We start from the raw sequence: 288,358 nt of genomic DNA, 5'->3' as shown, positions 1-288,358 counted from the left end.
CTAGCTTGTGTAAAATGGATATCGCAGCATGTGATTTGTGGTGATTCTCCCTTTAGGGCAACACAGCAGAGTATGGGTCACCTGCATTGGGTAACCAATTGGGACTCAGAGGGGGGAATCACCCCAGGAGGTGGAGTTCTCTTACGCAGGAGACATGTAGCGTGCTATGCAGAGCCATGAGGTTACTGTTTTCTTATTAATAAATTCTTTTTGTATTCATAAATCAAGTCTGTGAAAGTACATCATTACATTTGACGATGAGGATAGCATTATCATGACACTGACTCTGACCCAACACCTGTGAGTATCGTGTTTGAATCAAAGACTAAACAAAGTACTCACCAAAATCCCTCTCTTTGGCGAATAGACATATTTGAGATATTGAGATATTGCCAGGGGCTGAGTAATGTAGAATCAGAAAAGATGGACAATTACAAGATTCTCAGTGCATTAAAGAAACTGAAAGACAGACATAGAAAAACAAACCTGTAAAATTGGCCGACATAATCAAAGGTTTAAAAAAGAAATGTACAGAGTCAAAAAAAAAAGAAAAGATGGCCATGTGGAGCTAGCAGCTAAAAGAATTGTGACTTCAAATGTTTAAAAAAAGGAATTTGGAAAAAAGTCAAAGAATTGCTGAAGTTAAAAAAGTCCAGGGAACAGTCGCGGACAGAGCTCAGTAAGTGGCAAGCCTGCATGGAACAGCTCCATGCAAGACCATATTTGTATCTGTACATAGTCTACAGTCTACCAATAAAAATGTTTATGTTTAAACACATAAGCCTCAAGATCTCATCACTGAGACATCACATTGAAACATTTAAAAACTCATATTAAGTACATAATATGAAACTTTGGTAGTGGATCAAATTGGATCCTCAGAATTATTGTCGCAAGACTGGACCCCAGTTGTAACAAGTGGAAGGACCAATCGTTCATATACACGTGGACCACTTGAGGAGTAGAGAGATCCTCCAGCCGTCACGCTGTCAACAAGAAATGTTTTCGAACCCGTGAGCATCGAAGTACCTGATTAACATGTTATTGACATAACTGATGTCTCTGTGGAAGCAAAGAATAATGAACTGCTTCTGCCAGGAGGGGCAGCTGTTATTGCAGTTCCTGTTAATCTTAATCCTGCGCAAGTGTCTCCGACTACAAAATTATGCCGCTCTGCAAGAAACAGAAAAACTCCCTTAAAGACTTATTTATAATTGTCCAACTCATATATATATATATTATATATATATATATATGTGTTTAGTTAAAATTTAGGACTGAGTGTTAGTTATTGAAGATTGTATAAAGGAGTTAAAGGGGGAGGGATGTGGTGATTGTCCCTTTAAGGACAAAACAGCAGAGTAAAGGTTATCTGGCTTGGGTGACCAACTGGGACTCCGAGAGACAGGGTAATCACCCAAGGTGATGGAGCCCACTTGGACAGGAGACATGTAGGGAGCTAGGTGTAGCCATGAGGCAGCTGTTTTCTTATCAATAATTCATCTTTGGATTCACAAATGAAGTTGTGGGAGTGTATTTTAGTAAATTGTAGAAGCAGGTGAAAATTTAACATTAATTTATTTTAACTCTGTACAAGGTTCTGCATAAAGCAGCATCTCTAGCCCTGTACAATCCTTGTTTGGCGAATAAGTCTGTCTCGGCCCTGTTTTGGACCAGCTCTTGTATCAGTACGTAATGAGCCCCAGACAGTGACCTCCGCCCCCTATCTGGGAAGCTCGTACTCCACATCACCCACAAGAAGGTCAATGATGGCTTCCCTGTGATGCTCGTGGGGGTTAGGACACCCCCCCCCCCCCTAAATTCTCAAAGTCCCCCTTCAGCCGCCAATGGTGAGGGCCTCCTATGCTGCTTTTCCCGTGGCTGCACTTCTTCCTGAGACGGCTCTGGGTCGGATGGAATGCCGCGGTTCGCTGATCGCCGTTTCCTGGCTAACTGCTGAAGAGTGACTATTGGGGCCTCGGTCCCCGACATGCCGTTGTTTGCCGGAATGGAATCCTCTGCCTCCATATCGGATTTGGAGACATCATTCTCTTGCTGGATTGGGCGAGTCAGTTGTTGAGACGTACAGGTCCCGCTTCATCAGGTTGTCCAAATGCTTGCAGTAAACCTTCCCCTGAACACGGACCTTATAAGACACCAGACCTGTGTATTCCAATACATCACCTGGGAGCCACAGCATTCCATCCCATCCCCAGAACTGCAGCATCCCCAGAGTGAAATGTTACCCCTGGCACCTTCAACTCATGGATTGCATCTTCAAACCCCTCTTGAAGATCTGGACCACCCGTTCTGCTCAAGCATTGGAGGAAGGATTGTATGCAATGGTCCGAACATTCCGAATGCTGTTCCTCTTCATAAAACTGATGAATTTCTCACAGGTGAACGCAGATCCTTTATCTGTCACCAGAGATCCCATGGTAGCTAATAATGCCCCAGAGCTTCTCTATCGTGGCCCTGGATGTCGTGGAGGCCATCTTGCAAAGCTCCCGCCACTTCGAGTAGGCATCCACGACCATAAGGAATATGAAATCCATGAATGGTCCTGTAAAATCTGTCTGTGGCCCATCCATGGACATTGCCACGGATCCATTGAGGCCATCGGCGGGGTTTCTGATGCTCCTGGCATGCCAGGCAGCTGCGCACGACACTTTCGATGTCACAACGATGCCGGGCTGCCAGACATAACTGTGGGCCAACATTTTCATTTCAGAAGCACCCGGATGGCCACTGTGAAGGTCCTGTAGCAGGGCTTCCTGACACTGTGGGGGGATGACTACCTGAGTTCCCCACAATATGTCACTGTCTTCTAAACTAAGCTCGACAAATCTCTGAGCAAAAGGCCGGGAGTTATCGGAAGAGCCTTCTTCCCATTGCTCAACAACAATGAGGCGAAGGTTCGTCAATCCCGGGTCCTGTTGTGTCCACGTGTGTACCTGAGCGCCCGTCACCGGCAAAGTGTCCATGAAATTAAGGATCGCAATCACCTGATCCGCCACTGGTGGGGACGGGATGCTCACGGCTGAGGGTGTTGGTGTGGGCAATTTGCGTTCCTGGGCGGTCCTGAAAGGAATATTCTTGCACCACGAGCAGGAGCGCCCAATGCTGTATCCAAGCCAATGCAATCGGTGGGATTCCCTTTTCCCGCCCCCTGAAAAGGTTGAGCAGCAGCTTGTGGTCAGTTATAATAACAAAATGTCGCCCATAAATGTACTGGTGGAATTTCCAAAAATTACTGCCAAACCTTCTATCTCTTTCTGAGCATCACGTCGCTCTGCGTCCACCATAGTCCTCCCATACATGGGCCAGCACCTTCACCGCTATGCCATAAATGTACTGATGGAATTTCTTTATTCCAAAAATTACTGCCAAACCTTCCATCTCTATCTGAGCATTTACCCAACACTGCTTCTGTTTAGCACAGGGCTAAATCGCTGGCTTTGAAAGCAGACCAAGACAGGCCAGCAGCACGGTTCGATTCCCGTACCAGCCTCCCTGAACAGGCGCTGGAATGTGGCGACGAGGGGCTTTTCACAGTAACTTCATTTGAAGCCTACTTGTGACAATAAGCAATTTACATTTACATATAGACTTCCGGTGCCCATCCGAAGGCTATGTTGCCAGTGAAAAGAGAAGACTTGTAACCTGTCTCGCTCCAACAAATTTGTTCCCAGTCCCTGCGCCACAACCAACGGCAATCAAATTGACTCCTGCCTGTGTGTCACTGGAGTCATGGTGGTCCCCACGATTTTTGACGGTTCCCCAGTGTAGGTCACCAATCTTGCCTTGGTATCACAAAGCTTCACTTCACCCAACGGCCACTCCATTAGGAGCCCAGGACACTAAGGTAAGGTGGAGCTGGTTCTGTGTTTGAGGTCAGTTAACTTGACAAAACCATTAACCAAAATCAAAATTATTTTATGTAGCTCATTGCAACTCTGCACAGTAAATAACCCTCCTTCAGTTCCAGTTTGTCCAAAATATTAGAAAAAATGTGACTGTTTCTTCTGCACATTTATGAGTATTCGTAGTCTGCACATTGATCATGTTACCATTTTGTTCCATTTCTTGAATGCAGGTTCCACTGTATATGAGATTGTCATGTTGTCATTGAGTGGGGTGATCCTTCTGATAACTGGCATTGTTGTGCTGACCACAATTCTCAGAAAGTAAGTTTTTAAAATTCTTATTTTAAGCATTTCTAATGGCTGTGCTGAATTAGAGTAATGATGGACCAGCAGATGAGTTATTGGGGGGAGGGAGGGATTTTCTGCTACTGTTTTCGGTGTTTGGGGGGGAGGGGGGGGGGGGGGGGGGGAAGGATTGGCAGCAGGAGCAGTAAATCCTGCAGGAGTCCCAAAACATGGTTTCTGCCAAGGGGATTTCCCATTCCAACTGTCCCCGGCCCCTGCCAATAACACAACATCCCCATTTGAATGCACTGAAATATAATTATCAGGCCTTTATGTCTGATAGTCCCCAGTCCATTCACATCAGCGTGCTCTCGCAGAACCCGCTGGAGGCACGCAGGTGAGTACATACCCCAGGGGGGAGAGGGTCATGCCCAGGCCAGGCCACTACCTGGCCACTGCCAGGAGGCAATGCCAGAGGGCAGTGCCGATGGGGGGGAGGGGTCTTCCATGGAGGGGGTGCTGAGTGGGTACATGTTCCATGGTAGGGGATGTTCTGTCAGGGTGTCAGGGCAGGGCGGTTCCGGGGTGGGGGGGGGGGGGGGGGGGGGGGGGGGGTGTTGTGTGGGGATGTACGAGGGAAGATTCTATTTTTCACTGTTTGTATTGGAGCACCCTTTAAAAACGGCACCCCAATCTTTTAAAAATGAAGTTGCTGGCGGGACTGGCTCATTCAGAGCCTGTCCACCCAGCGTGACATTGTTGGTCCCTCTCCTTCACTTCTTTGTAGCAAAGTCCAGAAAAATACAGTGGAGGAAGCTGGCCTTGGGGCCAGCGGCTTCAATGCCACTTTTCTCACCCGCGGTGCCATAGTATCCGACTTTAACTCTGAGCGGTCGGGTGGGTTTGGAAGGAGTTAAAATCGTCCACATATTGCCATTTGTCTGTCACTGTCTGAACAGATACAGTAATACTCAGCACCTACACAGGGCTTCTCTCAATAGTGAAAGAAAGGTAAAGGCGTTTTCTCTCCCCTATCACTTAACATTTTAAAAATAAGGTTTGAGAAATTTCTAGGGAGTCGGATTACTTGAGAACATTTGAAATGTATTATAAAGTTATAGTTGGATTTAAATATATAGTTGCATATGGGCATCATGGTAGCACAGTGGTTAGCACTGTTGTTTCACAGCGCCAGGTCCCAGGTTCAATTCCCGGCTTGGGTCACTGTCTGTGCAGAGGCTGCACCTTCTCCCCGTGTCTGCGTCGGTTTCCTCCAGGTGCTCCGGTTTCCTCCCACAAGTCCCGAAAGACGAGCTGTTAGGTGAATTGGACATTCTGAATTCTCCCTCTGTGTACCCGAACAGGCGCCGGAGTGTGGCTTCTAGGGGATTTTCACAGTAACTTCATTGCAGTGTTAATGCAAGCCTATTTGTGACACAAATAAAGATGATTATTATTATAGGAAATATGAAACCAAAATATGTGAGACCATTTCCTTCAGAAAGCATGTTCTACTTTCTAGAACTCAATCCACTTTTACTCAGAGTGTGCTATTTTAAAGTTCAATGCAATTCACATCTATTCAAAACTAGGTAATAAAATGGGTCTTCATTAACTTTTAGAACCTGTGCAATGCATTTGCAGCTCCAGGGCCTCTTGATCTGAGTCTGTTCTCTTGGATTGCCACCTTGCCATGGTGGAGAGGCTTGAATGTTACATTGATCCCAAGAGCAATGCCATCGAGAGTCTTAAACTCCTGGCAGGGTCACCCATGATGGTAAGATCAGAGGGGAGAAACCAGACAAAGCGCAATCCACAACAAGTCCTCAACAACGCATCAGGCGGAAGATACTCATATGGTATCAATGTCTGTGATGATGGATGAAGGCTGCGACAGTAGGGAGATCCCCAGTATTGAGGTTCCCTTGCTACTGGAACTGGACCTACCCTCTGTCAAGGACCGTGTGTCTGCTGATGTACAACAGCATTCCTGTGTTAAAAGATGTCCCACACCAGGCGTTTACCTAGAGGAACCCAGCACACACCCCCACACAGGCAAGCCCTGTGGCGAGAGGTGCGAGGTGACAGGGACAGGATCGTGAGGTCTGGAAGTCCCTATCTTCGGACCGGCACGTAGGTGGTGGAGTTTGATTCAATCGTCTGTCTCTTGGAATATCAACAGGAGAGTATTTCAGCAGCTTTCTTCACAACTGTGCAGCCTTCTTCAGGATCCACTGTGCTCACCCCACGTGGGGAAAGGGCTCAAAAAAGTGCCCTAGAAATGGTCTGTTCCATCTCCAATCTGGCTGGAAAACTGCATCGAGTAACCTCATCTAACTGCGGTCAGAAAATCAAAGTGAACTTCGGAACCTGGCACATACAAATCCTCATGGATAATGAGAACTGCCCTTGCTGCCTGTGAACTCAGGCACTTCAACATTGACATCGCTGCCCTGCAAGAGACCCGAAGAGCAGCTGAGGGAAGATGGTGGTGGTGACAACTCCTTCTGGAGAAGGAAACCCAAGGATCAGCTCAGGATGCCTGGAATTGGTTTCACCATCAAGAGCGAACAAGTCAACTGACTCTGGCAGCTCCCTGTCGGCACCAACAAATGCTTCATGACCTCCGTCGACAACTTGCCAAGAACCAGCAGGCAATGATCGTGGCAACCCTTGATGCCAATGATGAGTCCAAAGAAGGTTTCTACTCCACCCCGGACACCATACTCGCCAACCTTCCTCAGAAAGATAAGATCATCTTCCTTGGGGACCTCAATGCCAGGGTTGGAAAGGGCACCCAGCTCTGAAACTGAATCATCGGAAAGGAAGGAGTTGGAAATTGCAACTCCAAAGGGGTTCTCTTGCTCACCAAATGCACAGAACACCAGCTTGTCATCACTAACACACTGTTCTGCCAAAAAGACAAGCTCAAGAGTTCCTGGAGACATCCACGATCAAAGCACTGGCACATGATCGACTTCATCACCATCCAATCCCAACACCAAAAGGATGAACCCATCACCAAAGCAGATGACTGTTGGACAGACCACCAGCTCTCCTGTTCCTCTTTGTCCATCAAACTCCACCAGAAGTAACAGAAGGTGAAGGAACAGCTCGGAAAAAAGATCAACATTGAGCAGCTTCAAGAGTCAAGCATGCTAGTGAATTTTCAACCATGCCTTCTCCAAAATCGCCAAAATGTACATTCTAATGGGGTGACGGAAAACTGAAAAGAGCTGAAGACAGTCGTCATCTCAAACTGTGAAGAAACCATCAGCTACAAGACCAGGAAACACCAAGACTGGTTCAACAAGGATAACCACATCATCGACAAGAAGAGGAAATCTCTCCGCGCCTGGCAAAACAGCATAACCAGCAAGGCAAAGAGGAGAGCTCATCAATTAGCCAAGGTGGAGGTACAAAAAAGAACTAGAGAGAATTAGAGAAAGTTAAGGAGCTGCAACTTCTCACTGACAAACACATCACCCAGGGCTTCTTCGCCACCAACGAAATTTATGGACTCAACACACTAGGCCACAAACTGGAACAGAGTAAGTACGGAACCCTCTTGAAAGATAGAGAAAACATCAGCCTTCAATGGACAGAACACTTAATTGAACTTCTAAACAGAGATACAATCATGCATGAGGACATGTTTGAACAAACCCACCAACTCCGCATCAAAGATGATCTTCGACTCCTGCCAAGCTTGGATGAAATTGAAGCCGCCATTAAACACATGAAGAATGGATAAGCTGCAGGAGTGGGCAGGATTCCAGCGGAGATTTTCAAGCTTGGAGGGGAAGAAATCACCCGTCATCTCCATTAGCTGCTCAGAATCATAGAATAGGATCATAGAATCCACATAGTGCAGAAGGAGGCCATTCAGCCCATCAAGTCTGCACTGACCCTCCGAAAGAACGCTGTATCTAGGCCCAATCTCCCGTAACCCCGTAAACCCACCCAACCTTTGGATAGTTAGGGGTAATTTAGCATGACCAATCCACCTAACCTGCACATCTTTAGACTGTGGGAGAAAACCAGAGCACCCAGAGGAAACCCACGCACACACAGGGACAAAGCTGGGAGGTCAGGCATACAAACATCAGGGTTCTTTAAGGAGCCAAGAGCACCAGCGTGTGTTGACCATGATCATCCAAAACCAATTCCACTGGGCCGGCCACATGCTTTGGATGTCAGAGGCCTGACGGCCAAAGCAAATTTCTTTTTGTGCTGGGTGCTCTGGGTGAGCGAGGCCCGACACGAGAGGGGGAGGTGAGGCCGCTCCCATGGTTGGGAGGAAGATCTCTCCCCATAAGTATTTTGATTTGGTTCCCGATGCACCTGCGTCCGAGGTTCGTTGTGCTGCTCTCCCCCCTCCTCCCCAACCCCCCCACTCTCAGGCACCCCAACACCGGTGCGGCTCCTCTCGGTCATTTATCCGGGGAAATGAGGCTTGTGCGGGCCTGAGAGTTCATCTGCTGAGACAGGCCCTGGTGACTGAGCCCCCGCCCCCTGTTTGAGGTGAGACCCAGACCCTGATTTGTGGTTTGGTTTCGGGGGGGTTACTGGGCACAAGTTTTGATTGTTTTGGGTGCTATATTTGGAAAAAGCCCTGGGCCGCATTGAGTGCCAGGCTGAGAAAAATAATTCTCATTATCGTCAGGATTATCGTCAGGATTTGTGTCCACGGCTTTTTACATTTTATCTTGGTATACCAGGCCACATTTTGAAAGTAGGTGCCTGTCTCTACTGAGAAGGAGTCTTGTGATATAAACCAAACTTTGGTGTAAAATTACATGAACCCTGTAAAGTGTACAGCTTATTTTGGTATGGGGAATGCAGGCTTCAGTGTTGTACCTTCTCAAGAATTAAACTTCTGTGTCACGACTCGAAATTGCTATCTTGAAGAAATTTACCATTTCTGCATTTTGACGTGAATTATAATGAAATTGCATTCTGGACAAAATAATGGATTTTAAAACTAGATTGCGATACCAGCTGAAATAATGCTCTTATACTATTGGTCATGTTGTGATCTACCTGTCCAAAAGAAATACTTATGGCAAACAAGAAAAAGGAGAATGCGGCCGCTGCCACCTTTTAAATGAAAATAAATCGGGTTGTGTGAGGTTTTCCAGAAAGAAGTGGTAGCAGAAAGCAGGTCAAGTGCCCTCAAGGTATGTGCTTTTGGCACCAAATCACGGAGCAGTCTGGGGCTTCCATTTTCCAGCTCCTGGCAACCAAGACAAGGGAACAGTGAAGATTAATAGTTTTCTTAAAAGTAAGAGATGGCCAAGCGGCTGGGGAAATAGGGAGGGTAGTGGATGGGGAGGGTAATCTAGTGGGTGACCCGGCAGGGCTGAATAAGGTCTTTAGGGACTTTTATAGGAAGCTGTACACTACGGAACCCCCCCGGGGGACCGGGGGTGATGAGGCGATTCCTGGACGGACTGACCTTCCCAAGAGTGGGGAGGGTGTTGGTGGATGGACTGGGGGCGCTGGTCAGGATTGAAGAGTTATTGGAGGGCCTGAAGGTTATGCAGTCGGGCAAATCCCTGGGGCCGGACTGATATCCGGTTGAGTTTTACAGAAAATTTGCCGGGATAGTCGGGCCAGTGCTGGTCAGGGTCTTTAACGAGACAAGAGACAGAGGGAGTTTACCCCCGACGATGTCATAGGCCACCATCTCGCTTATTCTGAAACGGGATAAGGACCCGGAGGCTTGTGGGTCATACAGGCCGATCTCTTTGATCAACGTAGACGGCAAGTTACTGACCAAGATCTTGGCTACCAGAATTGAGGACTAAACCGGGTTTGTAAAGGGGAGGCAGCTGGTAGCCAACCTAAGAAGGCTGTTCAACGTGATTATGATGCCCCGGAAGTAGGAAGGTAGAGATAGTGATACCCATGGATGCTGAAAAAGCTTTTGACCTGGTCGAGTGAGATTATCTGTGGGAGGTACCAGGACGGTTCAGGTTCGGGGCGGGGTTCATCGACTGAATTAGGCTATTATATTAGGACGACATCGGACTACTTTAGACTGCACCGTGGGACAAGACAGGGCTGCCCTCTCTCCTCTCTGCTGTTTGCGCTGGCCATAGAGCCGCTGGCAATTGCACGGAGAGCTTCTAGTGGCTGGAAAGGGCTGGTCCGGGGGGGAATGGAACATGGAGTCTCGTTACACGCAGACGATCTGCTGTTATATATATCGGACCCAATGGGGCGGATGGATGGTATTATGGAAATCCTGAGGGAATTTGGCCGGTTCTCAGGATATAAATTAAACATGGCTAAGAGCGAGATGTTCGTAATTCAGGCGAGGGGGCAGGAGAATAGGCTGAAGGGGTTGCCGTTCAGGCTAGTGGGAGAGTTTCCGATATTTGGGGATTCAGGTGGCACGGGACTGGAGCAGGTTGCATAAGGTCAACCTGTCCCGACTAGTGCAACGAGTGAGGGAGGAGGTCCAGAGGTGGAATGCGCTCCCGTTGTCATTGGCGGGGAAGGTGCAGACTGTTAAGGTGACGATTCTCCTGCGGTTCTTGTTTGTTTATCCCGCGGTCCTTCTTTAAGTGGCTGAATAAAATTATTCTGGGATTTGTATGGGCAGGGAAGTCTCCGCGGGTGAAGAGGGTCATGCTTCAAAGGAACAGAGAAGAAGGGGGGCTGGCGTTGCCGAACCTCAGCAACTATTACTGGGCGGCCAACACAGCGATGATAAGGAAATGGATGGTGGGTGCGGGGTGGGTTTGGGAGCGGATGGAGGCTGCTTCATGCAGTGGCTGCTTGGCAGCCCTGGTCACGGCATCTCTGCTGCTTCTGCTGGCACAGTACTCTACCAGCCCGATAGTGGTGGCGGCTCTTTGGATCTGGGGCCAGTGGAGGAGGCATGTAGGGGAGGTAAGAACATCGGTGTGGGCCCCAATCTGCGGCAACCACCGATTTGCCCCGCGGATCATGGACGGAGGGTATCGACCGTGGAGGAGGGTGGGGTTCGTGAGGTTGGGGGATCTGTTCCTGGAAGGGAGCTTTCTGAGCATGAGGGCGCTGGAGGAGAAGTTTGGGCTGGTGAGAGGGAACGACTTTAGATACTTGCAGGCAGGGCCGGTTTTAAGCCTATTTGACCAATTTCATCAAATTGGGCACCGCACCTTAAGGGGGCCCCGTGCCAGCGGCGACAGAGTTACCGTTTGAAGCCTTTTCTGTATTCTAAGAGGGACTATAGGGTAGTTTTTACTTTTGGGGAACGCACCGCATTACCGTCGACAAATCCTTCAGCCCTGCGCCGCCAAATCCTTCCGCCCGGGTAAGTAAGTTTCAAAATTTTAGTATATCAAGCATTTAATGTTTTTTTGTGGTTAAAGACGAGCATACTACACGAAATATAAACATACATAAATTTTTACTTTTGTAGAGTAGGGGCCCCGCCATCACTTTTCTAATTGGGCCCGCAATTCCTAGCACCGGCGCTGCTTACAGGTGTGGGATAGAACATAGAACATAGAACAGTACAGCACAGAACAGGCCCTTCGGCCCTCGATGTTATGCCGAGCAATGATCACCCTACTCAAACCCACGTATCCACCCTATACCCGTAACCCAACAACCCCCCCCTTAACCTTACTTTTTAGGACACTACGGGCAATTTAGCATGGCCAATCCACCTAACCCGCACATCTTTGGACTGTGGGAGGAAACCGGAGCACCCGGAGGAAACCCACGCACACACGGGGAGGACGTGCAGACTCCGCACAGACAGTGACCCAGCCGGGAATCGAACCTGGGACCCTGGAGCTGTGAAGCATTTATGCTAACCACCATGCTACCGTGCTCCCCAAGCTCAGATATTGTACTCAGACTGGTGCCGTCCTTCCTACATCTCCCGCTGAAGGGGAGGCAGGACAGGGTAGTTTTTAGGGGAGAGATGGGAGAGGGTAGAGTGTCAGACATCTACAAGGAGCTAATGGGAGCTGAGGATACGCAGACCGAGGGCCTGAGGGCCTTAAGTGGGAGGAGGAGCTCGGGGGGGGGGGGGGGGGAGCTCAGGGGGGGGAGAGAGCTGGAGGACAGTATTTGGGCAGAAGCCCTGAGCAGAGTAAACACGACCGCAACATGTGCCAGGCTCAGCCTGATCCAGTTTAAGGTCGTGCACCGGGCCCACATGTCGGGGACCCAGATGAGCAGATTCTTCGGGCTGGAGGAGAAGCGTGCTAGATGCGCCGGAGGGCCGGCTAACCATGTACACATGTTCTGGTCGTGCCCTAAACTCAGGGGGTATTGGTAGGGATTTGCAGATGTCATGTCCCGGGCATTGAAAACTGGGGTGGTAATGAGCCCCGAGGTGGCAACCTTTGGGGTTTCGGAGGACCCGGGAGTCCAGGAAGAGAGAGAGGCCGACGTTCTGGCCTTTGCTTCCCTGGTAGCCCGGCGACGAATATTGTTGGCATGGAGGGACTCAAAGCCCCCGAGGGCTGAGGTATGGCTATCGGACATGGTGAGCTTTCTTGGCCTAGAGAAAGTCAAGTTCGCCTTGAGAGGTTCGCTACTAGGATTCGCCCGAAGGTGACAGTCATTTATTGACTTCTTCCCAGAGGAGTAAGCGTCAGCGGCGGGGGTGGGGGTGGGGGGAGGGGGGGTGCTAGAGTAGAGTAGGGGGTTATTGAGGCAGGTCCGTGCCTGAACAGAGCCGTGGTTTGCACTATGTTTAATTTGTGTCTTGACTTTTTTTTTCTTTTGTACTGTACAATGTCACTTTTTCTATATGTCTAAAATACCTCCATAAAATTGTTTGTTAACAAAAAACGTAAGTGATGGCCAGAGACTCAACTAGGTAATGTACCTGTTGTCCAGGATTTCACAAAAGAATTTGCTCAACATAGCTGCACAGGAGAGTGCAGGTCAGGACAGAGCAGCGCTAATGTTTACTCTGCACACAGCTCCAGGGCCTCTGGTTAACAGCCTACAAAGGAGAAACTTAACTTAACAAAGCAGTATAAAGATGTTTTCTTGAGGTATGGTTTTGTCCTTCATGAGGACATATGCAAGGTTGGAGTTTTTGTTTTCGCAAAGGAACTGGCTGAAGTCTGCACCTGATAAGCGCATTGTCCTCGACTCCTTTGCACCCGATTCAAGTGAGATTGTGAGGACCAAGCAGGCTCCCCTTTTGCATTAAAGGTAAACAAACGGGGCGTTTGTCCCGAAGGTCGGCCGGCGTGGGTCCCGAAGGTCGGCCGGCGTGGGTCCCGAAGGTCGGCCGGCGTGGCTCCCGAAGGTCGGCCGGCGTGGCTCCCGAAGGTCGGCCGGCGTGGGTCTCGAAGGTCGGCCGGCGTGGGTCCCGAAGGTCGGCCAGCGTGGGTCTCTAAGATCGGCCGGCATGGGTCTGAAGGTCGGCAACTTGGTAACAGTGGATCCCGGGAAAAAAAGTTTGAAAAAGACTGGTCTACATCATCAGTGGTTTAAGATCATATGACAATGTAATATGTTGATAGTTCTGTGTGAAGCCCCGTGCTAAGACTTGTAATGTATATAGTTAGTACATAGAACACACAGTGCAGAAGGAGGCCATTCGGCCCATCGAGTCTCACCAACCCTCTTAAGCCCTCACTTTCACCCTATCCCAGTATCCCAATAACCCCTCCTAACCTTTTTGGACACTCAGGACAATTTAGCATGGCAATCCACCTAACCTGCACATCTTTGGACTGTGGAAGGAAACCGGAGCACCCGGAGGAAATCCACGCAGACACTGGGAGAACGTGCAGTCTCCACACAGACAGTGACCCAGCGGGGAATCGAACCTGGGTCCCTGGCGCTGTGAAGCCACAGTGCTAGTCAGTAGAAGGGTCAATAAAAGATACATTGCAAACAGCCTATCCTCCAGCAGTATCTATCAATACACACCAAAGACAACCTCATCTAAGACCCATAAGAATGATAACAGAGTGACATTGCTTACCCTTGGTGCACATAACCTTCATTCCTCTTGGGAAGGCAGTGGCGTAATGGTATTGTCTCTGGACTAGTAATCCAGAGACCCAGGGTCATTCTCTGGGGATCCAAGTTGGTGAAATTTGAATTCAATAAAAAATCTGGAATTAAAAGTCTAATGATGACCATAAAACTATTGCCAGTTGTCATAAAAGCCCATCTGGTCCTTTAGGGAAGGAAATCTGCCGTCCTTACCTGGTCTGGCTACATGTAACTCCAGGCCCACAGCAATGTGGTTGACTCTTAAATGCCCTCAGGGATGGGCAATGAATGTTGGCTAAGCCAGCAATGCCCACATCCCATGAACGAATAAAAAAAAAAAATCTTGCAGCTCAATACCCTGTGCTTGAATCTCAATACTCTTCTATAGTACACAAAAACTATTTCCTCTTTCGGTTAATTGAAAGCAAATCTAACCAACAGTTGCAACACTTTTGGCTCACTCATTTTTGGCCAGGAATTTCCTCAAAGGTACTCCTGTATGGACACTTTAACTTTAACACAAGTATAGAAGAAATGCCAGATTGGAAATGGGAAAAATTGCAGTTAATTGTCTAGTTGTCAGTTACCGAATCTGCCTCAGTCCTCAAAGGAGTGCAGTTTCCACTTTCATGTTGATCATTTCTTTCTCTGCTCAAGCAACATTTAACTCCACAAAGCTCAGTTAGATTCAAAACTAGAGGAGTCTGCCCCATACCTTTTTATAACAAATGAGACCTCCCCAGACAGTTAAATGTAACCTCCAGGCTCCAACCTGTTCTTTGTTCAGCAATGTCTCAATATTATGATATTTTGGGCTGGATTCTCCATCCTGCATCACCCGTTTACTGGTGCGGCGCACCCCCGCTAGGATCCTCCAGCTGGCCAATGGGGCATCCCATTATGGGCACCCCCACGCCATCGGGAAATCCCCGAGCGTGAGTTCGCTGACGGCGAAACGAAGGATCCCGCCGATGGAGAATCCAGCCCTTTGTCTTTTTGAACTTTTCTCTCTTGTGACTCTGAATACCACCGCTCACACCTCTGACCCCTACCACCTAGAAGGATAAAGACAGCAGGTGCATGGGAACACCACCGCCTTCAAGTTCTCTTTCAAGGCACGTAGCATTCTGACCAGGAAACACACCACCGTAACTTCACTGTCATTGGGTCAAAATCCTGGAATTTTCTATCAAGCAGAACTGTGGGTGCACATTCACCATATTACCAAGCACGAGAGGAGAGAATAAAGACAATACTGTGCTAGACAGCAGCTGGCTGAAGCTGTGTGCTCTCTCTCTCTGTCTCTCTCTCTTGCAATTGCTGTGTCTGGTTTGCAAAGTAACCACGTTGAGCAGAAACATCGAGGTGTTTCTGGAAAAACAATTGGAAATCTGCTTCATTCATCTGCAGCCCAGAGAATGGAGGAATAAAATAGCTGTGATGTGAACCTACTGCATTGAGACCAGCCAAGGAGCAGCCTACCAGATATTTCAGAAATCAGAAGCACAAAGACACAAAAGAATGATCCCTGGAATGAAGAGCTTGTCGTATGAGGAACGGTAGAGGACTGTACTCGATGGAGTTTAGAAGGATGAGGGGGAATCTTATTGAAATTTACAGGTTACTGAGAGGCCTGGATAGAGTGGACGTAGAGAAGATGTTTCCACTGGTTGGAGAGACTAGAACCCGAGGGCACAGCCTCAGGCTGAAGGGACAATCCTTTAAAACAGAGATGAGGAGGAATTTCTTCAGCCAGAGGGTGATTAATCTGTCGAACACTTTGCTGCAGAAGGCTGTGGAGGCCAAATCACTGTGTGTCTTTAAGACAGAGACAGACAGGATCCTGGTTAATAATTGATTGATTTCAGAGATGAGGGTTTGTCTTATGACGATATTGAGCAATTTAGGCCTTTACTCTCGTACATTTAAAAGAATGAGAGGAGATCTAATTGAGGTATATAAGATACTAAAAGGGACGGGATTCTCCCTCGGCTGACGCCAAAATCAGGGAAGGCAATTGGGTGCAGAATCGGTCTTGACGCCAAAATCGTGATGGCCGCCGGTTTTACACCAAATTGCAATTCTCCGGTGCCTCGATGGCGGCGCCAATGCGTTCCACCCCGCACGTACAGTAAACGGCGCTTGCATACCTTGAGCGGGCCTGACCCGGTATTGTCTGGGCTTCCACGATTCTCCGCTGCAGGGAATTCCCGACAGCAAGGTTTACTTACGCTTTTAAAAATCAGGTAACAGGCGCTGTGGCTGATGAGGCAGAGAGAGGAGGTAGGACACGGAGAGGCACGACCGTGGGCTGCCTGTCCTGACACTGGCCAGGCTGGCTTGTGGGGGAGGGAAGGGGGTGGAGATGGGCTGTGGGGCAAGGGTGACCCCCCCCCCCCCCCCCCCCCCACGGGACCGGGGCCTGCAAGGCAGCCAACTTGCTGCGCATCCCACTGACCACCCACTGTGGCCCGTGGTTCTGCAGAGTGACACCGGCCTTATGGTGCCGCCAACCCTCCACCCCCCCCAGCCCCAATAAGCTGCCACCCACCGGCAGGGCATCATGTGGCCCATCCAAGGGCACCCTCCGTTGTGCCTACAGGGGGACACCAGTGGGGGGTCAGAGGAGCGTACAGCTAGCATGGGCAGTGCCAGCCGAAGGTACCCCTGGCAGCAGGGATGAAAGACAGCGGCCCGCAAGGTGCCAGGCACCGACGGGGCCAGGAGTGCCACGGGTGGTATATGTGTCCCCCAGTGCAGTCTGCTAAGTACTCTCTGGCCCCAGCCGAACCATCAGCTATATGAAGTGTGTATATGCGGCTGCAGCTTGTCAGCCTCCTGAGTGCCAATGGCGAAAGCGACGAATCCTGCACCGTTTCTCATTGGAATCCACATGGTGCCGGTGCCAGCCCCTTAACGGTAGCCAAATTGATCCAGGTGCACAGTTTTGCTGCTGTGGAACTCCATGAATCCGGCGCAGCGTCAACATTTAGTCTCCGAAATAGAGAATCCAGCCCAGTATGTTTTCAAGAAGAAGTTAGATGTAACTCTTGGGGCGAAAGGGATCAAAGGATATGGAGGATATGGCACAGCAGGCTCGATGGGCCGAATGGCCCATCCTTATTTTCTGTGTTTCTAACTATTGCAGATAAAATCAATCCGGGTAGCTAATCTAAATGGCAGGAAAGCCAAAAGAAGAAGACATAAATTTAAATCAATGAGAAGTAAATTTTAAAAGACCTTCAATCAGAGGCTGATAATCCTTTGATCTACCAGGTAAGGTGCAGGTGCTGGACAGGAGTTCAAGATACAGTTACACACTAGATTAAGGGAGTTAAAATTTTTGGGTGAACCTGATGGTCAAAATGACCTTTCTTTTATTTAATTACATGGCACCATCTGCCACTGTTAAAAGCAGTCATTTCTAGCTCTGTCACATTCTGTTCAGCCTTCAGTCCTCCCTTGCTTCTGGAATGTACAGGCTTTTAAATCATTGCGTAACCATCTTTACTGTAAACCTCCTCTTCAGTCCGACTGTCCTGTACGCGACACCTTGGCCCTTCACCTGGAGTTTTAATGAATTAATTGTGGTTTAGATTGGACACATATGATCAAAGGAGGGAACAGGTTTGATATGGGAACAAGTGAAATTCCATTACAACCATTTTTCTCACAGCTGAGTTTCCCCTCCGCCACTCCTCCCACGTTTTCTGTACTTGCTTATTTCCTTATTGTTGATTCTAAGGTTGACTCTTGAGGTTATTCATGAAGGCCCCAACTTCTCAATGTTGCCTCTCACCTTAAGTGTGGTGATCCTCAGGTTAAATCACCACCAGTCTGCTCTCCCCACTCAAAGCCTATGGCAGCTTTAACATTTTAATTGCTGATTCTGTTGTATTTGATTACAGATACTTGAAGAACAGATCGTTAGAAGATCCCACTATATTAGCAGTGGTGGTGGAAAGCTACAGTCATGAGAGAAACCTCTGCAATGGAATTTCACCTCCAGACCCATCTGGTCAACCACACAGCTCCTGTACTTGCGAAGCAGTGGGCGAAACATGTCCAAAGAAGCATGAGCACAGAGACGCTTCGCTCAGTCACCCTGTTGCATGTTTCATCAATGACATCCACATTACTATTCGACAAACATAATAGGACTTGCATACATTGTAAACTGGGCTCAGGCTGTTCATTCCCCTCCTCCACAAAGAGCAGTTCTTGCTAAAGCTATTAATGCTGTGCTGATTTACGCCTGAGAAATGCAGAGCTGGTCAAGTAGAACTGAGGGTTGCAGGGACAGATAACTGAAATGATCAGTCGAGCATGTTGGTTGCCATTCTTCCAAGGTCATGGAAATTGGCATTTTAAGGAAGATAACTTTTCCAGAATATAGAATCCCTACAGGGCAGAAGGAGGCCATTCAGCCTATCGAGTCTGCAACGACCCTTCGAAAGACCACTCTATCTATGCCCAATCCAAGGGCTGTTTAGCACAGGGCTAAATCGCTGGCTTTGAAGACCAAGCAGGCCAGCAGCACGGTTCGATTCCCGTAACAGCCTTCCCGAACAGGCGCCGGAATGTGGCGGCTAGGGGCTTTTCACAGTAACTTCATTGAAGCCTACTCGTGACAATAAGCAATTTTCATTTTCATTTCATTTCCTCCACCCTATTCCTGCAACCCCACCCTAAGGGGCAATTTATCATGGCCAATCCACCTGACCTGCACATCTTTGAACTGTGAGAGGAAACCAGAGGAAACTACGCAGACACGGAGAACGTGCAAACTCCACACAGTCACCGAGTTCAGAAACGAACCTGGGTCCCTGGCACCGTGAGGCAGCAGTGCTAACCTGTGCCCCCCATGCCGCCTCCACTGTTACAGATATATTTATATATAGTATAAAATATGAGGTCAGACAGATGTTCCAGTTAATGAAGGCATGGTTAACAAGTTTCTTACCATTGGGCTGGGAGGAGGAAATTTGCAGAGCAGTTTAGGAAATTAATGGGGGTGGTGGAGGGTTTGGAGGCAGACTGGGTGCAGTTGTGACTTAGTGCATTCCCTTTGTACCACTGGACCCAAATTACAAACCAATGCAGACTGATGGGTAAAGACATGTCTCTCCACTGGCTGTAAAGGTCACACGTGAATTGATTCTTGGCCTACAGTAAAAAAAACTTTAATTTCACCCAAATGAGCACAGACCCCATTCAGAGAAGTCACCTTACATGAGCCATTTCAATATCGTATGCCTTAAAGAGGTTGCCTTTTGCACGTTTGGCTAGAGAATGGAAAAGTTCACATTGACGTAATAAAGAATGTTTTTCTGAAGTTCAGGGTTGTGATGAGAGGGAGTTTGGACTTGGCAGCTGCTAAAATACTCAATTGTAATAGGCTGAGAGAAGCATGATATGTTTTTCATTCTCTGTTACTGATGTCCTTCATTATAGTAAGTACAAAATTCATCAAAGTTTAATTTGAGAGAAAGGTAGAGTTAGATCCAGTTATGGAAGCATAGTAATTTGCTGGTCAAAATATAATTTTCTCTTCCTGTGCTTTTTCATGTTCCTATCCTAAAATGGTAACAATTTTCATAGAATCATAGAATTTACAGTGCAGAAGGAGGCCATTTGGCCCATCGAGTCTGTGCCAGCCCTTAGAAAGAGCACCCCACTTAAGCCCACACTTCCAACTTATCCCCATCACCCAGTAACGCCACCTCACCTTTTTTTTTACATTAAGGGCAATTTAGCATATCCAATCCACCATCTTTGGGCATTCCATCTATGTACAAAATTTTCCTTTTATTTACAAAAATTATCATTCCCCGGCTGTGCAGTGAGTTTCTGAGTCTGAGGATTTCCCTTATTTGCCACTCTCTCCTCAGTGGAAGAAGCTCGTTGAAATTAAGAACTTGCCTTTGTAGCCACCTAAAATGGCGTCTGGCAAAGGGCGCTGGGAAAAATGATCAAGTTTGAGGACAAGCAGGCTGCAGCTCCGAATAAACAAAGGCTGCAGCCCACACTTTGCAAAATAACACAGGAAAAAGACCATTAAAAGTGACATGGATTTAAATGCAAATCACCTAAAAAGTATCAGACTCGGGGCGTCTGTTCCCTTATTTGGAGAGTGCCTCGGACGCCAACGGGCTTGACCGGTAAGGACACACCCCGCCATCAAGGTGGCGGGCATTGATCAGGGTGATCAAGCCCTGATCGATTGATAGCTCACCTGGGGCGGTTCAAAAGGGCGCAAAATCCCCAGGGATAAAAGGTGCTGCGCAACCCCTCAAACTCTCTCTCGACAACAACCAACAACAGTGACCTTTTACTGGCCGAAGAAGAAGATTATCCACGCCATCAACTGAAGGAAGACCAGAGCCAAGGACGAGGAAGACCAACAACCAACCATCAAGAACTGCAAGACTGCGGGTCACAGATAAAGACCATTTCTGCCCAGTACTTGTCAGTAACTTGAAGTTAAGGTCTTGTGTGTACTAGCTTTGTAATTTGACTTATGTGTGTTTGATTGAATAACTTTAACTTTGTGTGCAAGTAAATATTGATTTATTGTACGAAACAGACTAGTAGTCATTTATCCACCGTATATGGGTTAAGATACACCGTAGTTTAGGCCCAACACCTTCATATAGCCTTTCACAACCCCAGGCGTCACAAAGCATTTTACAGCCACTTGTGAAGTGTAGTCATTGTTGTGATGTAGGAAATACAGCGGCTAAAGTCAATTCTGTGTAGCTATTTTGATGTTCTCCATTAGCCGCATATTTGCTGTCAGTTCCATTTTGAAAGATAAAAGCAAATGACTGCGGATGCTGGAATCTGAAACCAAAACAGAAAATGCTGGACAATCTCAGCAGTCCTGACAGTATCCGTGGAAACAGAACAAAGCTAATGTTTCAAGTCTGAATGATTCTTTGTCAAAGCATTTGGAATGGAGGCAGGAACCCCAGATTCGGGTCCCACCTGCCATTTCTAACGACCTCCAGAATTGACTCTACAAAAATGCTGTCCCGTATGTCAATCTGTGGTGGTTTCCTCACAGCAAGGCATCCATTTCTGTGGAGAATGGAGTGATTTTTTAAAAATTTGTTTGTGAGATGTGGCCGTCGCTGGCTGGGCCAGCATTTATTGCCCATTCCTAGCTGCCCTTGAGGAGACAGTTAAGAGTCAACCACATTGCTGTGGATATGCCGTCATATGTAGGCCAGACCAGGTAAGGATGGCAGACATTAATGAACCAAATGGGTTTTTTCAACAATCAAAATTGGTTCCATGGTTGAAAGATCTTCTTGTCGCTACTCAGGATAAGGCACTCAGTCCGGTTGAAGAGGTATACAAAGCACTCTTTATTTTCAATAATTCACTTGGTGCATTTGCACAAAATTAAATTGAATAAGTTTTGAGAGTAATTTGAAAAGCCCTTGTGATACTGAAGTGAAAGCATAAAGCTTCAAGATAAAAGTAACTCCAGATTTATAAATTAAAAGTCATTTTAACAAAAGGCTTTAAAAAAAATAATTTTCATGAATGCTTCAAGAATCTCAGAAGGCAAAAATTCTTCTAATCAGTCATACAGATCACATTCTTAAGGGAATCCTTATCTATGGTTTAGCCCCTTATTTACTTTCATTGGTTCTAATTCTCAGCTGAGACCCCCCCCCCCCCCCCCCCCCCCGATATGTTCAGGAAAGTGTCAGTCACTTAACAGGTGATTGGTCAATTAGACATTAATCAATTACTCCAAATTAATTGTTCTTCTCATGCCTTCCGTTCCACGGTTAAACTCCTCACATCACACCTGGTCTTGGTTATGCGATTGTTGCAAATTCGTTGAATGTACCCTCATATCGCTTCTCTACAGTACATCTTTTGCAACATTTGTCAGTATCTACAGTATCTATTGACAGTCATGGTCAAGATTCAAAAGTTTAGCCAATTTTTATAACTTGATCATATTTCTGTAAATTCAAATAATTTTCAAGAATAATTTTATTTTCCAGTATATTTTAGCTAATTCTCTTAAAGGATCCCCTCTATAATTGCTTAATCCAACAATGGTCATCATTAGGATTTTAACTCCAGATTATTCCATTCAAATTTCACCAACTGCTGTGGCAGGATTTGATCCCAGATCCCTAAAGTATTAACCTAGGTCTCTGGATTGCTAGTCCAGTGACAATACCACTATGCCACCGTCTTCTGTAGTAATGCAGTGGATTAAGCACTGGCCTTACACCTCCAGGAATTGAGCTCAAATCCAACACAGATTGACGAGAAAATTATTTAAAACTGTCTTCTCAGGATACGGATGATGCGGGCAAGGCCACATTTATTCACAGTCATGAGTTGCCAAAATAAGGCTTGAATTGTTAGTTTCCTTGAATTCTCCCAGCACCAGCTGATCAACATGCCATCTTCTGTAGTATTGTGATTATATTTTTTAATCACATGATGACGTCACAATAGAGTCCATTGTTTTTCATTCTAGTGTCCCGTAGTATTTGTTTCACCGAGTGACTTGATCAGAGAAATTAATTTCTAAACCTGTCTGGGTAGAGGTGGCACATTTCATTCTTGGACTACTCAAGTACCTCATTCAGCTCTCCCTTGGTGTCATAGATACATAGATACACAGAAGGTAGGAGCAGGAGGAGGCCTTCTGGCCTTTCGAGCCTGCTCCGCCATTTATCACGATCATGGCTGATCATTCAACTCAATAGCCTAATCCTGCTTTCTCCACACAACTATGATCCCATTCGCCTCAAGTGCTATATCCAGCCGTCTCTTGAATATATGTCATTTAAGAACCAATTGGATACTGCAATACAATCATCTGACGTTAAGGTATTTTGGACAGATAGAATCCCTACAGTGCAGAGGCGGTCAATCGGCCCATCGTGTCTGCACCAATCCTCTGAAAGACCACCCTACCTCTGCCCACTGCCCCGCCCTATCCCCGTAATCCCACCAAATCGTCACATCCCTGGACCCTAAAGGGTAATTTTATAACGGCCAAGCCACCTAACCTACACATGTTTGGACTTTGGGAGAAAACCGGAGCACCCAGACGAAACCCATGCAGACACTGGGAGAAAGTGCAAACTCCACACTGACAGTCACCCAAGGCCGGAATTGAAACTGAGTGCCACTGTCAGTGGAATGCTCTCCATCATCTGCATTGATCTTGTGAAGAGTTGCATTGTCAACCCAAATATATAGCAAAAAAAAAAATACTGGACAATCTCAGCAGGTCTGTCAGCATCTGTGGAGAGAGAAGGGAGCTGACACTTCGACTCTGGGTGGCTCTTTGTCAAAGCCAAATAAGTAAAACTTGGTAGGTATCCAGAAAATCTGGCAAGTTTAAGCCAGAAAATGTTCAAACCACTCATATTGGGCAGTATCTGTGGAGACAGTAGACAAAATTAACATAGCAGCCACAACTAGATTTGCCAACTCAGATTAGGAACGTTCTGGAAATTTCACCACGACCTCCAACCACACCGCCCCTCACACTCACACGTGGGTCGCCCGGCATGTCAAGTTCCACATAGTTTTCAAGACCTGTTGGAAAAGGAGCAGATTCTTTGTTACCAGGATGACAGTAAGGATCAGCCAATCAAACAGCCTTCCTCTGCAGAGTTTCAAAAACTAACAAATAAAAATGTTCAATTCAAATGAAAAAAAGAATACAATCCATTCAATGATCCGCCATTGCTCATAGGAGCTTAATCTTTAATTCCTGGGGATTCCACATCAATTTTGGAAGGTTGGTAACACTAGCTGTTATAACCTGCCTGCTTACCACTGGCTGGGGACTAATGACAATCCCACAATCCTGTGGGAGTATGAGCTTCCCCAATGAGGGGGGGGGGAGATAAATCATTAGCAGACTCCCTGCATAAATAGAGCTGGCCAGTTTGGAACCAGAGAGAGGAGTTTGGCAGCAAGAGAAGTTGTTGCTGCTGTTGTATATATATGTTAATTTGTAAATAAATGTTATTTCTTTGTATCCTGAAAACTCGTGCTGGATTCTTCGTGGCCCTCACAAAACTGGCGACGAGGGTTAAAGTGAATAGCTGTCTACACTGCTGATGCCACCTCCCTGGATTTTTGTTGGATACAGGTTGGAAGTTGTTTTCTATTACACCATGCCTCTGTATGGACGTTTGGATGTTTTTGATACTGCGCTGGAAAGCTGGAACTAGTACGCACAAAGGGTGCGTTACTATTTCCGGGCAAACAACATCACCGAAAACGAGCGCCAGGTGGTCATATTGCTCACCGCCTGCGGCCCGCATATGTTTGGGGTGATTAGGAGCCTTACGTACCCAGCTGCGCCAGACACCAAAACGTTTGATGAACTTGTGAACTTAGTGGGGCAACATTTTAACCCAACCCCATCCACGATAGTCCAACGGATGGGCAGCACGGTAGCATGGTGGTTAGCATAAATGCTTCACAGCTCCAGGGTCCCAGGTTCGGTTCCCGGCTGGGTCACTGTCTGTACGGAGTCTGCACGTCCTCCCCGTGTGTGCGTGGGTTTCCTCCGGTTTCCTCCCACAGTCCAAAGATGTGCGGGTTAGGTGGATTGGCCATGCTAAATTCCCCGTAGTCTCCTAAAAAGTAAGGTTAGGAGGGGGGGGTTGTTGGGTTACGGGTATAGAGTGGATACGTGGGTTTGAGTAGGGTGATCATTGCTCGGCACAAGATCGAGGGCCTGTTCTGTGCTGTACTGTTCTATGTTACCAGTTTAATACTGCTGAGAGGACCCCAGGAGAATCCCTTGCCAACTTTCTATCCAGGCGACGCAGGATTGCGGAGTACTGTGACTATGGTGAGACCTTGTCAGAAATGTTACGCGACCGTTTGGTTTGCGGTATTAGCAATGCAGCCACCCAGAGAAAGTTGTTAGCCGAGCCCACATTGACTTTTCAACAGGCCATTCAAATAGTATTGTCCCGAGAGAGCGCAGAACGAGGAGTGCAGGAGCTACAGGGAATGGAGGTGCATACCTTGGGGTGCAACCCCTTCCGTCCGAAAGCATCCCCTCGCACCCCTGCGGTACCTTGGGTAAGGCGACGTCCGGATCGACGCCAGTGGCCGTCAGACATTCCTCCCCGAAGGGAGCCTTCTCCAGAACCAATGGATGAGGAGCTATGTCCGTGTCAGACTTGTAGGCGCCGACCCCGTCGCGGACGCCGGTCCTGGGGGCACCAGAGGCTCCGTTGTTCCGACCGAAACTGGGGCCAGCCGAGGGGCCGTACCTTTCATTTGGATGAACCTGCGGCGACTACTCCCGAGGACGTGGAGATGGAGGATGACTGCCTGCAGCTGCATTGTGTGGCAGCTCCCCGTGTGGCCCCCATTAAAGTGACAGTACGGGTCAATGGTCACCCGCTTGAGATGGAGTTGGACACTGGCGCAGCCGTCTCCGTGATCACCCAGAGGACATTCGACCGCATCAAGCAGGGTATATAGACCCTTACATTAACTGACACACAGGCCAGGTTGGCCACCTATACGGGGGAACCATTGGACATTGCAGGAACTACGATGACTCCTGTTGTTTATGGACGCCAGGAGGGGCGTTTCCCACTTATTGTGGTGCGCGACCATGGACCCAGCTTGTCGGGTCGGGACTGGTTGCGCCATTTGCGGCTGCAGTGGCAGCACATCCTCCAAACAGTTTCTGGAGGGTTGACTAAGGTGCTAGGACGATACCCAGATGTATTCCAGCCCGGTTTGGGGAAAATAAAAGGGGCTGTAGCCCATATCCAAGTCGAACCAGGAGTCACGCGGCGCTATTTCCGGGCGCGCCCCGTGCCTTACGCCTTGCTCGAGAAGGTAGAAGGGGAGCTCACTCGTTTGGAGACTTTGGGTATCATCAGGCCCGTCCGTTTCGCTGACTGGGCAGCACCAATTGTACCTGTAATGAAGCCAGATGTCACAGTTCGCTTGTGCGGCGACTATAAACTTAGTGAATACGGCTTCCCGACTCGACCGATACCCAATGCCTCGCATAGAGGATCTCTACGCGAAGCTTTCAGGCGGACTCTCGTTCACAAAATGAGATATGAGTCACACCTACCTACAGTTGGAGCTGGACCCTGCCTCCCGGCCATATGTAATGATTAATACACACTGGGGCCTTTTGGAGTATCCTCTGCCTGCGCTATCTTTCAACGCATTTTGAGAGGTTTACCGTGTGTTGCTGTTTACTTAGATGATGTTTTGATCACAGGGACGTCGGAGCAAGAACATTTAGAAAATTTGGAGGCTGTCCTTAGACGCTTTTCGGAGGCTGGAGTCCGTTTACGTCGCACAAAGTGTGTTTTTCAGGCGAAGGAAGTAGTCTACCTGGGTTATCGGGTGGACCGCGAAGGTTTCCACCCCGTCGCAGAGAAGGTGTGCGCGATTAAATAGGCCCCCGCCCCGACTGACACTTCACTTCGCGCCTTCGTTTGTTTCTCGGCCTCGTAAACTATTACGGAAAGTTCCTCCACAATCTGGCAACTACGCTGGCCCCGTTGCACCTTCTGCTAAAGAAGAATCACACCTGGTTTGGGATCAGCCGCAAGAAACCGCTTTCCGGCTGGTAAAACAACAATTGTCGTCTTCTGGGTTACTAACCCACTATGATCCTGGAAAGCCTTTGCTTGTCACATGTGATGCATCCCCATATGGTATTGGGGCCGTCCTGTCCCACAAGATGGTGAACTGGGCCAAGCGGCCGATAGCTTTCGCCTCCCGCACATTGACTGCAGCGGAAAAAAAGTACTTCCAGATCGAGAAGGAGGGCCTGGCAGTGGTCTTTGCGTTGAAACGTTTCCACCAGTACGTATATGGCCGCCACTTAACTATCGTGACTGATCATAAGCCTCTGCTGGGACTTTTCAGAGTGGATAGGCCAATACCGCCCATTGCTTCCGCACGGATCCAATGCTGGGCTTTGTTGCTCGCTGCATACGAGTATTCTCTGGAGCACAAAGCAGGAACCCAGATAGGGAATGCCGACGCACTGAGCCGATTGCCTTTATCGACCGGCCCCATGTCGACCCCCACGACCGGTGAGGTGGTTGCAACCCTAAATTTTATGGACACCTTGCCTGTCACGGCAGCACAGATCTGTGAGTGAACCCAGACGGAGCCAGTCCTGTCAAAGGTTCGGCACATAGTCCTGTATGGAGGGCAGCATAGATAGCTCCCAGACGAGTTGCGGGCATTTTTCTCCAAGCTGTCCGAATCCAGCGTGGAAGACGGCATCCTTTTGTGGGGGACGCGTGTGATTGTCCCGGAAAAAGGACAGGAGCTGATACTGAGAGACTTGCACAATGGGCATCCAGGTGTGACCAAAATGAAAATGTTAGCCTGGAGTTATGTCTGGTGGCCAGGCCTCGACACCGACATTGAGAAGGTGGCCCAAAACTGCTCCATTTGCCAGGAGCATCAGAAGCTTCCGCAGGCCGCGCCCCTACATCACTGGGAATGGCCAGGGCGTCCTTGGGCGCGCTTGCATGCGGATTTTGCCGGCCCTTTTCAAGGATCCATGTTCCTGCTATTAATCGACGCCCAGTCTAAATGGCTAGAGGTGCATAAAATGGGAAGCACAACATCCTGTGCAACAATCGAGAAGATGCGTTTGTCTTTCAGTACGCATGGCCTCCCCGAGGTGCTGGTCACGGACAATGGCACTCCGTTCACAAGTGAGGAGTTTGCAAGGTTCATGAAGATGAACGGCATACGCCATATCCGCACTGCCCCTTACCACCCGGCTTCAAATGGGTTGGCGGAGCGCGCAGTGCAGACATTCAAACGAGGCCTAAAGAAGCAGTCTTCCGGGTCGATGGACACGAGACTGGCTCGGTTTTTGTTTTCATATAGGATCACCCCCCATGCGGTGACTGGGGTAGCTCCCGCAGAACGCCTAATGGGCCGGAGACTTCGCACCCGCCTTAGCATGGTTTTCCCGGACATTGGCGCAAAAGTACGCCGCACACAAGAACGGCAGGGACACGGGTTTTCTCGGCATCGGCCGATTCAGCAGTTTACGCCCGGTGACCCACTGTTCGTTCGGAATTTTGCTGGTGGTGCCCAGTGGGTCCCTGGCGTAATCTTTCACCAAACGGGCCCTATCTCTTACCAGGTACAAGCCCAGGGGTGTCTCCAGCGCAAACATGTAGACCATGTTCGGTCCAGAAGACTATCCCTGCCAAAGATTGCCCGCCCCAGGAGCTAATTCCTACAGCCGCAGAGACCAGACACAATGGAAAGTATTCCTCACAATCTTCCTCTGGTGCCTCACTCAAAGCCTGCGCAGGTCGTGACAGAACCGCGTGGAGATAAAGACACCGAGATGACGAGGCAGCAGACTCTGACTCCGAGATGGAGACACAAGACACCTCAGAGGGGGAATCCTCGCGCCGACGGGCCGTGGATGTACAACCGTTACGTCGTTCATCACGGAAGCGCCGGTCTCCATCTCGTTACATGCCGCCTGATCCAGCGCCTGCGGCAAAACTAGTCCGACGCCTTCCTTCGCCAGGGTCTTCGGTGGATTCCTTGGACTTTGTGGGGGGGGGAATGTTATAAACCTGCCTGCCTACCATTGGCTGGGGACTAATAACAATCCCACAATCCTGTGGGAGTATGAGCTTCCCCAATGAGGGGGGCGGAGAAATCATTAGCAGACTCCCTGCAGAAATAGAGCTGGCCAGTTTGGAACCAGAGAGTGGAGTTTGGCAGCAAGAGAAGTTGTTGCTGCTGTTGTATATATATGTTAATTTGTAAATAAATGTTATTTCTTTGTATCCTGAAAACTCGTGCTGGATTCTTCGTGGCCCTCACAAAACTAGCCCATAGAATTTACAGTGCAGAAGGAGACCATTCGGCCCATCGAGTCTGCACCAGCCGTTGGAAAGAGCACCCTTTTTACCCGACACTTCCACTCCATCCCTGTAACCCAGTAACATCACCTAACCTTTTTTCTGGACACTAAGGGCAATCTATCATGGCCAATCCACCTAAAGTGCACATCTTTGGACTGTGGGAGGAAACCAGAACACCCGGAGGAAACCCACGCAGACACGGGGAGAACGTGTTGACTCCACACAGACAGTGGCCCAAACCATGAATCGAACCTGGGACCCTGGAGCTGTGAAGTAACTATGCTAACCACTGTGCTACCGTGCTGTCCTTGTTTTGCGATGGTAAACAACATTTCACTGAACCTGCAGCTTCTTTGCGATTGCACATATGTGGAGAATAATGTGAACATTTCGAAGCTGGTGTTTGGTGATTCTAGGCTCCGTCGGAATCCATTCTCCGACTGATCGCCGATCACAATTTTGGTGTCGAGCTATGGAGAATCTAGCTCATGGTGTGTGTGTATAGTGATGTTAGCCTTTATTTAAATCCAATCATAATTATTTAATTTGACGGGCAGCGTGGTGACACAGTGAGTAACACTGCTGCCTCATGGCGCCTAGGTCCCAGGTTCGATCCCGGCTCTGGGTCACTGTCCGTGTGGAGTTTGCACATTCTCCCCGTGTTTGCCTGATGCACCATCAATTACTACAATACGAGAATGGTGGAACAATCGAGGCTTTATTGAAGATGTTGTGCCTCCTGCAGCTGGAACCAGAATAACTGCAGCGCCGGAGAGCACACACTTTTATACGCCGCCTGCTGGGCGCAGCCAGCAGGCAGGGATTTACCATTGTACCTCTAATATATGGGCAGTGCCGTAATACATATAATATACCACTCGTGGCGTTCACCACACAACCCAAAAATGTGCAGGCTAGGTGGATTGGCCATGCTAAATTGCCCTTTAATTGGAAAAAAATGAATTGGGTGCTCTAAATTTATTTAAAAATTATTATTTAATTTGTGATCTGAAAAGTTAAATTAATTACACTTTCTGTTTCATGTCTATGCAAATACTTCAACGTGATTTGCTGCTTACTTGTTTGCTGATATCATTGCTGCTAGATGCCGAGAGATCTCTTTGACAGGGCACCATATACAACTGTCAGGAAATCTATTGTACAGAAATTGCTGTGGATCCTTTTGGGCAAGGGGGGGGGGGGGGGGGGGGGGGAGTACATGAGAAAGCTGTAAACTAGTGACTAAGCTGAGAGCAGGAGAAGCGGTGATAACATGAGGCCTATTCTTTGGTTTGTAGTTTTGGTTGTCTCTCCTCAGGTTTGCTGCACCCAGATTATATTTAATCTTCAAGGTCAGCAGCAAAGGCCATCACTTTACTGCTAACTGCAAATCCAGCCCTCGTAGAACAGCTCATAAAGACAGAGGAGTATGGTGACCATAGATCATAGAATTTACAGTGCTGCAGGAGGCCATCAGATCTACACCTGCCCTTGGAAAGAACATCCTACCCATGCCTCCACCCTATCCCCGTAACCCAGTAACTCCACCCAACCTTTTGTGACACTAAGGGCAATCCACCTAACCTGCACATCTTTGGACTGTGGGAGGAAACCGGAGCACCCGGAGGAAACCTACCCAGACACTGGGAGAACGTGCAGACTCCACATAGATAGTGACCCAAGCCGGGAATCGAACCTGGGACCCTGGAGCTGTGAAGCAACTGTGCTAACCACTGTGCTACCGTGCTGACCAGACCTTTTTATTTCACTGGGACAGTCCTAGGTTTTCATTGAAGGTCCCTGCGATCCTGCAACTTCCCCAAAATCATTTAGATGCGGTGCCTTTTAAGCATTTCTCTTTCTTGATAACTTTTGCACTACGCGAATGGGAACAACATAGTAGCAAAGTACTAATGTAACCCAAATTAAAACAGAGAAGATACAACAGGGCTGAGGTTGGGGGGCACACCTTGCGATGATTGACGGCTGACCCCAGGCAGGCACACCCAACTGGGCTGGCGCTCCAGGAGCTATCGCAACATTGTCTGGGCAACCTTCCTGGATGCAGTGTTGACAGCATCTCTTAGGAACCATAACAGCAGAGGATCTGCAGCAGGTGGTGTACACAAGGTAAAAGTGCTGAATGAGGTGGTTGGGGAGAAACCGCTCAGTATTGTAATGGAGTAGGCCACATCCACTCTCACATCCCCTTAATATGAAACTGGATATTACCAGGAGCTGGTTAATGGGTCCCAGATTTGACTTTTGAAAACCTGAACACCCCACAGAGGAATACAAGGGCAGTTCAATCAGCCCCTTCAGCCAGCTCCATCATTCGATTAGATCATGGCTGATCTGCCTCAAAAAGCGAAGGGGGGGGGGGGGGGAGAGGGGGAGAGGGAGTACATGAGAAAGCTGTACACTCGTGACTATGCTGAGAGCAGGAGAAGCGGTGATAAGTGGCATATTCTTTGGTTTGTAGTTTTGGTTGTCTCCCCTCTGATTTGCTGATATATATTTTGAGTTTCGCGTTTCCGTCTGGCTGTCTAAGGTTTGTCCCTCGTGCCTTCCTGTACCCGTTGGGAAAGGTGGGGTCGGTGGAGCTGGCTGTCTGTCTGTGCGGCTTTTCTGAGATTCCCGGTGGGCAGGGCCGGTCCTGCCAGCATGGCGTTCACCCTGTACTCGCTGCTCCAGGCTGCCCTGCTCTGTGTCAACGCCGTGGCCGTGCTGCATGAGGAGCGCTTCCTCAACAAGAGTGAGTGAGCCGGGCCTCTTAAAGGGGACCGTCCTTAAAGGGACACCGCGCGGACAGGGGCTCTCGGCAATGAACTAACAACAACTTATTACAGCCTAGCGCCCCTCCCCCGCCATAGCAACAGCCCTGAAGCGCTTTGTAAGGAACATTTTCAAACAAGCAATAAATGGCACCGAGCCACACATTAGGCCAGGTGACCGACCAAAAGGTAGGTCAAGGAAGTCGGCGTTTGAGGTGCACCAGGAGGGAGGTGGAGAGGCTCGGGGATTCCTGAGCTGAGGACTTTGGCAGCTGAAGGCTGGCCGCCTTCCTCCCTCTGCATACAATTCCCACTCTGGCTAAATTTCCACTTGATGATGGACAGACAGTGAGGGATTACAGTTACAGTGTGCTGGTTTAGCACACTGGGCTAAATCGCTGACTTTTAAAGCAGGCCAGCAGCACGGTTCGATTCCCATACCAGCCTCCCCGAACAGGCGCCAGAATGAAACAGGCGCCAGGCACAGTAACTTCATTGAAGCCTACTCGTGACAAGCAATTTTCATTTAATGATCTGTTTTTTTGATTTGTAGCCAATGAAGATTTTTAAAGAGGGAGTTTCTCACGTACAGAGGGAAGGAACACTGCACTGTATTTTGGATGAGACATTAAGCTTAGGTCTTTCTGCCGGCTGCGTTGGATGTAAAAGAACCCCTGATACTACTTCAAAGAAGAGCAGGGGAGTTGTCTCTGCTGTCCTGGCCATATTTAACCCTCAATCATCATCACTACATACTGATTACATTCAGTGCTCCAAAAGCTAGTGTTTGAAACAAACATGTTGGACTTTAACCTGGTGTTGTAAGACTTCTTACTGTGCTCACCCCAGTCCAACGCTAGCATCTCCACATACTGATTATATAGTCATTATCACATTGCTGTCTGTGAAAGTTTGATTTGTGCAAAATTGACTACTGTGACATTTTCTTTTTTTATATAAATTTAGAATACCCAATTCATTTTTTTTCCAATTTAGGGGTAATTTAGCATGACCAATCCACCTATCTGCACATCTTTGGGTTGTGGGGGTGCGGCCCATGCAGACACGAGGAGAATGTGCAAACTCCACACGGTCAGTGACCCGGGATCGAACCTGGGACTGTGGCTGTGAGGCCGCAGTGCTAACCACTGCACCACCGTGCTGCCTGACATTTTCTACATTACAACCGAGACTAAACTTCAAAAGTATCACATTGGTTGTAAAGCGCATTGAGATGTCTACTGGTCATGAAAGGGACTATGTAAATGTAAGTCTTCCTTCCACAACAACAAAAACAGAAAATGCTAGACAATCAGCAGGTCTGACAGCATCTGTGGAGAGAGAAGGGAGCTAACATTTCGAGTTTGGATGACTCTTTGTCAAAGCTGGCAAGTCCGTCAAGTCTTCCTTCCTCTTTCTGTTTTGAATGATTATAAGGTTTTTTTCAAACTAGTTTTGAAAAGCATTATACCCTCGCATTATACCCTTCACTGACAATGTCGAAAGACTTTTATCCCATTACGGTGAAGGGTTACACTCTGTACCTCACTCAGTTGCTACAGTTCTGTTATGCAGGAATCAGTCGGCTCTGAACAAAATAAATAGAAACAGGAGTAGGCCATTCAGCCCTCCGATCCTGCTCCGCCATTTAATAAGATCGTGGCCATCTAACACTCACTAAGTCAACTTTCCTGCCTTTTCTCCATAAACCTTCATTTCACCACTCATTATAACCCCATCAATCTCAGCCTTGAAAATGTTCAAGGACTCAGCTTCCAGAAGTAAAGAATTCCAAAGATTCACCACTCCTTGAGAAGAGAAATTCTTTATTAAATCCGTCTTAAACAAGCATCCCTTTATTCTGTGACTATGCCCTCTGGTCCTACCAAGATCATGGCTGATCTGAACAATCCTGTCAGACCCCCTCAGAATCTTATACGTTTCAACCAGATCATTTCTCATTCTTCCAAACTCCGAGAGCATGGGCCTTTCGGGGATAGGGCGGGGGAGTGAGTCTAGGTACGGTGCTCTTTAGGAGGGTTGGTGCAGACTCAATGGGCTGAATGGCCGTCTGCACTGTAAGGATTCTATGATAACTTGTTCAATCTTTCCTCACAAGAAAACCTTTCATCCCAGAAAATGACCTAGTGAACCTTCTGAACTATCACGAATGCATGTATATCCCTCCTTAAATAAGGAGACCAAACCTGTCATCTAAGTGTGGTCTCACCCCCTTCGAGGGTATAAAATGGTAGTTATTACTAAGACATGGCTGCAAGATGCAGCCAAGTTATATGGTCTACAGGAAAGAGTGGAAAAGTTGCAGAGGTGGACAAGCAGCCTTGTCTATTGAGGATGAAATCACATCAATGATAGTGGGTGTAAGGAGGCAATGGAGAATTTCTGGGTAGAATTAAAAAACAGAAGATTATTTAAGACTGTGGTGGGAATGGTGTATAGGCCTCCAGTAACAGCTTTGAAATGGTAGATTGTATAAATAAACGAGCATGTAGCAAAAGCAGGGCAATTAAAAAAAAAAAAATTTGGAGTACCCAATTATTCTTTTCCAATTAAGGGGCAATTTAGTGTGGCCAATCCACCTAGCCTGCACAGATTTGGGTTGTGGGGGTGAGACCCATGCAGTCATGGGGGGAATGTGCAAACTCTACACAGACAGTGATCCAGGGCCGATATCGAACCCGCGTCCTAAGCGCCCTGAGGCAGCAGTGCTAACTACTGTGCCATAAAGCAAGGCAATTTTAATGTGGGTTTGAATTTTCATATAGATTATAGATTAAGATAGACAGATTACATGTCAGAACGGGAATGAAATTTATGCATTTGGGGTGGTTTTCTGCAACAATAGGTATGCAAAATCAGGTCTGGGTTGAGTAGACAGGGAAAATGTTTCCATTGGTGGAGAGATTGAGAACAAGAAGGCACAGATTTAAGATGAATGGTAACATGAGGAAAAACTTTTTCACGCAGTAGTGGTTAGGAATGCCCAGCCTGAGAGTGTGATGGAGGCAGGTACAATCGAGGCATTCAAGAGGAAATTGGCTTGTTATCTCATGGAATTCTGGCTGCAGAAGAAGGCAATCTGGCCTCTCGAGTCTGCACCGACCTTCCGAAAGAGGCCACTCCACCCAGGCCCACTCCCATGCCCACAACATCTTTGAACATTAAGGGACAATTTAGCATGGGCAATCTACTTAAACTGCACATCTTTGGACTGTGGGGGGGAAACCTGAGCATCCGGAGGACACCCACGCAGACACGTGCAAACCCCACACAGGCAGTCATCCAAGGCCGGAATCAAACCCGGGTCACTGGTGCTGTGAGGCAGCAGTGCCTACCACAATACAACTTGAATTGCAACTGCATTCTATAAAAGAAGAATATGCAGGGCTGTAGAGAAAAGGAAAGAGAGTGGCACGAGATTAAATGCTCTAACGGAGGTGTGGTGCAGACATGTTGGGGCAAATGGCCTCGTATGCTGTAACAATTCTGTGAAGATGTCCTAATAATGATGGGGGTGTTTTAAATTTAAACCAGGAAACTTGACTCTGATCAGTCAAGGCATTGTCCCAAGGAATTAACCAGCAACTGGCTGTCACTTATTTTGTTTAGCTGAAACAGGTGCAATGTAGTGCATGTTCTTCCAGTCATGCCGACGGTGCACATCCGCCACGGGTTTCTCAATGACAAGGGGTGCATTCAACAGGCTGCCTCTGCCGCTGCAAAACATGTAGCAGGTTGTGCAGAAAATCCTGTCCCATGTTTTGGGTTTCGCAAGCACAGGCTAGTTAGGTACAGTCTAAACCTTGCCCTTTGCAAACAATGGAAAGGGCATGCTGTTTAATATGATCCGCCTGTCTTTGGGACACAGTCTACAAACCTGGCATCACACTGGCACTGAAATTCATAGACCACATTACTCATTTGTAATAGGCATCTTTTTGGTTTGATGGCAGCATCCTGTTAGCGGTGAATATCACTCGTGTTGCTACTGCACAGTAACAGCGTGAAACAGCTAGCTTCACCTGTTGCTCAGTTTTTTGAGGTACCTTGCCCTTCCCAGGGTAATCTGAGGTAGACTGGGCACTTTTCAGAGCAGAAAGTGATTAACCTGGGACCATTCATGAGTTTCCGTGATTCAAAGTGTAAAATGATCTGCTCAGGGTAGCCATTATCCCGCAAGATGCATTTAGGCAGTTGATGCACCCTATTTCAGCATCAAGCTTGTCTGGTGAGCAAATGGCTTAGACCCAATTTGCTGATAAGAATTTCCAACACATGGGTTGACCAGTGAAGGTAGGTTTGCGGTAGACCCTGGTAGAAACCCCCTGGAAGATTTCTCAATTAGAACTTCAAGGAAATTATTACACGGAGCTGTGGTTGAAATGTAGCAAACTCACCATCCACTTATCGGATGTATTCAAGGGGTAATTTAGTTATCATTCCATCGACGACATGTTTCTGATTGAACCCAACAAAGATGTTTCCGAGAGCTGGGCCTAATGGTCATGGCAACACCATCTATTTGGGCCTGCATGGTGTCATTAAAACTGAAGTGCGTGAGTTACCGAGTTCATAATGAATGTTCAATAAATACTGATCCACGCAATGGTGGTAGGTCTGGATCGCCATGACTGCAGCACAAATATCTATGGCTTCCTTAAGTAGAGTATTGATGAATAGGCTAGCAATAAATTTGTTATTTCCCGACATTTGATATTCTTGCGAATTGTCCTGATGAGTGCAAGACAAAAAGCTTTGACAGAAAAGTCTCTTTCAGCAATACTTATAAATAGTGATGATAGGATTGAGTTCAGTGTAGTGCCTAAAAGAGAGAAATAGGGACAGCTACAAAGAATCTCGGTTTATACTGACTAAAATGTAATGAGAAAGAAATTGCCCACTTTAAACTGGACAAATTTGTAAAATGACAGAAGATCAGTGGATGGTGTTCAAAAAGGAATTGATTGTGACACAGAAGCAGTCTATACCCCTAAGGGGCAAGAGCTCAGGTTTCCAAAAAACAGCCCAGATACCTATAGAGGTAACGGACAACATGAAAATGAGAAAAAACATAGAAAATGCAAAGAAAAAGCACTTATCCTGGTAAATGGAAAGAGACACAAAGTGCAAATGACAAGACAAATAAAAGAGCTACAAAAAAGGGAGTAGGAAAAGAAACTTGCAAAGGAAATCAAAATAAAGACAAACTTTTTACACTCATTAGGTAAAAGAGTGTTGTCAAGAGCAATGTCGAATCCTTAAACAGATATTCGGATACTAATACACATAAGGAAATGGGAAACATTAAATAATTACTTTATCAATGAATCGCCAAAATTAATTTAAGGAAACTGACAGTTGCTGCTTGCTGTTGTGGTATGTCACAATTGTCTGTCGTGCATCATCCACACATCCACTGTAGCTCACCTGTAATCACACTGACATCTGTCATCCTAATACAGCTAAGTTGACCCCTCTTTCTAGTGCCCTCTAGCAGACATTTCTGTAGCTTTTCAACTCTGATCGTTTCAGGTTTTTGCTATTTACCGTTCTTTTTGATCTTGCTATTTTAAGCACCTCTTCATTGGTCTTACGGTCTGTAAATGGAAATTTTAGCATACACCTTAACAACCTCATTTCAAAGCCCTCTACATAACTGACAGTTATGATGAAGATAATGACACTAAAGAGTGGCAAATCCTCAGCAACAGGTAGTTTCCATTCCAGGGTTTTAAATAAAGTAGGCGAGAACATTGCAGATGCCCTAATCAAAGTTCTCTTGATTTGGGAACCATTCCTCTGATTGTAAAATTCTGCAAGCCACTGTTATTTGAGAAAGGTGAGAGAGGGAAATCAGGCAATTATGAACCATCTAATCTACTGCGGTGTTAGAAAATTTCTAAAGTTACTGAATATGTCAAACATTTTCACTTATCAGAGAGATCCAGCATGGATTTGTAAAAGGCAGGTCGTGCCTGACAAATCTGATTGAATGTTTTGAAATGGTGACTAAAATAGTGGCCAGGGGTATGCCTATGGATTTTTAAAATGTCTTTCAGAAGGCACATGACAAAGCCCTCATAAGACACTGTTAGCTAATGTTAAAGGTCATGGAATTGAACTCAGGTTATTGATCTGGTGAGGAAAGTAGCTGAGGGGAAGGAAACAGAGAATCGGGGTAATGGGGCAGGTGCTCTAACTAGCAGGTGTCATGCAAGAGGCCTCAACTATATTCTATTTTTATTACCAACTTGGGTGATGGGATAGAAACTCACATTTCTAAATTTGACGTTGACAGAAAGATAGGTGGCATTGTAAGCATAAACATACAAAGATATTAAGTGAATGGCAAAACAGTGCTCACAAGATTTCAACATACTCAAAAATGAGATTATCCACTTTGGACCTAAAAAGGATAGAACTACTTTCTAAAAGGAGACTAGAAACAATGGATGTCCAAAAATACTTGGAGGTCCATGTACATAAATTATTAAAATGTTATGAACAGGTAAAAAAATAATAATCAGAAAGCCTAATGGAATGCTGCTCTTTATAACGAGTGATCTGGAATACAGGGGTCAGAAGTTATGTTACAGCGAAAACAAATTGGTGGTTAGACAAAACCTGGAGTACTGAGAGTAGTTTTGGGCACACTTAGAAAGGATGAACTAGTCTTTGGAGGGAATGCAATATAGATTTATCAGAATGAATGCAGGATTCCAGGGGTTACATTGAGAAGAGAGATAACACAAATTAGTGTTGTATTTTATGAAATTCAGAAGATTAAGGGGTGATTTGATTAAAGTTTGACGATATTAAGAGAAGCAGATAAGGCAGATAGAGAAGTAGAGAAGGCAGATCGAGATAAACTAGTTCCACTGATTGGATGTCTGACAGTCTAAAAATTCTAGCCAGACTTTTTGGAGTGAAATTAGGAAACATCAACGTACAGAGGGTGATCGAAGTTTGGAACACTCTTCTGCAAATGACAGTAGATCCTGGATCAATTGCAACTTTTAAGTACGTGATAGATCTTTAACTAAATTAAGGGATAAGAGGCCCATGGCAGCTTTATCAAGTTAGTCACATTTCCACCATGATCTCACTCCATGACAGAATAGGCTCAAGGGAGTTAAATTGCCTTCTTGTCTTCATATGTAACTTATCCTGAATGCATCAGATGGCCTGCCGAATGATGGGGCAGGCTAGGAGAACTTGGCTTGTTGCCGGTGTCAGCTCCAGTATTTCTGTAATGAGGAAAAGAGATTATCCAGCCCCGAGATGAATAGACTTCTGTCTTTTAAATGATCGTAATAAAAGGGCAGCAATGATTAAAATCAAAACTCCATAATAAGGCCATTGTAAAACTATCATTATTTGTAATTCAGCTTCAGAATGATAAACTGCCAAATCATGTATTTTTAAGTTTACATTTGTAACTAAATTTCATTTGACAATGTTTTTGTAGTTGGCTGGGGGACAGACCAGAGCGTCGGTGGTTTTGGAGAAGAGCCAGGGATTAAATCACAGCTCGTAAATCTAATCCGATCCGTACGAATGGTGATGAGGCGTAAGTTTTACAGATCTGCTATCTGATCTTTATCATATTTAATCTGCAAAGACTTTGAACTCTATCTTCCTCATATTTTATACATTGATTTTGATCACGTTTTTTTAAAATTATAGCCACCAAATTTCAATCACAATCTCTTACTGGTCACGGGAAATGTAAGGTGCTGCTTGATCTCTTGTACGAGGCATCTTTTCCATTCTTCCGCCTGAACATTTTGGAAATGGAAAATTATTGCCATTTATTGAAGCCTGTTTGCTTTCCACCTCCTGAAAGGACTAAATCTATGACAGGCATGACGTCTTAGTCGCCAAACACTCCACAATATCCCAGTCATGTGGGACTAGGCTATTAAATTGTAACACATCACAGTTGGACTTTCTATTCTCTTTGCATGTCCTTATTTTTGGAGAGGACTTGCTAGATAGGGAGCAAAAACCCTGGCTTTTCCTCCCTGCTTTTTGGTGGTCTAGGTATTTTTAGGTGAATAATAGCATCCCCACTGTCCAATGTTGCTTTGGTTACAATCTGCTAATTCAGTACAAACCAGCTATAAAATCAGAGATCTTCCTCACCTATTTTTGTACTCTGCAATGCATTTGTCAATTGTTGTGATCAGTGTAAATTATTGAGGTTGTTACAATATGGCCACAAGAATCAATCATAAAATAACTGACCTGTCCCTTATCTTTTCCTTCTCTAGTGCCGTTGATAGTACTGAACTCCATAACAATTGTACTCTTATTACTTTTCGGATGAAGGATTGGAAAAGAACATTAACACTGTCCTCTATGGTGATGAGAGAATGCAGGATTTTCTACATTAGTGGAGATTTGCAACATATTTTGCTGTTTAACTCCATGATCTCCCTCAAAGCTCCTTTGAACTGTCGTAAAAGCAAACTTATGGCATTACATATTTCAGTGTTTTGTAGACTTTAAAATATGAAAAGAAAATGGGATCAATTAAATAAATAATTTGAACTTTTCAGTGGCCTGTTCCAATTAAACTATGGAAATTTACAGTTGGCCTCTGTAATGTGCTGTTTTGACTTATCTGCACGCAGTGTTTACATGGTGGTGTAAGAAATGTGGAGGAAGAAGCACAGGGTGGAGTCCTATAGATATCGTTGGAGTTGGATACATGGAGGGTAGTACACAGTCTAAACCCAGCACAGTCGAGCAATAGAAACTGGTGTCTTCCTCAACCCTATGATTTCAGAGTAATAAATCACCAATTGCTCCACTGTCTCTTAAAGCGTCAGACTGCTTGTCCAAAGCACAGTACTGGATGAGCTCCATTTGCTCCAAGAAAATATTGGGAAGACCATTGTTTGTGCTCCCTGACACAAACTCTTCCCTAGCCACTGAATCCATTTGCTTCTCTGGCAATTGTTAGACCCTGAAAAGAGCTTCTGGCTACGTAGCTACAGCATTACTAAGATCACATTTTCCACTTCTGCAATATCACCGTGTTTAGCCACTGTCTCAGCCTATCTGCTGCAGAAACTTTCAGGGAATCCCTATAGTGCAGAGGAGACCATTTAGCCCTTCGAGTCTGCACCGACCCTCTGAAAGAGCACTCCACCCCAAGCTCCCTCCCCATCTATATCTATACCATTCATCTATATTTTTGTTGCCACTAGTTTTGCACATTCTACCCGACAATGTCGAAAATTGCGCAGGTGTGTCCTGTACACAAGAAACAGGACAAATCCAACCCAGCCAATTACCACCCCATCAGTCCACTCTCCATCAGCTTTAAACAAGGTTCTACTTGGACTTACTTGCAGCTGGAGCTTGTTAATTAGTTAATTGCATTAGGCCAGTTTTTAGAAGCTAGAGTCACAGTATAAATAGGGGCTAGATACAGTGCAGACTTTGTTTTGCACTGAGTGCTGAGCTTGTGGCATTTGAGTGCTACAGTGAGAGTTTGGTGACTGAGGGAGTTAGGTGAGGAGGGAGTAAGGTGCTCCTGACATTTAATTCCATATATTTATCAAAGAGCGTGAAGGGAGCCAGGAGTCTAGAGTACAGCTGACTGGAAGCAGAGTCGGAGGGCGGAGGTCCAGTTGGTCCACGGGGCAGCTAATTCTGTAAAGTAAGAGGGGATGGAGGCTAGGGCAGTTGCATGCTCCTCCTGTAGGATGTGGGTGGTGAGGGATACCACCGGTGTCCCCGCTGACTATACCTGCGGGAAGTGCACCCAACTCCAGCTCCTCAGAGACCGTGTTAAGGTACTGGAGCTGGAGCTGGATGAACTTCGGATCATCCGGGAGGCAGAGGGGGTCATAGAGAAGAGTTACAGGGAGGTAGCCACACCAAAGGTACTGGACAAGAGTAGCTGGGTTACAGTCAGGGGAAAGAAAACTAACAGGCAGACAGTGCAGAGATCCCTCGTGGCCATTCCCCTTCAAAACAAGTATACCGTTTTGGATGCTGTTGGGGGGGATGACCTACCGGGGGAAGGCCCCAGCGGCCAGGTCTCTGGCACTGAGTCTGGCTCTGGGGCTCAGAAGGGAAGGGGGGAGCATAGAAAAGCAATAGTAATAGGAGATTCAATGGTTAGGGGAATAGATAGGAGATTCTGTGGTCGCGAGCGAGACTCCCGAAAGGTATGTTGCCTCCCGGGTGCCAGGGCCAGGGATGTCTCTGATCGTGTCTTCAGGATCCTGAAGGGGGAGGGTGAGCAGCCAGAAGTCGTGGTGCACATTGGTACCAACGATGTAGGTAGGAAAAAGGGTGTGGAGGTAATAAACAAGTTTAGGGAGTTAGGCTGGAAGTTAAGGGCCAGGACAGACAGAGTTGTCATCTCTGGTTTGTTGCCGGTGCCACGTGATAGCGAGGCTAGGAATAGGGAGAGAGTGCAGTTGAACACGTGGCTGCAGGAATGGTGTAGGAGGGAGGGCTTCAGGTATTTGGATAATTGGAGCGCATTCTGGGGAAGGTGGGACCTGTACAAGCAGGACGGGTTGCATCTGAACCAGAGGGGCACCAATATCCTGGGGGGGAGGTTTTCTAGTACTCTTCGGGAGGGTTTAAACTAATTTGGCAGGGGAATGGGAACCGGATCTGTAGTCCAGCAACTAAGGTAGACGATAGTCAGGACGCCAAAGCACGTAGTGATGCAGTGGGGAAGGTAACAATGACAAAGGAGAGTACTTGCAGGCAAGGAGATGGGTTGAAGTGTGTATACTTTAATGCAAGAAGCATCAGGAATAAGGTGGGTGAACTTAATGCATGGATCAGTACTTGGGACTACGATGTGGTGGCCATCACGGAAACTTGGATAGAAGAGGGGCAGAAATGGTTGTTGGAGGTCCCTGGTTATAGATGTTTCAACAAGATTAGGGAGGATGGTAAAAGAGGTGGGGGGGTGGCATTGTTAATTAGAGATAGTATAACAGCTGCAGAAAGACAGTTCGAGGGGGATCTGCCTACTGAGGTAATATGGGTTGAAGTTAGAAATAGGAAAGGAGCAGTCACCTTGTTGGGAGTGTTCTATAGGCCCCCCAATAGCAGCAGAGATGTGGAGGAACAGATTGGGAAACAGATTCTGGAAAGGTGCAGAAGTCACAGGGTAGTAGTCATGGGTGACTTCAACTTCCCAAACATTGAGTGGAAACTCTTTAGATCAAATAGTTTGGATGGGGTAGTGTTTGTTCAGTGTGTCCAGGAAGCTTTTCTAACACAGTATGTAGATTGTCCGACCAGAGGGGAGGCCATATTGGATTTAGTACTTGGTAATGAACCAGGGCAGGTGATAGATTTGTTAGTGGGGGAGCATTTTGGAGGTAGTGACCACAATTCTGTGACTTTCACTTTAGTAATGGAGAGGGATAGGTGCGAGCAACAGGGCAAGGTTTATAATTGGGGGAAGGGTAAATACAATGCTGTCAGACAAGAATTGAAGTGCAGAAGTTGGGAACATAGGCTGTCAGGGAAGGACACAAGTGAAATGTGGAACTTGTTCAAGGATCAGGTACTGCGTGTCTTTGATATGTATGTCCCTGTCAGGCAGGGAAGAGATGGTCGAGTGAGGGAACCATGGTTGACAAGAGAGGTTGAATGTCTTGTTAAGAGGAAGAAGGAGACTTATGTAAGGCTGAAGAAACAAGGTTCAGACAGGGCGCTGGAGGGATACAAGATAGCCAGGAGGGAACTGAAGAAAGGGATTAGGAGAGCTAAGAGAGGGCATGAAAAATCTTTGGCGGGTAGGATCAAGGAAAACCCCAAGGCCTTTTACACATACGTGAGAAATATGAGAATGACTAGAGTGAGAGTAGGTCCGATTAAGGACAGTAGCGGGAGATTGTGTATTGAGTCTGAAGAGATAGGAGAGGTCTTGAACAAGTATTTTTCTTCAGTATTTACAAATGAGAGGGGCCATATTGTTGGAGAGGACAGCGTGAAGCAGACTAATAAGCTTGAGGAGATACTTGTCAGGAAGGAAGATGTGTTGCGCGTTTTGAAAAACTTGAGGATAGACAAGTCCCCCGGGCCTGACGGGATATATCCAAGGATTCTATGGGAAGCAAGAAATGAAATTGCAGAGCCGTTGGCAATGATCTTTTCATCCTCGCTGTCAACAGGGATGGTACCAGAGGATTGGAGAGTGGCGAATGTCGTGCCCCTGTTCAAAAAAGGGAATAGGGATAACCCTGGGAATTACAGGCCAGTTAGTCTTACTTCGGTGGTAGGCAAAGTAATGGAAAGGGTACTGAGGGATAGGATTTCTGAGCATCTGGAAAGGCATTGCTTGATTAGGGATAGTCAGCACGGATTTGTGAGGGGTAGGTCTTGCCTTACAAGTCTTATTGAATTCTTTGAGGAGGTGACCAAGCATGTGGATGAAGGTAAAGCAGTGGATGTAGTGTACATGGATTTTAGTAAGGCATTTGATAAGGTTCCCCATGGTAGGCTTATGCAGAAAGTAAGGAGGCATGGGATAGTGGGAAATTTGGCCAGTTGGGTAACAAACTGGCTAACCGATAGAAGACAGAGAGTTGTGGTGGATGGCAAATATTCAGCCTGGAGCCCAGTTATCAGTGGCGTACCGCAGGGATCAGTTCTGGGTCCTCTGCTGTTTGTGATTTTCATTAACGACTTGGATGAGGGAGTTGAAGGGTGGGTCAGTAAATTTGCAGATGATACGAAGATTGGTGGAGTTGTGGATAGTGAGGAGGGCTGTTGTCGGCTTCAAAGAGACATAGATAGAATGCAGAGCTGGGCTGAGAAGTGGCAGATGGAGTTTAACCCTGACAAGTGTGAGGTTGTCCATTTTGGAAGGACAAATCTGAATGCGGAATACAGGGTTAATGGTAGGGTTCTTGGCAATGTGGAGGAGCAGAGAGATCTTGGGGTCTATGTTCATTGTTCTTTGAAAGTTGCCACTCAAGTGGATAGAGCTGTGAAGAAGGCCTATGGTGTGCTAGCGTTCATTAGCAGAGGGATTGAATTTAAGAGCCGTGAGGTGATGATGCAGCTGTACAAAACCTTGGTCAGGCCACATTTGGAGTACTGTGTGCAGTTCTGGTCACCTCATTTTAGGAAGGATGTGGAAGCTTTGGAAAAGGTGCAGAGGAGATTTACCAGGATGTTGCCTGGAATGGAGAGTAGGACATACGAGGAAAGATTGAGGGTGCTGGGCCTTTTCTCATTGGAACGGAGAAGGATGAGGGGCGACTTGATAGAGGTTTATAAGATGATCAGGGGAATAGATAGAGTAGATAGTCAGAGACTTTTTCCCCGGGTGGAACACACCATTACAAGGGGACATAAATTTAAGATAAATGGTGGAAGATATAGAGGGGATGTCAGAGGTAGGTTCTTTACCCAGAGAGTAGTGGGGGCATGGAATGCACTGCCTGTGGTAGTAGTTGAGTCGGAAAATTTATGGACCTTCAAACGGCTATTGGATAGGTACTTGGATTAGGGTAGAATAAGGGAGTGTAGGTTAACTTCTTAAGGGCAGTACGGTAGCATTGTGGATAGCACAATTGCTTCACAGCTCCAGGGTCCCAAGTTCGATTTCGACTTGGGTCACTGTCTGTGTGGAGTCTGCACATCCTCCTCGTGACTGCGTGGGTTTCCTCCGGGTACTCCGGTTTCCTCCCACAGTCCAAAGATGTGCAGGTTGGGTGGATTGGCCATGACAAATTGTCCAAAATTCTATGATTAACCTAGGACAAAAGTTCGGCGCAACATCGTGGGCCGAAGGGCCTGTTCTGTGCTGTATTTCTCTATCTCTATCTCTATCTATCATCAGAAAAATGATGGAAGGAGTCATCAACAGTGCTATCAAACGCACTTACTCAGCAATATCCTGCTCACGGACAACGCTCAGTTTGGGTTCAGCCAGGGTCACAGAGTTCCTGATCTCATTACAGCCTTGGTTCAAATATGGACAAAAGAGCTGAATGCCTGAGGTGAGAGTGATTGCTCTTGACATCAAGGCAGCATTTGACCGAGTATGGCATCAAGGAGCCTTAGCTAAACTGGAGTCAATAGGAATCAGCAAAAAACTCTCCGCTGGTTGGAGTCATACCTGGCACGAAGGAAGATGGTGGTGGTAGTTGGAGGTCAATCATCTCAACTCCAGGACAACACTGCATGTGTTTCTCAGGGTAGTGTCCTAGGCCCAACCATCTTCAGCTGCTTCATCAATTACCTCCCTTCCATCATAAGATCAGAAGTGGGGATGTTTGCGAATGACTGCACAATGTTCAGCACCATTTGCAACTCCTCAGATAATGAAGCAGTCCATGTCCAAATGCAGAAAGACCTGGACGATATCCAGGCTTGGGCTGACAAGTGGCAAGTTACATTTGCGCTACAAAAGTACCAGACAATGACCATCTCCTACAAGAGAGGATCTAACCATTTCCCCTTGACATTCAATGGCATTACCATCTCTGAATCCCCCACAATGAACATCCTGGTTATCATTGATCAGAAACTGAACTGGCTTAGCCATATTAATACTGTGGCTGCCAGGGCAGGTCAAAGGCGAGGAATCCTACGGTGAGTAACTCACCTCCTGACCCCCCCAACACCTCTCCACCATCTACAAGGCACAGGTCAGGAATACTCTCCTCTTGCCTGAATGAGTGCAGTTGTAACAACATTCAAGAAGCTCAACATCATCCAGGACAAAGCAGCCCACTTCCACAAACATTCAAACCCTCCACCACCGACAAACAGTGGCAGCCGTGTACACCATCTGCAAGATGCACTGCAGTAATTCACCAAGGTTCCTTCGACAACACCTTGCAAACCCATGACCATTACCATCTAGAAGGACAAGAGCAGCAGATACCTGGGAGCCCCACTACCTGGTGGTTCACCTCCAAGTCACTCAGCACCCTGACTGAAATCACCGTACCTTTACTGTCACTGGGGCAACATCCTGGAACTCCCTCCCTATCAGCAAAGTGGGTGTACCTACACCTGAAGGACTGCAGCGGTTTAAGAAGGCAACTCACCACCATCTTCCAACGTGTAAAAGACTGATCCTGAAAGTGAGATCGCAGGGGATTGGGGGTGAAGTAGTAGATTGGATTGAGGATTGGCTGACTAACAGAAAGCAGAGGGTCAGGCCGCATGCTGGAGCAGTGGCTAACACTGCTGCCTCATGGCGCCGAGGACCCGGGTTCGATCCCAGCCCCGGGTCACTGTCCGCATGGAGTTTGCACATTCTTCAGTGTCTGCGTGGGTCTCACCCCCACAACCCAAAAAGATGTGCAGGGTAGGTGGATTGGCTACGCTAAATTGCCCCTTAATTGAAAAATAAGGATTGGGTACTCAAAATTTAAAAAAAAGAAAACAGAGGGTCAGGATAAACGGGTCCTTCTCTGGCTGGTGAACTGTAACTAGCGGGGTGCTGCAGGGGTCTGTCCTCCAGGGCCTTGCCCCTCACTATCTCTATAATCTCCTCCAACTAACAACCCTCTGAGCTATCTGCGCTCTTGTAATTCTGGGCTTTTGAGCATCGCCCATTTTAAATGGTCAACCACTAGCTTGCGACCCTATCGCTGTTTCTTCCTTTAGGGTGCTCCTTCAAACCTATCTTTTTCACCAAGTGTTGCGTTATCTGCCGTAATATCTCCTTATATGGCTTGGTGACAATTTTACTGAATGTCTTAAAATATTTTACACTAGGTTAAAGGTGCTATTTAGATGCAGGTTGTTGCTAGATACTGTCGTAGAGGTTAAGAATTAATTCTCATATTCTAAAATAATCTAGAGCAAGGAACTTTACTAAACAAGTGTGCAGTGGATCTTGAGTTGACAGTACTAAAGATTTCAGTGGTAGAAGGTTAATTTTTATTACTCATTCAAGAGTTGTGGGCTTCACTGGCAGACCAGCATTTATTGACCACCCCTAATTGCCCTGAGGTGGTGGGTGATGAGCTTGCTTCTTAAACCGCCGCAGTCCATGTGGTGTAAGCAAACCCGAAGTGCTGTTAGGAAGGGAGTACCAGGATTTTGACCCAGCGACAGTGCTGGAATGCCAATATCTTTCTAAGTCAGGTTGGTGAGGGGCTTGGAGGGGAACTTACAGGTGGTAGTGTTCCCGGTGTATGTGCTGCTCTTGTCCTTCTAGATCATAGCGGTCATGGATTTAGACTGTGCTGTTTAAGGAACCTCAGTCAGTTCCTACATTGTGTCTTATAAATGGTCCACACTGCTGCTACTGTGTGTCAATGAGGAAGTGAATGTGGATGGTGTGCCAATCAAACCGGCTGCTTTGTCCTGGATGGTGTCCATCTTGAGGGTTGTTGAAGCTGCCCTTATCCAGTCAAATGGCAAGTATTCAATCACACTCCTGACTTGTACCTTGTAAATTGTGATCAGGCTTTGGGGAGTCAGGAGATGAGTTTCTCTCTGCAGGATTCCTAGCCTCTGACCTGCTCTTGTTGCATATGTATATGGCTAGTCCAGTTCAGGGTCTGGTCAATGGTATTGCCCCATGATGTTGACAGTGGGTATCAAGCGATGGTAGAGTCAAAGTTTTACAGCACAGAAAGAGGTCCTTCGGTCTGTGCCGGCCATCAAGTGCCTACCTATTCTAATCCCATTTTCCAGCACTTGGCCCATAGCCTTTTATGCTATGGCATTTCAAGTGCTCATCTAAATGCTTCTTAAAATGTTGTGACGGTGTCGTGCCTCGACCACCCTTTCGGGCAGTGAGTTCCAGACTCCCAGCACTATCTGGGTGAAAATGTTTTTCCTCAAATCCCCTCTTAGGTCTCTTGCCAATTATCTTAAATCTATGTGCCCTGGTAATGCTATTGAATGTCAAGGGGCGATGGTTAGAATCTCTTCTGTTGAAGATAAGAACTTAACGTAAGAATTAGGAGCAGGAGTAGGTAATTCAGCCTCTTGAGCCTGCTCCGCCATTCACTATGATCATGGCTGATCTCATCTCATCCTCAACTCCACCTTCCTGCCTGAACTCTTCATCCTGCTACTAATTAAGGATTTACCTAAGGATATACCTTAGATTTTAGTGTTCCGGTGTCCACTGCACTCTTGGATAGTGTAGCCACCTGGGGTGGCCACTGCCCAACACAAAATGGAAGACTGCAAGGAATGCAGGGAAAATGGACATGTAAAGCAAACAGCTTGCAAAACGATTGTATATTGGGACGACTGCAGAAACCAGTTTTAACTGTTGCAGAAACCAGACAGCGCTGTGAAAAGAAACCAGTTAACATACTAATGAGGCAAAACCGGGCGAGTCCCAGATACAATGGACACAAGTTAAGCACAAATCGATACATTCTATGGAAGGCCAGACCCTGTGGCGCCGGAGAAGCCCAAAACAATAGGTCCCAAGAACAGCCCCAGCGACCGAGGAACTGCCCATGATTGGGGGGTTCAAACATAATCGATTGGGAAGAGACCCAATCGATTCCAAGCAGGTAAGGGAGTCCGCCCAAAGGGGCTTGGACCCCCGGGACCTATAAAAGAAAGGTCCTACACATGGTTCTGGCTCCTGTCTCCTACTCCAGCCGTCGAGCAGCAGCCACCAACAAGTAAGTGCCTAACGATGACCGCTACCAGAAATAGGCACTCCTGACCCCCTTTTCAATTGATAACAATCTGAAGTCTGCAGGCCAGAGCAGAGCAAGAGGCCTTGTTCCCTGACCCAGCAGTTCCTTCGAGATAAGTATAGTTGTTTAGCGGTAGGAGTAAGTTTAATCCTTTAGCGTGTGCATGGGTAGTTATTATAATTGTATTATAATAAACTCTAGTTGTTTGGACTTACTAATTGGTGTATGGTTGTATTGCTTTGACCTTCACCTTGAAGCTTGTGGCGGTGTCTTAACGGCACCTGGCGACTCCAGAGCTTAGACAAGAAACAGAGCCAAATTGAGTGTTCAGCACACTCACCCAGAACGAGCAACATTTAGTGGCAGACTCTGCCGGGACTCGATTAGAAGTGGCCCCCCCACTCCGAGAGAACCCAGAAATTTGAATTGGGAAAAGGAAAAACCACAAGTGTTCAAGGAGTTCAAATCAATAACGATAATTTGGAAGTGTGTTTTTGCATGCGTAACTAACAGGGTTGTAAGGTTAAACCGAGAGATTTTGTTGTTGCGTCAAACTGTCGGGAGTTTTATAATCGGAACATAGCGAAAGCCGTACCCGTATTTAAAAGCATTACCTGATCATCCCCTGTTCCAAATTAAAGAGAGAAAGAGGAAGTGGCCATGCAGGCAATGGAACGCCTCATGAACCCAGAACAGTTCGTGGTCGCAGCGACCAGCAGTAGCAGAGTGGGCCAGTGTCCCGTATGGGAGCTGGAACTCAGGAAATATCTCAAAGGGAAAGGATGGCCCCTTTGGAGTGAGTTTTGTTTGAATGAAGAGACAGGTCCCGGGAGTATAGGACATACTTGGTGGGAGAACCTTTCTCAAATTCACAGGAAGAATTTAAGTAAAGCACGCAAGTCAATGGCAATTGTGTCCTGCTTGGCACAATTGCGAGGCACAGAGGAAGTCGTTCGGACGCTCCGAGCAGAATTAGAGGAAAGGAATAGGATGAGCAAAGTGGATGTCAGGGACATCGAAAAGGAAAACCTAGAGTTAAGACGGAAGCTGGCAGAGAAGGATAGAGAGGTGGATGATGCCAAGAGGGCATATCAGTCCTGTCTAGCCCATCTGAGCAGTTCCCAAACCCAATATGAAAAAGCCTATCAAGATGTGCAGCGTGCAGTCCTGATAAGAGAAGTCAGAAAAGCAGGTAGAGGCACTGCAAAGGCAATGCTCTGACCTAAAGGCAGCTTTAAGAGCACTCCATGCTGCCACCACTGAGCAAAGACAAAGCACAGTGGATCACGCGAAGTGTAGGAAGCAGATTGCGGAGCTGCAATCTCTGCTTTCCATACAGAATGGGTTCCAAAGCACCTTTGGAACACAGTTAGATGAGGAAAATGCCCCAGATTGGCAAGAATTGAGCGAGACAGCGCAGCGCTATGTTCAGGGAACATGTGCGCCAGCAGCGCAACAGAAAAGGAAAGCGCCCCAACCCCCCACTGATCAGATAGCACCCGCACCTATGAACCCAGTCACCACCCAAAGAAAGGCAACCACAGAAGGTGCACCCGACATCACCTACACCACCCCCTTAACTGTAACACAACTCAGGGACACGTGTGAGAAAATCACCCCGTTCCTCCCCACTGCAGACCCCTACCAATTTTTCGCAAAAGTGAAACAGCAGGCTGCCATGTACGGCCTGGATGAAAGAGAGCAAGTGAAGCTCACAGTTTTGAGTTTAGACTCATCAGAAGTTGCAGCCCTCCCCGACCCACAGAACGTTGGAGGAGGCACCCTCGAGGAGATGCATACATCTATTTTAGACGCGATAGGGTACAATAGAGGAGACCCAGTCGAAGGCCTAAATAAGTGTAGGCAGAAAAGGATAGAGCATCCCACAGCATTCGCAGGAAGGCTGTGGATTAATTTCACTGCCGTTTTTGGTGATTTAGACCCAGCGCATTTAACCCGCGATAATATGGTTAAATGGACCCGCACCATAATCTCCCACGCCACAGATGCAGGACAGAATGTCTGCAGTAGTTATGACCCCCTCAGAAGAGGCCCATAATGAAAAATGGGTTTTGAAAAGATTGTCCCGCGCTTGGGAACAATCTGTCCAAGGCAAAGTAAAGGTAAATACCCCAGAAGTAGCTCAGGCTGCAGCAGATATACAGGCAGTAAGAGCACACCAAAACCCCGCATGGGTAAACGGAGGAAAGAACAGCCCCCCACAGAAGTCGCAGGAATGTTACAACTGCGGACAGTTAGGACATTTTGCAAGGGAATGCAATGGCCCACAGAGATCTCAGAGAGGCCAGCAGACAGGCACTCTGAACAGGAACAAAGCTAAGCCTATCCACAGTATAGGGACGCAGTCAGGACAGACCAATGTGGACGGAACGGACTGACGGTGTTCGGGCTCCCCCACTTGGGTCTGTGACACCCTCTGGGACCGATCCGGAAGGCCGGTGGTCACAGCAAAGATTAGAGGGAAGCCCATAGAATTACTTTGGGACACAGGAGGGTCCCGCACAACAATTAATTCCACCATTACATCACAGGCAGACACGTGGCCGACCACATCCACAATTACACTCAGCGGATTTACAGGTCACTCGCAGCAGGGACACATTACAGCCCCTGTATCAATTCAGCTAGGGAACATCTCCACCAGACACCCCATTGTTTTAGTTAGTCTGCCCCGCACAGCAGAACACATACTGGGTATTGATTTCATGAACGCCCACAGCCTGTCGTTCGATCCAGTCAATCAGTGTGTCTGGAGAATGGCAAAATCAGACAGAGCACCTGCAACTCTCACAGCAGGAGAGTATGCAAATCGGATTAGCGCAGTAGGCGACTATTGTTTCGACCCGACCACGCTCAGCACGGACAAACAGGTTAGGGCAGTTTTGAACCGACACAGGACAGCATTTGCCAGTCACCGGCACGACTGCGGCAGAATGACTGGACAAGTTCAAGTTACTGGACCTGACCCAAGACCACAGAGACAGTACCGATTTCCCCTAGAAGCAGAGGGAGAAATTGGAAAGGTTATAGAGCTTATTAGAGCAGGGTGTACTTAGGACAGTAGCCTCGACTAATAATGCCCCTATTTGGCCAGTGAGGAAGCCCGACGGATCATGGCGTCTGACCATTGATTATCGGAAACTCAACAAAGTAACCCCAGCAGTAGCCCCCACGGTAGCAACAAGTCCCGAGACCATGCTCAAACAGGGACTCCACTCCAAATATTTCACGGTATTGGACATTAGCAATGGCCTCTGGTCAATCCCATTGGCAAAGGCGTGCCAGTACAAATTTTCCTTCACATTTAAAGGACAGCAGTATACGTGGACATGCCTCCCACAAGGATTCCACAATTCCCCCTCCATTTTCCACCGACAGCTGGCAAATGAATTAGCCAGATTTTCCCAACCCGAATGTCTGGTACAGTATGTGGACGACCTATTACTGCAGACAGACACCAAGGCAGAGCACATCACGCTTCTGGCCGAGCTCCTGGAAATTTTACAAGAGATTGGATGTAAAGTTAACCCCAGAAAGGCCAAAATATTAGAGAATCAAGTGATGTATTTGGGTACAGTCATCGCGCACGGCAAACGCGAGATCGAGTTCAAAAGAATTGAATCGATTGTCAAATTGCCCCTTCCCCAGAATGTTTCAGCCCTCCGGTCGTTTTTAGGACTGGTTGGGTACTGTCGGAACCATATCGATGGTTTTGCGACAAAGGCAGCCCCACTCTCAGACCTCCTTAAGAAAGGAGCCCCTTGGGAATGGCTTCCGCAGCGTACAGAGGCTGTGGAAGAGTTAAAAAATGCCCTTAGCGCAGCACCCGCGCTACAAGTTCCAGACCAACTCTCCCCCTATGCAATAGAGGTAGCTAGCACAGATCTGACCCTCTCGGCCGTGCTCCTTCAGGAACGGAACGAGCAGCTACGACCCATGGCTTATGCCTCACGACTTTTAGACCCCGTAGAACAAGGATTTTCAGCCTGCGAGAGGCACCTACTAGCAGTTTCTTGGGCAGTTCAGTACTTCCCGTACATTACCGGACTTAATCCCATCACCATTTTGACCGAGCACACCCCCACACAGTTACTTTTAGACGGTCGACTGAAGGACGGTACAGTGAGCCAGATAAGAGCAGCTAGGTGGACACTACTGTTACAAGGACGGGACATAACAGTTAAACGGACCAAAACACACATTTTTAGCGGACAACCTCCAGTATCCAGGACAACCCCATGAATGTGAGATTGTAGCACCCCTACACAACACAGGACCCTTCATTACAAAGACGCCCCCCAGGAAGATAGGGAATTCAAGCCAGAGCCCCCAGCACACCGACGCGTGTGCCCCATTGCAGATATATGTGGATGGTTCATCCACGGTTTTAGATGGAGAACGCATCACTGGATGCGGGATCTATGTTGAGGATGCGCAGGGTCGCACACTAGAAGAGATCGCATTAAAATTGCCAGGTCACTTAGACGCGCAGGCAGCAGAGCTCGCGGCCATAGCGTATATAGTGGACCACCCCGATTCATTCCCCAGCCCAGCAGACATATATTCGGACAGTTTATATGTCTGTAACAGCCTGACCGATTTTCTACCCCTGTGGAGGACAAGAGGTTTTGTCTCCGCAGACGGGAAGCCCCTTCCATCAGCCCCATTACTCCGCCATATCCTAGAGAAGGCAAAGGATAGGACATATGGCATAGTTAAAGTTAGAAGTCACCATAGGTCATCCCCCCCTGGAAATGTAAAAGCCGACGCACTGGCAAAAGCAGGTTCCGGGCGAGGTCACTTTTGGACACCCCCAGCTAGCGCACCAGCTAGCGCCCCTGTGAGTGCAGTTCAGGTCTCACAGACAGAAATCAAAGATTTAGTACAGGCACAGAAGCAGGACGAAAATCTCCGGTAGATTATTAAAGGAAACTTTGTGGCCCAGTACGATAGATTCAAACATGCTTTGACCACACATGAGGGTGTGATCATTAAAGATAAATTGTATGTGGTTCCTGAACAAGACAGGAATCAAATGATTGCCTTATTCCATGACAGTCATGGACACCAAGGGATTGACCCGACCACAAGACACCTTAGACAACTCTGTTGGTGGCCCAACTTACGACAAGATGTAACCCACTACATAGAGAATTGTTTAATTTGTGCGCAGAATAACCCGGAGAGGTATTCAAAGAAGGCACAACTCAGCCACACTCGCCCCGTTAATGGTCCCTGGACAAACCTCCAGATCGATTTTACAGGACCATTGCCCCCTTGCAGGAATGGCTATAAATATGTTCTGGTGGTCATAGATACCTTTACCAAATAGGTAGAGGCATTCCCTTCACACACCAACACAGCAAAGACAGCTGCAAAGATCCTGACCCACCACATCTTTACGAGATGGGGTCTCCCCAGAAGTATAGAGTCAGATCAGGGATCTCACTTTACAGGACGGGTCATGAAGAACGTCCTGACCATATTCGGCATAAAACAGAATTTCCACATTGCGTATCACCCCCAGTCAAGCGGGATAGTAGAACGCATGAATCGGACCCTAAAATCGACCCTTAGGAAGATGGTACAGGAGAACAATTCGACTTGGGATTCAGTGCTCCCATTCGCACTAATGTTCATCTGAAATACAGTTTCATCATCTACAGGTTTCACCCCACACACACTCATGACCGGACGCCCTATGAAAGGATCAGAATTCCTTTTAGGACTGGACATGACCAGCCCAGAAGTGACGGCCCTCACACACAAGAAAGCAGTCAAAGAATTAGTTGAAACTGTGAGGTCTGCACAGTTAGCAGCCGCAGTAACATTGGGAAAACGACGAAAACAGAGCAGGGCCTGTTTTAACAAGAATGTACACCCCACAGAATTTCAGGTTGGGCAACAGGTTATGCTATCTGTTTATAACCCCAGCACATTTTTGGCTCCTAAAGATTCCGGCCCGTACTCAATTTCGGACAAAATCAGCCCCTCAGTTTATAGGATAAAGTACCCCAACGGTAAGACTGCGTGGTTTCATATTAACCAACTGGAGGCTTATGGAACACAGTCAAACCACTCACACCATGTCCTACTCGATGCAGCAGAACACCTCGCCCCGCCCACAAGAGACACATTTCCACCCTCCCCCTCACAGACCAGTTCCTCATCGGACTCGACCTCGACTCCGCCCACTGACTCCAGACCACGCCCCGGAATGCCCACAAGCTGCCACAGCAGAGACAGTGACAGTGACTGTGAAACTGAGGACAGCCACAGAACTCCACCCTACAGCCCCCACTTCAGCGACTACGACCCCGACTCCAGTGACCCCATGGAGATCACCTACATTAAAAATCCGGACCCACACCTACACCCACCACCCAACACTGACGACCCCGACAATGCTCCTTCAATTTTAGACCCCACGATTTGGCACAGGGACAATTCTTGGCGACTTGTCCGCAATGACGAGAGTGACCCCCGGTCACACAATGCAAAGATTGCATGCCTGATCCATACAAGGTACGGGATCCGGGAGAAGAGGATGACTTGATGTCTGACTCCCAACACGGCAACCCCTTTGCGACCCTGTTCGCAGAGAATGAGGAGAAGTGAGGTCTCCAGATGATGTAAAAGAGGAACCACTTGAGAGAAGCGATGTCCTTTCTGATGGAACCTGCACGGATGTTTGTTTTTTTGTATGTTAAATGTTTGATTGGAGATTGGCCACTTACTTTTCAGCTGAAAAGCTTGTGACCACCTCACATGCACGTTAGTTTGTCCGCCGACATTTCGGAGAACTTCACTCAGTTGACATGTCCTCTGGTGAAGCGACAATGTTCACGACTTGTCTTCTGTTTACATATGTTGGAGCATCTTGGCTCCTCCTTTTTTTAGGTGCCCCTCTATTCTGGGAATAGAGGCTGCAATTCCACTACGACTACATTCTTGCCCGTTCATTTCAGGTTGCTCAGGCAGTGGAGAAATGGCATTGAGGATCCGCCCTGTCTGAGGACCCCCCTTTGGTCAGCTAAGCTCGGGTACAGCACAGCATGCCCTACCCGGGGATCCCATAAAAATCTTACCCGTAGCGGCCCACACACAACCCATTCGTATATCTCATTTCTAAACTTTGGTTTCATTTTTGTTTAAGGTAGCCCTTCGGCAGCCATCCCATATGCTATTTACATCCAGGAACATTCGGATGGTAAATTGCAAAACCTGCAAGACGGCTCGCAGTGGCAAAGTTGTTCGGTGTATGTCTGGTCCTAAATTCGCTTTTGAAAAAAAAAAATGAGGGGAGTCACAGGGTGTGACTTGGCCATTCATTTAAGGGACAATTGGAAAGAGAGGACAGATATACCAACATTACAGGTATTAAATGAATTATTGACAGATACTGTGCTTGATTCCATAGCTTTCGAACGGTCGAAGGAAGGATCAGAGCAAGATCAGCAATACAAAAGGACAGAAGGAAGAGAAGGAAGAAGACCACGATGAAAAACTACATGCTTTTAGTTACTGTTTTTGTATTTTGGCGCGCGGACGCAAGCCATTTTTCCCCTATGACCCCCGCCGTTAATGTTTCCTACACACCGACTTCTCAAAGCCCAGTAATGAACAGCAAGGACCAGACCTGGTGCACAAAATTCATGAACTGGTACACACTTTCGTATGTCATTAAATCACTTTTGGTGATAGCAGTTCTCTGCATCATGGTGCAGACACTCCGGTTAAGAAAATGGATAAGGAGAGCCTCCCGCTCTTGCGCCTCAACCATTTACAGAGTACAATCTCCTATTTTCGGATTCCACCAATCCCCCCAACCCCATGATGTATAATAAAAGATTTAATTTAATACGATCTGTAAATAAAGATTATTGCGGATGTATTATAATGTTCTGCGCTCGACTGCCGAGTCAGAAAACGAAATGTAAAGATACAGTGGTATGATTGAGTAAGGGTTTAGAATGTTATAGGATGTTTAAATGTGAGATGAGAATAGTTTAGTGCGATAGTTAGAGGTTCCCGATTCGAATTGGTAATGCATGTCCCCTTTGACATAGCGCCAATCAGAAAATGTTAGTTACAATTTTTTGCCATAGTTGAGGAAAGAATAGAAGCCATGGAACCCGCTGAGGTCAGGGAACACAAAGACACCGAACTTGGGTTATCCTTCATGATTTCTCATGAGGATCACAAGGAGGGAGTGTAGCCACCTGGGGTGGCCACTGCCCAATACAAAATGGAAGATTGCAAGGAATGCAGGGAAAATGGACATGTTGTAAAGCAAACAGCTTGCAAAACGATTGTATATTGGGACGACTGCAGAAACCAGTTTTGACTGTTGCAGAAACCAGACAGCACTGTGAAAAGAAACCAGTTAACATACTAATGAGGCAATACCGGGCGAGTCCCAGATACAATGGACACAAGTTAAGCACAAATCGATACATTCTATGGAAGGCCAGACCCTGTGGCGCCAGAGAAGCCCAAAACAATAGGTCCCAAGAACCGCCCCAGCGACCGAGGAACTCCCCATGATTGGGGGGTTCAAACATAATCGATTGGGAAGAGACCCAATCGATTCCAAGCAGGTAAGGGAGTCCGCCCAAAGGGGCGCGGACCCCCTGGGACCTATAAAAGAAAGGTCCCACACATGGTTCCGTCTCCTGGCTCCTGTCTCCTACTCCAGCCGTCGAGCAGCAGCCACCAACAAGTAAGTGCCTAATGACGACCGCTACCAGAACAGAGCAAGAGGCCTTGTTCCCTGACCCAGCAGTTCCTTCGAGATAAGTATTAGTTGTTTAGCGGTAGGAGTAAGCTTAATCCTTTAGCGTGTGCATGGGTAGTTATTATAATTGTATTATAATAAACTCTAGTTGTTTGGACTTACTAATTGGTGTATGGTTTTATTGCTTTGAAATTCACCTTGAAGCTTGTGGCGGTGTCTTAACGGCATCTGGCGACTCCAGAGCTTAGACAAGAAACAGAGCCAAATTGAGTGTTCAGCACACTCACCCAGAACGAGCAACAATAGAGAATTCCATAAATTCATGATCCTTGGAAGTAATTATTCCTCATTTCTGTTTTAAATCTGCCACCCTTTAGCATAAAACTATGGCCTCTCATTCTAGAATGTCCAAGAAAGGGAAACACTCTGCATCTACCCTGTCAATTCCCTTCAGCATTTTATATCAATCTCTCTTCATAAGACCAAGTCCTTCATCCCTGGAATCGATCTAGTGAACCTCCTCTGAACCACTTCGAATGCATTTACATCCTTCCTCAAGAAAAGGGACCAAAACTGTGCTCAATACTCCAGGTTCAGTCTCTCCAATGCCCTATATAGTTGCAACAGCCAAAATGTCATTGTCTTCCTTATTACCTGCTGCACCTGCATGCTAACGTTCTGCAATTCATGCACAAGGTCACTAAGATCCCTCTGCATCTACGCATCTTGAAGTTCCTCTCTATTTAGAGAATAAGTTGCCTTTTGATTCCTCCGACCAAATGCATAACCTCATACTTATCCAGTTAAATTTCATTTGCCAAATTTTCATCTCCAAAAATCTGTCCTGGTCCACCCACGTCAACGCTACCACCAAGAAAGCACAACAGCGCCTATACTTCCTCAGGAAACTAAGGAAATTTGGCATGTCCACATTAACCCTTACCAACTTTTACAGACGCACCATAGAAAGTATCCTATCGGGCTGCATCACAGCCTGGTATGGCAACTGCTCAGCCCAGGACCACAAGAAACTTCAGAGAATCGTGAACACGGCCTAGTCCATCACACCAACCTGCCTCCCATCCATTGACTTCATCTACATCTCCCGCTGCCTGGGGAAAGCGGGCAGCATAATCAAAGACCCCTCCCACCCGGCTTACTCACTCTTCCAACTTCTTCCATCGGGCAGGAGATACAGAAGTCTGAGAACACACACGAACAGACTCAAAAACAGCTTCTTCCCAGCTGTTACCAGACTCCAAAATGACCCTTATGGACTGACGTCATTAACACTACACCCTGTATGCTTCATTTGATACCGGTGCTTACGTAGCTACATTGTATACCTTGTGTTGCCCTATTATGTATTTCCCTTTTCTTCCCATGTACTTAATGATCTGTTGAGTTGCTCGCAGAAAAATACTTTTCACTGTACCTCGGTACACGTGACAATAAACAAATCCAATCCAATTTTGGCCCACTCACCTAACTTATCCATATCCGTTTGTAAATGTATTTCCTCATTGCAACTTGCTTTCCCACCTATTCAGTGTCATCTGCAAATTTGGCTATTGTACATACTGTTCCTGCATCCAAATTATTAATATAGATTGTAAATAGTTGGGGCCCATGTGTCGTATTCAATATTTTCCCCGCTTCTTGACTGTGATAGAGAAATTCAAACAGCATTCATTAGGTAAGCAAAACTGAACTTTATTTACGAATTAGAACTGACTGCTAGCAGTAATGGCTGAGACTTGAAGTCGGAAAGCAGTCAAGTACAAACTGCTGAGTCCGTCCCAAGTCTGCGATATTACAGAAGAATAAGGCGATTTTTATACATTATAGGATCAAGATAACATAAATACAACTTGGTCAGGAATTTGATCGAAAGTAAAACATAAGTAATAATCGTTACAATGGCGTCACCTTGCTGACCTTTAGGGGACTGGAGTTTCATATCATTATCTTGTCTTTGTTTTAAGAAAGGGACAAATTTGTTTACGTACAGGAAGAGACAGTTTTTTAGCTTATCGTATATATTTAGACTCCTCTGGTCTCATGACGAACGCGTCTTATCTGAGTGTTAGAGTCAGCCAGTTCTCAGGTCAAGTTGACCTCGGCTGTTTGTATCTGTGCCTTAGGTTATGTGAACTCAGTTTAAATTCAATTGTACCAAGAAGACTTGACTAGTTTTCCCATCATGCCATTATTTGCTTCACACAATACCACACATGGACTGAACCCTGTGGCACACCACTAATTACAACTTTCCAACCAGAAAAAGACCCATTTATCCCCATTCCCTGCTTTCTGTTCGTCAGCTAATCCTCAAGACAAGTTCATATAATACCCTCATCCCCGTAGGATCTTACCTTATGTACTAACCTTTTGGGCGGCACCTTATCAAGTGCCTTCTGGAAATCCAGATACACTATATCTACAGGGCCCCCATTATCCATTTTGTTTGTTACGTCTTTGAAGAACTCTCGCAAATTATGTTATGAGAGGGAGATATTAGGAAATTGGGTACAGAAATGGGATCAAAGATGTAGTAGGCAATTTAGGGATTGAACAGATGAGGGAACGAATGCTAGCACAGAGTCAGAGGGATAAGCCCACACCTAGCATGAGTTACATTGTCCTATTTAGACTTAAACTCGTTAGTGGGAATGCACAGGATTCCTCTGTCCAACCAGAGATTCAGTCAAGATCCATTGTCCTTTGGGACACACTTGTTTGACCAGCCATTAACCCATTGGAGTCTGATTGTCTCTTCTGTCTGTAAATGGGAGGTTAGTTTCATATCAATAGTACAGCTCTGTTCTTTTGTATAAATGGGAGTGAGGAATCAAACAGCCAAGATAACAATGATGGGTTCAAGTCTGGACACCCCAGGAGAGAACCTTTGTTTGAGGGACTGGGCGGACCTGAGAGAGAAAGAATCCTGTTTTTGAATAGGTGATGAGAAGGATTTGAAAGACTACCGCAAGAGATCATGCAAAACTGCCCTAGAGACCGGCTTTTGAAAAGGGTTCTGAAGAAACTTCACTAATAGCAGAAAAGTTGCTTTGTAACTGCCAGTATCATCTTGCCTGGCCATGTAAGTGGAATGAGATCTGTATGTTCCTTTGAAGTGCTGTTTAATGGGAACTTGTGTTTTCGGGTTAAGAAACTACATATAATGTTATGTTGGGGTAAACTTTAAAAGTTTAAATATTGTTTTATTTTGTTTAATAAAGCGTGTTTATAAAATAATGAAACCCTATTCCTTATCTTATCACTCTTGGAATCAATCATAGAACCTACGGTGCAGAAGGAGGTCATTCAGCCCATTGAGTCTGCACCGGCCCTTGGAAATACCACCCAACTGAAAGCCCACACCTCAACCCTATCCCCATATGCCCATCTAACCGACAACTGCCAATCTCCAGGCGCAATTCTGCAACTCATCCACTTCATTCTGGATCACAACGTCTTCATCTTCGACAACAAGTTCTTCATCCAGATGCACGGAACAGCCATGGGGACCAAATTCGCACCTCAATATGCCAACATCGTCATGCACAAGTTTGAACAAGACCTCCTTACCGCACAGGACCTTCAACCGACGTTATACACCAGATACATCAATGACATTTTTTTCCTTTGGACCCACGGCGAAGAATCACTGAAATGACTACACGATGAGTTCCAGCATGAACACCTTGCCAAGGTCATCCCCACACCCCCACTACTTGCCTTCAAACAACCGCGCAACCTCAAACCATTGTTTGCAGCAAACTACCCAAATCATGCAGACGCTACGACAACGAATTAACGGACATCGCGCGACAATCACCAGGCAGGAATGTTCCTTTCCAGTCGGGGAACACTTCAGCAGTCAAGGACATTCAGCCTCTGTCTCCGGGTAAGCGTTCTCCAAGGGGGTCTTTAGGACGCGCGACAACGCAGAATCGCCGAGCAAAAGCTTATAGCCAAGTTCCACACACAGGAGTGTGGCCTCAACCGGGACCTGGGATTCATGTTGCATTACATTCATCCCCCACCATCTGGCCTGGACTTGCGAAATCCTACCAACTGTCCTGACTAGAGACAATTCACACCTCTTTAACCTGGGATTACCCCTATCTTTGGATCTGTAAAGACTTAATTACCTGCAAATGCTCACATTCTAAGCATTGTCTGGCATCTTTGAATTTGTCTATATATATGTTTCTGGAACATACCTCTTCATTCACCTAAGGAGCAGTGCCCTGAAAGCTAGTGTTTGAAGCAAACATGTTGGACTTCAACCTGGTGTTGCAAAACCTTTTTTTGGACACTAAGGGCAATTTGTCATGACCAGTCCACCTAACCCGCGCATCTTTAGACTGTGGGAGGAATCCGAAGCACCCAGAGGAAACCAACGCAGACACTGGGAGAACATGTAGACTACGCACAGACAGTGACCCAAGCCGGGAATCAAACATGGGACCCTGGAGCTATGCAGCAATTGTGGTAACCATTGTGTTACCATGCTGATCATCCTTCCACACCGCCTTAAAACTTAAAAACGTTATGGTTGTGGTCCAGTATCTTAGCCACTGTTGAGAGCTGACCAGGCACACTTCATAAAACCATGCTGACTCCAATGCGTTTTGATTTTCCAAATGTCCCGTTATAACTTCCTTAACATATTAGCCATGATTGAATGGCAGAGCAGACTTGATGGGCCAAATGGCCTAATTCTGCCCCTATATCTTATGGTCTTAATGATGGATTCCAACAATTTCCTAACAACAGATGGTTAAATTAACTGGTCAATAGTTTCCTTCTTTCTGCCTTTCTCCCCTTTTGAACTGGGGCATTATATTAGCATTTCCCAATCCATTTGAACAAGTGGCATACTTGTTTATTTCTTAAATGTGGACCAGTTCACTCACTCCAAGCAGTCGTGTAGGAGCTCTTCTGTTGCCTCGGACCAGCATTGCACAACCTTTTTAACTAGATTCTCCCGCATACGTTTCTGCCTGTATGCGGGGAGAAGGAGCACCGTCTTACGGTCCGATTTTTCGAAGTGCGGTAGACGCCCTGAATGTTTGTGTATATTGAAATGGAAAGGAAATGGGATTAAATAAATAGCTTCTTCCACAAAGTCAGCACAGGACGATGTACAAGAATTCAGTAAATTGGTGGGAGTTAATGATCAAAATCAATGAGACAGAGTGGCACTCCTCGAGCTGAGACAAATCACGCTACAGCATTTCAATCAATTGCAGTGAAAGACAAGTCCACCCAGCCCAATACCGAGTCCTCCAAGCCTGCAACCATGTCCGAATCCTCCCAGCCCGCAGCCTTGTCTGAGTCCTCCCAGCCCGCAAACATGTCCGAGTATTCCCAGCACACAGCCGTGTCCGAGTCCTCCCAGCCCTCAACCGTGTCCGAGTCCTCCCAGCCCGCATCCGTGTCCGAGTCCTCCCAGCCCGCAACCGTGTCCGAGTCCTCCCAGCCCCCAACCGTGTCCGAGTCCTCCCAGCCCCCAACCGTGTCCGAGTCCTCCCAGCCCGCAACCGTGTTCGAGTCCTCCCAGCCCGCAACTGTGTCCGAGTCCTCCCTGCCCGCAACCGTGTCCTCCCAGCCCGCAACTGTGTCCGAGTCCTCCCAGCCCTCAACCGTGTCCGGGTCCTCCCAGCCCGCAACCGTGTCCTCCCAGTCCGCAACCGTGTCCTCCCAGTCCGCAACCGTGTCCTCCCAGTCCGCAACCGTGTCCGGGTCCTCCCAGCCCGCAACCGTGTCCTCCCAGCCCGCAACTGTGTCCGAGTCCTCCCAGTCCGCAACCGTGACCTCCCAGCCCGAAACTGTGTCCGAGTCCTCCCAGGCCGCAACCGTGTCCGAGTCCTCCCAGCCCCCAACCGTGTCCGAGTCCTCCCAGCCCGCAACCGTGTTCGAGTCCTCCCAGCCCGCAACCGTGTTCGAGTCCTCCCAGCCCACAACCGTGTCCGAGTCCTCCCAGGCCGCAACCGTGTCCGAGTCCTCCCAGCCCGCAACCGAGTCTTCCCGCACCGCAACCGAGTCCTCCAGCCCGCAACCGAGTCCTCCAGCCCGCAACCGAGTCCTCCAGCCCGCAACCGAGTCCTCCCAGCCCGCAACTGTGTCCGGGTCCTCCCAGCCCGCAACTGTGTCCAAGTCCTCCCAGTCCGCAACCAAGTCCGAGTCCTCCCAGCCCGCAACCAAGTCCGAGTCCTCCTCCCAGCCCGTGTCCGAGTCCGAGTCCTCCCAGCTCACGTTGGAGGTCACTCCTTCGCAGCAGAGGCCCATCTTGACTGTCGTGGACGCTCCACGATTCTTCCGACTCCTCCCGAAAGGCTGCTGCTCTCTGGCCGTTGACGTGGGCGGTGTTCCGTTTCCCAAAATAAAATCACGAAAGCTTATCATTTAAAAAAACTGAAGTATTTAATGTAATTCAAAAGAGTTAAGAAGGAAGGGAATTTGATGATAAATATTGAATCTATTGCATGAAGAGGCCTAACCGAGGGAGAAGGCGCCGGTTGCCCTGGTGACGGCTGGTCCCCGGAAGGACAAAGTGGTGAATGATTGGCACCAGCCCCAATGTCAGGCTGCAGGATTGTGGGGTGTGTTAGTTTGATAATAATAGGTGAAGTTCTTGTTGTTTCTTTAAAAGTTGTTTTTGTTTAAGAGAAAGACCTGTTTAGCATTTGAGGGAAGAGTAGGCAAACACAGATTGTTCACTGGTACAGAGGAGACTCGGGTGACCTAATAGAACCTCTGATCCCAAACTTATGGGTGCCTTCAAATAATAATCTTTATTAGTGTCACAAATATGCTTACATTAACACTGCAATTAAGTTACTGTGAAAATCCCCGAGTCGGCACATTCCGTCGCCTGTCCGGGTCCGTTTTATAGTGCCCAATCAACTAAGTAGAAGAACATAGACTTCCGGTGGCGGCTATGATACTTCCGGTGGCGGCTATGAGGCAGTAGGTTGCACATTTGGTGGTTCCCGTCTCGATCAGACTTTTGGACCTTTTCCCCCGACTTTTTTGCGCTTTTGAGCGCGGAACTGGAAAGCAATAGTGCACAGGACCCATACAGAACTGTATGGACCGAAGAAGCTGGAGGGACCGTAAACAGCAGAAGAAGTGGTTGAATAAGAGCACAGTGAAGACTGTGAGAGAGACCAGCATGGCTGGTGTTCAGAGCAAGGAGCCGACAGCCCAGCCCACAATGGAGCAGCTGCTGCAGACTATGCGGGAGGGCTTTTTGGCTCAAGCGTGACAACTTGGAGCCGCTACAGAAGTCGATTGACCGGATGGAATAAAGGCTAGATGATCAGGCTGAGAAGCCCCAGCAGTTGGAGAAGTCAGTGGAAGAGCAGGCTGACTTTCAAACGGTGGCGGATGTGGAGATTCGGAGGTTGAGGGACCAGCAAAAAGTGCTTCTGGAAAGGCTGGTGGACCTGGACAACGGATGTCGTCGGCAGAATGTGAGAATCGTGGGCCTCCCAGAGGGGCCGGACGCTGCCGCATTTGTGGAGGGTATGTTGCAGAAGTTGCTGGGGAACGAGGTGTTCCCGCGCCCGCCGGTGGTGGACAGGGCACACAGTGCAGGTGAGGCAGCCGCGACAAGGGGGTCCCCCAAGAGCGATGGTGGTACGCTTTCACAAGGAACAGGTGCTGCAATGGGCAAAGGGCACACAAAGCTGCACTTGGGACAATACCACCCTGTGTGTTTACCAAGATTTGAGCGCTGAGGCGGTCAGGAGGAGGGGAGGCTACATGCAGGTGAAGGAGATACTGTATAAAAACGAGGTGAAATTCGGGCTGCTTTTTCTGGCGTGACTGGGTTATGTATGGCGGTCAGCACTACTATTTCGAGGAACTCGAAGAGGGAATGGACTTCGTTAAGAAGCAAGGGCTGGCCCTGTGCTGAGGGCATTTGGACTCATGTTAGAACTTTTAAGTATATGTGGTGTCTCTCCCGTTTTTAAAATTGCCTGTATGTTTGGGTCCGTTTTTGTCGTTTATTTGCGTGGTTTACCTGAATGTTTCCTTTTTGGGCTCTTTGATTAGTTGGAGCTTGGCTGGGGGGAAAATAATAAAGAAAACAGTTAAAAGGGTTGGGTTAAGAGAGATGCTTCAGGGGAATTTTGTGCAATCTTTTCTGTGTCTGTATGGGAAGGACTGTGAGCGCCTGTTACTTATCTCTCTTTTTCGTCTTGTTTAACTTGAATTGTGCTATTGTGGGGGCTGTTTATGACCTGTGTAGAGTTTTGCTTACGTAGGACTGATTTGGGGAAGTGGTATGGATGGGTCGGGGGAGGGGTGACTTGGAACAATGGGTGGGAGACGCGCTGGCGCCGAGGCTGGGAGCCCAGGCTAGCTGAGTGGGGCTAGTCAACGGAGCCGAGGTGGGGGGTGTGCATATAGTTAGATTAGAGCAGGAGTTAGGTGATAGGATGGTGTTGCTGGGGGGGGGGGGGAGTCGTTCTGCTGACGGGGATGGAAACTGGGCACAGCAACAATGAGGAGGTCATGGGTGGAGCCGGTCAGGAGGTGGGCCAGATGAAGCGCGACACATGGCTGGGGGGGCTGGCTAAGGAAAGGGGATGGTTGATCGGCATGGAGGGGGGGGGGGGGGGGGGGGGGGGGCAGGGCGAGGCGCCCCCAAACCAGGCTGATCATCTGGAATGTTAGAGGGTTAAACGGGCCAGTGAAGAGGGCGCGTGTGTTTGCGCATCTGTGGGATCTGAAGGCGGACATAGTCATGCTGCAGGAGACGCACCTGAAAGTGGCAGACCAGGTTTGGTTAAGGAAGGGCTGAGTCAGTGAAGTCTTTCATTCAGGGCTTGATTCTAAGACGAAGGGGGTTACGATCCTGATTAATAAAAGGATACAATTTGAGGCGGGGGGCACAGTCGTGGATGGGGTGGCAGGTTAGTTATGGTGAGGGGTAAGCTCGAAAGGCTGAGAGTAGTCCTGGTCAGTGTGTATGCCCCTAATTGGGACAATGTGGATTTTATTAGGAGGATGCAAGGGAAGATCCCCGACTTGGACTCGCGTAAGCTGATCATGACCGGGGACTTTAGGAATGTGGCGACTAGGGGCTTTTCACAGTAACTTAATTGAAGCCTACTCGTGACAATAAGCGATTTTCTTTTCATTTCATTTCATTTCATGCTCAGGAACGGGCAGGTTGCCAGCAATGGCAAAGGAACTGAGAGGGTTCATGAAGCAAATGGGGGGAGCGGTTCCGTGGAGATTTAGCCAGCCGACGGCGAGGGAGTTCTCGTACTACTCCCTCATCCATAAGGTGTATCCCGAATTGACTACTTTGTCGTGAGTAGGAACCTGCTAGCCGGAATGGTGGGGGCAGAATACTCGTCAATTGCCATATCGGACGATGCTCCGCACTGGGTAGACCTGCAGTTTTGTAAGGACAGCTTTCAGCACCCACCATGGAGGCTGGAAGTTGGATTACTCGTGGACGAGGTGGTGTGTGAGAGGCTGAGGAAATGCATGCCAAATTACCTGCAGGTGAACGATACTGGAGAAGTCTCGGCAGCGGTGCCCTGGGAGGCGCTGATGGCAGTGGTGAGAGGGGAGCTGATTTCAATCCGGGCGTACAGGGACAGGACAGACAGGGCAGAGACGGACCGACTGATTAAGGAAATTCTACTGACGTACAGGAGTTACGCGGAATCCCCGACGCCAAAGTTACTCAGGAAATGACAGAGGCTGCAGGCCGAAGTTGGGGTGCTAACTACAGGTGAGGTTGTAGAGCAGCTTCGAAAGGTAAAAGGCGTGATTTATGAGCATGGGGAGAAGGCTAGTAGAATTTTTGTGCAACAACTAAGGAAGAGGGAAGCAGCTAGGGAAATAGGGAGGGTAGTGGATGGGGAGGGTAATCTAGTGGGTGACCCGGCAGGGCTGAACAAGGTCGTTAGGGACTTTTATAGGAAGCTATACACTTCGGAACCCCCCGGGGGACCGGAAGGGATGAGGCGATTCCTGGACGGACTGACCATCCCAAGAGTGGGGAGGGCGTTGGTGGATGGACTGGGGGCCCTGGTCAGGATCGAAGAGGTATTGGGGGCCAGAAGGTCATGCAGTTGGGCTAATCCCTGGGGTCGGACAGGTATCCGGTGGAGTTTTACAAAAAATTTGCCGGGATAGTGGGGCCGGTGCTGGTCAGGGTCTTTAATGAGGTAAGAGACAGAGGGAGTTTACCCACGACTATGTCGCAGGCCACCATCCCGCTTATTCTGACGGGATATGGACCCGGAGGCTTGTGGGTCATACAGGCCGATCTCTTTGATCAACGTAGTTGCCAAGTTCTTGGCAACCAGAATTGAGGACTGTGAACCGGATGGCCGGTTCTCAGGATATAAATTAAACATGGCTAAGAGCGAGGTGTTCGTAATTCAGGCGAGGGGGCAGGAGAATAGGCTGAAGGGGTTGCCGTTCAGGCTAGTGGGGAGAGTTTCCGATATTTGGGGATTCAGATGGCACGGGAATGGGGCAGGTTGCATAAGCTCAACCTGTCCCGACTAGTGCAACGAGTGAGGGAGGAGGCCCGGAGGTGGGATGCGCTCCCGCTGTCATTTGGCAGGGAGGGTGCAGACTGTTAAGATGACGATTCTCTCATGGTTCTTGTTTGTTTTTCAGTGTCTCCCCATCTTTATCCTGCGGTCCTTCTTTAAGAGGCTGAATAAAATTATTCTGGGATTTGTATGGGCAGGGAAGTCCCCGCGGGTGAAGAGGGTCATGCTTGAAAGGAACAGAGAATAAGGGGGGACTGGCGTTGCTGAACTTCAGCAACTATTACTGGGTGGCCAACATAGCGATGATGAGGAAATGGATGGTGGGTACGGGGTCGGTTTGGGAGCGGATGGAGGCTGCTTCGTGCAGGGGCACTAGCTTAGCAGCCCTGGTCATGGCGCCTCTGCTGCTTCCGCCGGCACGGTACTCCACCAGCCCGATAGTGGTGGCGGCTCTTCAGATCTGGGGCCAGTGGAGGAGGCATGTAGGGGAGGTAAGAACATCGGTGTGGACCCCAATCTGTGGCAACCACCGATTTGCCCCTGGGAACATGGACGGGGGGGATTGTGAGGATGGGGGATCTGTTCCTGGAAGGGAGCTTTCCGAGCATGAGGCCGCTGGAGGAGAAGTTTGGGCTGGCGAGAGGGAACGACTTTAGATATTTACAAGTGCGGGATTTTGTACGCAGACTGGTGCCGTCCTTCCCACCAGTACAGTCCTCAATTCTGGTCGCCAAGAACTTGGCGACTACGTTGATTAAAGTGATCGGCCTGTATGACCCACAAGCCTCCGAGTCCTTATCCCATCAGAATAAGCGAGATGGTGGCCTATGACATCGTCGGGGGTAAACTCCCTCTGTCTCTTGCCTCGTTAAAGACCCTGACCAGCACCGGCCCCACTATCGGATGGGTATCCGGTGGAGTTTTACAAAATATTTGCCTGGATAGTGGGTCACACCAGCGCCAAACTGCCCTCCGCAATCAGGAGACTCGACCTCCCCCACGACCCAATGCAATCCTTTGTCCCAGAAGAACTGGAGCAGCGTCCTCTGGATGCATGTGACAAAGTCAGGGGGAGGGGTCAAAGTGACCAGCTGGTACCACAACATGGAGGTGATCAGCTGGTTTATGATGAGAACTCGATCCCTGTAGGGCAGCACTCGGAGCAGTCCTGTCCAGTGTCCCAGCTCCTGCCAGTACACTGAGGGAGAATTCAGAATGTCCAATTCATCCAACAGCTTCTTCCCCGCTGTTACCAGACTCCTAAACGACCCTCTTATGGACTGACCTAATTAATACTACACTCCTGTATGCTTCACCCAATGCTGGTGTCTATGTACTTAAATTGTGTACCATGTGTTGCCCTATTATTGTATTTTCTTTTCATGTACTGAATGATCTGTTTGAGCTGCTCACTGAAAAATACTTTTCACTGTACCTCGGTACACGTGACAATAAACAAATCCAACTCTGTTTCTTAAATTTAAGACGTCCTTTCTGAAGTCTCCCTTTGATCTAATTAGCCCAGTTTATAAAGTTAAACCGGGCTGTCCAATATTTAGAACCAGTTAATATTAGTTTGCTCTGTGTTGCTGTGAGTATTTGAATAGTCCCCACAACTGCAAGTTGTGTAAAACATTTGGGGGAAGCGGTGGCCTAGTGGCATTGTCACTAAATTAATAATCCAGAGATCCAGAGTAATGCTGCGCGATCCCGGGTTCAAATGGCAACCTTTGAATTCATAGAAATAGAACAGTACAGCACAGAACAGGCCCTTCGGCCCTCGATGTTGTGCCGAGCATTGTCCGTAACCAAGATCAAGCTATCACACTCCCTGTCATTCTGGTGTGCTCCATGTGCCTATCCAATAACCTTAATATTCAGTAGAAATCTGGAATTATAAAGTCTAATGACGATCATGAAACCATTGTCGATTGTTGTAAAATCCCATCTGGTTCACTACTGTCCTTTGGGGAAGGAAATCTGCCATCCTTACCATGTCTGGCCTACATGTTACCCCAGATCTACTGTAATGCCCTGAAATGACCGAGCAAGCCACTCGGATCAAAGGCAGTTAAGAATGAGCAATAAATGCTGGTCAGCCAGCGACTCCCACATCCCCTGAATGAATAACAAAAAAATTAGCATTCCATATGTGTTTTTTTTAGATAGTTGAAATTTTGAGAAAAATTACTGTGCTTGTTAGTATAGAGTTGTCAACTGTACAAAGCTTACACTTGCAATTCATAAATGACTCGTGCTTTAAGTATTTAGCAGTGTTTATTTAGCAGGCACTTGCAGTATAATTTATGTTTTACAGCAAAATGAGCAATGAAGGGAATCTTTTTGAGATTTTAAAAATTAGATTTTTGTCATCCATGGACCCTTTGCTTCCCTTGCTTCAAAAATTCCAAGCAGTTCGTTTAATTCTCTCCTGACTGTTTCCTCTCTGACAGCCCTTAATGGAACAGTTCCCAATGGCTGTAGTTAGTTCTGACTGACACCCATTGCTATGAATGTGTATATTTTAAGATTTGTTTTGATTTTGGGAATTGAATTTTTAAATTAAGATAAATAGTGGGGGTTGGGGGGGGGGGGGGGGGGGGGTGGAACCTGGGTATGATAAACTGGTAAAGAACCATAAGATAATTGAAATGCAAAGGATGGCCCAAAGGGGTTACAGTAGAGGGGCAAAAATAATAAACAAGATGTGGACTCTCTTAACTTCATAACGGAACCAGTGAGTCTGATGATGTTGCAGTTGCCCCTTGTTAGAACATTACATTATTTTAAAATCACCCCAGATCAAAGAAGAGTTTGAAAACAATTGGTAAACCAGTCTTAAAGTATCCATATACTTTTCAGATTGAAGGACAGGTCTAAAATGGGAAGTTAATTAGTTTAAATTGCTTAAAACAGAGACCTGTTGCTGAAGCTTTTCATCTTTCACGTCTCAGGATAAACACAAGAACACCACATTGCAAACAATCACAACAATTTTTACTCTGAGGTATTGTTTTCTTCCTGTTTCTAATCCTAGATTAAAGTATGTAACATACTCTTTGGTTCTGATTCTCTTATCCGCAAAATGACCAGAATATTGCTACAGAGTGTTTAATTCGGGTACAAACTTGAGTTTCTCATACTGTGGTGAAATATACAAGTTTCATATACCATGTACTGCACTATTAACTAAAAATATTTTGTTCTTATGGCATTCAATGCCATTCTTATTGCCCCCGCTGCCCCCTCCCTCATCAAATTTGCAGTTCCTGACCTGCAGTAACAATGACAATTGTAACTGTTACAATTTGCAATAAAAAAATGATGCTTATGGTGGAGCTACTACTGGATTGTCAAGAAATAATCTGCAGGGCAGCACGGTGGCCTAGTGGTTAGCACAACCGCCTCACTGCGCTGAGGTCCCAGGTTCGATCCCGGCTCTGGGTCACTGTCCGTGTGGAGTTTGCACATTCTCCCTGTGTCTGCGTGGGTTTCGCCCCCACAACCCAAAAATGTGCAGAGTAGGTGGATTGGCCACGCTAAATTGCCCCTTAATTGGAAAAAATAATTGGGTAATCTAAATTTATAAAACAAGAAAAAAAAGAAATAATCTGCATATGTGTGTTTAGGAATCTAGTTCTCCAACAAACTTTTTCAACTTGTTCTTCCTAAAATGGAACTGCAGCACTAAATAATTCACCTTGAAACTTCACTGTGCTGAAATCCAAGACATATTGGACCATTGCTCATTCCAATTTGGTCTCTTTATACGATGTGCTGAACTTTCAACTTATTTCAGTATTTCCTTCTCATGCAGTCTGCAGGCTTTTAAAGCCCAAACTTGATTCACCTTGGCTTCTTGCCAACTCGTTTTCAGTTTTAGTGATTTATTGCACTATCGGGCATTGTCTCTCGCAAGGCCAGATGAATATCATCTTTATTTATTTCACTGCCAATTTGATTTGTGAAAAAGAAGAACTTGCATTTAGACCATGATTCAACACAATTCACAAAGTACTGCAGTTACTTTGAAATGCAGTGATTGTAACGTTGCTGAATGTGGCAGCCATTTTACCACTAACAAGAATGACCAATTGATCTATGTGTGGTGGTTGATGAAACAAAACTTGTCAGCAAACTGGGAGAAATGCTTTTCTTCAAATCGTGTCATCAGAATCAGGTCATCAACTTCAGGAAGCAGGTCATCGACTTCAGGAAGCAAAGTACTGTACACACCCCTGTCAGCATCAACGGAGCCGAGGTAGAGATGGTGAGCAGTTTCAAATTCCTAGGGGTGCACATCACCAAAAATCTATCCTGGTCCACTCACGTCGACGCTATCACCAAGAAAGCACAACAGCGCCTATACTTCCTCAGGAAACTAAGGAAATTCGGCATGTCCACATTAACCCTTACCAACTTTTACAGATGCACGATAGAGAGCATCCTATCGGGCTGCATCACAGCCTGGTATGGCAACTGCTCGGCCCAGGACCGCAAGGAACTTCAGAGAGTCGTGAATACCGCCCAGTCCATCACACGAACCTGCCTCCCATCCATTGATTCCATCTACACCTCCCGCTGCCAGGGGAAAGCAGGCAGCATAATCAAGGATCCCTCCCACCCGGCTTACTCACTTTTCCAACTTCTTCCATCGGGCAGGAGATACAGAAGTCTGAGAACACGCACGAACAGACTCAAAAACAGCTTCTTCCCCACTGTCACCAGACTCCTAAATGACCCTCTTATGGACTGACCTCATTAACACTACACCCATGTATGCTTCATCCGATGCCAATGCTTATGTAGTTACATTGTATATATTGTGTTGCCCTATTATGTATTCTCATGTATTTTCTTGAATTCTGTTTAATTCCCTTTTCTTCCCATGTACTGAATGATCTGTTGAGCTGCTTGCAGAAAAATAATTTTCACTGTACCTCGGTACACGTGACAATAAACAAATCCAATCCAATCCAATCCAGAATGATAATGTTCACCAGAAGGGACTTAAATTTAACAGTTATATGCAACTTGACTTCTGTCCTTCCAACAACAGTGACAACACTTCAAAAAAGTGCTTAATTGGCTGAAAAACACTTTTGGACATCCTGAGGGTGTGCAAGGTACTACATAAATGCAAGTTCTTCCTTGATCTAATTTCATGGCTGGTCAGTGAACATGTAGCATCCCTTCAGTACTACACTGAAGTAAAAGCTTGGTTTGTATGTTTTAATAGCCGTAGATTTAGGCAATACAGTCCCCATTGGATACAGTAAGCAGTTCATATTAATGTGCTTTAATCATCTAATGCATACAGTACGTATTGTGAATTTGGTTAAGCTCAGAAATTTGTTTGCCTAAACTATTGAATACAAAAAGATTCTACAGTACTTGAAAATTCACCGTTTCATTTTTCAAAGTAAATTTCAAAAAATTCTTTTATCTAGACTGGGTTAAATTTGCAGAAGTAACTGCACCTCAAAATATGATTCAGTAGAATAAGTGATTCTTCAGTATGCATTACTAACTAGGTTTCTGCTTGAAATTCACACAAAAACACTGTGCAACATTTTGTGATTCTTGGTACAGTAATGGTAAATCTGGTTGCACTATTTGCCAATTTTAAATGGGCAGTTTAAGGCGATCCGAGGTTGCAATGTGGCATACAGCACATAGGCTCCAATCTGGACTACTGATCATGCCGTTCCCAATCCGGGCCAGCTTTGAAGTGTTGGTTTCATGAGCCTCAGCTGACAGGCCTCCCTCCATCAGCGGGGGAGCTCCTATTCCATTCACTCCAACTGGGAGATCAATTGAGTGGATCTCGTGAGGTTTAATACAGACTCATCAACCAAGCCAAACTGGTAATAAAAGTGATGGGGATGGTGCAATGAGTGTTGTGCCTCACACTGAAGTGACATCCATACCCTGACTGAGCCAGCGGCAGCATTTATGTGTCTTGTCTTTCCTGTAATCAGCAATACGATTCACCATGCACCTGTTGTCATAATCATAAATATCTTATCTGATTCAGGAATGTCCCCTCCTGTCACCAATAGCTAATTGCCCTGGAACCTCATTGCCCTTCCACAGTACAGGTATGGCCATGCTTTCTCTTAGATTATTTTTTTTAAAACTCTTCTAAAGGCAATTTGAATGTAATTTTTGTTAAGGTGCAATTAAACTGTGGGGCTGGTTTAGCTCACTGGGCTAAATTGCTGGCTTTTAAAGCAGGCCAGCAGCACGGTTCAATTCCCGTATCAGCCTCCCCGGACAGGCGCCGGAATGTGGCGACTAGGGGCTTTTCACAGTAACTTCCTTGAAGCCTACAATAAGCGATTTTCATTTTTCATTTCCATTGGGCCCACTAAATAGCCAATATTCATGTTTTACCTGGGAAATCAAAGCTGAGGCCTTGGTCTCCGACACTGCACCAGTAGCAATCAATGCATACAAATGCGAGGAACATCACCTCATCTTTCCATGAGACATCTTACAGCCTTCCGCCCTCAACACTGATTTCAACAACTTCAGAAGATGAGATCATAAGAAATAGGAGGAGGCCATTTGGCATCTCGAGCTAGCCGTGTGATTTAATATGAAGCTCCTCCAGCACAGCTCTTGCCTTCGGATTGTAAATACAGAACTGACTGGAAGTTCAACTTTTGTGATCCTTCGTTTGTGATCCTTATGGCTCTGTGCCGCACCTACATGGTACATATACCCATTGAGCTATTGGGGGAGAGTTCCTTTGTGAATGTAAACATTTCTAGGACGGATGTATGTATCCTCTGGTATATCACTGCTTGGGTCAGTTTGCAATCAATACAATTTTTCCATGGAGACAAAATTTTCCTCACTTTCCATCTGAATTGAAGACCTCAATGAAGAGCAATAGTGTTATTTAAAGAGGATTTTCCTTCACCCATTAACGTCTTTGATTCCTGGAACTAATATTGGTGTGGTGTCTGCCTTGCTGCTGTGACTGGATCACGCTGAAACTGTCTTTAATATTGGAAATTCCACAGTGAGAATATTGCTACATTGAATATCTGTAATCTTGCCAGTCCTACACTGTTACAATTTGAATACATCCCATGTCCTCTCAAGAGACTGGTTAGTCTTTCTGGTCTTTCAAATCTGATTCCAGGGTTCGATCCCAGGCTCAACCGCAAGGACCACCAGTCTGATAAATCGAATAATGTAAGTTGAAACATATAAGATTCTGAGGGGACTTTACGGGGTAAATGCTGAGAGGTTGTTCTCCCTCATGGGGGAATCTGGAACTAGGGGGCACAATATAAAAATAAGTTTTCTTCCATTTAAGACATGAGAAGGAATTTCTTCCCTGAAAGGTTTGTTAATTTTTGGAATCGTCTTCTCCAGGGAACTGTAGAGTCTAGGCCATTGAATATATTTAAGGCTGAATTGAACAGATTTTTGATTTATAAAGGAGTCAAGGGTTATGGGGGGGGGGGGGGGGTGGGAGAGAGACAAGGAAAGTAGAATTAAGGTCACAATCAGATCAATCATGATCTTATTAACTGGCGGAGCAGACTCAATGGGTCAAATGAAGTCTTTATTTCTTAAGATTAATGAAATGTCGCACTGATATAGTGGGTGGTCTTCTCAATTGAACTTAGAACATTGCTGCATATTTTAGCAGATTGGCTGCTTATCCTCCCTTCGCATTCCACACTCCACAAACCCATTGCTTTGGCTGACTTTATGACCTGAGACACGCGGATGAAAATGATTCACTGAAGGGAAAATAACATGCATGGATTTGCTTTGACATTTCATAAAAATTTAAGTACAAGCAGAATTAATCATACAGATTTTTAACTCATTTCATTACTTCAGATAAACTGGCATAGTGATTAAAAATGTATCTGGTGTTGGTGTGGTTTTATTCTGTGCTATTTTTCTTCTTGACCAGCAAAAGGGTTGGTATGGATCTGAGAATTAGTATATTTCATTTTCCTAACATAATTGTGAGAGCAATGTCACCACATTAATTGCATTGGTTAAAATGGCAGAATTCTATATTCCCACCAGTAGATTGGGGGTGGCCGTAAATGTTTTCGGATGGCCTTCCCATGGGGCTCTCTCCCACCCCCAACTCTCTGCAGTTTTATGGTGGACCACATGAGGCCGAAGCGCTCCCTCCTTTTACCGCAGTTGAGGCCCTTCGGTAGCCAATTAGTGTCCACTTAAGGATTGTTTCCCTCTCAACCTCAATTTTCAGGCTGGTGAGAGGAATTCAGAGGCAGGAGGAATTCAGAGGCAGGAGGAAAGCTCAGAAAGTCACACTGCTCAGACCTCAGGCAGGTTAGGGGCATCTCTGCCCACCAGTAAATTTTTCACAAAGGTCTGCCTAGTCTGCAAAAGTTTTGACCCCTGTGGGTGCTTCCAGCTCCCACTGCCTTTACATCAACACCCTTGTACCCACTTTCACTCCCAAGGCCTTTCCTACCCTCTGACCTGAGACCCCCAAAACATACTTAGTCATGGACCCCTTGCATCCTGTCTAGTGCTGTTTCTGGCGCTGCTGCTCTGAGGTGGGACTTCCTCCCGAGTGAGCGGCGTGAAACCCATCTCCTGCCAATTAACACTCCTTGAAGACTGAAAGGACTGCAGGGCAGCCAGGTGTTTGCTGCCGGCTCCTGGGATGGCAGCTGAAAAATCCTGACCACTACCACTATTTTCAGGATATGGGTGAGTCATCAATGCAGCCTTGTCAGAGTTGCTCACATTCCCAGGAATAAATAAAAATAGGTTCTGCCAGTCTGAGTGCATATTTTACCCTACACCAGGATCTGATCAGTAATCCTATATCCCTGCTCGTGTCTGAAATGTATTTTCTCCTTTTGTTAATAGATTCAGCTTGTCAATAGAGAATGGCAACTCGACGAGCATTGAAAGCTGTTCTAATAGATCTCAGCGGAACACTACATATTGAAGATACAGCCATATCAGGTGCCCAGGAAGCACTGCGGAAGTAAGTCCTTAATTATTGATCCATACAAGTTATGTTTGTGTGTATATGTGTGCGCTCTTGCTGTTCTGTATTCCACATTCAGTAAGAATTTTTTTTAGGGGGGAGTTTTCAATCCAGCTGCATGTACATGTGGTTTTCCTGTACTCCGCCGGCTCAGGGCCAACTGGATTGAGAGCAGCCCAATTTCAGGAGAGTGGGTAAGGGTGGCACCAAAACACACATTAGTAAGTGGTTTAATGTCAGTTTGGAACCTTGACTCTGAACACCTATGTTGAAACCTTTATCAATGTGGCATGCATCATAGGCCCAGCACAGGGTATACATATGCCCGCCAGATGTGTGCTGGGCACTAAGCTGATGCTTGTAAAGTGTGTGTAGCAGCAACAAATTTCTTTGCTCAATTCTCATTAATAATTCTTTGTTTAGAAAAGAAAATTGTGTGCACTGAAATCTTAAGATTGCTCTGACGTACATACACATATTCCAGTTGCTGGCGTTTTATTTTTATAGAGAAACTGTTTATAAAAAAGTGCCTAAAAAAAGCTAATATTGCCTTATGTGATATTTTACCTAGGTTACGCAGTGCTCCTGTAGCAGTGAAGTTTGTGACTAACACCACCAAAGAATGTAAACAAACACTGTTTGAACGACTACAGAAACTTGGCTTTGACATCCAGGAGGACGAAATCTTCACTTCCCTGACTGCAGCCAGAAATCTTGTTGAGCAGATGCAGGTCAGACCATTGCTACTGGTGGATGATAGTGCACTCAAAGACTTTGAAGGTAAGAACTAGGAGCAGGAGTAGGCAATTCAGCCCTTCGAGCCTGCTCCGCCAGTCAATACGATCGTGGCTGATTTCATCTCCACCTTCATGCCCACTCCCCATAACTCTTCATCCAAATTAAAATCCAATCTATCTCCTCACGTTTGTTTTAAGTTATGACGGCCACTCTACTCTGGATAGAGCATTCCACAGATTCATGACCCTTTCATGGAAGTAATTACTCCTCATTTCTGTTTTAAATCTGCCGTCCCCTTAGCCTAAAATTCTGGTCTCTTGTTCTAGATTATCCAACAAGATGAAACATCCACTCTCGTCTTTCCTGTCAATCCCCTTTAGCATCTTGTATATCTCCATATGATCTTCTTATTTCACTAAACTCCAGCGAGTGTAGACCTAAACTGCTCAATCTCTCTTCATAAGACAAGTACTTCATCCCTGAATTAATCTAGTGAACCTTCTCTGAACCGTCTCTCATGCATTTACGTCCTTCCGCAAGGAGACCAAAACGGTGCACAGTACTCCAGATTGGTTTCACCAATGCCTTGTACAGTTTTAACAGCACTTCCCTACTTTTATACTTTATTCCAATCGCAATAAATGCCAAAATTCAATTTTTGTAAATTTAGCTAGAGTACTTCTATCCCAGTTATTAATATAGATTGTAAATAGTTGGGACCTCAGGATCAAAACCTGTGGCACCCCACTAGTTGCAACCTACCAACCAGAAAAAGACCCATTTATCCTACTATTTCACAGAATCCTTGTAGAGCAGAAGGAGGCTATTTAGCCCACCAGGTCTGTACCAACCCTTTAAATGAACACTCTATCCAAGGACCCGGGTCCCTGGCTCTGTGAGGCATCAATGCTAACTACTGTGCCACCGTGCCTGCCGGTGCTTTCTGTTGGTTAGCTAATCTTCTAGCCAAGCTAATATATTACCCCAATTACGTGGGATCTTACCTTGTGTATTAACCTTTTGGGCAGCACCTTATCAATGCTCTCTGGAAGTCCAGATGCACTATATCTACAGGACCCCCATTATCCACTTTGTTACATCTTCAAAGGACTCTAGCAAATTAGTCAAACATGGTTTACCCTTCATAAAACTCTGATGGATTGCATTTTGACTTTCAAAATGTCCCGTGACTACTTCTTTAATAATGGATTCCAACAATTTCCCAGCAACAGAAATTAACTGGTCTGTAGTTTCCTACTTTCTGCCTTTCTCCCATTTTGAACAGAGGCATTACATTAGCCTTTTTCCAATCCACTGTGACCTTTCCAGAATCCAGGGGACTTTGGAATATTATAACAAATGCCTCCACTGTCTCCGCTGCCACTTCCTTTAAGACACTAGGATGTAGGCCATCAGGCCCCAGGGACTTGTCTACCTTTAATCCCAATAGTTTGATCAGTACTACTTCCCTAGTCATGGGGATTGTTTTAAGTTCCTCATATTGAACAACCTCTGCAGTACCTGAGACTATCGAGATGGTCCTAATGTCCTTCACCACAAAAAATGAGGCAAAATATTGATTTAGTGTCTCTGCCATTTCTATATTCCCAATTATTAACTCCTCAGTCTTGCTCCCTAAGGGACCAACATTGCCTTTAGCTACTCTTTCTTTTTATATGTTTATCAAATCTTTTGCTATCCATTTTTATATTTTGTGCTAGATTTCTTGCATAATTTACCTGTGCTCTTTTTTTATTACTTTTTTAGTAATCTTTTGTTGGTCTTTTAAAAGTTTCCGAATCCTCCAGCCTGCCACTGACCTTTGCAATAGGATATGCCTTAGTTTTTGACATTAATATGTTATCTGTAGCCTCCTTGCTAAGCCACAGATGCATTTTCCCCTTCTTACAATCTTGCTTCCTTTCTGGAATATATTTAGTCTGGGAGAATTGATTATCTCCTTAAATGCCGGCCTTCAATAATAGTTAATCATCTTTTCTACCTTTTAGTCATTCTGCCCAGTCCACTTAAGCCATTTCACAGACTTATTACAGTGAGAAGGGCCATTCGGCCCATCAAGTCTGCACCTACCCTCTGAAAGAGCATACTCCCACCGCCATGTCCCCATAACCCAACTTTACTTTGTGCATCTGCATCTTTGGACACTAAGAGGCAATTTAGCATGGCAAAGCCACTTAACCTGCACATCTTTGGACTGTCCTCATGCCTATGTAATTACCTTGGCTTTACACCAGAACACTTGTGTGAAACTAAGGTTTATTGTCCACAAACCAAATTTGAAATTGAAGCATGCAATGATCACTATTCCCTAGAGGATCCTTTACTATAAGATCATTAATTAATCCCATCTCATTACACAGTACTACATCCAAAATAGCCTTCTCCCTGGTTGGTTCGCCAACATATTGTGCGAAGATACAAGTTCTAATACATTCTATGAACTCTCCCTCGAGGCTACCCGTGCAAATTTGATTAATCCAGTATATACGCATGTGAAATGAAAATGAAAATCGCTTATTGTCATGAGTAGGCTTCAATGAAGTTACTGTGAAAAGCCCCTAGTCGCCACATTCCGGCGCCTGTTCGGGGAGGCTGGTACGGGAATTGAACCGTGCTGCTGGCCTGCCTTGGTCTGCTTTAAAAGCCAGCGATTTAGCCCAGTGTGCTAAACCAGCCTCTTCCATGATTGTTGTCCATAGAATCCATTGAATCTGCACCGACCCTATCAAAAGCACCCATAAGACCATAAGACATAGGAGTGGAAGTAAGGCCATTCGGCCCATCGAGTCCACTCCGCCATTCAATCATGGCTGATGGGCATTTCAACTCCACCTACCAGCATTCTCCCCGTAGCCCTTAATTCCACCCGACCTAGGCCTACACACCCGCCCTATCCCGATAACCCCAGCTAACCTGCACATCCATGGACTTTAGGAGGAAACCCACAAAGACGCAGGGAAAATGTGAAAAATCCACATAGTCACCTAAGGCTAGAATCGAACCCGTGTCCCTGGAACTGTGAGGCAGCAGTGCTATCCACTGTGCCACCCTGTCATACCTTTCTTACAAGCCCCTGGTATTTCCTGGTTTATACTGTAACCGACCTTGGAACTACAATTAGGGGAATTGTATATTACTCCCACCAGGGATTTAGCTCCCTTGCTATTTCTTATTTCTGCCCAGACTGATTCCGTGTCTTGATCTCCAGTGCCAATATCATTTCTCACTACAACAATAATCCCTTCCTTAAAGCTACACCACCTTCTTTTCCTTTCTGTTTATCCTTCTGAAACACTGACTACCGTTGGATATTTAAATCCTAGACCTCGGGCTGCATTCTCCGTTATTGGGTCTATGTCCTCAGGCCGGTGTCAAAACTGTGGATTTTCACGGCAGAAAAACTGGCGTGAAAGGGCTACATATTCCTCGCCCTGCAGTGGGCTAGCAGGGACCCCGCGTAAATCTAGCAGCTTTTGCTGCAGATACGGGCCCCCGCACTTCCGGGTCAGAGGCCGTGCATGCGCATGGCGGCGTGCTCCATGGACTCGGACCGCGGAGCTGGACCCTGTAAATAGACCCCCCGATCGGCTGCGTACCCGCACAAACATTTCTCGGCTGCGTATAAAGCCCCCACTGCGTTCTGATCAGCCCGCCCCGCAACCAGGGCAGCCGCGTACTGAGTCTGCAGCCGTCACGCTAGTTTCCCGACCGGCCGGACCACATTAGATCCACGCCGTTGGGACTCCGGCCAGTCGGGGATGGAGAATAGCAGAGTAGGCCTCCAGGTCCTAGATGGCGAGGCGTACTCGGAGAGTACGCCGCTTTTCGAGGACTGCAGAATCAGGGAACCGGCGTCGGTCCCGATTCCTTGTGGGAAAATGGATTCTCTGCCCCTGCGCTAGCCGCGATTTCGCGATCGGGGTGCAGAGAATCCAGCCCTGGTCTCCTTGTAACCATGTCTCCGTAATCATCACCAAATCATACCTAATCATCACCAAATCATACCTCTGTCTCTATTTGGACTGTTAACTCAATTTTATTCCGAATGCTACACAAATTTAGATACAAAGCCTCTAGGTTTGTCCTGTTATTAATTTTCCCTCGTCTTATACAATTTCCTGGTATAATATGATGTTCTGTCCCTTTCTTTCATTATTTGGTAACAATTTAATTAAACTATACTCCTACTGCCTCCTTACACTTTGATTTTTTAAATTTCTATGCAATTGAACCCCCCCCCCCCCCCAAAACCACCAACTATTTAGTTTAGTTTATAGCCCTATCTAAAACCCTAGTTATTTGATTTGCCAGGACACTGGTCCTAGCATGATTCCAGTGGAGCCCATCCCCATGGAACAGCTGACTGTCAAGAATTTGAATGGGGTGGGTGGGTGCAAATGGGTAAGACTTCATGCTTTTAGTTCTGGAACTGGGATTTGAATCCAGACTATGTCATTCTGATGTTAGGTATGAACACTGTCCCTTTGAGTCAGTATTGAGGGAGTTCTGTATTGTCAGAGGTGCTTTCTTTCTGATGAGACTAAACCAAAACCCTTTTTCCCTGTTCAGGTGGATGAAAAGATTCCATGACACTTTGTGAAGAAGAACCAGAGAGTTATTCCAGTGTCCTGAGCACCATTTCTCCTGTAAACAGATTAACTGGTCATTTCCATGGTTCCAGGGATGAGGAACTTCAGTTACCTTGAAAGCTTGGAGAAGTTAGGACTGTTTTTCTTGGAGAAGAGAAAGTTAAGAGAAAATATGGTAGAGATATTAAAAATCGGGGTGGGGAATGGAGAAACTGCTCATTGGTGGAAGGATAGAGAATGAGAGGGCACGGTTTTAAGTTAATTGCAAAAGAAGCAATGGAGACATGGGAACCATGATCTCACAGCTGCTGTGTAGCGAAATGTGCTTAGGATCTGGAATGCACTGCCCGAGAGTGCCAAAGGCAGGTTCAGTCAAGGCATTTAAAGGGAATTGGATTATAATCTGGAAAGGAGGATTGTGCAGGGTCACAGGGAGAACTGGCACTAAGTGTATTGCTCCTCTGGAGAGCTAGCACAGAAACAACAGGCCAAATAGCCTCCCTCGGTGCTGCAACAATTCTTGTGATTTATTTCTGCTGATTGTGGAACTTTGCAATGCATTAATTGACTGCTGCATTTGCCTGCATAGCAGCTTTGGCTATGCTAGGATTGTTTTCATTGGAAAGACAGAGGTTGAGGGGGAGACCTGATTGAGGTCTACAAAATTGAGAGGTATGGACAGGGTGGATAGCAACAAGCTTTTTCCAAGAGTCACTTACAAGGGGTCACGATATCAAGGTGAGAGGGGGAAAGTTTAAGGGAGATGCGCATGGAAAGTTTTATATACAGAGGGTGGTGGGTACCTAGAACGCTTTGCCAGCGGAAGTGATAGAGGCGGGCACGATAGCATAATTTAAGATGCATCTAGACAGATATATGAACAGGCGGGGAACAGAGGGAAGTAGATCCTTGGAAAATAGGCGACAGGTTTAGATAAAGGATCTGGATCGGCGCAGGCTGGGAGGGCCGAAGGGCCTGTTCCTGTGCTGTAATTTTCTTTGTTCTATGCTTTTTAAAATTCTTTGGTTGTGAGGCATTTTGGACATAATGATTGGTGCTAGAAATGAAATTTGTTTCCAAGTTCATGTGTGTGGGGCATCTAAAAGAGCTTTATTCTCCTGTGGCTCAGCTGCAAGTGCTTAATGCAATGTTTAGACTGAGCTTTACTCGATATCTCTCCTTGCAGCACGGTAGCATTGTGGATAGCACAATCGCTTCACAGCTCCAGGGTCCCAGGTTCGATTCCGGCTTGGGTCACTGTCTGTGCGGAGTCTGCACATCCTCCCCGTGTGTGCGTGGGTTTCCTCCGGGTGCCCCGGTTTCCTCCCACAGTCCAAAGATGTGCAAGTTAGGTGGATTGGACATGATAAATTGCCCTTAGTGTCCAAAATTGCCCTTAGTGTTGGGTGGGGTTACTGGGTTATGGAGATAGGGTGGAGGTGTTAACCTTGGGTAGGGTGCTCTTTCCAGGAGCCGGTGCAGACACGATGGGCTGAATGGCCTCCTTCTGCACTGTAAATTCTATGATCTATGATCTATGATTGTTACATTTGGAATACTGCAGAGGGAGTTTTATCTGAAGAATAATCAGATTGTGTTTGGTGATACTAGATAAGGAAGACCAAAAACCATTGACTTTGTTCCCCACCCCAAAGTCCTTTTTCTTGCCTTCGACTCCATCCCTCTCATTAGCAGCTATCTGAGACTGAACCTTAGTATCATATTTGACCCTGAGACGACCTTCTGAGTACATTCCCCTTCTTCCAAACACTTTTTGACATGGAGGAGCACTGATTCATCAGCTGAGAGGTCAATGGTGCATAGTCAGCAGGATATTTCCTTGCCTATGTTTGATCGAATGCCATGGGAGTTCATGGAATACAGAGTTAATTTTGAGGACTCCCATGGCCATGCCCTCCTGACTGTATACCACTGTGCCACCAACTCTGGTGAGTCTGTTCTGCTGGTGGATGGGGCATATCCAATAATGGTGATGGATGAGTCTTGGGCTTTGGCTGTAAGGTCTTTGCTTGACTAGCCTGTGAGACAGCTCTCCCAGTTGTGGAACAAGCCCCCAGTTGTTAGTAAGGACTTTGTAAAGTTGACTGGGCAGGGCGTCCGGTGTTGTTTCCAATCTCTACATCAATGCCAGATGGTCCATCTGGTTTTATTTCTTTTCTGTAGCGGTTTGATACAACGGAGTAGCTTAGTAGTTCATTACAGAGGGTTAGAAGAATGAACCACATTGCTGTGGGTTTGGAGGCACTTGTAGGCCTGACTAGGTATGGACGCAGTGACTAGTGAAGGGTATATAGGTGAGCCTTCAAATTAGCAGCATTCCCATTTCAAGCTGAATACTTCATGGCCCAATCTAGACAGCCTTGTAAGTGGAGCCTAGAATATAAACTAGGTCGCTATCCTTGCCCAATCTGGCCTACATATGCTCCAGACCCACAGAAATGTGGTTGATTCGGGCAGCATGGTAGCATAGTGTTAGCACAATTGCTTTACAGCTCCAGGGTCCCAGGTTCGATTCCCAGCTTGGGTCACTGTGTGGAGTCTGCACGTTCTCCCCGTGTCTCCGTGGGTTTCCTCTGGGTGCTCCACTTTCCTCCCACAGTCCAAAGATGTGCAGGTTAGGTGGATTGGCCATGATAAATTGCCCTTAGTGTCCAAAATTGCCCTGAGTGTTGGGTGGGGTTACTGGGTTATGGAGTTAGGGTGGAGGGGTGCTCTTTCAAAGAGCCAGTGCAGACTCGATGGGCCGAATGGCCTCCTTCTGCACTGTAAATTCTATGATTCTTAACTGCTCTTTGAAATAGCTGAGCAAGCAACTCCGTTTGAGGGCAGAAAGTGCTGAGCAACAAATTCTGATCTTGGCAGCAAACATATCACATGAAAGGGTAAAGGAAAAGAACAATACTTACATCAGTGCAGACTGGCTCAGTGGTATTATTCCCACCTTTGAGTTAAAAGGGTGGCATTCGGACTGCACTGGAACTGCAGAAACCTGATCACCAGTTCTGAATTCAGAGTTGCAATCTAGCAGGGATATCTGCATCCCATGAGTGTGCATGGAGGTGAGACTTCTTTAAAAATGTATTTATGGTATGTGGGCATCACTGCTTGGCCAATCCCGAATTGCCTTTGAGAAGGTGGTGATGAGCTGCCTTTTTAAACTGCTGCAGTCCATGTGGTGTAGGTAGTGGAGGGAGTTCCAGGCTTGTGACCCAGCGATAGTGAAGGAACGGTGAGCGGCTTGAAGAGGAACCTCCAGTTGGTGGTTTCCCATGTATCTGCTGCTCTTGTCCGTCCAGATCAATGTTTATCAAACTACTTTTCCCACATCCCAATGTTGTCAACTGGCGGACCTTCAGGACCCACTTGATGGTCAGCACAGACACAATGGGCCTCTTTCTGATCTGTAAATCTCTGACACTGAAAGTAGAGAGACATTAAAGTGCTGAGGCAAGCCACTGGTTTGATGTCAATGTTTGAATTATGGAAAAAAAACAGTATTTGCATTTTGCTAGCATCTTCACAACTACATGAGCACAAAGTAGTTTGCAGCCAATGAAATATAGTCACTGCTCTAATGTCCGTTTATTCACAGCAAACTCCCAAAAACAGCAATGTGATAAAGTTCTGAGTTTTTTTGAATGATGTTGGTGGAGGACTAAATGTTAGTTAGGACATCAGGAAAAGCTCCCTGCTCTTATTCAATGTAGTCCCATGGAATCGATTATGTTGTTTACATGAGAGGCAGAGTCTCCATTTAACATGGTATTTGGAAAACAGCATTTCTAATAGGGCGACACCCCTGCAGTACTCCAAAGAAAGAATAAAGAACAATACAGCACAGGAAAGGCCCTTTAGCCCTCCAAGTCTGCGCCGATCATGTGTCCTATCTAGACCAACCGCCTGCATCCTTCTATACCCCGTCTGTTCATGTGCCTATCCAGATAAGTGTGAAAGGTCGCTAACGTATCTGCCTCAACCACCTCAGTTGGCAGTGCATTCCAGGCCACCACCACTCTCTGTGTAAAAGAAACTTCCACCGCACATCTCCATTGAACCTTTCTCCCCTCACCTTGAACTTGTGCCCCATTGTAATTGTCATTTCCATCCTGGGAAAAAACTTCCAACTGTTCACCCTATCTATACCCCTCATAATTTTATAATCATCAGGTCGCCCCTCAGCCTCCGTCTCTCCAGAGAGAACAATCCCAGTTTATTCATTCTCTCCTCCTCATAGCCTCCATACCAGGCAACATCCTGGTAAACCTTTTCTGTACTCTCTCCAAAGCCTCCACGTCCTTCTGGTAGTGTGGTGACCAGAATTGGACACAATATTCCAATTATGGCCTAACCAACATTTTATATAATTGTAACATAATTTTCAAGCTTTTATACTCGTCCTATGAAGGCAAGTGTGCCATATGCTTTCTTTACCACCATTTCCACCTGTGCTGCCACTTTTAAGGATCTATTGACCTCTCGGTCTCTATGCTCCTGATGGTTCTGCCATTTATTTTATAGCTCCCACCTGAATTGGTTCTACCAAAATGCATCACCTCGCATATATCCGGGTTAAATTCCATCTGCCGTTTCTCTGCCCAATTTTGCAGCTTTTCTATATCCTGTTATATTCTCTGACAATCTTCATCACAATCCGCAACTCCTGCAATCTTAGTATAATCTGCAAACTTGCTAATCAGACCCACTACTATTTCTTCCAAGTCATTCATATATGTTACAAAGAGCAGAGGTCCCAGAACTGATCCCTGCGGAACACCACTAGTTACAGACCTCCATTCGGAAAAACACCCTTTCACTGCTACCTTCTGTCTTCTATGGCCAAGCCAGTTCTGGATCCATCCAGCTAGTTCACCCCTGACCCCATGTGATCTAATCTTTTGCACTAGCCTGCCGTGAGGGACCTTATGAATTTGAGTAAAGCATTTGATATAGACAACATCCACAGCCTTTCCCTCGTCAATCATTTTTGTCACCTCCTCAAAAACGTCAATCAAATTAGTGAGACATGACCTCCCTCGTACAAAACCATGCTGCCTGTCGCTAATAAGACCATTCACTTCCAAATGTGCATAGATCCTATCTCAGAATATTTTCCAACAATTTCACCACCACTGACGTCAAGCTCACTGGCCTATAATTACCCGGATTATCCTTGCAACCCTTCTTAAATAACGGTACAACATTGGCTATCCTCCAATCCTCTGAGACCTCACCTGTGGCCAATGAGGACACAAAAGATTTCTATCAGAGGCCCAGCAATTTCATCTCTTGCCTCCCTCAGTAATCTGGGATAGATGCCATCTGGTCCTGGGGATTTGTCTACCTTAATGCTTTTTAACACACCTAATAACGACCTGTTCTAAAGTGTTTACACATCCCTCTGAGACACCGCCAATCAGCATGTCCCTCTCCTTTATGAATACCGATGCAAAATACTCATTAAGGACCTCACCTACTTCCTCTGGTTCTCTGCACAATTTCCCTCCTTTGTCCTTGAGTGGGCCAACTCTTTCTTTAGCTATCCTCTTGTTCCTAATATACATGTAAAATGCCTTTGGATTCTCCTTAATCCTGTCTGCCAAGCACATTTTGTGATCCTTTTTGCCCTCCTAACTCCTTGCTTTAGCTCTTTTCTACTTTCCTTGTATTCCTCAAGTATGTTATCTGTTTTTAGTGTCTGTACCTCACTTATGCATCTTTTTTCTTTTTGACAATATTCTCAATTTCCCTGGTCATCCATGATTCCCTAATACTGCCTTTCCTGTCCTTCCTTTTCACCGGCACATGCTTGTCCTGCACTCCCATCAACTATTCCTTAAAAGACCAAGTCTCCATTGGGGTGTTGGCCTAGATGTGGAGGTGAACCCACAACTGTATGTCTGATATAGAGACAAGAGCATTGCCCATTGAACCACGACTAACACAGAGGAAAGACTACAGAAATTTAGGCTTAATAGTCCTGAATCTTAAAGGTAATCATGCAGGGGAAGACAAATTATGTGAATAAAGGGTTGGGAAAGATGGATCCAGAACATTACTGTAAATTAACTAGGAGCTTTTCACAGAAATTTCATACTTGTGACAATGAAAGATTATTAAATCCAACCCAGCCAATTACCACCATATCAGTCTACTCTCTATCATCACCAAAGTGATGGAAGGAGTCATCAACAGTGCTATCAAACGGCACTTACTCAGCAATAACCTGCTGGCTGTTGTTCAGTTTGAGTTCTGCCAGGGTCACTTAACCCCTGACCTCATTACAGCCTTGGTTCAAACATGGACAAAGCTGAATGCCAGAAGTGAGATGAGAGTGAGTGCCCTTGACATGGCAGCATTTGACCGAATATGGCATCAAGGAACCCTAGCTAAAATGGAGTCCATGGGAATCGGGGGAAAACACTCTGCTGGTTGGAGTCAAACCTGGCACAAAGGCAGATGGTTGTGGTTGGACGTGAATCATCTCAACTCCAGATCATCACTGCAGGAGTTTCTCAGGGTAGTGCCCTCGGCCCAACCATCATCAGCTGTTTTATCAATGACCTCCCTTCCATCTTAAGATCAGAAGTGGGGATGTTTGCGGATGACTGCACAATGTTCAGCACCATTTGTGACTCCCCAGATAATGAAGCAGTCCATGTTCAAATGCAGCAAGATCTGGACGATATCCAGGCTTGAGCTGACAAGTGGCAAGTTACATTGGCGCCACACAAGTGCCAGCCAATGACCATCTCCTACAAGAAAGGATCTAGCCACCGCCCCTTGACATTTAATGGCATTACCATTTTTTAAAAAATCATTTACGTGATGTAGCCATCACTCGTTAGGCCAGCATTTATTACCCATCCCTAGTTGCCCTTCAGAAGATGGTGGCGAGTTGCCTTCTTGCACCGCTGCAGTCCTTCAGGTGTAGGTACACCCACTGTGCTGTTAGGGAGGGAGTTCCAGGATGTTGCCCCAGTGACTGTGAAGGACAGCGATATATTTCCAAGACAAGGTGGTGAGTTGCTTGGTGGGGAACCTCCAGGTGGTGGGGCTCCCAGGTATCTGTTTACAAGGGAAGAATGTCTGAGGTTATTTAGGAACTCTAGGCATCTGTAAAACCATTCCCTAGTATAAGTCATTGTTCAGGTCTTGCTGCGTTTTGACATGGAAGACTTTAGTTGCTGTTGACAGAAGAGCAAGTACTTCAAAAGGAAAAATCCATGAAGGTCTCAGCAGCTACATACGGTAACTAATAAGAGGCTCAAGAACTTAGTGTGCCACTTCTTTGGGTCTATCCCAGGGCAGAACACAATGGATAAACGATGATATAACAACCAGAGCAACCAGAAACATTGAGGCAATCGAATCTGGAGAAATAAAATTCAGTTGAATGAAGAACTTTTTAAGTAACTAAATAAAATTAAAAATTGTCTTTCTGAAGTGCTTTCTGTAAACTTCGGAAGGCTCATTCGAATGTTTTGTTTTCAGGAATCAACAGAAGTGACCCTAATGCTGTGGTTGTTGGATTAGCTCCTCAACACTTTAATTACAACACAATGAACAAGGCATTCAGGTAAGAGTGCAAATGAAATAATATTGTTTTGTTAAAGGGAAAGAAAATAGCCTGGTGACATACTCTGCCTAAATGTACAAATGATGGAAGTCTGACATTATTTAGGAATTGTTGGAGCCTTTGAAACCATTGCTCAGTATATGTCATTACTTTCGGGGAGAAAAGGAAGCGCTTTCAGTAACTGATGTGGAGTTATGTGGGCCACATTTTAAATTAAACTATTGTAAGGACTCAAAGTATAAGCACAGAAAAAGATCATCTTCATGGCAACTATGATATTTTTATATATATTGTATTATGTTTATGATGCAGCATTGTTGTTAAAAGAACTTAGGTTAAAGTATGTCTGCTAAAGCAAGGAGTTAACGGTGAGACAGGTTGTGATGTCGCTCTTGGGAGGGGCTGGGTCTGTTTATTTTTTCAGCCCTGTCTGTGTCTGTTTTTAGTTTTGTTTTAGAGTTCTGCTCTGGTTTCTGATGAAAGTAGGTGTGTTTCTCAGACTGCCTTCTGCAAGCTTTTCTCTCAAGGACTTGGTGCACAAATCTGTACGCCACACATTTGCTTGCATTGGAAGCTACACATATTTTTACAGAGGGTCCTGTTCTTTGTAGACAGAATGAACATTTGCACACATTGCGCCTGTTTCTGCTAACACAATAAGTGACAGCCGTTTGCTGGTTCATTGCTCAGGGCAATCCCTTGACCAGTCAGAGTCAAGGTGACTGTTTTGAATTTCAAACAATAATTTGCAGTTAACTGTCGATCACTATTAATTGATACATTCTCCATGGCAATGTCTCTACCATTCGGAGTACACTTGCCAACCCAACCAAATCAACACTCACTTCTCATAACAGTATAAAGTGTGGCTTCCCCTGACACCGGTATTGCGATTGTTCTGATATTCAAGCCAAAAATCTTTGATAAAATGCATATTTTTTTACCAATACTGTGGAATCTTTCATATTTGTTTTTCCCTCTTTCTTCCACTCTTCCCGTTTTGCTGAAGATGCTGAAAAAAATCCAAACTGATCATAGGCAGAACTTTTGAGAGAGAATACAACTTGGAGAGAAACGGAAGCAATCCATGCCACAAGATTTCTTAAAACTCTGTTGAATAGAGCAGCACGGTAGCATAGTGGTTAGCACAGTTGCTTCACAGCTGCAGGTTCCCAGGTTCAATTACCGGCTGGGTCACTGCCTGTGCAGAATCTGCACATCTCCCTGTGTCTGCATGGGTTTCCTCCGGGTGCTCCGGTTTCCTCCCAGTCCATAGATGTGCGGGTTTGGTGGATTGGCTATGCTAAATTGCCCTTAGTGTCCAAAAAATGTTAAATGGGGGTTACTGGGTTACGGGGATAGGGTAGATATGTGGGCTTCAATAGGGTTCTCTTTGTAAGGGTTGGTGCAGATGCGATGGGCCGAACTGCCTCCTTCTACACTGTAAATTCTATAAATATAATAATAATGGCTTATTGTCACAAGTAGGCTTCAATTAAGTTACTGTGAAAAGCCCCTAGTCGCCACATTCCGACGCCTGTTCGGGGAGGCCGCTCCGAATATTGTCTCTAGTTTTAATTCTCACCCCATTTGGTAAAATTGGGCTCCACAAACCTCATTCTATAGTGACAAAGCTCTTGCAGCCTGCAGAAACCGTGGGTGAAATGAGTATGGATAGTCTCCGCTTGTACTAGGATTTAATCCACAACACAAAACTGCTTCTAATTCAGCACTGAATTAACAATCCCACTGACCAATCCCACAATCTGATTGGTGCAGGAAAAGGAGAAAAGTGCTGCTCTTGAGTTTCCAAGATGAAGCACGTTGTTAGTGCCCAGTAAAAGGAGCTTTTGTCTCCATCTAATCATGCTCTGGAAAACACCCAATGCAGCCCATGGATCTCATTCCTCATCTTGAGCAGCACCGAATTAAGTTAAGGGTAGCGACAAAGTGAAAATGGACCACAAGTTTTTGGTGACTGTTCCAGATTTGAAGATGCTTCCCCAGACCCTCATCAGAGGTTCTTCATGTGTGAGCATAGACCAAGAGTGACATCCGTTAACCTGAGTTTTCCAGCAGGATCCCAGCCAGCTAATTTTTTTATTACTCTTTATTGCGATACCAGCTAATTGCAGGATATCACCACCACTCTGGCTGAGATTACTAAATTAGACCATAAAATAAGGTCATAAGAAGAGCAGAATTAGATCATTCGGCCCATCGAGTCTGCTCCACCATTCAATCATAGCTGATATGCTCTCCATATCCATTCTCCCGCCTTCGCCCCATAACCCTTGATCCCCTTATTAATCAAGAAATCCACTTTTTTTTAAAAAAAAGTATTTTTAAGGTTTTGCAGAATTTTTCATAATAAAACAGTAGTAACCACAATAACAAAACAAACTAGAGTGAACATTAACATAGTGGAAAAAGAGAATATACAATAATAATTAAATAGACATTATCCCACGTGACCCAGTCTTCCCACACCATCCCAATGAAGCACTCCCCCCCCCCCCCCCACGGATTGCTGCTGCTGCTGACATTTTAATTTTCCCCGAGGAAGTCGACGAACGGCTGCCACCTCCGAGAGAACCCTAGCGTAGACCCTCTTAAGGCAAACTTTATTTTCTCGAGGCTGAGAAACCCAGCCATGTCGGTAACCAAGTCTCTACACTCGGGCGCTTCGAGTCCCTCCACATTAATAAAATCTGTCTCCGGGCTACTAGAGAGGCAAAGGCCAAGACATTGGCCTCTTTCGCCCCCTGAACTCCTGGGTCTTCTGACACTCCAAAGATCGCTATCTCTGGACTCGGCACCACCCGTGTGTGAAGCACCTTGGACATTGCCCTCGCGAACCCTTGCCAGAACACTCTAAGCTCCGGGCATGCCCAAAACATGTGGAGATGGTTTGCGGGGCTGCCCTTGCACCTCATACAACTGTCTTCTACTCCAAAAAACTTGCTCATTCTCGCTGCCGTCATGTGTGCCCGGTGGACCACCTTAAATTGAATTAGACTGAGGCTGGCAAATGATGAGGAGGAATTAACCCTGCCCAGGACCTCTGCCCACAGACCCGCTTCCAATTCCTCACCTAGCTCCTCCTCCCACTTGCCCTTGAGCTCCTCCACCAGGGTTTTCTCTACCTCCTGTAGTTCCTGGTAGATATCTGACACCCTCCCCTCCCCCACTCAGGTGCCGGAGACCACCCTGTCCTGTATCCTCAGTGGCGGCAGCGTCGGAAAGGCCACTACCTGTTTTTTCAGGTAGGCTCGTACTTGCAGATATTTAAAGGCATTTCCTGACGGCAGATTAAATTTGTCCTCCAGTGCCTTCAAACTGGGAAAGCTTCTATCTCTGAACAGATCTCCCATCCTTCTGATGCCTGCCCTCTGCCAGCTCTGGAACCCACCATCCATCCTACCTGGGACAAACCTGTGATTGTTGCATATCGGGGTTCAGCCCGACGCTTCCTCCACCCTCTTGTACCTCCTCCACTGTCCCCAGATCTGCAGTGTCGCCACCACCACCGGACTTGTGGAGTAGCGGGTTGGCGCGAACAGCAAAGGAGCCGTTATCAAAGCTCCCAGACTAGTACATTTACATGTCGCCGGCCGCCTCCAGCTGCTCTCACGCTGCACCCCCCACCCACCCGCCCCATCGCTCACTTCCTAATCATAGTTATATCGGCCGCCCAGTAGTAGTTGTGAAAGTTCGGCAGCGCCAAACCCCCCCCCCCCCCCCCCCCCCCCGGCTGCGCTCCAACAGCGATCTCCTTACTCGCAGGGTCTTATTCGCCCACACAAAGCCCGAAATGATCCTACTCACCCACTTTAAAAAGGCCTTGGGGATGAAGATGGGGAGGCACTGAAAGACAAACAAAAATCTGGGGAGGACAGTCATTTTCACGGTCTGCACTCCCCCTGCCAGTGGCAGTGGGAGTATATCCCACCTTTTAAAGTCCCCTTCCATTTGCTCCACCAACCGGGTCAGGTTGAGCCTGTGCAGGGCATCCCATTTCCTGGCCACCTGTATATCCAGGTAACGAAAACGTTTCTCCACCATCCTGAGCGGCAGCTCTTTCACTCTCTCCTCCTGCCCCTTGGCCTGGATCACATACAACTCGCTCTTTCCCATGTTTAGCTTGTACCCTGAAAAACTACCAAATTCCCTCAGGATCCACAGAACCTCCCCCATCCCCTCCACAGGGTCCGAAATGTACAGGAGCAAATCATCCGCGTATAGCGAGACCCGATGTTCCACCCCCCCCCCCCCCCCCCCCCACCACCAGTCCCCGCCAGTTCCTCGAGGCTCTCAGCGCCATAGCTAGTGGTTCTATAGCTAGGGCAAATAGTAACGGGGAGAGGGGACACCCCTGCCTCGTTCCCCGGTGAAGCTCGAAGTACCCCCACCTCAGCCGGTTTGTACATACACTTGCTACTGGTGCCTGGTACAGCAATTTCACCCAGCCAATAAAGCCCTCACCAAACCTGAACCTCCCCAGCGTTTCCCACAGGTACTCCCGCTCCACCCGGTCAAAGGCTTTCTCCGCGTCCATCGCTGTTACCACCTCTGCCCCCCCCCCCCCCCCCTCCCTCTCAGGGCATCATAATAATATTCAAAAGTCTCCAGACATTGGAATTGAGTTGTCTGCCTTTAACAAACCCACTCTGGTCTTCCTCTATCACCCCTGAAATGAAATGAAAATGAAAATGAAATGAAAATTGCTTATTGTCACGAGTAGGCTTCAATGAAGTTACTGTGAAAAGCCCCTAGTCGCCACATTCCGGCGCCTGTCCGGGGAGGCTGGTACGGGAATTGAACCGTGCTGCTGGCCTGCTTGGTCTGCTTTAAAAGCCAGCGATTTAGCCGAGTGAGCTAAACCAGCCCCTGGGACGCAATCCTCAATTCTTGTGGGCAGAATCTTAGCTAGCAATTTGGCATCCACATTTAAAAGCGAAATCGGCCTGTATGACCCGCAATGTTCCGGGTCCTTCCCTTGTTTAAGAATGAGTGAGATTAAAGCCAGTGACATTGTTGGGGGGAGGGTTCCTTTCTCTCTAGCCTCATTGAAGGTCCTCATCAGGAGTGGGCTCAATATTTCTGAAAATTTCTCATAGAATTCCATCTGGTAACCGTCCAGCCCCGGGGCTTTGCCGGATTGCATGCCCTCTATACCCTTGACAATCTCCTCCAATTCAATCGGGGCCCCCAGCCCCTCCACCAGGTCCTCTTCCACCTTTGGAAACCTCAACTGGTCCAAAAATTGCCTTATCAAGACCGTGTTATCCTCCTTATTCTTTACTCGCCCGATTTCCCTGGCCGCCTCCCTCTGTCGCAGTTGGTGTGCCAACATTCTACTCGCTTTCTCCCCATACTCATAGACTGCCCCCCTTGCCTTCCTCAGCTGTGCTACCGCTTCCCCTGAGGTCAGCAGTTCAAACTCCGCCTGCAAACTCCACCGCTCCCTCAGTAGCCCCGCCTCGGGTCTCCGCGTATCTCCTGTCCACTCGGAGTATCTCCTCCACCAGCCTCTCCCTCTCCCTCTTTCTCTCTTTTCCCTATGGGATCGAATTGAGATGAGTTCCCCTCTGACAACTGCCTTCAGAGCCTCCCAGACCGTTGCCGCTGCTACCTCACCCGTATCGTTTGTTTCCAGGTAATCCTGGATGTTCCTGTTAATCTGCCTGCAAACCTCTTTGTCCGCCAGCAGCCCCACATTCAGTCTCCAAAGTGGGCGCTGCCCTCTCTCCTCACTAAGCTGCAGGTCCACCCAGTGCGGGGTATGGTCCGAGACTGTGATTGCTGAGTATTCTGTACCCGCCACCTTTGGGATTAACGCCCTGCACAAGACAAAGAAGTCTATGCGGGAATAGACCTTATGAACGTGGGAGAAAAAAGAGAGCTGCTTCGCTCTCGGCCGCGCAAACCTCCAGGGATCCACCCCCTCCCATCTGTTCCATAAAATCCTCAGTTCCTTAGCCGCTGCTGGTCGCTTCCCTGTCCTGGACTTCGACTGGTCCAGCTCAGGGTTGATGACTGTGTTAAAGTATCCCCCCATGATCAGGTTGTGTGACTCTCAGACCGGGATTTTGCCTAGCATGCGTCTCATAAATTCCACATCATCCCAATTCGGAGCATAGACGTTCACAAACACCACCCAGACCCCCTCCCACTCACCATTATATACCTGCCCCCCTTATCTGCCACAGTTCTCCCAGCCTCGAATGCCACACCCTTACTGATCAGAATTGCTACCCCCCTGGTCTTCGAATCCAGCCCTGAATGGAACACCTGGCCTACCCATCCCTTTCTCAATCTCATGTGATCTATGAGCTTTAAATGTGTCTCCTGAAGCATTGCTACGTCTGCCTTTAACCCCTTTAGATGCGTGAACACGCGCGCTCTTTTGACTGGCCCATTCAAACCCCTCACATTCCACGTGAGGGAAGGCTAGCCCCCCCCCCCCCCCCCGCCTACTAGCCATTGCCCTTTCTTGGCCAACCTTGAGCCCGCGCCCTTCGCTTCCTCGAGCGCCCCCACAGGGAGCCGCTGCCCCCGTCAATTGGTACCCCGAAATTGATACCTCCTCTGTCAGCAAAGCAGCATCCCCCCCCCTCCCTGCCCAACAGCCCCATGACCCAAAACCCCCCGCCAAGCACCAGCTAGGCACTTGCTCACTCCCCACTACGCTCCCGAGAGTCAGCTGAGAAATCCGCTTTTTAATCAAGAATACCAGATTTGTGCTTGAGGTGCTGTTACCCATTAAATTTTTTTTTTCTAAATTTAGAGTACCCAATTATTTGTTTTCCCAATTAAGGGTGCAATTTAGCGTGGCCAATCCACCTAACCTGCACATCTTTGGGTTGTGGGGGTGAAACCCACGCAGTCATGGGGAGAATGTGCAAACACCACACAGATAGTGACCCAGAGCCGGAATTCAAACCCGGGTCCTCAGCTCCGCAGTCCCAGTGCTAACCACTGTGCCACATGCTGCCCTATTACCCGTTAAATTGAGATCAAACTTGGGACCTACCTTGCTGATCTGCACAGCTCAGATCCACTCCAGGCACTGTGCCTCCTCCACAACATATTGTTAAGCATTCATATGTGAGGAGAGAAGGCATCTGCTTCTTTTGTTTTTAAAAAGGTTGTTGCAATGGTAGTACTGAATCCATCCAGTTTAAAATGAGATTTGAGTTGTTCTGCTTATATCATGGAACTTGTACCATTGGAAGCTGTTTAATAATTATGCTAGTTACCTTGCTGGGTGTGCAGGATTTTTCTTTGTCCAACTACCCCGAACAGGATCCTTCTCCCTCATTTCTCATCGTCAGTAGGATCTCTGCTTGAGCGCTGCTCCATTTCCTTGACAGTGTTAGTCAATAAGCCAAAATAAAGTCTCTCATTCTTACACATTCTTTTTGCTTTTCTTTCTTTTACCTTTCTCTGAACTTTTTTTGCACATACTTACTCTTGTTCTTTGTCCATTTTTTCTTTCATTCTTACACCCCTTCATTCGTTGCCTCTTTTCCTTCATATTCAAGTGTTCTGCTGCCCTTGAATAAGTGATCTCATTTCCCGTATATTGTCCGCCCCAGCCGTGTGACTCGCACCTTGTCATGTTTTTATCTGTCGGCCATAACTTGTCCTGTGTTTTCTAGCTGTTGAAACGGCAAATCTGGGGGAGAAAACTTCCCACATAAGGGTGTTCCTCTCTATTTCACCCACTGGAAGATCAATAGGATTACAAGCTGGAATAGGCCAAATGGCACCTCGAACATCTTCCACCTTTCAATAAGTTCACGAGTAACACATCAACTCCACTTTCTTGTCTTATCGGCGTATTGCTTTGTAAAGTCCAAAAATCTTTGCATCTCTGTTTGAATAGACTCGATGGCTGGGATCTACCGCCGCCCCCTTCCCCCCCCCCCCCCCCCCCCAACACCCAGCAGCGTGTTTTTCCGCAGTGGAGGCGGCTCGCCATTGTCGATCCCACTGAAGTTGATGGCTGTTTGTGTTGCTCGCCGGCTGTACCACTGGAGAACCCGACATGAGAGATTGCCTTCATTGCAACTGGAAGATCCTGCCAGCAGGATGCCCGGAAATCCTGGCCATTGGGAGTATGGGCGTATTTTTAAAAAAAATCTTTTTATTGCCATTTTTCAAAATTATGTACATTTGCCATTCGTTTTCATTTATTATACAATGGAGGAAAAAGGCTTTGTCCTACTTTTCTTTACTTTGTTTACATATTGTTGCCGCCTAGTTCGGCGTGTCCTCTGACTGGAAGACTGTGTTCCGGACGTGATTGGGGAGGACCAGACGGGATTTGTTACGGGTGGGCAGTTGGCGGTCAATGTAAGAAGGTTGTTAAATGTGATTATGATGCCCCCAGAAGGTAGGTATGTGGAGGTAGTGGTCACAATGGATGCAAAGAAGGCTTTTGATCGAGTAGAATGGGAATATCTGTGGGAGACACTGTGGTTCGGATTTGGACGGGACTTTATTGACTGGGTCAGGTTGCTGTATCAGACTCCTGTGGCGAGTGTACGGACGAATAGGACATCGGACTACTTTAGGCTGCAACGGGGGACGAGACGGGGATGCCCGCTCTCCCCACTGTTGTTCACGTTAGCCATAGAGCCGCTGGCAATTGCGCTGAGAGCCTCCAGGGGCTGGTCCGGGGGGAGGGGGGGGGGGGGAGGGAATGGAACACAGTCTCGCTTTACGCAGACCTGCTCCTGTATGTTTCGGGCCCACTAGAGGGGATGGAAGAAATTATGAGGATTCTGGGGGAAATTGGCCGGTTTTCAGAGTATAAACTAAATATGGGGAAGTGTGATGTTTGCGGTCCAGGCAAGGGGGCAGCAGAGGCCATTGGGGGAGCTGCCATTTAGGATGGTGGGGGAAGCTTTTGATACCTAGGCATCCAGGTGGCACAGGAATGGGAATGGCTACACAAGCTAAATTTGGCCCGATTAGTAGTCCAAATGAAGGACGATTTTCGGGGTGGGAGGCGTTTCCGTTGTCACTAGCTGGGAGGGTGCAGACAGTGAAAATGACGGTCCTCCCGGGATTCCTGTTTGTGTTTCAGTGTCTCCCCATCTTTGTTCTTTTCTATGGTCCTTCTTTAAACAGGTCAATAAGGTAATCACAGGCTTTGTTTGGGTGGGTAAGACTCCGCGAGTAAAAAAGGGGATGCTTGAGCGGAGCCGGCGGGGGGGCGCACTGGCGCTGCCAAACCTCAGTAATTATTATTGGGCGGCGAATATAGCCATGATCAGGAAGTGGGAGGGGGGGGGGGGGGGGGGGGGGGGGGGGAGGGTGTTGGTATGGGACCGTGTGGAGGCGGTTTCATACAAGGGCACCAGTTTGGAGGCGTTAGTAACGGCGTCTCTACCGTTCCTGTCGGCACGGTACTCCACCAGCCCCGTGGTGGTGGCGGCCCTGAGGATCTGGTGGCAATGGAGGAGACATGTGGGAGCAGAGTGAGCATCGGTCTGGTCTCCAATCTGCAATAATCACCGGTTTGCCCCGGGGATGCTAGATGGAGGTACTGGAGATGGCAAAGGGCAGGGATCGAGAGGATGGGCGATATGTTTACAGAGGCAAGCTTTTCTAGCCTGAGGGAGCTGGAGGAGAAATTTGGATTGGCGAGAGGAAATTTAGGTACCTGCAGGCACGGGAGATCCTTCGCAGGCAGGTCTCAACCTTCCAGCTCCTACCATCAAGGGGATACAGGACAGGGTAGTTTCTAGAGTGTGGGTGGGAGAAGGGAGGGTTTCTGACATTACAAGGAACTCATGGGGTCAAAGGAGACGCAGACTGAGGAGCTGAAGCGCAAGTGGGAAGAGGAGATGGGAGGAGAGATAGAGGATAGTCTAAGGTGGCTGCGTTGTGTAGAGCCAACGCATCCACAACATGTGCCATTCTCAGTCTGAAACAATTCAAGGTTGTTCACCGAGCCCACACGACAGTGGCCTGGTTGAGGAGGTTGCAGGTTCTTTGGTGTAGAAGATAGGTGTGCAAGGTGTGCGGGAGGGCCAGCGAACCATGTCCATATTATCTGGGCATGCCCGAAGCTTAAGGGATTCTGGCAGGGGTTTTGGGATGTCATGTCCAAGGTGTTAAAAACAAGGATGGCACCGAGTCCAGAGGTGGCGATTTTCAGAGTGTCAGAAAACCCGGGAATCCAGGAGGAGAAAGAGGCAGACATTCTAGCCTTTGCTTCCCTGGTAGCCCGGAGATGGATTCTATTAGCTTTTAGCGACCAAGACCTGGAGACGGAGACCTGGCTAACTGACATGGCTAGCTTTCTCTGTTTGGAGAAATAAAGTTCACCTCGAGAGGGTCACTGTTAGGATTCGCCCGGAGGTGGCAGCCGTGGTGGTAGCCATTCGTCAACCTCTTTGCATAAAATTAACCTTCAGCAGAAGGCGGGGGGGGGGGGGGTGCTGGGGGTTAGATTAGTTTAGAGTAGGGGGTTAGTAAAGGTAGGACCTGTAAGGGAGGAAGACGGCTTTTGCACTATGTTTATAAATTCATGTACATTGTTTATTTTGTTGTTGTAAAACCATAAATACCTCAATAAAATGTTTATTAAAAAAAAAGTTATGGAATCCTTCCTTAACCCCTCCGCCTTGCTATTACTCTCCTCTTTGAAGTAGAAACTCAGAAAATAGGAGCAGGAGTAGATCATTTGGCCCTTTGAGCCTGCTCCGCCATTCAATATGATCATGACTGATCCTCAATGCAATACCTCCATGCTCTCCCCATACCTCTTGGTACCTTTAGAGTCTAGAATATCTAATTCTTTCTTCAATATAATTCAGTGCCTTTTCCTCCACAGCCTTCTGTGGCAGAGAATTCCACAAATTCATCATTCCTAAATGGCCTACCCTGAGACTATGACACCCCCCAGCCAGAGGAAACAACACGCCTGCGTCCAGTCTGTCCAGCCCTGTCACTATTTTGTTTCAATTAGATCCCTCTCACTCTTCTAAATTCCAGTAAATATAGGCCCAGTCAACCCAATCTCTCCTCCTACAACAATCCTGCCATTCCAAGAATCAATCTGGTGAGCTTTCGCCGTACTCCCTCGATAGCAAGTATATCCTTTCTTGGATAAGGAGACCAAAACTGCACATAATACTCGATATGTTCTCTCACTGAGGCCTGATATAGCTGCAGTGAGACATGCTTGTTCCTTACTAGTCCTGTTGTAATGAAGACCAACATATCATTTGATTTCCTTCCTAACTGCTTGCTGCCTATCATTTAAATAATAGTCTACCATTCTGTTTCTCTGTCCAAAATGGATAACTTCATATTTATCCACATTCTGTTGCATCTGGGCAGCATGGTAGCATAGTGGTTAGCACTGTGGCTTCAAAGCGCCAGGGTCCCAGGTTCGATTCCCCGCTGGGTCACTGTCTGTGCGGAGTCTGCACGTTCTCCCCGTGTCTGCATGTGTTTCCTCCGGGTGCTCCGGTTTCCTCCCACAGTTCAAAGATGTGCAGGTTAGGTGGATTGGCCATGATAAATTGCCATTAGTGTCCAAAAAGGTTAGGAGGGGATATTGGGTTCGGAGGATGGGATGGAAGTGGGGGTTTAAGTGGGTCGGTGCAGACTCGATGGGCCGAATGGCCTGCTTCTGCACTGCATGTTCTATTTTCTATCTGCCATGTATTTGCCCACTCACTCAACTTGTCTAAAACACCTTGTCTGGGCTAATTTAGCTGATCTTGGACATGGTGAGCATCACAGTAAATCTTCATATCCCTTGTCCATAGAACAGATGAGAAAGCTTTTTGTGCTATTGATCTTTTTATGAAATTGTCATAATAATCTTTATTATCACAAGTAGGCTTGCATTAACACTGCAATGAAGTTATTGTGGAAAGCCTTGAGTCGCCATATTCGGGTACACTGAGGGAGAATTCAGAATGTACAAATTACCTAACAGCACATCTTTCGGGACTTGTTGAAGGAAACCGGAGCACCCGGAGGAAACCCACACAGAAACAGTGAGAACGTGCAGACTCCACACAGACAGTGACCCAAGACAGGAATCAAACCTGGCGCTGTGCAGCAACAGTGCTAACCACTGTGCTACCTGCATATATGGATATTGGGTGATGACAGGGTGTGTCTGCGCCAGTGATGTGAAATTAAAATTGCTTATTTTCACAAGTAGGCTTCAAATGAAGTTACTGTGAAAAGCCCCTAGTCGCCACATTCCGGCGCCTGTTCGGGGAGGCGGGTACGGGAATTGAACCGTGCTGCTGGCCTGCCTCAGTCTGCTTTCAAAGCCAGCGATTTAGCCCTGTGCTAAACCAGCCAACTGCCCTTTATTGGTTTGCACGCCACAGATATATAGCATGCTGATGTACTCTGAGTTCACACAAGGAAATAGCCATCCCAGCAAGGTCCTGATCCTATAGAGACATATTTGCAGCAGAGGGCAAGAGGGGAGGGGAGAGGAGAAAGTGTTTTTTTAAAGAAAAATTACATATAACTATTGATCATTCACACTTGAACAATGTTCTGCTCTTTTACCTAGGTTAATTTCAGATGGTGCCCCTCTAATTGCCATACACAAGGCAAGGTACTACAAGAAGCTAGATGGCTTATCACTTGGGCCAGGACCTTTTATCACAGGGCTGGAATATGCTACAGATGTCAAGGCCACAGTAGTAGGAAAGCCAGAGAAACCATTCTTTCTTGAGGCTCTCCAAAGCATTGGATGCCAACCAGAGGAGGCAGTCATGATTGGTGATGTATGTACTTAACATCCGTTTGTCTTTTTCATCTTTTACCCTCTTATTCTTGTATTCAACTTTTATCTCTGCTCCTAGTCAGTCTCTTTTGGTCTGAAGAATGAACAGTCTGGGCCAATGACATATCTAATGATGTTAATACCCACCTTGACATTTTTTCTTTGTAGGCCAGATTAGAATTAGAATTAGAACAGTACAGCACAGAACAGGCCCTTCGGCCCTCGATGTTGTGCCGAGCAATGATCACCCTACTCAAGCCCACGTATCCACCCTATACCAGTAACCCAACAACTCCATTAACCTTATTTTTTAGGACACTAAGGGCAATTTAGCCTGGCCAATCCACCTAACCCCCACATCTTTGGACTGTGGGAGGAAACCGGAGCACCCGGAGAAAACCCACGCACACACGGGGAGGACGTGCAGACTCCGCACAGACAGTGACCCAGCCGGGAATCGAACCTGGGACCCTGGAGCTGTGAAGCATTGATGCTAACCACCATGCCACCGTGCTGTCTAGGCAGTTGGAGGCAGTTCAAAGGAAGCTCACTAGATATATTGGCTGTGGGACATTTTGGGACATTCTGCTGGTATTTTCAGTTCCGGAACAAATTTATACCAGAGCCTAATTATTTGAACATATTTCTATCTTTGGCACAGAGCCTGGGCAGCCAGCATGCCCCAGTCAGGTAGAGAGTAAAACTTATTGGTCCTACAAATCTGTTTTGACCCTTGACTCAGAAGAACAAAGCCCACAACACCCAAAGCACTTATCCAGTGTTGAGTATTATTTGGGGTATCTATAGGACATTTCACAGTGCCAGGTATGGTTTGCTGGGTGGTGATTTTTTTTTTCACTTCGCACTTTTTGGTTGTGTTTCATGGATTCCTTTACAGTGATGTCAGGATTGCTGAAACCTGCCTTTTCTTTGAAATTAATTGGTATATGTTTTTAGGGATTTTACACTGGAGGCCTCTTTTTGTGCAGTAAAGCTCTGAGAAGATTACTGGTGACAGAACCCCAACTCGATCAGAAATGCTCCTTTACCCATCTACAATAAATGCTCTCAGCCCTGCTGTCCAACAGAAACCTCAACACTATTTTAATTTACCATTGGTCCAGTGATGTCTCCCTTACCTGGTGCAAAACTCTGCCTGTTGCTCAGGCTATATTTAAATTGCTGTTGATTTTTATAGAACAGCAAATTCAAACAAATGATAGAAAAAATACATCTACATTAACTATCTCATAAGAGTTACAGAAAACAGCAAAGTCACTTCTATTCTAATGCTCAATTTTAACCAAACCCTCAAAACACAGCCTCTGAGTAGTTTTGAGTCACCTTTTGCTGCCATGGAATTTCTAGCTTGGCCCGAACCATCATTTTCAGACTAACTGCTGACGGGGAGAAAGTCACCATTCAAGATGTATTGGAATAAGTGATATTAAAAATATATCACAAATATAGGTAGTCAACCAGTTAAACAGCTGTCAATCAACCAAACTTTATCCTACCTTTCTTGATAATTGATGCAAAAAAATCTTACTTATTTCCAGTTTACACCAGAACTATAAAACCTAAAACACCAGGGGCGTGATTCTCCGGCCTCGTTGCGCTCTCGCTCAAGAGAAACGGGGCTGGTGTATAGTGGGAGAGGTCAAAACCGAGATCCGCAACCAGCCTGCTTCCGTAGGTGAAATCAGGATCTCGCCGTAGTGTGTGAAAAAACAATTATCACCACCTAAGCCCAATTTCCATACAATTAAAGGGAACCACCCCATAGCCAACAGCCTCCGTCATTCAACGGCCTCCCCAGCAAGTGCTCACGCTGGCACTGATTAGTACTCCTTTTGAAAAACGTGAACCTGGTGGAAAGACTTCAGTGGGGAGCCAAGAAGGTATGTAGCCATCTTTGCTCACAGGCAAAGAGCCTGCGGGCGCTTGGCTTGCCACCCTAGTGCTCGGCTGGGGGTGGGGGACCATCCCCAGGGGTGAGCCACCATGGGAGGGGAGATGGAGGCATGGGGGGGGGGGGCAACCGTGTGCGGCACCACTGTATCAACCCTCAGATCGTGTTTACTGTTCCGGCCTTGCCTCTGCCCAACGACCACCTGTAACCCCCACCGACTGCTGAGGACTCTGGCTGCACGGCTGAAGGCTATTGCTAATTGGGAATTGGCAATTGTGGTTAAGTGAGCGCTCTGGGAGCTCGGGGTGCGCCATTTCAAAAGCAACTCATTAGCTGTAAAAGGTTTGGGTTTTTGGAGTGGGTTTCAGAAGGGCAGACTTTTTAAATCTAGAAGAGTTATTTTGTGTGCCTTTTGGGAGTCAGATAAGCGTGGTCAAAAGGAGTGAGATTCTTCAGCAGAGCATTGAAATACATGCAGCAGTTGTTACCTTTCAGCAATCTGATGCCAAGTGGATTCCGTGGGTGGGCAGGCCATGTAGAATGTGGGGAGTCATTGCCTAGCATCCCAATTACACCCTGATGGCTGGTCACTGTGCTTGAACAATGCAGGAGGCAACACCACACACGCAACATCTGAACACCCAGGGGATGGGACACAGCTCTGGGGAGATGCCCACGGCTGGAGGGTGGGTGAGTCCATGGGGAGAGAGGGGCATGTCTGAAGAGATGAGCAAAAGGTCTGGAGATCAGCCCGCATTGCGGAAGAAAGTGACAAAGGCATCATTATAGTCGTGCAAGAAGATGTTTAATGTGTTGTAGAATATCCCACTAAAGATCAAAAAGGTGAGAAAATTGTTTTCTTTTTCCAGTTAGGTCCTGGAATACCAGAAAGTCCTTTATCCTACAGCCCACTTTACACCCTTCTCTTGCCCTGCCCTTCACTCCCTTAATAGAACCATAGATTGTTCATAATTTAACTTTTGTGGTCCCTGGAAGATTACTTTCTATTAATGTTGAGCTGTCTGGTCTGTAATTACCATTTTATTTCTTCTTTACATGAGGTGTTACCATGGCACGCCCCTCCCATCCTCTGGCACAAGTTCCATATTAAATAACAGTTGAAAAATTATGGTCAAACTTCCTATTATTTCATTTCTCACTTCACTCAGCATTCTAGGATGCAGATCTTCACAGCCTAGTGCCTTTTTCACTTGAGTTGCATTAATTCCTTATCTGCAGTTAACCACCACTTTGTCTTGTACTCTTTCATTACACAATGCAATGTGCTGCTGTGAAAACTGAGATAAAGCTTTAGCATCTTTCATTCTCCATAAGATTATTTTGTTTTAAATCTCTAATTACCCCTGCCCTACCTTTAACCATCCTTTTACTTTCTACTTTTTTTGGAAATCCTTTTATAGTTCCCTTTGAGATATACCACTTTCTTCACGTCTTTTAGTCCTTTTAATCTATGTTGTTTCCTCTATTTTCTTTTCTGTCCCATCTTGTATAGAGAGGAAGGAAATGTTAACTCAGAATAACTCTTTCTCCCTATAGGATGCTAGAGATGACGTTGGTGGAGCACAAAATGCTGGGATGCTGGGCATTTTGGTAAAAACTGGTAAGTATGCTTGTAACGAATTATGTGCCAAACTTCCAGTGATGATTTGTTCTGCTTGTGCCACTTTAACCCACGCACAATTCAGTAGAAAGGATGATATCCACCACTCTGAATGCTGACCTATTTTGTAGGCTTATATATTGCCTTTCAGTGACATTTATATTATGAAATCATTCATAAAGACTTGTTACATTTTCATGATAATAGAGTCACTTCAAATCCTCTGTAGTCAGCAAGTGAATTCTTTGCAGCTAATTCAAATGTCAAAATAATCACGACCTTTGATATTTTTCCTGACACTCATCTGACTGTTGGTTTTAATTTTTCTAGGCAAGTATCAACCTGGAGATGGAGACAAAACAAGCCCTCCTCCATATTTGATATGCGATGCTTTTCCACAGGCAGTCGACCACATACTACAACTACTGCCGTAAAATTCATAAAAGTAAAAAATTAATCTAACTACACTAGGTATATTCTATATACATTCACCAAATTTTGCCAAACTCTATTAAAAGAGAATGCACATGGAAATTTTACACAGTTGCAGTCACCAGGGATCAAAACGGGTATGTAGTCATATTTCAGTTCCTGCAGATTAAAGGTGATTTTGGAAACGTCACTTGATCTCATCCTTCCAAGCACCACTAACATGCTGTCGACTCATTGGAGCAACTAGCTGTTTGTTAAATGCGTCTGGTATTCTGGAATGTCCTAATATTTCCCCTGACATTGTCTAAATCTGTGACCTCTTGTCTTGGTATATCTTAATGTTAAATATATATAGTATCCTGTAGGATATCTCTGAGCTTGAAGAGCCAGAGTTTATCTAAACATTCTTCCTATCCCATCCTTATAACAGCAAGGATCAACCTCATTGTTCTTTCCTTGGCTGTTATTCAGCACCTACCTCTTCCCCACCACCTGTTATGCCACAGCAACTAAAACTGCTTGCAATGTTTCATGTGATGTTTGACATGCATTCAAATTATATCTGTGATTTGAGCCCAACTGATTTATAAATGTAACCCAGTATCCTATTCATTCTGTTTATTACAGGTTCACATGGTTATGTTGAGTCATCTAACATGCTATGTTCATTTCAACCTCTTGACACATTCTGTTTCACATTTGCAATAGTTGTGCCATCTAAATTTACTTGCAATATGCCAAACCTCGTTTGTATTGTATTTCATTTGCTGATTAATGCTGAACCTGTTGATTCGCTATAATATCTTGGTTACTTCCTCACTGCTCCAAACTTGGTGTCAGCTATAAATTAATCATTGCATTCAGAAATGAAAGTCCCAGTGGGAACCCTTAAGTACCCCCATCACATTCCTGCCTATTTCAATTTGGCTAGCCACTGACCATAATCTAAGGAGTCACTGAAGTCAGACTAATGAGTCAGTAATTGCAAAGTATGGTCTGTCATTCTTCTGGGAAATGGAAACTCTAGTCTAGCAATTATACTGGGGTGCTATCCCAGCAGTCCCAACCAGATTATGCCTGTTGTGATACTCTACTACTGACCCTGCCAAAATACATGAGTTCTTAGCATTGGCATTGGTTGGAGTTTTCTGACTGCAGTCCTGTTTGGGAATTAAATATTACCCCGTGTTTGCCTGACTTGAGAACACTAGACACGACAGTTGAGTACTTGAAATTGCTAAAGGTTTCCCACCCCCAGTCACCAATTATTCAGACGACAGGATACCTGCCCATCACTCTTTTTATAACCTTCCCTGTGGCCAAGGCTAATCATGTACAATATGCTTGTCGCTTATGGGCAAATCGATTGTAAATAGATGCAAATGTGCCATTACCCGTTTTCCATACTTGGTATCGTAGGAACACTGAACAAAAGGAGTGTCTGCCTCACAGGGTTGATGAGCTGGAGTGGGATTTTTTTTATCCAGAATATCTGGTTATAGTTGATTTTTAGGAGAGATTAATTGTATAAACATTAGCACCAAATTCAACATTTAAGGTAACAGAAATCCATATTTTAGTGGTTGTTTGAAGGCTGGCCACAGGACCACACTCCAACAAATCTTTCGATACTCATCGCACTATTCCCCAGTTTCATTCAAAACAGATTCCCTCAGCAGAGATCAGGGTGCCTGTCAAAGTTATACAAATGTCTGATGCACAAATAAGCTGGGATCAAGGTAGGATCTTTATGGCAGTTGAAAATTGCCCCAATGGAAAAAAGTGTGCCCAATTCAGCGAAAACAGATTACCTAGGCTATTATTTACTGTCTGTATATTGGAACCAATTCAAATGTGTCTTCTGTTCTCCTGAAAAGTTTTGTCAATTACATTTGATGAATAAAATTGTTGGTTTCTGCCGACACAAAACAGAAACCTACCACTATGTATTTGAAAACTTTACCTGTATTATGTTTTCTTATTTTTAAACTGGATCTTTCTGCTGAACAGAGACAATTAAGATGTTTGATCCTCTGTCTGGGAGTTATCCCCAGCAGTCTCCAGGACAAAAGTATTCTCTCCATTTCGGGAATGTCACACCTATTTTACCTAAGCAGCTACTAACAGGCAACCTGGGACTGGTTAGATGAATTTCAAAGGGAGCAAAAGGATATCAATTTCCATTTGATAAGCCAGCCTTGCTATCAAGTCAGTATGTGTATTGAGGTATTGGCTTCCCAATATTAGACACATAAATGGTACCCCTTTCAACCCTTAATGTTTGATACATTATCAGTTCTGAAAACAAAGCCAATTCCAGACTTTGGATCAACATCCCTTTTTGAAGTCATTGTCACGAAGGAAGGTCACATCACTCGAGCCTTTTGAACAGTTTAATGTTACCTTTCTGAGCTACACACCAGTTTGTTATTTTACCATCCAACTGGCCAACCACAAAGACGCCAGCTCTGTCCTGGCACGGCAGCCAGCCCATCTAACCTAACTCTGGAAAATTTTCTACAGTTGTCAACAGAACCAGATCAATTTATACGTGCCTACTTCATCTTATGACATTACCACCTAAAGACCTATTTTCCAGCACCAGTCAGGCAAACTCAACACTTGCATAAAATAATTTCTTATTGGACTCTGACTTTGAGACTCTGGAACACTAGTGAACCAATATTCAATTTTTCTGTGGTCCTTGTACTGTAACCCTCCTTTTCTCTATCTCCCACTGTTACTGTGTCAGTGTGGAGAGAGACGTCGTGGGCACTCATTTTGTAGACTTTGAATGTGTGAAATAAACTAACCTGAATGAATCCCAACTCAAGTTGCTGTGTGGATAATTAGTAAAATGGGATCTCACAGAAATTGAAGGCTCAGGGAAAACCACTTCACCGCCTTTACTTTAAAATAAATTAATTCAAAACACCTGTTTGTGGACAGGTGGTGAGAGTAAAATGCTATTTGAAGTGTTCCTCTCCTACCTGTCACCTGGGTGTGAACAATCTTGTGGTTCAAAAGTTTGTGTAACTCTGGTGTATAGAACTAAATTTCATTTTTAAATCATAAATTTTGGGCGTGATTCAGTGGCATCGTTTCACATAAGCGAGAGTGCGACAAGGCCGGTGAATAGTGGGAGAGGTCAAAAACGAGAACTGCGCCAGACGCCAAACTATCTACAATGCAACTGGCCCGCCCACATAGCCAAAATCAGGATTAAGCCCCATTTCCATACAATTAACAGAAGCCACCCCATATCCAATGGCCTCCCGTGATCCAGTGGCCATCCTAGCAAGCGGTCATGCCAGCACCAATTAGTACTCCTTTTTAAAAACGTGAACCTGGCAAAAGGGCTGCTGCTGGGATCCGAGGAGGTGAGTAGCCATCTTTGCTCACAGGCAATGAGCCCTGGGCATGCTATCCCTATGCTCGGAGGAGGTGGGGGAGGGGCAACCGTGCACGGGTCCCCCATGCCAACCCCTGGATCGTGTAGTCTCGTTCCAGGGACAACCTTAGTCCCTGCCTGTCTGCCCCAACCGACCATCCCACTGATCGCGGAGGCCTCTGGCCATGCTGCTGAAGACTATTGCTGATACCGAATTGGTTAAGGAGGTTAAGTGAGCACGTCACACATCCCAGTGGATTCCCGTGGGTGGGCGGGCCATGTAGCATATGGGGTTAATTGCCTAGCATTCCAATAACACCTTGATGCATGAACACTGTGCTTGAACACTACAGGAGGCAGCACCACAGACGCAGCAGCCAACTTCTGAATTTTCAGGGGATGGGCCCCAGCCCTGAGCACATGTCCATTGCCGGGGTTTAATGTTCTGTTTGGGTGTCTGGGGTGCAGGGTGTGCAGCCTGGTGAACAGGGACACCCCCCCCCCCCCCCCCCCCCCGGCCGTGGCCAGGTGACCGTGGGAAGGGTGTGTCGTGGGGGGGCTGGACTCAATATCTGGGAGAGATTGGGTATGGGATTGGTGGTCGGCATAGCGGAACAAAGAGCCAGAAGTGTCATACTGGTTGTGAAGATATTTTAATATTTCTCGTAAAAGTGTACGCCACTGCCCCACTCTCCCGATGGTGCAGCCCCCAACCCCATGTGTACTCTGTAATCCTCGATGTGCTTGACCTTCCTTGCTCTACCATTATGCCGAGGTATATCCCCAGAATGCACATCAGAGGTGGAGGCAACCAGCTGCTTACCATGTCCGTGGCCTTCGGTGCCCATGGCAAATGTCGTCTGGGGCTGGAGACCTTGACGCGCTTGACAGCGGCACATGCACAGCCATGCCGCATTGTACTGTGTGCTGACTTCGAGATGCAGCACCACCAAACGGGTAGAACTCGGGGGAGCTGGTGGCTACTATCGTCAGTCTATAGGATGTGTCCGGGTTGCCACCCTGCTCCTGCTTCATCTGGTTCTGCCAGTGTTGACGCCCTCAGCGATGCTCCTTAGTGATTGAACCACGCTCTGCAGTGCCTCGACAATGCCCACCTGCGGATAGGGCAAGCTCCGCAGCGCCACGGCTGTTCCCATCTGAGACCGGGATGTCATCAAGGTTCGCCTGGTACTGGATCATGCTCCCCCTCCCGCCCAGTGAGTTGGACAGTCTGCCAAGGCCATCACCGACTGCGCCATGCGTTGGACAGCTTTACTAATGCTGCTGGCGTTGTGCACTAGACTCTCCACTGCAGTTGCCACCCTAGCATTGTTGGCCTCGGTAACACACATTTCCGGCAACATCTGCGCCTGTAGCCTCTGAAACTCCTCCAATCGGCCATGGACCTGCTGGACATCTCGATCTGAATGTCCCGGCCGAACTCTATCATCTCCATCAGGTCCGGGTAAACCTGTTCCAGAGGCTCAGCATCTGACTGGGACCGGGGATCCAGCAGCCCTTCGCCTAGACGTGACTGCCTCCACCTGATGTGCATCAGCAACTGTGTGGTGCTCACCAAAATGTGCCCCAGAAGCCTGTCCACTAATGTTGCCCACCGAGGCGTGCGTCTCTGAGCTGGTGGAGGGTAGGGATGACAGCTGTGACACACCGACGGTCGCATCCTCAGAGCACTCCGAGTTGGTCTGATGGGAGGTGGGGATTATCCTGGATGGGGAGGTGTGAAGGAAAGATTGGGGGAGGGATGAAGGATGGGTTGGGGAACTAATGGAGACTTTGAAGGTGAAGTTCTGGTCCCTTGGTGGTTGGAAGGTTTTTCTGTGTGTGTGTGGGGGGGGGGGTTAATTCACACGTGGGGACCCGTGTAGGTCGTTGACCTGGAGGCCCTCCTGGTCACACTGCCTGAGCTGATGGCCGTTGCTATTTCACCCCAGGCGGCTCTGGGACCCATGGGGGAACAGGATCCCTCCTAGCCTCGACCGCATGTAGAAGCCTCCCCAGGTCCATGTCTCCAAACCTTGGGGCTGAACATCTCAGCGTCATGGCTGGGAGCTGAGTGGGGTTGGCTGTGTAAGAGCTGTTAAGTGCTGCTCGAGCTTGTTAGCTGGGGGCTGATGAGAGCCGTCCCAGCGAATCGGCTGGTGAGCCTTTATTTGTGGCCTGCAGCCTGTGGAGCTTCGTTACGTGGACCAACTAACATTGTACTGCATTGCCAGCCTTGCTGGGCCGAGCGGCAGGAGGCTCATGGCAGTTCTCACTGGCTACCAGAGAATACTGCCCCATGAATACCTTTTCTTCAAGGCAATTTAATGTTTTTTTCTTTTGTCTTAATTGTAATGTTTGTACTTTCCTTTAAGTGACTAGAATGCAAATAGATGCAAGTTTGTTAAGTATTGCAGCCACTCCATGGAATAGAAATTGGTTAAGGCAGACATGAACTAGGTACAGGGAACAATCCTTATGCTAGAGCAAGTTGACCCAACTCCCAGTCAATCAAACACATGATCGCAGTGGAAATGAAGTGCTAAGTAACTAATTCCACACTATTAGTATTGTTCTGTTGACAAGATTTTTTTTCTTCAGTAGAAAGATAAAACTCTGAACTAAATTACTGGGGGTAACCTTTTTTTCCAATTAAGGGGCAATTCAGATTGGCCAATTCACCTACCCAGCACATCTTTTTAGGTTGTGGAGATGAGACCCACACAGACACGGGAGAATGTACAAACTCCACACAGACAGTGACCTGAGTCCAGGATCGAACCGGGTCCTCGGCGCGTGAGGCAGCAGTGCTAACCACTGCGCCATTGTGTTGCCCCTACTGGGGGTAATTTTAACATTATGAATGGGCAGAGTTGGGAGGATGTTAAAATCTTAAAATATCAAACTTGATTGCAACCTGCTCGCTTCTGGTTTTAACAGGAAACCAAGCCTGTCAATCAGGTTAGCTTCCGAGAAGGAAATACATCTAGAATTTAAAGATGCATGCTGTCAAAAATCAACAACATACAGGGATATCTGGGTTTCCCAAGCAAAGACCCTCTCCCTGCTCACAAAATTCACCTCGATCAAGATCGGGGCTTTCACGTTTCCGCTCTGCTTTTGGGGGAGACTGAGGCCTTCAAGCTATTGTTAACTTTTAATACTTTCATTATACAACAAACAAATCAATGGATAATTATAATATAAAAAATGTTTTTGTACTGTTCAAAATCTGATTTTAGACATTAAAAGTGTCAGTCTCAAGCAAAGTGGCTGACTATTTTCAAGAAAGAATTGTGACTAGTGCACTTTGTTGTTTGATTTGCTTGATTGTCAAGCAGAATGAATTAGTTGACTTCTATTTAGCATTTCTCACCAACCTTAGAATGTCTAAAAGCAAAGTCAGAGTATACCTTTAAGTATTGTAAGATATGGCTCCAAATCGGCCTGCTGAGTCAGCAATCTAGAATCTTAACAGTTGTCACCCTAGTTTCAAGGGACTGATGATGATGTGGGAAATGTGACATAACTTGCATGCAGCAAGATACAACAACCTTGTAGTGTGATTGCCAGTTTTTGTTAAGTGATGGAAGGCGATTGCAGAACATTGGGGATAACTCCTCCTGTTCTGCACAGAATTGCCTATGTATGAGGGCAGACAGGGCCTCCATTTAATATCTTGTCTGAAAGGTGGCTCCCCGACCATTTGGCACTCCTTCATTACGAAACATAGTGTCAATCTTGATTCTTAAGCTGGGACTTGAACATAGAACCATCACATCAAAGACCGGAGTGCTATCCAGACCGTAAATTTTGATTTCAACAGCATGCAGATGAAGGAAAGCTAATAAAATGTAGGCTGCTGCATATTTTGAAATTATAAAGTAAAAGGAATGTTTAGAGGGAAACACCATGTAACAGAGATGAGAGGATGAACAGGTACAGGCCACACAATGTTTCTTGGAGGGGATATGTATATTAAGAAAAACAAAGATAGTAATTAGCAATGTGAGGCAAACCTCTAGAATCACAAAACACCAGAATCACATTGTGTGCAGCTTCTTAGTTGTCTTTAACAATTACTAGGGTTTTATTGACCTGTAACATGAAATAAATTGAACTCAACAGATTGACTTGGAAAGTTCCCTGGCCAAATAACCTGACTAAACTACAAATGAACTGAAGCTCAGTTACTCTTATGAGCTCCTCCTTCTCATAAGTGCATTATCGTTTCTTGCAAAACAACTTGAGAAAATGCTAGACATCTCATCTGGTCTGGCAACATCTGTAGAAGAAATACAGGTTTCAGGGAAACATTAACTCACAATAAGTCACCTACTTACTGTTAGCAATGCCACAGTGAATCTGCTGGCATACAGTTTTATACAATAACACTAGATATTTAAAAGACTGAAATATAAAATAACATTTTTGGATGGATTTCCTGTTCATTTAGGTTTATAGATAACCAAGGGAAGATTCATTTAACATAATAATCTTTATGGGCTTACGTTAACACTGCAAAGAAGTTACTATGAAAATCCTCTAGTTGCCACACTCCGGCACCCGTTTGGGTACACTGAAGGAGAATTCAGAATGTCCAATTCACCTAAAAAGCACGTCTTTCGGGACTTGTGGGAGGAAACCCAGGCAGACACGTGGAGAATGTGCAGACTCTGCACAGACAGTGACCCAAGCCGGGAATCAAACCTGGGTCCCTGGCACTGTGAAGCCACAGTGCAAACCACTGTGCTACCATGCAGCCCATACAGTATGTGCACAGGTCAGCCAGACAGGATACCGAAATGTGATACATTTTAGTGACAAGAGTTCTGTGATAGTGCCGAGATCAAAAAAGGAATTAGAATCTGTAACTGTGTTTTTCAGTTTTTGAAATAAAGTTAGGACATTTGAACTTTCTCGGCAGCAAAAATATTTATTTCCCTATCCCACAGACCGTTCACAGGTGTTGCTGTAGCTTATCAAAAATACGTTAAAATCCACTCACTTAAGAAAAGTATCTTGAATTAAAGGTAACAAACTAAAAGAAAATGCTGAGCAGATTTAGGATGCATTGACTCTCAATAAGGCAAATAGTGGCTCGTGAATAGCGTTAACCTTGTAACACAGGATATAAAACCAAAATATTTCAAGCAGCCATGACTGATGAATGGATGAGAGGACCAACAAATCACAGTTCTCAGGTAATGCCTGAATTGCTTTAGGTTTTTACAGATTAATTTCAAAAATCCTACACAACTCAAAACTGGCACAAAAATCATGAGCTCCTTTTGCTGTTCTTTTGTATATATTTTTCAAGGTTATTTTCTCTCCCTGCTGTGTCTGTGTCTACTGTTATATGCTTTCCATCAGGGGAAGAACCAACATTTAGGTCACCTTTGATCTGAATTTGTTACGGTTGTTCCTGCTGACCCTTATCTGAACATGTCTCCATTTGGTCTTAAGACTTCGACAGTAGAAAGTCTGGAAACGTTTCTCTTGTTGAATTCAACATTGCGAAATCTTGCAGACATTTGGCGATTAAATGCAAATACATTCTTAAAAAGAGAACAGTTTCATTTTAAAAATCTCACAGGATCTTTGTCAGTCTGGAAGAGACTGTTCTTTGCTGTAGTTCCGTTTTTTTTGCACACTCCAATTCATACCGACTCATATTCATGCTGCCAGGCAGTGTATTTCTGACAAAGCTTCTTAGCAGATGGTTTGGTGTGAATTATCACATCAAGGACATCATTCGTGGTGACTGTTTCCAGATGAAAAATGGGCAGACTGTTTTTTCCTGAATATAGAAATGAAAATTGTGTGCACTTGAGCTGGTATGAAGCACTGGAGCAGGTGAAAAACATAGCTGAGCTGTACCAGATACACTATTAGACCTGCACTTGCTTGGAGGAAAACTGAGATGTCATCGAGTCTGCACCGGCCCTCTGAAGGAGCACACTACCCAAGCCCAATCCAAACCCCCACCCTATCCCTGTAATCGCACCGAGGGGCAATTTGACATGGGCTATCCACCTAACCTGCACATCTTTGGACTGTGGGAGGGAACCAGAGCACCCAGAGGAAACCTACGTAGACATGGGGAGAAAGTGCAAACTCCACACTGACAGTCACCCGAGGGCAAAATCGAACCTGGGTCTCTGGCACTGGGAGGCAGCTGTGCTAACCACCGTGCCACCCCAAGGTGGAGTTTACACATTCTCCCCATATCTAAGTGGGTCTTGCCCCCACAACCCAAAGATGTGTAGGTGGATTGGCCACGCTAAATTGCTCCTTAATCAGAAAAAAAAAAGAATTGGGCATTTTAAAATTGACCAGAATGGTCTTCCCCAATGCAGCCAGTATGTTTCTCTGACCACCACTCCCCCAGAGTCGCCCAAATCACAAATTGCAGCTCACCAATTTGAGGCCCAAGTCGAATTCTCTTGGCATAGTTAGCCAAACAAACATCAGACTTAAAGGGTGGAATGTAATGGTCTGGGCAGAGCCTGTCCACCAGCTGTAAAATTGGTGGTAACCCCACCTTGGCCATTTTCAGGAGGTCCAATGGGATTAAGTCCTAATCGGCATCTTAAAATCTCAATTGTTGTTCTTGCAGGCGAGAAAGTCGTTCTCGAGTTACAACTGAAGGAAGGCAGCAAGGTGACGGGATCTCCATCTCGTACCTTCCTTTTTAAAAAATAAATTTAGAGTGCCCAATTCATTTTTTTCCAATTAAGGGGCAATTTAGTGTGGCCAATCCACCCACCCTGCACATCTTTGGGTTGTGGGGGTGAAACCCACACAAACGCGGGGAGAATGTGCAATCTCCACACGGACAGTGACACAGAGCCGGGACCGAACCTGGGACCTCAGCGCCGTGAGGCAGCAGTGCTAACCACTGTGCCGCCGTGCTGCCCTACCATCTTGTACCTTCCTGCCAGATCGTGCCGGGGAGGGTGGAGGAGTTGGTCACAAAATTCACCCGTAATAGATCTATCTCGTAAATCATATGTTTTAAAAAGGGGGTCCAGCAATACAAATTAAAGGTATTAAATAAAGCCAGTCAGGAACCACTGATTTTGTTTCGTGCACATAATTAAATTAAAATTTGAATCAAGTTACTGATTATTTTTGTGGAGCTAATTTTTCTTCAGTCTACCTGTTTGGTGATTTTCGAGTGCATCAAAAATCTTTCTCACAGGCCGCATAGCTGCCTCTTTGCAAACCAACTTGATGTCAGATCCAGAATAGCCTTCAGTTTCCTGTTGGAAAAAGTACCGAATGGAATGATTCTAGGAATGTGAGTGCATTTTCGTCAAATCCAAACTGATGTCTCTTGAGCACCTCACACAAAAATGTCATATAGAGTAAATGTTTTCCCTATTTGTATCTGAACTGGACAGCACCTTGACCTAAAGACACCAGGAGGGTGGGTTAAAAATCAAATCTACATGAAAGCAGTATTAAGAAAATAAAGAAGATACAGGGCGGAATCTACTGAGCAACCCGCCGCGTGCTTTGAAGTGGTGAAGGCAGGCCGCCAGCCGGATTTCTGGTCCCGCCATTGTAAATGGATTTCCCGTTGAAAACACCCCTTGTCGCCGGGAAATCCGAGGTGGGGGTGCGCCACCGGTGGGACCGGAGTATCCCGTCAGCGTGAACAGCCGGTAAATTCCCACCATAGTTTGAACAAAGTGGGGAAGTACTTGGGGCGGGATTCTCCAATCCTGCGGCTGAATGTCCACACAGTTGCAAACGCCATTGCGTTTTACGACGGCGTGAACGGGCCGCTGCCAGGAGTAAGGGGACAGCACAGCACTGGAGCGGTTCGCGCCGCTCCAGCTGCCAATCCCGGCATGAACTGAGCGCCGCAGAATCCGCGCATGTGCAGTGGCGCCATCGCCAACGCGCGCATGCGCAGTGGCCTCCTTCAACACGCCAGCCCTGACACAGCATGGCGCAGGGCGACAGGAGCCGGCGCGTAGGAAAGGAGGCCCCCAGCCAGAGAGGCCAGCCCGCTGATTGGTGGGTCCCGATCGCGGGCCAGGCCAAATCAGAAGCCCCCCCCCCCGCCACCGTCAGACACCCCCCCCCCCACAGGTCATCACCCGCCCTTCAATGCCGAGGTCCTGCCGTTTTTTTTCTTACGGCCGTTCGGCCCATCTAGGCCAGAGAATGGGCCGGCCGTGTACTGCGGCCCGCGACCGGCCCGGCCCAGGGCTGGGAGAATCCTGCCCTTGGAGTGTCAGCCTCCTTCGTGTGCACACTTATTCATCTGCTGCCTCCCTCTGCTGTGCATGCCAATATTTCCCTCCCATGTACATTCCTGTCATTGCCTATTTTCTGCACACTGCCGCTTCTCATAGAACATAGAACAGTACAGGCCCTTTCGGCCCACAATGTTGTGCCGACCATTTATCCGAATCTAAGGTCAACCTAACCTACACCCCTTCAATTTACTGCTATCCATGTTCCTGTCCAAGAGTTGCTTAAATGTCCCTAATGACTCTGACTCCACCACTTCCGCTGGCAGTGCATTCCACACACCCACCACTCACTGTGTAAAAAACCTACCTCTGACATCTCCCCTATATCTTCCTCCAATCACCTTAAAATTATGTCCCCCCCGTGACAGCCATTTCCACCCATGGGAAAAGTCTCTGGCTTTCACAGCTTCTGCTCGTTTCTGCATACCCCACTCTTGCAGCAACCTACCTACAAGCTCCTGCAGCTGCTTGTGTCCACCGCTCCGTCCAAGATTCACTCCCTCATCTGCCCTTTCCCCTGCAAATTTTCTCACCAGCTCATCTCCCACACACCGTCTCACTTGCCTGCATTTAATCTGGCACTTTGCAGTTTTCCAAACTTAACAGCAGAATGCTGATCAGCTGCTGTTGCCAATTTACAGCTTCTCGAACTCCTCTTGTTTCTTTGCTTGTCCCATTACTAGTTCCAGAACAAGATTTCACCCATTCACCCTGGGATAGTTTTCAAACTTGGGTTCCAAAAACTAAACAGCAGTAACTATAAACCACTCTACTGCTCAATCCCACCTTCTTTTCTTATCCTGCTACAGTATATATCAAGAATTTTAACATTAGGATCAAACAATATAAACATCATATCATCTTGCATTAGTAACTCAGGCAATAATTTTAATACACAATTCTGCGTCAATGCAATACTCACTTCTCCCAATAAACTATAGTCCAGTTCAGTCCGAAGCGCTACACCACCACTGTCACTCAGAGGAGGAAGCCAGTGCAGAATCATTGCCTGTCGCGCTTCTTTGGAAGGCAGATCCACTAAAATTCGTTTCTCCAGTCGCCGTAACATGGCATGGTCCAATTCCCTGCAAAGAATATATTTGTGTCATTGGCCCTGTTTATATCAAGATTTACTGAAGCTTCAACTTTGTTGTCAATTGACCTTTTGACAAATTTTAACCAGTTTAATGAATCAGTTGATCCAATATCAAACACTTGAAATGTCTGCAGGGTGTCTTCACCAGAAACCCATGAGTAATAGTGTAAATGGCAGTATAGACAGAACTCATGAATCAGAATTCATATATAACATTGGGGGAGGACAGGGAAGTTCATAAAACAGCCATTCAAAAACTTTAATCCTATTAACTGCTTATAAAACTGACAATCATTAGTGGCACTTGGAGATCAGCCAAGCATTCATAATTAGATTCCGAAGCACAACTGTGTCAACATAGCCTGTAGAGATGAATATATTAAAATCTTTTGAAGTAGCTGCACAGATGTCTGGATTGTAAAGATTGAAGCACGTAAACCAAATGACAGATCTCAAGCTAGTTCAATGCAGAAAAGCACTTATCAAGTGGATAACGTACTTTGAAGCATCTGAACACTTTCACAATGCTGGTTGCTTACCTTTTTAAGAACAAAGCTCTACCACAATCACTGCATTAAAACCACTCTTAAATGATCAAACAGCATTGAATTATGACGTGAAGCTGGCAACAACTTTCAAACTTACCTGATCAAAGGTTTCTTACCCTAAAAGAGGCATTTCCCATGGTTCACGGACCCTCTGACTGGAGGTAGTTCTCAGGCTTCAGAAACCCACATGCTTCATTGAAAATTTCAAACTCCAGGAAGTACAAAATTGAGGTCGGCAACAACACGGAAGCCCCAGGTTCCATTTTTGTGGGAGTCGAGGGATGATATGCCATATTTCCTACGCCAGTCAAAATGGCGACTGGTGAAAATCAAATAGTAATTTTAATCCCTCCCCCCACACCTGTTCCACCTCACGTGGGTTCCTGTGGATTTGAAGTTTCACTTTGAGCTCAGAAGGATTTGGGGTTAAGTCTGAGTGGGCAGTCAAGTAGAAAGATGTAATGACTACTTGAGGGACAACCAGCTGAATGTTCCCAATTCCTTGCAGGTGGTTAACCATTGGCTTGCTAGGACATTTCAGGTCCAGAATGTGAGAAGCATCCTGCAGTTCCAATAATAATAATAATCTTTATTGTCACAGGTAGGCTTCCATTAACACTGCAATGAAGTTACTGTGAAAAGCCCCTGGTCGCCACATTCCAGCACTTGTTCAGTTACACAGAGGGAGAATTCAGAATGTTCAAATTACCTAACAGCATGTCTTTCGGGACTTAAAGGAACACCGGGAGGAAACCTACGCAGACATGGGAGAACATGCAGACTCTGCACAGACAGTGACCCAAGCCAGGAATCGAACCTGGGAGCTGTGAAGCAACAGTGCTAACCATTGTGCTACCGTGCTGCACAAGGCACAGAACGCGTATTTAGTGGAACTGCAGTGCCCTAGCCATGCCTCAAAATGAATGAAAATTGCTTATTGTCACAAGCAGCCTTCAAATGAAGTTACTGTGAAAAGCCCTTAGTCGCCACCTTCCGGCGCCTGTACGGGGAGGCTGGTACGGGGATTGAACCGTGCTGCTAGCCTGCCTTGGCCTGCTTTCAAAGCCAGCGATTTAGCCCTGTGCTAAACAGCCCCATCAAATTGCTGTCACCTCCGCGCTCAGACGTGGGCCTCCTCCCCTCAGAATCGCACTCTGACCTGGGCCTCCTCCCCTCAGAATCGCACTCTGACCTGGGCCTCCTCCCCTCAGAATCGCATTCTGACCTGGGCCTCCTCCCCTCAGAATTGCACTCTGACCTGGGCCTCCTCCCCTCAGAATCGCACTCTGACCTGGGCCTCCTCCCCTCAGATCCACACTCTGACCTGGGCCCCCTCCCCTCAGAATCGCACTCTGACCTGGGCCTCCTCCCCTCAGAATCGCACTCTGACCTGGGCCTCCTCCCCTCAGAATCGCACTCTGACCTGGGCCTCCTCCCCTCAGAATCGCACTCTGACCTGGGCCTCCTCCCCTCAGATCCACACTCTGACCTGGGCCCCCTCCCCTCAGAATCGCACTCTGACCTGGGCCCCCTCCCCTCAGAATCGCACTCTGACCTGGGCCTCCTCCCCTCAGAATCGCACTCTGACCTGGGCCTCCTCCCCTCAGAATTGCACTCTGACCTGGGCCTCCTCCCCTCAGAATCGCATTCTGACCTGGGCCTCCTCCCCTCAGAATTGCACTCTGACCTGGGCCTCCTCCCCTCAGAATCGCACTCTGACCTGAGCCTCCTCCCCTCAGATTCGCACTCTGACCTGGGCCTCCTCCCCTCAGATCCACACTCTGACCTGGGCCCCCTCCCCTCAGAATCGCACTCTGACCTGGGCCTCCTCCCCTCAGAATCACACTCTGACCTGGGCCTCCTCCCCTCAGATCCACACTCTGAGATGGGCCTCGTCCCCTCAGAAATGCACTCTGACCTGGGCCTCCTCCCCATAGAATCGCTCTCTGACCTGGGCCTCCTCCCCTCAGAATCGCACTCTGAACTGGACCTACTCCCCATAGAATCGCACTCTGACCTGGGCCTCCTCCCCTCAGAATCGCATTCTGACCTGGGTGACCTGCACTCAGCTTCCCACTCTGAGCTCTGCCGCCTCCTCTCAGCTCCACACACTGACCTGGGCCTCCTCCCCTCAGAAACGCACTATGTCCGGGAGCTCCTGCACTCAGATCCCCACTCTTTTTTTTTAAATTTAGATTACCCAATTATTTTTTCCAATTAAGGGGCAATTTAGCGTGGCCAATCCACCTACTCTGCACATTTTTTGGGTTGTGGGGGCGAAACCCACGCAGACACGGGGAGAATGTGCAAACTCCACACGGACAGTGACCCAGAGCCGGGATTCGAACCTGGGACCTCAGCGCCGTGAGGCAGCTGTGCTAACCACTAGGCCACCGTGCTGCCCTCAGATCCCCACTCTGACCTGGGTGACCTGCACTCAGCTTCCCACTCTGAGCTCTGCCGCCTCCTCTCAGCTCCACACTCTGACCTGTGCCTCCTCCACTAGCTCCGCACTTGGAGCTGGGCCTCCTTCACTAGCTCCACTTTCTGACCTGGGCCACCTCCACTCAGCTCTGTGCTCTAACCTGGGCCTCCTCCATAGCTCTGTGCTTTAACCTGGGTCTCCTCCACAGCTCTGCGCTCTAACCTAGGCCTCCTCCACTCGGCTTCCCTCTCTGATCTCTGCTACCTCCTTTCAGCTCCATGCTCTTACCTGGGACTCTTCCACTCAGCTCCGTGCTCTGACCTGTGCGTCCTGCATTCAGCTCTGTGCTCTGATCTGGACCTCCTCCACTTAACGCCATGCTCTGACCTGGACTTCCTCCACTAGCTCCATGTTCAGGCCTGGGCCTCCAACACCAGCTCTGCATGCTGACCTGTGCCTCCTCCATTCAGTTCCATACTCTGACCTGGACCTCCTCCACAACCTCCACGCTCTCACCTGGACCTTCTCCACTCAGCCTCATGCTCTGACCTAAGCCTTGTCTCGCACGCTTACCTATAGTTTTAGCTTCTGAGCTAATTATTTGATCTGGTTTAAATCATTGGTAGATTAAGTTAAACATTTACCTGTAAGATGAACCTCCGCATATTGGAGGGAAAAAACAATTCTTCCTTTCCCCTCTGCATTAAATGCTAACTTTTGCATTCTTATAATGCACTTTGATCTCATAATTTTGGCATCAGGGGTGATAGCATAGACGGGAAGCTAGGAGTCCCTTGCACATATTTGGAAACTAACTCCAAACTTACAATGATGATACTACTAAGTAATAGCATATAAAACACGGAATAGGAGCAGAACAGGAATAAGCCAGAGGTGGCAATGTGGGTACAAGAGGAGAAATCTGTAGAAGAGTAAAATAATAAATTAATTTCTCACCAAGGTAGGTTAGAAGCTGCCAAAACAAAGACAAGGTCATCAGAACGTGCCAAGCCATCCATCTGGACTAGGAGTTCAGTCTTCATCCGCCTGCTTCCTTCATGTTCTCCCCTTCAATAAAAAATACTGAAATAGTTTCCTCCAAGAACTTCATTGATTCACTTACTGGTTAATTTGTTTAATTAATTTCTCTCCTTCTGTTTGCCTGCTAATATTACAGCCTTAATTCTACGTCTGCAATAAGCTATACAATAGTGAGGAAGTGCTCAGGAGGAGTTTTATCAGGGCGTTTCCTTCTGTGAAGCTTAGTAGAAAGGGTCTAGCCTCCCAGAGGCAGCATTGTTGCAAAAATGAATTGAGGAGCCAAACCAATGGTGGGAAGAATTGAAGGTTCAGAGGAGTTTATTTACGAATTGTGCTCATGGTTTGCTGAAGAAGGAACAGTTACTATGGAAAATCTAAATTACCTGCAGTGCATACGATGCCGGCAGAATGTGTCAGGGCTATCAGTTAATAAATACATGCTGTTATGAAACTATACTTATCTTGTTGACAGTGGAAGTCGGGAACTTCAACCCGTGACAGATCTCAGATATTTTGAGCATTCACAGACCGGGGGATGGCTACACTTGCGCAGTTCTGCTATTTTTACGTTTTGTGGGACAAGCACACCCGATGAGGAAGAACAAATGGCGTTAAAAACCATGTCAGGTGACCGGAGTGCTGAGTGCCATTGCAGCGGACAGGGAGAGGTTCCAAACGTAGAGGGGACAGCGAAATGTTTCAAAGGAGTGGAAAGAGAGAAAACCCAAAAGAAGTTTCCCAAATAGAAACAGGAAAAGGTCACAGATCAGTTAAAAAGAGAGGGGCAGAGAAACAGGCTGCAAAGAAGACTTTAAGTGAAGGGGACTCTGGAGAAGCCCTGAAAATCTAAGAAGGCAGCAGAAGATTAGTGGCTCCGTGCTGCAGGTCGTTGGGGCGAAGCTAACCCGTTGGAGAAGTTGTGTCGTGTTCACGGCAGAGTTGGCGCTTGAATGCAGACTTTGGAATCCAGATAAACAGAATCTCCGGAGACAATATTGAAACCCTATGAGGTAGTGGGCTGCCTGTGGTGCTGCCCCAGTTAGAGGACTTTTGGTGAGGATTCCAAGATCATATCTTCGAAGGTGAAGACTGGAATCTCTTGTGCGTGTTTCAGTGAGATTGGTTGACTCAGTGTTACTGATGTCTGGATGGGCTGTTGAGAAATCCATGCACTTTACCTTAGTCACATCTGTCATTTATTGTGTATAGTGTGGTGGGTTCGACCCAGTTGGTTTGTTACTTCACATGTACCTCATACTACTCTGCTTATTAAGAGTATAAGATAGATATTGTAAATTGTTTTATAATTCTGATTTTGTATAGTAACATTTATTCTTGTTTGTTCAAAACTAGTATAATTTTGTGACTTTATTCACTGAGCAAATTTCTTAAATCTCAAACTTTGTTTACCTTAAAGAAAACATTATTAGTCCCACTCTTAGCAAAAACGTTAGGTCTGGTCAATAATCATAACAATACAAAAGAACCTGTGGAGAAGGGCAGCACAATGACACAGTGGTTAGCATTGCTACCTCACAGCACTGGGGACCTGGGTTCGATTGCAGCCTTGGGAAACTCTGTGTGGAGTTTGCATGTTCTCCCCCTGTCTACATGGGTTTCCTCCCAAAGTCGAAAGGTGTGCAGGTTAGGTGGATTAGCCATGCTAAATTGCCCCTTAGTACCTAAAAAGGTGAGGTGGGGTTACTGGGATAGGGTGAGGGTGTTGGCTGAGGTAGGATGCTCTTTCAGAGGTCAGTGCAGACTTGATGGGCTAAATGGTCTCTTTCTCCACTGTAGGTATTCTATGTCATAACATGAAAGGCACACCACAGGAATTACAGGCAACCAGTTTGTATTCACACGTATATTACATGTGGAAAATGAGATTGAGATCTCACATGGACTAATGAGTTGGGTCCTAGATTCAGGCATTTTATTTAAAAGATGCAAATGTGGTGGACTGAGATAAATCAGAAACTTCATGATGATCCATTAATTGATAAGAATTAGGAATTAGGGACTGATACTGCAAAATATTTCAGACAAATGCAACAACTCATGTTTTCCTCAGTCAGCTGGCAATTCAAACAGCCCCAGATGGTGACAGCTACACTACTGAGTGCTGGCAACTAAGGAAAATATAATCAAATAGGAGGCTTTAATAGGGAGCAAGGCATTGCCATCCATCAACCAAATTTCAGTCAAAGCCATTGAGAGACATTGCCCTGTATAAATTATTTTATAAAAATGTGGCGACTAGGGGCTTCTCACAGTAAGCCTACTTGTGACTATAAAGATTATTATTATTATAATAAAGATATGAGGCGGGATTCTCCGAACACAGACGGCAAAATCGCGTTCATCGATCGGCCGGAAAATCCATTTTCACGCTGGAATCGGGGGGGTGGTGCGTTATTGCGATGGCCTGACCCCTCAAAAACGGCCCCGAGTATGCCGCACGCTATCGGGTCAGCCTCAGGAAATCACCTGAGGCCCTCCCCAGATGCTCCGCCCCCAATGGGCCGACTTCCCGATGACGTGGGGCGCGTGTTCTCACGACTTTCGGGGACCTTGTGTGGCAGCTGCGGACTGTGTCCAGCGGCGCCACAGTCAGGGGAGGGGGGTGAACCGTTCCGCTGGCAGTGTGTCTTCGCCGGGGGCTGGGATGACTGGTGGGGGGTGGTCCGGGGGTGGGTTACAGGGGGACAGTGTTTGGTAGGCCAGGTCCGCGCACGGCCGGCGCCATGTTACCCGGCCCAGCTGCTGTAGGCCACCACCGTGTGCATGCTGGGCCACAGACCCAGCCATTCTGCGGCCATATCCGCAGGTAAAGCCGGGGGCCTTACGCTGCGTAGATGCTAGCCCCCCATCAGGCAGAGGACCTCTGCAGGGCGCTGCCAACTTTCTGGTCATAAGACCAGACGGATCCTGCGGACATTGCCATAGAATCAGAGAATCCGGCCCATGCTCTTTGCTATCTCTGACAATTTTAAACTGGACAAAGACCTAAAATGGCAGAATCTATGTCTGTCTGTGACACGAACAAAAGGAGCTACCTGGCAGTAACAGAGAACCTTGCACCTCGTTATCCCTGAAGAGACATTAACAACCCTCCTATGGGTTGCACAGACCAAATTCAAAGAGAGCATTACAAAGGCCCTATGCATTTCATAACCCATGCTGGCCTCATAACCTTCCTTTCAACTTTTAATGGACAAGACATTCAACAATCATGGGGAAACATGATGAGGGATGCATACATAGGGGAGGTGGTGGCGTAGTGGTATTGTCATTGGACTGGTAAACCAGATACCCAGGGTAATGCTTTGGGTACCCAGGTTTGAATCCCGCCACTGCAGGTGGTGAAATTTGTATTCAATAAAAATCTGGAATTAAAAGTCTAATGATGACCATGAAACCATTGTCAATTGTTGTAAAAACCCATCTGGTTCACTAATGTCCTTTAGGGAAAGAAATCTGTCATCCCTACCTGATTTGGCCTACATGTGACTCCAGACCCTGCAGCAATGTGGTTGACTCTTAACTGCCCCCTCAAGGGCAATTAGGGATGGGCAATAAATGCTGGCACAGCCATTGACGCCCACATCTCATAACTATTTTTTTTTTAAATTGTCAAAGACTGGGTGAAGAGGTGGGAATCATGTGACATGGACTACATGGTTTATGGATCCAGTAATATTATCTTGCAATATTGCAAAGTTCGTCTGCCATTTTACTATCTAACTAGCAGCAACATAGACAAGGAGCTGTGGCCCAGTTTGGACACCTGCCCCCCCATCTACACTGCTTCTAATGGAAATTCCATATGATTGTCTACAAGCCTTATTTAAGTCCGCATGCTTATTTAATCATTGATTGATTAATTTATTGTCACATGTACTGAAGTACAATGAAAAATTATTTTTCTGCGGCCAAGGGAATGTACACAGTAGACAAAAAGAATAATTGACAAAGTACATCGACAAATAAGTAATTGGTTACAATGCGGACAAGGGCCAAACAAAGCAAATACATGAGCAAGAGCAGCATAGAGCTTCGTGAATAGTGTCTTACAGGGAATGGATCAGTCCGAGAAGACTCGTTGAGGAGTCTAGTAGCTATGGGGAAGAAGCTGTTCCAATGTCTGAGTGTGTGGGTCTTCAGACTTCTGTACCTTCTGCCTGATGGAAGGGTCTAGAAGAGGGCAAAACCTGGGTGGGAGGGGTCTCTGGCAATGCTGTCTGCCTTCCTGGGGCAGCAGGAGGTGTAGACAGAATAAAATGGAAGGTGGCAAGCTTGTGTGATGCATTGGGCTGAGTTCACCACACTCTGCAGTTTCTTGCGATCTTGGGCCGAGCAGTTGCCATACCAGGCTGTGATACAGTCGGATAGGATGCTCTATATGGCACATCTGTAGAATTTTGTGAGAGTCGATGCAGACATGCCAAATTTCTTTAGCTTCCTTAGGAAGTAGAGACGTTGTTGGGCTTTGCATCAACGTGAGTGGACCAGGACAGACTGTTGGTGATGGTGAACCCCAGGAACTTAAAGCTATCAACCATATCCACTTCCGAGCCATTTATGTAGATGGGGGCGTGTGTTGTACTACGCTTCCTGAAGTCTATGATCAGCTCCTTGGTTTTGCTGACAGCCAATGTTCAGTTACTTGGTGAAGACAACACCACCAGAAAAGTGAATTATCTCGCATCGATTTTCAGTTCACCGACTTCCGTGAAGAAATACCCCATTAGACTTTGATTCTGGAGTCTGGAGCACATGTGAAACAATAATTATTTTCTCTGTGGTCTCTGCACTGGAAATCTTTCCTTTCTCTATCCCTCTTTTACTGTATGAATGTAAATGAGGCAACATTGTGAGCCTCCACCCTCATTTCGAGTGTGTGCAAACAAACTAACCCTTTGAGTTCATCCTATCTTAGTTTGCTGCGGGGTTATTAATAGAAAATTGGATCACACTAAAACAGAGGTTGGGAAATATGCCACTACTTATAAACGGTGGACCAAATGAAAACCCATTTCTATTTACAGACAAGTGGAGAGTGGAGAAATCTGTGCTGTTTAACTTAACCCTTCTGTCTGTAAAAGTAAGTGAAGAGGCCATAGTCCCAGATGACCATAGGTTGCTCTCTCCTTTAACTGGAGGATCACAATACCTCAGGTGAGGGGCAAGGTTGAGAAGGCGGATTCTCCGTTCCTGAGACTAAGTGTTGACGCCGGGACAGGATTCATGGACTTCTACGACTGACAATGCTGCGCCGTGCCTGGACCAATTCACTGACCGTTAAGGGGCTAGCATCAGTGCCACGTGGAACACAATTGATTCCAATCAGAAACAGTGCCGGATTCGCTGGATTCAGGACGGACACTCAGGAGGCTGACAAGCTGCAGCCCCATACACACACTTCACTCCCCACACACGCTCATCCCAGCCAATTGGCAGCAAGGAGAGCAGCACCCCGTTTCACGAATGGCCAACTGGAGAGCCTGCTAGATGCCAAAGAGAGGCAGTCGACCTTGTAATCCGGAGTGGGAAGGATGCTGCCAGCCACTGAAACCACCAGCTACCCTGTCCCTGGGCTGCATGCGTCGGACTGTCTAACACTGTACGTTTTTGTGTCACCGCCCCCCCCCAAAAGGCAAAGGCCGCTCACAATCGCTGTCAACGCAAGAGACTAGACCACCGGACCTACGGGCCTGTCACCGCAGTGCAACAGAGGGCACTGGACGTGGTTGGTAGGCCCGGAGAGAGGGCGGTCGTCGAGGCGGAGGTCAGCATCAGGTGAGGAGGTGACACCCCACTACATTGTGGTTCCCCATGGCATGTGTGTCACCCCCTCCCCCCACCATCACGTATCACCCCCACACACCACCATCATCCTCCTACACCCTCATCCACTCCCACTCCCCCTGCCCCGGAAACAATGAATACAATGGTCATGAGGCCTTTCGTTCCAAGCATCTATGAAGCACCAAATCTTAAGTCAATCATGCATCTTGTCTTGCTAGGTATTGGGCGAAGACGTGCATGATGTGCATCTCATGGTCACACACTAACTGCACATTAATCAAGTGGATCCGCTTATGATTTGTGAAGACCGGGCTGTCATCAGCCCTTCGACCACCCCTTGTACCTGGGAGATCTTGGCGATGGTGGCAAACCCCCTGCCTGGGCATCCTGGTAGGCTCGGTTCACATTGAAATTGATGTATTGTGCTGACCAGAAACCCGCGTCAAGCTCCTCGTGTGCGATGTGGGAGTTCAGGGACACCTCCACTGTCCCTGGCTCCTTCACGTGCAAGAAGTGTGTTCAGTTGCAGCTCCTGTTAGACCACTTGACGGCTCTGGAGCTGCGGATAGACACACTTTGGAGTATCCGCGATGCTGAGGAGGTCATGGATAGCACGTTTAGTCAGTTGGTCACACCGCAGGTGAAAGTTACTGAGGGAGATAGAAAATGGGTGACAAAAAGACAGAGCAAGAGTAGGAAGGCAGTGCAGGTGTCCCCTGCGGTCATCTCCCTGCAAAACAGATATACCGCTTTGGATACTGTTGAGGGAGATGGCTCACCAGGGGAAGGCAGCAGCAGCCAGGTTCATGGCACCGTGGCTGGCTCTGCTGTGCAGCAGGGCAGGAAGATAAATGGCAGGGCCGTAGTATAGGGGACTCAATCGTAAGGGGAATAGGCAGGCGGTTCTGCGGACGCAATCGAGACTCCAGGATGGTATGTTGCCTCCCTGGTGCAAGGGTCAAGGATGTCTCGGAACGGCTGCAGGACATTCTGGGGCGGGGGGGGGGGGGGGGGGGGGGGGTGAACAGCCAGCTGTCGTGGTGCACATAGGCACCAACGATATAGGTAAAAACCGGGATGAGGTACTACAAGCTGAATTCAGGAAGTTAGGAGTTAAACTAAAAAGTAGGACTTCAAAGGTAGTAATCTCAGATTGCTACCAGTGCCACGAGCTAGTCAGAGTAGGAATGTCAGGATAGATAGGATGAATGCGTGGCTCGAGAGATGGTGCAAGAGGGAGGGATTCACATTCCTGGGGCATTGGAACTGGTTCTGGGGGAGGTGGGACCAGTACAAACCGGACGGTCTGCACCTGGGCAGGACTGGAAACAATGTCCTGGGGGGGGGGGGGGTTTTCTAGAGATGTTGGCGAGGATTTAAACTAATGTAGCAGGGGGATGGGAACCGGTGCAGGAAGTTGGAAGGTAGTAAAACAGGGGCAGAAGCAAAAGGAAGTAAGGGGGAAAGTGTAAGGCAGAGAAGCCATAGTCAAAAATCAAAAAGAGCGACAGTACAAGGTACAGTGACTGAGGGGAGCTCAGTGAATAGGCCCAGTAATACTAAAAGGAATAAAACTGGAAGTAAAAACATTAATGGTAAGCGACTTGGCAGGTTGTTACATGAAGATATGGGTTCAACGCCAAGGGAAATTAGGAGAAAGTTAAGAGGAAATATAACTTAGGAGAGGTTGCTGATCGAGATGTTAAGATTCAAAATAGAGGTTAAAAAATCAACATAAAAGTGTACTTTACCTGAATGCTCATAGTATTCGGAATAAAGTAAATGAGCTGATGGCGCAAATCATCGTGAATGACTATGATTTAGTGGCCATTACTGAAACATGGTTAAAGGATGGCCACGGCTGGGAGTTAAATATCCGAGGGTATAAAACTATTCGGAAGGACAGAGTGGATGGTAAGGGAGGTGGTGTAGCTCTGTTATTTCAGGATGACATCCGGGCAATAGTAAGGAATGACATCGGTGCTATGGAGGATAAGGTTGAATCTATTTGGGTGGCAATCAGGAATAATAAGGCAAAAAAGTCACTGATAGGAGTAGTCTATAGGCCACCAAATAGTAACATTATGGTGGGGCAGGCAATAAACAAAGAAATAACTGATGCATGTAGAAATGGTACAGCAGTTATCATGGGTGATTTTAATCTACATGTCGATTGGTTTAACCAGGTCGGTCAAGGCAGCCTTGAGGAGGAGTTTATAGAATGTATCTGCGATAGTTTCCTAGAACAGTATGTAATGGAACCTACGAGGGAACAAGCGGTCCTAGATCTTGTCCTGTATAATGAGACAGGATTGATTCATAATCTCATAGTTAGGGATCCTCTCGGAAGGAGCGATCACAATATGGTGGAATTTAAAATACAGATGGAGGGTGAGAAGGTAAAATCAAATACTAGTGTTTGTGCTTAAACAAAGGAGATTACAATGGGATGAGAGAAGAACTAGCTAAGGTAGACTGGGAGCAAAGACTTTATGGTGGAACAGTTGAGGAACAATGGAGAACCTTCCAAGCGATTTTTCACAGTGCTCAACAAAGTTTTATACCAACAAAAAGGAAGGACGGTAGAAAAAGGGAAAATCGACCGTGTCTGAGGAAATAAGGGAGAGTGTCAAATTGAAGGAAAAAGCATACAAAGTGGCAAAGATTGGTGGGAGACTGGAGGACTGGGAAATATTTAAGGGGCAACAGAAAGCTACTAAAAAAACTATAAAGAAGAGCAAGATATATTATGAGAGTAAACTTGCTCAGAATATAAAAGCAGATAGTAAAAGTTTCTACAAATATATAAAACAAAAAAGAGTGGCTAAGGTAAATATTGGTCCTTTAGAGGATGAGAAGGGAGTTTTAATAATGGGAGATGAGGAAATGGCTGATGAACTTAACAGGTTTTTTGGGTTGGTCTTCACAGTGGAAGACACAAATAAAATGCCAGTGACTGATAGAAATTAGGCTATGACAGGTGAGGACCTCGAGAGGATTGTTATCACTAAGGAGGTAGTGATGGGCAAGCTAATGGGGCTAAAGGTAGACAAGTCTCCTGGCCCTGATGGAATGCATCCCAGAGTAATAAAAGAGATGGTAAAAGAAGGGAAATTGCAAATGCACAAGTGATAATTTACCAAAATTCACTAGACTCTGGGGTGGTCCTGGTGGATTGGAAACAAGCAAACGTGACATCAGTGTTTAAAAAAGGAGGTAGGCAGAGAGCGGGTAATTATAGGCCAGTGAGCTTAACCTCAGTAGTAGGGAAGATGCTGGAATCTATCATCAAGGAAGATATAGCGAGGCATTGGGATAGAAATTGTCCCATTGGGCAGACGCAGCATGGGTTTCATAAAGGGCAGGTCGTGCCTAACTAATTTGGTGGAATTTTTTGAGGACATTACCAGTGCAGTAGATAACGGGGATTCAATGGATGTGGTATATCTGGATTTCCAGAAAGCCTTTGACAAGGTGCCACACAAAAGTTTGCTGCATAGGATAAAGATGCATGGCATCAAGGGTAAAGTAGTAGCATGGATAGAGGATTGGTTAATTAATAGAAAGCAAAGAGTGGGGGTTAATGGGTGTTTCTCTGGTTGGCAATCAGTAGCTAGTGCTGTCCCTCAGAGATCAGTGTTGGGCCCACAATTGTTCACAATTTACATAGATGATTTGGAGTTGGGGACCAAGGGCAATGTGTCCAAGTTTGCAGATGACACTAAGATGAGTGGTAAAGCGAAAAGTGCAGAGGATACTGGAAGTCTGCAGAGGGATTTGGATAGGTTAAGTGAATGGTCTAGGGTCTGGCAGATGGAAGAGAATGTTGACAAATGTGAGGTTATCCATTTTGGTAGGAACAACAGCAAACAGGATTATTATTTACATGATAAAATATTAAAGCATGCTGCTGTGCAGAGAGACCTGGGTGTGCTAGTGCTCGAGTCGCAAAACGTTGGTTTACAGGTGCAACAGGTGATTAAGAAGGCAAATGGAATTTTGTCCTTCATTGCTAGAGGGATGGAGTTTAAGACTAGGGAGGTTATGCTGCAATTGTATAAGGTGTTAGTGAGGCCACACCTGGAGTATTGTGTTCAGTCTTGGTCTCCTTACTTGAGAAAGGACGTACTGGCACTGGAGGGTGTGCAGAGGAGATTCACTAGGTTAATCCCAGAGCTGAAGGGATTGGATTATGAGGAGAGGTTGAGTAGACTGGGACTGTACGCGTTGGAATTTAGAAGGATAAGGGGGGATCTTATAGAAACATATACAATTATGAAGGGAATAGATAGGATAGATGCGGGCAGGTTGTTTCCACTGGCGGGTGAAAGCAGAACTCGGGGGCATAGCCTCAAAATAAGGGGAAGTAGATTTAGGACTGAGTTTAGGAGGAATTTCTTCACCCAAAGGGTTGTGAATCTATGGAATTCCTTGCCCAGTGAAGCAGTAGAGGTGCCTTCATTGAATGTTTTTAAGATAAAGATGGATAGTTTTTTGAAGAATAAAGGGATTAAGGGTTATGGTGTTCAGGCCGGAAAGTGGAGCTGAGTCCACAAAAGATCAGCCATGATCTCATTGAATGGTGGAGCAGGCTCGAGGGGCCAGATGGCATACTCCTGCTCCTAGGAGGAAGGCCACCATTCCTGGTTGAATTCCAATATCCATTGTCTGCAGGGGTTGAAAGGCTGATATAGTGCGTACCTCCATGCCCAACCAGGTCCAATGGGTTACATGGTGGCCCCGGTTTGCACTCCGGACCCTGCCCCCGTATGTCACTCTCGACCCCACCCCTCCATGCACACCTGACCCTGTCAGGGACCGGCACTGCCAGGGGAACCGTCGGCGGGTGTTGCCCTTGCCAGGAGTACGCTACGTAGCCTCCGTCCAGTGCCCCCCTGTAGGGGCTACTGTGGCCGTTGTCCCTGGGTGGGCTGCGTGATGCCTTCCGTTGGATGGCGGGGCGGGGGGGGGTGGTATAGTGGATGGTGGGGTGCGAGGGGGTGGTGGGGTGGGGGCACCCACATGGCTGGTGTCACTCTGCAGACCCACGGGCCAAATTCGGTGGTCAATGGGGTACACAGCAAAATGGCTGCCTTGCAGGCAATGGCGGTCCATGCCTGGACACTCCGGTCCCGTGGGGTTCACCCCAGCCACACGGTCCATCCCATGGTCACCTCCTGCATCCCCCCCCCCCCCCCCCCCCCCAAAAGCAGGCCCCAAGCCAGCCTGGCCAGTCAAAAACGGCAGCCCATGGTCACTCCCTTCCCCTCATCAGCCACGGCACCTGTTTCCGGATTTGTAAAAGCACAAGCAATCTCGCCATCGGGAATTTCCTCCTATGGAGGATCACAGAAGCCCTGGAAAATACCTGATGGGGCCCACTAATGATATGTAGACACCATTTATTGTCCGTGCGGAGTAGAACGCATTGATGCCACTGTCGAGGCGCCAGAGAATTGCGATTTGGCATGAACCCGGCGCTGGCCACGATTTCGCCATCAAGGCCAATTCTCCACCCAATTGCCTTTCCCAATTTTGCTGTCGGCCAATGGAGAGCTCTGCCCATGGTCTTTTGAGCCAAGATTCCATTCTGAGATCTTCCGGTCCAGTAATAACATCAACTGGAATTGTAACAAAAGCATCTGACAGATGTGGCCAAAGTAGATTCAATGGATTTCTCAACAACCCACCTGGAAATTTGTCATGCCGTGAGCCAACTGGTCTCAATGAAGTTCTATCTTTCTCACAAGGGTTTCCAATCTCCATTTTTAAAGAACATGCCTTGGAAAAGCTCTCCCAATGTTGCTCTCACTCGTCTTCAGCAAGAACCTACCTTCAGAGCTTCAATCTCACTTCGAAGATACTTTCCCCTGGATCTCCAAGTACACTCACGCTTCACCTTCTAGGCACATTTTCAGATCTTTGATTGTGTCAAGTGAAACACTACTGCTCCAAAAGATACTTTTGCCCTCATGGTCCGCAGCACGAAGCCACTTACCTTTGGCTGCCCTTAGATCTTCAGCCAATTTTGCTTCCAGTGTGTTCGCTGCAGCTCTTTCTTTTATCTGGAGTCAATAGCTCTGATCCTTTCTCTCAGCTTTGTTTAGCAGGATCTGTTTCTGATTTCCATCTGTGTCCTTGCTTGTCTTCTGAGACGTCTTTCTGACCCACTCACTGGCTTAGGATCTTCTTCCATGTTTGGGACCTTCTCTCTGCTCCTCCTGTGCCCTGCTTGTTGGGGCACCTTCCTGTTAATGGTGTTCCTGTTCAGGTCACTTTTCTTCTCCGTCTGCAAATGTGCAGCGGACTGATTCCTGCCTGAAGATGTGAAAATGGATGAACTGGACACGTGCGGCCCTCTCCCAGCTGTCACATGCGTAAAATCAATTAACTGCACATGTGTGGTCATTCTCCGACCGGCACAAGCGTGAAAGAACTCTAAGGCCTGCTGGGAACTGTAGTTCCCAAACTCTAAACACACGATTTAGGTAAGCATTTCCTCACAAGAAGATAGATAATGTAAATTGTTTTATCTTCTGAATTTGTAAGCGTCTGTAAATATATTGCTGGGGTGAAGGAATAGTGAATATTTGAATCATCGTCTTACGTTTGTCATGATCTTTCCAACCTCTTTTTTTTCTTGTTTAATATATGTTTTATTCTTTGTGTTATAAGTATATCAGCAGACTCCAGTGAATCTGTTCAGTAACTTTCCTCCACAGTTAGGATTAATCAAGCATGTTTTACTTGGGTCGAACCTGTCCAGTATTAACATTAGCCGGGATCGTAACAAAGCACGTCTCGACCTGGAAAAGAGGCAGTGCAATGAAGAATACAGTCTCAGTACAAAGCAGTAACAAAATGGCAGTCACAGTAAAGCCCAGAAGCCTGTGGAGAAAAGCACTTCAGCCGAGAAGAAAGATTTCAAAATCAGACAATAGAATCAGTGGTCGTGAGTGTTGGGTTGGCACACTCACATAAGGACTAGGGACAATCTGCATCAATTTAGGTTTATTCAAAAGTCATGCATCTTATTCATCATGTGTTGCCGTGCAACGAGCCACAGAAGCAAAATCCTTTGTGGGATCCAGTCCAGGACGAGGGCATAAACCTCTGATGATGAAAGGGTTGAACTGTTCTTTTATATTACATGGTTCCTTGACATAGGGGGACATTCGGCATAGCGTCTATCCTATTACCGGATGATATAGCACTCAACCACAGACCCATTAGACTTTTCCACCGCTACACCATTGCTTCACAGCACCATGGTCCCAGGTTCGATTCCCAGCTTGGGTCACTGTCTGTGCGGAGTCTCCCTATTCTCTCCCTATCTGCGTGGGTTTCCACCGGGTGCTCCGGTTTCTTCCCACAGTTCAAAGATGTGCAGGTTAGGTGGATTAGTCGCGCTAAATTGCCCTTTAGTGTCCAAAAATTAGGTGGGGTTGCTGGGTGGAGGTGTGGGTTTAGGTAGGGTGCTCTTCCATGGGCCAGTGTTGTCTCAATAGGCCGAATTACCTCCTTCTGCACTGTAAATTCTATATGATATGATTCTATTCAACACCAGTGAATTCCAGAATGGTATTGGTGGAACCTGCAAGATAAAGGCAGGTTTAAGGCAGATGTCACATAGTAATTCTTTAAATAAAAGGTTAATCAATAGCTGGATGGGATTGTCAGGAAGAGTGTGACTAAGGCCAGGACACTGAATTAATTTTCAAACTTAGATGCTGGAATGGGAGGACAATAGATTGGTTTTCTGAAGAGATATGAAATTGGCTAAAGAGGTTTCTTTTTCCAAATCTATCTTGGGATTTTGTTGATTTTTGAAGGTGGTTGGGGACAGATGGGATGTCCAAATTATTTAGGAAGTCAGTTATTGCCATACTACCTAACGGGAGATCAGATTTAAAGAAGTTGTGATAAAAAGAAGCAACGGTCAAATCAGAGGGGGCAGAATACTCGGCAGTTTTAACTGTGGGAGAAGAGCTCTGTCCCAATAAAAGCCAATGCATAAGGATGGTGGATATGAGAGAAGCAGGAAAAGTCCCTTGTGACCGGGTGGAGGAAACGCCAAAGGTTCATACAACCCGCACGGTAGCAGTGGTTAGCACTACTGCTTCACAGCGCCAAGGTCCCAGGTTCGATTCCCGGCTTGGGTCACTGCCTGTGCAGAGTCTGCACGTTCTCCCAGTGTCTGCGTGGGTTTTTTCCGGGTGCTCTGGTTTCCTCCCACAAGTCCCAAAAGATGTGCTGTTAGGTAATTTGGACATTCTGAATTCTCCCTCAGTGTACACGAACAGGTGCCGGAATGTGGTGACTGGGGGATTTTCACAGTAACTTAATTGCAGTGTTAATGTAAACCTATTTGAGACAATGTGAAATGAAATGAAAATCGATTATTGTCACAAGTAGGCTTCAAATGAAGTTACTGTGAAAAGCCCGTAGTCGCCACATTCCGGCGCCTGTTCGGGGAGGCTGGTACGGGAATCGAACCGTGCTGCTGGCCCGCCTTGGTCTGCTTTAAAAGCCAGCCAATTAGCCCTGTGCTAAACCAGCCCCTAGATAATAAAGGTTATCAATATGATTTTGAGTCATAAAGGTGGAAAGAGCCTTGGAAGTGCCGGTGGGCGGAAGTCTTTGGACTTGAGTGATCCAGCTTTGGATCTGTAGCACAGTTTTGATCCTACCCAAAAATAAGATGATACATCGCTAAATTAAGATAGAAAGATAGACTCAATGTGAAATATATTTCGTATCATCCCAGTTAGGGACATTGACATCACCAAAATTATAGGGGATTGAAAATGTGTGCCACTAACTATTGTACACGTCTACCAGAGTCTGATATTACATTTAAGGGGGAGAACTGTATTATTTTGTTAATCAAAATACCAATCCCCTAGCTCTGCCAGTAAAGCTGGAGTGAAACACCTGTCCAACCCATGGTTTATACAATTGGGTGTGATCTCTAACACAAAGATGCATTTCTAGAAGGAAGGCTCTGAGATGCGAAAACACTTTGGGATGTTTTACTGGGCCATTTAACCCCCTACCATTCCATGTGACTAATCTGATCGAGAGTCTCATGCCACCCGACCGCTTGAGCTAGTCATATATATAGTAATACTTTATAAAAGGGCATCACAGTGGCTAGCATTGCTGCCTCACAGCACCAGGGATCCGGTTTCAATTCTAGCCTTGGGTGACTGAGTGGAGGTTGCAAGTTCACCCCGTGCCTGCATGGGTTTCCTCCCACAATCCAAAGGTGTGCAGATCAGGTGGGTTATAGGGATAGGGTGAGGGAGTGGGCCGAGGTAGGATGCTCTTTCAGAGGGTCGGTGCTGACTTGATGGGCCAAATGGCTTCCTTCTGCACTGTACTGATTCTATGAGTTCTATTCTAAGGGTAAACTGAATGCAAAAGAAAGCAAAGCCAAGAGAATCATAGAACATAGAACGATACAGCACAGTACAGGCCCTTCGGCCCACGATGTTGCACCGACATGGGAAGTCAAAAACTAAAGGCCATCTAACCTACACTATGCCATTATCATCCATATGCTTATCCAATAAACTTTTAAATGCCCTCAATGTTGGCGAGTTCACTACTGTTGCAGGTAGGACATTCCACGGCCTCACCACTCTTTGCGTAAAAAACCTACCTCTGACCTCTGTCCTATATCTATTACCCCTCAATTTAAGGCCATGTCCCCTCGTGCTAGCCACCTCCATCCGCGGGAGAAGGCTCTCGCTGTCCACCCTATCTAACCCTCTGATCATTTTGTATGCCTCTATTAAGTCACCTCTTAACCTTCTTCTCTCTAACGAAAACAACCTCAAGTCCATCAGCCTTTCCTCATAAGATTTTCCCTCCATACCAGGCAACATCCTGGTAAATCTCCTCTGCACCCGTTCCAAAGCTTCCACGTCCTTCCTATAATGAGGCGACCAGAACTGTACGCAATACTCCAAATGCGGCCGTACCAGAGTTTTGTACAGCTGCAACATGACCTCATGGCTCCGGAACTCAATCCCTCTACCAATAAAGGCCAACACACCATAGGCCTTCTTCACAACCCTATCAACCTGGGTGGCAACTTTCAGGGATCTATGTACATGGACACCGAGATCCCTCTGCTCATCCACACTACCAAGAATTTTACCATTAGCCAAATATTCCGCATTCCTGTTATTCTTTCCAAAGTGAATCACCTCACACTTCTCTACATTAAACTCCATTTGCCACCTCTCAGCCCAGCTCTGCAGCTTATCTATGTCACTCTGTAACCTACAACATCCTTCCCCACTGTCTACAACTCCACCGACTTTAGTGTCGTCTGCAAATTTACTCACCCAAACTTCTGTGCCCTCCTCTAGGTAATTTATAAAAATGACAAACAGCAACGGCCCCAGAACAGATCCTTGTGGTACGCCACTCGTAACTGAACTCCATTCTGAACATTTCCCATCAACCACCACCCTCTGTCTTCTTTCAACTAGCCAATTTCTGATCCACATCTCTAAATCACCCTCAATCCCCAGCCTCCGTATTTTCTGCAATAGCCGACCGTGGGGAAACTTATCAAACGGTTTACTGAAATCCATATACACCACATCAACTGCTCTACCCTCGTCTACCTGTTCAGTCACCTTCTCAAAGAACTCGATAAGGTTTGTGAGGCATGACCTACCCTTCACAAAACCATGCTGACTGTCCCTAATCATATTATTCCTATCTAGATGATTATAAATCGTATCTTTTATAATCCTCTCCAAGACTTTACCCACCACAGACGTTAGGCTCACCGGCCTATAGTTACCACTCCCCATAACTCTTCATCCAAATTAAAATCCAATCTATCTCCTCATGTTTGTTTTAAGTTATGACGGCCACTCTACTCTGGATAGAGCATTCCACAGATTCATGACCCTTTCATGGAAGTAATTACTCCTCATTTCTGTTTTAAATCTGCCGTCCCCTTAGCCTAAAATTCTGGTCTCTTGTTCTAGATTATCCAACAAGATGAAACATCCACTCTCGTCTTTCCTGTCAATCCCCTTTAGCATCTTGTATATCTCCATATGATCTTCTTATTTCACTAAACTCCAGCGAGTGTAGACCTAAACTGCTCAATCTCTCTTCATAAGACAAGTACTTCATCCCTGAATTAATCTAGTGAACCTTCTCTGAACCGTCTCTCATCCATTTACGTCCTTCCTCAAGGAGACCAAAACGGTGCACAGTACTCCAGATTGGTTTCACCAATGCCTTGTACAGTTTTAACAGCACTTCCCTACTTTTATACTTTATTCCAATCGCAATAAATGCCAAAATTCAATTTTTGCAAATTTAGCTAGAGTACTTCTATCCCAGTTATTAATATAGATTGTAAATAGTTGGGACCTCAGGATCAAAACCTGTGGCACCCCACTAGTTGCAACTTACCAACCAGAAAAAGACCCATTTATCCTACTATTTCACAGAATCCTTGTAGAGCAGAAGGAGGCCATCGTATCTCTTATAATCTCTTATAATCTCTTATAATCCTCTCCAAGACTTTACCCACAACAGACGTGAGGCTCACCGGCCTATAGTTACCGGGGTTATCTCTACTCCCCTTCTTGAACAAAGGAACCACATTTGCTATCCGCCAGTCCTCTGGCACTATTCCTGTAGCCAATGATGACATAAAAATCAAAGCCAAAGGCTCAGCAATCTCTTCCCTGGCTTCCCAGAGAATCCTAGGATAAATCCCATCAGGCCCCGGGGACTTATCTATTTTCACCTTGTCTAGAATTGCCAACACTTCTTCCCTACGCACCTCAATGCCATCTATTCTAATAGCCTGGGTCTCAGCATTCTCCTCCACAACATTATCTTTTTCCTGAGTGAATACTGACGAAAAGTATTCATTTAGTATCTCGCTTATCTCCTCAGCCTCCACACACAACTTCCCACCACTGTCCTTGACTGGCCCTACTCTTACCCTAGTCATTCTTTTATTCCTGACATACCTATAGAAAGCTTTTGGGTTTTCCTTGATCCTACCTGCCAAAGACTTCTCATGTCCCCTCCTTGCTCGTCTCAGCTCTCTCTTTAGATCCTTCCTCGCTTCCTTGTAACTATCAAGCGCCCCAACTGAAACTTCACGCCTCATCTTCACATAGGCCTCCTTCTTCCTCTTAACAAGAGATTCCACTTCTTTGGTAAACCACGGTTCCCTCGCTCTACCCCTTCCTCCCTACCTGACAGGTACGTACTTATCAAGAACACGCAATAGCTGTTCCTTGAACAAGCTCCACATATCCAGTGTGCCCAACCCTTGCAGCCTACTTCTCCAACCTACACATCCTAAGTCATGTCTGATGGCATCATAATTGCCCTTCCCCCAGCTATAACTCTTGCCCTGCGGGGTATACTTATCCCTTTCCATCACTAACGTAAAGGTCACCGAATTGTGGTCACTGTCTCCAAAGTGCTCACCTACCTCCAGATCTAACACCTGGCCTGGTTCATTACCCAAAACCAAATCCAATGTGGCCTCGCCTCTTGTTGGCCTGTCAACATATTGTGTCAGGAAACCCTCCTGCACACATTGTACAAAGAACGACCCATCTAATGTACTCAAACTATATCTTTTCCAATCAATATTTGGAAAGTTAAAGTCTCCCATAACAACTACCCTGTTACTTTCGCTCTTTTCCAGAATCATCTTCGCCATCCTTTCCTCTACATCCCTAGAACTATTAGGTGGCCTATAGAAAACTCCCAACAGGGTGACCTCTCCTTTCCTGTGTCTAACCTCAGCCCATACTACCTCGGAAGAAGAGTCCCCACCTAGCATCCTTTCTGCCACCGTAATACTGTCCTTGACTAGCAGCGCCACACCTCCCCCTCTTTTGCCCCCTTCTCTGAGCTTACTAAAACACCTAAACCCCGGGACCTGCAACAACCATTCCTGTCCCTGCTCTATCCATGTCTCTGAAATGGCCACAACATCGAAGTCCCAGGTACCAACCCATGCTGCCAGTTCCCCTACCTTATTTCGTATACTCCTGGCATTGAAGTAGACACACTTCAAACCACCTACCTGAACACTGGCACCCTCCTGCGAAGTCAAATCTGTGCTCCTGACCTCTATACTCTCAATCTCCCTTACCCCAAAACTACAATCCAGGTTCCCATGCCCCTGCTGAATTAGTTTAAACCCCCCCAAAGAGCACTAACAAATCTCCCCCCCAGGATATTGGTGCCCCTCAGGTTCAGATGTAGACCATCCTGTCTATAGAGGTCCCACCTTCCCCAGAAAGAGCCCCAGTTATCCAGAAATCTGAATCCCTCCCGCCTGCACCTTCCCTGTAGCCACGTGTTTAAATGCTCTCTCTCCCTATTCCTCGTCTCACTATCACGTAGCACGTGCAAAAACCCAGAGATAACAACTCTGTTTGTTCTCACTCTGAGCTTCCATCCTAGCTCCCTAAAGGCCTGCCTGACATCCTTGTCCCCTTTCCTACCTATGTCGTTAGTACCAATGTGGACTACGACTTGGGGCTGCTCCTGCTCCCCCTTAAGGACCCGGAAAACACGATCCGGGACATCACGTACCCTTGCACCTGGGAGGCAACATACCAAACGTGAGTCTCTCTCGCTCCCACAAAATCTCCCATCTGTGCCCCTGACTACTGAGTCCCCAATTACTAATGTTCTACTCCTTTCCCCCCTTCCCTTCTGAGCAACAGGGACAGACTCCGTGCCAGAGGCCCGTACCCCATGGCTTACCCCTGGTAAGTCGTCCCCCCCACAAGTATCCAAAACGGTCATTTGACAACAGCCCCTCCACAAACCACCTTCAAATTAGGCTGACCGCACTGCACGTATGCAAATTTCCCCAGAACAGCTGATCAGTAGCTCTGCTGTGCTGCCCTCTGCTGGATGCTTGCCTTCACTCAAACTCCTCGGGTCTCCTTCGCAGGTACACCTTCAAATTAGGCTGACCGTACTGCACGTATGCAAATTTCCCCAGAACAGCTGATCAGTAGCTCTGCTGTGCTGCCCTCTGCTGGATAATCATTACATATTAGATTACTCCTAAACTACTAGAACAGTGTGATAATAAACCTTTAACTAAATAAAACCATGAATCAAATCCTAAGGGCATCATTATAAACAAGATGAGCCCTTTGGGCAGGGGCAGCCGCGCTAGCAGGTTATGCTGGGTGAACGGAAGTGAAGTGGTGGGGGAGAAGGCCAAGAGGGGTGGCTGGGGGGAGGGGGGAAAGGGGAAGTGGGGGGAAAAGAAGGGGAAGGGGAAAAGCAAGAGGGGGGGGGGTTCTGCGACGCGGCAAGGGGCGAGAGATGACATGGTCAAGGGCGAAAAAAGGGGCCATCTGGGATGGGTTAGGTACAGTGGAATTAAAGGGGCAGGGGTTAAGTGGGGAAGATGACGGACGGTAGAGGGGACTGGAGGCGCAAGCCTCCGGTAAGGCTGGTAACGTGGAACGTCCGGGGACTGAATGGGCCGGTTAAAACGTTGCGGGTGTTCGCGCACCTCAGGAGCTATGGGGTTGTCTTTTTTGCAGGAGACACACCTCCGTGTGAAGGACCAGGTTAGGTTCAGGAGGGGGTGGGTCAGGCAGGTTTTTCACTCGGGGTTTGATTTGAAATCGAGGGGTGTAGTGATTTTGATGAGCAAAAAAATGGGATTTGTGAGTGCGAAGGAGGTGATGGATCCAGGTGGGAGATATGTGATTGTGAGTGGGGATTGGAAGGGGCACCGGTAGTGTTGGTAAATGCTTATGCCCCAAATTGGGATGATGTGGGTTTTCTGAGGGGGTTGCTGGCAGCACTCCCAGATTTGGCCATGTACCAGTTGATTATGGGTGGAGATTTTAACTGTGTCCTGGAGCCAAGGGAGGATAGATCGAGCCCCAGGTCGATGGGGAATGGCAAGGGAGCTGGGGGGTTTATGGAGAGGATGGATCCATGTCACTTTCAGAACCCAGGGGGAAGGGAGTATTCCTTCTTCTGTCATGTCTATAAGATGTATTCGAGGATTGATTACTTTGTAGTGAGTCGGGAGATTTTGGTTGGGGTGGAGGGGCACAGTATGCGTGGATAGTTATCTCGGATCATGCACCCCACTGGCTGGATATTCGGTTCAGTATGAGACGAGAGCAGAGGCCGGGGTGGAGGTTTGACTCGGGGTTGTTGGCAGATGGAGGTGTTTGTGATAATGAGCGCTTGGCGATTAGGGATTATGTGGAGTTCAATCAGAATGGGGAGGTGTGGGTGGGCATTTTTTGGGAAGAACTGAAGACAGTGGTCCGGGGAGAAATTATCTCATTTACGATTCGTGCGATTAAGGAAAGGAGGGTGGAACATGACCGTCTAGTGAGCGAGATAGTGGAGGTGGACAGGGAATATTCGAGGGTGCCCACCGTGGAGGAAGAAGTTGCAGGGCAATTTGACAGGCTGACAATGGGAAGGACAGTAGGGCAACTGCATAGGGCAAGAGGGGTGCAATAAGAGTATGGGGAGAAAGCAAGCCACATGCTGCCGCACCAGCTGCGGAGGCAGGTTGCGTCCAGGGAAATATTGAAGATCCGGACTGGGGCTGGGGATGTGGTGTCAGAGCCAGGGAAGATAAATGAGGCATTTAGAGAATATTACCAGGGACTTTATGAAGCAGACTCAGGAGGAGAGAAGGGGACATGGGCTGGTTTCTGGACGAGCTGGAATTTCCCCAGGTGGAGGAAGCAAAGAGGCCGCGTTGGAGGAGCCCCGAGGAGAGGAGGGGGACATGGGGTGGTTTCTGGACGAGCTGGAATTTCCAGAGGCCGGCGCTGGAGGAGCCCCTGGGGCTGAGGGAGGTGCTGGATAGTATCAGGGGTATGAAGTCGGGGAAGGCCCCGGCAGAATTTTATAAGGAATTTGCGGCAGACCTGGCACCACATCTGTTGGGGGCGTTTAATGAAGCACTGGAGAAGGGGGAGTTGTCGGAAACGATGAAGCAGGCAGTAATCACACTAATCCCCAAAAAAGGGAAGGATCCGGTGGAATGTGGGTCGTATAGACCCATATCACTATTGAACACAGATGTGAAAGTATTGGCTAAGTTGTTGGCGGGGAGGATGGAGGATTGTGTCCCGGGGGTGGTGGCAGAAGATCAAACGGGCTTCATGAAGGGCAGGCAGCTTGCGAGTAACATAAGACGGCTGTTGAATGTGGTGATGAATCCGTCGAGAGCTCTGGTACCTGAGGTGGTGGTGTCCATGGACGCGGAGAAAGCATTTGATCAGGTGGAGTGGCGGTTCTTGTTCGAAGTTTTGTGAAGGTTTGGGTTTGGGCCGAGATTTGTGGCATGGGAGCGGTTGCTGTATGTGGCGTCAAGAGCAAGGGTGAGGATGAATGATATGAGCTCTCAAAACTTTGCCTTACACAGGGGTACGAGGCAGGGGTGCCCAATGTAGCCGCTGCTGTTTGCGCTGGCGATAGAGCCATTGCCGATGGTTCTCAGGGGGTCGGCAGAGTGGCAGGGGATAACGAGGGGACAGAGGGAGCATCGGGTGTTGCTCTATGCCGATGACCTCTTGCTGTATGTTTCGGATCTGTTGGAGAGTATGGGAAGGATTATGGGCCTGTTGGGGAGGTTTGGAGGGTTCTCGGGATACAAGCTGAATGTAAGGAAAAGCAAGGTATTCCCAGTGAATGAGCTGGCACAGCAGGCTAATTTAGGGGGTATGCCATTTACGGTAGCGAGTGATAGGTTTAGGTACTTGGGGATTCAGGTAGCAAGGGAATGGACGGGGCTCCGTAAATGGAACTTAACAAAGCTGGTGGAGGAGGCCAGGGCGAATTTTAAGAGATAGGATACATTGCACTTCATGTTGGCGGGGAGGGTCCAAGTGGTGAAAATGAATATTCTGCTGAGGTTCTTGTTTATCTTTCAGGTTCTCTCAATCTTTATACCAAAGGCCTTTTTTCGGAAAGTGGACACAATCATCTCTGACTTTGTAAGGGCGGGGAAGGTGCCGAGGGTGGGGAGGACCCTGCTACAGAGGTAGAGGCAGCAGGGGAAGTTGGCGTTGCCAAACTTGCTTCATTATTATTGGGCGGTGAATGTGCACAAGATGCGGCGGTGGTGGGAAGGAGAAGGGGTAGAGTGGGTTGGGATGGAGGAAGAATCTTGTAAGGAGTCTAGTTTGAGGGCTATGGTGACGGCAGCATTGCCAATGGCTCCGAGTAGGTATTCAGGGAGCCCAGTGGTCCAGTCCACAGTGAAGATATGGAATTAGCTGAGGAGGCATTTTAGGGTGGAAGGGATGTCGGTGCTAACGCTGCTGGGCGAGAATCATGGGTTTGAGCCAGGAGGGATGGATAGTGTATACAGGAGGTGTAGGGAAGTGGGGCAGGTCAAGTTGAGGGATTTGTATTTGGAGGAAGGACTCGCCAGTCTGGAGGAGCTAAGGGAGAGGGAAGAGCTGCCGAGGAGGAGTGAGTTCAGGTATCTACAGGTTAGGGACCTTGCACGAAAGGTCTGGAAGGGTTTCCTTAGAATGCCGGGATACACCCTGCTGGAGCGACTGCTGCTTCCGGATGTGGAAGGGGAGGGAAGAAATCTTTTTAAAAAATAAACAAACAAGATGAGCAGCAGGCATTCCATCTTATATAACATCCGTTGACTAACCAACCTTGTTGATCAGGCGTACCCCCGTTATATAATACGCCATTGGAAAGTTGCTTGTTCTAACCACGTAGTAAGAGCTTTAGACTAAAAAAAACATCAAACATTCTATGTCTATGCCCTTAATTCTGAGCATATTAAATGGCCTTTACAGACATCCATACGCATGATACCCAAAATCAAAACCACAAACTTAGAGAGCCTGTCAAGGATTAAGTATGTGCCGCTGAAGGAATGAGTTTGCCTTGTCTGGTGTGTCAAAGAAGTGATGTTATCCACTAAATGTGATGCGGAGACATCAGGATGTATCTGCGTGAAGCTAATTCCTTTCTTGTACAGTGTGGATTTGAAGTTGATGAATGCTACACGCCTCCTTGCCAGGTCTGCACTCATGACTCTGAATGGCCCTGGTAAGTAACATCGTGGTCCTCCTTTGCCCACCGAAAAACAAGCTCCTTATCTTTGTAGCAATGGAAGTGGACTACAACAGCTCGCGGGGCATTATTATGGCGAGTCTTTGGCCAAAGGGTACGCTGGGCTAGGTGTATCCGTGGGTTTCAGGAATGTATCTTCTTCCACCAATCTTTTGAATAATTCCGACATAAACTGTGTTGGGGCCTGACCTTCAGTCCCTCCTGGTATACTGACAATGCGTAGGTTTTGTCGTCTTGACTGATTTTCTAGGTCATCGACTTTGTCCCACGATACACTTTCCTTAATTGCCACAGTCAGCCTAATCTCCAGTGCACTCATCCTGCCACTGTGGTCTGAAAGGGTCATCTCGATGTCGGTAAGGGTGCTGGGGTGAGAGTTGACAGTTCAATGAATGATGTCAAGGGCAGACCAAATCAGACCCGGCTATGCTTCCGATGAATTTTTCAGCTCCACAGCCAAACTTTGTCAGGGTTTGTCGAGCTCAATGAGCAGAATTTCGCTCAGAGTTTCAGTTGTTAGAAGCGTGGAGGAGCCTTTAGCCACAGGTATCTTTATCATTTAATATTTTCCGGCCTGTATGTTTTAAATTCTTGGATATATGTTTTTAAAACCTATTCCTCGAGTGTTTAAATTAATTTTACAGCTGCAAATAACAATATACTAGCGCATCAAATATTTTCTCATCCCCATTTTCCTGCCTTCTACCCAAAACCCCTGATCCCCTTATTAATCAAGAACCTATCTATCTCTGTCTTAAAGACACTCAGTGAATTAGCTTCCACAGCCTTCTGCGGCAAAGTGTTCCACAGATTCACCACCCTTTGGCTGAAGAAATTCCTCCTCATCTCTATTTTAAAGGATCGTCCCTTTAGTCTCAGATGGTGACCTCTGCTTCTAGTTTTTCCGACAAGTGGAAACATCCTCTCCACGCCCACTCTATCCAGGCTTCACAGTATCTTGTAAGTTTTAATAAGATCCCCTCTCATCCTTCTAAACTCCAACCGTTCCTCATACGACAAGTTCTCCATTCCAGGGATCATTCTTGTGAACCTCCTCTGCACCCTTTCCAAGGCCAGCACATCCTTCCTTAGATATGGGGCCCAAAACTGCTCACAATACTCCAAATGGGGTCTAACCAGAGCCTTATACAGCCTCAGAAGTACATCCCTGGTCTTGTATTCTAGCCCTCAAGACATGAATGCTAACATTGCATTTGCCTTCTTAACTGCCGACTGAACCTTCACATTAACCTTAAGAGAATTGTGAACAAGGACTCCCAAGTCCCTTTGTGCTTCTGCTTTCCAAAGCATTTCCCCATTTAGAAAATAGTCTATGCCTAAATTCCTCTTTCCAACATGCATAACTTCACACTTTTCCACATTGTATTTCATTTGCCACTTCATTGCCCACTCTCCCAGCTTGTCCAAGTCCTTCTGCAGCTCCCTTGCTTCCTCAATACTAACTGTCCCTCTACAGATCTTTGTATTATCTGCAAACTTAGCAACAGTGCCTTCAGTACCTTCTCCCAGATCATTAATGTATATTGTGAAAAGTTGTGGTCCCAGCACAGACCCCTGAGGTACATACTAATCATCGGCTGCCATCCTGAAAAAGACCCCTTTATCCCCACTTTCTGCCTTCTGCCAGTCAGCCAATCCTCTATCCATGCCAGGATCTTACCCTGAACACCATGAGCTCTTAACTTATTTAACAGTCTCCTATGCGGCACCATGTCAAAGGCCTTCTGGAAATCTAAATAAATCACACCCACTGGTTCTCATTTGTCTAACTTCCTTATTACCTCCTCAAAAAGCTCTAACAGATTAGTCAGACATGACCTCCCTTGACAAAGCCGTGCTGACTCAGTCCTATTTTACTACGCACTTCCAAGTACTTCGCGATCTAATCTTTAATAACAGACTCTAAAATCTTATCAATGACTGAAGTCAGGCTAACTGGCCTATAATTTTCCGTCTTCTGCCTCCCTCCCTTCTTAAACAGTGGTGTTACATTAGCCACCTTCTAGTCCTCTGGGACCGTTCCTGCCTCCAGTGATTTCTGAAAGATCACCACTAATGCCTCCACAATTTCCTCAGCTATCTCTTTTAGGACCCTGGGGTGTAGTCCATCCGGTCCAGATGACTTATCCACCTTCAGACCTTTCAGTTTCCCCAGAACCTTCTCCTTAGTAATGGTCACTGCACTGACCTCTGCCCCCTGGTTCTCCTAGAGCTCTGGCATTCCACTGGTGTCTTTCACTGTGAAGACTGATGCAAAGTAACTATTCAATTTGTTCGCCATTTCTTTGTTTCCTATTATTACTTCTCACATTAGTCACTCTATTAGTCACAGATCTAACAAAAACAGATACGTGAAAAACACCTGACCTACTTTTCACAGCTTTTCACAGTAACTTAATTGAAGCCTACTTGTGACAATAAGTGATTATTATTATTATTACCTAGCTAATCCCATTTGCCAGCATTTGTCTTACAGCCTTCAATGTTATGACATGCCAAGTACTCATCCAAGCACTTTTTAAAGGATGTGAGGCAACCCCTCCCCCCCCCCCCCCCCCCCCCCTCCCAGGCAGTGCATTCTAGACCGTCACCACTCTCTGAGGTAAAAAGGTTTTCCCTCACATCCTCCTGAACCTCCTGCCCCTCACCTTGAACTTGTGTCCCCTCATGACTAATCCTTCAACTAAGGGGAACAGCTGCTCCCTATCCAACCTGCCCGTGCCCCTCATAATCATGTTCTCCTCGATTGGATAACCCCTCAGTCTTCTCTGCTCCATGGAAAACATCCCAAGCCTATCCAACCTCTCTCAACTCAAATGTTCCATCCCAACATCCTGGTGAATCATTTCTGCACCTCCTCCAGTGCAATCACATCCTTCCTATAATGTGGCGACCAGAATTGCACACAGTACTCCAGCTGTGGTCTCACCAAATTTTTGTTCAACTCCAACATGAGTTAGAGTGGGAGTCTGGTATTCGCTGCCCAATTGGTGGTGGAGTCAGAGACACTGAACTCTGTTAAAAGATACCTGGATCAGCACCTTAAGTGCTCTAGGCTACAAGGCTATGCACCAGGTGCAGGAAGGTGGCATTAGAAAGGGACACCTGGGTGTCCTCGAGCTTGCAAGGACAAGATGGACTGAATGGCCTTGTTCTGTGGTGTAACTTTTCTATGACTCTATGACCTCCCTGCTTTTGTAATCTTTGCCTCAATTAATGAAGGCAAGTGTCCCATATGCCTTGTTCACCACTCTATTAACCTGTCCTCCCGCCTTCAGAGATCTATGGACAAACACGCCAAGGTCCTTTTGTTCCTCGCAACATCCCAATGTCATGTGCCGTTCATTGAACACTTCCTTGTTAAATTTCTTCTTCCAAAGTGTATCAACTCACAATTTTCAGGGTTAAATTCCATCTGCCACTTATCTGCCTATTTGACCATCCCATCTATATCTTCCTGTAACCCATGACACTCAATCTCACTGTTAACCACCCTGCCAATCTTTGTCATCTGCAAATGTACTGATCTTACCCCCCATACAGTCAGCTATGTCCTTTATATAAATGACAAATAATAGCAGACCCAGGACAGATACCTGTGGTACGCCACTGGACACTGGCTTCTAGCCACTAGAGCAGTCATTTGTCATCACCCTCTGTCTCTTACAACTAAGCCAATTTTGAATCCATCTTATCAAATTACCCGGTATCCCAGGTGCATTTGTCTTCTTTATAAACGTCCCAAGTGGGTTCTAGTCAAAGGCTTTGATGAAATCCATATAAACAACATGAACTGCACCACCCTCATCTGTGCACCTGGTCACCTCCTCAAAAAATTCAATCGCATTTGTTAAGAGTGACCTCCCTCTAACAAAACCATGCTAACTATCCCGGATCAAACCTTGCCTCTGCAAGTGGAGATAGATTTGTGGATTAGAGATACAGGTGTACAAAGTGGAAAAGGGGAACAAATTGCGAGACATGGACCCGAACATTAGATGAAGGCAGTGTTCTGGCACCCTCCCACAGTTGAAAAGTCAGGGCAGAGTCACCACTGCCTGGTCAGGTGACACCACAGCAATTTAACAGCTGTCAGGACATTAATTGGCCCAGAGTGAGACTGCCGCTCCATCTGTAAGCCTGGCTTCCAAAGGCTGCCAGCCAATCAAATGGCTTGCAGCTCTTTGATCCTAATTGTGCCACCAGGAGTGGTGGTCACTTCTGCGACAATAGACTCTACGCACCCTGCACCCAACTCCACCCCCTGTTTGCCACTCAGATGGTAAATTTCCACCCATGGGATGGGAGATAGTAAAACTAATATTTTAAATATAAACAATGAGTGTACTGACCCAGGGACACTGCCACGTTGGCTCATCACTGACTCCAGCTCATCCAGGAAGATAGTAGAAGGAGCATGAAATCGAGCAAGTTCAAACAGCACCTGGGAAATACAATAGGTAATGCATTTCAAAAATATAATTCATAAGTCAAAATAAGTATACTTTCTTACAAAGCAGAAATGACAAGAACACATTATGTAAACAATTCCCAAATGGGTGGCATAGATATAGCTACAAAACATCGAGTACTGACATGGGACAAGGAATCAAATGAAAAGACACAATATAATTAGGAAATAAATAAAATTCATAGATCCCTCTGCACCAACATAACAAAGAAAGGAAGAGCTGAATAAGTTGTGCCACAGGATTTATCAGAAAATATTAGGAAGGCTGAAAACAGATTTGGCTGAAGGAGCCCCATCAACCAACTTCATCACATCCTTCCAGAAAACAAACCCTACTGTCTTCCCATTACAGCATATAGTTATTTCCAAATGAAAATAAAATTCAATAAAATCTGAGGAAGAGGTCTGAAGACCAGGAATGTTACCTGGCTGACATCTATTTCTCCAGACATGCTGCCTGGCCTTTTCAATTCTTCTCTGGTTTTGTTGTCAGATTTCCAACGTCATCTTGTTTTCCAAGCCAAAACCTCAGGCTTCCTGAAAACTATTTCTAGCTGGTGATGGTCATTAAAAGAAACACTTGTTTTTTACCAATTCAACTCTGGACTCCAGATGAGTTTTCTCAATAAATTTAAGCTGCGCCTGTCTTGTAATGTGTGTAACTCTAAACAGAAAGTAATGTCCTGTAATCCTAAAAATACTGGAAGGACTGCTCATTTTCGGCCTGGAAGCTAGGGGAAGAGAACACTCAGTTACTACTTAGATGTCCAAGACTTGCTTGATGTAATAATTCAGGCAGATGTTAAATGGGTAGGCAGCCTGGCCATCTGAAACAGGTGCGAGCTTGCTTAAAGATGTTAATCAATTTCATGCTGCAGGTACTCTGCGTTCCCACGGTCTCGCGTGGCCTAACCAAAACTCCTTAATGGGATGGCTGAAGGCCACTCAAAAAAAGATTTAAAACATTTTTTTATTTTTATTTTTCTGGGCTCAGGAGAATATTTTAAAGGGTCTTTCTGAGAGGATGTTACCTCTCATGCGGGAGTCTAGGACCAGAGGGCATAGATTCAGAATAAAGTGGAGCCAATTTAAGACTGAGATGAGGAGGAATTTCTTCTCTCAGGAGGGTTGTGAGTCATTGGAATTCCTTGCCACAGAGAGCTGTGGGAGCAGAGTCCTTGTGTATATTCAAGTCTGACATAGATAGATTCTTGATCAGTCAGGGAATCAAGGGCTATGGGGAAAGGGCAGGAAAGTGGATGTGAGGAATGTTGGATCAGCCAGGATCCTATTGACGGACCGAACAGCCTACTCCTATTTCTTATAGTCTTATGGTCCACGAAGTATGCTTTAGAACCCTAGGATGTAGACCATTGGATGAATTTGTCTTTAGTCCATTAAGTTTGCCTAATACTTTTCCTCTGCTGATGTTAATCACTTGAAGTTCATAGAAAAATAGAAAATAGGAGCAGGAGGAGGTCACTCGGCCCTTCAAGCTTGCTTCGCCATTCAGTATGATCATCCAATTCAATAGCCCATATCTTTCCCCCATATCATTTGATCCCTTTTGCCCAAGTGCTATATCGAACTGCTTCTTGAAAACATAGGGCGAGATTCTCCGCACTCCCGACGGTGCGGAGAATAGCGTGGCTCGTAAAATTTTACGGCCACGCTGTTCCGACGCCCTCCCGCTATTCTCCCCCCCCCCACGCCCAACTCCCGACACGAATCGCTGCCGTCGTTTTTACGGCCGGCAGCGATTCACAGCTGATAGATGGGCCGAGTTCCCAGCCCTTTACGGCTGTTTTTACGAACGGCAAACACACCTGGTCTGGCCGTTCGTAAAAACGGCCGTAAACACTCGCATTTTATAACCACGGCACCGATTGGCACGGCAGTACCACGGCCGTGCCAAGGGTGCCATGGGCCCGCGATCGGTGGGCACCGATCGCGGGCAGCGGGCCCGATGCCCGCGCACTATTTCTCCTTCCGCCGCCCCGCAGTATCCATTCGCGGGGCGGTTGAGGGGCATCCCGGCCCGCGCATGCGTGGGTTTCGCGCAAATACGCGATGACGTCATCCGCGCATGCACCCGCCCGGGTTTGATGCCAGCCTTACGATTTCTCCCGTTTTGGGAGAATCGCGCCCATAATGTTTTGGCCCCAAGTGTTTTCTGTGGTAGTGAATTTCATAGGCCAACCACTCATATTAGCCCTTTGGTTACCCTCTATATCTGGCAATTTGTGTCTTCCACTGTGAAGACAGACAAAACATTTGTACAATTTAATTACCATTTCCTCATTCCTTTGTCTCTGCCTCTAAGGATCCAAATTTACTTTAGCTACGCTAGTCATTATATGCTTGTAAAATCTCTACAATCTATTTTATATTCCTGGATATTTTATTCTCATGTTCTATTTTTTCCCTTTGAGCAACTTTTTGGTCATCCTTTGCTGGTTTCTAAAATGCTCCAAATCCTCAACCTTACTATTATTTGTTTTCACATTTTAAGCCTCTTCTTTTGATCTAATATTCCCCTTAACTTCCCTAGTAAGCCAGAGGTGGATCCTTCTCACTGAGTTTTGATTTTAGTGGAACGTATTTTAAAATTATTCCTTTAACTATTTCCCACACTGTATTTACCACCATGTCTTTTAGTCTATTTACCCATTCTACCATACCCAGCTCTTCCTTCATTCCTATGTAAGTGGATTTGCCCGATTGAATATTCATGTTTTGTGCTCAAGTGTGTCGCTCAAAAAACATCAGCCCATAACCAACATTTTTACAGCTCCACAACAAAAACTCCTCCCTTTCAGCAGACCTGCTGGCCAGCTCAATTCGAGAACCAGCTGATTTTCCACCCTCTGTATGGTGAGCTGAAGCCTTTAAATGAGCCAGCTGAAAGTGGAATTTGGTTTTGTCCTCAGGCCAGCACAGACTTTTGTGCAGAACCGACAACTTTGGACCCTTTTCCAGAACCGACACTCTGACAACTTTGGTTGATAAATTGAATTTCTCAACTCCTAATACTTGCTATGACATAGTATGGTTCCCTAGTGTCAGAATGTCAGAAATAGACTATTTTCTCAAGTAAGTATAAGTTGTTTATGTGCAAGTCTGACAGCGGACATCAACAAGCACTTAACTATGCACTTAAAGTCAAAGCCAACTAACACGTAAACATTCCAGCAGAGTTACCAAATACTCGTCAGAATGGAAGCCCAGCTTATTTTCTTTTTCAGGAAACAGAATCAGTAGGGGTTGAGATTAAAAATAACAGGGGGGGGGTTTACAACTCTTGGGTGTCATTTACGGTACTCTTTTGGAGGTTGGATGGCATTGAGTGTCGTTGGGGGGGGGGGGGGGGGGGGGGGGGGGCCTCTATAGGTTAATGGTGACCATGGACGATTCCGGACTCCTTTTTCTTTTTCGCCTTTGTTTTTTTCTTCCACTATGGGAGGGTTTGTTTTATTTGATGCCAATATTGACAGGTGGCCATTGGGTGGATGGGATCGTTGTTCATGTTAAGGGTATTGACTTTGTATTTGTTATCGTTTACTACTTGTTGGTGGGATGTAAATTTTGAAGGAAAATGTGAAAATGGAGAATAAAAACTTTTAAAAAATAAAATTAAATAAAAATAAAAATAAATCAAATCGAGATTAAAAATAACAAAGGTCAGAAAACACTGCTCAGAGTAGTTTATAGGCCATCTAACAATAGTTTATAAGCCCCCTAACAGTAGTTATATAATTGGACAGAGCATTTTGCAAGAAATATTGGAGCTTGTAACAAAGGCAACATAGTGAAAATGGGGGATACTAATCTTGATACAGATTGGACAAATCATATTGACAAAAGTAATCAGACATGTGAATTTGCAGAAAGCTTTTACAACAGCTTCCTAGAACAACATGGGGTAGTTTCAGTGTGAAAGGAATCCTCACTGGATACAGGTGCAATGCCGGAGGATTGTGCATACCCTAAAACATGCCCACCAGTCCAGGCAGCAACCTGGTAATCTCCTCTGTACCCTCTCCAAAGCATCGACATCCTTCCTATAACGAGGGGACGAGGTGGAGATGGTTGACAGCTTCAAATTCCTAGGGGTGTACATCACCAAAAATCTGTCTGCTCCACCCATGTTGACGCTACGACCAAGAAAGCACATCAGCGCCTATATTTCCTCAGGAAACTAAGGAGATTCGGCATGTCCACATTGACTCTTACCAACTTTTACAGGTGTATCATAGAAAGCACCCAATCTGGCTGCATCACAGCCTGGTATGGCAACTGCTCGGCCCAAGACCTTCAACTTCCAAGAAACAACCAAGAAACTTCAGAGAGTCGTGAACACAGCCCAGCCCATCACACGAACCCGCCTCCCATCCATTGACTCTGTCTACTCCTCCCGCTGCCTGGGGAAAGCGGGCAGCAGAATCAAAGACGCCTCCCACCCAGCCTGCTCATTCTTCCAACTTCTTCCATTGGGCAGGAGATACAGAATTCTGGGAACACGCACAAACAGACTCAAAAACATCTTCTTCCCCGCTGTTACCAGACTCCTAAATAAGAACATAAGAACATAAGAACATAAGAACTAGGAGCAGGAGTAGGCCATCTGGCCCCTCGAGCCTGCTCCGCCATTCAATTAGATCATGGCTGATCTTTTGTGGACTCAGCTCCACTTTCCGGCCCGAACACCATAACCCTTAATCCCTTTATTCTTCAAAAAACTATCTATCTTTACCTTAAAAACATGTAATGAAGGAGCCTCAACTGCTTCACTGGGCAAGGAATTCCATAGATTCACAACCCTTTGGGTGAAGAAGTTCCTCCTAAACTCAGTCCTAAATCTACTTCCCCTTATTTTGAGGCTATGCCCCCTAGTTCTGCTGTCACCTGCCAGTGGAAACAACCTGCCCGCATCTATCCTATCTATTCCCTTCATAATTTTAAATGTTTCTATAAGATCCCCCCTCATCCTTCTAAATTCCAACGAGTACAGTCCCAGTCTACTCAACCTCTCCTCATAATCCAACCCCTTCAGCTCTGGGATTAACCTAGTGAATCTCCTCTGCACACCCTCCAGCGCCAGTACGTCCTTTCTCAAGTAAGGAGACCAAAACTGAACACAATACTCCAGGTGTGGCCGCACTAACACCTTATACAATTGCAACATAACCTCCCTAGTCTTAAACTCCATCCCTCTAGCAATGAAGGACAAAATTCCATTTGCCTTCTTAATCACCTGTTGCACTTGTAAACCAACCTTCTGTGACTCATGCACTAGCACACCCAAGTCTCTCTGAACAGCGGCATGCTTTAATATTTTATCGTTTAAATAATAATCCCGTTTGCTGTTATTCCTACCAAAATGGATAACCTCACATTTGTCAACATTGTATTCCATCTGCCAGACCCGAGCCCATTCACTTAACCTATCCAAATCCCTCTGCAGACTTCCAGTATCCTCTGCACTTTTCGCTTTACCACTCATCTTAGTGTCATCTGCAAACTTGGACACATTGCCCTTGGTCCCCAACTCCAAATCATCAATGTAAATTGTGAACAATTGTGGGCCCACACGGATCCCTGAGGGACACCACTAGCTACTGATTGCCAACCAGAGAAACACCCATTTATCCCAACTCTTTGCTTTCTATTAATTAACCAATCCTCTATCCATGCTACTACTTTACCCTTAATGCCATGCATCTTTATCTTATGCAGCAACCTTTTGTGTGGCACCTTGTCAAAGGCTTTCTGGAAATCCAGATATACCACATCCATCGTCTCCCCGTTATCTACTGCACTGGTAATGTCCTCAAAGAATTCCACTAAATTAGTTAGGCATGACCTGCCTTTAACGAACCCATGCTGCGTCTGCCCAATGGGACAATTTCTATCCAGATGCCTCGCAATTTCTTCCTTGATGATAGATTCCAGCATCTTCCCTATTACCGAAGTTAAACTCACTGGCCTATAATTTCCTGCTTTCTGCCTACCTCCTTTTTTAAACAGTGGCGTCACGTTTGCTAATTTCCAATGCTAATGGTTTGCTAATGGCCCTCTTATGGACTGACCTCATTAACACTACACCCCTGTATGCTTCACCTGATGCCGGTGTTTATGTAGTTACATTGTATACCTTGTGTTGCCCTATTATATATTTTCTTTTATTTTATTTTCATGTACTTCATGACCTGTTGAGCTGACAGTGACAATAAACAAAATCCAATCCAATCCACATCCTCCTTCTTAATATCAACCTGTTCGAGCCTATTAACCTGATTCACGCTGTTCTCACGAGCAACAAGGTCCTTCTCTCTAGTGAATACTGAAGCAAAATATTCATTTAGGCCTCCCCCAATTCCTCAGGCTCTAGGCACAAGTTCCCTCCACTATCCTGATCGGCTCTACTCTCACTCTGATCATCCTCTTATTTCTCACACAAGTTTCCGCCAGGGTTTTATCATGCCCCCTTCTAGCTCTCCTAAGTCCATTTTTGAGTTCCTTCCTGGCTACCTTGTAACCCTCTAGATTCGTGCCAGATCCTTGCTTCCTCAACCTTAAGTAAGCTTCCTTCTTCCTCTTGACTAGAAGCTCCACTTCTCTTGTTATCCAAGGCTCCTTCACCTTACTATTGCTTCCTTTTCTAAGTGGGACAAACTATTCAGCACTCGCATCAAGTGCTCCTTAAACAACCCCCACATTACTGTTATGCATTTCCCCGAGAACATCTGTTTGATTGATGATTTGATTTATTGCCACATGTACCGAAGTACAGTGAAAAGTATTTTTCTGCAGCCGATGGAATGTACACAGTATGTACGTAGTAAACAAAAAGAATAATCAACAGAGAACACTGACAAACGGTACATCGACAAACAGTGATTGGCTACAGTTCAGAACAAGGGGCCAAACAAAGCAAATACATGAGCAATACTGTTCTCAATTTATGGTCCTCAGCTCCTGTCTAATAGCAGTATAATTTCCCCTCCCCCAATTAAATACCTTCCCATGCTGTCTGTTCCTATCCCTCTCATTGACTATGGTAAAGGTCAAGGAGTTGTCGTCACTGTCACCGAAATGCTCTCCCACCGAGACATCGGACACCTGGCCTGGTTCGTTGCTCAGCACCAAATCCAATATGGCCTCCCCCCCCCCCCCCCCCCCCCCCCCTAGTCGGCCTATCTACATATTGAGTCAGGAATCCTTCCTAGACACACCTGACAAAATCTGCTCCATCTGAACCATTTGCACTAAGAAGGTTCCAGTCAATATTAGGGAAGTTGAAGTCACCCATGACAACTCTGTTACTAATGCATCTTTCGAAGATCTGCCACCCTATCTGTTCCTCCATCTCTCTGCTGCTATTTGGGGGGGGGGGGGGGGTGTATAGAAAACTCCCAATAAAGTGAGTACTCCTTTCTTGTTTCTGACTTTCACCCATACTGACTCAGTAGGCAAACCCTCCTCGACTACCTCCTTTTCTGCAGCTGTGATGCACTCTCTAATTAACAGTGCCACACCCCCTCCTCTTTTACCTCCCTCCCTATTCTTCTTTAAACATCTAAACCCCGGAACATCTAACCACCATTCCTGCCCCTGTAAAATCCATGTCTCTGTAATGGCCATAACATCGTCGTTCCAAGTATTGACCCATGCTCTAAGTTCATCTCCCTTATTCCTGACATTCCTTGCATTGAACAGACACACTTTAACCCATTCCACTGAGTGCAACTTTGCCCTATCAACTGTCTATCCTTCCTCACAGACTCGTTGCACACTATGTCTGCCTGATCAACAGCTATCCTATCTTCTGATCTGTAGTTCTGGTTCCCATCTCCCTGCGAAACTAGTTTAAACCCTCCCGAAGAGCTCTAGCAAACCTCCCGCCTAGGATATTGGTGCCCCTCCGGTTTAGGTGCAACCCGTCCTTCATGTACAGGTCTCACCTTCCCCAGAAGGTATCCAAATTATCTACATGTGGGATCCTCCGCATTCTTCCCATCCACCTACAAGATTTCCTCCACCAGCTGCTACCGCTCCTCTCTCGTCTCCCTAGGCCAACCCAGAACTCAGACAGATACAGAGCTTGTGTGTATTTGCAACCCAGATAGCTAGACTTGATCGAAACCCCCGCTCGTTTGCATTCTAATGGCCCATTTCCCCAGAACAATAGGAAGGGTAGATACATTGGCTTCAGTTGGGTGCTCTTTGTAAGGACTGTTGCAGACTCGATGGGCCGAATTGCCTCCTTCTGCACTGTAAATGCTATGATGATATCTGAAGCCTTCCCTCCTGCACCAGCCCTGTAGCCACGTGTTCAGCTGCACTCGCTCTCTGTTCCTTGCCTCACTAGCATGTGGCACCGGTAGCAATCCTGAGATTACTACTCCATTCGTCCTGCTCTTTAGCTTCCAACCTAACTCCCTAAAATCACTTTTTAGATGCTCATACCTTTTCTTAGCTTTGTCGTTGGTGCCGATGTGCACCACGACTTCTGGTTGCTCTCCCTCCCCCTTACGAATCCTGTGGACTTGATCCGAGACATCCCTGGCCCTGGCACCCGGGAGGCAACATACCTTCCGGGAGTCACGTTCGCGACCACAGGATCTCCTATCCGCTCCCCTAACCATTGAGTCTCCTATCACGATCGCTTTTCTATTCTCCCCACTTCCCTTCTGAGCCACAGAGCCAGGCTCATTGCCACAGACCTGGCCGCTATGGCCTTGCCCCCAACAGCATCCAAAATGGTATACTTGTTTTGAAGGGGAAAGGCCATAGGGCCTGTCTGCCTGTTCCTTTTCCTTCCCCTGACTGTAACTCAGCTATTCCTGTCCTGAACCTTGGGTGTAGCTACCTCCCTGTAACTTCTCTCTATCACCCCCTCTGCCTCCCGGATGATCTGAAGTTCATTCAGCTCGAGCTCCAATTCCCTAACGCGGTCTCTCAGGAGCTGGAGTTAGGTGCACTTCCCTCAGGTGTAGTCAGTGGGAACATTAGTGGTGTCCCTTACCTCCCACATCCTACAAGTCGAGCATGCAACTACCCTAACTTCCATCCCCTCTGATCTGAATTCCCAAAGAGATTTAAAAGGAATTTTTTTTTCCATGTACTAAATGATCTGTTTGAGCTGCAAGCAGAAAAATATATTTCACAGTACCTCGGTACACGTGACAATAAACAAATCCAATCCAATGTAGTAAGCTGGATACAAGATTGGCTCAGTGACAGTAAACAGAAGGTAACTGTTGACAGGTTGTTTTCAGTGGGGTTCTGCAAGGGTTAATACTAGATCCACTTTTAGTGGTATATATTAATGATTTGGACATAAATATAAGGGGAATGATCAAAGGTTTTACAGATTACACAAAAATTGGCCACGTGGTTGATAGCATGACATCTGTGCACTCAAAAGAAAATATCAATTGGGTGGACATGTGGGTAGAAAAGTGGCAAATGTAGAAGTGTGAGATGCTGCATTTGTGGAAGTCAAACAAGTCAAAGGAATACACAATTTATGGGAGAATACTGAGAGGTATAGTGGAAGTGAGGGATCTTGGAATGAAAGTCCACAGATCCTTAAAAATAACAGGACAGGTTGATAAGGTGGTTTCAGAAGTAATATAGAATATTTTCCTTTATTAGCTGAGGCATAGGATATGAGACCAGAGAGGTGCGTATATCATTAGTTAGGCCACAACTTGAGTACTTATCTCATTACAGAAAGGTTATAATTGCATGAGAGAGGGTACAGAGGAGAACTGTGAGAATGTTGCCTAACTGGAAAATGCATCTATAAGGAATGATTGGGCAGACGGGGGTTGTTCTCCATCTAGGAGCATGAGGGATAATTTGATTAAGACATACAAAATTGTGAGGAGCCTAGGTAGAGTGGATGGGATGGGCCTATTTACCTTCATAGAGAGACCAGTTACTTGGGGGCATCGATTTAAAGTGACTGGTAGAATATTTAGACGGAAAATGTGGAAATATTTCTCACCAGCAGGTGGTAGGGTCGGGAACTCATTGCCTGAAAGGGTAGTAGAGGCAGGAACCTTCAACTCTTTGCCAGACACGCAATTCTCCCAAAAGGGAACAAAGTCCCCTCGCGAACGCGTTTAGCCGTGTGCTTCCCGGCATTCAGGCAGTGCCGAGAAACACATGGCTATTCAACGCAACTCGTGTTAAATAAGGAACCTGAACGTGGCATGCGCGGCTGAATTTTGTACAGTGGGGAACTCAGCTCACCAGAACTCCCCATTGTAGCGAGAGATCGGGATGCCTGATCTCCAAGGCCCCCGAAACAATCTCCGACCGTGTCCTCACCTCGAGCGCAATATGTGAGGGTTCCCACTACCCCCTAACACCCATGGCGGGCAACCCCGGACTAATCGCACTTGCGTGCAAAATTCCAACTTGGCACCTTGGCAATGCCAATCTGGCACTGCCCATGCAAGTGCCACCCGGGCACATTGGCAGTGCCAGGTTGGCACCCAGATTGGCGACTGCAAGGGTGCCAGGTTGGCACTACCAGGGTGCCCAGGTGGCACCAGCAGTGCCAGTGCACCATCCTGCCCAAACAGCATGCATCTGGGGGCCTCCGATCCCTTTGGAGACCCTCATGAGTGCCGTTCCATCTGGGCCCCGTTTGTGGGGACCAGTGCTGAATGATACTTGCCCGATGTCTTTGAGGCGAATTGGTTGAATCCCAAAGCCCCGGTACATCGGGAATCGGCAAATTAGAGTGAGGCTTGCTGCCTCAGTCTGCAGATTTGCCACAAATGGGTTGGATTCACGTTGCAACGTCTTGTGAGTTCCAGTTGGGCCTCGCAAGGTGTTACGAGTCGGGTAGATCCTGTGAGCAGGGTCTTCCGGCCTTCAACTGCCATGCTGCGCCACGGTGAGCTGGTTTTCGGGTGCAGCGTGACTGTTGGATCGCGCCCCAGGTGTCTGGATTATGCATAGAGTGGTAGAGTTTTACAGCACAGAAAGAGGCCCTTTGGCCCATCATGCCTGTACCGGCCATCAAGCACCTATCTATTCTAATCCCATTTTCCAGCACTTAGTTCATAGTCTTGGATGCTACGGCTTTTTCAAGTGATCATCTAAATGCTTCTTAAATTTTCACTAGTTTGGTGGGGAGGGTGATGCGGATTTGCTGAGGTGGGACAATCTCTATCTGTCGTTGTCGGGCCAGCTGCAGGCAATTAAAATGAATGTTTTGCCGCAATTCCTGTTTTTCTTTCAATGTCTGTCAGGATCTTTGCTGAAGTATGTCTTCAGGGGGGTGGCCAGATTGATCTCCTTGTTTGTTTGGGGGTGAAAGGTGGCCCGGATTAGGAGGGTGATACTGCAGAGGGGACGGCAGGCGGATTAGGGTGGGGGGGGGGCGGGTTAGGCCTCCCAAATTTGTATTATTATTGGCAGCAAATGCAGAGAAGGTTTGGGGCTGGATCAGGGAGAGGGGGGGTGCTCTGTCAATAAATATGGAGGCGGGCTCTTGTAGGGGGTCACGGTTGCGGGTGTTGGCAACGGCACAGCTCCCAATGGCCTCAGGGAAATGCATGGTGAGTTTGATGGTGGTGGCCACGTTGAAGATTTGGAGGCAGTTTAGACAGCACTTTAAGCTGGGGGCCATATCAGGGGGGATGCCGATTAGGGGGAATCATGGGTTCAAGCCAGGGAGGATGGATGTGAAGTTTTGGGGATGGGAAGAGAGGAGGATTAAGGAAATGAAAGATCTATTCCTGGATGGGCGATTTGCGAGTTTGGAGGAGCTGGGCAAGAAGTATGGGTTGGCACGGGAGAAAGATTTAGTTATATGCAGGTGGGGGCGTTTACAAGGAAGATTTCCCGACCTTCCCGATAGCGCCCACCTCCTCGCTGTTGGAGGCGATGCTGTCAGCGGGGGGTTGTTTTGTATTGCAGAGGTTGTTTTTTATTGTAAAACGCTTGAAAATTTGCTGAATAAAAATACTTTTTTAAAAAATGCTTCTTAAATTGGAAGGTTCCCGCCTCTAAAACTCTTACAAGGCAATAAGTTCCAGATTCCTACCACCTCAAATCTCCTCTACATCCCCTGCCCATTACCTTATACCTATGTCCCCTGGTTAGTAACCTGTCAACTAAGTGGAAAAGTTTGTTCTTATCTACCCTATCTATGCATTTCGCAATTTTGTACACCTCAATCAGCTACCCCTCAGCCTTCTCTGCTCTAAGGAGAACCCCAGCTTAACCAGGATGTGGTTTCACTAGAAAGGGAGATTCACCAGGATGTAGCCATACGGACTATCCTTGATTGATCCTGGCCTCGCCAAGTAGAGATTAATTCTATCCCTCAGATTTAAAAAAAATAATTTCCCTACCATTGATGTATAAGGCAGGATCTGGCCAAGGTAGATTGGCAGAAGTTACTGATCTACAGAAGAGCAGTGGGGGGGTGTTGAAAGAGGAAATGGTGAGGGTACAGACCCAACATGTTCCCTCTGGGTAATATGAAGGAGTAACAAGCCCAGGCAACCATGGATGACCCGAGATATTCAGGCTACAATGAGAAGGATGAAACAGGCTTTTAATAAATACAAGGGGAGCAAATCAACAGAGGCATTAGTGGAGTACACAAAGTGCTGGATGGAGCTTAAGAAAGCAATTAGGAGAGCAAAGAGGTAAAAGTAAAAATAGGGAAAATCCCAAGATATTCTGTAAGTATATCAATGGGAAGAGGTAACTAGGGAAGAAGTCGCGCCCATTAGGGACCAAGGGGGGAATCTGTGGGTGGAGCCAGAGGACATTGGTCGGGTGTTAAATGAATATTTCACATCTGTCTTCACCCAAGAGAATGAGGAGGTTGATATGGAACTCTGGGAGAGGGACTGTGAGGTTATTGAACAAGTTGTCATAGGGAGGAACAAGGCACTGAAGGTGTTGGCAGGCTTAAAAGTGGAAAAATCTCCAGGTCCAGACGAATTGTGTCTCAGGTTGCTGTGTGAGGCAAGGGAGGAGATTGCAGGGACCATGATCCAAATTTTTAAGCCTTCTCTGGCCATGGGAGAGGTGCCAGAGGACTGGAGAATCACGAATGTGGTCCCACTATTTAAAAAAAGCCAGTGAGTCTTACGTCAGTGGTGGAGAAACTAATGGAGAAAATTCTGAAGGAGAGAATCTATCTCCACTTGGAGTGGAAAGGCTTGATCAGGAATAGTCAGCATGGCTTTGTCAGAGGGAGGTCATGACTAACAAATTTGAATTTTTTGCACACGTAACTAAGTGTGTCGATGAGGGTAGTGCAGTTGATGTAGTGTACATGGATTTCAGCAAAGCATTTGACACGGTCCCACATTGGAAATTTATCAAGAAGACAAATGCACATGGGATACAGGGGGAATTGATAAATTTGATTCATAGTTGGCTGAGCTGTAGGAGACAGAGGATGATGACAGACAGCTGCTTTAATGACTGGAAGCCAGTGTCCAGTGGCGTACCACAGGGATCTGTGCTGGGTCCCCTATCGTTGTCATTTATATAAATGACATAGATGACTATGTGGGGGGTAGGATCAGTAAGTTTGCGGATGACACAAAGATAGGCCGGGTGGTTAACAGTGAGGCTGAGAGTCTTGGGTTACAGGAAGATATAGACGGGATGGTCAAATGGCCAGAATTCTGAAAAGTGTGAGGTGTTACACTTTGGAAGGAGTAATGTGAAAAGGAAGCATTGGATGAATGGCACCACACTGGGAAGTCCTGAGGAACAAATAGACCTTGGAGTGTTTGTCAATAGATATCTGAAGGCAGAAGGGCAGGTTAATAGGGTGGTGCAAAAAGCATATGGTACACTTGCCTTTATTAATCGTGGCATAAATTACAAAAGCAAGGACGTCATGTTGGAGTTATACAGAACATTGGTGAGGCCACAGCTGGAATACTGTGTGCAGTTCTGGTCACCATATTATAGGAAGGCTGTGATTGCACTGGAGTGGGTGCAGAGACGTTTCACCATGGTGTTGCCTGGGATGGAACATTGAAGTTATGAAGAAAGGTTGGATAGGCTTGGGTTGTTTTCGCTGGAGCAGAGAAGATGGAGGGGCAACCTGATCAAGGTGTACAAGATTATGAGGGACACGGGCAGGGTGGATAGGAACAGCTGTTCCCCTTAGTTGAAGGGTCGGTTACAAGGGGACACAAGTTCAAAGTGAGGTCCGGGAGGTTCAGGGGAGATTTGAGGAAAACAATTTTATTCAGAATGTGGTGACATCTGGAATGCACTTCCTGGGAAAGTGGTAGAGGCGGGCTGTCTCACATCCTTTAAAATGACCTGGATGAGCACTTGGCACATCTTAACATTCAAGGATATGAGCCAAGTGCTGGCAAATGGGATTAGGATTGGCAGGTCAGGTGCCTTTCATATGGTGTTGCAGACTTAATGGGCTGAAGGGCCTTTTCTGTACTGTATTTTTCTGTGATTCTGTGATACTTCCTTTGTTGAATAATGGTACCATCTTAGCTGTTCTTCAGTCCTCTGGCACCTCAGCTCAGGATTTGAAAATTAACATCAGAGCCCCTGCACCTGTCTTACCTCACACAGCAGTCTAAGATACATTTCATCTGGCCTGGGAATTTTTCCACTTCTAAGCCTGCTAAAACTGCTAACACCTCCTCGCTCTCAATGCTAATCAGTTTAAGTATAGCACAGTCTCCATCCCTGCTTTCGATACCTACATCATCCTTCTACACATTCATAGAATCCCCACAGTGCAGAAGGAGGCCATTCAGCCCATCGAGTCTGCACCTACCACTCAAATGAGCTCTCATACCCACTTCCCCCTATTCCCATACTCTAACCTGCACATCCTTGGACACAAAGGGGCAAGTTATCATGGCTAATCTACCTAACCTGCACATCTTTTGACGGTGGGGAGGAAACCGCAGTACCTGGAGCAAACTTACAGATACACGGGGAGAACGTACAAACTCCGCACAGACAGTTATCCAAGCCGGAATTGAACCGGGTCCCTAGCGCTGTGAAGCAGCAGTGCTAACCACTATACCACCGTGCCACCCCAATGAACACAGATGCAAAATACCCATTTAATATCTCACCTACATCTTTTAGCTCCGCACACAGGTTGCCACTTTGGTCCCTAATAGGCCCTACTCTTTCCTGGTTATCCTCATGCCCTATAAAACATCTTGGGATTCTCCTTTATTTTCCCCACCAGTGTTTTTTCATGCCCCTCTTCTCCTGATTTCTCTTTAAAGTATCCCCCAGAATTTTCTATACTCCCCTAAAGCAGCCACTGTTTTCAACCCTCTGTATCTGCCATAAACCTCCCATTTTCCCTGATCCAATCTTATATTTCCCTTGACATCCAGGGTTCTCTGCATAGTTTGGCCCCACACTACTTTTACAGGAACATGATGTGCTTAGTACTCTCTCTATTACAGGAAGATGATGACCCTAATACTCTCTCGATTTCAATTTTTAATGACTCCCACTAGTCTGATGTGGATTTTCCTACAAGTAGCTGCTCACAGTCTACTTTGGCCAGATCCTGATTTCCTATTAAAATCAGCCTTCCCCTAATTCAAAACTTTTATTTGCAGTCCATCTTTGGTCCTTTACCGTAACTATCTCAAATCTTACTAAGTTATGGTCACTACCACCAAAATGCTCCCCGCTGATATTTCTACCACCTGCCCGGTTTCATTCCCTAAAGCTAGGTCAAGTGCCACCCCTCCCACCCCAGCCCCCACTACTTTCCCCCCTCTTGTTGGACAATATTAAGCAAAGCCAAACATATACATAAGGGGAAAGCTGGCTATGGTTGATTGGGTAAATAGATTAAAAAGTGTGCCGGTAAATAAACTGTGGGAAACATTTATTAAAATTGAAAACGTTCAGCAATAATGTTCTATTCAAAACAAAACTCAGCAAGAAAGATCCATCCCTGTTTTATTACTGGAGTTAAATATAATCTTAGATTAAAAGAAGAGGCTTATAATGTTGCAAAGGATGGTAGTAAGGCTGAGGATTCAGAGTGTTGGTTTAAAACAGCAAAGGACAGCTAAGAAGTTGATTAAAAGGGTGAAAAGAAATTGAGTAAATTGGTCAGGAATAAAAAAAATGGATTGCAAGAGCTTTAACTCGTATACATGATATAACATTGGTCCCTGGGAGGCAAAGTAGGGGAAATTATACTGAGGGATGAGGAAATAGCAGAAAAGCTGAAGAAATATTTTGCGTCTGTATTCACAGAAGAAGGCAAAAATTTGCATACCAAAAATAAGAGGTAACGAAGGAGCTAATAAGAGTGAGGAACTTCAAGTAATTACTATCAACAGAGGAAATATATTAGAGAAACGTAAAGGACTAAAAGCTTACAAACTCCCAGAGCCTGAGGGTCTACATCCTAGGGTTTGAAAAGTGGTGCCTGCAGAGATAATGGATGCAATGGATATGATTTACCAAAGGCCCCCAGAATCTAGAATGATCTTGGTGAATTGGCAGTTAGCAAATGTTATTCATGAAATGAAATGAAAATCGCTTATTGTCACGAGTAGGCTTCAATGAAGTTACTTTGAAAAGCCCCTAGTCGCCACATTCCAGCGCCTGTCCGGGGAGGCTGGTACGGGAATCAAACCGTGCTGCTGGCCTGCTTGGCCTGCTTTAAAAGCCAGCGATTTAGCCTGGTGAGCTAAACCAGCCAACAGGGAACTATCGGCCATTAGTTCTGACATCAGGCATTAGGAAAATGCTGGAATCTATTATTGAGCAAGTCTCAACAATTTTACATAGAATTTACAGTGCAGAAGGAGGCCATTCAGCCCATCGAGTCTGCACCGGCTCTTGTAAAGAGCACCCTACCCAAGGTCAACACCTCCACCCTATCCCCATAACCCAGTAACCCCACCCAACACTAAGGGCAATTTTGGACACTGAGGGCAATTTATCATGGCCAATCTACCTAACCTGCATATCTTTGGACTGTGGGAGGAAACCGGAGCACCCGGAGGAAACCGGAGCACACACAGGGAGGATGTACAGACTCCACACAGACATTGACCCAAGCCGGAATCGAACCAGGGACCCTGGAGCTGTGAAGCGATTGTGCTATCCACAATGCTACCGTGCTGCCCAAACAAAAAAAAGATCATTCAGGAAATTCACTCAGGAAATCATAGTATGATCAAACATACCATCAACATGGTTTGATAAAGACTTCCACTTGTAACCGTGGAGTGATTGGTCACATAAAGGGTTGTTCCTGTTCAAAGTCACAGAAAAGGGCTCTTTTTACCCAGATCCGGGTGGAATTTTGATGAAAAGGCGTAGGTGAATGTTAGAGGAGTAGTTTACCCCTGGAATGGTATGTCTTCTGATCACCGGACTCGGCAGAAAACAGTGAGAGGTTTGGCTGGAAAGTTGAAACAGTCTTGTGCTTCACAGACAGTCTCTTCCAGCATGCAGGCGGGGGAGGGGCAAGCTGTAAGGCCTCAGATACAAGAAATGATGACTTTTATCGAGGAGGAATTCCATAAACAGAGGAAAGAAATACATGAGGATCATGCAAAGGCCATTGCAGAAGCTGTGGCACCCTGAAGAGTACTTTAGAGGGGATGGAGAACTGGGGAGCTGCCGCAGGCGGTGATCGTGAGACTCCATCAATTTGTGGAGTAAGAAAATTCTACGGTGGGCCAGGGAGAAGCGTGGCTGTGACTGAGAAGGAAATAACGTCTGGATTTATCAGGACATTGGAGCCAAGTTGACAAACGGCGGGCAGGTTTCAACAAGGCCAAGACGGTGTTGTACTGGCGGAAGATCAGCTTTGGGGTGCTCTACCTGCCGAAATTATGGGTGACGTTCGGAGGCCGGGAGTGTTATTTCGAGACCTCAGAAGCGGCCGAAGACATCATTAAGGAGAATAAACTGGGGGAGAACTGAGTGGACAATGCTTGGGAACCAGGGTGCTGACACTATGTAATGGTTGGGAGCATGTTTGAAGTGGGTGTAGGGATTTGGGGATTTTCACCTTTTTTTGTCCGGGGGAGGGGGGGGGGGGTCTGTTCAATTTGAGATTGTAGGGAGTTGTAGGGGTGAAAGGTTTATGTGGGGATCCATGTTCCCATCCCCCCTCCTGTTTTATGGAACTGTTTGTGTTTAACATCTGTTTGTTTGCTTTTGGAGAAGGCTACCTGGAGTGAGGAGAAGTCCTTGTTGGGTGGGGGAGGGTAAGGCCAGCAGGAGGCCTTCTTCTTTGAGCTGAGGAGTGGGGGGGGGGGGGGGGGAGTCATTAGGATGTGCCTTTGGGCAGGGGCAGCCACGCCAGCAGGTTATGCTGATGAACGGAAGTGAAGTGGTGGGAGAGAAGGCCAAGAGGGGTGGCTGGCGGGAGGGTGGAAAGGGGAAGTGGGGGGAGGGAAGAAGGGGAAGGGGAAAAGTGGGGGGGGGGGGGTTCTGCGACACGGCAGGGGGTGAGAGATGACATGGTCAAGGGTGAAGAAAGGGGCCATCTGGGATGAGCTAGGTACAGAGTGGAATTAAAGGGGCAGGAGTCAAGTGGGAAAGATCATGGATGGTAGAGGGGATTGGAAGTGCAAGCCTCCAGTAAGGTTGGTAACCTGGAACGACAGGGGACTGAATGGGCTGGTTAAAAGGTCACGGTTGATGCACTATCAATTACGATGAGACGAGAGTAGAATGTAATTGAGGCTTTATTACACAGAGATGTGTGGCCTCCTACAGCAGCTGATGAAATGGCTGCTGTACGGAGAGCACACATATTTATACTCCACCTACTAGGCGGAGCCAGCAGGCAGGGATCTACCCCTGTACTTGTAGGATAGGGGCCTTACCGTAAAACCCATATATATATATATATATATATATGTACAGTATAATACACCAGTGGTGACTACCACATCCACCCCCTGTTAAAAATGAGTCCAGCGAGGGTGTTGGAGAACTATATACAGACAAGTTGCTTTTAAAAATCACAGAAAATATTACAAATTTAGGCAGTCCGTTGCCTTGAAGGGTCGTCGAGAGCGCCGCAGTGCTGATGGCGACTCAGGCGTCGGCTTGGTCTTCGGTCACTCCGGGAGCGTGTCGACATGCTCTTCATCCCCGGGTGGGAGCAATGGGAGGACGGATAGTCCTGGAGCGGGGGCTGCAGTGGGGTGCGCTGGGGGGAGGGTGGCGCCGGGGCAGAGGAGGGGTGTGTGTGGAACCAGCTGGTGCCAGGTCCCTGAGGGAGACTGTGTCTTGGCGGCCGTCGGGGTACGCTACGTAAGCGTATTGCGGGTTGACATGGAGTAGTTGTACCCTCTCAACCAACGGGTCCGCCTTGTGGAGTCGCACATGTCTATGGAGGAGAACGGGTCCTGGAGCTGCCAGCCATGTTGGGAGCGAAACCCCGGTGGTGGACTTCTGGGGAAGGCAAAGAGACATGGGAGGTTTCGTTAGTCGCGGTGCACAGGAGCGACCGAATGGAGTGGAGAGCGTCGGGGAGGACCTCCTGCCAGCGGGAGGCCGGGAGATTTCTGGACCGTAGGGCCAGCTGGACGGCCCTCTAGACTGTCCCACTCTTCCACTCCACCTGCCCGTTGCCCCTAGGGTTGTAGCTGGTCATCCTGCTCGAGGCAATGCCCCTGTTGAGCAGGAACTAGCGCAGCTCATCGTTCATAAAAGAGGATCCCCAGTCGTTGTGGACGTAGGCGGGGAAACCGAACAGAGCGAAGATGGTATTGAGGGCTTTGATGACGGTGGCAGACGTCATCTAAGGGCATGGGACAGCGAACGGGAATTGAGAATATTCGTTGACCACACTGAGGAAATACGTGTTCCGGTCGCTGGAGGGGAGGGGCCCTTTGAAGTCCACGCTGAGGCGATCAAAGGGGCGGGAGGCCTTCCAGAGGCACGCACGGTCTGGCCGGTAGAAGTGCGGTTTACTCCGCGCAGACCTGGCAGTCTCTGGTGATAGCCCTGACTTCCTCGATGGAGTAGGGCAGATTGCAGGCTTTGATGGGTGACTCCCGGGTGACAGAGATTGTCGTGCAGGGTCCAGAGTCGGTCCACTTGTGCGCTGGCACATGTACCTCGGGATAGGGCATCGGGGGGTGCGTTGAGCTTACCGGGGCAATACAAAATCTCGTAGTTGTAGGTGGAGAGCTCGATCCTTCACCTCAAAATTTTATCGTTTTTGATCTTGACCCGCTGTGTGTTATTGAACATGAAGGCAACCGACCATTGGTCAGCGAGGAGAGTGAATCTCCTGCCGGCCAGCTAATGCCTCCAATGCCGCACAGCTTCCACGATGGCTTGGGCCTCCTTTTCGACGGACGAGTGCCAAATTTCAGAGGCATGGAGGGTGCGGGAAAAGAATGCCATGAGCCTGCCTGTCTGGTTGAGGGTGGCAGCCAGAGCGGCGTCTGATGCATCGCTCTCGACTTGGAAGGGGAGTGCCTAATCAACCGCGTCGCGGCCGTGGCGATGTCGGCCTTGATACGGTTGAAGGGCTGGTGAGCCTCGGCCGTCAGAGGGGAAAATGGTGAACATAGAACTTACAGTGCAGAAGGACCCATTCGGCCCATTGAGTCTGCACCGACCCATTTAAGCCCTCATTTCCACCCTATCCCCGTAACCCAATAACTCCTTCCAACCTTTTTTGGTCACTAAGGGCAATTTATCATGGCCAATCCACCTAACCTGCACACCTTTGGACTGTGGGAGGAAACTGGAGCACCCGGAGGAAACCCACACAGACACGGGGAGAATGTGCAAACTTCGCATAGGCAGTGACCCAGCGGGGAATCGAACCTGGGACCCTGGCGCTGTGAAGCCACAGTGCTACCACTTGCTACCGTGCTGCCTTGTAATCATCAGTAGGGTAAAACCAACCTGTCTCTTGATGGTTTAAACCCAGCTCACGTTCCCTATTAGTGGGCGAACAATCCAACGCTTGGTGAATTCTGCTTCACAATGATGGGAAGAGCCGACATCAAAGGATCAAAAAGCGACGTCGCTATGAATGCTTGGCCGCCACAAGCCAGTTATCCCTGTGGTAACTTTTCTGACACCTCCTGCTTAAAACCCAAAGGTCAGAAGGATCGTGAGGCCCTGCTTTCACGGTCTGTATTCATACTGAAAATCAAGATCAAGCGAGCTTTTGCCCTTCTGCTCCACGGGAGGTTTCTGTACTCCCTGAGCTCGCCTTAGGACACCTGCGTTACGGTGTGACAGGTATACCACCCCAGTCAAACTCCCCACCTGCCACTGTCTGTGGAGCGGGTCGTGCCCGGCTGCCCGGGCGCTTCCGACCAGAAGAGAGAGCCCTTCAGGCTTCGCCTCCCCGCCTCACCAGGTAAGTGAAAAAACGATAAGAGTAGTGGTATGTCAACGGCGGCCCGAGCCTCCCACTTATTTGACATCTCTCATGTCTCTTCACAGTGCCAGACTGGAGTCAAGCTCAACAGGGTCTTCTTTCCCCACTGATTCTGACAAGCCCGTTCCCTTGACTGTGGTTTCGCTAGGTAGTAGGTCGGGAAGTAGTGGAATGAATGAGTGGGCGGGCCTTGTCCGCATAGTTTGGGACCCACTGGGTAATACGGAAAGAACCCCAGGCATCGTTTGAGGACCTTGGGGCAGTGGGGGAGGGGGAGTTCCATGAGGGGACGCATGCGATCGGGGTCGGGCCCCAGAACCCCGTTCTGGACCAGGCGGAAGCCACTGAACTCTACACCCTGGACGGTGAGGGTGGCGATGCAGTACCCCGGATCGCCACGGAGTGGGATACGGAGGCCAGGGAGATTCTCTGGTTAGCGCCTTACCGTATCGGGGTGGATGAAGCTCAGTGCTCCCGGAGTCCAGAAGGCAGGAGCTCTTGTGCCCGTCGACCTTTACCTTTGTTGAAGTGTTCGCGAGGTTCGTGACCGAGGCGAGACGCAGCTGGTCGTCGGCAGTTCCAGGCGATGAGCGGCCTGATGAAGTGCCCGACGGGCAGGGTTCCTGAGGCTGGTAAGATGGCGGCGCCCACGGGCCGCACTGGTCCTGGGGGAGGCAGGATGGCGGCGCCCTCGGGCCGCACGCGTTCTGGGACAGGCAAGATGGCGGCGCCCATTGGCTGCATGTGGTCCGAGGAGGGGAAGAAGGCAGCGCCCACTGGCCGCATGTGGGGGGTGCCGGAACAATAGCGGCGATTGAGCGGACCTGGCACACTGCAGCGAAATGTCCCTTCTTGCCACAGGCCTTGCAGAGCGCGCTCCGCGCCAGGCAGTGCTGCTGGGGGTGTATTGACTGTCCGCAGAAGTAGCATTTGGGCCCCCGGGGTTAGTTGGCTGCCGTGCGTAGCAGGCATTGGGTTGGCTGGGGGCGGTCGCTGATGGAGCCCATGATGGGGTGGCCGTCGGCGGGGTCCACGATGCACGGGGGGGTGAGCAGCGTGGTCGGGGGCATAGGCCTGAACGTTGCGGGAGGCGACCGTAAGCGAGAGCGCTAGTTTTTTGGTTGCCGCGAGGTCAAGCGTGGCCCCTTCTAAGAGGCGCTGGCAAATGTAGTCAGACCCTATGCCTGTAACGAACGCAGATCTCTCATCAGCAGGTTCGAATGTTCAGTGGCCAAAAGGCCTGGCAGCCAGTCTCTCACTAGGGCGAGCAGGGCACACCAGAAATCTTCCACAGACTCACCGGGAAGTTGGCGCCGCGTGGAGAGGAGATGCCTGGCGTATATTTTGTTGGTCCGCTGAGCGTAATTTTCCTTCAGTAGCGCCATGGCTTCTGCGTAGGTCGGCGTGTCCTGGACGAGGGGAAAAGCATTGTAGCTCAGCCGCGTGTACAGAATCTGGAGCTTCTGTGCTTCTGGGATTGGGTCTGGCGCAGATCCGATGTAAGCTTCAAAACAGGTTAGCCAATGTTCAAAGTCTTTTTTGGCGTTGTCTGCTTGAGGATGCAGCTGCAGGTGATCCAGCTTGATGCGGAGGTCCATCTCTGAAAAGTCTCTGTGTAATAAAGTGATGCACTATCAATTACGACGAGATGAGAGTAGAATGTAATCGAGGTTTTATTACAAATGACAAAATGGCTGCTGTACGGAGTGCACACATATTTATACTCTGCCTACCGGGCGGAGCCAGCAAGCAGGGGTCTACCCCCGTACCTGTAGTACAGGGGCCTTACCGTAAAACCCATATATATATATATACACACAGTATCATACATCAGTGGTGACTACCACATGAATGTTCGCGCACCTCAGGAGCTTGAAAGCGGGGGTTGTCTTTTTGCAGGAGACACATCTCCGTGTGAAGGACCAAGTTAGGTTCAGGAAGGGGTGGGTCGGGCAGGTTTTTCACTCTGGGTTTAATTTGAAATCGAGGGGAATGGAGATTTTAACGAGCAAAAAATGAAATTTGAGAGTGTGAAGGAAGTGAGGGATCCGGGTGGGAGATATGTGATTGTGAGTGGGGTATTGGAAGGGGCACCAGTAGTGTTGGTAAATGTGTATGCCCCAAATTGGGATGATGTCGATTTTATGAGGGGGTTGCTGGCAGCAATCCCGGATTTGGCCACGTACCAGGTGATCATGGGAGAAGATTTTAATTGTGTCCTGGAGCTGAGGTTGGATCGATCGAGCCCCAGATCGATGGGTAGGGTACGAATGGCAAGGGATCTGGGGGCTTTATGGAGAGGATGTGTATGGTGGATCCATGGCACTTTCACAACCCAGGGGGAAGGGAGTATTCCTTCTTTCATACGTCTATAAAGGTGTATTCGAGGATTGATTACTTTGCAGTGAGTCAGGAGATTTTGGTTGGGGTGGAGGGGGCAGAGTATACGGGGATAGTTATCTTGGATTAAGCACCCCACTGGCTGGATATTTGGTTCAGTACGGGACGAGAGCAGAGGCCGAAGTGGAGATTTGACTCGGGGTTGTTGGCGGATGGAGGTTTTTGTGATAAGGTGCGGTTGGCGATTAGGAATTATGTGGAGTTGAATCAGAATGGGGAGGTGTGGGCGGGCATTTTTTGGGAAGCACTGAAGGCAGTGGTCCGGGCAGAAATGATCTCATTTACGGTTCGTGCGAATAAGGAAAGGAGGGCGGAACATGACCATCTACTGAGCAAGATAGTGGAGGTGGACAGGGAATATTCGAGGGTGCCCACAGTGGAGGGATTGGCGAGGTGGAAAACGTTGCTGGGGCAATTTGACAGGCTGACAACGGGGAAGGAGGTAGGGCAACTGCGCAGGGCAAGAGGGGTACAATGCAAGTATGGGAAGAAAGCGAGCCGCATGCTGCCACCAGCTGTGGAGGCAGACTGCGTCCAGGGAAATATTGAAGATCTGGACTGGGGCTGGGATGTGGTGTCAAAGCCAGGGAAGATAAATTAGGCATTTAGAGAGTATTACCAGGGACAGCAGACCCAGGAGAGGAGGGGGACATGGGGTGGTTTCTGGACGAGCTGGAATTTCCCCAGGTGGAGGAAGCAAAGAGGCCGGCGTTGGAGGAGCCCCTGGGGCTGAGGGAGGAGCTGGATAGTATCAGGGATATGAAGTCGGGGAAGGCCCCTGGGCCGGATGGGTACCTGGCAGAATTTTATAAAGAATTTGCAGTGGACCTGGCACCACATCTGTTGGGGACGTTTAATGAAGCACTGGAGAAGGGGGAGTTGCCGGAAACGATGAAGCAGGCAGTAATCACACTAATCCCCCAAAAAGGGAAGGATCCGGTGGAATGTGGGTTGTATAGACTCATATCACTATTGAACACGAATGTGAAAGTATTGGCTAAGTTGTTGGCGGGGAGGATGGAGGATTGTGTCCCGGGGGTGATTGCAGAAGATCAAACAGGCTTCGTGAAGGGCAGGCAGCTTGCGAGTAATAGAAGACGGCTGTTGAATGTGGTGATGAATCCGTCGAGAGCTCTGGTACCAGAGGTGGTGGTGTCCATGGACTCGGGGAAAGCATTTGATCAGGTGGAGTGGCGGTACTTGTTCGAAGTTTTGTGAAGGTTTGGGTTTGGGCCGAGATTTGTGGCATGGGTGCGGTTGCTGTATGTGGCGCCAAGAGCGAGGGTGAGGACGAATGATATGAGCTCTCAAAGCTTTGACTTACACAGGGGTACGAGGCAGGGGTGCCTGCTGTCGCCGCTGCTGTTTGCGCTGGCCACAGAGCCATTGGCGATGGTTCTCAGGGGGTCGGCAGACTGGCATGGGATAATGATGGGACAGAGGGAGCATCGGGTGTTGCTCTATGCCGATGACCTCTTGCTGTATGTTTCCGATCTGTTGAAGAGTATGGGAAGGATTATGGGCCTGTTGGGGAGGTTTGGAGGGTTCTCAGGATACAAGCTGAATGTAAGGAAAAGCGAGGTATTCCCAATGAATGAGCTGGCACAGTGGGCTAATTTAGGTGGGATGCTATTTATGGTAGCAAGGGATAGGTTTAGGTACTTGGGGATTTAGGTAGCGAGGGAATGGACGGGGCTCCATAAGTGGAACTTAACGACGCTGGTGGAGGAGGCCAGGGAGGATCTTAAGAGATGGGATACATGCAATTAACGTTGGCGGGGAGGGTCCAAGTGGTGAAAATAAATATTCTGCCAAGGTTCTTGTGTATTTGTCAGGCTCTCCCGACCTTTATACCAAAGGCCTTTTTTCGGAAAGTGGACACAACCATCTCTGACTTTGTATGGGCGGGGAAGGTGCCGAGGGTGGGGAGGACCCTGCTACAGAGGCAGAGGCAGGAGGGGGACTTGGCGTTGCCAAACTTGCTTCATTATTATTGGGCGGTGAATGTGCACAAGATGCGGCGGTGGTGGGAAGGAGAAGGTTTAGAGTGGGTTAGGATGGAGGAGGAATCTTGTAAGGGGTCTAGTTTGAGGGCTATAGTGACGGCAGCATTGCCAATGGCTCCGAGTAGGTATTCAGGGAATCCAGTGGTACAGTCCACGGTAAAGATATGGAAAGATAAAGGATGAGCCTGATACAGTTCAAGGTGGTGCACAGGGTGCATATGACTCGGGCGAGAATGAGTGGGTTCTTTCAGGGGGTAGCCGATGAGTGTAAGAGGTGTGGGCGGGGGCCAGCGAATCATTCGCACATGTTTTGGGGTCGTGAAAAATTGGGAAGATTCTGGGCGGGAGTGCTCGCGGTCTTAGCCAGGATAGTGGAGGAGGGAGTGGACCCGGACTCTTTGGTGGCGATATTTGGGGTTTCAGAGAAGCCGGAGCTCATGGAGAGGAGGAAGGCCGATGTCATGGCCTTCGCCTCTCTGATTGCACGGCAACGAATTTTGCTGGAGTGGCGGTCGGCATCGCCACCGGGGGTAACAGCACAGTTAGGTGATCTGTACGACTTCCTGTGGTTAGAGAAGATAAAGTATGAGTTAAGGGGCTCAGCAGGGGAGTTCGAGAAAAAGTGGGGGATGTTTGTGACCGTGTTTGAGGAGCTGTTCGTCGCGGGGGGGGGGGGGGGGGGGGGGGGGGGGGGGGGGGGGGGGGGGGGGGGGGGGGAGTTAAATCTGTACAAACTGTATAGTTGATTGTTGGGAAGAATGTTTCCGAGGTGTTTATTTGCTGTAACCTACTTTGATACAAGTTTGAATAAAATAAGTTTTTATTTTTAAATGAAAAGGAAGAATTTGCAAGGCAGGAAAATGGCACTAAGTGAATTGCTCAGTTGGAGAGCTGGTGCAGACATGATGGGCTGAATGGTCATCTTCTGTATTGTAACAATTTTGAGATTACCAGCGCAACTTTCAATTTTTTTTTTAGTTGATCGTCTTTGCAAACAAAAGCTCCAGATGTTGAGGGGAATAAAATCTGAACTTTCTTATTGTTCTCTTACCAAAGATCAGTCCAGAGTCGTGATATTGGAAGAGCTGTTCACCGCAGGTGGTGGGTGATGGGGAGGGGGCGGGGGGGGGGGGGGGGGGGGGGGGGGGTGAAAAAGGAGAAGAACCTGTACAAAATGTATAGTTGATTGTTGGGAAGATTGCTTCCGGGGTGTTTATTTGCTGTAACCTACTTTGATTCAAGTTTGAATAAAATGCGTTTGAAAAAATACGTGGTTTGATAAAAAGGCAATATGTTTGATGAAACAAATTTATCAAGAGATTTGAGGATGTAACTAGTGAGGTAGATAAAGCAATAATATACTTGGATTTCCAAAAAGCATTCAATAAGGTGCCATGCAAAAAGTAAGTTTCAAGATAAGGGCTCAAGGAGTCAGGGATAAAATATTAACAAGGATAGAAAATGGACTGAAAGCAAGAGAGTCAGGAAAATAGGCATTTTCATGTTGGCAGGCTGGCAGCAAATCGAGGCCCACAAGGATCAGCATGGGGCCTCAGTTATATATAATTTATATTATTGACTTGAACATCGAGACCAAGCGTAATGTATTTAAAAATTGGCTCCAGTTCCATCCTTCACCAAGTGGCTATAGCATTGAGAAGTATGAGGTTATTCTCTTTGTCAACAATGGAAAAGCAGAATATCTTCTGAAAAGGTGTGAAACTTTCAAATGTTGAGATTGGGACTTGGGTGTACTCAGCTCAGTGCCACATCACATATTGTACTTACTCACTAGTAAACGCCCTAAAGGGAGACATGTGGCACAAGAATATTTGACAGCGGAACCAATAGAAAGCTCCCTACCCTAACAAGCTTTTCAGAATCTCCCCTCCATTTACTGACAATGGTCGAGGCTGAAATGTTGAAGAAGGTTGTGTTACATTCAGTGGCGACAGCCTTTGCAAGCAATGTTTTTCCAGTACCTTAACAAAACACAGTTATTAATATTTCATAAGACAATCTGGAAGACATTAAACATAATGAAGATTAGTATACACAATTTGCAAGGAACATATAGCAACGATGGATACTTTATAATAATTTGTTGATAACCATATATAGCTCACTGTGTACTGCTTGTTCACTACAGCTTTGGCATCTAACACATTATTGATCAAAAACAAAATACTCACTTAAAATGATTAATGTAACTTCCTCAATTGCCAAATTATTAAAGGCACCAGAGCAAGGGTGGAACTAAAACATGAAACAGGAGATCTCAAGTTGCAGAGGGCAGTGCAGTGGATAGCACAGTTGCTTCACAGCTCCAGGGTCCCAGGTTCGATTCCCGGCTCGGGTCACTGTCTGTGCGGAGTCTGCACGTTCTCCCCTTGTTTGTGTGAATTTCCTCCGGGTGCTCCGGTTTCCTCCCACAGTCCAAAGATGTGCGGGTTATGTGGATTGGCGATGCTAAATTGCCCTTAGTGTCCAAAAGGTTAGGAGGGGTTATTGAGTTACGGGGATAGGGTGGAGGCGTGGGCTTGAGTTGGGTGCTCTTTCCAAGGGCCGGTGCAGACTCAATGAGCCAAATGGCCTCCTTCTGCACTCTGAAATCTCTGATTCTATGATTCATTTTTGTGTTGATTTAGTTAAATGCAACCACGCTGCTGCTGGGACATTGCAGATGGTATTAGTATTCTGGGCTAGTAATGAAGAAGTCAGCCTGGGTCCTCTACTTGTGATAAAAGTCATTATCTGTGGGCCTGAGCAGCTGAAGTGAGCATCAACTGCCCCCCCCCCCCCCCCCCCCCCCCCCCCCCCCCCCCCCCCCCCCCCCCCCCCCTACACCCCCACCCCCCCCCCCCCATCCCCCAACCCCCCCCCCCCCCCTCCTACCCCCCCCCCCCCCCCCTACCCCAACCCCCCCCCCCCAACAAGGTCAAGCAGCACTTAGGCTGCACTTGCTCAGGCCAACCCAAGCCAGCTCACAACACTGGCGCCGAGGAGACCAGCACCAAGATCCGGGACACTGCCCTGGGAAGGAATCCTGGACGCGCGCGTGGAGGCCCGGAGGGATGTCCTGTTCCCTGAGGGTTCCAGAGGTTGAGCCACCAGGCAGCCAGTGCTGCCTGGGAAGAGGTGACAGCAGCAGTCAGCTCGGGTACTGTGATCAGGAAGACTTTCCTCCGGTGTTGGAAGATAAACAACCTATACTGGGCAGCACAAGTGAGTAGACACAAACGTCCCCCCCCCCCCCCCCCCACCACCTCCCCCACCCCCGTTCCCCCACCCCCAAGGGAGCATCCCCCCAGGTGAACCCCCAATCCTCCCTTCATCCAGCTCCCCTTCAATCCTCCCTCCATCCACCTCCCCTTCAACCCTCCCTCCATCCCAATACTCCTTCACATCTCCCCCAAACATCTGTGAACTATGTGTGTGACTAATGATGCTCTCGGTGTCTCCTCAGGAAAAGCTCTCCCAGAATCGGTGGGAGAGGGCCCAGACTTTCGGTGGGGTGCTGGGTCTGAGAATCCTCACCTCCTCTGAGGAGCTGGCTCTGGAGGTGACTGGAGTGGCTGAGAGGACGGTCACCAACGCGGACGCTGGCGGATGCCACAGAGGTGAGGAACCACCAGGCTCCACCCGAAGGACCAGACAAACCCGAGTACTGATTTCCCTAATGACCGACCCATCCCTCCCACTGACCACATGTTCATTCTCCTGCAGGTCCACCAGCCGACGGCAACGGCCCATCCCGGGCAACAGTTTCGCCTGACCCCGAGGCAAACATCTCGGAGGAGAGCTACCAGGCTACAACTGTTATACTCATGGCAATGCTGTCATTCCCACTCTCCACACACCTCAATGGGAAATGTTAGTAGACAGGCTTCTGGGGCACAATCTGGTGAGCACCACACTGCTGATTATGCACATCTGGTGGAGGCAGGAACCCCCAGGCGGACAGCAGTTGGAGGTCTGCTGGATCCCTGGACCCAGTTGTCAGCCTGATGCTGAGCCTCTGGAACAAGGTTAGTCGGAGGTAATGGAGATGATAGGGAGTGGCCAGGACATTCAGAGGGAGGTGTCTGCGTCACTCCAGCAGGTCTATAGCTGGTTGGAGGAGTCCCAGAGGCTATGGGCGCAGGGGATGGCGCCGGCAATGAGCGGCACCGAGGCCAACACAGCTAGGTTGGCGAACGCAATGGAGAGCTTGGTGCACAACGCCAGCACCATGAGTGAAGGTTTCCAAGGCATTGCGCAGTCGGTGACGGACATGGCTGAGGGTCTTGGCAGTATGTTGGCCTTGCTGGGTATGTCACCCAGTATCAGGCCAATTTTGAAATGAAATGAAAATCGCTTATTGTCATGATTAGGCTTCAATGAAGTTACTGTGAAAAGCCCCTAGTCGCCACATTCCGGCGCCTGTTCGGGGAGGCTGGTATGGGAATTGAACCATGCTGCTCGCCTGCCTTGGTCTGGCTGGCCAGCCTTGGTCTGATGAGGTTCTGCAGGTATGGCCCACTCTCAGATCGGAATGGGCGAGGCGTTGCGGAGCTTGTCCCAGTCGCAGGTGGGCATTGCCAAGTTGCTGCAGAGCATGACCCAATCACGGAGGAGCATCGCTGAGGGCGGCAACATGATGGTGCAGAGCATGGGGAACGACCAGGGCTGGCAGAGCCAGATGATGCAGGGGCAGCCGGGGCTCAAACCAGCTGCCCTTCCGTCCAAGGTGAACCCCAGGGCCCTATGGGCACCGACCTGGAGGAGGGGATGCTGAGTGCCAATTATGGGGCGCCGACGGTTCTACCGAGTTCCACCCCTCTGATGAGGCTGCATCTCGGGGTCAGCACACACGGCAGGGCGGCACATCTGTGAATGTGCCGTCGAGAAGTGAGCTGGGCCCCCTGAAGACACCAGGGGCATCAAAGGCCACGGGACGAGGTAAGCAGCTGGCTGCCTCAACTTCAGATGTGCATCCTTCGGAGACACCTAGATGTAGTGGTAGAGCTAGGAGGGCAAAGCACATCGAGGATCACTGAGGGCACCGGGAGGAGGTAACGGGGTAGGTAAGGGGTGGGGGGTGGGTGGGGGTGAGGGGGGCTGCACCATCGGAGGAGCGAGGACATATGCTGAACAATAAACACCCTTGTGCACAGCCAGTAGAAAGACTGTCACTTTCTTCCGCAATGCATTACCGCGTGCAGGTGATGGGTGTGAGCGAGCACTCAGCAGTCAGGCAGGTGTTAGATTATGGCATAGATTGAGGAGCACCAGCGCCCAGCTCTGAGGGTTATCATCGCGCCCCCACCCCATCCCCCTGCCCTCGACAGTGACCCACTGATAATGCCGACACAGTCCCAGTACCCTGGAATGATGTGACATACCTTGGGAGGGTGGGAAATGGGAGTGGTGGGTAGGTAAGGATGCAACGATGGACCAGGCCACGTGCTAAGTGTATCGGGCGAATAAGTCAGAACCTATTCTCCACCCAATTGCGTTTCCGATTTTGCCATCAGCCAACGTAAATCCCTCCCAGGATTTTTTTCAAGTTGGCAGGTTTAACGAGCAGGGTACCACAAGGATCAGTACTTCGGCCTCAACTCTTTGCAATTTATATTAATGACTGAGGTGAGGGGGCTGAGATAACAATTTTAAGTGTGTTGATGATACAAAGTTAGGTGGGAAAGTAAACGGTGACAAGGACACAAGAGGCTACAGAAGCAGTGAGACAGGATGAGTGAATGGACAAGAATATGGCAGATGGAATATAATGTGGTGAAATGTGAAGTTGTCCACTTTGGCCAGAAAATAAGAAAGGCAAATATTTTCTGAATGCCTGGAAGGCTGAGAAATGTTTGCATTTGTTTGTACAAGAATTGTAGAAAGTTAATACACAAGTACAGAAAGCAACGAGAAGGTAAATGGACCTGCTAGCTTTTCATACAAAGAAATCGGAGTACAAAAGTAAAAGGTCTTACTACAGTCATAGAGGGCATTGTTGAAGCCAATCTGGAGAACTATGTACAATTTTGGTTCTTTCCTAAGGAAGGACAAAGAATCATAGACTAGTTACAGCAAAGAGGCCAGTCAGCCCATCACATCTATTCCAATTCTCTTCAAAAACAAAACATAGATTGCAGAGCTTCAAGAAAGTAACTACTTTGCCCAGAAGGCTCACAAGACTGGTTCTTGTGTTGAGGAGAACATAAGAACATTGTACGGGAAGATGGTTGTTGAGGTAAAAGATTAGTCATGATGTTATTCAACGGTTGTGCAGTCTTGAAGAGCTCCAAATGGTCTGCCCCCAATTCCTATTTCTTGTGTTCTTTGTCAGAAGAAATATATAATCTAGGGAGTGGGTGGTGCAATTGATTAAGAGGAATGTTTGAATTCAGCTTAGATTATCAGAATGAAAGTCTCTACCGAGCAGCAGGGGTTAGGAATCCCTGGAATTAATTTTTATGTAATAACATTGCCTCCCCTTCCACACTTATTCCAAGTGAGTGCTATGCAGCTAAAATGTTGCTGTCATGCTCCAAGTACAACAAGAGCAGTCACCTAATTTGAAAGAAAGTCAAGTGACCAATAAGCCTTGCACAGAACTTGTCTGCAAGCAACATTTGCACTCTCCAATTATACTGAAGAGCAGGTAGTTTCCTTATAACATGCATAATTAACAACAAATTCGTAAATTTGTTATATACCCTTCCCTATCAGTTCATTATGAAATTCCATAAAGATTTATAGCTAAGGAAATCTCTTAGCAATAAGATTTTGCAACAGCCTGACATGGGGCTACATTATGCAGGCCCCCACTGCCATAGTTGAAGATGGGAGAGTTTGTAAAATACAATAGGTAGCCTGTCAACCCCCTGCCTGCTAACCTTGACCTGCCTCCCATGTTATGGTGGTAGGGAAGATGCCAGGCAGATTCCATCCCTTTTATTCTCTCACTCCACAGTATAAATATTTCCCACTTTCTATGTCTTTTAGCTTTGATAAGGAGTCATCTGGACTCGAAGCGTTAGCTCTTTTCTCTCCTTACAGATGCTGGCAGACGTGTTGAGATTTTCCAGCATTTTCTCTTTGGTTTCAGATTCCAGCATCCGCAGTACTTTGCTTTTCGTCTCCATCCCTTGGATCTACTGAGGTTCTTAAGTAGCATTACCATGCACTTAAGTGCTACGGACACCTGGTCAGCACCCAGTGGCTAAGATACTGGACCAGAGCCGCAACCTTTATAAGTGTTTAAGGTGGTGTGGAAAGATCAATTTGTTCCAGGAGTGAAAATGTAAGAAATAAAGCTTGGTTATTTTACTTAAAAACTTTATCAAAATAAATTAAAAACAATATTTAAATTTTAACTCAAACAATAACAGATTATATGCAGTTTCTTAACTTTAGCACACAGATGCCCATTAAACAGCACTTTAAATGAACATGCAGCTTTCATTCCACTTACACAGACAGGGAAACACAATATTTGCATTACGAAGCACCTTTTCTTCTGTTAGGCAAGTTCTTTCAGAACTATTTTACAAGCCTGTCTTGGTGGCAACTTCATGTGCTCTCTCAGTTGCTTTCCAAAGCCTTTTTGCACTTGTACTTTTTGAAAACAGCCCTGTACTTGTTGAAATAGGATTCTTTCTCTCTCTCTAAGCTCCACCCAGTCCCTCAAACAACGGTCTCTCCTGGGGTGCTCAGATTAGAACCCATCAGTGTTATCTCGGATGTTGATTTCCCATTCTCATTTGTACAAAAGAACAGAGTTATGCTATTGATGTGCAATTAACCTCCCATTAACGGACAAGAGGCCATCAGACTCTGTAATTGGCTAATAGCTGGTCAGACAAACGTCTTTCTGAAGGACAATGAATCTTGCGTGACTCGCCCTGATGAATAGGGCCATCCTGTGTATTCCCACTAACAAGTTTAAATCTGAATGGACACAATGTAACTCATGCAAGGTGTGGGCGTAACCCTCTGACTCCCGAGGCTTAATTACTCGTGGCATGATTTTTAGTATCCAGAACAACTGACAAATAGGACTTTGGTTTATCTACCTACTCGTTAGAACTCCCTCAATGACCATAGCTGAGTAAAGCCACTGTGCTTGATAGATAATTGCTGTTCTTACTTATCATTCTTCATGATGTGAACCTACACAATACCCCCACACTATTTCATTCTGGTGAACATCCTACCCTCACCTTAATCCATCCTAATATGATGTGATGTCAAGGTCCTGGCTTTGACTTGGTCTGGGCTACTTGTAGCAATACCACAATTAAACTTAATGCCCCAAGAACAAAAATCAGCCAGGGTTTCCTATCTAGGAAATGCTTCTGAAAAGTGTGCATGAGTGGTCATGGGGTGAGGGAGGATGTTCAGCAAGGTGAATGATGGTACAGTGCAGGTTCACATATGATGAATGATCATTTAGACACAAAGTTGTCAAGCTGCAATTATCTATGGGACTGGAGTGCAGCATGAGTCATCACATTCAGGAACAAAATGGGAAAAAATGGTTCTTCACAGTAACTTCATTGCAGTGTTAATGCAAGCCTACTTGTGACACTAATGAGATTATTATTAAAGTCTCAGTCATTCAAAGTATTGTTACAGATGTCTGGTCAGCTCTCAACAGTGGCTAAGAGACTGGACCAGAACCATAACTTTTTAAAGTTTTAATGTGGTACAGGAAGATCGATTTGTTTCAGGAATGATAATATAAGAAATAGGGCTTGATTATTTTATGAACAAACTTTATTAAACAAAAGAAAATAAACAATATTTAAACATTTAACCTTAAACCCTAACAATAACAGATTACATGTAATTTCTTACAACACCAGGTTAAAGTCCAACAGGTTTATTTGGAATCACGAGCTTCGGAGCGTTGCTCCTTCATCAGGTGAATGAAGGAGCCTGATGAAGGAGCTACGCTCCGAAAGCTAATGATTTCCAAATAAACCTGTTGGACTTTAATCTGATGTTTTAAGACTTCTTAATGTGTCCACTCCAGTCCAACACCAGCACCACCACATCATGTAATTTCTTAGTGCCATTAAACACCACTTTAAATAAACATGCAGCTCTCGTTCCATTTACACAGATACTTGCATTTAGGAAGCAAAATTCTTCTGTTAGGGAAATTCCTTCCGAACCTTTTCTCAAAGCCTGCCTCTGGGGCAAATTTTATGACCTCTCTCAGCCGATTTTCCAAATCCTTCTGCCCTTTAACTGTTCAGAACAGCATTCTTTCTCTCTCTCATTTCTTCACATAAAGGTCTCTGCTGGCGTTTTCAGGCTTGAACACATCTCCGTTATCTGGCTGTTTGATTGCCCACTCCCATGTATACAAAAGAACAGAACAATGCTATTGATATGTAACTAACCTCCCATTGACTGACAAAGAGGCCATCAACTTCTGTAATGGACTAATAGCTGATCAGACAGGAGTGTCTCGAAGAACAATGGATATGGGGTATCCGGTGTGTTCCCAATAACAAATTTAAGTCAGACTGGGACAATGTAACTCGGCCAGGTGTGGGCGTATCCCTCTGACTCTGTGCTAGCAAGTTTTTTTCCACTCAGTCTAACCCCAAATTGCCTGCTACATTGGGGTCTAATTTCTAGGCCCAATTTCCTAATATCTCCCTTGCCTAACAGTATGTTGCCTCCTCAAAGTGCAGTTTTACCCACCACAATGAAGGTACAACAGAGGATCCCTGATCTTAATTGTTCCATCATCAGTGGCTGTGCATCCAAGGCTCTGAAATTTCCTCCCCAGACCTCTCTTTCCTCCTTTAATATGCTCCTTAGGGTTAGCACGGTGGTGCAGTGGTTAGCACTGCTGCTCATGGTGCCAAGGACCCGGGTTCGATCCTGGCCCCGGGTACTGTCCGTGTGGAGTTTGCACATTCTCACGGTGTATACGTGGGTCTCACCCGAACAACCTAAAGATGTGCAGGGTAAGTGAATTGGCCACGCTAAATTGCCCCTCAAATGGAAAAAGATTTGGGTTACTTTAAATTTAAAAAAAAGATGCTCCTTAAAGCCCATCTTTCTGACCAAGCTATTAGTCATCTGCCCTAGTATCATCTTATGTGGCATGATGTCAAATTTTGCTTTATAAAAATCCTGCAAAGCACTCTGCAACATTATATGATGCTAAAGACACCATATAAACATAAATTGTTGTTGCTGCCAATTTTTGTCACATTATCTCCCAGAAAGGCACAGCACGACTTAAGACATTCTGATCCAGAAGCAAGATCATTAATCGCAACAATTAAACCCATTCCTTCCTCTGCTGATTCGCAAAAACATGCCATAAAATCCCTTTCTGAGTTCTGGTGAAGGACCATCAGCCTGAAACACAAATTCACTTTTCTCTCTACACAGAAGGCACCTGACTTCAGCATTGCTAGATTTTTCTGTTGTTATTCCAACAACATCTCTTACCTGGTGGTCCATAAAGTAACAGTCCTTTCCATGGGGAAAGAATCCCAGTAAACAGCTGTGGGTACTAGAGGTAAGAAGTACAAGACTAAGAATCATATGTATAACAGGCAAACATTGAACATGATGTTAATTTAAAACAACTTGCCTTAATAGGATAGACAACAGCTTCTTTAACGAGTCGTTTGGCTGGTTCCAGCCCAATTATGTCGTCCCATCTCACATTTGGATTATGTAGATAAATATCCTTAAATAGATAAAATCAATCTAATTTGTTAAAAGTTCTCCAGAAATTGGGAACATATTTTTAATTTCTCTCAAAAGACTTGTTGAGCTTAAACATTTAAATAGCAACTCCGAAATACTGCCAACGTCTAACAGGTCAGCCACCATCTAAAAAAAGAAAATATGGTTATCATGTGATGCAAAGCCTTCATCCGATTGATCTGTTGTACCAGTTCTAATTCAATCTCATCTTTTCTATCTCTACTAAGTCAAATTTTACGCTCATGGATTACAGTTTGCAATTACCTGTACTGAAATGGACCAGAAGTACTTGCTAAAAGTACAAAATCAAACCTAAAAGTTGAAAGACTCATTTCTGTTAATCCCCCACAATTATTTGCTAAAGAAGCTGATTGAATGTATGAGGTACACATTTTATGGCTTACCCTGCTAACAACAACGGCAAGGTCTCTCAGTTCACCATTCGTTCCTATGAAGGCACCCAGAGGTTTTATTAGCCGTTCCTATAAAAATAAAATTTCAAACATGAGTATACAGAAGATGACCACACATATTTTATATACCCATCATTATAATTCTTTCGTGAATGTCTCATCTGTCACAAAGTGATAGATTTTTAATCTTTCATTTCCTGATACTGAATCCCTAAAGTTCCCTTTTAATTATGGAATCTAGGTCGCTTTTGCTCCCACAAAGACCAAACTGAGGGGATAAAGAAGCTCTCAGCTGAAATTTCAAATGCAAGAGGTGAACAGCAAGGGCAGCATCACTGGTTCAAACAGTAAGGTTGCTAAAATAATTGTCTAATGCAAAGATAAAAACAACATAAAAATATGATTTTAAAAATCATTGTGCAACAGATAATTATGGTGCATTGGTGATTTAACATGTAAACATGGGAGACACATGTCAAGACTACACGGAATGCTTGAAACACATCTGGTATTTTTTTTACATCAAACATTTGACTGTGCCCACAGATTTCAAATCACAACCAGAAACTGTTGCAAGAAAGATTGATGTTGAGCCCCATTTTACACATTGGAAAATGGTAATTTCTATACTAACACACAGTTCTACCCTTAGTGCCTCATTACTTGATTCTTCCATGGTGTCCTCCTCTGTAATATGTTCTCTAACCAGTATTGCAACTCCCCCACCTCTTTTACCTTCCTCCCTATCTCGCCTAAAACACCTATATCCTGGAATATTTAGCTGCCAGTCCTGTCCCTTTTTTAACCAAGTCTCAGTTACAGCAACCACATTCAAGTTCCATGCGTGAATCAAGGCTTTAAGTTCATCTGTCTTACCTGTTATACTCTGTGCATTGAAGCAGATACACTCCAGGCGGCCAGACCCACTGAGTTTGAGTTCCCCCAGCCTACCCTTCCTCTTAGCCAGCTTGACCCTGTACCGTGCTCAGTCCAAGTCTCTGCACTTGCTGGCTTACTGTCCTGATTCAATTTTTATACCGATTTATAGAAAGCAGACCAGTCCGAGGATGAATTGACACTTATGGAGCGCTTCATCTCTCTGTTAAACTCCCAGCAATCTCCAAGCACCAAAGGTTGATCCTGAATGCTCCTATTTCTAAAAGGGAAATGGCTCTTATCTTGAAGGAGCTTCAATCTGCTAAGCCCCCAGGTCATGATAGTTTTGGATTTCGGCCAATAAAGGGGCGGGTGCCTTGGTAACTGGGCTGGTCCTTAGCGGTCATTGACCTTGGCAGTTGGGCTTTCTGAGTAAAGGGAGTGGCGCCGATCAGTCTGTGGTTGTACCGCTTACTTGACTGGAGTTCTATTGTCCTGGGAAAATGGGCCATTGAAATGCAAACGAGCGGAGGTTTCGATCCGGCCTTTGTTTCAGATACACATAGGCTCTGTATCTGTCTGAGTCCTGGGTTGGCCATAATTCCCATGGTCCTTTGCAGGTGGCCATCTTAGATGGCTACACTGTCGCAGACACTCTCGCGAAGCAAATATTTTCTTAATTCTGAAGGCAGGCAAGGATCCGAAGAGTCGGCACTCCTTTCTTATTATTATAGGCCAATTTTCCTCCCGAATTTAGATTTGAAATTGTTGCCTCACAGCGCTTCAGGGAATTCTCCCTTTGATCATCCAGGGCGATCAGACTGAGTTCATAAAAGGCCAGAATTCATGTAACGATGTCAGGCGATTATTGAATGGTATTCAGGTCCTTCAAAGACGGGCGTTAGATGATTTAATGATCTCCTTAGATGCAGAGAAAGCTTTTGACCGGGTGGAGTGAAATAAACCTCATTGCAGTGTTAATGTTAGCCTACTTGTGACACTAATAAAGATTATTATTTATTTAAACACTCGAGTTGTGTATTGGTGCTTTATAAAAACCCTCTGGCGGACAGTTATAGGTCTGAGAACTTTTGTCTCCAGTGAGGGACTGAACAGGGATGCCAGTCATCCCCGTTATTGTTCGCAATAGCCATACAGCCCCTGGCAGCGGCAATTAGACCTTTCGGTTTTGGGGCCACTTAGGGAAGCAGCACAAGATCATGCTTTATGCGGATGATGTATTTTGTTTGTATCTAAGCTGGATTTTCTGTTCCTGCTCTTATTGATGTGGTGGCCTTTTCACAAGCTAGAAAATCAATTTTACAAAGTCTGAGGCTATGCCATTGGGTGGGCTTAGAGAAAGACCTTCCCCTTTACCTAATTATCCATTTAAGTGGTCCCTTTCAGGGTTTACTATCTGGGTACTATGGTTACCCCATCCTTTAAACATTTGTATGAAGTAAACTTTCCCCCATTAGTTGCATCTAATTTTTAAAAATAATCTTTATTGTCACAAGTAGACTTACATTAACACTGCAATGAAGTACTGTGAAAATCCCCTAGTCGCCACACTCCTGCGCCTACTTGGGTACACTGATGGAGAATTCAGAATGCCCAATTCACCCAACAAGCACGTCTTTCAGGACTTGTGGGAAGAAACTGGAGCATCCGGAGGAAATCCCGCAGACACTCGGAGAACATGCAGACTCTACACAGACAGTGATCCAAGCCAGGAATCAAACCTGGGTCTCTAGTGCTGTGAAGTAACAGTGCTAACCACTGTGCATCCATTCAGAGCACCCCAGATTTCCCACCAGGTTTTATGGATTATGACTCCCTATCTGGAGAGATAGAGGATTTTGTAGGCTGGGGGACATGTAACAGCCTCCCCGTAACAGCCTCCCCGAACAGGCGCCGGAATGTGGCGACTAGGGGCTTTTCACAGTAACTTCATTGAAGCCTACTCGTGACAATAAGCGATTTTCATTTCATTTTCATGTTCAATGGTGCTTCCTTGTCATCGTTTGAGCAGCTATGCCAACAATTTGATATCACAAGATGCTCCTTTTTAAATACCTGCAGTTGAGAGACTTTATCCTGAATAAGCCAAATGCCGGCAAGGTCATGGCTTTTGAGGAGGTGACAAAATTAATTGATGAGGGAAAGGCTGTGGATGTCATCTACATGGACTTTAGTAAGGTGTTTGACAAGGGTCCTCATGCCAGACTGGTACAAAAAGTAAAGTCGCATGGGATTTGGGATGTGCTAACTAGATGGATAAAGAACTGGCGTGGCAACAGGAGAGAGAAACAGTGGAAGAGAGTTTTTCAGAATGGGGATCCTCAGGGTAAATCAACCTCTAACCAGTAACTACTGGTGTTCCACAGGGATCAGTGCTGGGACCACTGTTAGTAATATATATGAAGGAACTGGAGGAAAATGTAGATGGTCTGATTAGCAAGTTTGCAGATGACACTAAGATAGATGGAGTTGCAGATAGTGAAGAGAATACATAAGAACATAAGAAAAAAAGAACTAGGAGCAGGAGTAGGCCATCTGGCACCTCGAGCCTGCTCCACCATTCAATGAGATCATGGCTGATCTTTTTTGGACTCAGCTCCACTTTCCGGCCCGAGCACCATAACCCTTAATCCCTTTATTCTTCAAAAACTATCTATTTGTATCTTAAAAACATTCAATGAAGGAGCCTCAACTGCTTCACTGGACAAGGAATTCCATAGATTCACAACCCTTTGGGTGAAGAAGTTACTCCTAAACTCAGTGCTAAATCTACTTCCCCTTATTTTGAGGCTATGCCCCCTAGTTCTGCTTTCACCCGCCACTGGAAACAACCTGCCCGCATCTATCCTATCTATTCCCTTCATAATTTTATGTTTCTGTAAGATTCCCCCCCCGCCCTTCTAAATTCCAACAAGTACAGTCCCAGTCTACTCAACCTCTCCTCGTAATCCAACCCCTTCAGCTCTGGGATTAACCTAGTGAATCTCCTCTGCACACCCTCTAGTGCCAGTACGTCCTTTCACAAGTAAGGAGACCAAAACTGAACACAATACTCCAGGTGTGGCCTTACTAACACCTTATACAATTGCAGCATAACCTCCCTAGTCTTAAACTCCATCCCTCTAGCAATGAAGGACAAAACTCCATTTGCCTTCTTAATCACCTGTTGCACCTGTAAACCAACTTTTTGCGACTCATACACTAGCACACCCAGGTCTCTCTGCACAGCAGCATGCTTTAATATTTTATCATTTAAATAATGATCCCTTTTGCTGTTATTCCTACCAAAATGGATAACCTTACATCTGTCAATATTGTACTCCATCTGCCAGACCCTAGCCCATTCACTTAACCTATCCAAATCCCTCTGCAGACTTCTGGTATCCTCTGCACTTTTTGCTTTACCACTCATCTTAGTGTCATCTGCAAACTTGGACACATTGCACTTGGTCCCCAACTCCAAATCATCTATGTAAATTGTGAATAATTGTGGGCCCAACACTGATCCCTGAGGGACACCACTAGCTACTGATTGCCAACCAGAGAAACACCCATTAATCCCCGATCTTTGCTTTCTATTAATTAACCAATCCTCTATCCATGCGACTACTTTACCCTTAGTGCCATGCATCTTTATCTTTTGCAGCAATCTTTTGTGTGGCACCTTGTCAAAAGCTTTCTGGAAATCCAGATATACCACATCCATTGGCTCCCCATTATCTACCGCACTGGTAATGCCCTCAAAAAATTCAACAAAATTAGTTAGGCACGACCTGCCCTTTATGAACCCATGCTGCGTCTGCCAATGGGACAATTTCTATCCCAATGCCTCGCTATATCTTCCTTGATGATAGATTCCAGCAGCTTCCCTACTACTGAGGTTAAGCTCACTGGCCTATAATTACCCGCTCTCTGCCTACCTCCTTTTTTAAACAGTGGTGTCACGTTTGCCAATTTCCAAGCCGCCGGGACCACCCCAGAGTCTAGTGAATTTTGGTAAATTATCACTAGTGCATTTGCAATTTCCCTAGCCATCTCTTTTAGCACTCTGGGATGCATTCAGTCAGGGCCAGGAGACTTGTCTACCTTTAGCCCCATTAGCTTGACCATCACTACTTCCTTAGTGATAACAATCATCTCAAGGTCCTCACCTGTCATAGCCTCATTTCCATCAGTCACTGGCATGTTATTTGTGTCTTCCACTGTGAAGACTGACTCAAAAAAACCTGTTCAGTGCCTCAGCCATTTCCTGATCTCCCATTATTAAATCTCCCTTCTTATCCTCTAAAGGACCAATATTTACCTTAGCCACTCTTTTTGTTTTACATATTTGTAGAAACTTTTACTATCTGTTTTTATATTCTGAGCAAGTTTACTCTCATAATCTATCTTATTCTTCTTTATATCTTTTTTAATAGCTTTCTGTTGCCCCCTAAAGGTTTCCTCGTCCTCTAGTCTCCCACTAATCTTTGCCACTTTGTATGCTTTTTCCTTCAATTTGACACTCTCCCTTATTTCCTTCAATATCCACGGTCGATTCTCCCTCTTTCTACTGTCCTTCCTTTTTGTTGGTTTAAAACTTTGCTGAGCACTGTGAAAAATCGCTTGGAAGGTTCTCCACTGTTCTTCAACTGTTTCACCATAAAGTCTTTGCTCCCAGTGTACCTTAGCTAGCTCTTCTCTCATCCCATTGTAATATCCTTTGTTTAAGCACAAAACACTAGTGTTTGATTGGACCTTCTCACCCTCTATCTATATTTTAAATTCCACCATATATGGCAAGATCAGGGTATTGAACTTGATGATCAGCCATGATCACAATGAATGGCAGAGAAGGCTCGAAGGGCCGAACGGTCTCCTCCTGCTTTAATTTTCTGTCTATGTATCTTTCCACCAGGCACACACCCCCACCCAACCATTTGGACACTAAGGGGCAATTTAGCATCAACAATCCACCTAATTTACACATTTTTGGACTGTGGGAGAAAACCAGAGCATCCAGAGGAAACCCACGCAGGCACGGGGAGAATGTGCTAACTCCACACAGTCACCCAGGCTGGAACAGTCCATGGCGCCGTGTAGCAGCAGTGCTAACCACTATGCCACCGTGCCACTTCATCTCTTGTTGGAGATGGTCATTGACACTTGACTTAAAATGCCATAAATACATTAGTGAGAAAGGATCAGGCCTCAGAAATCATGAAGTAAAATCAATTTGGGTGAAAACTAGGAATAGCACCGAGGAGGAGGTGGTACAGTGGTATTGCTGGTGGACTAGTAATCCAGAGTCTGGGATTATGCTCTGGGGGCCTGGATTTGAATCTTATGGTGAAATTTGAATTCAATAAAAATCTGGAAATGACTCATAAAAACAAATGCCCTTTAGGGAGGGAAATCTGCCGTCGTTACCCAGTCTGGGTCACATGTGACTCCACATCCACAACAGTGTGGTTGACTCTTAAATGCTCTCTGACTTGCCCATTGTCCAGCAAGTCACTCAGTTCAAGGGCATTGGGCAAGAAATGACTGCAACTGTCCTGATCTGGAAGATCTGAACCAGATACCTTCAAAATAAGCAAATATACACAAAATATCTGTACGCGGAACAATAATTTTCAGTGTACCTCGGTACACGTGACAATAAATCAAAATCTAATAAATTTAAATCTGAAATATGGACGAGTGTCGAGCTGTCCCATACTATTTACAATCTAACCGACAATCGGTGGGTTGAGAATCAGCCTGCTCAGTTACATGAAGCCCCATGGAAGAAACATCATCCTTGAATCAAGGGACAGCTGATAATGACAATCAAGGTAAACTAAATCAAAACATATTCAATGAATGACCATATCACAGAGAACACAGGGTCTGCAGAAGAGTCATATGGACTCAAAACGTTGGGTGGGATTCTCCTGCCTCCTCAATGGCAGCACCTGTTGTGAGCGAGAACGGGAAAATTTGTCGTTCCAGCCAAAGCTCCATTCACTCTCAGCTGCACCAGAAAATCCCAGCTGCGAAGGAGATGGAAGATATCGGCTGTTAACTCTTGTTTCTCTCTCCACAGGTGCTGCCAGACCTACTGCGTTGATCCAGCGTTTTCGGTTTTCATTTCATAATTATTTATTGACACTTTATCTCTCTACTGGACACTCGATTTAGCATCAACAAATGCATTGCCTTTGGCACTCATTGTTTCTGCATTAGCACTCTCTCTCACATTGGTACAGTAACATCTGAAGATCTCTAATAATGTGCTCTGATGTTGAAATTATTTATGAGACATTGTTAGATTTCAGATGGCACAATTGTCAAAAGATCAAATCGAATCAGTTCTCCAGGCCAAATTCATATAAAGTAACCCATATCCTGACTCACCGAAGGATCCTGATTGTAATTCAGGCTGTTGACTGCTATTTCATTGGATGAATCTTTGACAGCATCTTGAATCATGCCTCGTATATCAATGATCTGGCCCTGTGTACAATATGAAAGGAAGAAAAAAAAGAAAAATTGCTCAAGTGTCAACATCTCTCTTGACATCCATCAATCCAAAGATGAGTATTTTAGCACCTACCCGTCTGGGATGATGGCCATCTCCAACTTTAATGGTAGACACATTCAAACCAAATTCTGAAGTCTCAGGGGGTGTACACTGTTCATTTTCCTAGATTGATCACCAATAATAATAACTTTGTATATTAATCGGTCAAAGCAGTCAAGTCATTAATTATTCAATTTCTCTACAGAGTTCCCTAAGTGAAGTCCCTGTTTTTTTTTTAAAGAATCCTTTCAAACAAAATGTTCATGTGAAGAGAAAATAAAAGCATCAGAAAGGATTAAGTTCCTTCCACTACATTGTCCTGTATCTTTACCATTCTATTTTTTAAAGAAAAAATAATCTCACTCTCTTTCGGATATGTAGTGGTATTGTCACTGGACTAGTAACCCAGAGACCCAGAGTAATGCTCTGGGTTCCAGGTTCAAATCCCGCCACCGCAGGTGGTGAAATTTGAATTCAATAAAAATCTGGAATTAAAAGTCTAATGATGACCCACAAAACCATTGCCAGTTGTTGTAAAAACCCATCTGGTTCACCAATGTCCTTTAGGGAAGGAAATCTGCCATCCTTACCGGGTCTGGCCTACATGTGACTCCAGACCCACAACACTGTAGTTGACTCTTACCTGCCCCCTCAAGGGCAATTACGGGTGGGAAATAAATTCTGGCACAGTCTGCAACGTCCACATCCCATGAACAAAATTTTTATTTTTTTTTAAATTCCACTCAACGTATTGTTGTGCCACCTAAGTAAATGGTTAGACAACTCAGTTTTTTCATCCACGTCAGAGAATGGTGAGAAGCTGAGACCCCAGTACAGATTCCTGGGGAACACCATGTCACATCCTGCCAGAGAAAACAACTTGGATCCTCACTGCATACATATGTATCTTAAAAACACTAGAGGGGGTGGCACGTGGCGCAGTGGTTAGCACTGGGTCTACGGCGCTGAGGACTCAGGTTCGAATTCCGGCTCTGGGTCACTGTCCATGTGGGGTTTGTACATTCTCCCCATGTCTGTGTGGGTTTCACCTCCACAAGCAAAGGTGTGCAGGGTAAGTGGATTGGCCACGCTAAATTGCCCCTTCATTGGAAAAATAAATAAATAATTGGGCACTCTAACATTTAAAAAAACACTAGCATATACTTGCCTTCCACCTGATGATGCCGTGACATAATGAATTAACATCACTACACAATCACATGGAGTCCGAGTAGGTAGAAGGGCACACCACGTTTTTACATCCTTCGGAGTACAATTTGCTCCTTGTCTCCCTGCAACTTGCTATGTAAATTAGCTAGATGTAGCACTTGTGCGAAGGGGATCAAAGGATATGGGGGGGATGGAGGATTAGGCTATTCATAAGATGTCAGAGCAGAATTAGGCCATTTAGCTCATCGAGTCTGCTCCACCATTCAATCATGGCTGATCTCATCCTGGCCTTAACTCCACCTTTTTGCCTGTTCTCCATAACCCTTCAACCCATTACCAATTAAATATTTGTCTAACTCCTCCTTAAATTTACTCACTGGCCCAGCATTCACCGCACACCAAAAAGTAGTGAATTCCACAGATTCACAACCCTTTGGGAGAAGTAGTTTCTCCTCAACTCGTTTTAAATTTGCTACCTCTTATCCTCAGACTACGACCTCTCATTCTAGAATGCCCCACAAGAGGAAGCATCCACTCCATGTCTACTCTATCCATACCTTTTATCACCTTGTATACCTCAATATGATCTCCCCTCATTCTTCTAAACCCTAAACTTTTCAATCTCTCTTCATACGACAAAACCCTCATCTCTGGAATCAACCTAGTGAACCTCCTCTGAACTGCCTCCTATTCCACTACATCTTTCCTCAAATAAGGGGACAAAATCTGTGCACAATACTCCAGGTGTGGTCTCACCAATGCCTTGTATAGTTACAACACTTCCTTATCTTTAAACTCTATTCCTTAGCTATAAATGCCAATATTCCATTCGCTTTCTTCATTATCTGCTGTACCTGCATGCTAGTTTTCTGTGACTCATGCACGAGGAATCCCAGATCCCTCTGCAATAGAGCGCCCCGAAGTCTCTCCCCATTTAGATAATAAGTTGTCTTCCCATTTTTCCAACCAAAATAGATGATCTCACAGTTATCCATGTGAAACTCCATATGCCACATTTTAGCCCACTCTCCTAACCTATCTATATCCATTTGTAAGGTTATTATTTCCTCGTTGCAACTTACTGTCCCACCTATTATCATGTAGTCGGTAAATTTGGCTGTAGAACCTTCTAGCCCTGTATCCAAGTTGTTCATATAGATTGTAAATAGCTGTTGCCTAAGGTCCAAAACCTGTGGCACCCCACTAGTTACAACTTTACATCCAGAAAAAAAAATATTTATCCCGACTCCGTCAGCCAGTCTTCTATATCCAAGCTAATAAATTACCCCTAATCTCATGTTATCTAACCTTGTAAATTAACCTTCTGTGCAGCACCTTATCAAACGCCTTCCAAAAGTCCAGACATACTACATCTACAGGATCCCCATTGATAGAAACCTACTTTTCGGGAGGAAATGATTTGGTGACATTATACTATTAAAAATCATATATTAGCCATGACAGCAGTGAATGCTGAGAGCATGAGAAAAGATCTGATAAGGAAGTCAGTATTCAAATTGACTATCCACGTTGCAGAATAGACTCAATGTTATCATTACTGGGCAAATATCCCAGTTTTAGAAAACATGGTGGGAAACAGGTGGTTCGATCACACCATATTATAGAAACATAGAGAAGTTTTCCCATGCCATATTATTTCTTAAAACTTGATCGAGAGACATTTCGGTCAATTAGATGAATTGTAATTATTTCAACCCAATCACAGTCAGAAAGGGGACAGAGCCTAAAAAGATCATGATTTCCTTATGAGACCGAGAACCTTTTTTGTTCTCTCCAAAATCAGCTCTCATCTCTCTCTCTCTGTGAATTCATCTTTAAACCTATTCCTACTTTGCTTTGCAAACAGCTATTTCCTTTTGTTTAATTTTTGTATTGTGCATTTTGATCTGAAGAAATCACCACGAACTGAATTGTATTTTGAATTCAACCATCTGTATTTGCATTGAACTTTCTAGATTCTGTATTCGCATAAAATTTGACTTGATCAGTAGACTTTGAAACTGACATAAATAAAGCTATACTTGACTTCACCCAAGAAGCTCAGTCTCGAGTTCTGTAAGGTTGATATATAGTGCTGCGGTACATAAATATATTAGCAAAGTACAGATCCATCACCCATTTATCCACTTTGCTTCTTACATCTTCAAAGAACTCGAGCAAATTAGTCAAACATGATTTACCATTCAGAGAACAGAGTGCAGAAGAAGGCCTTTCGGTCCATCGAGTCTGCACCGACCCACTTAAGCCCTTCACTTCCACCGTATCCCCGGAACCCAATAACCCCTCCTTACCTTTTTGGACACTAAGGGTAATTTAGCATGGCCAGTCTACCTAACCTGCGCATCTTTGGACTGTGGGACGAAACTGGAGCACCCAGAGGAAACCCACGCAGATTCCCACAGACAGTGACCCAGCAGGGAATCGAACCTGGGACCCTGGCGCTGTTAAGCCACAGTGCTATCCACTTGTGCTACCATGCTGCCCATAACCCTATGCTGACTCTGATGGATAGTGTTTTGACTTTCGAAATGTCCTGATATTACTTCCTTGATAATTAATTCTAACAATTTCCCAACAACAGATGTTAAACTACTGGTCTGTAATTTCCCATGTTCTGCCTCCCTCTTTTTTTGAATAAAGGGTGTTTATTTTTCTAGTCCATTGGAACCTTTCCCGTGTCCAGGGAACTTTGGAATATTATAACCAATGGATCCACAATCTCCGCTGCCTCTTCCTTTAACACCCTAAGATGTAGGTCATCAGGCCCGGGAGACTTGTTTGCCCTCAATCCAAGTAGTTTGTTGAGTACCATTTCCTTATTGATATTGTTTGTTCTAAGTTCCTCACTTTCAATTACCTCTGAATTACCAGTTCCTATAGGAATGGTACTAGTCCCCTCCACTGTGAAAACTGAGGCAAAATATTGATTTAGCATCTCTGTTCTGTGTTCACCACTATTAACTCACCAGTTTCATCTTCCAAGGGACCAACACTTTAGCAACTTTTATATACTTATAGAAACGTTTGCTATCCTTTTTGATATTTTGCGCGAGCTTTCTTTCGTAATTTACCTTAGCTCTTTTTATAATGCTTTAAGTATCCCTTGCGTTTATGTTTGAAAGTTTCCCAATCTTCCAGCTTGCCACTGGCCTTTTCAATGATATACCTTGGTTTTTGTCTTTGTCCTTGACCTCCTTGTTTAGCCATGTTTACCTCTCTTACCATCTTTCTTCCTCACTGGGATATATTTTTGTTGTGAGGAATTGAGTATCTCCTTAAACAACTGCCCCAGCTCATCAGCTGTCCTACCTTTTAGCCTGTGTGCCCACTCTACTTGGGCTAAATCTGTCCTCATGCCTGTGTAATTTCCTGTGTTTAATTCCAGAAAGCAAGTGTGGGACTCCACTTTCTCGCCCCCAATCTGAATTTTGAATTCTACCATACTATGGTCACTACTCCCTAGAGGATCCTTAACTACGAGGTCATTAATTAATTCTTCCTTGTTACACAATACCAAATCCAGGGTAGCCTGCTCCCTGGTTAGCTCCACAACACACTGTTCCAGGAAACAATCTTGAATACATTCAATGAACTCAGGCTACCCTTGATTCTTCCCGTCTATGTGCATATTAAAATCACCCATGATTATTGCCATACCTTTCTTACAAGCTCCCAGTATTTCCTGGTTTATACTGTGCCCCATTGCAGAACTACTATTTGGGGACATATAGATTACTCCTACCAAGGACTTCTTCCCTTTGTTATTTCTTATTTCTACCCAGACTGATTTCACATCTTAATCTCCAGAGTTTATGTCATTTCTCATGACAGCACTGATCCCATTCCTCACCAGCAGGGCTAAACCACCTTCTTTACTTTTCACTCTTATCTTTCCAAAATATTACGTACCCTTTGATATTCAACTCCCAGACCTGGTCTCCCTGTAACCATGTTTCAGTAATCGCCACAAATTCATACCCTTTTGTCTCTATTTGCACTATTAACACATTAAGTTTGTTTCAAATGCTTCTTGCATTTAGATACAAAACTTCTAAATTTGTCCCACTGTTCAATTTTCCTCTTCTTCTTTCTGATTCCTTGGTACACAAAGACATTCACCTGTTCGTCCCTCACCTTTATTTTTTGGTAACCATCCACCACACTGCTAACCTGTACTCTTACCTCCTTCTTTAATTTGGGTTTTCTAATTTCCCCTACAACTGAAACCTATTCAGTTTAAAGCCCCAGCATGATTCAGATAAAGACCATCCCATCAGAACAGCTCCCTCCTTCCCCAGTACTGATGGAGCCACGCATTTACCTCCTTGATAGAACAGAGAACATTATAGAACACAGAACATTACAGCGCAGTACAGGCCCTTCGGCCCTCGATGTTGCACCGACCTGTGAAACCACTCTAAAGCCCATCTACACTATTCTATTATCATCCATATGTTTATCCAATGACCATTTAAATGCCCTTAATTTTGGCGAGTCCACTACTGTTGCAGGCAGGTTATTCCACGCCTTTACTACTCTCTAAGTAAAGAACCTACCTCTGACATCTGTCCTATATCTATTTCCCCTCAATTTAAAGCTATGCCGCCTCGTGTTAGCCATCACCATCCGAGGAAACAGGCTCTCACTGTCCACCCTATCTAATCCTCTGATCATCTTGTATGCCTCAATTAAGTCACCTCTTAACCTTCATTTCATTCATTTCATTTTCAAACTCAATCCCTCTGCCAATAAAAGCTAACACATCGTACACCTTCTTAACAACTCTATCAACCTGGGTGGCAACTTTCAGGGATCTATGTACATGAACACCGAGATCTCTCTTCTCATCCACACTACCAAGAATCTTACCATTAGCCCAGTACTCCTGTATTCCTGTTACTCCTTCCAAAATGAATCACCTCACACTTTTCTGCATTAAACTCCATTTGTCACCTCTTAGCCCAGCTCTGCAGCTTATCTATGTCCCTCATAACCTGCAACATCCTTCCGCACTGTCCACAACTCCACCGACTTTAGTGTCATCTGCAAATTTACTCACCCATCCTTCTATGCCCTCCTCCAGGTCATTTATAAAAATGACAAACAGCAGTGGCCCCAAAACAGATCCTTGTGGTACACCACTAGTAACTGAACTCCAGGCTGAACATTTCCCATCAACCACCACCCTCTGTCTTCTTACAGCGAACCAATTTCTGATTCAAACTGCTATATCACCCCGAATCCCATGCCTCCGTATTTTCTGCAATAGCCTACAAAGGGGAACCTTATCAAACGCTTTACTGAAATCCATATACACCACATCAACTGCTTTACCCTCGTCCACCTGTTTGGTCACCTTCTCAAAGAACTCCATAAGGTTTGTAAGGCACGACCTACCCTTCACAAAACCGTGTTGACTATCCCTAATCAAATTAGTCCTTTCCAGATGATTATAAATCCTATCTCTTATAAACCTTTCCAAACCTTTGCCCACAACAGAAGTAAGGCTTATTGGTCTATAGTTATCGGGGTTGTATCTACTCCCCTTCTTGAACAAGGAGACATTTGCTATCCTCCAGTCTTCTGGCACTATTCCTGTAGACAATGAAAACATAAAGATCAAAGCCAAAGGCTCAGCAATCTCCTCCCTAGCTTCCCAGAGAATCCTAGGATAAATCCCATTCGGCCCAGGGGACTTCTATTTTCACACTTTCCAGAATTGCTAACACCTCCTCCTTATGAACTTCAAGCCCTACTAGTCTAGTAGCCTGTATATCAGTATTCTCCTCGACAACATTGTTTTTTTCCTGCTTGAATACTGACGAAAAATATTCATTTAGCACCTCTCCTATCTCCTCAGACTCTACGCACAACTTCCCACTATTGTCCTTGACTGGCCCTACTCTTACCCTAGTCATTCTTTTATTCCTGACATACCTATAGAAAGCTTTAGGGTTTTCCTTGATCCTACCTGCCAAGGACTTCTCATGTCCCCTCCTGGCTCTTCTTAGCTCTCTCTTTAGATCCTCCCTGGCTAACTTGTAACTCTCAAGTGCCCTAACTGAACCTTCAAGTTTCATCTTTACATAAGCCTCCTTCTTCCTCTTGACAAGTGATTCAACTACTTTAGTAAACCACGGTTCCCTCGTTGGACCACTTCCTCCCTGCCTGACAGGTGCATCCTTATCAAGGACACGCAGTAGCTGTTCCTTGAACGAGCTCCACATTTCAATTGTGCCCATCCCCTGCAGTTTCCTTCCCCATCCTATGCATCCTAAGTCTTGCCTCATCGCATCATAATTGCCTTTTCTCCAGATATAACTCTTGCCCTGCGGTATATACCTATCCCTTTCCATCGCTAAAGTAAACATAACTGAATTGTGGTCACTATCACCAAAGTGCTCACCTACTAATCTAGCACCTGTCCTGGTTCATTACCCAGTACCAAATTCAATGTAGCCTCGCCTCTTGTTGGCCTATCTACATACTGTGTCAGGAAACCCTCCTGCACACATTGACAAAAATGGACCCATCTAAAGTACTCGATCTGTAGCGTTTCCAGTCAATATTTGGAAAGTTAAAGTCCCCCATAACAACTACCCTGTTACTTTCGCTCCTATCCAGAATCATCTTTGCAATCCTTTCCTCTACATCTCTGGGATTTTTCGGAGACCTCTCCTTTCCTGTTTCTAACCTCAGCCCATACTACCTTAGTAGACGAGTCCTCATCAAACGTCCTTTCTGCCACCGTAATACTGTCCTTGACTATCAATGCCACCCCTCCCCCTCTTTTACCACCTTCCCTGAGCTTACTGAAATATCTAAACCCCAGAACCTGCAACAACCATTCCTGTCCCTACTCTAGCCATGTCTCCGAAATGGCCACAACATCGAAGTCCCAGGTACCAACCCATGCTGCAAGTTCACCCACCTTATTCCGGATGCTCCTGGCGTTGAAGTAGACACATTTTAAACGACCTTCCTGCCTGCCGGTACACTCCTGCAACCTTGAAACCTTACTCATGACGTCACTACTCTCAACCTCCTGTATACTGGAGCTACAATTCAGGTTCCCAACCCCCTGCTGAATTAGTTTAAACCCTCCCGAAGAGCATTGGCAAATTTCCCCCCCAGGATATTGGTACCCCTCTGGTCCAGGTGTAGACCATCCCGTTTGTAGAGGTCCCACCTACCCCAGAATGAGCCCCAATTATCCAGGTATCTGAAACCATCCCTCCTGCACCATCCCTGTAGCCACGTGTCCAACTGCTCTCTCTCCCTATTCCTCACCTCGCTAGAACGTGGCACGGGTAACAACCCAGAGATAATAACTCAGTTTGTTCTAGCTCTAAGCTTCCACCCTAGCTCCCTGAAATCCTGCCTTACATCCCTTTCCCTTTTCCTACCTATGTCGTTGGTGCCGATGCGGACCACGACTTGGGGCTGCTCCCCTGCCCCCTTAAGGATCCCGAAAACACGATCCGAGACACGATTCGACCCTGTGTCAATTAGCTCAGTGCTCAGGGAGTAATTCAGAGACTGGTTCTGCTTTTTAATGTAACTCCTGGCTGTTCATACTCTCTTAGCAGAATCTCTGTCCTTGTTCTACCTATGTCGTTGGTACCTATATGAACCACAACAACTGGATCTTTACCTTCCCACTCCAAGTTCTGTAGCCCAGATGAGATACCTTGAACCCAAGCACCAGGTAGGCAACACATTGAGTTGAATGATCAGCCATGATCATAATGAATGATGGAGCAGGCTCGAAGGGCTGAATGGTCTCCTCCTGCCCCTATTTTCTATGTTTCTATGTTTTTAACAATTATTGTGCAGCCAAGTACAGGAGGTCTCTGTTTTAGGTTGCCCTAGTTTATGTAATTCCGCTTCATCATTATGTAATTAATGGGGCTGGTATTCACAGTTAGAGTTGGGAGTTTCATTTTAATGTTGTTTTGCGCCAGATCAGGTATTGGGTTGGCTGACCAGCCCGGTGCCATGTTAGAGTGACCTTTCCTGTTCCTCAACCCTCAAGATTGCTGCAGACCCTCGCTCTTGCCGCTGACCCTTCCTCTCGGCATTGATCCGCCCAGCCGTGGACAATTCTCCCATTTGCCGGCAGTACAGTGGCAAAAGTGCTTAGCCCTGCTGCCTCACGACGCCAAGGTCCTAGGTTCGATCTCGGCTCTTGGTCACTGTCCGTGTGGAGTTTGCACATTCTCCCAGTGTTTGCATGGGTTTCGCCCCACAACCCAAAGATGTGCGGAGTAGATGGATTGGCCATAATAAATTGCTCTTTAATTGGAAAAAATGAATTGGGTACTCTAAATGTTTTTATTTAAATTCTCCCATTTGCCAACTCTCTTGCTGTTGCCCCATCTTGTGGCTCAGCTCTGCAACCCAAAGCAGTTCCTGCTCCGCAGCTGCCTCTTGTCACTCAAAGGTTTGGGAGAAGTAAGCAGTAAATGTGAGAGGCAGGAATGGGAGGGTCAGTAGCAACCGGGACAGTCAAGGTGAGGGAGGGTCAGGGAGCATGATGTGTGGCAATCGGGAGAGGTGGCGAGCCAGAGGGTCAGGGAGGAAGTAGGCCGCAGTGAAGGGGAAGCGAGGTCAAGGAGGTGGGTCATTGAGATGGCAGGAGGGTCAGGAAGAAGCTAGGTGAGCCACAGGGTCAGGGAGGTGGCAAGCTGCAGGGTTGGTGAATAAGAGAGGCAATGAGCTGTTGAATCAGGAAGCATGAAGAAGGAATTAGCAAATTTCTTTAATATTTTAAAATTTGTTTTAATAGTTATTTCATTTACAAATCTAGGAAATTAGCAAGTGTTTCAATTTACAAGTTATAATGTTTTAAAATGTTTTTTTCTGACGAGAAAATTCCCAACCCAACTGCAGCTTTTACATTAATTGGAAAATCTGATTTGTTTTAACATTTCGACAATACAAATACAACTTTAAGTGAGGACTTACTGTAAAGAGAGGATGGGGTCTGGTTAGCTCAGTTCGCTAGATGGTGGGTGTGTGTTCAGAATAACAACACTAGTGCAGGGTTTGATTCACTTTCTGGTAAACGTGGGGCCTGCCTCCTCATCTTGCCCTCTAGTAAAATCATGGCATATGACTTGGTTTGGCGACCTTGAATAATCAAGGATGCTACCTGAACAAGTAGTAGTGAAAGTAAAGGGAGACATATGCAGACTGCAGCAAATGTCATGTGGCAGAATATCATGTGACCTAATCCCCAGGTATAAAGCCAATCAAATTTGGCAATCTTAGTTTGGGACAAGTGGCTCAGAATTTCTTCAATGTGCAAATGGAGGAAATTATAAGTTGATGCGACCATCAATTCATGCAAAACAAGGAATAGAAGTAAACTGTGGCTTTAATCGACTAGAACAGTGCCTGCCTGCGACTGCTCTGCTACTGAGAGCCGCCTACAGGGCTACTGCTCTTTTTACCTCCCCTCAAGGGGTGGAGCCGGGGCGGAGCCCACCAGGGTACCAACATGATACATTCCAGGTAATACCTTACAATGGTCCATAGGTGGAGCCCTCATGGACAACAGCGTGATACAGTTACATACATGGTGAATGGTTAATGCAATACGTTCACCACATAAGTAAAGGTCAATATACTGGCAGTTTCATAATGGCTCAGAGTAAAACAACATTAGCAGAGCTGGCTAAGAGAGAAAGGTGGCTTCATTGAGCACTTCAATTTTAACTAGTTTATTATGAAGAAGCATCACAATTCAGTTAATACCAGTAACTGTGAACTAAATCTAAACATATTCCTATACTGCCATCCAATGGCTTTGTAATACAACTCCATGCTAGCAGACAGGCTGCAGCCAGTTTTGAACTTTTGACCAATCTGCAGCAACAATTTTCATTATAAGCCTCATTCCATTTCAGTGATAAACAGCTTGCACATTGAGAATCTTGCTGAATAGAATTTCCTATTTGACTGCTCTAGTGGCTTCTAGTTTAACTCTTCCCCACAAGTGGAAATATGCACTCATATATTTTGTCAAAAGTTTTCATGTCCTATTCTTTTTTGATAGCTATTACCTCACAGTTCACGCTATTACCTCACAGCTCACGTATTATCCCTGGAATTTTTTTTGCACTCTATCCAGTGCCTCACTCAATTTTTATAATACAGAAACTTGAACCATACGTAGTACTCCATGTGTGGTTTAACCAATATCCAATACAAGCTTTGCATAAAAAAATTACACTTTTCAATTCCATCCCTCTGTAATAACCTGGTATGACCCCCTAAGGGGCCAAAACCCTACGGTGACTCTGCGGGGAGAGGAGTAGAGTAATTATTGTATTGTCAGTAGTAAATAAACCTAGTTGTATCCAGCCTACCTGGCCTTGTGTGGAGTCCTTGCCTTCAGTCTTAACATAACCCTTACTGCTTGGTTTGCTTTTGACATGGCCTCGAGCACGATATTTAACATTTGGTGATTTGGGTATGTGTACTCCCCGGATCTCTTTACTCCTCTACCCGTGCCACCAACATGGTGGCACAGTGGTTAGCACCAGCGTTGGGTGACTTCTGTGTGGAGTTTTCACTTCCTCCCCGTGTCTCCTCCATGTGCTCCGGTTTCCTCCCACAGTCCATAGATGTGCAGGTTAGGTGGATTGGCCATTCTAAATTGCCCCTTAGTGTCCAAAAGGTTATATGGGGTTACTGGGGTTCGGGGACACGGTGCTCTTTCCAACGGCCGGTGCAAACTCGATGGGCTGAATGGCCTCCTTCTGTACTGAAAATTCTGTGAAAACATGTTACATATGTGGCCCCTTGATTCTTCTTACCAAAACGTAATACCTCATATGAAAAATGAAATGAAAATGAAATCAAAAATCGCTTCTTGTCACAAGTAGGCTTCAAATGAAGTTACTGTGAAAAGCTCCTAGTCGCCACATTCCGGCGCCTGTTCGGGGAGGCTGGTACGGGAATTGAACCACGCTGCTGGCCTGCTTTAAAAGCCAGCTACTTAGCCCTGTGCTAAACTAGCCTATTCACATATGGCCCCGTGGTATTAAAACATACCAGGTGCATGTCTGCGGCCACCAAAGTGTACCCTGTTGTTGCGGCTGCACCCATGGGTTCTCATTCCTTTGGTTCCTCTGCAACCTGGGTGGTATCTTCCTTCCTCTTAACCCCTCCCCTTCTTCCTTTGTCTGTTCAGGTACCCCTCCCTGCTTCCCCCCCTCCCCCTTATTGGTTGCTGGTCATAAACAGGTCCTTAAACAGATTGGTGAATTGCTTCCATGTACTGCAGAAGCCCTCTGCTGATCCTCTGATGGGGAGTTTTATCCTTTCCAATATGAGGAATTCCACTAAGTCAGACAGCCAGTCTGTGGCCTTGGGTGGCGCAGCTGAATTCCAGCCAAGCAGGTGATCAGGAAGGCAAAGGCTCGAGCTCCGGCTGTTCCAATACCCCGAAAACAGTCACTAGTGGACATGGCTCCACCCTCACTCTCACAACCTTGGACATGGTCTTGAAAAAGGCGATCCAATACCCGACAAGTCTGCGACAGGACCAGAACATGTGGGTGTGGTTGGCCGGACCCTCCTGCCACCGCTCACATTTGTGCCCCACCTCCGGGAAGAATCCGCTCATATGTATTCTGGTCAAGTGCACCCACTTTCAGCTGCGCCAGGTGCAGTCCTGCGCCATGAGGAGGTGGAGTTCGCTCCATGCAGTGCTTTGATCCAGAGACCACCCCTATCTCCGGGCCTAGCTCTATCTCCCACCTTTCCCATGCCTCATCCAGTGGGGCCCTTACCTCTCTAACCCAGCCAACTATACCCATATGTTCTGGTCCTGCCCCAAACTTGTCCGATACTAGACTGTCTTTTCCAAGGCCATGTTCAAGGTTGTGGGAGTGCGGTGGAGCCCTTTTAAGAGCTGGAGCTTGTCCGTTAGTTCCCCTAGGGTTGCTACTCTGCCATCTATGTATAGGTTCTCTACCATCAGTACCGCTTTGTCCTGTCTCCACCTTTTAAAAGGAGGCATCTATTGTTGCAGGTGGGAATTTAAGGTTTTTGCAGATGGGAGCCATAGTGGACATTATCCCCAGATGGAAATGGTGCCCAAGTTGATTCCACATCCTCAAGAGTGCCCACCACCAGGCTCCTTGAGTACTTGGCTATGGAAAATGGGAGTGGGGCCGTGACCAGTGTTTGGAGGGATATCCCCGTGTAGGAGATCTCCTCCATTGTCACCCATTCCGCCTCTCGCTCCTTGATCCACCACCGTACCATTTCTGCATTGCCCACCCCACCCTGCCATGATTAGTTTGCCTACTTTGGTGAAGAAGGCCTTGGGGATGAAGATTTGGAATGATCTGAATAGGAAGAGGAATCTTGGCAGCATATTTATTTTGATTGTCTACACTCTCCCCACCAGGGACAGCGGGAGTTGTTTCCACCTCCGGAGGTCCCTGTTAACTTCTAGACTCAATGGGTTCCACTTGTAGATCCATGTCCAGTTGTCGGTCTTCTGGATCCCCAGGTATCGAAATTTGGTTTGGGCCAGTTTGAATGGCAGCTCTCCCAGCTCTGATTCCTCCTTGAAAGATCACAGGGAACATTCTGCTCTTACTCAGGTTGAGATTGTAACCTGGGAAGGCTCCAAACTCCCTTAGGAGATCCATTATTCCTCCCATGCTGGCTAGGTAAGGTGTAGAGGAGCATGTCATCCGCATAGAGTAGACTGTAAGCTCCGTCTTCCCTCTGGATGCCTCTCCACCCCTTCACTGCTCGAAGGGCGATAGCCACCAGGGCAAATAGCTGCGGGAATAGGGACATCACTGCCTTGTGCTGCTGTGCAGCCAGAAGTATTCGGGAGCTAGTGCTGTTTGTCCGTATGCTCTCCATGGGAGTACTGTACAGTAGCTTCAACCACGAGGTGAACCCTGGCCCAAACGGAGACCATTCCAGTACCACCATTTGACTCTGTTGAAGACTTCCTCTGCATCTATGGGGATGATCACTTCTACTGTCCCCTCCCCAGTGAGATCACAATCATGTTCAGCAGATGTCTGATGTTCACCATTAGCTGTCGTTTTTTTTTAAATCATTTATGGGATGTGGGCATCGTTGCCAGCATTTGTTGCCCATCCTTCACAGTCCTCCATTTCAGAGGACCTTTGAGAGTCAACCACATTGCTGTGGATCTGGAGTCACATGTAGGTCAGACCAGGTAAGGATGACAGATTTCCTTCCCTAAAAGGACATTAGTGAACAAGATTTTTTTTTAGGACAATCAACAATGGTTTCATGGTCATCGTTAGATTCTTAATTCTAGGTTTGTATTGAATTCAAATTTCACCATCTGCCATGGTGGGATTTGAACCCGGGTGCCGAGATCTTGCCCTGGATGTCTGGATTACTAGTCCAGTGACAACACCACTACGCTTCTGCCCCTGACAAAGCCCATCTGATCCTCCATAACTACCTCAGGCACGCAACTGTCCAGTCGCCTCACCAGGGCCTTCACCAGGGCTTTGAGGTCAGTGTTTAGGAGTGAGTTGGATCTGTATGACTCACACTCTGTTGGGTCTTTGTCTTTTTTCATGCTGAGCGATATAAAGGCCTGTTCCAGTGTGGGCAGCAGAGTCCTCTTGACAGCGAGTCATTGAACATCGACCCTTCTGCTGACGATAAATTTTCCGCAAAGAAGTCGACGAACGGTGGGCACCTCCGGGTGAACCCTAACATTGACCACCTCATGGCGATCTTGATTTTCTCCAAACAGAGAAAGCTAGCCATGTCAGATAGCCAGGTCTCCGACTTCGGGTGCTTTGAGTCCCTCCAAGCTAATAATATCCGTCTCCGGGCTACCAGACAAGCAAAGGCCAAAACGTCTGCCTCTTTCTCCTCCTGGATTCCCGGATCTTCCGATACCCCGAAAATCGCCACCTCTGGACTCGGTGCCACAGTTGTTTTTAACACTGTGGACATGACATCTGCAAACCCCTGCCAAAATCCCCTAAGCTTCGGACATGTCCAGAACATATGGACATGGTTCGCTGGCCCTCCCACACACTTTGCATACCTGTCTTCCACCCCAAGAATCTGCTCACCCAAGATAATTTAATCATCTTACAGGACATTATAATAATAATGGGGAACCCACGTCACAAGACTATGGCCCCAGCTTGTCTGCAGGAGATTCATTGTTGTACACAGAATACAAACCCATTAACGACTCATCAAGGACTAATGGCATTATTTCAGGTTAAGGGGAACATTCTGAACATGATCTGGTAACTTGTAAAACTCATTATATGAGTAAATCGATTTCCCATCAAGGGACTCGGGAAACATCTCTACCAATACCTACTGATCAGATTGTATTGTATGAAATTGATCAATGACGTCAATGCTTATCTGGAACTGTGAGCGAACTTAAAATATATATATGCATGAAATCCCTGTAAAAATCAGAACAGACTCGTGCTAGCTGAAGGCAGCAGCATTTTCTGGTTCTCCTGTTGTGCACACAGCCATTTTTCAAATGTTTTACCAACACCACACGGTCGGAAACGGACTCTGAGCATTTCTTCCCTACAACACTCTGCATTCTCACTTGAATAAGACTGGCTTTTCCTGGGATAATGACTTCATCTCACCAGCAGGTTAAAACCTTTCTGGAAAGCAAACCATATCTTTTAAGTTACCAAAATAACAGGCAGCTATAAATCAATGTTTTTTTTACTGGAAAGAATATATAAAATGAAAGTAGAGAGAGGCAGGCCAAAACACTTCTTTCTCCTGTCTGAATCCACAGCAGTCTAAACTGAAAACTAAAATAAAACTCACAGCCACAGCTCAGCTCCACCCACGCAATGACATCACTGAGCCATGTGATAAGACTAAGGGACACTCACATGATACTGTTGAATATTTCTGCTATTTCAGGATTGCTGCCTGTGATCTTATTTTGACCTTCGTAGCCTTATTCCCATCCAACTTTCCTCGTAGTTGTGTACTATAAAACATGTTGTTACTTTGTTTAACGTTCCTTCATAATTCTCCTTTGCCCTCTCAAATGTGTTTTGACTTCTCACATCATCAGAGAAAGATCATTCTAATTATACAAGTTGAACCCAGGTTACAGTTCAGTGAACAAAAAGTTGCTGATACTGACCTGCTTTTGATTTTTCTGCTCGGTCTTTTTCATTCCAATTTTGGAACCTGGACGCTGTACTGTGGAGATTTTAGGGAGTGCCTTAGAATTATAGCTTACTGTCCTAGGATTGAACAAGAATGCGGTAGAATGCAGGAAAAATATGCAACGTAGACCAATTCAGGACATATAGAACATAGAACATAGAACAGTACAGCACAGAACAGGCCCTTCGGCCCTCGATGTTGTGCCGAGCAATGATCACCCGACTCAAACCCACATATCCACCCTATACCGTAACCCAACCCCCCCCCCCCCCTTAACCTTACTTTTAAGGACACTACGGGCAATTTAGCATGGCCAATCCACCTAACCCGCACATCTTTGGACTGTGGGAGGAAACCGGAGCACCCGGAGGAAACCCACGCACACACGGGGAGGACGTGCAGACTCCGCACAGACAGTGACCCAGCTGGGAATCGAACCTGGGACCCTGGAGCTGTGAAGCATTTATGCTAACCACCATGCTACCGTGCTGCCCTGACTTAAATACACTATGACTTAAATACCTAGATATATTAAAAATGTTACATATGCATGCACTTCCCATCTACACAAATTAGTTCCTGTTATCACACTTTTTAAAAGCTTTTCCATTATAAATTCTATCTTCATGTTTATGTAAACTTGCTATGTTGTATGTACATTTTCATGACAGCTGCAATGCCACAACTACTGGTTTTCCCAATTCCACAGCCTTAGTTGCAGATAAGTGGCAAGAAGGAGTATTTTGGACCGATTAGATGGGATGAGAAAGTCTGATTAATAGAAGCTGTGATTTTCCTAGTGGAGCCAGAGGAGCAGAAATACAAGAGAAATGTTTGCACTTTTCTTCAGAACATCCTCATTCTTCCTGTCGGCTGACAAACTTGAGTCCAGCAGAGCTATAGCTAGAAAATTATGCTGGCTTCCATGTACAGGCCCTAGCCTGAAGTAAAATAAAATCAGTGTCAGTATACTCGCATTAGCATTTATCATGAAGTTTCAGCTCGAACCCTGCAACCACATCTTTGTCTTCCAAAATCATCAAAGTTAAAATCAGAGGCAGAGTTGCTCCACTTAAACTGCCCTCTAGCTCCATTCTTGCCCATTAGGGAAGGGTTTAAATTTCCCACTTGGATTTTGCTCCCGATTCTCAATACCACAGATATTGATTTTAAGGTATTAGTAATAGGAATTTGCAATGCTATTGTATGAGGTGCGATGTGATGATATGGAATAATCCACTGATTCACAAAAGGTGAGAGTCATTTATTTCTTCGATGTGTGCTAACAGGAACCACTTTACTCTCAAAACTCTAGTATAATTTGCATTGCTAATTTTGGTTTTAAACAAAGAAAAGTACAGTGCAGGAACAGGCCCTTCGGCCCACCAAGCCTGCACCGACCATGCTGCCCATCTAACCTAAAACATTTTACACTTGCGGGGTCCGTACCCACTATTCCCATCCTATTCATGTATTTGTCAAGATGCCTCTTAAATGTCACTATCGTACCTGCTTCCACTACCTCCACCTCCTCCGTTAGCAAGTTCCAGGTACCCACTACTCTCTGTAAAATAACTTCCCTCGCACAGCTCCTCTAAACTTTGCCCCTCACACCTTAAACCTATGACCTTGGTAATTGGCTCTTTCACCCTAGGAAAAAGCTTCCGACTATCCACTCTGTCCATGCCCCTCATAATTTTGTAGACTTCTATCAGGTCGTCCCTCAACATCCGACATTCCAGTGAGAACAAACCAAATTTATCCAACCTCTCCTCATAGCTAATGCCCTCCATACCAGGCAACATCCTGGTAAACCTCTTCTGTACTGTCTCCAAAGCCTCCACAACCTTTTGGTAGTGTGGCGACCAGAATTGAACACCCTAATCCAAGTGTGACCTAAGTAATGTTCTATACAGTTGCAGCATGACTTGTCAATTTTTATACTCAATGCCCTGACCAATGAAGGCAAGCCTTCTTGACTACCTTCTCCACCCGCGTTGCAACTTTGTGACCAGAGGACATGTATACCCAGATCCCTCTGCCTGTCATTACTCTTAATGGTTCATGATGTGGAGATGCCGGCGTTGGACTGAGGTAAGCACAGTAAGAAGTCTTACAACACCAGGTTAAAGTCCAACAGGTTTCTTTCAAACACGAGCTTTCAGAGCGCTGCTCCTTCCTCAGGTGAATGGAGAGGTATCATACGATACGTATGAGGCTCATACGCTGCAGGAAAGGATGTACCGAAGCGTGGTACATTGGCGAGACCATGCAGACGATGCAACAACGAATGAACGGACATCGTGTGACAATCACCAGGCAGGAATGTTCCCTTCCAGTCGAGAACCACTTCAGCAGTCAAGGGCATTCAGCCTCTGATCTCCGGGTAAGCGTTCTCCAAGGCGGTCTTCAGGACACGCGACAACGCAGAGTTGCCGAGCAAAAACTTGTAGCTGGGTTCTGCACGCATGAGTGCGGCCTCGTCAGGGATCTTGGATTCATGTCGCATTACATTCATCCCCCACCATCTGGCCTGGACTTGCAAAATCCTGCCGGCAGTCCTGGCTTGAGACAATTCACACCTCTTTAACCTGGAGTTACCCCTATCTCTGGATCTGTAATGAATTGATTACCCGCAAATACTCGCATTCCAAGCATTGTCTGGCATCTCTGACTTTGTCTATATAAATGTTTCTGGAACATACCTCTCCATTCACCTGAGGAAGGAGCAGCGCTCCGAAAGCTCGTGTTTGAAAGAAACCTGTTGGACTTTAACCTGGTGTTGTAAGACTTCTTACTGTGCTTAATGGTTCAGCCATTTACTGTCTATTTCCCATCTGTATTAGACCTTCCAAAATGCATTGCCTCACATTTGTCCGGATTAAACTATACAGATTTCTGTGTAATAAAAGGTACACGTTCTTAGATATAAATCATTGCACTTGACATCTACTTTCCTTTTCATTGAAAATGTGTACAAAGCATTGTGAAGTTTGAAAACCTCCACATTAAAGGAATTTGAAAAGTATTGGTTTCGATAGGTATGAGGTGGAAAGCACATAACAGGAAAAGATTTTCCTGCAATCTATTCCTTGGCCCAAACATTTTTTTCCAAATTTATTCACAGAATTTCTATGTCACTGGAAATTCAATAATTTATTGCCATCTCTAACTGTCCTTGAGAAGAAGGTGATAAGTGTCTTCTCAATGACGGAGTGGTTTGCTAGGCCATTGCAGAGGCAATTAAAAGTTAACTACATTGCTGCGGGTCTGGAGTCATACATAGGCAAGAATGATATGGATGGAAAATTTCCCTCCCTAAAAAGACTTCTTGCGACATAGTGACCCTACCTATAACTCTGGGTTAGAGTCCCAATTCTGAACATAATGGCCATGGAAGGTGCACTCATAATGTGGCCAAACAGGTTGATTATCAATTTGCAAATCCTTCCAGTATGCCAGTGGTAGGTAATTGGAGGAGTCTCCTGGTCAGCCAGAATCTGCAGAAGGCAACGGAAAACACTGCAGTATCCTTGCAAGCATAACCATGGACCAATATATGGGAGCCCGTGATCAGCAACACCCTCTTAGAGAATGATATCTGAAGAGAGAGAAAGGATGCTGATGAACCAGATCAGTTTTATTTACAACAATCAGGTCGTTACCAACTTTTATTTTTAAATTCCAGACTTTATGTAATTAACTGTATTAAACTCTCCAGTTGCCAAAGTGGGATGTGAACATCTCCAGATCATTCGTCCAGCTCTTTGCATCACTAGTCCCATTACATAAGCACTCTGCTAGACTTCCCAGAATTAGAAAGTTTTGCTTTGTTCCCTGTTTGAGCCACACACATTCTGAAGAGACGATGTGAGAAACAAAAATAGTCTAAATTCATCATTCAGAAATAAAATTTATTTGACCATCAAGCCAATTGCACAATTCACGTATCTTTTAATATTTGCTGATATTTATATTTTTCTTTTTTTTTTTAAATAATTTTTATTGAAAGAGTTTTTCCATACAGACATTTACCCCTACTAATTTTTAAATTATTTACAACACAATCCCTCTAGGCAAATGTCCCTCCCTCGCCCGCCCTCTCGCGCGCACCAGTCCCCCCCCCCCCCCCCCCCCAGGCAACCTTAACAAACAAGGCAGCCTACAGTTTCAGACATGAGCAGCGAGCAGACTTGCCCGCGTTACAGTCGTGCATGTCCCCCCACGACCCTTGCTGCCCCTCCCCTCCCCTCCCCCCCCCCCCCTCCCCCCCCCCCGGGTTGCTGCTGCCACGACCCCGAACGTCTATCTCTGATCTAAAAAGTCAAGGAAAGGTTGCCACCGCCTGGCGAATCCCTGTACCGACCCTCTCAGGGCAAATTTGATCCTTTCTAGCTGAATATAGCTAGCCATATCGTTAATCCAAGTTTCAACGCTTGGAGGCCTCGCGTCCTTCCATTGAATTAATATCCTTCGTCGAGCCACTAGGGACGCAAAGGCCAGTATTCCGGCCTCCCTAGCCTCCTGTACCCCCGGTTCTACCCCGACCCCAAAGATCGCAAGCCCCCATCCTGGTTTGACCCTGGACCCCACCACCTTCGACACCGTCCTTGCCACCCCCTTCCAGAACCCTTCCAGCACCGGACATGCCCAGAACATATGCACATGGTTCGCTGGGCTTCCCAGACATCTGACACACCTGTCCTCACCCCCAAAGAACCGGCTCATCCTTGTCCCCGTCATGTGAGCTCTATGCAGCACCTTAAATTGAATGAGGCTCAGTCTCGCACACGAGGAGGAAGAGTTGACCTTCTCCAGTGCATCCGCCCACGTCCCGTCTTCTATCTGCTCTCCCAGCTCCCCTTCCCACTTGGCTTTCAGCTCCTCCCCTGATGCTGCTTCCGCCTCCTGCATTATCTTGTAGATGTCTGATATCTTCCCCCCTCCGACCCAGACCCCCGAGAGCACCCTATCACTCGCCCCCTTACTGGGGAGCAGGGGAAACCCCTCCACCTGCCGCCTAGCAAATGCCTTCACTTGTAAATATCTGAACATGTTTCCCGGGGGGAGCTCAAACTTCTCCTCCAGCCCTCCCAGGCTCGCAAACCTCCCCTCTATAAACAGGTCCTTCAGCTGCCGTATGCCCACCCTGTACCAGCTCTGAAATCCCCCGTCGATGTTCCCCGGGATGAATCTATGGTTCCCTCTTATTGGCGCCGCCAACAGACCTCCCATTTCCCCCCTATGTCGCATCCACTGCCCCCATATCTTGAGGGTGGCCGCCACCACCGGGCTCGTGGTGTACCTCGTGGGGGGGAGCGGCCATGGTGCCGTTACTAGGGCCCCCAGGCTTGTGTTGCCACAGGACGCCCTCTCCATTCGTTTCCAAGCTGCCCCCTCCCCTTCCATCATCCACTTGCGCACCATTGACACATTTGCCGCCCAGTAGTACCCCGAGAGATTGGGCAGTGCCAGCCCTCCACTGTCCCTACTCCGCTCCAAAAAGACCCTCCTCACCCTTGGGGTGCCATGCGCCCACACGTAGCTCATGATGCTACTCGTCACCTTTTTGAAGAAGGCCCTAGGGAGGAAGATGGGCAAGCACTGAAATAAAAACAAGAACCTTGGGAGGACCGTCATTTTGATTGACTGCACCCTCCCCGCCAGCGACAACGGTACCATGTCCCACCTCTTAAATTCCTCCTCCATCTGTTCCACCAGCCTGGAAAAGTTCAACTTGTGGAGGGTCCCCCAGTTCCTTGCCACCTGCACCCCTAAGTACCTAAAGCTCTTTCCTGCTCGCTTGAAGGGGAGTCTCCCAATACCCTCTCCCTGGTCCCCCGGGTGTATCACAAAAACCTCGCTTTTGCCCAAATTTAGTTTGTACCCTAAAAAGTCCCCAAACTCTGCTAATAGTTCCATTATCTCCGGCATTCCCCCTTCTGGGTCTGCCACGTACAGCAGTAGATCATCCGCATACAGCGATACTCGATGTTCCTCCCCTCCCCTAGTCAGTCCTCTCCACCCCCCTGAACCCCTCAGTGCCATCGCCAACGGTTCAATCGCCAGTGCGAAAAGTAGGGGGGATAGGGGACATCCCTGCCTGGTCCCTCGGTGGAGCCCGAAATACTCCGACCTCCTCCCGTTTGTCACTACACTCGCCGTCGGGGCCGAGTAGAGCAACTTCACCCACTTAATAAACCCTTCCCCAAACCCAAACCGTTCCAACGTCTCCCACAGGTACTCCCACTCCACCCTATCGAATGCCTTCTCCGCGTCCAGCGCTACCACTATCTCAGCCTCCCCCTCCACTGCCGGCATCATAATTACATTCAGCAATCTCCGCACGTTCGTGTTGAGCTGCCGCCCCTTCACGAACCCCGTCTGGTCCTCATGGATTACCCCTGGCACACAATCCTCTATTCTAGCTGCTAGGATCTTTGCCAGCAACTTGGCATCCACGTTCAGAAGCGAGATAGGCCTGTAGGACCCGCACTGCACGGGGTCTTTATCCCGCTTCAATATCAGGGAGATCAGAGCCTGCGACATTGTCGGGGGCAGAACCCCCCCCCTCTCGCGCCTCATTAAAGGCTCGTACCAGTACCGGTCCCACCAAGTCCACATTTTTCTTATAGAATTCCACCGGGAACCCATCTGGCCCCGGCGCCTTCCCCGCTTGCATCTGACCTATTCCCTTGACTAGCTCCTCTAGCCCTATTGGCGCCCCCAGCCCTTCTACCAGCCCCTCCTGGACCCTTGGGAACCTCAATTTGTTTAGGAAGTCCTCCATTCCCCCTCTCCTCGTCGGCGGCTCAGACCGATACAACTCCTTGTAAAAATCCCTGAAGACCCCGTTCACTTCCTGCCCCTTCTGCACTACCTTCCCGCCCCTCTCCTTCACTCCCCCAATCTCCCTAGCCGCATCTCGTTTGCGAAGCTGGTGTGCCAGCATCCTGCTCGCCTTTTCCCCATACTCATAGACCGCGCCCTGTGCCCTTCTCCACTGCGTCTCTGCCTTCCTGGTGGTCAGCAGGTCGAACTTGACCTGCAGGCTGCGCCGTTCTCCCAGCAGCCCCTCCTCTGGTGCCTCCGCATATCTCCTATCCACTTCCAATAGCTCCCCCACCAGCCTCTCCCTCTCCTGCCTCTCCTTTCTTTCTCTGTGCGCCCTTATGGAGATCAGCTCTCCCCTGATCACTGCCTTCAGGGCCTCCCAGACCATCCCCACCTGCACCTCACCCGTGTCATTCAAGTCCAGATAGCTCTCAATGCTCTTCCGGACCCTTTTACACACCTCGTCGTCCGCTAACAGCCCCACATCCAGCCGCCACAGCGGGCGCTGGTCCCGCGCCTCCCCCATTTCCACATCCACCCAATGCGGTGCATGATCAGAGATCGCAATGGCCGAGTACTCAGCTTCCCGTACCCTCGGGATCAGCCCCCTGCTCAACACGAAGAAATCGATTCTGGAGTACACTCTATGGACGTGGGAGAAAAAGGAATACTCCCTCGCCCTCGGCCTACCAAACCTCCATGGGTCTACTCCTCCCATCTGCTCCATGTACCCCCTCAGCACTTCTGCCGCTGCCGGCCTCCTATTGGTCCTTGAGCTCGATCTGTCTAGCCCGGGGTCCAGCACTGTGTTAAAGTCCCCCCCCATGATCAAGCCCCCTGCCTCCAGTCCCGGAATGAGGCCCAATAGGCGCCTCATAAAACCCGCGTCATCCCAGTTCGGGGCATATACGTTGACCATCACCACTTTCTCCCCCTGCAGCTTACCCTTCACCATCACATACCTACCCTCCTTATCCGCCACCACCTCCTCCGCCACGAACGACACCCTCTTTCCCACCAGAATCGCCACCCCCCCGGTTCTTTGCGTCCAATCCAGAGTGGAACACCTGTCCCACCCACCCCCTTCTCAGGCGAACCTGGTCCACTACCTTCAAATGGGTCTCCTGTAACATTGCTACATCAGCCTTCAGTCCCTTCAGGTGTGAGAATACCCTTGATCTCTTGACCGGCCCATTCAACCCCCTCACGTTCCAAGTGATCAGCCGGGTCGCGGGACGACCCGCCCCCTTCCCCTGCCGATTAGCCATGTCCTGTTCCCTGCTCGCCCCGGGTCGACCCTCCCCTTCTGACCCGCTCCCCATGGCGATGTCCCCCTCCCCCCACCTCTCCAGTCCTCCACATCCCGTTTCTGGTCTTTTCAGCAGCAACCCGGTGTCCCTCCCTAACCCCCCTCCCCCCCCCCCCCCAGGCTAGGACCCCTCCTAGCCGCGATGTACCCTCCATCGTACTCCCGTAAGTCAGCTGGTTCACGCTGACCCGGCTGCTCCTGCCACACTCCGGCTCCCCCCGGCTCGGGGGGGGACCTCCCCCCCCTTGCCACTCCTCCCTGGCCCCGCTCCAGCGCGGGAAAGGTCGCCATTGCTAGCCACGCCCCGCACTCCTCCCCTCCCCCCTCCTCTGCCCCGCGCGCGGGAAAACAGAGGAAAGCCCGCGCTTTCGCCCTGCCACACCCCACCCCGCCATCTTCAGTTCCACCCCCGTCCCCGTCCATGCCTGTAAAAGAACCCCCCTAGGGGCCCATATCCCCGATCTGCTCTCCCCCCCGTCCCACCTCCCCAACTTAACATTATAAATAACAGATAAATAACAAATAACAATGTACTTAACAGTCGCCCTCTACCAAACAGCATAAATAACCATAAATAACCATGAATAACCAATATTTATATTTTTCAATAGAGGTTTTGTTGCTTTCAACTTCTGGTCTATGTGGCGATATTTACCATTTTAATGAGCTTAGTATTTAATAATTAAGACAAAATAAAATCCAGTAAACAAATCAATGCAAGAGAGTTATTTTTAACCTCATTTTTACTTTGAGAACAAAGCATTGAAAGAATACAGCTTCCATATGACAGAGAACAAAATTCACTTAAATACTTTGAAGAGAAACAAATCTGTAAAAAATTGTAACCTTCTCAATTTCAATTATCTACTTACATGTTTTGCCATGTTGTTTTCAAAGGGCTTATTATTTATTTGCATATTTTCCAAAGTGGAAAATTACTTTAAATCTTTGATTTCTAAAATTAGAAGTGACGGAACACTAGAAGCTCAAGTCCCAGAATCAGAGGATTCCCAAAATTGTAAATACAGTGACAGTTTATATCGCTATTGGCCTGGCTGTAACACATGCCGCTTTTCCCACAGCAACTTAATAGTCATGAGTGGGATTTTGATGCCCTTCCTGTCGGCAGGAAGAACCAGCTTGGCAAAATGGCGTAGACATCAATGGGTCCGGGAGATTCCATCGGCAGTCAATGGCGAGCTGCCCCCACCGCCAGCAAATAAGCTGCAGGGGGGCTGTAAAATCCCACCCAGTGTTACATCGAAAGAGAAAGCCCGGAGAATTGTCTTTAACGTGTCTTCCACTGCAATTGGTAATTGGGCTGACTCATCGGAAAAGAGGCTAACGCTACTTAAGGGCAGTTAAGGGCAGCACGGTAGCATGGTGGTTAGCATAAATGCTTCACAGCTCCAGGGTCCCAGGTTCGATTCCCGGCTGGGTCACTGTCTGTGTGGAGTCTGCACGTCCTCCCCGTGTGTGCGTGGGTTTCCTCCGGGTGCTCCGGTTTCCTCCCACAGTCCAAAGATGTGCGGGTTAGGTGGATTGGCCATGCTAAATTGCCCGTAGTGTCCTAATAAAAGTAAGGTTAAGGGGGGGGTTGTTGGGTTACGGTTATAGGGTGGATACGTGGGTTTGAGTAGGGTGATCATGGCTCGGCACAACATCGAGGGCCGAAGGGCCTGTTCTGTGCTGTACTGTTCTATGTTCTATGTACTTAAACTATGAAGGCTGATGCAAGCAAAACATTTGCTACTGGGGTAGAAAGAAAACCACTAAGTCCACAGAGCTTGTAAAGAGGGAGCATAAAGTCATCTTGCTTTGACCTGGGCCAGAATGTGACCAACCCTGTCATGAGCAATGACTTGTGGAGTTAGGAGGATATGGGTGACCTGGTAACTCATTTATTTGGAGGCCATCAGTAGTACTAACAGGAGTGTGTAAATTTAATTCTGTTAGCTGTGATAATAAATAATTGGCAGTTGATGACTTTACTGTCTGGCTTCTATTTCAATAACTAGAAGAAATTATTAACTGTTTTAATCAGTAGCCTTTTGAACATAACTGCTTGACATAACAGTTCTGTAAGCCAGACTTGAGCATAATTACCTCCTTGACATAAATTGAATGCCAAAGTCCAGGTGGTACATTGATGACCACAGGGGTGGTTTAGCTCAGTGGGCTAGACAGCTGGTTTGTGATGCAGAACAAAGCCAGCAATGGGGGTTCAATTCCCATACCAGCTTACCCGAACAGGCGCCGGAATATGGCGACTAGGGGGCTTTTCACAGTAACTTCAGACTTGTGACAATAAAAGATTATTATTGAGATATGTGCCCTCATGGAGGTTGCTACTTTCTTACATTCTTGCCTATGTATGACTCTATGTGCTGTCAACATGATGTTTCCTCACAGATCGTTCATTTCATGCTTTCATGGGCAGTGCCAGAAGACCTTGGCAAGTGTCCCCTAGAGGGCCAGGTCCTTGAGGGCCCATGTCTATTTCGGACAGCACTGGTGTTGTAGTGCCACCCTCCTCGGTTTGCGGGGCTTGGGTTGGAGGTGTGTTAGTCACAGGAAAGGCAGAGTCAGAAGGGCTGGAGACCCCTAGAGTCTCCTGAGTGCAAGGCCCTGGGCGATAGACCAGACAAACCTCATTACTGCGGGTGTACAAGGGTCCCTGGAGTGAGATCGAGAAGCTCTGCCGTGCTCTGGCACTGGCACCCGTGGATTCCCACAAGTACCTGCACCATGCAGCTCATGCCCTCAGCCATGGAATGGATGATCTGAACTGAACTATGGAGTGGACATCCCCTGCAACAGAGTGCACATCCTGCACCAAGGTCTCCACTGCGCAATGTTGACCTGGCTGTCTCAGAATAATGGCACTATCTCCCTGGACAGAATCCTATGGGACTCCTCCAGTTGGCCTTGCAGTCCGAGGAGAGGTGCTGGTATCCCGCCCTGATATTCATGACTCTGCCTTTGCAACTCCAGCAGCTGATGGATGACCAAAGCCAAGGGCATTTCATCGTCATGCAGTGAGGTGCTCACCACTGAGCGACCCAGAAGCCTGCCTACTCATTATTCCCACCCAGGTGCATGCATCTACGTTGGTGGAGGGTGCGGGTCAAAGCGTAACGCCTCTTCAACGCTATTCTCCGAAATATTTCCCTACGAGCTGCTCAAGTCAGTTGTGTCCAGAGGCCAAGAGGGTCGGCCGGGCTGCTCGACTGACTGATCTGCAAGGGATTTTCTTTTTTTTTTAAAAAGTGCAGCGATTCTCTCCACTGAAACAGAGACTTAGAAAAAATATTGGAAAATTCGGTCCATTAACTCTACTTTTCCCGCAGATGGTGCCTGATCTGCTGAGTATTTCCAGCATTTTCTGTTTTTATTTCTGATTTCCAGCATTCATTTTTTGTCATAATTAGAGAAACATTAGTGGCCCTTTAATTTTTTTTTTTAAATTCAGGTGAATTAATTAATACCAGAATACATTACAGAAATGCTTCATTTTGTATTTAGAATTGTGATAGTTTTTCTGTGTACTGTTTTGGTACCTAATGAACAATTGGCAACACCACTGCCCAGTGTGGAATTGGGATAATTGACAGAGGATGAGGGGGAATGGTCTCAAATTCTGTCTCCAGCATGTAATGCAACTTTACATTTGGCCATAGCATGTCTGAAGTTAAGGTTCCCATTACTGATTGCTTTTCAACAACTCCCTGGTGAAGAAAGCTTAAGGATAAGGACCAGAAGTTGCAGGGTTATTGACCACAAACTGTTCATTGTCGTTATCCCTCTATATCTGACCACAGTTTCAGGATATAGCGCAAGCGCAGGTGAACAAAGAAATCCTGAAGTTGCAGTCTGCACTGTGTAACCCACTGCCCCCATCCACACACCCCATCCCCTCTCTCTACATTAGCTAGCCATCAGTGAAATTCACTGATCTGGTGGTGTTCCTAACTGTGATGAGAGAGTGGAAAAGGAGAAGTTAAGAGAGTGATCTAAGTAATAACCAGCTGAATGACTCATCTGGCCAGGAAAATACAGCTGTAATTTTTTTACACTTTTCTCATGATAGTTCAGCTTCTACCTTCACCTCATGTGTAGGTTCCAATCTTTATTGCACTCAGTGTAAAATTTTGAAAAACTGACCATTAGTGCTTTTCATTTCCTCATTGGCTGTCTGTGAAAATTCTTTAAGGAGTCTCCATTAAATCAAATGAATGCTGAGAAAGCTAAATTTCTCACCACAGAGATTAGGGACAGAAGTAGGCAATTCAGCCCTTCTCGAGCCTGCTCCACCATTCAATCAGATCATGGCTGATCTCTTCCTGGTCTCAAATCCATCTCCCTACCTGTTCCCCATATCCCTTTGTCCTGCTTTTTAAAAAAAAATCAGATTACTAGATATGTGTCCTTGCTTCGCTGGACTGCTAAATCCTAGTCCAGGTACTTTGCATTCCTGCTTGAATAACTGCTTGTTTAATTTACTGGAGAGTGACCATCACCCATGGAATCACACACATCAGCAGGAGTTGACGAGTTCAACAGAGGACAGAAAAATCAAAATGACAACTTATGGTATGAAATTAAGGTGATATTTAAATTGGAAGTAATGAGTTACGAACAATAAATTTTTCATGGTGCTGTATTATATTTTCTTACTCCTTTACCTCTTTAGTTTTCCTCCACTCCGTGGTTGTAATTTTGTACTTTCTATAAAAGCAAAACAAACATAAAAGTAAGAAAATACCATAAATTAAAACTTATCTCCAATCTTTTCATTTAAAGCACCTTTGGATGTAAACAGGTGAAAACAGTTTAAAAAGTAGTGGAGAAAACCTGGAAAATTCCGCTACAACCACGAGGCAATTAAAACTAGTTTAGATCACATCATCTCGAATTATATTATTGAACCTACATTCTGTACAAAGAAATCTCACTTTTACCCAAAACACATCCAGTTCTTTCTTGAGGGATTACAGCCAATAAGTATTCGTTATACAAATTAATAATCTGTAAACATAGCCTCTGGTCCTACCTAACCTGTCCAACTGAAATAATTGCTTTACATGAGCACAAATAGCCCTTTCATTATTTTATAAACCTTGATCAAAGGTGCAAATCTTCACTTTTCTTGGGTTTACAGGCTAATTTGTGCAGCCATGGTGTTTTAGACTGGGAATTAATCATGTGGTCCTCTTCAGAAAACGTATCCAAAGTCACAATATCTCCACTGTGCAAGGAGACCAAAAATTCCACAAATGCTCACGTTACCATGCCTAAGTCAAATTTCTGATGTTAAAAATGCTCTGATACACACCTGTTACATCTTTTATTTAGTCTTCTAAACATCAGGAATTGCATTAAATTGAAAGAGTGAGATAAATGAGCCACAGTGAGAGGCTGTGAAAAGGAAGAAGAGAGAGAGAGTCTAAAGTGAGGGAGATATTTCATGTTACTGTTAGTTCAATTTTAAATATAAAGACTGAATTTGAAGCCTATTAATTATGTACGGGTGGTTTTTAGATAGTTAGAAAAGATAACTATTCGATGGGAGAGGGGCGGGCTTGTGCAGTATGGTTGTTTGAAGTATTGTTTTTACGTTGATGTTTGCACATTTTTGCCTTCTTTGCTTTTTTGTGTGTTGTTATCTGTAACTGTTTACAATGCCGAAAAACACCTCAATAAAATCGTTTGATAAAAAAAAAAGATAACTATTAATTATTTGCACCTGCATGACAGGTCCTAATTACTAAGACCTATGATACAAAGGAGAGAGATAACAACACACAGATAGAAAAATGAAAAAGCAACAATTTTACATACATACCAAACACTTTAGAATTTTGACTTTGCAGAGCAGAATTAATTAACTTATCCCTATATGCAGCTGCATTTTGACAAATTCTGACCATGCATAACTCACCATCATCAGCTGATTTTTTAGTTAATTTTGGATACCGTTGAAACTTGACATAATAGTAGCTTTCATATTCCATGAGGATGGTTTCCAGGTCAATATTATCACAAACTTCAAAACGCCGTAATCCTAGATTTGTTTCTTGTTCCAGTGTATTTGCCGTATCTATATAGCTATTGAATATTACAGATAGTACAGAAAGGTAAAGTAAATGTTGTTTAACTGTATAGTTCAAACATAGAGAAAGCAGACACTTGACAAAACTATGCCACCCCAAAAGATAATTTAGTAAAGCAAAAACAAAACAATTAGAAATATACAAGGTTTTTTTTTTTTTTTATAAATGTTTTTATTCAGTTTTCGTATTTTATATTGAACAAATTACAAATTGTTAGGAGAGAGAAAAAAAAACAAACAAAAACAAACACGCAAAAATTAACACACATATTTACAGGTAAGCATCTTCGTAGTAGTAACTGCGCCCCCCCCCCCCCCCTCAACATGTTTATTTAGCTTGGTTTTGGGCCTTAGCTAGCCATCGAACCCCCGTAACGAACCTGTAGCCCCCCCCCCCCCTCCCGCTACCTTCCCCCGACTATTCTTCCTCTTGTACATTGGCCACAAATAGGTCCCGGAACAGTTGCATGAATGGCTCCCACGTTCTGTGGAAGCCGTCGTCCGACCCTCGGATGGCAAATTTGATTTTCTCCATTTGGAGAGATTCCGAGAGGTCGGACAGCCAGTCCGCAGCTCTGGGCGGTGCTGCTGACCGCCAGCCAAACAGGATTCTACGGCGGGCGATCAGGGAGGCAAAGGCAAGGGCATCCGCCCTCCTCCCCAGGAATAGATCTGGCTGTTCTGAAACCCCGAAGACCGCCACTATCGGGCATGGCTCCACCCTCACTCCCACCACTTTGGACATTACCTCGAAGAAGGCTGTCCAGTACTCCACGAGTCTGGGGCAGGACCAGAACATGTGGGCGTGGTTGGCCGGGCCTCTTTGGCACCGTTCACATCTGTCTTCCACCTCCGGGAAGAACCTACTCATACGGGTTCTTGTTAAGTGGGCTCTATGTACCACTTTTAGTTGCGTCAGGCTGAGCCTTGCGCACGTGGAGGTGGAGTTGACCCTATGCAGTGCTTCGCTCCAGAGTCCCCACCCGATCTCCATCCCCAGGTCGTCCTCCCATTTCCTCCTTGTTGCGTCCAGTACGGTGTCGTCCCTATCTACCAGTCGGTCATACATGTCACTACAGTTCCCTTTCTCTAGGATACTTGCGTCCAGTAGGTCTTCCAGTAGTGTCTGTCGTGGCGGTTGTGGGTACGTCCTTGTCTCCTTTCGTAGGAAGTTTTTGAGCTGCAGGTACCGTAGCTCGTTCCCCCCAGCTAGCTGAAATTTCTCTGTCAGTTCGTCCAGTGTTGCGATCCTGTCGTCCGTGTATAGGTCCCTGACTGTCAGTGTCCCCCCGTCCTGCCTCCACCTTTTGAAGGTGGCGTCGGTCAGTGCTGGTTTGAACCTATGGTTGTTGCAGATGGGAGCCCTGTTCGACATTTTGGTCAGGCCAAGTTGCTGCCGCAGTTGGTTCCAGGATTGGAGGGTGGCTGTCACCACTGGGCTGCTGGAGTGTTTTTTGGGTGGGGATGGGAGTGCTGCCGTGGCGAGGGCCCGGAGGGAGGTTCCCATGCAGGAGGCCTCCTCCGCACGCACCCACTCAGCTTCTGGCTCCTGGATCCATCCCCTTACTCGCTCGGCTGTTGCTGCCCAGTGGTAGAATTGTAGATTCGGGAGGGCTAACCCTCCCCTGGTTTTTGTTTTTTGTAAGACCTTCTTTGGGATCCTAGCATTTTTACCCCCCCATACGAACGCCATGATGAGTTTGTCCAGCGCTTTGAAAAAGGCCTTGGGGATGTAGATCGGAATGGATCTAAACAGGAAGAGGAACCTGGGCAGTACGTTCATTTTGATCGTCTGAACTCTCCCCGCGAGGGAGAGCGGGAGTGTGTTCCATCTTTGCAGGTCCTTTTTAACTTCCTCCGTCAGGCTGGTGAGGTTCCATTTGTGGATCCCTTTCCAGTCATGGGCTATTTGGATCCCCAGGTAGCGGAATTTATGTCGGGCTTGTTTGAACGGCAGCCCCTTTAGTGCTGCCCCCCCCCCCCCTTGCGGGTGTAATGGGAAGATCTCACTTTTGCTCATGTTGAGTTTGTAGCCCGAGAAGGCTCCAAACTCTTTCAGGAGCGCGATGATCCCGTCCATGCTGCTTTGTGGGTCCGAGATATAGAGGAGCAGATCATCCGCATAGAGTGAGACTCTGTGCTCTCTACCTCCCCTTCGGATCCCCCTCCAATTTTTTGCTGCCCTGAGCGCGATTGCTAGCGGTTCGATTGCTAGTGCGAACAGCAGCGGGGACAGTGGGCATCCTTGTCTGGTGCCCCTGTGCAGCTGGAAGTATTGGGAGTTGGTATTGTTGGTCTGTACACTCGCCATGGGAGCGTTGTACAGGAGCTTTACCCAAGCGGTGAACCCTGTTCCAAGCCCGAACCGCTCCAGTACCTCTATGAGGTATTTCCATTCGACTCTGTCGAAGGCCTTTTCTGCGTCCAGGGAGACGATCACCTCTTGTGTTCTCTCCCCGGAGGGGGTCATTATCACGTTCAGCAGGCGCCTGATGTTCGCGGTCAGCTGTCTACCTTTGACAAAGCCCGTCTGGTCCTCTGTGACCACCTCAGGTACACAGTCTTCTAGCCTTTTGGCTAGGATTTTGGCCAGTATTTTGGCGTCTGCGTTCAGCAGAGATATGGGTCTGTATGACCCACATTCCGTTGGGTCTTTGTCTTTCTTAGGTATCAGCGAGATTGAGGCCTGTGCTAACGTGGGTGGCAACGTGCCCCTAGCTAGCGAGTCTGTGAACATCTCCCGCATGTGCGGGGCCAGCGCTGTCGCAAATTTTTTGTAGAAGTCCGCCGGGAATCCGTCCGGTCCCGGCGCCTTCCCCGCCTGCATGGAGCTAATGCTGTCCATGATCTCTCCCAGTGCTAGTGGTGCTTCCAGATCCCGTTTTCTGCCCTCTCCCACAACTGGTATGTTCAGTCCGTCAAGAAACCGGTTCATCCCAGCCTTCCCCGTTGGGGGCTCTGAGGTGTACAGCTCTTGGTAGAAGGCCTTGAAGGTTTTGTTAATCTTCTCTGGTTCTGTTTCCAACGTGCCTCTGGTATCTCTGATTTGCGCGATTTCTCTGCTGGCTGCCTGCTTTCTCAGCTGGTGGGCCAACAGGCGGCTGGCTTTGTCTCCGTGTTCGTATAGGGCCCCGCGTGCCTGGCGGAGTTGGTGTACTGCTTTCCTGGTGGAGAGCAGGTCAAAGTTCCTTTGTAATTCTTTTCTCTCCGCCAGGAGTTCTACAGTCGGGGCCTCGGAGTATTTCTGGTCTACCTCCAGTATGGAGTCGACCAGCTTCTGCCTAGCCACCCTTTCCTCCCTATCTCTTTGCGCTTTGTAGGCTATGATTTCCCCTCTTAGTACGGCCTTAAGCGCTTCCCAGAACGTGGAGGGTGAGACCTCCCCGTTTTGGTTGATCTCAGTGTACTCCGCTATGGCCTGCGCTATCCTTTCGCTGAAGGCCTTGTCAGCTAGTAAGGCACCGTCCAACCTCCATTTGGGGCGCTGGGCCCTTCCCGTCTCTAGCCGCACATCCATGTAGTGTGGAGCGTGGTCTGATATCACAATTGCGGAGTATTCCACCTTGTCTATCTCTGGAAGCACCGTTTTCCCCACCACAAAGAAGTCAATTCTGGTGTACACGTTGTGTACTGGGGAGAAGAAAGAGAATTCTTTCTCCCCCGGGTGGGCGATTCTCCAGGGGTCTACTGCTCCCATCTGCTCCATATAGTGGCTGAGTTCCCTTGCCATGTTTGAGGTTTTCCCCGTTCTGGGGTTTGATCTGTCCGTCGTTGGGTCCTGTACACAGTTGAAGTCCCCCCCCATGATTAGTCGGTGCGTCGCTATGTCCGGGATTTCTGCCATGGTCTTTTGGATGAAGCTCGTGTCGTCCCAGTTGGGCGCGTACACGTTAACTAGAACTACCGGCGCCCCATCCAGGGCCCCGCTGACCATGACATACCGTCCCCCTGGGTCCGTAACCGTCTTTGTCGCCCTAAACATTGTCCTCTTGCCAATCAGGATCGCCACCCCCCTGGCCCTTGCCCCATAACAGGAATGATAGGTTTGTCCCACCCAGCCCTTTCTTACCCGCAGTTGGTCCCGCTCCCTCAAGTGCGTCTCTTGGAGGAAGACTATGTCGGCCCTCATGTTTCTAAGGTGGGTGAGGACTCTAGATCTCTTCACTGGGCCGTTAAGTCCCCTTACGTTCCAGGTGACTATTCTGGTGGGGGGCTTCTGCCCCCTTGCTCCTGTGGGGTTAACCATATTTGTCCGGTGGACGCGCCCCTGCCCTCTGGGGTTTCCCTATGTTAGGGGGCCGTCCAGGATGTCCACTATCACTGCTCTCCCCATGCGGTCGGGTCCCTGCGCTCCGGGGTTCCCCCTTGTCCCGGGGACACCCGCCATGGCCGTCCACTTTGTGTCCGCCACGCGGGTAGTCCCCTGCACTCCGGGGGGCCCCTTCGCCCACAGACCGTACTGGGTGGGTGCTTGCAGCAGTTCCCTGTTTCGAGCCCTTGTCTGTGGCACTTTGTGGCCCTATTCCCTTACTGGCCTCTTTTGTCCCTTCGTCCCTGCGTTTCCCCTCCCTGGTCTCTCGCCCCCCGGGTGCCCCCCCCCCCCGCTCTATCCCTTTCGGGGATACCCCTGTGTACCCCTCCATTGCCCCTCTCTCCCCCATTCCTGTCCCCATTTGCTCTCCCACCTTTGATGGGTGATCCCCCCCCTCCCCTGCCTGGCGCCTTCCCCCCTGTTGGGGGTGCGCTGCGGCCCTGCTCTGTTGCGCGCCCCCTTCGCTAGCTTTCCTGCTAGCACGGTGGCTCCCCTCCCGGAGGTTGCTGTCCCGCTTCCCCTCTCCCCTCTCCAGTACTCCCGTTCCCTCGTGCCGGGGCCTGGCCTCCCACCTGGAGCGGGCCCTAGGGCATTGGGTTGTTTTCCGTTCTGGGTGTTTCTGCCAGGGGGGAGGGGGCTGGCTTTGCCTCGCCCCTCCCCACCCCCCCGTCGGCATGACGTGTCTCCTTGCCATGGGCCCCTCGTCCCTACTTCCCATGGCGTTTTTCCAGCCCGTGCTCCTCGACGAATCTATTCGCCTCGGCAGGGGCTGTAAAGAAATATTCCTTGTGTTGGTATGTGACCCAGAGTTTTGCTGGGTACAGCATACCAAAACGTACTTTGTTCTTATAGAGAGCTGCTTTCGCTCTGTTGAACTCCGCCCGTCTCTTAGCTATGTCCGCTCCAAAATCCTCGTAGATTCGGATGGCGTGCCCGTCCCAATTGCAGGCTCTATTCTCCTTGGCCCAGCGCAGGATTGTCTCCCTATCCCGGTACCGGTGCAGTCTGGCTATAACTGCTCTCGGTTTTTCCCCTTCCTTGGGCTTCGGGCGCAGTGACCGATGAGCTCTGTCCATTTCCGGTGGGGTGGGAAAAGTTTCCCGCCCCACTAAGGAGCCCAGCATCGCAGCCACGAATGTTGTGGGACTTCTACCCTCTATCCCCTCTGGCAGGCCCACTATCTTGATATTTTGCCTTCTCGAGCTGATCTCCTGGTCGTCTACCCTGCCCTTCAGGCTCCCCTGTGTTGCACTCAGTTTCACCATTCCCCTCTCCAGGGATATGACCCGGTCGCTCGCGTCAGTCGCTGCCTTCTCCAGCTCTTTAATGGTTGCCCCCTGGGCTTCCAGTATCTTCCCTTGGGCTTCCAGTATCTTCCCTTGGGCATCCACTTTCTTCTCCAATCTGGTCAGAACCTGCTGCACCCCTGACATGGCCTTGGTCGCTGCTGCCTGTGCTGCGGCCTCTGCGTCTGCTTTTAACTCTGCCTTGAATGCCTGCAGCTGCTCCCTCACCACCTCGGCAAAGGCTTCCTTCCAATTCACGCCCCCCTCTAACCCCAGGGGAGAGGTTGCCCGCCCGTCCAGCTCTTCTGGATGCGGCGAAGCATCCTTCCCGCCGCTTCGCGTGTTGACTCGTTCGCCCGAGCTGGCTTTCCCTTTGCCCAGTCTACTTCCGGTGCCCCCTTTCTCTTGGCTCCTTTCTGGCACTTTTTTCTCCCCCTTCCCCTTCATCTTTTCTTCTCTCCTTGTTCTTCTTTTTCCCCCTTTTCCGCACCCTATTTTTATTTTATTTATTATTATATATCTATATATGTATATATATATATATATATATATATTTTTTTTTTAAATTTATTTCCCCTACCCCTTTTCTCTTTACCAGTTTTCTTTTGGGAAGAACAGAAATACAAGTCTCTTTTTCTTTTTTTCCCCACTCAACCAGGAGAGAGAGTCCCTTTGTCTTTGCCACGTGGTGGTCACAGCAGTTGGGGGGGGGGGGGGGAGGGGCGAGTGGGCCGGTGGTCGCTGCTGGTTGGGGGGGGGGTCCCCGCTGCTGGTTGGGGGGGGGTCCCCGCTGCTGGCTGGGGGGGGGGTTGTGTCCCCGCTGCTGGCTGGGGGGGGGGGTTGTGTCCCCGCTGCTGGCTGGGGGGGGGGGGGGGGTTGTGTCCCCGCTGCTGGCTGGGGGGGGGGGGGGGGGTTGTGTCCCCGCTGCTGGCTGGGGGGGGGGTTGTGTCCCCGCTGCTGGCTGGGGGGGGGGGGGTTGTGTCCCCGCTGCTGGCTGGGGGGGGGGGGGGGGGTTGTGTCCCCACTGCTGGCTGGGGGGGGGGGGGGTTGTGTCCCCGCTGCTGGCTGGGGGGGGGGGGGTCCCCGCTGCTGGCTGGGGGGGGGGGAAAGAGAAGAGGGGCCGCCGCCGCCGCACCGCTCCTGGCCCGCGTGGGGGGGGGGGGGGGAGAAGAGGGGCCGCCGCCGCCGCACCGCTCCTGGCCCGCGTGGTGGGGGGGGGGGGGAGAAGAGGGGCCGCCGCCGCCGCACCGCTCCTGGCCCGCGTGGGGGGGGGGGGGGGGAGAAGAGGGGCCGCCGCCGCCGCACCGCTCCTGGCCCGCGTGGGGGGGGGGGGGGGGGGGGAGAGAGAAGAGGGGCCGCCGCCGCCGCACCGCTCCTGGCCCGCGTGGGGGGGGGGGGGGGGGGGAAGAGAAGAGGGGCCGCCGCCGCCGCACCGCTCCTGGCCCGCGTGGGGGGGGGGGGGGGAGAGAAGAGGGGCCGCCGCCGCCGCACCGCTCCTGGGTCGCGTGGGGGGGGGGGGGGGGGGGAGAGAAGAGGGGCCGCCGCCGCACCGCTCCTGGCCCGCGGGGGGGGGGGGGGGGGGGGGGGGGGGAGAGGGGATGGACCTGCTGCTGTTGGGCCCCCCTGTCGCCGCTCCGGCTCCTCCGCTCCGGCTCCTCCGCTCCCGCTCCGGCTCCTCGGCTCCGGCTCCTCGGCTCCCGCTCCGGCTCCTCGGCTCCTCGGCTCCTCCGCCCCGGCTCCTCGGCTCCTCGGCTCCCCGGCTCCCCGGCTCCTCGGCTCCCCGGCTCCTCGGCTCCTCGGCTCCCCGGCTCCTCGGCTCCCCGGCTCCCCGGCTCCTCGGCTCCGTCTCCTCGGCTCCCGCTCCGGCTCCTCCGCCGTCCGGCCTGTCGGGGGGGGGGGGGGGGGGGCTGTTCCTCCTGCTGTCCACCGCTTGCGGGAGCCCCTCTCCCTGCGACCTCCTCGCTCGCCGCCCGGAAGTCAAGTCCAGAAATATACAAGGTTATTCCATATGCTGAGGAGACTATTTCCATTATTCAAATTCTCACTTTTGACCTTATTCCACATTTAGAAAAGAGATATATTTAAATGTTTTTATAAAGCAAACTTCTTTTTCTAGGAATGCAAATCAACTGAGATGCAAACTGATTAAATGCTAATGGACATTGAGTTGTTCCTCCAATGCTGCAAACAATTAAGCAAAGTGATCGTCCATTCTGGTAATCATTGTTGGGAGGACTCTTCTCTATTGGTGGGGCTTTTCTGGCACAGATCCTTCTCTTGTGCGAATACAGTTAAATAAAAACTCACTGGCAACTATGCTTTCAAAAGAGAGCTACTAAAGCAAATATTTGACAGATCTGAAGTTAGAATGCAGGAAGCTGGTTAAAAGTGATTAGTCGAGCAAGGTGAACCAATCATGTTAGGAAGCAGGACTAACTTATTGTTTTTTTATTATTATGCAGTTGTGCTGATTTAATGAAGTGGATCCAGTTAATTGTATGTTCATTTGCTGTGATAGGGGCTGGTTTAGCTCACTCGGCTAAATCGCTGGCTTTTACAGCAGACCAAGCAGGCCAGCAGCACGGTTCGATTCCCGTACCAGCCTCCCCGGACAGGCGCCGGAATGTGGCGACTAGGGGCTTTTCACAGCAACTTCATTGAAGCCTACTCGTGACAATAAGCGATTTTCATTTCATTTCAAAAGATTGCCAGTCACATATAAAGGATTGTAGCAAAAGACATGGGGCATGCATAAAATATATGATTACTTTATTCGGATCACAAAACAGTACAATTATTACACCCTGTGATAAACCTCACAAGGACCACAGGGGAAATCGCCGATTGATCTCCCCATGGGCTTCATAGTATTAAAGTTCCCGGGGTGGATCTCGTAAAGAATCATTACGACCACAAGTGGTCCATAATCCTGCAGTGTTACCAATCCAATGCGGCTGGGAGGATCCCTGAGGAACCTGCGACAGAATTCCAGGCTAGATAGAGAAAGCTGGCCAAATACTGCGCGTTTTGCCCATTCCTGACGAATATGCTGCACAACCGGCAGTGTGTGGGATCAATAATGTCACAATATAAAATAAATTGTTGATAGAACCCATCCTAGACCTCAAAAGGGCTATAGAATTGGCACTATCCTGGAGAACACAGAGATTAGCCCAAGAACACCAAAGGATGATTGACAGTAGCATTCTTAGGCAAGGACTAAGAGTGTCAGCTGCAAGGCTGCTCTAAGTGTGGCCAAAGGACACGACGCAGGCAAGGCTGCCAGAATAAGCAGTATGCGTGCCGTCCACACTGGAAGCCAAAGCCACCTCAGGACCAGGTTTTGAAAGTCTATCAGCCCGTAGAGAATGAAACGATGCAGCTAATCTTCAACATCAGCCCTAAGGTTGCCCCGATTCTGGTAACACTCTTGGTCAATGGCCATTCCCTCAAAACGGAGGTAAATAAGAGAGCTGCTGCCTCCGTCGTCAGGTAATGGACCTTCTGGCATCTCCGGATGGGACTCTTCCCCTGAGACACCAGGTATGGTTGGCCACATGTACAGGGTAACCGTAGACCATAGGAGCAGAATTCGGCCACTCGGCCCAACGAGTCTGCTCCGCCATTCAATCATGGCTGATATTTTTCTCATCCCCATTTTCCTGCCTCCTCTCCATAACCTCAAATCTGCTTATTGATCAAAAACTTATCTATCAGACTTCCGGTGGCGGCAATGAAGGAGGAAGTCGCACATTTGGTGGCTCCCGCTCTGGTCGGACGTTTGGACCTTTTCCCCCAATTTTCCACCGGACTTGAATTGTAAAACCGAAGACAGAGGCAATTGTGTACTGAATTCCCACATCGGTGCATGGAGAGAAGGACTAGAAGTGCTCGTAAAGGCAGAAACAGAAAGACAGAGAAGGCTTGGGCTGAAGCTGCAGCGGGAGACAGCATGGCGGAGGACCGGACCTCTGGCTTGTCATCCCAGCGGTCAACGGAGCAGCTGATGCAAGTTATTCAGGAAGGCTTTGCTAAGCAGAAACGGGACTGCTTGGACCCGATAAAAGAGTCAATTGAGCGGCTGGAGCTTAGATTGGACACCCAAGATTGGGCGATCCAGAACGTGGAGAAGGCACTGGCTGAGCAGGAGGAACACCAAACTGCAGTGGAGTTGGAGGTGGGGATGCTGAGAGATCAGCAGAATAAGCTCCTGGAGAAGGTGGAGGACCTAGAGAATAGGTCCCGCGGGCAGAACTTGAGAATCGTTGGGCTCCTGGAGGGGTCCGAAGGAGTGGACGCTGGGGCATACATAGCGGCCATGTTCGAGAAGCTGCTGGGGGATGGGGCATTCCCCCGACCCTTGGAGGTGGACAGGGCTCACAGAGCACTCGCGAGGAAGCCGCGAATGGGAGACCCCCCCCCCCCGAGGATAATGGTGGTGAGATGCCACAGGTACTTGGATAAGGAGCGCATTCTACAGTGGGCCAAGCAGACACGGAGCTGTAAGTGGGACAACAGTATCCTGCGGGTTTACCAAGACCTGAGTGTGGAGGTGGCCAGGAGAAGAGCGGGCTTCAACCAGATTTTTGTTTTTCTGTTCTTTTTTTTTTAAAGTTCCTCGTTTTTCGTTTTGTGGAAGCTATTTGTAATGCTTTCTGTATTGATTTGGAACGAGTGGCAGAGCTGAGTGAGTTAAGGTTTTCATTTGCACTGTTGGGGGATGGAGGTGTGCTTCTTTAGATCATGGTGTTTTTCTATCGGGCAATTGTGTGGGGATTGTTTGATGTTGGAGTATGTTTGTATGAGTGGGGGGGTGCAGTGAGTGGGGAGGGAACAATAGGTGGGAGACTATCCTGCGCCACGGATGGGGCCACCAAGCTAGCTGGGCGGGCTAGCTCATGGAAGCGCGTGGGGGGGGGGGGGGGGGGGTGCAGATGTTCGGTTTATTAAAGGGATTGGGTTAGAGAGTGTTGTTACTAGGGGGGGGTAAAGTGAGGGAGGGAATGAGACCCCCAACTAGGCTGATCACCTGGAATGTTCGAAGGTTAAATAGGCCGGGTCAAGAGGGCATAAAGTGTACTCGCGCATCTTAGGGGACTGAAGGCGGACATGGTAATGCTGCAGGAGACGCACCTTAGAGTAACTGACCAGATTAGATTGAGGAAAGGCTGGGTCAGTCAGGTCTTTCACTTGGGACTAGACTCAGAGACTACAGGGGTCGTGATCCTGATTAATAAGCGGGTGGTGTTTGAGGCGGGTAGAATAGTCTCGGATGTGGGAGGTCGGTACATTATGGTCAGTGGGAAACTGGAGGGGGTACAGGTGGTATTAGTAAATGTGTATGCGGCAAATTGGGATGATGTGGAGTTTATAAAGAGGAAGCTGGGGAAGATACCGAACCTGGACTTGCACAGGTTGGTCATGGGAGGGGACTTCAACACAGTTATTGGCCTTAGCTTGAACTGGTCAAGCTCGAAAACGGGCAGGGTGCCAGCAATGGCAAAGGGATTAAAAGGGATCATAGAGCAGGTTGGGGGGGGGGGGGGGGGGGGGGACAGACACTCCCGGATTGATTTCATTATTTTGAGCAGGGCCTTACTGGCAGGGGTGGTGAACACGGGGTACTCGGCGATCAATCTCAGACCATGCTCCGCACTGAGTTGACCTACAGGTTAGTAAAGACAGTAACCAGCACCCGCAATGCTGGTTAGATGTGGGACTTTTGGCTGACAAAGGGGTATGCGAGCGACTGAGGAAATGTATTCAGAACTACCTGCAGGTCAACAACATGGGGGAAATTTCAGCAGCGGTGGTCTGGGAAGCACTGAAGGCGGTGGTCAGAGGGGAGCTGATCTCGATACGGGTCCATAGGGAGAAGGCGGACAGGGCAGAGACGGACCGACTGGTAAAGGAGATACTACAGATCGATTGGAGGTATGCAGAGACCCCAGAGGCAGGACTTTTAAGGGAACGGCGGAGGCTACAGGCGGAGTTTGGCTTGTTAACCACAAGGAGGGCGATGCAGAAGCTGAGAAAGGCGAGGGGGGCGATCGATGAGCATGGAGGGAAGGCCAGCAGAATGCTTGCACAACAGCTTAGAAAGAGGGAGGCAGCCAGGGAGATAGGGAAAGTAAATGACGGAGATGGGAACCCAGTTGGAGATTCAGCAGGGGTGAATAAGGCGTTTAGCAGGGGTGAATAAGGAGTTTAGGGATTTCTACAGTAGGCTGTACAGGTCGGAACCCCCTACGGGCAGAGGGGTGATGCACTTCTTGAAGGGGCAGAATTTCCCAAAGGTGGACGGGGAGCTGGTAGAAGGGCTGGGGGCCCCGATCGGGTTGGAAGAGGTAGTGGAGGGTTTGAAGGCCATGCAGTCGGGTTAAGCCCCGGGGCCGTACAGGTACCCAGTGGAGTTTTATAAAAAGTTCTCTGGGATATTGGGGCTGGTGTTGATGAGGATATTCGATGAGGCAAGGGAAAGAGGGGTGTTGCCCCCGACGATGTCACAGGCCACGATTCGCTCACTCTGAAGCGGGACAAGAACCCGGAGCTGTGTGGTTCCTACAGGTCGATATCTCTATTGAATGTGGATGCCAAACCTTTGTCCTCCAGGATTGAGGATTGCGTTCCAGACGTTATTGGGGAGAACCAGACGGGGTTTGTTAAGGGTAGGCCAATGTAAGAAGGTTGTTAAATGTGATCATGATGCCCCCGGAAGGTAGGGAGGTGGAGGTAGTGATCGCAATGGATGCGGAAAAGGCTTTTGATCGGGTAGAATGGGATTATTTGTGGGAGGTACTGGGACGGTTCGGATTTGGGTGGGGCTTTATTGACTGGGTCAGGTTGCTGTATCAAGCTCCGGTGGCAAGCGTACGGACGAATAGGACAACATTGGACTATTTTAGACTGCACCGGGGGAGGAGACAGGAATGCCCCCTCTCCCCACTGTTGCTCGCGCTAGCTATAGAGCCTTTGGCAATTGCTCCGAGAGCCTCAAGGGGCTGGTCTGGGGGGGGGGGACCTGCTTCTGTATGTATCGGACCCAATAGGAGGGAATGGAAGAAATCATGAGGATTCTAGGGGAATTTGGCCAGTTTTCGGGGAATTTGGCCGGTTTTTGGGGTATAAGCTAAATATGGGGAAAAGTGAGATGTTTGCGGTCCAGGCGAGGGGACAGGAGAGGCGATTGGGGGAGCTGCCGTTTAGATTAATAGGGGAAGCTTTAGGTACCAAGGCATTCAAGTGGTGCGGGAGTGGGACCGGCTGCATAAATTAAATCTGGCCCGACTAGTAGGCCAAATGAAGGACGATTTTCGGAAATGGGGCGCGCTTCCGTTGTCACTGGCTGGGAGGGTGCAGACAGTGAAGATGACGGTCCTCCTGAGATTCCTGTTTGTATTTCAGTGTCACCCCATCTTTATTCCACGGTCCTTTTTTAAACGGGTCAACAAAGTGATCACTGGCTTCGTTTGAGCGGGCAAGACCCCACGAGTAAGGAAGGTTTGGATTGGATTTGTTTATTGTCACGTGTACCAAGGTACAGTGAAAAGTATTTTTCTGCAAGCAACTCAACAGATCATTCAGTACATGGAAAAGGGAATTAAACAAAATTCAAGAAAATACAAGAAAATACATGAGAATACATAAAAGGGATAAAAGAGTGAGGTTAGTAATAGTGTTAGCTTTAGAATTAATTTTTAAAAGGTTTAAAAGGTTAGAACGAGTATAAGCTAAGTTAAAAGTGGATCTGTTGGGGAGAGCTTGCAGAGAGTCGCCACGCTCCGACGCCATCTTGAGGGAGCTCAGGAGGGATTCTTGGTAATGCTTGAGCGGAGTCGGGGAGTGGGCGGGCTGGCGCTGCCAAATTTTAGTATCTATTACTGTGACCGACAAGACCGACAAGTCAGTCCGCCTTTGTAATGGTCATAAACTAACGGTTAATAAAGCCTCATGTTTAGGTCGGTACCCCATGCCATGCACAGAGGATCTATATGCTAAACTGGCAGGGGGTCAAACCTTCACCAAACTAGATGTGAGCCATGCCCTACCTCCAGCTAGAATTAGATAAGTCACTCAGGAAGTACTTGTTGATTAACACCCATAAGGTTTGTACAAATATAAACACCTGCCCTTTGGAGCTTCATCAGCATGAGCCATTTTCCAACATGTGATGGAGAACATTCTCCAAGGGCATCTACGGTGGGAGTATACTTAGACGACATACTAATCACAGGAGCCATGGAAAAAGAGCATCCAGCAAACCTCAAGGTGGTTTTGAGATGATTTTCTGATTCAGGTGTCCCTCTCAAGTGAGTAAAATGTGTGTTCCAGACAGGTAAACGATCTACCTAGGGTACTGAGTCAATAAAAAAAGCCTGCACCTCGTGAAGGCTAAAGTGAAGGCCTTTAAAGAGGCACTGACCCCATGAAGTACAGCAGAATTTGTCCCAAACTTGGCCACTGTATTGTCACCCTTGCACAAAGTTAAATAAACACCAGAAGTGATTGTGGCAGATGCCATAGGATGAAGCCTTCGCAAAGCTGAAGCAGCAGTGAACATCCTGGCTCATGCGACCCAAGAGAGAACTGGTATTAACATATGATGCCTCTCAATGTGGAGTAGGGGCAGTCCTTTCCCAGCGATGGGACAATGGCACAGAGAGACCTATAGCATATGCACCCAGAAACATGGAATGATGCTATTCTCAGATCAAAAAGGAAAGATTGGCTGTTATTTTTGGGAATTAAGAAATTCCACCCATATGTCTACGGCCGACATTTCACAATCATAACAGATCATAAACCCCTGCTGGGCCTTTTTAAAGAGGATAAAGCGATCCCGCCACCCACCTCGATCCAACATTGGGCATTGTTAGCGGCCGATGAATGCTTTCTCGAGCACTGCCCAGGAATACACATCACCAACGCAGATGCCCAGGGTTGCCTCCAGCTGTCCACAAGCTTGGCCCCTCTGCCAGCATTGGAAAAAGCCATCATGACCTTGAACTTCCTGAATACCTTACCAGTATGCGTTAAGCAGATTCAAGCTTGGACCCTGAAGAACCCCACACTGGCAAAATTGCTCCATATGATCCTGAGTGGAGGAATCCGAGGACACCCCACGGATGGATGAACGGACGTTCAAAGATGTCCAGATTCAGTAGATTGGCCATGTTAAATTGCCCCTTAGTGTCCAAGAGGTTAGGTCGACTTACTTGTTTACAGGGATAGGGTGGAGGCGTGGACTTAAGTAGGGTGCTCTTTCCAAGGGCAGATGCAGCCTCGATGGGCCAAATGGCCTCCTTCTGCACTGTAAATTCTATAGTTCTATGACATGAATGTAGAAGATGGCATCATCCTGTGGGGAGTCCGAGTAATCACCTCCCGGCCCAGGTCGGCTCCCAATCCTGATGAAATTCCACAGTAGACAGCCCGGGGTATCCAAGATGAAAATGCTTGCAAGGAGCTACAACTGGTGGCCCAGGCTCGATACAGACATCAAGACTCTGGTGGAGCAATGTTCCTTGTGCCAGGAGAACCAGAAGTTCCCACCTTCTGGCCTCTTTGCACCAATGGGAATGGACAGGAGGACCATGGGTACGGGTGCACATGGACTATACAGTCCCGATCTTGGGATCGATGTTCCTTGTTGTGATCGACACCTACTCAAAATGGTTAGAGGTACATTGTATGTCCTTCATGATGTGGACAGGTGAAGGGGCAAGGTCAGATAGATTTAAAATCAATAATGAGAATTCTAAAATTGGGGCATTAATGGACCATGGCCAATTTTTAAAAATTAATTCATGGGATGTGGACGTCGCTGGCTAGGCCAACATTTATTGCCCATGCCTAATTGCACTCAAGAATGTATGATGAACCACCTTCTTGAACCACTGCAGCCCATGTGGTGTAGGTACACCAACAGTGTTGTTAGGGACGGATTCCAGGATTTTGATCCAATGACAGTGAAGGGATGGTGATGAGTGGCTTAGACGGGAACTTCCATGTGATGGTGTTCCCATGCGTCTGCTGCTCTTGTCCTTCTAGATAGTAATAACCGTGGCTTTGGAAGGTGCTATTTAAGGAGCCAATGTGATTTCTTGCAATGCATCTTGAAGAAGGTACACACTGCTGTGCACTTGTGGTGGATGAAGTAAATGTTTAAGTTGATGGATGAGGTGCCAATCAAGCAGATTGCTTTGTCTTGGATGGTGTCAAGTCTTACATATGTTGTTGGAGCTACATCACCCAGGCAAGTGGTGAGTATTCCATCACAATCCTGACTTTGTGTCTCGAGATGGTGGACAGGCTTTGAAGAGTCAGGAAGTGAGTTACTCACCGCCGGATTCCAAGCCTCTCGTGTAGCTACAGTATTTATATGGCTGGTTCTCGTTCAGTTTCTGGTTAATGATAATCCCCAGGATGTTGATAATGGGGGATTCAGTATTGGTAATGCCATTCAATGTCATCTCATGGAGTGCTCTTTGTCTGGCACTTGTGTGGCATGAATGTTACTTGCCACTTACCAGACCAAGCCTGAATGTTGTCTGGGTCTTGTTACAGATGGGCACAGACTGCTTCAGTATCTGAAGAGATGTGAATGGTGCTGAACATTGTGTAATCGTCAACGAACAACCCATTTGTGACCTTATGATGGAGGGAAGGTCATTGATGAAGCCACTGAAGATGGTTGGGCCTTGGATAATTACCTGAGGAACACCCACAATGATATCCTGGAAGATGATTGACCTCCAACAATCACAACCACCTTCCTTGCTAGTATGACTCCAATCAGTGAAGAGTTTTCCTGCTGACTCCAGTTTAGCTAGGGCTGCTTGATGCCACACTAGGTCAAATGCTGTCTTGATGTCAAAGGGCAGTACTCTCCTAACCTCTGGAGTTCAGCTCTTTTGTCCATGTTTGAACAAAGGCTGTAATGAGGTCTTGGCGTAACCCAAACTGAGAGTCAGTGATAAAGTTGTTTCTAAGCAAGTACCCCTTGATGACACTGTTGATGACCCCTTCCATCACTTTACTGATGATCGAGAGTAGACTGATAGGGTGGTAATAGACTGAGTTGGATTAGTCCTGCTTTTTGTGTACAGGACATACCAAGGCAATTTTCCACATTGCTGTGCAGATGCCAACATTGTAGCTGTTCTGGGATAACTTGGCTAGGATGTGGCAAGTTCTGGAGCACAAGTCTTGCATTTGGATTTTGTTTATTGTCACATGTAACAAGGTACAGTGAAAAGTATTTTTCTGCGAGCAGCTCAACAGATCATTAAGTACATGAAAAGAAAAGGAAATAAAAGAAAATACTTAATAGGGCAACACAAGGTATTAAATGTAACTACATAAACACCTGCATCGGGTGAAGTATACAGGGGTGTAGTGTTAATGAGGTCAGTCCATAACAGAGTCGTTTAGGAGTCTGGTAACAGCGGGGAAGAAACTGTTTTTGAGTCTGTTCGTGCAAGTTCTCAGACTTTTGTATCTCCTGCCGATGGAAGAAGTTGGAAGAGTGAGTAAGCAGTGTAGGATGGATCTTTGATTATGCTGCCCACTTTCCCCAGGCAGCGGGAGATGTAGATGGAGTCATTGGATGGGAGACAGGTTTGTGTGATGGACTGGGCTGTGTTCACAACTCTCTGTACTTTCTTGCGGTCTTGGGCCGAGCAGTTGCCATACCAGACTGTGATGCAGCCAGATAGGATGCCACAATGTCTTCAAATAGCATTGCTAATATATTCGCAAATTTATCACACATCCAGTGAATTATTATTTATTGTAAAATATTTGGGGAATCAAAAATCTGCAGACTGAATTTCAGCACTGACTTTGCAAGAGTTGAAGAACCAGCAGGAGGAGCTCTTAATTTGATGAGCCCAGCAAGAACAGATGTTAGACATACATCTCTACTGCCTGCTTGTTCCATGCAGCCTGAAAATCTTAAGACATTTAAGCAGTTGTGGAACTCCTATATTATCCCACACTTGGTCAACAGGACTGATCCAATTTTTTCGAGGTTCCATGGTAAAGCAAAAAGAATAAGGTGTCATTTTTGAGTCAAAGCGCACCACATATGCAAAACTCTATGTAGTTATAGCGTTGGAATATTGTTGGGGCCCATAGCTTTTGCAGGACCCAGTTTTTCAGCCGTTTCTTGATATCACGTGGAGTGAATTGAATTGGCAAAAGACTGGCGTCTGTGATGCTGGGGACATTAGGAAGAGAGGCTGATATGGATCATGCAGTCAGTGTGTCAATGATCCCAGGGGAGATGAACTGAACTTGATGTGAGCTTAAGTTTATGGATACTGGGAGGCTATCCAGGACACTTGCCTAATAGTGGAGTTTAGGGTGAACAAAATGATGATTTCAGGTGAGTTGACAGAGAGGCAGAGAAGGGCAATGCTACGGAGATAGAATACAAGATATGGCGTTAAAGCTCAGCTTAGGATCAAATAGGGTGACAAAGTTGCAAAGACTCGTCTAAACAGTCAATGGCTGGTGTTAGGGCAACGGTAGCTAGGGAATGAAGTTTGTTGTGGGGACCAAAGACACTGGCTAAAGACAAAACTTGTATTCTTGGAATTAAAGACAGCAAGACACAGAGACAAAAATTAATTAACTTGGTAAAAATAATTTTCAACAGATGTTGCAACTGAGAGGATGCAAGGAGAATTTGGGAAGCAGATCAAATTGACTTGGAGAAAATGAAATCTGCAGTCAATAGCAGCCTTAAGAATTTACTTATCTCCTGGTGAGAAACATACAAGAAGTATTGCACTCACCCTTCTTCAGTTAAATGATGCAGAATTAGAATCAATAGATTTTTGCGCCGAGCTTCTGATCGAATTTCGTCCTGTAAGTAAGAGATATTAATAACATTGTTAATATATTCGATATTTATCATACATCCAGTGAATTACCATTTATTGTAAAACATTTTGGGAATCAATAATCTGCAGGCCGAATCCCAGCAGGAGGAGCTCTTAATTTGATGAGCCCAGCAAGAACAGATGTTAAATACACATTTCTACTGTCTGTTTTCTCCATGTAGTCTGAAAATCATGCACCATTTAAGAGGTTGTAGAATATTATCCCACACTTGGTCAAGAGGGCTGATCCAATTTTTATTGTAAGTAAATATTCCCCTTTCTTGAGGTTCTATGTTCACCTTACCAGAGGCTATCGCTAGCTAGGTCAGCATTTATTGCCCATCCCTAATTGCCTTCACGCAGAGGACACAAAACAAAAAGAATAAGGGGTAATTTTTGACCCAAAGAACACCACATAACAAAACTCCATGCAAGGAACATTATCAGAAACAATTTATCTGGTGATTCATCGCATTGTTGGCTTGAAATGAAAAATGAAATGAAAATCGCTTATTGTCACAAGTAGGCTTCAAATGGAATCTAGCTATCTCAATTTTGGTTGGAAGAATACGGAAACCTCCTTATTCTCCTTCAAAATAAGAGTATACACTTGGTAGGGAAGCAAGGAATCTAGAGATGATATATACTGAAAATGAGATGATATATACTGAAAGGAACCAGGAAGGTTCGGAAGGCCATACAAAAAGCAAACAGAGCAGTGAGATTACATTTTCAGAAGGCTCGAATTAAAAATCAGAGAAGCTATGTTAAACGTATAGAACCTTGGTTAAGGGTGCACAGTTCTGGTCTCTATTGTAATAAATATATAGAATCAGAATCCCTACAGTGCAGAAGGAGACCATTCAGCTCATGGAGTCTGCACCAACCTCTGAGAGAGCACGTTACTAGGCCAACACCCCCATTCTATCCCCCGAACCCAGTAACCCCACCTTACCTTTTTAGGCACTAAGGGGCAATTTAGCATGGCCAATCCACCTAACCTGCACATCTTTGGAATTATGTGGAGGTGCTGGCGTTGGACTGGGGTTAGCACAGTAAGAAGTCTTACAACACCAGGTTAAAGTCCAACAGGTTTATTTCGAATCTCTAGCTTTCAGAGCACAGCTCCTTCCTCAGGTGAATGAAGAGGTGGGTTCCAGAAACATATATATATATAGACAAAGTCAAAGATGCAAGACGATATTTTAATGCAAGTCTTTGCTGGTAATTAAGTCTTTACAGGTCCAGACAGGGCAACTAGCGAGAGGGTTAATCACAGGTTAAAGAGGTGTGAATTGTCTCAAGCCAGGATAGTTGATAGGATTAAGACTCACATTCAAAGTATCATCTTGCATCATTGACTTTGTCTGTATACATGTTTCTGGAACCCATCTCGTCATTCACCTGAGGAAGGAGCAATGCTCCGAAAGCTAGTGATTCGAAACAAACCGGTTGGACTTTAAGCTAGTGTTGTAAGACTTCTTACCATCTTTGGACTGTGGGGGGAAACTGGAGCACCTGGAGGAAACCCACGCAGACGAGGGGAGAACATGCAGACTCCACACAGACAGTGACCCAAGCCGGGAATCCAACCTGGGACCCTGGAGCTGTGAATCAACAGTGCTACTGTGCCGCCAGAGAGCAAAGGCATGGGAGGGTTTAGAAAATTAACATGGATAATACCAGAACTGAGAAATCATACCTATCAGGAACAATTGAACAGGCCGAAGTTCTTTTGTGTAGAAAAGAGAAGGTATTGGGTGACCTGATAATGGTCTTTAAGAGTATGAAAGATTTTGACTACATAGCCCCATCATCACCAAGACCACATACTTCTACTTCTATAACATAATCTAACTCCATTCCTGCCTCAATAACCTTCACCCATGGCTTATGGCTTTGTTACCTCAAGTCTTGACTATTCTAATGCTGTACTAACTGGCCACCCATCCTCCACACTCCATAAACTTGAGCTCATCAAAACTCAAGTTACAGGCATCCTAACTCATAGCAACTTCCATTCACCCATCAGCTCTGTGCTCACCCACCCACATTTGCTTCAACTCTGGCGATGCATCAATTTTAAAATTCACATCCTAATTTTCAAGTCCCTTCATGGCCTCACCACTCCATATTATTGGAGCTTGTAACAGAGGCGGTGTAATAATTGTGGAGGACTTTAATGCTCATCTAGATTGGGAGAAGAAATTGGCAAGGATGGTATAGAAGATGCATTTGTGGAATATATTCATGACTGTTTCCTGGAACAATACATTGTGGAACCAACTAGGGATAAAGCTATCTTCAGCCTAGCCTTGCGTAATGAGACAGAGTTTAATTAGCAATGCCATAGGGGCTGGTTTAGCTCACTGGGCTAAATCGCTGGCTTTTAAAGCAGACCAAGCAGACCAGCAGCATGGTTCGATTCCCGTACCAGCCTCCCCGGACAGGCACCGGAATGTGGCGACTAGGGGCTTTTCACAGTAACTTCATTGAAGCCTACTCGTGACAATAAGCGATTTTCATTTTCATTCATTGCATAGTAAAAAATTTACTGGGAAATAGTGATCATAACACAATTAAATTCCATGGGCAGAATTTTAAGGATGGCGAGCGATTGGCACTCTCCATCCTGAGAGTCAGTGCCGACTGTCTAAGTCCCACTGCCATTGATCGCTCACTTGAGCATTGATTGGCAGTGGGCAGGACTTCTGTCTGCCCCTGAGAGGAAGTCCCACCAATGAGAATTGTCTGCCAATCAGGTTAGACAGCTTTTCAATCCGGCCAGGCATAATATTGCAGTGGCCAATCAACATCCTGGGGGTTACCATTGATCAGAAACTGAACTGGACTAGCCATATCAATATGGTGGCTATGAGAGCAGGTCAAAGGCTAGGAATCCTACGCCGAGTAACTCCCTCCTGACCATTTGTCAGACCATTATCTGCCCTTCGCAAAGCCATGTTGACTGTTTAGTATTAACTTATTTTTCTCTGCACAAATGACAGTTGCCCGGATGAGCACGTTTTTCGGGGTAGAGGACAGGTGTGCGAGGTGCGCGGGAAGTCCAGCAAATTATGTCCACATGTTTTGGGCATGCCCGGAGCTCACAGGGTTTTGGCAGGGTTTCGGATGTCCACAGTACTCAAAACACAGAGTCCGGAGGTGGCGATCTTAGGAGTGTCGGAAGAGCCGGGGTTTCAGGTGGTGAAAGAAAATAGCCCGGAGCTGAATCTTATTAATGTTGAGGGACTCGAAGCCCCTGGGTGTAGAGACCTGGGTTAGTGACATGGCTGGGTTTCTCAGTCTCGAGAAAATAAAGTTCCGCCTTAAGAGGGTCAATGCTAGGGTTCACCCGGAGGTGGCAGCCGTTCGTCGACTTTCTCGGGGAAAAGACTGTTGTTTATTGTTGGGTGGGGTGAAGATTGTGATGGGGGTGGAAATGTATACTGTGCCATGTTTATGTCGCTGTTATTATTATAAAAATTGCAAATACCCTAATAAAAATATATTTTTTTTAAACTTATTTTTCTCGAAGCGTATATTTATCTCATCCCGTATTATGGCCTCCATCACTTTTCCCACTATTAATGTCAAGCTGACAGGTCTGTAGTTTCCTGGGTTATCCTTTGCCCCTTTCTTAAACAACGGTGTCACATTTGCAACTCTCCTGTCCCCCGTACTAATACTGTGTTCAGAGAGGCCTGGAAAATTTCTGTCAACAGCTCCACAATATGCTCCCTTACTTCTCTCAGCAATCTAGGATGCATCCCATCCGGGTCTGGCAGCGTCTCTACCTGGTGTGCTGCCTGACGTTTTAGCACCTTTTCTTTATCTATCACTATATTCAGTTGATCAACACCCACATTTTCAACTGGGCTATTGGCATCATCTTCTAATTTGGTAAAGACAGAAGCAAAGTACTCATTTAGTACCACTGCCATACCTTCCACTTCAGTGAGCAGTTTACCCTGCTTGTCCCTGATGGGCCCCATTCTATCCTTCACTAATCTTTTACCAATAATACGTTTGAAGAACGTTTGCTGTTTGGGGCAGCACAGTAGCACAAGTGATTAGCACTGTGGCTTCACAGCGCCAGGGTCCCAGGTTCGATTCCCTGCTGGGTCACTGTCTGTGCGGAGTCTGCACGTTCTCCCCATGTGTTTCCTCCCACAGTCCAAAGACATGCAGGTTAGGTGGATTGGCCATGATAAATTGCCCAAAAAAAGGTTGGGAGGGGTTATTGTGTTACGGGGATAGGGTGGAAGTGAGGGCTTAAGTGGGTCGGTGCAGACTCAATGGGCCGAATGGCCCCCTTCTGAACTGTATGTTCTATGTTTTAGCAAACATGCTTCCTCTTAGCCTTCCTTATTCCAGCATGAGCCTCGCTCCATCAGATCAGTCCAAAGATGTGCAAGTTAGGAGGACTGGACATACTAAATTGCCCCTTAGTCCAAGTATGCGGGGGGTGCTCTTTCGAAGGGTGGGTGCAGATTCAATGGGCCGAATATTTTATCATTAATGTCCATAGTCATCCAGTTTTCTCTAGCTTTGAATACCCCGTATTTATTTCTCATGGGTACTGTGACTGGTTTAGCACAGGGCTAAATCGCTGGCTTTGAAAGCAGACCGAGGCAGGCCAGCATCACAGTTCAATTCCCGTACTAGCCTCCCCGAACAGGCGCCGGAATGTGGCGACTAGGGGCTTTTCACAGTAACTTCATTTGAAGCCTACTTATGACAATAAGTGATTTTCGAATGGCCACATTCTGCACTGTAGGGATTTTATGGGCTGGATTTGTCTGCCCCGCCCACTGCAAGAACGCCAACGGCGAGCCACGTACAATGGGGAACTCCATTGATCTCGGACGGGATTCTCCAGTCATTGGGCGGACGTGCCCTATGATTCTATGAGATACTCTTCCTGATATGCCTCTTTTTTCTTCCTTATTTTATCATCAATGTCCTCAGTCATCCAAGGTTCTCTAGCTTTGGATACCCCGTATTTATTTCTCATGGATACCGAGATTGCACACTATTCATCTCTCCTTTGAAAGTCTTCCATTTTTCATCCACTGTTTTAACCATCAAAATGCATTTCCAATCAACCTGCTTCAGTTCAATTTTTAGACCCTTAAAATTTGCACATTTGTCTGTGACTGACTTATATCCTTTTCCAACGTAATATTGAATTGTATTATATTATGATTGCTACTTCCCAACAGCTCCTCCACTGTGACGTTCTCTACCTACCCTGCCTCATTTCCTAGAACCAGATCCAGCACAACTTGCTTCCCGGTAGGACTGGAAATGTACTGTTCCAGAAAGTTCCCCTACACACACTGCAGGAATTTCTCCCCTTCCATGCCTCACACTCTATCTTTTTCCAGTCTACCTTAGGGTAATTGAAATCCCCAACTATCATAACCCTACTTGCCCTTCAGGTTTCCATAATCTGTTTACAACTGCTCTCTTCCACTTCCTCCCCACTATTTGGAGGTCTGCAATAAATACCCAACAAGATCCTTATTAAGATCGAGATCAGCATGGTAGCATAGTGGTTAGCATCATGGTTCACAGCGTCAGGATCCCAGGTTCAATTCCCGCTTGGGTCACTGTTGTGCGGAATCTGCACGTTCTCCCAGTGTCTGCGTGGGTTTTCTCTTGGTGCTCTGGTTTCCTCCCACAATCCAAAGATGTGTAGGTTAGGTGGATTGGCCATGCTAAATTGCCCTTAGGTTAGATGGGGTTGCTGGGATAGGCTGGAGGTGTGGGCTTGAGTAGAGTGCTCTTTCCAAGAGCCGGTGGACTTGATGGGCCAAATGGCCTCCTTCTGCACTGTAAATCCTATGATTCTATGAAGACCATTGCTCCCTTCCTGTTTCGCACCTCCAACCATATAGATTCTAATTCAGGAACTGCATTAGAATGCAGGACTATAAACGATCTTTGACCAAGACTGCTACATCTCCTCCCTTTTTACTCACCCTATTTCTACTAACCACCTTATAACCTGCGGTGTTATGTATCCAGTCCTGCCCTGGCTTGAGCCACATTTCTGTCAATGCTACTATGTCATATGCAGAGCAATTTCTGCTTTCAGTTCCCCAATTTGTTTCACTATACTCCGTGCATTTACATAGGTACAATTTAACATGCCCTGGGTCAGCATGGTGGCACAGTGGTTCGCACTGCTGCTCACAGCGCCAGGGACCCGGGTTCAATTCCGGCCTCGGGTGATTGCCCTGGGTCAGCATGGTGGCACAGTGGTTAGCACTGCTGCTCACAGCACCAGGGACTCGGGTTCAATTCCGGCCTCGGGTGTCTGTGTGGAGTTTGCCTTTTCTCCCCATGTCTATGCAGGATTCCTCTGCGCGAAACAATATGGAAAATTGAGGCTGCAGAGGTGTGGATTTTGAGGTGAATGCTGAAGTTATCTTGGACGAAACACATTGCCAGTGAAGAGAAAAAAAATGAGTCCAATAGAACTCTGCTGACCGAGCTCAGGGAGAGATAGTTGGAATTTCTTCGGCACGTAATAAGAAATTTTGGTTTCGAAAGTTTGATGGGATAGATCAATGATAAAAGAGAACAACCAAGAGCCTCGCAAAATGAATGAAAAGACGATCCATAGAATCCCTACGGTGCAGAAGGAGGCCTTTTGGCTCATTGATTCTGCACTGACTTCCTGAAAGAGCACCCTATCTAGGCCCATTCCCTGAAACCCTATCTAACCTGCACATCCCTGGACCCTGACATGCAATTTTACCATGGCTAATCCACCTAACTTGCACATCTTTGGACTGTGGGAGGAAACAACAGCACCCAGAGGAAACCACACAGACCATGGGGAGAATGTGCAAACCCCACACAATCACCCAAGGTCGGAATTGAACCAATGGCCCTGGTCCTGTGAGGCATTAGTGCTAACCACTGTGACGCCCTTATGATATGATCCACGCCTTCAGAGCAAGATTGACATAGACGTCCAGGGTCGCCAATGCCCTTTCAGGGCATGGAGCCCGAGAGAGAGTGTAATTGCACCGCCCTGATCCAGGTTCACTCCCACCAGCCAGGTGCGAGGTGAGGAGGTCCTCCCGTGCAGCTGGGGGCGCTCCAGAGTCACAGCGTCTCTATGGAAACGGCCGATTCCACCAGCCCAACGCTCTCAGCAAACTTCACCATAAAACAATCAAATAAAAAGAAGGAAACCTCACTCCCCCCACGGTGTGTGAGATTAAAATAAAAGAGCAAATCAATAACACATTTCCTCATCTTTTGCCCGTCTTCCTGCCGCGGCATTTTAAATCAAAGCTTCCAGTATCTCGGGGAACAGGCAAATCAACCTCAAACCGTACAAATTGGTGCTGATACTAATCTCCCATTACATTATTATTATTTAAGATTTTAATTACATTAGAATAGAAGCACGTTGCTGGTAAATATCAATTTAATGTGAAAGGGCTTAATCCCTCATCATCGCCAGGTTCAAACGCACCACAAAAAGTAGCTGCCAGCACTTATCATATTCCCATGACAAACTGGGACAGTTCATTCAATAACAAACACACAGATAATCACCGGGGTGAAATCAAACCGCAACCATAATAAAAACGTGTTTTCATTCTCATTTCGGGCCGGCCTCGCCGTAACTTACCGCCTCCCTGGCTTGGTGCGCAGTTTTTAACGTTTGGTAGGACAGTTCCAGAGACATTGTCTTGGTTTCAATACTTTCTTCGCCTTCTTGATGTTTTTACATTAAAACAGTGAGGGGGGCGGGGGGTTAAGGCGGAGATCCAATGGGTCCCTGGCGAGTGATTGACGTGATTATAAACGAATCACATTCTCCTGTTACCTTGTTGGCGATGCCCTATCCAATCAGTGGTGACCATCGGAGTAGGCGGGACTCTAATGATTGACGGTTTGGAGGGTGGGCAATGGGCCTGTTTGAAACTGCAGGCAAAGGGGGCGGGAAAAGCCATTTGAAGCTTCTTATTCGGTGCGTCTGACACAGTTACATTGAACCTCCCGCACAAAACCATGCTATTCAAGCCCAACCAGTCAATGCCTTGCAACCATACTGTACATCAGTCTCCTCAGACCTTACTTCTCCTCAGACCTGACCCATCAGAAGCCAGTGGATGTGGTTTATTTGGACTTTCAAAGGGCTTCGGGCAAAGTCTTGTGTTAAGAGATTAGCGTGTAAAATTAAAGCACATGGGATTAAGGGTAGTGTATTGAGATGGATAGAAAACTGTTTGGCGGACAGGAGACAAAGAGTAGGAATTAATGGGACCTTTTCAAATTGGCAGGCAGTGACGAGTGGGGTACCATAGGGATACGACGGTGCTAGCACCCCAGCTATTCACAGAATAAGTGGTGAGGGAACACAATGTAATGTCTCTGTGGTAGTCACCACTGATGTATATATTGTATACAAAGGATGTCAATGTAGGTGCTTTATGGTAAGGCCCTGTACTACAGGTACGGGGGGGTAGTTCCCTGCCTGCTGACTCACCCAGTAGGCGGAGTATAAATATGTGTTCTCCCCATTCAGCAGCCATTTCGCCAGCTGCTGTAGGAGGCCACACATCTTAGTGTAATAAAGCCACGATTGCATCCAACTCTCGTCTTTGTGTAATTGATCGTGCATCAATTTATTACACTAAGTTTTCAGAAGATGGACCTCCGCATCAAGCCGGATCACCTGCATCTACATCTGCAAGCAGACAATGCCAAAAAGGACTTTGAACATTGGCTAGCCTGTTTTGAAGCGTACATCGGATCTGCGCCAGACCCAATCCCAGAAGCACAGAAGATCCAGATAATTTACACGTGGCTGAGCTCCAATGTCTTTCCACTTATTCAGGACGTGCCGACCTACGCAGAAGCCATGGCGCTACTGAAGGAAAATGACGCTCAGCATCCTAACACACTCTACGCCAGGCGCCTCCTCTCCACACGTCATCAACTTCGTGGTGAGTCAGTGGAAGATTTCTGGCGTGCCCTGGTTCCCCTAGTTAGAGACTGTGACTGTCAGGCCATTTCGGCCATGGAACACTCAAATCTGCTCATGAGAGATGCATTTGTCACGAGCATAGGGTCTGATTACATCCGCCAGTGCCTCTTAGAAGGGGCCACACTCAACCTCGCAGAAATCAAAAAGTTAGCGCTCTCACTCACGGTCGCTTCACGCAACATCCAGGCCTACGCCCACGACTGCGCGGCCCACCCCCCCCTGTGTATCGTGGACTTCGCAGACGGCTGCCCATCGTGAACCCCATCAGCGACCGTGTGAATGTGTCTCTAATTCACTTGTCTCTCAGTCCGGAAGAAATGGTCTCAAACACGTTCGTACTTTAGAATATTCTTTATTGTGATCGGGGCAGCCCTCTAGGTATTCCAAAGAAACACCTCTGAGTGTGCCAAAGTTTTGCCCAAAGCCTCCTATCTTTATATGTTTTTTTAGGGGCTGTCCATTACATTCACTTGAGCTTGCCCTCATTACAAAATCTAGCTTGTTTTTACCAAAGATCTAATACATGATTAACTTGTTATTGCCATATTTTTAATACATGATTTTACAGACATTGAGGTTATCTATTGGCACATAAGTATATAGCAATTTTAGCAAAACAACAGGTGTTAGCCATAATTGCAAGCAGCTCCCACATTTCATATTCCGTCATCCAGCCATCTTCCTTGTTTCTCAAGGCTATTCGGCTTACAGTCATGAGTCGGCTCACGAATTCAATAATAACTCCCTTATTAGTAACTTTCCACTAATGTGTCCCATTAATTCTGGATTGTTCTAGCTATTAACCCTTGCTTCACATTCTCATTCCCCTCTGTGATCATTCCATGATCACACAGCCCTCAGGGACTTATTCTTGAGAGTCTGAGGAATTCCTCCGGGAAATCATCCTTTGGTCCAATGTCCTCATACACATTTCTGGCATCTACTAAATCCTGCTTGTCTAACTGGGAAAGCCGCTGCAGCATCTGTGGCATCACAGAGGTGCCTAAACGATTACAAAAGCATTTAACACAGGTTACAATAATACATAGCAAAAGGCAAATAACAATAAAGATAATAAATCCATGAAACAGATAGGTGGTCCAGGAACTAGACCACAGTCCTCCCCACCAGTCGTTCGAGGAGGACTGGCGGAGCCTCTTTACCCCATCCTTAATGTGGTCCACTAGGTGAGTAATGTTCTCCGAGCTATCAGGGATATAAGTACAGCACTCAGAACCCACTACAGCACACATACCTCCCTCGCTGGCTAACTATGATGCAGATGGTGGCACAGGTTGCAGAAGGTCAGCAACGAGGAAGAGGTAGAGGACGGACAAGAGGAAGAGGCAGGGGAGGTCGAGGGCGAGGGCGTGGTAAGACGGATGGGTGTTTCACGTGCGGAAGCAAGGACCACTGGGCAAGAGACTGCCCAACAAAGAGACAAGAAGGGCCAAGAGACGATGATGACAGTGGTAATTGACAAAGGGGAGGAGAGGACGATGGAGGTATGCCTGAAGGAGAGGGTGAGTCCAAAACCTTGATGCTTTGCAATGAAGAACCGCTTAAGCTAACCTCTTGTACTAACGTTCTTGAAAACTTTACACAGACTATAGAGAGTGTGATGCACGAATCTAAACCGCGAGGCATTTATGTTAAGTATAATGAAGAATTTTATCGACGAATGCCAGTGTACATATTAACTGTGGACAGGGAAAGGCTTACGTTTTTAGTTGACTCTGGTGCGGGAAACTCTGTGATACAGATTAGTCAATTAAAGGCACCGATTAAGACGAGTGGGAGGTACCTGAACTCCATCGGGGCATCTGGCGTCATAGTACAAGAACAATTTACTGCACCCTTAAGGTGTGAGACTAATTATGGAGAAAGGTTTAAATTTGTATTTTTACTCTCTAGGTGTTGCCCGATTAATCTCATAGGACGGGATTTGATAGGAAAATTGGGACTTAGCCTGATCAGCACCCCAGAGGGACTAAGGGTTATGGAAGGAGAGGAAATAGCATTCCAAGGAGTTAAATTTGACGCCAGACCTGTGATGTATATTTATGAATGGAGATTGACTCCAGCAGCAGTGAGTTCAGTAAACCGAGCACTCATGGGAGAAGCACGCGAACGCGTTACCCTATTAACACTGACTTTATGTCCGAGGAGAATCTGCACTGCACCGCACACATTCACTTGGGGGGACCAGATAATTGATATGAGAATGAATGGCTCGGGAAGTTGCAAAAGTCTGAGGTGCTGCTGATACGGGAATTATATTGGGATGAGCATAGGTGCGCTGCAAGTATAGACCTGTCTAGAATACGTCTGAGATCGGGAGTACCACACGCCTTTACAATAGAAGGGTCACACCCCCATGTATCTTTAGCGAAAGGGCGCAATAGACAATGGAAAGATTTGGGACCGTGGGTCCTTAAAAATCTCAAAGTCAATGATTGGACACTGCTTTATGACTGCTGTGTGGTTCAGTACGAGTATGCGAGCTTATAAAAAGAATCTTAACTGGCTATCTCAGGCAGAGAGAGTGGTGAAAATAGTCCCCGCCTCGGACCAGAGCCATCGGGGAACAACCTGGAGTTTTGTACAAATTACTGCCGATGACCCGCGACTGCAGACAGTTCCGGGGAAACTTTGGGCAAAGGGAAAACATGATGTGGGTCTAATACGCGATTGTGAGCCCGTAAAGATTATACCAAAGTCTGATTATATACAATGCAGAACACAGTATCCGCTAAAACCCGCAGCGGTAGAAGGGATCACCCCCGTATTCAATTCACTATTGAAGGCGGGAGTCATAGTACCCTGCGAAAACTCACCAGTGCGTACACCGATTTTCCCTGTAAAAAAGGTGACCCTCCCGGGAGAACCCGAGGGATGGAGGTTTGTACAGGACTTGCAGGCAGTCAATGATGCTGTTATGGCCACAGCCCCTAATGTTCCAAATCCATATACCATTTTGGCACAGATCCCACCCGGGAGCAGGTGGTTCTCCGTAGTAGACCTCGTTAATGCATTCTTTAGCATTCCTGTTCACCCAGACAGTCAGCACTGGTTTGCTTTTTCATTTAAGGGAAGTTCTTATACATTTACAAGGTTATGTCAGGGATATTGTGAATCGCCCACCACCTACAACGAAAAATTAAAAAAGAGTTTGGAGCCACTAATCCTGTCCCCGGGATTAGCCCTCCTACAGTGTGTAGACGATTGTCTAATCGCAGCTCCAACCAAGGAGCAGTGTGAGCAAGACACATTGGCACTATTATGCCACCTAGCTGAGGAAGGACACAAGACAAGCCTTTCAAAATTGCAGTTCGTGCAAGAACAAGTAAAGTTTCTGGGACATTTAATATCAGCACAGGGTAAGACCTTAGAACAAAGCAGAGTGAAAGCAATCCAAGAAATCCCTAAACCCAGGACTAAAAAACAGTTGATGTCCTTCCTGGGGGTGTGCTCATACTGTAGGATGTTTATTCCCAACTATGCCATCCTCGAAGCCCCTCTGAGTGACATAGCCCACGGGAAGGGCTTGCAAGCCCACAGTACACTCAGCTGGACCCCAGAAGCAGAAAAGGCGTTCAGCGACTTGAAATTGGCTTTACAGTCTATACCAACCCTAGGAATTCCCAACCCAGATAAACCTTTTACCCAAACAGTAGATGAAAAACGAGACTGCATGACGTCCGTGCTGTTACAAGAGTACGGAGGGAAACTTCGGCCAGTGGCATATTTCTCTGCTAAATTGGACCCAGTAGCAGCGGGGCTGCCTACTTGCCTGAGAGCAGTCGCAGCTGCCGAAAAAGCAATAGCAGTCTCTAGAGATATCGTGGGATACAGTGAATTAACTTTGTTGGTACCACATGCAGTCTCACTACTTCTCCTAGAGCAAAAAACAGCTCATATGTCTGCGGCAAGGTGGTTAAGATATAACACGGTCCTGCTGGAAATGCCAAACATTACAGTGAAAAGGTGTACCATACTTAACCCCGCCACTCTTCTTCCCAGCGCAGGTGATGGGGAACCACATGGTTGTGTTGCTCTAACTAATGAAGTTTGTAGTCCGTGACCTGACTTGCAGGATATCCCCCTACAAAATCCCGACATGGAACTGGTTGTGGATGGGTCTGCGTTCAGAGATCGAGAAGCGGGCCAGAACTGTGTGGGGTATGCCATAGTCACATCACACAACATACTAAAAGCAGAGCCGCTTCCTAGACACCTCTCTCAAGCTGCGGAACTGATAGCGCTTACAGAAGCACGTAAACTTGCAGAAGGCAAGTCCGTTACTATCTACACAGACAGTAGATATGCCTTTGGGGTGACTCATGATTTCGGAACCTTGTGGAAACATAGGGGATTCTTAACATCAACAGGCAAACCAATCACGCACCATGGGCTGATTTCTGATCTCTTGGACGCAGTCCTCTTACCTGAGTGTATTGCAGTCTGTAAGTGTGATGCACATACAGGGAAAACCGATCCAGTCTCACAGGGAAATGCAAGGGCGGATGCGGCAGCGAAAGTAGCAGCGTGAAAACCTATCAGTGATAATGTAAACATGCCAATGCTAACAGTTCCTATCCCAACAGCGGACATACAAGACCTGCAAACACAAGCCTCACGGGAAGAAAAGAAAGAATGGTCAAAGGCAGGGGGTAAGGTAAAAGAAGGGGTATGGTACGGCCCCAATGATAAGCCACGTCTACCGAGAGCGCTATTTCCTCATTATGCTAAGTTGACACACGGCAAGGACCATGTGTCAAAAGGAGGGATGTTCAAGAGTATCGCTGCACATTGGTACACCAGAGGCTTTACTAGTTACTCCCAGAAATTTTGTGAGCGATGTGTTATTTGTGCTACCAATAATGTGGGGAGAGGAATTAAGATAAGCCCAGGGGCGCACCCAGAACCACTGAGACCCTTCGAGCATATTCAAATGGACTTTATTGAGCTAACCCCAATTTATGGGCAGCATGGTAGCATGGTGGTTAGCATCAATGCTTCACAGCTCCAGGGTCCCAGGTTTGATTCCCGGCTGGGTCACTGTCTGTGTGGAGTCTGCACGTCCTCCCCGTGTGTGCGTGGGTTTCCTCCGGGTGCTCCGGTTTCCTCCCACAGTCCAAAGATGTGCGGGTTAGGTGGATTGGCCATGCTAAATTGCCCATAGTGTCCTAATAGCAAGGTTAAGGGGGGGGTTGTTGGGTTACGGGTATAGGGTGGATACGTGGATTTGAGTAGGGTGATCATTGCTCGGCACAACATCGAGGGCCGAAGGGCCTGTTCTGTGCTGTACTGTTCTATGTATGTTCTATGAAGGGAAGAAATACTGCCTAGTAATGGTTGACATGTTCTCTAAGTGGGTAGAGGTGTTCCCTACAGCCAAACAAGATGCTAGTGCAGTAACCAAGGCCCTGTTAACTGAAATTATTCCACGATGGGGCATCCCAGAGAAAATCAGCAGTGATAATGGCACGCCATTTGTAAACCAGGCTCTTAAGCAGGTAGGAGAATACCTAGGCATTGATCTAAGGCAACATTGTGCATACCATCCAGCGAGTGGAGGAGCGGTAGAAAGGGAAAATGCCACTCTAAAAACTAAGCTAGTAAAGTGTTGCGATGAAATGGGAATACCATGGACGAAAGCCCTGCCCATAGTACTAATGTACATGAGGACTAGGGTCAGAGGTAGAGCCAATTTAAGTCCATTTGAAATATTATTCGGCAGACCACCCAACACTGGAATTGGGCCAAAACCCGTCGCGAGGGCCCTGACTAGCCATTGTGAGGATGAAATGTTACATTACTGTACAAAACTCTCTGCGATTCTATCTCAGGTGCTAGCTCAAGTGAAGGAAGCCCTGCCATAACCGGCTGAGGGGAAGTTGCACGACCTGCAGCCAGGTGACTGGGTAGTGGTGAAAGACTTCAGGAGGAAGAGCTGGAGAGCTGGACGGTGGCTGGGACCATTCCAGGTGCTCCTTGTGACGCAGACAGTGATAAAGGTAGCAGAAAGAGCAACGTGGATTCACGCTAGTCATTGTAAGCGGGTGCCAGAGCCCCAGCTCACACCAGACAAGTCAACATGAAAGGGGTAATGTCGCTTCTCATGATGCTTATGCCTGAACTGGTAATGGGAAAAGTATATTAGGCTGGAGAGGTTACAGTGACATTAACCAGAGGAGAGACAGGCACATTTACGTGTGACCCGTGGCCCTATAACTCTAAATACTTGCGAGATGATAAGTACTTATGCCGAGACCCCTGTGGCCCATACAACTGAAACCTGGTGGTGGCGACCACGGCGAAAGGACTCCCCAAAACTGGTACTCACTTCAGCATAACCAAGACAATCCGAAACACCGCCATGATAACCGTAAGAGCAGTAGAGAAAACAGATGGAGGAGTGTATTGGTGTGCCATAAACAGACCATATTCTGACCTGTTTCAAAGAGTTGTTGTCACAGTTGCAGAACCTCGACCCAGGGTGATGGAAAGCATAGTACCCCAAGACGCTATGACCATGAATCCTCAGGATGAAGATGATTTCAGTGACCTGGATACGTTGGAGCCGAGCGGAGAGGAAGCACGACGGGCATTGAGACGGTGCGGAGACAATAGCACATGTGCCCTAGCCCTCCTACATAAGGAAGATTTGAAGATTAGCGGGAGTTGTTGGATTTGCCATGCAATGACAGGCCGATGGCAAACCAAACCATTGACGGCTGGGACTGCTCAACAAGGTCACACCGATGAAAGCTGGGAAACTGAAAGGGATGGCAATTGCACCTTTCCCCGAAGCATGCTCATGGTATGCTCACGCTGGACAGCTGATCAGGGAAAATAAGACTGTAGTCCCACACCCCAATGCCACATGCTTAGACGCTCATCCTGTAGCCAGTCGAATGGCCTTTGAAGTACCCCTCTATCATGCAGAGACATGTGTGTGTTCAACCCATCAAAGTGGCCCTGAGTTGGGGCGATCCAGCTGTGCTACCAGAATACATGTGGATGTTACAAGGTCCCTGAATTGCACTTCCAAGTGGCCCAATGGCACCGTGCATGCTTTTTCGTGCCCATTTGACCGGTTGACCTCACAGTCAGGACTCATGTGGGCATGCAGCAGAAAAGCGTTCCACCTCTTGCCATCCCAATTCAAATGGACAGGGTGCTGTCACCCCGCAGTTGTGACCACCGGAACTACTGCATACTCATTCCCTGAAAACCAGCCTCATCATCATCATCAACGTCAGCGGAGGAGTTCACAAGGAGTCCCTCAGCACTTCCAAGGCTACAAACTTGCTGACATTTGGACTGATCCGGGCGCCAGTATAGGATGGTCACTGTTCCTCGGCGGAGGCACAGCAGCAGCCCTCAACAAGATCAATGGGTTGGCGTGGTCAGTTCTGAAGCTGGCCAACGAGACTGAAGCAGCCCTGACTATGGTAGATGGAGAGATGACAGCAATTAGGACCGCCGTGATCCAACACAGGCTGGTCCTGGACATCCTGTTAGCAGAAAGAGGGGGTGTCTGCAAATTGCTTAACATGTCCTGCTGTTTTTACATACCTGATGCGCATGAGAACATAACCAATGTCATTAAGCACATGCGAGAGGCTATTCGAGTACCCCCAGCAGCCGATGACTCCTGGTTTGCATGGTTCACCGGGTTATGGGGAGGCTGGGAGTACTGGATAATACATGTGATAATACCAATCGTAATCATGTTCATGTTTTTGTTGTGTATAGGACTGAAAAATACCTGCCAACTACACCCATTTCAGAACAGAAGGGAGGCAAACCAGAGCAACCTGCGATCCTGCTGACCGCGCCAAGTTGAAGGACCTTAGGATTGCGAAGTTTATTCAATTCAGGGTTACCGGTTGTTCTTGTACATTGCTGAAACTCAGTAGAAATTCAAGTTAAAAACTTGTCAGGTGCAAATAAGAATTAAAATAAAAATAAAAATCAGCTGCTAAAGCTGCAGCTTCATCAACCTCTTTAATTGTTCCCAGTGGGGCTAATCAGGCTTTAAACCAGGTACCTGCAGTACGGACGAAGGGCATGCCAGAGATAGCTGAAGTTCAAAATTTACAGAGGGACGCCTCTGATTCTGAGCGAGCACTATGAAAGTCAATGAGGTGTTCGCACTCCTTGACACGAGACCTCTGGCTGACTCCAGTTGGTCAAGTTTGTATTCCGAATTCTTTATTGCCGTTACTTGTTGATTATTTGCATTCTTGTACCCATCTTGGCAAGGAGGGAGTGGTACAGCTACTCCTAAAAACCTGGTGAATACAGCAGCGCAAACGCGGCTGGATCGATGCGCCATTTGCATGAAACATAATAAGAGTAAAGGTATTAAATGCCCTCCAGGAACCACCCCCTTGCCAGATGATCCTTTTGCTTGTATACAGCTTGATTTTATCGAATTGCCAAAAGCACAGTGCTATAAATATTGTTTAGTAATAATCGATGTGTTTAGTAAATGGATTGAAGCCTTCCCCACCACTAATTGTACGGCACATACAGTAGTGAAGTTGTTGTTAACGGAAGTCACTCCTCGTTTTGGGGTACCCAAAATGGTGAGCTCAGACAATGGACCACATTTTGTAGCTCAGATCAATACTGAATTGTGCAAAGCACTTGTAATTAAACAGCAACTGCACTGCGCGTATCACCCGCAGGCAGCAGGAATTCTGGAAAGAGCCAACGGGACTTTAAAAGAAAAATTATCTAAATTAACTGAAGAAACTGGGTTAAATTGGCTAAAAGTATAACCCTTGGCACTGTTTCACATGCGAGTGACTCCCTATTCGCGGACCGGACTGTCAGCTGCAGAGATAGTCTATGGTCGGCCAATGAGGACTCCCTGGGATGCCCATGAAAAACCCCTAGAGGGAGTAGACCTCCATGTGATGGGGGAACAAATGCAGAACTATTTGATGCAATTAACACTTTCTTTGAAGTTTCTCCACTCACAGGTAAAACAGGCACATCTCCCAGTAACGACAGGGACAGCCGTCCCTCGATATCCAGTGGTCAAACCCAGAGACCTCGTGTTGGAAAAAAACTGGGACAGAAAGAAACTAGGACAACGCTGGAGCGGACCATTCCTCGTACTACTGACGACGCCAACTTTGGTCAAACATGAAGGACGTTCAAGTTGGATACATCTATCCGATTGCAAGAAGATAGTCTCCAACCCAGACGAGAACACAGGATGAAGATCTTCAGTATAATTTTTGGACTTTCTGGACTACTTAGCCTTAATGGCCACTCGGTAGTAAAAAGACGAACTAAACGAGACCTGCCTTCCAATACCTATTTACATATGTCATATCTTTACGCCGAAAAATTGAATATTAGCAAGTGTTGGGTTTGTACCCATATCCCCGTCCCTTCAAGGGAAGGAATACCTCTCCAATCCCTCCCCTTTCATACCGCAGAAACAGTTGAATGGATTTTACGACAAAATCAAACAGGCATCAGGGGAGATAGGGGGAATATGAAAATATGGAGATCTGCTGGCTATGACATGACTAAATTTTCAGCTTCGTATCAACCTACCTATAATCATGCCCTGACTCCACCCTCCCTCACTGTCCACTCGTATAATGTTCAAGGTTCCATATGTTTTAATAAATCAGGGAAAGGAAAGTTAATGGGGCAAAGTAGATGCAACCTACCAATACAATCCCCTGGATGACATCAGCTGATGATTTTACAGCCTACAATGGAACCTATTTTATTTGCGGCACTAAAGCATATACGTGGCTCCCCATTAATTGGACAGGGTCCTGCTTTTTGGGATATGTCGTACCCCAAATGCGTCACCTACCCACCCTTAAGCACTCCCCCTCGCGAGCAAAAAGAACAATTTCTAAAATGGAACAGTTCCTTATGATGGCCTTTCCCTTGTATGGAACAGGCAAGGCTTCCAATGAACTGATCTACATGGCTTCAGCATTGGAACATCTGGCAAACGTAATGGCAACAGAAGCCAGGGACACTGGACAGGCACTGGCCGAGGTCTCAGCTGAGCTAGTGACTGTCCGGACCGTGGCATTACAAAATCGACTGGCTTTGGATTATCTGTTAGCCTCGCAGGGAGGAACGTGCGCTATCATAGGCCAAGAGTGCTGTACTTACATTCCAGATGGCTCTGAAAATATCACTAACCTGGCCGACCATATTAAGAGACAGGCTGCTCAAATTCAAGAAATTGGCAGTGAATTTCACGACTATAACCCGCCGGGTTGGCTAGGGTGGTTGGGTCATGGATTATTTGACTGGATCTTTAAGGCCTTTATTCTACTGCTACTAATGCTACTAGGGATAGGATTGCTTGCCTGCTTGTGTTAATGCATTTTCAAACGAATCATGGATATACCTATTTAGCTGGTTGTCATGATATGACAAAAGGGGGGAGTGCGGTATTGTGTGAAGCAAATAATGGCATGATGGGAAAACTAGTCAAGTCTTCTTGGTACAATTGAATTTAAACCTAAGGCACAGATACAAAATACACAGATACAGCCGAGGTCAACATGACCTGAGAACTGGGTGACTCTGAAATTCTAGATAATGCTTGTTCGTCATGAACCTAGAAGCAGTCTCAATAAATACCAAGCTGAAAAGCTGTCTCTTCCTGTTCGTAAACAAATTTGTCCCTTTCTTAAAACAAAGACAAGATAATGATATGAAACTCCATTCCCCTAAAGGTCAGCAAGGTGACGCCATTGTAACGATTATTACTTATGTTTTACTTTTGATCAAATTCCTGACCAAGTTGTATTCATCTTATCTTGATCCTATAATGTATAAAAATCGACTTATTCTTCTGTAATATCGCAGACTTGGGACGGACTCAGCAGTTTGTAATTGACTGCCTTCCGACTTCAAATCTCAGCCATACTGCTAGCAGTCAGTTCTAATTTGTAAATAAAGTTCAGTTTTGCTTACCTAATGAATGCTGTTTGAATTTCTCTATCACAGTCCCGAAGCGGGGAAAATATTGAATACGAGTTTTATTTGGAGTTCATTGGTTACAACTTGAAAATCATTTAAAAGGTAGTTTGTAGACAATTTGATTTTCTTCAAAGAATCACAGGAATTATCTTCTGAGACAATAGCCCGAACACAACTTTAAAAGTCAAAGTCTGAAGTCAAAGTCTGAAAATGAAATATGAATACAGAACTCTTTTCTAATTCTCTTCCTTTCCTTTCTGTCTCTCTCTCTCTTTCTCTTTCACTCTATGTCTCTCCCTTTTCCTTTCTCTCTGGCTCTTTTTCTTTCTCCTCCAAATGGTGGCCAAATCGTCCATGGATATACTATTTCATATCTGTCTTAAGCGACCCGATCACACCCCAATATAATCCTAATTGGTTTGGGTTAGACTCAAACACATTTGATTTGATAACAAGCTGTCCATCTTCACTATGTAAAGAATGTGATATTGTGCTTTATCAAAACCAGCAAAAACTGGTCTAATGCTGACCTACCTATTGCCACAATGGAGACCTCATGCTGACCTCACTGCTGCAACAATGGAGACCTTATGTTATCTCATCATACCATGCTAGGCATAATTCCGAAAATATAATTCAAACTGTCTTTTATAAGATTGTTTCAATGAGAATGTTTGAATCAAATATATATATTATATTTGATTCGATGTTTTAACTGTCCATTTATTAAAAACAAGGCAACACAGTCTAAAATGTTTCAGCTAGTATAATCGTGGGATGTAATTCACCCTAATCTCAAACGGCGTGAGAATCGTGCAATCCTTCATTCTTATTCCTCGTTGCCATGGATTCAACCCTTGTCCTTGGAAAAATGTAATGTTCTTATCAGACTTCTGTGTTTTGCAAACTCATGACTGAGTTTGGAAATTATATGTTTCTTTCATTTTAAATCTGGGAATTAATATTTATGCTTTAAGCTTTTTACCTATATTAAGTGTATTTAAAATACCTGGCTACTACAGTCGGCCCTTTGATAAATCTACAAGGACCATGCACCTGTGCAAGGTTAGAGAGAGTAACTGCAAAACTGATATGCCAGCTGTATGAAGGACGAGATAGTAAAGCCAGGAGAAAAACAACTCCTTATAAGGAATGGAGAAATACTAGTAAGAAGCAAAGCCAGCCATTGTTTACCTGAATGCCTGTGTTTAACCTGCTTATCTTTTGAATGTATAAAGACTGAAGGTTGCTGTGCTCGGGGCACCTTCCTCTCTCTCCTATGGTTAGAGGAATGCGTCCTCTGCAGAGTAAGAAATAAACGACTTGCTCATATCCATGACTGATTGTTTCTGAGTTTTCCTTTTTCCCACCACAGGCATCAGTGACTAATATTATTCAAACAGTAAGGAACTGTTTAAATGAGATGAAGGTGATGACCCACAGATCCAAGACTATCCAAAACCTACTTCTTCCTCCACACCTGCCACACCATACCTAACTTCCCAAGATTTAATGCAAGATTTAAAGTTTTTTTTCAATTATTCATGCAGCACTCTTAACAAAATGGATGAATTGAGAACACAAATAGAAATGAATGGGTGTGAGGCACAACAGAAATTCATCTCATGGAGGAGGAAACATGCGAAGGGGAGGACAAGGCATCCATGGCTGCCGAGGGATGTGAAGGACAGCATAAAAGCAAAAGAAAAAGCATACAAAGTGGTGAGGATTAGTGGGAAGCCAGAGGATTGGGAAGTTGGGAAGCCTTTAAAAGCAAGCAGAGGACAACTAAAAAAGCAATAAAGTGGGAGAAGATGAAATATGAGTGCAAGCTAGTTAGTAATATAAAGGAAGATAGGAAGAGTTTTTTCAATATATAAAAGTTAAGAGAGAGGCAAAAATAGTATTGAACCACTGGAAAAAGTGGCTGGAGAAGTAATAATAGGAAACAAAGAAATGGCAGAGGAACTGAATAGTTACTTTACATCAGTCTTCATTGTGAAAGACTCCAGTGGATGCCAGAGCTCCAGGAGAATCAGGGAGCAGAGGTGAGTGCAGTGACCATCACTAAGGAGAAGGTTCTGGGGAAACTGAAAGGTCTGAAGGTGGATAAATCACTTGAACTGGATGGACTACACCCCAGGGTCCTAAAAGAGATAGCTGAGGAGATTCTGGAGGCATTGGTGGCGATCTTTCAGGAATTGCTGCAGGCAGGAAAGGTCCCAGAGGACAGGAAAATGGCTAATGTAACACTCATGTTTAAGAAGGGAGGGAGGCAGAAGACGGGAAATTATAGGCCGGTTAGCCTGACTTCAGTCACTGGTAAGATTTTAGGGTCCATTATTAAAGATGAAATCGTGGAGGACTTGGAAGTGCATGATAAAATAGGACTGAGTCAGCACGGCTTTGTCAAAGGGAGATCATGTCTGACAAATCTGTTAGAGTCTTTGAGGAAGTAACAAGGAAGTTAGACAAAGGAGAACCAGTAGACGTGATTTATTTAGATTTCCAGAAGGCCTTTGACAAGGTGCCTCATAGGAGACTGTTCAATAAGTTAAAAGCCTATGGTGTTAAAGGTAAAATCCTGGCATGGATAGAGGATGGCTGACTGGCAGAAGGTAGAGAGTGGGGATAAAGGGGTCCTTTTCAGGATGGCAGCTGGTGACTAGTGGTGTGCCTCAGGGGTCGGTGCTGAGACACCAACTTTTCACAATATACATTAATTCAGGCATTGTTGCTAAGTTTTCAGATGATACAAAGATCTATAGGGGGACAGGTAGTATCGAGGAAGCAGGCGGGCTTCAGAAGGACTTGGACAGGCTAAGATAGTGGGCAAAGAAGTTGCAGATGGAATACAATGTGAAAAAGTGTGAGGTTATGCACTTTGGAAGGAGAAATGGAGGCATAGACTATTTTTTAAATGGGAGATGCTTAGGAAATCAAAAGCACAAAGGGACTTGGGACTCCTTGTTCATGATTCTCTGAAGGTTCAGTCGGCAGTTAGGAAGGCAAATGCAATGTTAGCATTCACGATGAGAGAGCTAGAATACAAGGTCAGGGATATACAGGCTATATAAGGCCCTGGTCAGACCCCATTTGGAGTATTGTGAGCAGCTTTGGTCCCCGTATCTAAGGAAGGATGTGCTGGCCTTGGAAAGGGTACAGAGAAGGTTCACAAGAATAATCCCTGGAATGAAGAGCTTGTCGTATGAGGAACGGTTGAGGACTCTGGGTCTGTACTCGTTGGAGTTTACAAGGATGAGGGAGGATCTTATCGAAACTTACAGAATACTGTGAGGCCTGGATAGAGTTGATGTAGAGAGGATGTTTCCACTTGTAGGAAAAACTAGAAGCAGAGGACATAATTTCAGACTAAAGGGATGATCCTTTAAAACAGATGAGGAGGAATTACTTCAGCCAGAGGGTAGTGAATCTGTGGAACTCTTTGCCACAGAAGGCTTTGGAGGCCAAATCACTGAGTGTCTTTGAGACAGAAATAGATAGGTTCTTGATTAATAAGGAGATCTGGGGTTATGGGGAGAAGGCAGGAGAATGGGGATGAGAAAAATATCAGCCATGATTGAATGTCGGAGCAGATTCGACGGGCCGAGTGGTCTAATTCTCTTCCTATGTCTTATGGTCTTACAATGATAGCAATTAACAGACACATTGTTGACAAGACTGGGAACTAAACTGAATATTCAAGGGCATTTGACAATTTGAAAGGATCGGAAGAAAGGAAAGGAGTTGGGGTAGTTTGTTAAAAAATAATGAGATCAATACAGTAGTGAGATATGATCAAAACTCGGAAGATAAAGATGTAGAATCAGTTTTGGTGGAGATATGAAATATAAAGGGAAAGAAGTTACTGGTGGGACAGTGCAACAAGAAAAATTGGGGGCTTGTAACAAAGCTATTGCAATAATCAAGGATGATTTTAATCTTCATATAGATTAGACCAGGGGTGGGCAAACTTTTCCATGCAAGGGCCACATTCAGAAATTCACAATTTTAAAGGGCCGCATAGTATATTAAGTAAAATAATTACTTCACCCGGTTATGATTCTATATGCCTCATATAGAATACAGAACATAGAACAGTACAGCACAGAACAGGCCCTTCGGCCCTCGATGTTGTGCCGAGCAATGATCACCCTACTCAAGTCAACGTATCCACCCTATACCAGTAAGTAACCCAACAGCCCCCCCCCCCCCCCCCCCCCCATTAACCTTAAAAAAAAATATTTAAAAATGTGTTTTTTTTAAATGACTTGGTGGGCCGCATAAAGACCTTTGGCGGGCCGCATGCGGCCCGCGGGCCGTAGTTTGCCCACCCCTGGATTAGACAATTCCTATTGGCAAATGTAGTCTTTAGGACAAGTTCATAGAGTGTATTTGGGACAATTTATGAGAACAATATCTAACAGGAAACAGAGCTGGTAAGCTGTATAATCAAGCAAGATTAATTAGATCTAATAGGAAATGATCTTCTCGGGAAGAGTGATCACAACATGTTAGAATTTCGCATTCAGTTTGCATAAGAGAATTGGGCTGAAGATTAGTGTCTCAAACTTAAGTAAAAGCAATTACAAAGATATTAGGGCAGATTTCGCAAGAGTGGAATGGGAAAATACATTAAAAGACAAGAGAGTAGATAAATCATGATAGACATTGAAGGATATATTTCATAATTCTCAACTAAAATATATTTTATTGAGAAATAAATATTCTACAGGAAGCCACCTTCTGTGTTTAATAAGAATGCTAAGAACGTTATCAAATTGAAAGAGAAGGCATACAATGCTGTAAAGATTAGTTGTAGGCCAGAGATTTTAGAAACCAGTAAAGAATAACAAAAAAGGCGGGCAGCCCACGGTGGCCTAGTGGTTAGCACAACCGCCTCACGGCGCTGAGGTCCCAGGTTCGATCCCGGCTCTGGGTCACTGTCCGTGTGGAGTTTGCACATTCTCCCCGTGTCTGCGTGGGTTTCGCCCCCACAACCCAAAAATGTGCAGAGTAGGTGGATTGGCCACGCTAAATTGCCCCTTAATTGGAAAAAATAATTGGGTAATTTAAATTTATAAAAAAAAAGAATAACAAAAAAGAGGGAGAAATTAGAATACAAAACTATATTTATATAAAACATAAATAAGTATAATAAAATATGTAATATATAAAATAAAGATAAAATATAATAAATAATATAAAAACAGACAGGAACAGCGTCTACAAGTATGTAAAGAGGAATAAAGCCCTTAGATAATAAGACTGGGGAATTAATAATAGGAAATAAGGAAACAGAAGAGACTTTGAACAAGCATTTTCAATTTGTTTTCATAGTAGAAGCCACTAAATACATCCAAAGAATAGTAGAAAATCAAGAGGTAAATGTGAGGAAGGAACTTAAAACAATCACAATCGCTAGAGGAAAGGAACAAGGAAAGGAACAAGAAAACTAATAAGTTGAAAGGCTGGCAAGTCTTCTGGATCCAATGGTCTGCATCCGGTGACTAGTGGTGTGCCTCAGGGGTTGGTGTTGGAACCACAAATTTTTAAGACCGCAATGGTCTTAGAGGAAGTGGCTACAGAGATAGTGGATGCATTGATTGCAATCTTCCAAAATTGTCTGTGTTTTGGAAAGGTTCCAGCAAATTATAAAACTACAAATCAAGAAAGAAGAGGGGGGGGGGGGGACAGGAAATTCTAGGCCAGTTAGCCTACCATCTATCATTGGCAAAGTGCTGGAATCTATTACAAAGGAAGTCGCAGCAGGATATTTAGAAAATCACAATATAGTCAAGAATAGTTAACATGGTTTGATGAAAGGAAAGTGTTTAACAAATGACTTAAAGTTTTTGAGGATGTAACAAGCAGCATGGATAAAGGGGAACCAGTAGATGGAGTGTACTTGGATTTCCAAAAGACACTTAATAAGATCCACATAAAATGTTACTGCACAAGATACGATTTCATGGCTTTGGGGGTAATATATTAGTATGGATGAAGGATTGGCTAACTAATATGAAACAAAGACTCAGGATAAATGCTCATTTTGAAGTTGGCACCAAAAAGTCCTACTGAATAGTGGGTTTCCACAGGGATCAGTGCTGGAGCCTCAACGATTTACAATCTATATTAATGACTTGGGTGAAAGGACAGAATGTATTTTTGGCAAATTTTCAGATGTTACAATGAGAGATGGAAAGGAAGTTGTGAGAAGGACACAATGATTCTGCACATAGATACAGGTGGGTTGTGTGAGTGGGCAAAAATGTGGCAGGGAGAGAATAATGTGGAAAAATGTGAGGTTATCTATTTTGGATGGAAGAACAGAAAAACAGAACATTATTTAAATCCAAAAAGACTACAGAATGCTGTGGTACAGAAAGATCTGCGTTTGTATAAGAAAATTGGGCCTAAAATTAGTGTCTCAAACTTAAGTAAAAGCAATTACAAAGATATTAGGGCAGAGTTCGCTAGAGTGGAATGGGAGAATACATTAAAAGACAAGAGAGTAGATAAGTCATGATAGACATTTAAGGAAATATTTCATAACTCTCAACAAAAATATATTTCATTGAGAAAGAAATATTCGACATTCTTTACATGAATTGCAAAATGTTAGAATGCAGGTACAGCAAATAATTAGGAATTAGTCATGATCTTATTGAAACATATATAATAATCTTTATTGTCACAAGTAGGCTTACATTAACACTGCAATGAAGTTACTGTGAAAAATATATGATTGTGAGAGGGTTTTACAAGGCACATGCTGAGAGAATGTGTCCCCTGATGTGGAAATCTAGAACTGGGGGTCACAGTATCAAAATAAAGGATGAGAAGGAATTTATTTTTCTTATTCTTTCACAGGGTGTTCGTGTCCCTACCTTGGCCAACCCTTGTTCGCCATTCCTATTTGCCCCTGAGAAGGCGGTGGTAAGCTGCCTTCTTGTACTGCTGTAATCCATGTGGTGTAGGTACACCCACAGTTAGAAAAGGAGTTTCACATTTTGACCCAGTTATAGTTCCAGGTCTGGATATTGTGCGGCTTGGAGGGGAACTTTCAGATCGTGGAGTTCCCATACGTCTGTGACCCTTTTTCGTTTAGGTGGTAGAGGTTATGGGTTGAGAAGGTCCTGTTCAAGGAGCCTTGGATTTGTTACAGTGCATCTTGCGCATGGTACACACAGTGTTGCCACTCTGCATGGGGCATGGAGGGAGTGAATGTTTCTGTATGCAATGCCAATCAAGCAGGATGCTTTATCTTGGATGGCATTGAGCTTCTTGGGTGTTGTTAGAGCTGCACTCATCCAGACAAGTGGAGAGTATTCCATCACACTCCTGACTTGTGCCTTTAGATGGCAGACAGATGTTGGGAAGTCAGGAAGTGAATTACTCACCTCAGAATTTCCAGCCTCTTCCCCCAGTGAGTTGATAACCTTTGCATTTTTCAACCCAGAGACCTATGGAGGCTGGATCATTAGATATATTCAAGGTTGAGTGAGACAAATTTTTGATCTCCAAGGGAATTGATGGTTATGTGGTCCCACAGCAAAGCGGAGTTGAGTACGCAACCAGATGAGAAACAATCTTATTGAACTACAGGGATATCCAACTAGTCCCATTATTCATTGTTCTTCCCCATAGTCCTGTACAGCTTGTTCTTCAAGTATTTATCAAATTATTTTTAGAATGAGGTGCCATCTTTCAGATGTGACATTAAACCAAGGCCCCATCTGCTCTTTAAGGTGGATGCAAAAAGATGGCACTATTGAAAATACATTTTTTGCAATTTTTGTATTTATGATACCTAGTTTTGAAGTTTAAAATAAGTAGATCATGCCTTTCTGATAAAAACCTACTTTATTATCGGTAATAAAGGTTTAAGGGAAGAAATTATTTAGTGACATTATACTATTAAAAATCATCACTATCCTGTCAAATATCCAGGTTTGAGGTGACAAGTGTCAAGTAACAATTGCAGCACACAAGTGCCAGGCAATAACCATCTCCAACAGGAGACCATTTGCAATATCAGACAGCATCTCAGATAGTGAAGGTATGGAGTTCGTGGTGGGGGCCAAAGGTGATGGCTTCAATATTCCTCATGTATAGCTGGAAGATACCATGATCCATGAACAGATGCCAGATGAGAACTCTGATAACATAAAGGGTGTTGAGAGTTCAGGAGAGATGGTGGATAGGGTAAATTTGACTATTATCAGCATAAATGTGGATGCTGATTCTCCTGCTTTAGATGGATTTCCTGCTCCAAGATCATTGAGCTACCAAAGAGGAATGTAGTTTCCTCTAGCAACTTTCCAAACAAATGTAAATTAACTTCACTACAGAAACAACTTTGGACCATGCCAACAATTTCAAGTTTTGTTGCAATTTTAAATCATGCCTCCATCATCTGATTCAACATGATTAAGGTCACAGGAAGCACAAACGCATATTAGATATACATGTGTAATAATGTGAAAACCAAAAGGGGCATGTATGAGATCATGGTGTTCGGAATTCAAAGGTAGTTTTAAGGGATTTGTAATTGTGAACATTAAAAATAAGGTATAGAGTTTTAAATGTGTTTAATTTTATGTTTCTGTGACTGGAAGGGTAAAATATTTGTTAGATTCATACTGGACAAAGGTGTTTGTATGTGTGGGGGTTAGTTTCAATTCCAACTGTAATTCTATTGTGCTTAGTGTAGGTTGTAACATGAAGAATAAACAGAACTAGCAGGGGTTGCTTCGAAACTGGAGGCCCTTGTAAGGATAAAAAATACTTTTAAGTTTTAGTTTTAGCTGAATTTGTTAGCAGTTGGAGACAGGACTTTGTGGAGTGGATATCTCTCAAATCTGCTAGGAGAAGGATTGGACAGGGTGGGAGCTGAAAAGAGGCAGGCTTCCTAAAGTATAAGTTACAGCCCAGATAACCAGGGAATTAGGACAGAAATAATATTTAAGACAACTGGAGTTAAACGAACAGAGACCAAGGAATTGTTCAGAAGAATTCAAGGAAGAGTAAACAAAGTGCTCTGAGTTAAAGGGACAATTGCAGTAATCAGATTTAAAGTGGGAAAGCAGCTTTGAAAGGTAAATCAAATGTCTGATGCTACTTCAATACAGTCTGGGAATCAAGAGTTAAAGAAATTGCGAGCTATTTGCATAGCAGTCAAGACAAATAAATCCTATGGGATTGGTTTTAAATCCTGGACTGGATGTACTGTTAAATGTGGACCAGAAGCTTTGTTTAAAAGTGGCATTTGGAAAACCTGGCCTGGATTTCAGAGTGCAAACTGCTAAACTTTAGCAGTTTAGTGGTTCTCAACCGGGGTCCACATGGGGGTCCATGTAACATTACTGGGGGTCCACACAAAAAAAAACGAATTGGGGGTCCACGGTGATATTTTAGTGGTCCATAGAGCAATTCTACTTCAGAACAATTGTTATTACTGAGAATCAAGTAGAAGAAAAAAATGTTTGTTTTCATGATGAATATTCACCTTTCTCTCTCTCTCTCTCTCTCGCACTGACAAAAGTCAAAGAGAGATTATAATCTATCTAATTTACCTTGAGGGCTGAAGGGGCTCAGAACCAAAAAGGTGCATTTGCTGTGTTTATTTTTGTGGTACTGTATTCTGAGAAAAAAAAATCCATACCGGTTGATGACAAATGGGTTTATTGTGCTTTAATGACAGTTGTTGTTGAAGATTGCCCGGGCTATTGTCCCCTAGGAACAGCCCGGAGGACCTTTAATGACAGAAGCAGCTTATTAAATACCCACGGTTGACCTGACGCTTATGCCACGTTTCTCCTTGACAAGTTTAATGAATGATTTAACACAGTAATCACTAGAAACTGTGTATATTTGGTATGAATTGGTTATTTTTAGAGTAATTTTAGAGTAGATGGACTTTAGGATTAGTTTACCACGCATATAAGAAGCTTTTTTTTCTGTGGAATGGCTATGGGGGTCCACAAAAAAAAATTAAGAGGAAAAGGGGTCCATGGGTTAAAAAAGGTTTAGCAGCTAAAGGATAGCAGAATGATGAGAGAGGATTTTAAAGTGTGTTTTTGGGATTGGAGTTTTGAACTCTCACATGACAACCATTTGAGAGGATTCTGAGGAGAAACCCACAAAAACTAACTTGAGTTCAGAGTGGAGTGTATTTGACCACATCCAATCAGTGTGCTTAAAGAGACTTGAGTTAATGAGACCACTGTATCTTAAGATGTACTTTGTAATCTGCGTTAATCTTAAAATATGTGTGTATTTTTTTGGGGTGGGGAATAAAGGAGCATTGTGTTATAATCCATTTATTTCTGTTTAATACATCTTTTCTTGTTGTTAAAACTAATTAGTGGACCTGTGACTCTGTTTCTCCACATTTTAGAAAATAAATTACGGTCTTTTGAGCCAGGGTTCCATTCTGGGATCTTCCTGTCCCATTATAACGTCAACTCGGATTGTAACAATGATTCCTATTGACAACGGTGATATGATTCAATTAATGCATGAGTTACAACTTCCCTGAAGGATGGGTAATTGTGAGAGCTTCAAATTCAGTGTCTAATAATCTGGAGTCGATTACTTTAAAATAACCATCTGTAATATTTAGAATTATTTGACAGTTTTAAATGTATAATCATCTGTCCAAAAGGGAATTCAATATATACTTGAAAATGAAACATTTGCTGGGCTACAGTGAATTAGCACATTACTACTAGTTGGATAGCTATTTCAAAGAGCTGACAAAGGCACTGTGGGCTGAATCATAGAATTTGCAGTGCAGAAGGAGGCCATTCGGCCATTGCCTCTGCACCGGCCCTTGGAAAGAGCACCCACGACGCCCACGCCTCCACTCTATCCCCGTAACCCCACCGTACCCTTTTGAACACGAGGGGGAAATTTAGCATGGCCAATCCACCTAACCTGCACACCTGCTTTTATACAATTCAAATGATATAAAATTCAATGATTTGAAAACCCAGAGTCAATTACAAATTTTATTTCTGGTGATAATCTCTTATTGTAAAAGGATAAGCACATGTGTTACATATCTTCCGAACACTTTGGTTTTAAATCTTCAAATAAACTCCATTCCTTTCATTTTGTCTGCAATCTCTCTTTTCTCAGAAAAAATTCTTATTATCGGTGTTTTGACCTTGAAAATGTGGTAAAGCCAGGAGTTTATAATTTAATGACTATGTTAATATTTTCACCCTTTAATATCTCAAACTGTTAAAAAGAACAGTATCATTCTTTCACTATTTTTCTGCGTAATTCTGTTCATTTCATGCCATGCAATCTTTGCAGCCCAACTTATTTCCACCAAGATTCACTTTATTTTTTGCTTATTTAGCATTCTATGTGCACTGAAGATTTTCTTTTCTTTCTACTTTTCTCCCATTCTTGCCTGAAAATGCTGGAGTATTCATGGGCACTGGCCTCACTTATTCAGAAAACTTAGATTGTGTTGACAATTTTTTTAATTCCTTCAAGGATGTGAGCATCACTGGCAAAGCCACCACTTGTTGCCCATTTCTAATTGCCCTTGAGAAGATGAGCCAACTTACTGAACCGTTGTAGTCCATGTGGTGTTGAAACACCCACACTGCTCTAAGGAAGTTCCAGGATTTTGACCCAGTGATGTAGTCAAGATGGCATGTGGATTGGAGGGAAAGTTGCAAATGTTGGTGCTCCCGTGCATCTGCTGCCCTTGTCCTTGTAGGTAATAGAGCTCATCGGTTGGGATGGTGCTATCAAAGGAGGCTTGGCAAATTGCCGCAGTGCATTTTGGTGCACACTGCTGCTATTGTGCACCGGTGCTGGATCAAGTAAACGTTTAAGTTGGTGGATGAGGTGACAGTCAAGCAGAGGGTCAGATGGTGTCAAAGCTTCCCGAGTGTTCTTGGAGCTGCACTCATCCTGGCAAGTGGAGAATATTCCATTATATTTCTCACTTGTGCCTTGAGATGGTGGATGAGTTTTGAGAAATCAAGAGGTGAGTTACCCACCGCAGGATTCCAAACCTCTGACCTGCTCTTGTAGCCACAGTATTTATATGGCTGGTCCAGTTTAGTTTCTGGTTGATGGTAATCTCCAGGATGTTGATAGTGGAGGTTTCAACAATTGTAATGCCATTTAATGTCAAAGGAAGGTGATTGGATAATCTCTTGTTCGGGATGGTCATTCTCTGGAACTTGTGTGACATGAATGTTACTTGCCATTTATCAGCCCAAGCCTGAAATGTTGTCCAGGTTGTGCTGCAGCTGGGCATGGACTGCTTCAGTATCTGTGGAGATATGAATGGTGCTGAATATTGTGAAATCATCAGCGGACATCCTCACTTCTGACCTGATGATGGAGGGAAGATCATTGATGAAGCAGTTGAAAGTGCTTCAGGACACTAGGACACTACCCTCAGGAACTCCTAATAATAATCTATACTATTGACACAAGTAGGCTTACATTAACACTGCAATGAAGTTACTGTGGAAAGCCTGTGATGAACCATCAATCGAACGCGAGACGAGTTGCTGTACAAAAGTTAGGCTTTAATAAGCTAGAAGTTAGCCCTGTGGTCGACAACAGTAAATGGACGACCGCCGGGCGTTCTGGGTATTTATACCTCGCTCTGGAGGCGGGGTTAACTCAGCCTCTCGACCAATCGGGGAGCCGTCACATGACTGGTCTCAACCAATCGGTCGAGAGGCACATGACTGACCAGGGCCAATGATAAGCCAGTGTTCTGCATCAATGGCAGACAGCTATGCTAATCATACCACCACATTCACCCCTTGCGGAGAAAGAAGCCGGGGGGGGGGGGGGAATCAACGAGAGCCGGGGGGGGGGAGAGAATTGGTGGTATGAGTAGCAACCAGAGAAGGGAGAAAAAAAATGTTGGCTTCCCACTGGCCCAGACAATTAACAATAGTACATATTGTCCATACAAGGTCCATGGATTTGTTGAAAATTAAATAGACTCGATCAGCCTTTTTGTTGCCCGTGACGTCCTGGCAGACCGCCACAGTGGAGTTGGTGACGTTGGTTCAGCCGATGGTGGTGGTTTCGCTGATGTCCTGGAGTCCGGGAGCGGTGGTCCTTGAACAGTCTCCGTCACCCGGGCTGGTGGTGGAGACGCCATGGATGTGGAAGGGGTGGCCAGGGTGGAGCGCTGGGTGAAAAAAAAAGGGGGGGTCTGTGGTGAAGGGGGGGAAGGCCGCACGCCGGCGGGTGCCAGGTCCCGGAGGGAGACCATGTCCTGCCGACCGTCGGGGTACTCCACGTACGCATACTGCGGGTTAGCGTGGAGTAACTGGACTTGTTCCACCAATGGGTTGGACTTGTGCACCCGCACATTCTTCCGGAGCAAGATGGGTCCGGGGGCGGCCAGCCACGTCGGGAGAGGGGATCCGGAGGACGACTTCCTGGGGAAAACAAGAAGACGTTCATGAGGTGTCTGATTTGTTGTGGTACAGAGGAATGAGCGGATAGAATGTAGGGCATCGGGGATAACCTCTTGCCATCGGGAAATAGGGAGATCTCTGGACCGGAGGGCCAGTAGTATGGTCTTCCAGATGGTACCATTCTCCCGCTCGACCTGTCCATTACCCCGAGGGTTATAGCTGGTCGTTCTGCTAGAGGCAATGCCCCTGTTGAGCAGGAATTGATGCAGCTCGTCGCTCATAAATGAGGACCCCCGATCGCTATGTATGTATGCGGGGTAGCCGAACAGGGAGAAGATGGAGCGGAGGGCCTTAATGACGGTCGATGTGGTCATGTCGGGGCAGGGAATGGCGAAGGGGAAGCGGGAGTATTCGTCGATTACCACCAGGAAGTAAATGTTGCAGTTGCTAGAGGGAAGGGGCCCCTTGAAGTCAATGCTCAGACGTTCGAAGGGGCGGGATGCTTTGATCAGATGTGCGCGCTCGGGACGGTAGAAGTGCGGTTTGCACTCTGCGCAGATGTGGCAGTCACGGGTTACTGTCCTGACTTCCTCGATGGAGAAAGGCAGGTTGCGGGCCTTAATGAAATGGTAGAAACGGGTCACCCCTGGATGGCAGAGGTCCGCGTGGAGGGAGCGGAGGCGGTCTTTCTGCGCGCTGGCGCAGGTACCGCGGGACAGGGCATCAGGAGGCTCATTGAGCTTCCCAGGACGATACAAGATCTCATAGTTGTACGTGGACAACTCGATCCGCCACCGTAAGATCTTGTCATTCTTAATCTTGCCCCTCTGTGCATTATCAAACATGAAGGCCACTGACCATTGGTCTGTGAGGAGGGTAAACTTCCTGCCGGCCAAATAGTGCCTCCAATATCGCACAGCTTCGACTATGGCCTGGGCTTCCTTCTCCACAGAGGAGTGGCGGAGTTCAGAAGCCTGGAGGGTTCTGGAGAAGAAGGCCACGGGTCTGCCCGCTTGGTTCAGGGTGGCCGCCTGAGCTACTTCTGATGCGTCGCTCTCGACCTGGAAGGTGAGGGACTCGTCGATGGCGCGCATCGTGGCCTTTGCGATGTCCGCTTTGATGCGGCTAAAGGCCTGGCAGGCCTCTGTCGACGGCGGGAAGGTCGTGGTTTTAATGAGGGGACGGGCCTTGTCAGCGTAATTGGGAACCCATTGGGCGTAGTAAGCAAAGAAGCCCAGGCAGCGTTTGTGGGATTTGAGGGCATTGGGAAGAGGGAGTTCCATCAGGGGGCGCATGCATTCGGGATCGGGGCCTATCACTCCGTTACGCACTACGTAGCCGAGGATGGCTAGATGGTCGGTGCTAAACACGCACTTATCCTTATTGTATGTGAGGTTAAGGAATTTTGCGGTTTGGAGAAATTTCCGGAGGTTGGTGTCATGGTCCTGCTGGTCGTGGCCGCAGATGGTGACATTATGGAGATACGGGAAGGTAGCCCGTAATCCATACTTATCGACCATTCGGTCCATCTCCTGTTGGAAGACCGAGACCCCATTTGTGACACCGAATGGAACCCTAAGGAAGTGGTAGAGGCGCCCATCTGCCTCGAACACGGTGTACTTGCGGTCACTTGCGCGGAGGGGGAGCTGGTGATAAGCAGACTTAAGGTCCACCGTGGAGAAGACTTTGTATTTCGCGATATCGTTTACCATGGCGGAAATACGGGGGAGAGGATACGTGTCCAGTTGCACAAACCGGTTGATGGTCTGGCTATAGTCGATGACCATCCGGTTTTTCTCCCCAGTCCGGACCACCAGCACTTGGGCTCGCCAAGGACTGTTGCTGGCCTCGATGACCCCTTCCTTCAGCATCCTCTGGACCTCGGACCTGATGAAGGTCCGGTCCTGGGCGCTGTACCGTCTGCTCTGTGTCGTGACGGGTTTGCAATCGGGGGTGAGATTAGCAAACAAGGAGGGGGGGTCCACTTTGAGGGATGCAAGGCTGCAGACAGTGAGGGGGGTATAGGGCCGCCGAATTGGAAGGTCAAGCTCTGCAGGTTGCACTGGAAGTCAGGTCCTAGGAGTGCCGGTGTGCAAAGGTCGGGGAGGACAAGGAGTTTGCAATTTTAAAAAACCTTCCCTTGGACCGTGAGGTCCGCGATGCAGCAGCCGGTGATGTGGACGGAGTGCGAACCTGAGGCTAACCCGATTTTGTGTTTTACAGGATGGACAGGGAGTGCGTAGCGTCTTACCGTGGCAGGGTGAACGAAGCTTTCCATGCTCCCGGAGTCCAGCAGGCAGCCCGTCTCGTGGCCGTTGAGGTGGATCAGCGTCGTTGTTTTGGCAAGCATGCGTGGCCGTGACTGGTCGAGTTGAATGGCCGCGAGCCGTGGAGAAGAACCATCGTCGTAGTCGTCGTCGGCCGAGTAGTTGCTAGCAGAACCTTGCGTGCCAGTCCAGGATGGTGGTGCCCAGGATCCGCACGTGGAGTCGGGGTCCCAAGATGGCGGCGCCCAGGACCTGCACGTGGATTCGGGGCCCCAAGATGGCGGCACCCAGGACCCGCACGTGGTGTCGGCGCCCCAAGATGGCGGCGCCAGCGGGGCCCTCGTGGTTGCTGGGGGGGGGGGGGGGGGGGTTAGTGGTGCTGGCGAGCCGACCGGAGCGGCTGAGAGCGGGGGCAGAGCGGCGCGCAGGCCAGGTGCAGGGGCCCGAGGGCGGCGAGGAGAGAGTTGCGCGGTGCGCTGGAAGGGCCCGGAGGAGAGGGGGAGGCGCGCAGGCCGGGCGCAGGGGCCCGGGGGCGGGGTGGGGAGAGATTGGATTTGGACTGGCAGACGGATGAAAAGTGGCCCTTCTTCCCGCAGCCCTTACAGAGGGCGGAGCGGGCCCGGCAGCGAGGGCGTTTAGCGAACCCACAGAAATAGCAGCGATGCCCCGCGGACTTGTCGGGGCGTCCTGTGGCACAGGCCTGAGGGGGGTCGGGAGCGGCGGACGGCGGTGGGGAAGCGTACCCGGAGGCCCAGGGTGCTGCAGCGCGGCTGGGGACATAGGCGCGGGCGTTTAAATCGGCGACCTCCAGGGAGGTGGAGAGAGTCCGAATCTCAGTTAGGCTGAGATCGTCTCTCTCCAGCATCCGCTGGCGGAAAGCGGCAGACTGCATCCCAGCCATGTAAGCATCTCTAATCAGAAGTTCCATGTGCTCCGTGGCTGAAACTTGGAGGCAGGAGCAATTCCTCCCCAGGACAGCAAGGGCCTGGTAAAAATCGTCTAATGACTCACCGGGGAACTGTTGTCTGGTAGCCAGCAGATGTTGGGCAAATACTCTGTTTACCGGTTTAAGAAACTGTCCATTCAGCCTAAGCATGGCCGCATCGTAATCTTTTTCCTCCACAATCATCGCGGAGGCCGCCATGCCCACGCTGGAGTGGAGGATGTGAAGCTTCTGTGCCATGGTGGGGGGGCTGTTTGCGGACGCCAGGTAACCATCGAAACATGCCAGCCAATGTTTAAAGATTTCTGAAGCGTTCTGAGTTTGCGGGCTGATGCGGAGGCATTCGGGCTTGATCCGGAGCTCCATCTTCAAAATTCTAGCTTATTAAATTGATGAACCATCAATCGAACGCGAGACGAGTTGTTGTACAAAAGTTAGGCTTTAATAAGCTAGAAGTTAGCCCTGCGGTCGACTACAGTAAATGGACGACCGCCGGGCATTCTGGGTATTTATACCTCGCTCTGGAGGCGGGGTTAACTCAGCCTCTCGACCAATTGGGGAGCCGTCACATGACTGGTCTCAACCAATCGGTCGAGAGGCACATGACTGACCAGGGCCAATGGTAAGCCAGTGTTCTGCACCAATGGCAGACAGCTATGCACATCATACCACCACAGCCTGTAGTCGCCAGATTCCGGCGCCTGTTCGGGTACACTGAGGGAGAATTCAGAATGTCCAATTCACCTAACAGCATGTCTTTCAGGACTTGTGGGAGGAAACCGGAGCACCCGGAGGAAACCCACGCAGACATGGGGAGAACGTGCAGACTCCGAACAGACAGTGACCCAAGCCGGGAATTGAACCTTGGACCCTGGAGCTGTGAAGCAACAATGCTAACCACTGTGCTACCCTGCTGCCCAGCTCCACCCGCGATCTCCTGGAACTGAGGTGATTGACCTCTAAGAAACACAACCATCTTCCTTTGTGTTATGTATGACTCCAACCAATGGTGACTTTTCCCTCTATTTCCCATTGATTCCAGTGTTACTTGAAGCCATACTCAGTCAGATGCTGCCTTGATGTCAAAGGAGTCACTCTCACCTCATTTCTGGAGTTCTTTTGTCCCTGCATGGGCTAAGATTGTAATGGGTTCAGGAGCTGATTGGCCATGGTGGAACCCAAACTGAGCGTGGGCGAGCAAATAATTGATAAGTAAGTTCTGTTGATAGCATTGTCGATGAGACCTGCCTTCACTTGGCTGTTGATTAAGAGTAGACTGATGGGGAAGTAATTGGCTGTGTTGGAATTGTCCTGTTTTGTGTACAGGACACACCTGGCAATTTACCACATTTTTGGATAGATGCCAATGTTGCAGCTGTGCGGGAACAGCTTGCCTAAAGGCATAGCTAGTTCTGGAGCACATGTCTTTAGTACTACTGCTAGAATGGCAGCACCGTAGCCAAGTGGGTAGTACTGTTGCTTCACAGCTCCAGGGTCCCAGGTTCAATTCCCGACTTGAGTCACTGTCTGTGCGAAGTCTGCAGGTTCGCCCTGTTTTTGCGTGGGTTTCCTCCAGGTGCTCCGGTTACATCCCACAAATCCCGATAGATGTGCTGTTAGGTGAATTGGACATTCTGAATTGTCCCTCAGTGTACCCGAACAGGCGCCGGAATGTGGCGACTAGGGGATTTTCACAGTAACTTCATTGCAGTGTTAATGTAAGCCTACTTGCAACAATAAAGATTATTAATTATTAAAAATCTGGTCAGGGCCAATAGCCATTGCATTATCCAGTGCCATCATCCATTTCTTGAGGCCACCTGGAGTGAATCGAATTGGCTGAAGATTGGCCCCTGTGATATTGTGGGCACAATGAGAAGGCCGAGGTGGATCATCCAGTCAGATCTTCTGGCTGAAGATGGTTGCAAATGTTTCAGCCTTGTCTTTTCCATGATGTGCTGAGTTGCCCCATTATTGAAGATGGAGACATCTGTGGAACTACCTCTCCAGTGAATTGTTTAATGGTCCTTCACCATTCACGATGGCTGTGGACTGTAGAGGTTACATCTGAGTCATTGGTTTCATCTTCTTTGGTCACATAAGGTTGGAAACTTAAGTATCTATTTCTCCAAATTAAAAAAAAAATTCCCTGAATACATCCTCAACTAATACTTAGTTCCAATACATCAAAACCAGCATCCGATCTTGTCCGTGTCCATAAGGACATTCAACTGACCAACTAAGCTTCACAACTACTCTGTTTCTTACTCCAGGTCTATCCAACTGCTTAATGTTTCCGCCAATTATTTAAGAGTTGAATCTTGTGACTAATATATTTCTCAAATTCCGTTGGAAATCATCAACATACATCATGAAATGCCTGCACGTTTTCTTTTTTGATACCGATAAAACATTGCAGGACCTAGTTTTAGTTTAACACTGTCTACCATTAGCTGAACAGATCTCACCTAGAAATACCACACCCTCAAAGCATCTTTCAGGCCATAAATCACTTGTTTAATTTCTATGGTCTCCCTTCTGCGTCAGTTGCTTCTGTAGGCAGTTCTGGAAACACATCTCTCTGAAATGTTTCACCCTGCAGAAATGTGGGCAAAGGGAGCTAACGAGACATTCAGTGGTATTTTTCCCACTGTGACAGAGTCCACTCTAACATCTGCATCATCAAGGCTAGTGTCATCTGATCGGTGATGTTAAGCCAAATCTTGATTTTCAGATCCCATTGCAAATATTGCACATGAATTCACACTTGGTGGGGTGTGTAAAGGCACTAAAAGGAATCTTCCATTCTGTGCACAATGGGCTGTGGCGGGTGTGAAAAATGGTAAATTTCCTGCCGGCCGCAATGGCGTTTTTCTGCACCATATCGTATGCCTGCTTCCTCATTAAGTATACCTGCAAGGGAAATGCCATATCATGGATGGACAGTCTCAGATATGCCTGGCGTACCGTGACCTCAAGCTTCTTTGCTTCAGCTGTGTACCTGCGCACACCTATATCACTCTATGCAGCCCAGGACTACTGCACAGTAAGAAGATGGCCCCAAAAGTCAAGAAGACTGCTGGACTTAGTTCAGCGATGCCTCTCTGGACTGCCTACTGGATACAGTTGAGGCCCACCATGATGTCCTCTACCACAACTCTGGCACAGTCCACCAAACCTCACCAATCCGTCTTGCATGGCAGTGGCAAAGGCGATCAGTACCAACTCGGCACAAAAGGGGTCTGCCACTGAGTGCAGGAAGAAGACGAATTGGGTGGCACGGTGGCACAGTGGTTAGCACTGGTGCCTCACAGTGCCGAGGTCCCAGGTTCGATCCTGGCCGTGTGGAGTTTGCACATTCTCCCTGCATCTGCGTGGGTCTCACCCTCACAAACCAAAGTATGTGCACGGTAGGTGGATTGGCTATGCTAAGTGGGCTTCACGGTAGCACAGTGGTTAGCAATGTTGCTTCACAGTGCCAGAGTACCAAGTTCGATTCCCGCTTGGATCACTGTCTGTGCGGAGTCTGCATGTTCTCCCCGTGTCTGGGCGGATTTCCTTCGGGTGCTCCAGTTTCATAGAACATAGAACAGTACAGCACAGAACAGGCCCTTCGGCCCTCGATGTTGTGCCGAGCAATGATCACCCTACTCAAACCCACGTATCCACCCTATACCCGTAACCCAACAATCCCCCCATTAACCTTACACTACGGGCAATTTAGCATGGCCAATCCACCTAACCCGCACATCTTTGGACTGTGGGAGGAAACCGGAGCACCCGGAGGAAACCCACGCACACACGGGGAGGACGTGCAGACTCCGCACAGACAGTGACCCAGCCGGGAATCGAACCTGGGACCCTGGAGCTGTGAAGCATTTATGCTAACCACCATGCTACCGTGCTACCGTCCTCCCACAAGTCCTGAAAGACGTGCTTGTAGGTGAATTGGACATTTTGAATTCTCCCTCTCTGTCCTTGAACAGGTGCTGGAATGTGGCGGCTAGGGGCTTTTCATTGTAAATTCATTGCAATATTAATGTAAGCCTACTTGTGACAGTAATAAAGATTTAAAAATTGCCCCTTAATTGGAAAAAAAAATTGGATACTATGAATTAATTTCAAAAAAGAGGAAGAGGATGAATGCTCTCCAGGCTAAATCCAAAATGTCATCACTCTTAACTCATGGACTCATCATCATCAGCCCATCACACATTCATATTCATCTCACACACTGCCAGCTCAAGGCACTTCACCAGTTACTCAATCCAAAGGCTCATCATCAGAATTGGAATCAGCAGAAGCATGGGATCCAGCAGTCCTCTGAGTGCCGGCAACTTTTGATATCCCTGCTACCACCTGCTTTGGACAAGATTGTGGTGCTTTGCTCATCAGATTGTGACTCTGAGTCTGCTGTAGAAATAGGTCCCACTGAGTTGTTTGTATCTTTGCTGGTGGAGGGTGTTGGTGAGCACTGTAATGGGGTTTCTGCTGTAGTGTCCTCTGGTTCCTCATCCAACATGTCCTTGGAACTGAAGCTGAGGACATGGCTTGTGAGCATCCTCAGGTGCTTTCCAGAGGTGCCTACCAAAGAGAATAGAAAAAAATGTGTGCATGGCAGAAGGCTCGAAAAGAGGACAGAGCACTCACAGTATCATTGTGGGATTAGCTGGTGAGGAATTCTCACTTGAGTGTGTGCCACCCACTTCCCCGTTGCCACAGGCACAGTGCAGGTCCTCCCTGCCAACGCGATGCCAAGCTCCTCAAAGGAATAAGGGTACTCTACGACCAGTCTGGGTCCTTTGTTGTTATGGGCATGCTTGTCCTGCATAAAGACAGATCAAGGGAGTGAGACTAGTACTCATGTCAAGGCAGATGATAAGATGCCTGGTGTGTGTGATAAGGTAAGTCGAGACCTTGAGAGGATATTAGCCTGATGGAGATGTGAAGTTCTATTGGGGAGAATGTGCAGACGCCGCACAGACAGTGACCCAGCAGGGAATCGAACCTGGGACCCTGGCGCTGTGAAGACACAGCATTATCCGCTTGTGCTACCGTGCTGCCCAGAAACTACCCCAACATCCACAGCGGAGATGGAAGAAGCCTGCTGATTGTAAGGCTCTGTTGTCTACGATGACTTCAGCAGGGATTCTCTGGAGGGCTGAGAGCTAGAGGGGTGTCCTGCTGTGGGGAAGATGCATCACAGCCGACCTGTGGAGCTGGAACTGATGGAGCCACAGGAAGCGACTGGGATCGGATGGACACTCTGGAGTTACCTGGGGGGGGGGGGGGGGGTGACCTCGAGATGTGCACCTGCTGACCCTCCTCCCTATGGGTACCTGAGGGCCCCAGTTGAGGAGAAAGCGCAACAGAAGTGAGATTAAGCTGCCACCCCCCCATTTAATAGATGCCACCGAGAGCTATAATGAGGGAGTGTTGTTCCTGCAGCAGTAGAAAGCACCCTACCCAAGCCCACACCTCCACCCTATCCCCATAACCCAGTAACCCCACCCAACACTAAGGGCAATTTTGGACACTAAGGGCAATTTATCATGGCCAATCCACCTAACCT

General features: G+C 46.8%; 3 protein-coding genes across 7 annotated transcripts; 2 read left to right on the top strand and 1 right to left on the bottom strand.

The window, feature by feature from the left end:
* Positions 1-31,576: 31,576 nt before the first annotated feature.
* ier3ip1 (immediate early response 3 interacting protein 1) lies at positions 31,577-40,418 on the top strand. Its single transcript, XM_038790477.1, has 3 exons — positions 31,577-31,784; positions 39,293-39,394; positions 40,098-40,418. The coding sequence occupies exons 1-3, from the start codon at positions 31,694-31,696 to the stop codon at positions 40,151-40,153; spliced, it is 249 nt and encodes an 82-aa protein (XP_038646405.1). The 5' UTR covers positions 31,577-31,693; the 3' UTR covers positions 40,154-40,418.
* Positions 40,419-64,530: 24,112 nt separating this feature from the next.
* On the top strand, positions 64,531-110,279 carry hdhd2 (haloacid dehalogenase-like hydrolase domain containing 2). Of its 4 annotated transcripts, none has more exons than XM_038790473.1 (7): positions 64,531-64,821; positions 77,637-77,757; positions 78,332-78,540; positions 90,621-90,705; positions 103,271-103,487; positions 106,956-107,019; positions 107,350-110,279. In XM_038790473.1, exons 2-7 carry the CDS (start codon positions 77,657-77,659, stop codon positions 107,451-107,453), a joined length of 780 nt encoding a protein of 259 aa, XP_038646401.1. In that variant the 5' UTR covers positions 64,531-64,821; positions 77,637-77,656; the 3' UTR covers positions 107,454-110,279. The 4 variants fall into 4 exon arrangements, with proteins under 4 accessions (XP_038646401.1, XP_038646402.1, XP_038646404.1 ...); XM_038790474.1 differs by having other exon boundaries at positions 64,531-64,846; XM_038790476.1 differs by lacking the exon at positions 64,531-64,821 and adding an exon at positions 74,800-74,854.
* A 5,479-nt stretch (positions 110,280-115,758) lies between these two features.
* On the bottom strand, positions 115,759-253,975 carry katnal2 (katanin p60 subunit A-like 2). Of its 2 annotated transcripts, none has more exons than XM_038790472.1 (16): positions 253,811-253,975; positions 246,067-246,137; positions 227,498-227,664; positions 226,242-226,284; positions 213,388-213,490; positions 197,061-197,150; positions 196,862-196,960; positions 189,578-189,655; positions 189,055-189,153; positions 188,910-188,973; positions 180,306-180,355; positions 152,524-152,615; positions 124,139-124,249; positions 120,035-120,197; positions 118,005-118,107; positions 115,759-116,642 (listed from the first exon to the last, which is right to left on the bottom strand). In XM_038790472.1, exons 1-16 carry the CDS (start codon positions 253,865-253,867, stop codon positions 116,503-116,505), a joined length of 1,530 nt encoding a protein of 509 aa, XP_038646400.1. In that variant the 5' UTR covers positions 253,868-253,975; the 3' UTR covers positions 115,759-116,502. The 2 variants fall into 2 exon arrangements, with proteins under 2 accessions (XP_038646400.1, XP_038646399.1); XM_038790471.1 differs by having other exon boundaries at positions 180,306-180,424; positions 253,811-253,974.
* Between the last annotated feature and the right edge of the window lie 34,383 nt (positions 253,976-288,358).

This window comes from Scyliorhinus canicula, chromosome 3, assembly GCF_902713615.1.
Source record: "Scyliorhinus canicula chromosome 3, sScyCan1.1, whole genome shotgun sequence".
Classification (NCBI taxonomy): Eukaryota; Metazoa; Chordata; class Chondrichthyes; order Carcharhiniformes; family Scyliorhinidae; genus Scyliorhinus; species Scyliorhinus canicula.
The sequence above is the reverse complement of the archived record's forward strand: the minus strand, read 5'-3'. Positions and strand labels throughout refer to the sequence as shown.

Excerpts from the sequence above, each read along its gene's own strand:
- katnal2 (XM_038790471.1), bottom strand. The coding sequence starts at position 253,867 with ATGTCTCTGGAACTGTCCTACCAAACGTTAAAAACTGCGCACCAAGCC. Across the intron at positions 180,425-188,909 it reads GTTACTTTATGGACCACCAG|GTACTGGAAAAACATTGCTT; the intron begins GTAAGAGATGTT and ends TGTTTTGTTAAG. Across the intron at positions 118,108-120,034 it reads ACTATAGTTTATTGGGAGAA|GAAACTGAAGGCTATTCTGG; the intron begins GTGAGTATTGCA and ends TTTTTCCAACAG.
- hdhd2 (XM_038790473.1), top strand. The coding sequence starts at position 77,657 with ATGGCAACTCGACGAGCATTGAAAGCTGTTCTAATAGATCTCAGCGGA. Across the intron at positions 90,706-103,270 it reads ACAATGAACAAGGCATTCAG|GTTAATTTCAGATGGTGCCC; the intron begins GTAAGAGTGCAA and ends TCTTTTACCTAG. Across the intron at positions 107,020-107,349 it reads GGGCATTTTGGTAAAAACTG|GCAAGTATCAACCTGGAGAT; the intron begins GTAAGTATGCTT and ends TAATTTTTCTAG.
- ier3ip1 (XM_038790477.1), top strand. The coding sequence starts at position 31,694 with ATGGCGTTCACCCTGTACTCGCTGCTCCAGGCTGCCCTGCTCTGTGTC. Across the intron at positions 31,785-39,292 it reads GGAGCGCTTCCTCAACAAGA|TTGGCTGGGGGACAGACCAG; the intron begins GTGAGTGAGCCG and ends ATGTTTTTGTAG. Across the intron at positions 39,395-40,097 it reads CGTACGAATGGTGATGAGGC|TGCCGTTGATAGTACTGAAC; the intron begins GTAAGTTTTACA and ends TTCCTTCTCTAG.